At 40.1% G+C, this 233012-nt stretch overlaps 3 protein-coding genes and 1 long non-coding RNA gene across 6 annotated transcripts; 3 read left to right on the forward strand and 1 right to left on the reverse strand.

Moving 5' to 3' along the window:
• Positions 1–6823: 6823 nt before the first annotated feature.
• PTPRR (protein tyrosine phosphatase receptor type R) lies at positions 6824–132923 on the forward strand. The gene is made up of 13 exons (XM_041411249.1): positions 6824–6982; positions 63509–63622; positions 66770–66925; positions 74378–74488; positions 78527–78789; positions 101823–102009; positions 107405–107489; positions 113287–113366; positions 115412–115549; positions 121789–121899; positions 123071–123228; positions 125265–125378; positions 131710–132923. The coding sequence occupies exons 1-13, from the start codon at positions 6839–6841 to the stop codon at positions 131801–131803; spliced, it is 1755 nt and encodes a 584-aa protein (XP_041267183.1). The 5' UTR covers positions 6824–6838; the 3' UTR covers positions 131804–132923.
• A 705-nt stretch (positions 132924–133628) lies between these two features.
• Positions 133629–196622, forward strand: PTPRB (protein tyrosine phosphatase receptor type B). 3 transcript variants are annotated; one of them, XM_041411315.1, is made up of 34 exons: positions 133629–133725; positions 135004–135393; positions 143747–143985; positions 149165–149441; positions 156387–156665; positions 157035–157292; positions 158082–158345; positions 160772–161041; positions 162821–163081; positions 165211–165477; positions 166783–167046; positions 168033–168296; positions 169238–169501; positions 170152–170415; positions 171291–171560; positions 172183–172446; positions 173277–173540; positions 173918–174199; positions 175359–175637; positions 177511–177660; positions 178867–179110; positions 180289–180395; positions 180945–181044; positions 182526–182609; positions 182713–182730; positions 182836–182917; positions 183376–183466; positions 184611–184687; positions 185494–185628; positions 186711–186833; positions 187036–187199; positions 188287–188422; positions 190827–190947; positions 191871–196622. In XM_041411315.1, the coding sequence occupies exons 1-34, from the start codon at positions 133671–133673 to the stop codon at positions 191891–191893; spliced, it is 6630 nt and encodes a 2209-aa protein (XP_041267249.1). In that variant the 5' UTR covers positions 133629–133670; the 3' UTR covers positions 191894–196622. The 3 variants fall into 3 exon arrangements, with proteins under 3 accessions (XP_041267249.1, XP_041267248.1, XP_041267247.1); XM_041411314.1 differs by lacking the exons at positions 133629–133725; positions 135004–135393; positions 143747–143985 and adding an exon at positions 148478–148991; XM_041411313.1 differs by lacking the exons at positions 133629–133725; positions 135004–135393; positions 143747–143985 and adding an exon at positions 148478–148991 and having other exon boundaries at positions 194169–196622.
• A 14192-nt stretch (positions 196623–210814) lies between these two features.
• LOC121339488 lies at positions 210815–214650 on the forward strand. The gene is made up of 4 exons (XR_005953187.1): positions 210815–210953; positions 211061–211268; positions 211361–211508; positions 214208–214650. It is a non-coding gene; the product is annotated as an uncharacterized LOC121339488 (long non-coding RNA).
• On the reverse strand, positions 211020–228521 carry KCNMB4 (potassium calcium-activated channel subfamily M regulatory beta subunit 4). The gene is made up of 3 exons (XM_041411296.1): positions 228171–228521; positions 218853–218980; positions 211020–211188 (listed from the first exon to the last, which is right to left on the reverse strand). The coding sequence occupies exons 1-3, from the start codon at positions 228507–228509 to the stop codon at positions 211020–211022; spliced, it is 636 nt and encodes a 211-aa protein (XP_041267230.1). The 5' UTR covers positions 228510–228521.
• Positions 228522–233012: the final 4491 nt, after the last annotated feature.

Genomic DNA, 233012 nt, shown 5'->3' on the forward strand with positions numbered 1-233012 from the left:
GGGTTTTTTTCTTAGCTTTTTTCCCTTTCCTTTGGTAATGTAGATGAAATAGGGATAAAACAATAGATTTTGTGTCTTTTGAAGGCAAAGCCAAAGGAAGGTCCTGTTGCATGCACCAGAAGGGACAACTTTCACAGTCCAAAATAGACAGAAGCCTTCTAAACCTGCAGCAGTGTTTGTGCTATGTCTAGAATTATCAGCAGTTAGCATTTCCCTCAGTATCATTGCTGTTGTAACTGCATCTTGGCATTTAAGCTTTTTTTTTTTTTCCTCCTTTCTGTGGGCCAAAACCTCCTTGCCCCTTATACAGACAAGAGAGAACTGCAAACTCTGCTCTGAATGGGAATCTGTTTCTATCTCGATGTTGTAAAGAAGAGGCAGGGAATGAATCTCCCAGCTGTGAGAACTTTGGTGTTATTGGAGAGGATTTATCATTAGTCTGCATAAATACATTGACCTGCATGTCACAGTGACTAGGATACTTGCTCAAGAGGAAATAAACCATGGTGCAAGAGATGATAAAGCCAAGCCTGTCCATTTTGGGGCTGATTTATAGTTTTGAAGGAAGTTTGTATGGGACAAAGAGCTTCTTCCAGAGTGGTGGGCCAAACAGAAAGGAAAAAGCATGAGGAGCTCAGGGTACAAAATTTAATTACCAGAATTTGGTAAGTATTTTTGTTACTGAAAATGAGAAATTACTTGGCAACAGCATTAAGTACTGTAACTCAAATTGCATTTAAATTAAATTTATCTTTGAAAACAATCCGTCATGTTTCAGCATGTAGTTCCCTTATGAAATGAGTCTGTATTTTGTGCTTTTTTCCTGTCAATTTCCAGCTTTTAACATCAAAACCTCAAGCTGTGTAATATACTAATTTTTTTAAACTATAAAAAGACTTCAGTGTTATTATAGTGCTAGTGTATTAAGTGTGAATATTAAGTATATATTAAGTATATTGTGCATTTAAAGTATATGCACTAGGTATCTATATTCATTTATACATTTTACTTATTAGTCAGATACAACACAGCACTTTTGTCAGTGGATTTGAGGTAGCTGCACTGCTTACAAGTAGCAAATATACAGTATGTATCTCATTAAAGAAAAATGTGACTGTTCAGGAGCATAACTTAACAAAATTTGTTCAGATTAAGATAAATAACAAGACTTAAGAAATTAGCTCAAGTTGTTTTTCCAGACACACATCATTACTTTAGACACCATTATCGTGGCCCTATCAGGTGTATGTTATGTCCCACTGGGACTTTGCCTTTTCCAGTCAAATAAATTTCTAGTTTCTGGCTGTAGAGGATGTTAAGGGGGAGGCACCCAGCTTGTGTTGTTGTATCATAGTAAAATTACTTAAAGGAACCAGAGGTCTGAGACTCTGCCATGGGAAACCTGGGGCCAAGCTGGAAAGGAAAACTTGTCTGACTGAGAGTGGGGTGAGTAGGGAGTCAAGTCATCATTTCCTTAACAAGGATGCGAGATAAAGTATCTCTAAAGCTCTGATATTTTTATGTTTTAAGAAGATAAAAACCATGCTGCTGTGTTACTGGCTGATTAATGGATCTTGACTGTCTTGAAGTTTTTTATCTGTCTGTTCTAGCAAAAGTGAAGATATTTGGGAATTGGGAGTCTAATAATTTTCTGGCAGGTTGCTTTGAGATAAAATGTCAATTGTCTGAAACTATTTAGAGAGTCAAGACAGTCTAAAGAATCTTAGGTTTTCCTCTGTCAAGCAAAGGACAACTGGAAGAGTCAAAAAGTGCCCACAACATTCAGCACATCAGATTTACTATTTATTATAGGCTTTCCTTTCTGCATATATAATGCAACTTTGTAGTGTGAGACAGGCTCAGAGAGCATGTGCTATCTGGCATTCTTGTGATTTACCCATCTGCTTTCATGAGGAAATTTTGTGCTTCCCATATACTGGAATGATGTGTATATTTAATATGGAATTCTACTGTCCCATTCTCCATCAGTCTTCTGTAGATTAGTTTTTTTTTAATTCTCTTTTTAGTTTATGACAGAAATAGTTTTATCTTGTATGTTTATGCAGACAACTAAGAAGATCAAGTGAACACATATTTTGAACTATTAAGCAGAACAGTTGGATTCTGCAGAGCAGGGAATTTCATAGGGATCTGTCCAATTTTCCTTTCAGGAGAATGGCAAATGGTGGCAATGACAGAAATACTGAAACTAGTACAAGTAGTGAAGATGTTCAGATTTAGAAAGTATGCGTTCTACATCACCCTGGAGCTTCTTGTTGCATTTAATAGATGTACTGTTATACTTGGTAGAGGTTCTAGAAGCACAGCTCCAGGGACTGGAAATGCAACTAAATCTGAGAATTCCTGGAAAGAGAATACTGTTGTACAGGAGCAGCTAAATTAAAGAAGGGACTTGCAGTGGATAAACATGGAAGCAAGATCAACACAGGCTTTCTTGTTAGAAAATCTAAGGAAAAGCAGTGGCATTGAGGAGCTGCAAGGAAATAAAAGTTAACCTATAGGTAAGGAGCACAGGACGAAATAGCAATATTCATCAGGAGCTGAAATCTACTAAAGAGTGGTGACCAGTCACTACACTGTACAGACAGAAGAAGTGGAGGGTGGAATGAACAGTTCATATCAGTAGAGAATCACAGTGCATCTTCTGTTACAAAGGAAGCTGGAGTGGTTATTACTTGAGGTGATCTGCGTGAGGAAAGGACTGGTAGTTTTCTAGGAGCAAAACAAACCTGCTGCTCAGAGAAGTTCTGATGTGGGTTTGAAATTAACCATTGATTATTGTTCACTTTGTAACAAATAAAATTTCCCTTGACATGAAGAGAGCTACATTTAGCTGAGAAATGGGTGAAGACTCAGCATTTTTTTGGATAGAAGAAATAGCATGGAATCACAGTCTAACATCTAGTCTGTTCTCAGTGCTGAGGCAGAATGAACCATAATTCTTTGTAAATACAAAAGGGGAGACAATTTTAGGAGAAGGAATAAAATTATTATAGTTAATGGATAATAGCAGCACTATATTTCAAGTGAGTGAGTATTTCAAGTGAGTCATAAATAACTCTACATCCTGAAGTAGAGTTCAAACAGGGTAGTAGGAAGAGAATATCAGGACATAATTGTGGATAAATTTTGCTAAGCTTATTTAAGAGAAACCTCTAGAAATTATATTTTTAAGCCTTTTCCTAAACCATATTTACTGAATTGTTGTGTACATTGGTATATCTGAAGCTTAAAAGGCACCAAAATCAGTTCTTCATAGCTTCTGACAGTTTCCCTGGTGGCTGCAGAGAAGTATATTCTTTTTTTGTAAAGTACAGAGTTTTATATAGGAATCCCAGTCTTCTCTCCCTTGAGAGTTGGAGAGGGGAAATATTTGAAGGTGTTATGTAGCAGAAGTACTGGTATTTCTAACTCCTAAATTCTCCAAGTGTCTGGCTGGTGCCTAATTGTGTTTGGAGCTGAAGTCTGGAGGATCGAGAAGGAATATATTATCACTTCATCAAATGGAGAGGAAGCTTAGGTGTTTATCTTCCCCTGTAGTATCAAGGGTGGCCCATTTCTGAGGGTCATCTGAGTCATCCATGGCAGTCTGGGAGCCAAAGTCTGGTAGTAGTTAGGGCCTTATACACAGTCATCTAAGTTTAGTGAAGTTTTTCACATGGGGCACTGTGGATGCTTGTAACCTACTTAAGATACTGGGCTATGTGGACTTCTCATATAAAAAAAATTCAGTGTAGTAATTTTCATGGAACATATTTGAACATCTGAATGCTTAGCTGATAAAAAAAATTGTGTGAGTATAAAGTATAATGTTATGTAATTAGACTTTTAATTTCTTATTGCTACAGGTTAAACAATATATTTTGTTGTCCATCTTGAAAATCTACTACAATGGACCTGTTTGGCTGCAGGGACGGGTGCTACTGATGTGATATTTAGGATTCTAATGGAAGCAAGTCTGGGATTCAGAAGCAAACGGTGATTCTGCTCTTAAAAAGTATTGAGATTCAAGGACAAATTAGCTTTTTCAGTAGTTCCTTTATTTTTTCAATAAAAAATATTCAGGGAAGAATTTAAGCTGGTAGTTAATTGCAGTTTTTTCTGCTTCATTCAGTGAAAATAATGAAATAAGATGGAAAGTTGGAATATTGAAGTGGGTAGAAAATGCAATACGAAGAATTCAAGGAGAATCACAGTTGGTTTGATACCCTCAGAAACAAAGGAGCAGGAATGAAGCAAAGAAAACTCACCAGATGTGTTGGTGGTTACATTCCTTTGTCCTGTTTATGATCCGTTTTGAAATACTGGTTTTCTGTGAAGGAGACATAAAAATAAATACCGCAAAGAGATGACTGTGAGAAGTAGGTGACGATGAGAAGTGCTGATGCTTCCTTTTTAAAATTTTGTCACTGACACAACTCTCTAAATTGCTAGTTAAGACCAGCCCTCAGGATTTTATCAATGAAGCCAACACCCACAAAGCTTAATGAGAACCCAGCAAGTTTAACAAGTTTTGAAGTTCGGCTGTCTTTAAGACTATAGTCTGCAGTTTCTCTTTTTTTTTCTCCTGCTTTCAGATGTCTTCCAGATCAAAACCTGACAAGAGCTGAAACATGTGACCTCAGTGGTTATCTAGGAGATTGTGTTTGTTTCAGCCATTTGAAAGAGTAGTCTTAGATTTAGCATTTTACTTCATAATAGAGGATCTGTGTTCTCTCTTTTTACTATTGATTTTCTGTTCATGTATGTTATAAATTGCTTCACTGCCTACTGACATTATTCCAGAGAAAGCATTTCTCAATGATGCAAAACAATACTATAGCACAGATAAGGTATTGTCCTTGATTTCCCTGCCTGAAATTTCATGAGGAAATTAGGTCAACAGAATGTAATTACCTACACTGAAACCTCCTAAGGGCACTGGGTAGAGCTGTGCAAATGACTGATTATTTTGTTTTGCTTACAGGAGCAAAAAAAATCAGAGGAAAAATTTGGTTTGAATAGAACAAATTGATTTCTTGTTCACCCTGAATTGAAATGTTGTTGGTGCTAAGCTGGTCTTCATAGCTCATTATGAGAATTAAAATAAGATTGATTTTGTATTTTTTTAACTAAAATCAGCTCTCAAATTTAACACTGCCATTAACTCCAGCAGCATCTGAAGAGGGAATTCCAGGCTGATCAGAGTGAGCTCTCTGCATTCACTTCTCTCAGAACACAAAGTCCATTTTCTACCACACTGGGTTTCTTGGGGTTTTTTTCTGGAGGTGACTAATGCAGCTTCAGTTACTTTTTATCTGTGAGGCAGCTGATCCTTGCCTATTTTTCTGGTCAGATAGACTGCCTTCCAGACGGGGAGCTGAACTGTAGCTATTCTGTTCAGCATAAAGGCACTGAAGATTCGCTATTTTTCATCCATGAAAAAAAAAGGAAAACAGAAAACCAAATAAAAATTTAGTCTTAGTTCCTCTTATAAAGGCAGCATCAGAAAGTATTTTGTCTTTCAAAAGTTGCTAACACATAATTAGTTAAACCCATGAAATTACAGAATCACAGAATGGGTATGGTTGGAAGGGACCAGTGGGTCCCTTCCCATATGGTCCAACCTCCCTGCTTAAGCAGGGTCATCTGAGAACACTTTGCACAGGATTTCATCCAGACCATTCTTGAGTGTCTCCAGTGAGGGAGACTCCACAACCGCCCTGGGCAATCTGTTCCAGTGCTGAGCCACTCACACAGTAAAGAAGTTCTTCCTCATATTCAGGTGGAACTTCCTGTGCTTCAGTTTCTGCCCATTGCTTCCTGTCCTATTGCTGGGCACTGCTGAAAGAGCCTGGATTCACACTCTTTACATCCTGCCTTCAGATACTGATAGACATTGATGAGGTCTCATCTCAGCCATCTCTTCTTGAGGCTGAGAGCCCAATTCTCTAACTCTTCGTAAGCAATGCTCAAGACCCCTGTCTCTAGTTCCCTAATCTAACAGAGTTCTTTGTGCCCAGCACCAAGGTATGCAAGGTATGGCCACACACCAGTATCTCCTCTGCAGAGAGCCAGATGCTCCATTAGCTGGCCAGGCAATCCTTGGTTGAAGTTTGGGTCAACAAGAGTTGGCATAAGGGGCTGAAAAGTCTCCTGATATAAGCAGCTGAAGAATGAATGCAGAATTGGGATTATGGACTCATCTGAATTTTCTCACATGTTTAAATCTGATTCTTTAAATCAGGTTCTTTACCTTTTCTCCTTAAGTGCCCATTTATGACAGATGATCACTGCTATTCTCATCTTTGATATTATGGGGTAATAAAATACATCAGTAAGCTGACTGCATAAGATTTGCAATTGAAGTTGATGTCAATACGGAAGTTGAACTTGGCTCAGCATGTGTTCTGCTTTAAATATAGCCATGGCTGAAAATATAAATAACATTTTTAAAGCCCTGTGAAAATTAGTTTAAAAATGTGGTACACTAAATAGACTCTGTAGTTCTGTTAATCTATTGATGTAGAAAACACATTGTAAGATTTTAAGTGACTTCTTGTATTCCAAAAATATTTTTCCAAATTTCTCAGAACACAAAGATCTCATTGAATTTCCAGTACCATCTACAGAATAGCCAAGAGAGACATTCTAAACTTACTCTTCTCTTTCTACAGGATGCTTTTCTGGAGACAGTGATCACTTTTTGGCAATTCATCAGCAAAAGAGTGGAAAACCTGTGTTTATTTATCACCATGTGGAGAGTGTGGAGAAAAGTTTGGATACAGACAGCTATAAGGATTCCAAACAAAATTTCCGTTCTTCTTCTCACACCAAAATGAGCAAGTTGAACCCTGCAATAATTGTTAAATCAGCCTTCCCCAGGTCTGTTTATGACCCATCCCTCAATCTCTTAGCAATGTCTGGTCAAGATTTGGAAGTGGAGAATCTTCCCATTCCTACAACAAATGTGATTATTGTGGTAAGTGACTTTTTCTGGGTTTTGGAGGGGTTTTTTTTTGTGAACAAATATGCCTGTAGAGAAAAAAAGACAGATTGCAATTTTGGGTAGCCTGACTGATCATCTAAATCTAAACAATGGCCACTTGAATTTCTTCACTATGGTGGAGTTTGCATTCATATAATCACACTCTGATTAACAATCTGGTGAACGAGTGCAGAATGTAGCCTTTCTGTAGGTAAAGACCTTACCTTTGCCTCAAATGCTGTTGATCCTCTTGTCTTGACTGATGTTTGCACAGTTTTTACTGGGTAGGCCTTAAACTTACTCTGCACAGGTCACAAGAAAATGTACTTCAGGAAACTATCCTACAGAGGCAGTGAGATCTTAAAAGGGTGACATAAAGGTTTCATTCACTTCTGTTCCTCTGGTAAATCCATTATTATGCTTACTTAGCTGTCTGAAAAAAATCCTGTTTCTTGCAAAGAATAAGAACTTTGTTGGTGAATACACTTCTTCTGGGACATATGGACTGGGGTCTCTCCACTGTTGGTTGACTCTGTGTGTGACCTTTCCCATTCTGAAGATGGTGATGGCAGTGCTCCCTCCTGCAGTGAAGGGCATGTCAGTTTAACCATATACTGGTGCTGCCCTGCTGCATCCTCACCCTGCAGGCCAGTGGAGCAGCCTGCTGTCAGGAGAGCTGTCCTTGGTGGGGTGCATGGTACAGTCTGTATGTGTTCTGCACAGACACTGCTTTCCTCACCCCCATGCATGGGCAGCTCTCCTTGATTCCTGGAGGGAAGAAAAATCATTTATAATGGCTTGTGCATTCATTAGAGTGAACTAAAAAAGATTAAAGAGAAATCTGTAAATTGCTCCTTTCAGAGGAAGATGAGAGATTGAAAGAGAATGGACTTTACAAACAAGAAAAAAAGAGCAGAGAACATAAGAGCGTGTTAGTATTTCAGAATCCCATACAAGTTCCCTGTACTATACTCTAGAGGTCTGCCCTCATGAATGCACCAAATGCAATAGAGTATTGACAATGAAAAGAATAATCAGGATCAAAAAAGATGGTAGTAGTTTTATTTGTCCGTTATTAGTTTTAGCAGATAAAAAGTAGTCTCAGGGAACTAGCCTCAAAAAGCTGTGCTCCGGACTTGTTGCATCCCATAGAAACAAGACTTCCTCATGTGAGTTTAGATGGCTGGCATTGTTAGTGGACTAGCTGTGTGGAAGTGTCCATATCAGAGCAAAATAAGGGACTGGCAATCTTGTTTTTCTGGGGACAGACCAACTGCAAGCAGAGTCCCAATACTGAGTATTGATCTGAATACTGACTAGTATTGATAACTGAATACTAAATGGTATTGATCAAGGGAAGGAGATGCCAAGCAAACTGGATATATCTGTCCTCAAAGCTAGCCTAAGCCAGCAGGGACAACTCTGTAGTGAAGGTACCTGCTCTCTTCTTTCCGGTGCAAGCGTTATTTCACTTCTGCTGAAGGTGAAATCTTTCTTTTAGTACAAGGAACTCAGAATAGGCATGGCCCTACTTTTTTCCATTATATTACACTGTTCCCTATGAATTGTTATTTTAGCAGGGTTTTGCACAGTTTTGGAGACCTGTGGTACTCAACTAGTAATGGAAGAATCCTGCAAAATATTCTAGGGCTACCATGATTTTAGCTGACTGGCTCTGTGCCTGCATTAAAAACTAAATGAGGCAGATTTTCAATTGGCAGATAAATTCACATTAAAAAGGTCCATTAAAGCTATATTAAGTTCTCATTAAGTGACTTTGGTCTGAGGCTTTGCTACTGCATTTCTAGGATGCTGCTCTGAAGCCTTCTGTTCTGGCTGAGAACCATATGTGCTTTAAGGGGAAGTATAACAGCATGGGCTAATCATGACATGAAAGCTGTTTGTTGCTTAGGTTTTTCAGCTGTCTCTGCATGTGCTGAAGGACAGTGGTTTTGGTTTGTTTCTAATGTCATCCTTTCAGAAAAACACTTTGGGGAAGCGTATGTTTGAAGCCAAAGTGCTGTGAGTCAGTGCATTGGACTAATCCCACCATCAGGATTTTGAAGATGCCTTCTATAAAAAGACAGCTATCCCACAACAGCCATCATCCAAGCACAGCCCTGCTCTTTGTGGCTTCTGTATTTCAACATTCTGTTTCTCCCTCTTGAATGTCACCTGAAGTAGATGGTAGTGTTAATGTAATTACCAAGGGAAGCTGGTTTGTTTTGAATTGCATGTGTATCGCTCCCTCTTTGTTCTGAATTAGCACTTACTGCCTGTTGCTACTTTCTGGTTTTTAATATATAGGGCAAGTGTCAGTGTTTGTTGTTTTGCCCTGGTTGACCCTTTTTGTTCCAGCCTTTAGCAATGTTGGTTGTTGGTTGCTCAACTTGAAAGGGCAGTTGCTACTGTTAGCATTTCCTGTAATCTAGTTACATGACTGGTGCACATTGTGATTTAGTATGAAAGCCAGCAACTTTTTTTTTAAATAAATTTATGCTCTGTTGGCTCTGCAGAGGAGAGGAAACTGAATTCAAGCTAATTTCAGTGACTTAAGGTCCATTTTCTTCATGATTAAGGTGGAAAGATAGGGTGAATGGATGCCTAATGCAGAACTATTACAAGGTTGCATTTTGTGCTAAGAACTAAACCATCTGACAAGGAAAATGTTCCCAATGCACAGCAGAGTGCTATGGAGCCAAGAATTCTGCAGGTATTGTGTCAAAAAGTGATGTTTTGTGATTCTAACAATAAAGAACACGTTAAGAAGTAATTTTACTGAAACAGGGGATAATGTAGTGCTTGTTTGCCTAAGTGAGGAAGAGGAGGTAGTTATTTTTTGGGAGGGAGTTTTATATAATTAAAGGCAGTCATATTACCTGATATTAAGTTCCTGTTGTCTGTGTGTGTGTGTGTGTTGGTGTTCAGTTCGCCTTGTTTATTGAAGGAAGTGAGGACAATTCAGAGCTCTTAGAGGCATTTTGAGTGTTCTATAAATGCCTTAGGGCTTACCCATATGTTCTGTTTAGCTGTCTCTCTAGATGATGTGAGACTAAGTCATCTGAAAATTGCTTGGATAACATACAGAGTTACATAATTTTTTGTAATACTTGAGTTTTCTATCTGTAAGCTTTTATTTTGCATTTCATAAACCATATACTCATTTAAAGTAATAGAGAATTAGTAGTGCAGTGAACAAGTTCTCAAAATGTTTATTTGTGTTTATTCCAAGTCTTTCCAGTTCTGAATGTGAGAACCACAAAGGTCAAGTCAGTACATGGAAAGTGGGAACAGAATGTGGATAATCACTTATGATAGAAAATATCGTCTAAAATACTTATTAAAAAAAACCCAAAACACATACAAACATATATAGAGTTTGGGCTGAACTTGAGAGAAAAGCAGAAGAACTTGTAGTAAAGGTTACAGCTCAGACTAGGTTTAAATTATCACCTCATGAATATGCTAAAGCATCATCCCTTGTAACCTGATGTAGTTTGGTCTGTCCAAAGCCTCTCTCAGGCACACAAGTGTATTGTGCCAAGATTGGATCAAGCTACTCAGATGCTTTTTTGACTTGCATCCTGTGAAGTGTTTCAGAAATGTAAAGGTAATATGCTTGCTCAATATATCAAAATTTTCCATTTCACACCTCACTCTTACTATTCATCTTCTTATATAAACATGAAATCTGTTTCTTTTTCTGTTGCTTAGAAATTCCACAGCACTGTACAGTAGCTAAAATTCAGCTCATCTCTTAATTATTTTTTTTATTTACATGAGTGTTACTGAACTAAATTGATTTAATTGGTTTCTTTCAGTTAATGTCAATGGGACATATGATTCACAGACAGCCACATAGATCTTTTCTTTGCCTTTTCCATTCCTACAGCATTTTGTGTAGGGCTGTATGCCTCAGAGCTATAGCTTTCCCATACCATCACATCTATTTTGCCTCCAATATTTGAACTATTTACTTTCAAGCATGCTGAAGAGCACAAGTAAGAACTTCAGGTGTTACTACTTTGAGAGAGGATTCAGTGGAAGAATAAAGCACAACAACGTATGTATCTAAATAGATATTCATGTGGGAACCACGTATTCAGGCTGGTATCTATGAAGATATCTAGCATGTTTCTAAACACTTTCTGGATTACTAGGGAGTTAATATAGATCAGAGACCATGTCCAATAGGCAGACTAGATGTGATCATCCTGATTGGAGATTAGTACTGACATGGACCATTTTCACATCAGTTTTCTCACAGCCAGAGAACAGAACCAGATGCATTTAATCTCCTAGTATAATACAGCCTTGATATCTGCTTCAGGGTGAGTTCCCTAATTCCAAATGGCTGTAGTGGCAAGATTCATATTGATGATAATGGGTGCTTAGGCACCAACTGCACACTGACTACCTATTTATATATACTCATACACACACACAGACATATACGTTTAGTGACATCTTAATCTGGAGATGATCCCAACTTAAACAACACATTTTATGTTGAAATAATGTGGAAATCCTTTCCAAATCTAGGCACAGTTCAAGTAAGTGGGCTTCTTCTGGGTGGGTTTCTTCTAGAAACCACATGGCTGTGAAACCACAGCAGAACTTCTTTTACACTTATGTCAGATTCATCCCACAAGTACTGCTGTATTCTCTTATATAACTTTCTTCATACTACATACTCAGAAAAGATGCATCTTTTGCTCACTTGATGGCATGGCCTTAGATGTATAAGTTTATTTCTCCTTTAGTTCCCCATATCCTGATGTGTCAGGTTAATTTCCAGCAGCAGAGCCCAGAATTTATCTGAATTATTTGGTACTAAATTTTATTTCATCTTCTCACACCTCTTTTCTGCTGGAGATATCTGTTTTCTAATTCTTTGTACTCTTTATGAAGACATAGTTCCATGTGAATCGTCATCTCTAAGTTCCTCTAGGAGCACACAAGACATTGACTTGCTTCTTCCTTGAAAAGACCAGAGAAACAATGGGAGCCAGACTACTGTATATGCTTTCTGCTGAGCATTGCAATTCTCTCCACTGACTGGTTTTGTTGGGGGGCCATAAGAACTCTATGAAAAGATTCTGATAAAAAGGTGGGGGCATCCATTGCTTACAATTATTTTCAGTCCAAAAAAATGTTTCCCAATAGCTGCCTTTTTTGTGAAGACATTTAATGTAGATTTCTTTTCATGAACAAAGAGCACTATGGAATTTCCACAATTTTGTGGAATTTATTTTTTACTTTTCTTTAAATTAAAAATGGATGTTTCTTCTCACTGGCAGTTTGGTAATACAAGATGCCTTCTTTTTCAAGGCTAAGTCACTGAGTCTTACTGAATGAGAGGAGGAGGATAGAGAGAGCGCTCTGAGTCACAGCACTAAGTTGCGTGTGGTCTTTCTGTGTGCCAGAAGGTAAAGACCTTTCAAGACAAGAAGATGCTCTGATAATGTTTTTTCACTTATAGCCTTTTTCAACTTTTCCCCAGCTGTCCACTTGACTGTTTTTCCAGAATCTCTTATTATTCTTTTTCCTGATGCTGAATACTGTGCCTTGACATAAGATGATGTCTCTTTCTTTCTTCAGTTCTCTTTGTTAGGAACTCTTCCATCTCTAAAATCCTTGTGTCAGCCTCTGCTGGCTCAGCTTCCACCCTGTTAACTGGCCCAGTAAGGGTATGCTGAACAATCAGTAAAGGTATCTTGAAATGTTACAGTCTCAGACTGATAAATATGCATAGAAGTCTGTGAGAAGTGTCGATAGCTAAGCATGATCCATTAGACAAGAAATTTAGGATTACTTTTAGGAGACCACAGAGTAAAAGTCATTTTCTTTGGGACCTATAGAAGGAAAGAGGATTGGGGATGTTCTTAAAACAGAATAGGCACAATTTCTGAAGCAATTGTGCTTCACAATTTGATTTGATGCTTTGCATCATGTGTTGCATGATATGTTATACTACGGTCAATTTGAAAGTTATTCAAAATGGTAGGTTTATCGTCCTATCACACCCTGTACAGTAATGCCCTAATTTTTGCTGGGATAGATGTAGATGAATGGATATGTAGTTCTATGTATTTCTAGGTGTAATTATGCTATATTGCAGTAATAGAAGTGACTAAAGAGCTGCTCTTTTGAACTGTGCCTGACCCTGGGGTTTCAGCCTCGAGTCTGTCAAATTCTGTCTCAAAAAACCCACACACCTGTGTGTGGAAAGATCATACACAATTGGGTGCTGCAACTCAGAGGGCTCTCTGCATCCTACTCCTCCTGACTGGTAAGAGTACCCTAAGCTCACTCCCTCTGTAGACCTTGTGAAGAGATGGTCAAAATACTTCTGAAAGTGTATTAAGCTAATGGATTGAAAATAAGGCAAAAAATATGAGTGAGGAGAACAAGTAGTCCATAAATGACAGGTCAATCAAACAGTGCTGGGGCAAACAGCCAAGCTAACTATCTATGAAATATAACAAAAAGTCAAATGTCACATTTTGTCACTGAACATCTTTTATTGTCAGCCTAAGAAAGGGGTTGGCACTAGCCCAGGCTAAGGAGGCATAAATAGAAAATCATGTCTCTGCAGTGACTTCTCAAAGGAGCTTTCTGAGGTGTAAGGTCTTAGAATCTAGTGATTTATCAGCTGTATCCATATCCATTTCCAGGTCATGTATCTCTACAACGCTTGGAATAGCAGAGGACGAGTGCCATACTGTTAGTGAAATTTTAAGATCTTATTATAATTACAGTGCTGAATTGTTAACAAGCTCTAAATGTTAGTCACACATTTCAAGAGTGGGCAGTATCAGTCAATACACTTAGTGTGATAGCTCTGATCACTGTTGTATCTTTTTACATTTTACATTGCGACCCCAAATATCAGGTCTTCACAGTATTTGGCTTCTAGACTCAAGTCCACCTTCTAGTAAGAGATTGATGCTGGCCATTACTCCTTAAGTTATTATACTCGACATAACATATCTGCAGCAAGCCCTGCAAATAGACCTAGTAGCCTGCAGCTCTGTCATTCTGGATTTTGTTTGCACAAAGAAATCTAGAGAGCCTGCATTAGTTGGCCTCATTTGCTTTCTGCTTCCCTCTGTGCACTTCAGCAGGGGTAATTGCATAGTGAACCATTAGCATGGTATTGTGTTTGCTGTCAGTCTTTGTGGAAAGCAGGAATGATTGCATTAGGTTGGTTGTAACATGCACTAAAACTTCCTTAAGGCACTTTTTTTCATCTGATTTGCAAAATGTTAAAAGAATGTTAGTAGGATATTCAGCAACCTAGTGCTTTGATTGATTATCTTACTGATGGCAACTTTGGGGGTGCTTTTGTAACATTCAGTGGGATGTTACACGTGCACAAAAGCTGGTCATATCTTTCACAAATTGCCCATATCCTCTTCAGTCACAGCATTCCTTTTCCTGCATTTTTAGTGAAGATGTTTCTTGAAGTCATTTAATTTTTTTCATAAGCTTCACTGTTTAAATGAAAACAGTATTTCAGGAACAGGCATGTTATATGTTTTTTAGCTAAAGCCTAAAGTTTCATTGACAGTTAGCCTTGGGCAGTTTCTCTAGAGGATGTGTCATCTGTTCCATATTTCTTTCAACTGTGTATTCATGTTACTGGCCAATCCCAGCTATTAATTAAATACCTGTGTGTAGCAGAACAGAATCTGCTTATGTTATCCCATTCTTCAAATATATGAATTTCGTCCTCTGGGAAAAATCTTTATTAATTGATAATTTTAATTTTTTTAAACATTTCCATGAAATTAAATTCAGATACAGTTGCAGCCAAAGCAAAGATCTTCAGTGTTACTTAAGCTGTATATCCAGGTCTAGGAGACCTGGCTCAAAGCCTTGCTTTAAAGGAGATAGGGGAGGAAACTGAATTTGAGCTTTTTCTCATTTCACATGATCTAGTTGCTGAGCTAAGAGGTAGGGAGCATCACTTTTCTCATACTCTCAGATGAAATTATTTGTTTGACCCAAATCACATTGTTTCAAGTAACTGAAAATTCAGAGAAGTGTTGTTCTTGGGCTGATCCAGTACAATTGTCTTGTATGTGTTTTGATTTGGTCTCCAAAAGAGGGAACCCCCCCCTCAAACAAACAACAAAGCCCCCCAAGACCCACCCCCCACCTTGTTTCTTACATTTATTCCTCTGATTGAAAAAGGCTTCTATACTGTTTCTGTGCCATGCTCTACTGAATTCCAGAAGAGGACACAGAGATTTAGACAATAGTGGAAAGTGGCTTTTTTACAAGTGTCCAAACTGCACTTTGGTTGTTTTGGCGTTTGCGTTCAGAGGACTCCTCACTGGTTGGAATTGCACTGACTTCATTACCTAGAACAGTACAGACAAGCTTGTACTTCAGAAGTTCAGGAGGTTGCTCTACCCCTATCAATGTTCTCTTTTCCTCTTACAAGTGAGTGGAAACCTATTGCTGCCTAAATTGGACTAAGGAAAGGGAAAGTTTCCTGGCATGCAGAGTTACAGGTGCCATCACTAGAATCACACATGTTTTATTTTCAAACTCATAAATAAGCTAGATGGCCCTATTGGGATCATGAGACCCACCAACAGTCTACTACTACTTCTCACAATAAATCTATGCATTGTGTTGATAATGTTCAGGAATAAAGAATCCAGAAACACTTCTTAAAAATTCTTTTAGCACCCTCAGAGAGCTATTTTTGGGAAAAGCCAAGTCCCCTACAGAAACATTTAAAAGGTAGATAAAGGGCACTCAAATAAAAGACAGCAAGATAGCATGTATTTCCTTTTCAGTCAGTGTTTTGTTGGATCTGGCAGTTCAGCCTCTGGAATAATCTTTCTGGGTTTTCACTTCTGACTTTGTTGTTAGGAAAAGTGACAGCTTCTGTAAAGTTCCTTAAGAGATGGTTCATAATGTGTTCCTGTGTGTAACCCATTGAATATTAAGCCTTCTAAAAACTGCTTTTGAAAAATAATAAAAAACACCACATTATTTTTCTATCACCATGACATTAATATGTGATGTTTTAAAACACAGTTTTAAATTTTTGAATAAGCCAAACAATATTTGAATCAGCCAAACAATATTTTGGAGCAGAAGGTGATCATCTGAGTTTACTTTTTAAAATGCTTCCTAGGTCTAGCATTTCTTCACTTTGGCATCTCTTTTGTAAAGAATAAATACTGGATTCTGAAATTAAAGGCACAGGTTCAGATGATACCGGGGTTTAAATGTGATAGCATAGCTCTCAGGTGAATGATGTTTTTTTCAGTCACCTCAATATCAAACTGGTTCATGGAAAGAGGAATAGTCCAGGCAAGTAAGCAGAGAGGTACAAATTCTTCTGTCTTTTGTCTTGTTGCTGAAAGCATTAAAGTGGTGTTCACTGTCCTTCCTTTGAAGGTCAGCCATGACTGATGATTTGTAATGGAGCTAATTCTCACTTGTCTCTGCACCACAATAAACTGGTGGAAAATACTTTTAGTGGATACAGTGCTTTAAATTGAGTATAGGATAGATGCATCATGAAGAGTGTTGGGGGTATATATCAAGACTGCTATATATCAAGACTGCTAAAATAATAGTGTTTAATAGTGTAGAAAGTGGTTGACTGCATATATTATGTCAATGTTTATTTAAACATGAATTGTAACAGATTTACATTTGAACCTTTTTTAGCTGTTGGAGAATAATAGTGGAACACCTGCTTTGTACAAATTTGGCTGAGATCACATGTTCTCCTTGGGAATAGTCATTGTTACTAAACTATAGCATAGAAATCAGTGACTATGTAAATGAAATTTTTTTCATTTAAAATATGCTAAACTAAATTTATAGAATGTCACATATTGAATTGAATTTCATTTTTTTGCCCATTTTTCTGTTGGTCTTTTCAAAAGTACCTTGAGTGCGTCCAGGGGAGGACAACAAGGCTGGTGAGGGGCTTGGAACCCTGTGAGGAACGACTGAGGGAGCTGGGGTTGTTTAGCCTGGAGAAAAGAAGACTCAGAGATGACCTTATCTCTCTCTACAACTCCCTGAAAGGTGTCTGTGCTCAGGTGGGGGTTGGTCTCTTTCACCGGGCAGCAACTGACAGAGCCAGCGGACACAGGCTTAAGCTGTGACAAGGAATATATAGGTTGAATATTAGGAAAAGGTTTTTTACAGAAAGAGTGATAAAGTACTGGAACTGTCTGCCTGGGGAGGTAGTGGAGTCACCATCCCTGGATGTGTTTAAAAAAGATTGGATGTGGCACTCAGTGCCATGATTTAGTTTAGGTGTTAGGGCTGGGTTGGACTCGATGATCTTGAAGTTCTCTTCCAGCCTAGTCATTCTGTGTGTGATTCTGTGTGGGAATAAAGGTTATCTTTTTGCTGGTACTAATTGTACCAGCAACGTTGTTTTCTTTTTGAAAACACACTCAGGGCAGTAAGGATCGCTTCTTTTATGGTCCTGTGGTGTTCTGGCAACACTTACAGCTTTCTGCTTTGTTTAGCCAAATTGTTGCTGATATGCTTTCTTCGTGCAACACATGGTATGTTGTCTAATTAAGAACACAGCTCTGGAGGCTACTCTTTACAAATGTATATGATATTTCAATTTCACGTAGAAAAGTAATTTCATGTAGTAACAGTTTATTTTCAGGTATTGTAACACATAGTCTTATAGTGGTGCAATCTTCTGAGCTGTCAGTCCTTTAAAACGTAAATGTTGTGGGTGAGTGGAAGAATGACCTTAAATATTGCACTCTTAGAGTCTTTCTATTCTTTAGGCAAAGTAAAGCTGCAACAGTGTAGAAATTATATTCCTTGTTTTAGGCTGAGGATGAAAAGTAAGCAGACATTGTCTCCAAAACCTTTCTCACAGGCTTTCTCTGAAATGGGGTTGCAGGATCCCATGGCTCTGCCTAATTACCTACAATAAAAAGTGTGTACATGCAATAGAAATTAACTTGAAAATTAAAAATACTTCTAAAGACCTCTCCCCTTTCTCCCTTGGTTACTCTGACATATGCTTAATTTTAAGGGTGACTAGACTGACCCTGGTAGAAATCCTGTTAAAGAAGGGCTGTGGTGGGAGAAGGGATGGTGGTAGCTGTAGGCATGCCGGCATGTCGGCACCCTTCTGGCATGCTGTATATATTTGTGGTTGGGCACAAATGATTGGAGTTGGGCAAAGAGGGAAAGATAAAACTGCATCTGTAAAAGACCACACAAATAATGAAATAGCAAGAAATCTCTAGAATACTGATAAATATATCAATTTAAAAAAAAATAAAAACAAACCAAAACAACAGCAACTGACTCCTCTAGAAACAGGTAACAGGGCAATAATTGAATAGATAGATATATGATTTGAAATCCATAGACTAAATAAAAAATCCGATTGTGATTTTAATTTTTAAATATACTTTGTAAGAATCTGCCTGAAAATGGATATAAACTTTAATGTAATAACTGTAATGTGAGGCTTTTGGTAATGAATGAATGAATTAAAAAACCATATGGATGCATTAAGTAGAATAATTAGTGTACTATACACAAAAGTAGGACATCCATAAATCATTTATGATGTCCTCTTCAGTAGTTCTTGGCTCTTTGAGTCTTAATTGAAATCCAGGGTAGTTGGATATTAGAAAAACTAGATTTGCTAGTCAGATAACAGACAACTTTCATTAAAGCATTAATTAATTTTAGAAGGCTGAGGACCTGATCCATTAAAAATACTTGCAGAACAGTGCTACTTTAGTAATGTTTGGGGTTTTTTTCTATTTTAATTACTCTCTTCCTCTGGTCAATGCAAGTTGTGTTCTACTTTAACTTGCTCAACAAGCATGATGGAATACTACTGTGTTTATAGAATTAACTATTGAATTTCCCAGACAATTCCAAATGCTTCAAATGGCTGTATGGTACAGTTACAAAAGTAAGGTAGTCTATTGTTTACAGTGACTGTCAGTGAGCCTGTTTCCTCTTTCAAAGGCAGAGATTCTCAGGACCTTTTTTAGGCAGTTCCTTCTATGCCCAGTCCTTCATGTCAGCAGGAACAAGGAAACACTGAAGAAAATACCTTTTTGCGGGTTTTTTTCCACTTTTCTTGTATTTAAACATAATAATTTAAACTCTCATTTTATAATCTTTGATAGCGATCTAATTTCATTACTAAAATGGCCAAAATAAATGTTTTGCATTACAAAATGAGAGCATTTTATAAATGCTCAAATTAATGTGAGACTTGAGCTATAAGCTTATTCTGCCAAAGAGGTACACCTATGGCAAAATGATTAGGGTTGTTTAATAAAATACTTAAGAAAAATCTGAACCAGGAAATGGATTTACCCTATTGGTTATAAAAATATACAATATTCAGTCTGACAATAATATTATATAGTTAGAACAGTACATCTTTGTTGCGGTGATAAATATGCTAAGGAAAAGTAGAGATAGGCAGTTTATTTTCAAGTGCCATATTTATTTCTGTTCAGGTGTTACGAGTAGGATGTTTTTGTATTCAATTTTTTTTATTCAAAGTAATAGACTAAAGAATATTGTAGATAATGAAAAAACTCTTGTAATGTAAAACTATGATAGAACATATTATCACAGAATCACAGAATTAACTAGGTTGGAAAAGAGCTCTTGGATTGTCAAGTCCAACCTATGACATAACACCACCTTGTTAACCAAACCGTGACGCTGAGTGCCACATCCAGTCTTTTCTTAAACACTTCTAGGGACAGTGAGTCCACCACCTCCCTGGACAGCACATTCCAGTGCCCAGTTACTCTTTCTGTGAAGAACTTTTTCCTAATGTCCAGCCTAACCTTGTCCTGCTGCAGCTTAAGCCCATGTCCTCTTGTCCTGTTGCTGGCTGCCTGGGAGAAGAGACTGATCCCCACGTGGCTACAGCCTCCTTTCAGGTGGGTGTAGAGAGTGAGGCACATGAAGCAGATGTCCTGAGCTTGCTATCTAAGGTATAGCACAAATGCACAGAGCTGGCCATCTCTAACAAAAAAATCCCTTAGAGTTCCAGTGCTGGGGAATGTATTGCAGAGCGTGAGGAGCATCAGTATCAACAGTGAGTTATGGTATCCCTCTGACTCTGAGCCACCAATGCCTAAGGGCAACTTTGGTGTCTAGATATTCATGTGCCTTTGAACTGATCACCAAGGACAGCTTGAACACTGACTGTATTTGCAGGCCAGACTTCAATGTTCCCAACTGCAATGCCACAGTTGAGCCCTTTCTCTTGTTCTCATGTAATTGATCTTTCTTCTAGTGCAATGCCACCAGTTTATTTGGCTGACCAGCCAAGTCTGTTCAATGTTTCTCAGTGCTTTCTCTTGGCCCACATCAAATTCACTTTTGCCTTCTACCATTATCTTCTAGTGAGTTGTAAAACAGGTTTAGCATAAAGCTGCAGGATGTTCCAGGGGCTAGTCAGAATTTGCTTGTATGCCCTATTTGACTCATGGGCTGCCACTTATCCAGTCCTCTGTAATGAGCACAACCCTATAAATTCATTTCATTAAAGGTCAGAGAAAAAAATCCAGTGCTTTTGGTGTGCTGCATATTCATATTTTCTGATCAATCACTGAAGAAATTAAATGCTTCAGAAAGACATATCTGATGGTTAAAAGGACTCTTCCATCAATGTGGCCTCATTAATGTCTTATGTGTTGCCCGTCCCAGTGATCCTAGCTTTTGTCAAGCGAAGTTTGGCAAATGCTGCTAGCTTTTCTTTCTCATAATGTTGTTATAACCCTCGCCATCCAATGGTCTTCTGCTATTGATCTTTGCTCTTCTAGCCATGTTACTACTATTGTAGTTTCTTCAGTTGTAATAGAAAGGAATTTGCTATAATCTTTGGCTCCAATACATAGCAATTTATTTTCTTGGCTTGTCTACTTTAACATAGACACTACATCTTTGCTTTCATAGATCTTATTCTGCCTGGATGCTGGCTGTCTCTTTCTTTTTCTTGCCCTTTTCTTTAATTGTGGATTTCTTTCAAAATTACTTTGATGGTGATGCAATGCAAAAATGCCTTCATTTTCATATCACATCGACTGTGAAACCGCTCTCAAACAGTTCATTAGTAATAGAGTGGATCACACATTCCTTGTAGCAATTGAACTGTATGAGATGCTGATCAAGAGCCACTGAAATGAATGAAGTCAAAAAACTCAAGGCAGAGGTTGAAAATTAATTCCCTTTATAGAGAATTTTCAGGTAAAAAAACCTCACTGGGATAAACTGAAGCTATTTAAACCCTTTAACTGGGAGACATGGAGGAAATGAAAGTCATGTATCACAAAAATCCCAAAGCTCAAGGCTACAGTGGGTGCTGAAGTTCCAGCACCTCTTTTGTCACATCCTGGTAGGAGCTGAGAGTCACGGGGGAAATTGGTTAAATCATCCAAGTCAGGTTATTTGGTGTATTTTATTTTCATTGTAAGATGGAGGTGAGATAGGCTGATGGAGGGGGTATTTTCAGTGCATTTGAGATTGGTCTTGCTTTCAATATATGGGAGTTACAAGGCCAAGTCTCTTTTAGACACTAAAATGTTTTGCTCTTCTTTCCAGATTAGATTTTATTTAATTAGTTCAGCTGAGTGGAATCTGTAGTGTTGTTGGAAAAAGGTTTGTCTGGAAGTCTAGTCATTCAATTTATCATGTGGCATATGAGGACAAAGCAATAACTCTTCATCCTGAAGCATATACAGATCAGGGACCTGAGCTGGGGTCTCCCATATGCAATATAAAGCTCTACCACATATGTGTTGCTTATTCTGAAATAAATCAATCTTCTTAAGGTCTTCAGTATGTTATCCCTTAGTGAGATTATCAGCAATGTATTTCTCAGCAGTATAAAACTAAAAACCTGACAAGAAAGTCTGGGGACAGGAACACGAGAAAGAATCTATTCTTAGCTGTTCTTTTGCTAACAGTCTGTACAAAATCAGGAGGCAGTGTGTCAGCACGACTCTCAACACAGATTATCCTGATAAGTTTATACTAAGTTGCTCATGCAAGATATCATAGAGAGTTGCAAGATATCGATATGCAAGATATTGATAGTAAGGAGTTTCTGCACCCTTGCTGGAGAAAAAACAAAATTAAGGATACGCTATAAAGTAAAAATTCAGACATGTTTTTGTACAGGGAGGTAAGACCTCACGCAGTCCATGTGCTTTCTCTGGTGAAGTGGAAAGGCAGAAGTTGTTTTTCAGAGGCAATACCAGACAAACTACATAAACAGAAAAGAATGAATAAAACTTTACCGTTTTGAATTTTGTACACTGTGTTATTCTCTGTCTTTTAAAAATGGAATGTATATTCAAGAGTCATTTAGTTAAAATCATTGTCAACTAGACAATCATTTCAGCCAAACTTGCATTACTTCTGCATTGTTCATTCTTTCCTGAATGATATTTTCTACTGCGACTTACAGCTTAATACTGCTGATGTGAATTGATGTGAAACTTATGAGAATAAGAGTCCTAAGTGCATGAAACTGCTTTGTGTTGCCCAGCATAAAACTTGTAATTTTCTCCAGTTAATCAGGCATGTAATGTATTCAAAAGCAATGGTTCAGAACATTGCTGCATTTTTCATACATCCTTTTTTATCTCATTCTTTTCTGTTTTAGCCAACCATTTGGTGCTTCCCATGCAATATTCTCTACCACTTTTTACCCTTCTCTTTCATTCCTGTAATAAGTTTGCTGGAGTTCTTGTCCCCAAACTATCTAGTCTGTAGTGCCTACTTAAAACATATATCTCACTATCCGTTCAACTAGTCCCCAGTGATTCTGTTCCTTCATCTACTCTCTCTCACTGCTCTGTGCAAGTCATATCCTTTCCTCAGCCAACACTTCTATTGTCTTTTTTTTTTTTTTTAACATGTGTATGGGTTTCAGGCTATGATAGGGCAAATATCTAATCTTATCTAAAATCTTTCATAATAGATTCAAACTTGGAAAAATGCTTTAAATAGCACATTTCCTTGGTCATGCCCCCATAAATCCATTGGAAGTTTAGCTCTTCTTTCTTCCTTGGAATGCCTTATTGGTCTTCTGCATAGTTCTGCCTGTGAACTCATCCTTTTTTCTCACACATTCTCATTCTTCTCATGTTCTACTGTTTTAACTTCCATAAGTGTGGCCCCTTTCCTCAGGCTATTACCAGGGTCTTAGCTTGCCTTTGCTTCTTAATCACCCTCTACTTCTGTCTTTCTTTTTGCCTTTGTCCTTCCTTTAGTCTTGTAGTCTCAAACCACTTTACTGTTTGCCTCTCAATTTTTTGCATATTTTGTAGCCCACACTTCTCTCTCTTCTCCCAGTAATACATGTCAAAAATTATTTAAAAAAAACCTATTTAAATTAATTCTATTAAAACCTACTCTTTGTTTAAAAAAAACAATACCCTTTCAACACATTTCCTCCTAAATTTTTCCTAAACCAATACAGTTCCCTTGATAGTCTTCCCCTTTACCATGAATGCTCCTTTTTGCCCAGAGCTCTTCTGTTACTGGATCTCTGACAATGCTGTGGGTATTGGAAATTTTCCTGAACTGTAATGTCCATTTTCTCATCCTATACTAAGACAATATGGGCAGGTGTTCTTGACTCTGGTTTTAATTAGATTTTTTTGGTCTGGTGTTGTTTTGGTTTTCTTATTGGTTGGTTTGTTTGTTTGTAGTTTTGTAGTTGAGATTTTTTTGGGTTTTTTTTTATTTATCTTGCTTATGACAAATAACTGCTTTGGTTCACTGTGAGTGCACCTATTTTCTTATTTGCTTTTGTTAAGCTGGAATAAAACAACTATAGAGTATTCCTGATTTTGGTATAGGGTTGCTTTGCTTTTGCAGTGTTGCATGGACTTCTGGATTTCAGTTGCCGTAGGGATTACTGCAAAGCACTTACACCCAAGTACTTACAGACCTGGAATTAAATTATGGTATAACTGATTTCTGAGAAATCCTATTTAAACTCATGACCAAAATATACTTTGAAGTCCAAGATAAAATTTTGCTGGTCTTGACAAAATGTTACAGAAAAAAATATATTTTCACTTTGAAAAGGATGTTTGCCACATGAACTGTGACTAACCAAAGCTAACTTGATGTTTGGTCAAAAACAATAAAAAAGCTATCTCAGCTAAACTAAATATTAGTTTAAGATTTCATTTGTTGTAAGATGTACTGTCAAAGGTCACTTAGCAACATAAAAGTATGCAGTATTTCTTAAGTGTAGGCATTGAGTAGGTTGAATTTGTACTCTAGAGTTGTGGAGAAAAAATGTCTGGTGAAAATACATCAAGTAACAATATTGTCCACCAGATGTCCCTGTACTCATAGGTGGTAATGGACAATATTCATTCAGCTGTCTAATTGCTTTTATTAAAGGCAATTTATGCATAGTATATGCATTTCCCAAGTCTTTGTTAACCTTGTATAATAAGACCATGAATAACTAGCAATTTTATTAGCAGCATTTGAGAGCTGTAGTTATGAAAATAAATTACAGGAATTCACTGTGAAGTTTCTACTTGCCACTCTGTTTCGTGTGCCTTTTCTTCTCTAGAGGAAAACAGTCTACCTTTACCATTCATTGCATGGTAAAAATAATAACTATTGATCTCTTATATTTGTCATTTATATAAATTTATACATTTAAATACATTCGTTGTATAAATATTACCAAGCAATATATTTTCATCTATCTGCCTATCAATAAAAAGCTTTAAATAACTGGAACTGAAGAACTAGTGAGTTGGAGGATTGTCGTTTTTTGTGGAGATTTCTTTTAACTTTGGTGGCTATTGGAGCAGGCTTTGGTCATGGCACCTGTATACATGCAGTGTGTTTCATTTCTGTCAGCTGCTCCCTTGGCTTGCTGTGCAGTGTGTTCCAGCCAAATGCTTGGCTACCACCTGTCCTTGCATGTTTAGTGGCTACAGCAGGACTGTGAGGTATCTCTTCACTGGTGGGGACTTGGGCTGCTGCCCTCAAATTTGTAAATAACCATATACCTGACCATACCCACGGTGGGAGCTGGGCAGGACTGCCAATGCCCGTGCATTTAAACATCGTGGCCAGTTTGAAGACACATTTTGAACACACAATTTGACCTTGAATTTTTAGTGAAACCACAGCTCAGAAAGGACACCTTGTCCTCTTTCTCCCTGGCATAACTAAGCTGCCAGAAGGGCATCTGAATCCATGCTGGGAGCAAGGCCCTGGCATGACTGAGAGATCCCACCCCAGACATTCCCTCTGTCAGGTCTACAAGGGGAGAAATCCTTGGACAGAGTCGCATCAAACACTGGTGGCAGAACATATGTCCAAGTCTTCCTTTCGTTTTCTCTGTTTTAAGTTAACTCAAATTATAGAGATTAAATTTTACAAAACTGTTATTTTATAGTTGTAATTGTGACCCACCAGATGTTTCTGTGTTTGGCAATGTGTTACTTGATTAGAATGTTTAATTTTAATCATGGTCCTATAATCAATCTTCTGCTTTTCAATTGTACTTAGAAAGTTTTGCAAGATGCATAGCCTTGAAGATTTCTGTTGAATATGTGATGGAGAAGGAAGACTTGCACACCAGATGATGAACAACAAGTCTCAAAAGTTTATTGGATAGGCACACACATTTATAGCAGTGTTAATAAGGCTAATGCATATTGCAAAAATTGAGCTCATCATTGGTTAGTCATTTATCAGTCAACTACGTCTACGTTTACATTCTTGTGTTCACCTTGTTATGGTTTCTACTATCGTTCCTTCATTCTTGCTAGCTAACGAGCTTCTCCCACAACCTCAGGTTTCGGCAAGGGCACAGTGACCTTGCCGCTTTTATCCTTGTCTCCTTCTTGCTTCCAGCATGATCTTTGTTAGCTAGCTAACTATCTACAAAATCCTCTACATTTCTCCTGTTTGTATCTCAGGCAGATTAATCTGGCCGTGGCCCTTATCCAGGAGCCAGCTTGTTACAAAGCTCTCAACACTTCCCCCGTTTTCTTTTTGGGCCAGAAGTGTTGTTTTCTAAGCCCTTTCTATCATCTGACTCATCATTCTTTGTACGCAATTGAGCAAGCATGGTAATACAAGCATCAGCAATACTATCACACTTAAGATACCTATAGCATACATGATCATTGTTTTCAGCCAAGGGCCCAGTCCTAGGCTCTTTAACTATTCTTCCAGTCCTAATCTATTATCCTCTTTCAGGGTGTGTAGCCTTTTCTGGAGCTCTTTAATTTTTATATGTATTGATACAGAATGATCTGATAAATTCATACAACACATACTCTCAAATTCTTTACAGCCATGGCCTTGTGCTAATAAAAGAAAGTCAATTGCAGTTCTATTCTGAAGTGTTGCATGGCGAATAGAATCAACATCAAGCAAAAGGCTAGAAAGTGTTAAAGAAGTGGCATTAGTTTGTTTAGCGAGCTAGCATCTGGTAAATTTTTATTGCCTCTTAATAGTGCCTTATGATAATGATTATAGAACAAATGATACAGTTTCTTTGTTTTTCAATGTGTTTGTGATTCCTTCTTTTATTATATGCATGTGACTTTCCTGATCAGTGAGCAGTTATGTGAGCTGTTATACAAGATACATAGATTGATGTTATGGTCTAGCTCATAAAATTATGAGAAATTACTCTGCTGAAATTCAGGTGTAAATGAGACCATATGCCAAGTAAGGGTTTTATTTAACAGTAAATGTTGAGAGAGACAGAGAGAGACAGAGAGAATTAAAGAGAAAAGAGGTGGAGGGGACAGAAAGAGAAGTGAGAGAAACAGGTGAAAGAAAATATCACCACTCCATGGATCCCACCATCATCCTGATGATCCTCTCCATCTGGTCTTCTTGGGGATGAGGGTCCCCTTGAAAAACACAGAATCCAATGGGTTAATGTATGTCCAGGCCAGGTGGGAATGCCCAGGTGCCTCCCTCAGGTGGATCTTTGATGGATTCTGACACCCCTCAGCTGCCTGTCATGTGAATGTCCCATATATGTGGCCTTCCCAGGGTTGGGGGTTTCACAGCTGGGTGGGTCTGTGTAAGGGAGGATGGCTGTTCACTGCCTCTGAGCAGAGGTTACACTACACACCCAAAACTCTCCTCCTCCCTGCTTTGTTGGGAAGTGGTGAGAAGTCTGTGCAAACCTGGCCTCTGTGGGCTTTGGCTTCCCCACCCCAAACGCAGCCAGGGACGATTTTCTGCTGGGTTTGGCTTTCTTGTGGATGCATTCTTCTCCCTCAGCCTTGTTTAGTTCTCCCTAGACCTGAGATGATTGAGCAATAGTGTTTCCTTTATCTTATCTAGGCAGCTCAACTCACAGTCCAAAGGCATCTTCGGGGAGGGGTGGGCTTTGGTAGTCACAGACTCTTTATACAGTTTTTGCTATAATGGGCAAAACTTCTTCATAACAATCTTTAAAGCAACCATGTCAGTCTCTGACAATTGATTAATCAGTAGGAATTCTGTCTTAAGAAGAGGTCTGCTGTCTGGTGCCTAAGCACTGTAAGCTTTACAAAGTAAAGCAAAACCAGTAGGAGCCAAGGAGGCAGGAAGGGAGTGGCACAGAACAAAATTCTAACTAATTTGGAGAAAACGAGGCCGTTCTGAAAGAAGTATGCATCCTTACCTTGGTGGATGTGCCAAGAGTTTGCCTTTCCTATATTAAGACATCAATTTCATATTTATTACTTGAAAATATGTCTTATATTTATGTATATTTGTGTATATATATGTCAAGATAGTGTATTGCATGGAAATGAAAGTATTTTCTTTTGACTTCCTGGTTGTAAAATTTTCTGTTTCTGTGAGGCATTACTGTCCCTGATGAACTGCTATCAAACAAAAGAACAATAAAAAGTGTTTACTGCAATAGCCCGGTAAACAAGGCATGAAAGATTATTCCAAGTCTGAGTATTAGAAAGTGCTACTCTGATTCCCAAATCCATAGACCAATTGAAATGTAATTAACTTTTAAAATCCATTTTTTTCCATCCTAGATATATTCATTTTTATTAATGTATTTTCAGTTTGTGATATACTATGATATTAATGTAAAGAAGCTTTCAGGAATAAGGTTTAGTGAAAGTAAAAGCTTTTACATGTATTTCAGCCCAACAGAGTGAGCTCTCTTCTACTGGGCTAACTATAACTTAATCTTGCGGGGGTTTTTTTGCAGTTTTCTGGATTACCTCTAGCTCTTTAATCTCATGAAATATTGTATTTACTAAACTGCTTGCATGTGTCCAAGAAAGCATTGTCCGAAAAAGAAATAGAGATGATTTCATGCACAACTTTATTAATTTGAATGTAGGAATGTATACGCCCTACTGTAAAGACAGTAATGAAGTCTGATTATGTAAGTACTTGTAATTGTTAAATAGATTGTGTGCTTGAAACCAGAATGAATGGTATAAAATAGGCAAAGGTATAATAACCAAGTTGTGACTTAGCTCTATTTTAGAAATATGTTATTAATGCTGCAATAGAATGACTCTTGACTGCTCTTTACATCTTGTTCTTTTAATGACCTAAATTGCAGTTTACAGACAATGTAGCACTGATTATTTCTATAGTGATAGTCAAGAAATATTACAATACTTGTGCTGAACTTCTATAAAATATATTTCATACAAATGTGGATAAGCTTTGTTCAGCGATGGCCTTTTTTTTTAAGTAAAATTTCTTCCTTAACACTCTTTTTAGAGAAGTCAAAATCCTCCTACTGTGACTTCTATGAATTGTGTTTACTGATAGTACCACCTGTCTATAGATATTATATATATATATATATATATATATATATATATATGTGTGTGTGTGTGTGTGTGTGTGTATGCATTTGCTCAACAGTATTTTATGTACTCTTTTAAAGTCAAAACATGGCTAGAAGAAATGTGAAACAATTCAGCAACTCTGAAGTATTATCTGTAAGATACTTGTAAAATGGAAAAAAAGATCTTAGATAATATTTAGACTATTATTTCTTTTTTTTTTTTTTTTTTTTTTTCATGCTTGGTGTACTTCCATGACCATATGTTTTTCTATTTCCTTAGTGTGGGGTGATGTTTCCTTGGTAGGTATGTGAAAAATACCTGTGTGCTCCTTGGGTTCATAGTGTCTCTGTTCTAGGTTGTACCCAGACCTGCTCTGTGTCTGTGGGGACCTATTGAAATGTTTGGCATCTATTTGTCTGTCTCACTGAAAGAGGAGAGCCAAAGGTCTCTATGGACAAAGGAACCTATGGTCGCTTGCTCAAACTGAACATGCCTTGGACAAATTGTTTCGCAGGCTATGGCACTGTGTTCATTTCTACTTTGATGAGAAATGGGTCAAGTTTAGTGTAAATTTCTGCCTGGAGAGGACTGAGATCTCAGGATGTAGGAAAGTGACAGCTCCCATCCAGCACTGTACTATTGCATCATAGCAAATGCATGAGGAGTGTAGAAGGGACTGAACAAGTCCTGCCTGCTTATACCTTGTCATCTTGAGTATTATTAATATGACCATGAGCGTGTCATCTTGAAGCTTTCAGATTTCAGCGAGCATGGACAGCTACATTTTTGTTTTGTATAGCTGTCAGGTTTGCATCTGTGGTAAAGAATACTTTTCTAATAGTTACAGTACTTGCTGTTAGTCAGTGTGACACTGAGCTCTGCCTGAGACCTCTCTGACTGAGATTTCAGACCACTAGAGCTGCCCAGAATGCAACTATACTTTGTTTCACGTCTTGTCCTTTGTTTCTTCCCATGAGGGCTTATAGCACTCATGATATCCTTTTTTTTTTTTGAGGACAAACCTAACTCCTGAGAGATTTTCAGAGAACTAATCTGTTTACATTTGGCTTGGCTCCATCAATGACAAATAATAATAAGTCTATTAAATTGTACTCTGGTATTTTAGAGCATTTGTGCATAAGTTCTACAAAACAGTGCTTGAAGGTTGTTTACACAATGAAAAAGGCAATTCTCCTAACTTAGCATATTAGTTATTTCTCTAAGCATTTGGATTGCAGTCCAGGATAGATGTAATATATTCACAAAGGCAAAGTTCCAGGAAAAAACTTTCCTTCAGCAGAGTAGCATAAATGAACAAAATGTTCCTGATTATTTAATTGCTTTTCTTTCTATGACTTGCCATATCTCATAATAACGTTAAATACAACAAAAGTGCATCTGTCTGATCTTGTAACACTCATTCAAGATTAACTCCCACGTACTTCAATTTTAACCTTTTCTTTTTGATTGTGCTTCTCTTGCTAGAATAGTAGAGGTGGAATACCTGTGACAGAGGTAGTACCAGAGAGGGTGGCATGTAAGAGAGGAAGAGCAGTAGTTTACCTGGGTAAACACAGCCATGTCAGACTGCTTGTTTGATTCAGCCTGTGGAGTAGGCTGGGAGAAGAATGATCTTTGGAGAGGGTCAAAAGCTCTGTGCTGGAATCTTCTGCCTTTGGAGCAAGGCAGCTTCCCAACACACATTTTTTTTCTGACCACAACCAGAAATACACCAAGGTGCACTCATCTTTAAGAAACTACCACTCTCTTAGACATTTCCATCTTTTCAGCCTCTATAAAGAGCATTCTCATGAGGATCTGATTCCTGTCTTGATCACATAGCTTTCTTGGAAACCAGAGATGCAAATAAGGACAGATCTATGGTACATATCATGAAGAACTGGCTGTAAAATGAGCCAGATCAGGTATTGGGAGCAGTGTGCCATCATCACATAGTAGCCATAACCATGGTCAACTTGTAAGCTTCAGGAAGCTATTTGGGTTTCTCTACACTGCACCTCAAAATGCCATGGCTTAGGAGGTGGCATCTGTAGACATTTGATAATCAGGAAAGGACCATGTGGCCATAAAATTCTTTTCTTCTGGTTCCTTAGCCCAACTGTGAATGGTGCCCCCCAAATGACCTCTGAAATGCAAGATCATAAAATAGTTTTCAAAATAAGGCCTCTGTCATAAACAGTATGTCAAATTGTGTGCCTTATATATATGCTAAGTGGTATATGTTTATAATGAGCATGAACAAGAGTAAAATGAATTCTTAATTCTCTGAAATTAAAAGATGGAATGAAATTCTTTTTAGGAACTTCAGCATAAAATGCAATTAGGTACTCAGTGGGAGATTATTTTTTTTGCTTTTAAATGAAAATGCGCAGTTTTTTAATGTGTTTGGTTAGAATTTTCTAAAATAATTACTAATTGTTGGTAGCTAAGTAAAAAATAACAAATAATGGTATGATTAAATATTTGCTAGATTAAAATGAGGGAACAGAAGACAGGACTTGCCTCCTTCTGTGCCTAAAGCAGTCACTAAATTGCAGAGTCACAGTCAAATTTGTTCTTTATCTCTTCCCTCAAAAGTCTGAACTTCTCTACACTTAACTGGCTTCAGTAGGGCAGATGGAGAATGCTGGAAGTCCTAGAATGACCTCAGGCTTGTTAGACAACACTCATTCCTGGGAAAGCTGGTTTGAAGTCTCCTTTTAAAATGGAGAATATTTGACCCATATCTTTTTTACTTTGAATTACCTCCCTAATCTCCAAATTACTAGAGGAGAGGAGCAAGAGTATGATAAGTCTTGTACTGTCTTGGGTATGAAAGTGGGCTAGGTGTAAGTAAACAGAGTTCTGCCCCAGACCTCTGGACTAGGAGTTAGACCAGCCACTGCCCACAGTGATCTTGGTTTAGTCATCAGCTCCAGCACAGGTTTTGTGCATGTCTATGCCTTGGTTTTCCCCTCCTGTTAGGTAGAGTATTATTTGATTTTGACACATACTGAGATATCTGCAAATATACATTCATTATACACCTTATCTCCTTAAAGCTGTAACACTGAAAACACAAAAAATTAAAATACAGACCTCTTGATATTTTGTCACAGGTAACTTACTAATTTCTTACTAATCCATCTCTTACAAAAACTCCCATTGAATTTATATAATTATAAAGAATCTGACACAATGTGAGAGGGGGATATGTATTAGTAGAAACATTTACTTCTATGGCAATGCAAAGAAATCATTTTAGTGAAACTATCAGTAAAACTGTAAATCGGTCTATAAATATGTATTTTTGAGTGAAAGGCTTAATTTGCAGATGAGGTGCTGCATGCAGATGTGGCAGGTAAGGCAAAAGCAGTGCAAGAAATTACAGGTTTCCATCTATTTTAACAAATTTTTTAGTTCTGAAAATTAAAACTTTAAAGTCAGGATTAATGTGTGGTGCTCAGTGTGAACTGTCGAATGACAAAACTGTTCAGCACTGAATTCTACTTCAGCAAACAAGGCAGATCAGGTAGGCCAAAGTTTATTTCTTGTAGCCCTACAAAGGTAGGGAAATACTTCTCCTCATTCTTAGTACCTTGTTTTTGGAAAGCTTGCATCATCTCCAATATGTTTTCTTTGGAAAGAGGAGGCTGTGAGGAAGGGATGATTGGTAAGGCTCTATTTGTGTTATTACATGTCTTTCAGTATTTTGCAGAGGTTGGTGTTTAACACTGCAGGTAATCATCCTAAACTGTAGAAACTCTGTAAGCCATAGTGGTAGTAAATTGTGACAATTTTCTTGCAAAGAATATTAGTTCTAAAGGTAATTGGGAATGCTTTTAAACTCCTGTAAGTATTTCCATTATTATTTTTAAATTCTTTTCCTATTTCAAGGAAAAAAAATGGAAATTTCTTCCTTGTATTTTTTTCCAACACTGCATATTCTTTAGAAAATTATACAAATTCATTAGATCAAAATTTATTTTTCTTAGTTTTCAACACCCCTTCCAGTTTTACATATCTTCTTATTTTTCTCTTTTGCTATTTGGTTTTTCATTAAGTTAATTGTACCTTTGTTTTTTTCATGGTTGCTCTTTATTCATCTTTTTTTCATTTTACATTCTGTAATTCTTAAAAACTTGATGTGATTTGGATAAATTAAATAAGCAGTGACAAAAAAATAGCACACACACAAAAAATGGGAAAACTGGAAAGGAAATTAAAATAAACAGCAAAGCTGGAAATCATTTATTCTATTCCAGTAGATGGCAAAAAACTTGGATCAGGGATGTAGACTTAGAGGGAAAAAAAGATGTATCATACTTTTTGTTTTCCAAAATGGAACTGGTATAGGGATTCCAACGGGAATAATGTCAAATTTGCCGATGTGTTTGTTGGGTGGGTGTTACTTATAAATTTCATATTAAGAACATTCCAATGTTGCTTTCTTTGATAAAATTTAAGACTGTTATTTTTCAGTGGGTAAACTTTCAGACAGAATATGTAATTCAGTCCTTCTGGGGCTGATAGCTCTTTTGCTCCTGTGGATTACAGTCATGATTTGGAAAAGTTTAGGAGCTGTTCTCTTTGCAGTGATCTCAGAAGCATCCCCAAACTGCCAAGGATCAAGTTGCAGTTCTGAGAGGTTACAAATGCCAATGCCAACAGTCTATTGATCATCAGCTGAATCAGCTGGGCAAAAGGAATTTCCAGGTTTCATTTCACAAGAGGACACAGTTTGAAGATGCACCAAAGGAAATTTAGGTTGAATATTAGGAAAAAAGTTTTTTTATGGAAAGAGTGATAAAGTACTGGAATGGTCTGCCCGGGGAGGTGGTGGAGTCACCATCCCTGGGTGTGTTTAAAAAAAGACTGGATGTGGTACTCAGTGCCATGGTTTATTTTGGGTGTTAGGGCTGGGTTGGACTTGATGATCTTGAAGGTCTCTTCCAACCTTGTGATTCTGTGTGTGATTTCTGTGTGTGATTTACACTGTTGTGCATTGCCCCCTATTTGACATAATGCTATTGTATGTAGATGATGCATTGTTCAGGACTAAAAATTAAATCTCTGTTAGTAAGAAAATATTCTCATCTATATCAAACTTTGAAATATTAGACTTTGTATGCTGTCATATATGAAAGAAAGAAGCATCCTACAAGAAAACACACTTTAAAGTGTAGCTTATCTTGCTGAGTCTGTTGTGGAGAAACCAGTGAAGTTTTAAATCTCCCAGCAGCTCTGGAGGTTTCTACCTTTCCCAAGAACTATTAATTGTATCTGCCATGTTGTCAACTCTATATTCTTGCAGTAACAATATGATGGTGAAGAAGGGCAGTGCAAGGGTGAGGTTCTACAAGTGAAAGAGCAGCACTGTGAAGTTACAGACTGGTGTGTTGCCACTGAAGAATGTGCACTGTCAGATTGTGCACTTAGGGTATTGCTCTGCAGGTTGTCTTCACATGAGTGATTCAGGTCAATATCTCTTGAGCAAAAAGTTTGTAGTGAAAAGGCAGTTTTGATTTTTTTTTTTTAAATGCACATATTCATGTTTTAGATTAGTAGACTTTTTATTAATACTTTTGATTTTGTTGTTGTTGTTAATAGCCTTGTGATCCTATTTCTAATTCCCTAACAGAATGGTAAGAACTTAAAAGTGGATTAAATTAAAAGTACTTGTATCTTTCAGAGCAAAGAGTTCTCTCAGAAACAGAGGAAGTCACATTATCTTGTTTAACCCATGACCTTGCCTTGGTAACTGGATGAAAGAATTTGAATCAAAGCCAGTCTCCCCACAGTGTATTCTCTACTTTAGAGTTTCTTTATCTTATAAATGTATTTAATACTTTCAAAGCATGCAGTTGCTTTCTAGTTTTACCTGTGCATTTGTGTGTATCTGATTTACAGCATAGTCACTTCAAGTTGGAAGAGCATAATTAGAAAAGTTCAGTGTGCCTGAAAAACAGGTATGCTGGAATAATAAAAGTACAGTTTCCAGCATTCTAGGGGAAAGAGTTCATCATTCAAAGCAATTCAGGCAATATTTAATATGTTCTGTCTCTAGTATGCATACATACATGCACATGGTACAATTCAGGAGTATCTCCAAAGTAGTTTCCCATATGTATAGTTTGACAGCTTGTTTTCTTCAAAGTAGCACAAAGTCTCCATGCAGAAAATAGCACCTAATCGTCCTGCCCCATGTAGCTCCCCAGATACATATGCATGTATATATAGCTATGCACATTATATATATATATATGTGTGTGTGTGTAAAGTCTATCTCATATGCATATGTTTTTATACAGTCAATTATATGTATCATAGCTAGGTATGGTTGCTGTGGTACAAATCTCTAAAATAATAAATAATAAATGATTAATAAACTTAATTTTCATAAAACATGTCTGTCAAATCAGATTTCGAACTGCCTAATTCTTTAGGCAGTTTGGAATTCTCAATGAGTAGTAATCATTTTAAAAACCTATTGCCGTGTATGTGCTTCAAATATACACTGCAGAATTGCACTGAAGTAAAAACTGAGTTATTTCTAGGTTACTCCTTGTTTATCATGTTAAAAACCGTGGTGTATTCTTCCCTGGGTGCACACATGTAGCTCCCATTACCATTACAGCAAGTATCACACAAGCACCAAGGAGATAGGAGAGTTCCCCAAGGCCTTTATGTTATCCTCCATGCATTAAATCACGTGGAGCGAAGCAGAATGATCTGAAAATATGAATGCTTTTGATCTCGGGCTATTGAACTGTGTTATCCATGCTGCAGTAATTTCAGAGGATGGCGGCAGCAGCAGCAGGGCTGATCTAGACAAAGCCCCCCTCTCAAAAGTATACCGATATTTTTCTAGGCTTCTTGAGGGCAGTGAGGGACAATAGAATGCTCTGCTCTTGTAGATATAATGGTAAGTTGCAGAAAAACTGGAAACAAGGCCTTTTATCTTTGCATAGATAAAAGGTATTGATAACTGAGATCTGCAAATATGTCATTAAAAATAAAATTATTAGTCTTCTTCAACCTTAAAGCTGATGGAAGCATGAAATTGTCAGTCTGAATAAAGAATGATGTCTCTATAATATTAAGAGTTGTAATTGTGGGGGGGAAAGGAGGGAATCTACTAAAGCAATGTATTTTACAGAAACAGCCTTTATAATAGTGACTTATTATGTCAGAGAGTGCTGACAAAAATTTTGGTTTGCTTTTGACTAAAACTAGGACAAAAATGTAGCAAAATCTTTTGGCCAGTAGCTAAACTGGCTCTAAATCTACTACTGTTGGCATGCAGTTTCTACCCTCCAAGATGAGTCAAACTATTCTTCCACAAGTTCTTTGCAAAAAATTTAAAGAAAACTAAAAATTCTAGTGAAAATCATTCTTAGGAGACAAATAATTTCTTTGAATTTTTAAAAAACATTTGTATATGTATTGCAAATACATTTATGGGAGACATGCTTAGAACTTTCCTAGCATATTCGGAATGAAACTAACAGCCTCATGGGTAATTTAGTTCTGTTAATATATAATCTCCATGCCTTTATGTGTTTAAAGTTCATATGTCTTCATGGTTGTGATCTCTTATGCAGTAACCATAAGAGTCTCAGCAAATATTTGTTCACTCATTGCTGGTTGTTGTCCTTTTTACCTGTAATAAAGCTAAATAAACAGCTACAGGCAGTATATGCTTATCTCATTGGTAGGCTGATGAATCAGAGTGAATAGTTATTTGGAAAATAGACTGCTTCGGAACAAAGAAAACCACCCAGCTTGTGTCATCATAGAAACTTTAAATACATTACCAGAATATTGGCTAGGAAGGCCAGACTGATCCAAATTAGTAGGACATTAACATTTATTTGTAATGTAAAGAGACAGAGTAAAAGGTCATGGAAAGATTTCATTACTGTAAGTCTGCCAAAGATGTAGCTTCTCCCTGATATGGGACAAACTGTTCTGTAAAAATTGCATTTACGAATCTCATTTTTATAGGATTTGTTTCATTACTCTCTGAATTCAGTGGGAAATGTCCTGATGGCAATAGTGGCATACAATTACTGTCCTGCAAGGTGTGCTGATCTCTTGCACCTTTGGGATTTGATTTAGCAATTCGTCACTCCACTGATGTTTGAGGAGGTCATATCCTCACTGCGTTGTCTCAGAGCTGGGTTCCAAGGCTGGCAGGAGAAGTTATGTTAAGTGTGAACTGGTGCTGAGGCAGGTACTGCAGGAAAGAAGCTGTGTGGCAGTGCTGGGTAGGAAGTAACAGAAGGTAAAACAACAACAAACAGCATCCAAAAACTGTCACTTCAGGAGTGTGAGGCTTATTGTTTGCCTTCTTCACTGAAGATCAGGTGGTAGGAGTTTAGTTGATTTTATGTTATTCATTGTTGTTTAAAGATCACTTCTTTCTAGTCCTTTTCTATCATCTCCCTCCCATGTTACATTTCATCTTACAGTTTTTTTTGCTGCCTCATTTTATTCCTCTTTTCTACTCATTTCATATGGCATGGGTGAGGGGAAAGGGAATAGTGGCTATTTCTATTAGTATTTCTCCTTGACTTTAGATTTATTCATGTGACTCATTTATTCTGGTTCCCTTATGAATAATACTAAATTTCTAGATCTTCCACTTTACCACAGAGATTAACAGCTGAAAGTAAATGAGTGGAGGTAGTCAGTCATCCTCCTTTTCTGGAAATCATTAATTGTATCCCTTCTTTCTTCTCCCCAGAAGACCTTTTCTGAGGAAACTTAATTCTTCCTTTGACATCACAGGAGGACATATTTGAGAAATCCAGTCTTCAGTCTTCCCCATTTACCCCTGTGAAAACAGCTTCCAAATTGTGTCATGATTGGACTGTGTGTTGTTTCCATCAAATATTGTGTCATACTATTGAAAAGTGTAGTCCTGTACTCACCACTGTGTTCTGTTTATACTATTTTTCAAAAAAATTGCATAAGAACCTCTGAGATTAATTACTTTGGTGCTTCCATGTATGTATATATCCTAAAGCTATGTGAAGGCAGACAGCCAAGGAGATTGCATGACAAATCATCTTCAAACAGGGTTTTTCTCTACTCTTCTTCCCACTCAGGTCTCCAGTGAGCTGGGGAAAATATTTCTCCAAAATGGTTTAATTTATTATGAAGCTTTAGAGAGGTGCAATAGTTATATCAACTGCTAGGAGAAGAAAGCCCAACTGGGTATGTAACACTATTATTTGAACCTGTCTATTTTAGCAGGAAAAAATTGTCTTTAAAATTTGTCTTAAAAATTGTCTTTGAAATTTGTCTTAAAAATTGTCTTTAAAAGTTGTCTTAGTTCCCCAGCACAAGCTGAACTGTTCTTACCTGTTTACTGAATTTAGCATGACTGCGCAGAAGCAGAAAGGAAAAGAGTTAATAAAGCTTGAATCTTCTCTTCCATTACTAGTTAATTGTTAACTGAATAATGTCTTACTTGTAAGACATTACATATAGAGGACAGATATTCTTCTTTATTGCATGTGCTGGATATTATTGGAGAAAAAGGAAAAAAATCCTGGGAAAAAATGTGCCGATAAATGTGGTCCTCTGAGAAATAAAATCTTCTGAATTTTTTCTTCTTACTGTAAACCGCTAAAGATAGCCCCAAGAGTCTGATAAAGGGTACATCTAGAAAATTGAATAAATTATAATGTTTCATTAAAAAAAAAAAAAATTGCATGTTTTTAAAGGGTTTTTGGTCGTGTATTGGTTGCGTTAATGAAGTTCATTCTGTATAGATGATATAATGCCACATGCAAATGCTTGCTGCATTAGTGAATGAATTTTCTTTTCTCTTGTGGAAGAGCAAGTCTCTGGTGAGAAACCAAATTCATGATGAGATATAGGTCAATACCTGCCATCTGACTGTGCAATCCTTCCACCAGCCTTCAGACAATGTGGGTGCTAATGAGAAGGACACAGGTATTATCAATGAATAAAGTAAATTAAATGAGCTCTACTTGTTAGCAAATTATCAGTTATTCTAGTCTTGCAGATCTGACACTTCAATAAATAATAGGAACATCTCTGATGGTATTGTATAAAATGGAAAGTGAAGAAGTCGTCAGCTTTTTTGCTTTGGCACATAGTTCATGCTGTGCCTGAGAGTGTTGTTTGACAGAAAGAATGAAAAAAATCCTTTAAGGGCAGATGCCCATTTCCTGACTTGCTTGTGGCCTTCCAGCTCTTCCTGAACTGACAGCTTCAAAAATCAGAGGATTATACAAATGAACTAGTCTGAACTTGTCTGGAAGTTGCTGTCAGTAATGGGAAAGGTGATCCCATGCAGAAGAAAACATCAGGCACTCAGCTGTAATTATATCATGTTTGAGATGATGATGATGAGCAAAAAAAGACATGTTGATTAGAAACAGAGATTCTGATTACTCTTCACAACATCTTCCAGCTCTGAGGCAGTAGCCTTGAACTGCCTCTCCTTCAACAGCTTATTTGATTTATATTATAATCATTTCTAAACCTGGTTTCTTCTGAGATTATAAGGGATTTAAGCCTTTCCAAGAATTTTCCAAATTTGCAGAAGGCAAGAGTTGTAAGGAAGCATTTTTAGACAAGGAACTTTTATCAGTGATCCTTTCCTAGCAATGGAAGGATTATTTCTATGCAAATACTTTATTTTCTAGGGTTCTTTATTAAAATAAATAATATGGATAAACATTCTAACACACGTTTACACGTTTCTAGCAAAGAATAGTTACTTCACCAAACTATCAAGAACTGTGATGAGATGCTGCATAGGGATACCATTAGATTATTAGAGTGATTATTAGAATGCCTCTCTGCCTATTCAGTAAGGACTGATCTGTTACCTCACACCCTTCTTAGTGTTGACATTACTGGCTGCAACCCAACTGTCAGAGTGTGTTTCAATTAGCCTTGATTCCCTTACCAAAAGAGGCCTGCAAAGTAATTGGCACAGAGATGTTTTTGTCTCACTGTTTCAAGGAAAAAATACAATTAAGCAGCAGATGGGAGGGGGAATGCACAGAGCAAAGATGTCGTTAAAATATTAGATAAATCTGGAAGAGTAGGGATCATCATAGCTGGAGATAAGGAAAGGGAATAGTTAAATTTCTCTCTGACAGGGATGGGGTTTTAAGGTTCATAAGACAACCTCAAAAATTTAAACCACCCTGACTTAAGCAGAAGATCAGTGCTATGATACACTCCAGTTTACCAGAAACTGTTTTTGCCAGTGAGTAGCTGGCAATGGTGTGCTTATTTAATTGTCATGTTGGAAGAATTTTTATATTATCCTTCTTAAATACAAAAATTTTAAAAGATACATGAAGGATTCATGGAAAGCTTTTTTTTCTGACACATTTCAGTAATTAATTAGTTGGGATAGTTCACTGCTTTATGCTAGAAAGGGGTTTAAAAAATCTACAGTTCTATTATTTGTCCAGTGATAAGAGCTAGATGACTGTCCCTGCTCATTTGCCAGTCTTGTGTTTTCCTATTGAGAACAATAGATAGAACCATGTTTTATGAACTGCCACTACCATCTAGTGTCATGACAAATGCTAAACTGGATTTTTAGTATGTGTACTGAATTAATGTTCCTGGCTACTTCAGTATAATAACTACAGCAGTAGACATAGCCTTTCAGTGAAGTATTTGTTGTTACAGATTTCTGATTTTGTGACAGGAAATAGGGAAATAACCAAAAATAGTTTCAGGGCAGATCTTCTGGTTTGCAACCACACCATATGCCCACCACTCCCAATATGTCTGATCATTCCAAAAAATGAAGTGTAGATGGTAATATATGATGAATGAATTAGATGTCTGTATAGCACCATTGACTTCAGAGAAATTGCACTAGCAACAAAACAAGCCCAGTGGCCTAACAGGTACATCTATTTTCAGACACCTATTTCTACTTGTTTATCATTTTAGTATGGTTCACTGTTACATCAGTGCAGTTGAGGGGTTCTTTTCTGCTCCTAGAGAGCTTCCAAAATGATTCTGAAAGTAATTGAAAAATCACTCCTCTGTTTTTTCTTCTCAGTTTATGAAGAAATTGAGCTCATCTGGTATATAACTCTTTCATAGTAGCATCCTCTGTGGGGTTTTAATTGAATCTAGCGAGATATTCTGAGTTTTTTGCTTGCTCTCTTATAAAACTGTCCTTTTATTCTCAGGGACAGTGCCTTCATTAAGCAGTTATTAAGCTGTTATTAAAGCTGTTATTAAAGAGTATTCAAGAAAAGCCTTTCCCCATTTCTCTAAAATTTATACTTAGATACTATTTTTAGGTTATATATGTCACCCCTGCACAGATTCCGCCCCATTAGGCTACATGAGGACATGGAGCATAACATCATCCACCAACAGCCTATTACTTATTCCTTAGCTCATGAACCAATAGACTTCAGGAGGCCTACGCAAAAGTGATTTAAATTCTAAATTAGAGCTGTCACTAAACAACCCCACACATTGCCCAGAAAGTAGCCCACAGAAGTGGCAGCTTGAGACAAGCACTTGCAGCTGAAAAAGAAGGGATATTTAAAGTTATGGGGTAAGAGAGGAAATGCACAGTGAAGAAATTTGACTGAATAAACCAGTTACTTAAGAACCCATGTTTGAGCTTACCATACTTGACAAATCTTTCACCTTTTCCTTTAGAGCACTGTTTGATCTTCCTTTTAATGCTTTTATTAAATCAATACTGATAGATTTAATTATGAAGCTGTCTAGAACGAAGGAAGAAAGTGCTTTGCACACTGACCTAGAACTAGCTTTGGAGTCTAGATGAGGCAGAGAAGCCGTGTGGGGCATTGAGATGGTCTGTGCTTTAGCATGACTGAAGAAAAAGAATCTCCCAGTGTAAATCAGCAAGCTCTGATCAATGGTTCCATGTCCATTTTCATTATCCGAAGGTCAGGCCAAATGGTCTGAACAGATTTAATAAGTCATGGAGGAAAGGATTTATTTTTTTTTTTCAATCTCATCTTTCAAGCTCAGTGTAGCCAAAGTGTCAGATAATGTGTGCAAAGCCAGTGGCAAGGCCAAATGCTGCATCACATTATGAAAGAAAGCAGACAGCTCTGGAACTGTACCCTCAGATTTTTTAAGATTCATTTTTTTTCAGTAGGGGTAAAATGATCATCACAACATCATCTCTGTTGTTTTCATTTGACATTTCTTTCTGTTTAAGTCATTCTCATTTTTTATATGGAGAAGTTTAAGAATGTTGTGTAGACTTGTCTCAGAGTTTATGGAACAGCTAGAGAGAAGAATGGGTTTTGGCATCTAAAATACATGCAGGAACATGGGCAAGTTGATTTTAATGCATTAGCAAGAAAGAAAAATTTTAGCAGTACTTAATGATATTGATAGTGACTATTCAGTTCTAGAAAAGTTCTAGAAAAGATAAATGTAGCAGTTAATGTTTCCCAAAGAAATAGTAGTGTTTGCAAGACTCGGGAAGACAACTCTGAAAGATTTTCAGTTCATTCATGTTTGAGGGGGGTTGTTCTTGATCTTGTAAGTCCAAAAAGTATACTTTTAAAAACAAAGTCAAAAGGGATGAAATAATTGCAGGAAGTGGTTTTAATGAACTGACAGCTAAGGAAACCTTGCTTTTTTTTAGCACAGGTACTGTTTTAAGAGACTCTTCTTCAATATCCCCAGAATTTCCCAGGCTAATAATTTAAATAAGCCAGGCAATTAAAGATAATATATAAAAGTATTCAGAGACCTTTTATAATTCAGCTGAAGGGAGTATTCAAGTTAGCAGCACTACCTTGAAATGAGTAGAAATTTTGTAGCAAAAGCTAGTTTTTTTAATGCAGATCTTTCCTTTTTCTAATATGAAACTGATTCGTGTTCTAGAATCAAATATTTAAGTTAGTGCGTATTTTTCTGCGTTTCTGTATTGGATGTTTTCATTGCCTTACCTTGACAATTTTTTACCCAATCTGAGCTAATTGGCATTTGCTAGACTAGCATCTGTAGCATTCAAGCATGAGTAGTGTCCTAACCACTAGGCTAGACTGTGTTTCTCTACCATCTACTGACTGAATGTGCTTTATGTAAAATGGAAGTGGTTCTGAAAGAGAAATCAGGATTTCCTTTGCTAAGGGTGCCAGTTGACCCTGTGGGGGTCCCTTCTTCCTGCAGGCCGGGAGATGGCAATTAATTCCCCCAGCCACGAGGGTGGCAGAGTGGCAGACCTTACATCCTGTAATTCCCATGGAGACTTCTGACTGCCTCGCTCTTTCTGCAGAGGTGGAAACATTGACCAAATCTACTTTCTCATTGTCTTTATTTTTTTCTCTATGTGCCCAAATGTGAAATGCCAAGTGGAAAATGTTGGTTAGTAGCAATTGTTTTTTGTTGGGTTTTTTTTGGATCTTCATTTCAATGGGAAGTCAAAGTTTTTAGCTTTGCTTGATGTAGTTTGTCAGAGAGATGAAAGCACTGAGTATTTCTGCAGCCCTACAGTCAGTAAGGGCTGGAAAAGAAATACTGTCCTCCAAAATGTATGTCTCTTCCACCTGAGCAGGAAGGATAGCTGCTGTCATGGTGTCAATAACAGCAGGCATCCTAATTTAGTGGCAGAAAGCAAACTGGGGAGATGTGGCAGTTTGTCATTTGTTACTTGCAATGTGTCAGAAAAGAGGGCAGCTTGTATGCCTGCTGAGCTCTGTTTTGCAGAACTTAAGCATCCTGCCTTCATTGCAGGTCATTATTCACCATGAGCATTAGAAAAGATAAAGATTCACTGGAAAACCTAGAGGGTGGGTTTGTGACAATGGAGGTGAGAGAACATATGCTTTGAATTTCCTGAATTTCCTTCATAACTTGTTCTGTTTCTACCCCTGATAACTGAATTTCTGTGTAAAATGGCAGAATTTTGTATAATTAATGCTGTGCATAGTTTGTGAATCAGTTTGTAATGTACTTTAAACATCCTTTTAGATGAAAGGTACTCACCATTATCTCTGTGAATCAAAGGCTTCTGTCACAGTGAGGCAGAAACTTTTTGCCATATATCATTTTCCTCCCACACCTTGCAGTGTTAGACAAACAAGGCATCTCAGGAGTTCTGTTTAATTTTTATATCATTAAATCAAAACTTGATATCATAAAACCTCTCACTATTTTAATAATTTTCCTTGTCTTTCTTTTCCTCACCCTGCATCTGTCATGTTAATTTAAATCTGCACCACTGCTAAAAAAAGAATGTCTCAACTCCCTGTTCAATTCATATTTTATGATTCGATCAACTAATTTCTGAAGATTGTCTCTCTCAAACCTTGTGGTTTTCCCACCAGGATACTGACAGAAGGAAAAAACCCCATTTGTTATGGAGATTAATTTTTTAGTATATGTTCCATGTACCTCATACAGAGATACAGCTGAGCAGTAGGGATTAAGTGATAATAAGTCCATAACAAAGATACATGCTAATGATGGAGTGCTGTTATCAAACACCATAAAAACAAAAAAAATTTTGTCATTACTTCAGCTTATGTAGAGTAGGATAACACACATCTTATCCAGTCCATGTTATGATTTTTGCTATGGTTGTGAATAATTTTCTATGCATTTAAAGCAGGAGTGATTTCGCACAGTTATCAGCATTACCCTAATAAATTCCTGTTGTAAAGTCTTTATGTACCATACCAAGCAAAGTACTCTGCAGCCCTGAGCCTGAGTGAATGAAGTAATTTAATGGTCTTATATTTTATTTAAAGTTTATTTATTCAGTATTGAATGGCTGACGAAAGTTTTATCAGGCCCTGATGCTGCGAAGACACTGTGGTGTAGTGGACATAATGTAGTTGTCACCATTATCTCTCTGAAATAGGTTGCAGTTATGTGAAAATGTGGATAGCTGAATTTTGCATAAAATTATTGTATCCTTTTGTAAGGACTCTGAACATGCAGAGTTAGTGCCTGGGAAATTTTAAAATTATTCTAAAGATACAGAAATATTATTTTGAAAGATGCCTCATGTCATTAGAGGCTGTGAATGGTGTGGAGGGAGAGGATAGACAACATCAGATACTACAGCTCTGTTATCATCTCCCAGCCAAGATTTCCCACTCTATTGTGCCATTTGTCAATCTCTGCAATGGCTGCTAATTAAATTCTAACAATGTGGTATTTGACGTATCAGTTGAATGACTAAAGTGACTGGTCTTTTGGATATCATGTTGTCATATGTTTGAATTACTCTATTCTTAACATGATTTGGGGTTGGAGGTATTTTTGGTTTTCGATGTGTGAAATGGTTTGGATGCATTTCACATACAGAAAAATAACAGCTGGTGAGGGGGCAAGGAAGAGTAAAATGAAGCTACCAAAATAAAGGGATAGCTTTTATCATATGTGGAGAATTCTTGTCTTCAGATCACATCCTGTATGACTCTTCATCCTTTGTCTAAAAGTTCTGTGTGCCTGAATGTGTCCTTTCCAAAAGGAAAAACTATGTTTGTATTCTGCTTGCAATGACAGTAACTGTGCTGCAACAAAGCAGACTTAGTGTAATGATTGAATTAGAACAAGCATCAGCATAGGCAATTGTCTTTAGCATCCTGGGTCTAGGTTCAATTTAATATTTAATAAACTATAAAGGGAAAAGACTTGGTCAGAAAGGATCAAGGAAAACTCTGAAACCATGTACTTGCATGGCACCTTTATGGTCCTGCCATAAAGAAACACTGGGCAGGTGAGAAGGCACCCAGAAACACTGGGTAAAATTTAAATCATATTTAGACTCAGAAACTTATCCAAATCTGACAGCTTCTTCAAGAGTGCTTTGATCTGTAGCAAATTCTATGGAGGTAAAAAGGGGTTTTTTTAATAACTATACCTAAAGAGGTAGCCTTCCTGCATCTTCCATCTGCTCTCCTGTTATTCCTAATGAATAAAGTGAGGTTTAGGGTTGAAGCCTGTACTACAGAAGCTGCTGGGGGTGCTGCTACTGAGGTCAGTATGTGCAGAGACATAATTTGCATACTGCCTCCCTGTCCTGTCACTGGGCAGCGCTGAGAGGAGCCTGGAGCTGTCTTTCTTCTCTGCTCCCTCCCATCAGATGTTTATGCACCTGTACCTTCTCTTCTCCAGTCTAAGCAATCCCACATCAAGTTCCAGCAACTGCTTCGGAGCCATTCCCTTCACGGTGGTGATGTTTACTTTGGTGCTTGTGTGAGCAGCAGTGGGTCCCTGTCACAGGTCTCTGTCTGTTTGAAGTGCACTGGGAATACCAATCCCTTTCACTCACCATCATAGCCTTCTCAGTTCAGCAGAAACCTTGATCTTTTGCCCGAATCAAACCTCTGCCAATGCCAAAGACATCTGCGCTTCTTCCCGGGCTTATTCAGGTCTGGCTTATTTCAGGCTCAACAGAAACCCAGAGCAATTGCTGATTTACAGTATCTAGCCTTTACAGGGTGTAAGGGCAAGAGCTAATCTGAGAAACCTAATTTTCTTCATCTTGATGACACAGAAGGCAGTATAGTCCAGTAGGCACAGACCTGGTTCCCAGGCATCCCATGTTATATAACCATAGGATTGAAAGTAGAGGTTTTCCTGGCATAGATACTCACTTCAATACTCAGGGTTATGTGTGTGTGGACTATGCCTAACAGCTCTGGATCAAGAATTGTGATGTGCTCATTAGCTGCAGGTGGGTGAAACAGAATCCAAGGTAAAACAGAGACATTGAAACACTGAGCAGCCACTGAACGCTTCACCCTCCAGTGTACATCTATCTGGAGTAGCAAAAGGTACATGGTACTCCCAGGGCTGAACTCATTCTGAGCACACTCTGCATCTTTACATTGTTCTTTAGGAAAACACGTTCTTAGACTTCTGCAGAGCAGAACAATTTTTATGATATCCTTGTATCCTGGGTCCACTGATACTAGACAGAAGTAGGAATAATCATGTAATGTGAGGAACCATTAAGCTTATCTAGCAGAGACACAGCATAAAAAATGTTTTGGTTACATTATTTTTATATTTTGAAATAATTTATCCTTGGCATGTAATTTAGAAAATAGGGTTTAATGGCTGTTGGTAATTGCCTGTATGTTCTGGGATCAGTATGTGTAGTGTTCAAAATTGATGTTACTAATTAAATAACAGAAACAGGAACCAAGAGTTAATTGCAGTCTGTGCAGGTTGCCCCTCAGGTGTTTTGTGTCACTGAGTAAGTCTCAGCTCATTAGTAGAAACAAAGTCAATAAGTGTTTACAGAACTGGAAGCAGCTGGAGAATTACAAAATCATTGCATCCCATAGAAGCTGTGTGCTGTGAGTGTGTGCAGTCATGGTCATGGTCCTGCTCCTGATCACCACCATGAGCAAGACATTAATGAATTGAAAAGTGGTAGAAAATGACAGCATGCATGTAATTCTTTCTGTTGATTACCAAGATAAAAGATACAATAACTGAATTTTGCCACCTCCTGATGTGGCTGTACATCATTCAGTCAGTTCAGAGGTTAAATAGGGACTGTATTCACATAACCTCTCCATGTTTTCCTGGAAGTATCTGTTCATTTGTTTATTGGATATGAACCCTGACTCACTTTATGAATCACTCTTTTTAAGGTCAACTACATATGTTGTCCCAAAATTTTTATTATCATGAGTTTAGTCATATTAAGTACATGATGTTCAGGTGAACTTCACCTGAATTACCCCATGTGTCTCACCTACCTAATTACCCCCTGATCCCTGATTCTGAGTTATCTCCAAGCTTCTGCATTATCATCACATTTCTGTATGACTGTGTGACTCAATAGACCTCTGATAAGCATGTTGACTGGCACAAAATTGCTACAAACAGTTTTCTCAAAGAGATATCTGTTCCGGCATATTTGCAGGTTTACCCTTCTATTTGCTCTTCCAACATCCAGTATGATTACTTCTGGAATAGAATATACATCAAATTACTATCACCCATAATTTCTTAGCCCTCAAATGATACCTAGAATCTCCTTCTTTCTTTTCTCTATAAGTATGAAAATTTTGCCATCTCAGTGTGTGTCCCTGTTGATATTTAAACAAAAACACTTTACATATACTTAAGTCTGCTGACCCTAGGTACCCATTGATAGTTTTTCTCCCTTTAGGCATTGCCAACCATTCATGTAGCCTTCTTTTTTTTATGTAGACTTTACAGGATATCATGTAGACTTTACAGTATTTATATGGCTATCTAAAGCAATAAGAATTGTCCTTCTTAGCAGCATAATTTCTATTATTGTTTCTAGTCTTTTCACAAACTTCATGTTTTCTGCTTGAGGAAGCACTTTGGGTTTTCATGAATGAGGAATGTCCAGATATCAGCACTCTCTGGATTTGAAAGGAGGGCAACAGGCTTCCTGGAGGGCCAGACTGTATTTGTAGCTCACAAAGTATTTCTCTGCTTCTCCTAAAGGTTTTTTTTTTCCCTTTCATTTGTGGCCATACTCAGCAGAACCTCTTACAAGGTGGAGGTGTCATGGGCAGACTGCCTTTTCCAGATCTGCAGAATATGTAAGACAAGAGCCTTAGGCTGGGGTAGCACTGCCACTGCCATGGTCACTGTCGTCAGAATTCCAAGTAGCCTTCAAATGGGTTTGCACTGCAGAGAGATGTGCAGCCCCAGCTTAAGGTCATATTCATCATAAGGCTCTTTAGGAAACACTGATTTACAACCTTTTTAAGTAAGCAAATTCATGTCCAAAAAAACCCGAATGAAAGGCACTACAGAACTACAATATCACTATGAAATTATGCCTTTTATCAAGTTTACCTAATGGAATTTGAATGTTTGAGTGTAAAATTCCCGTGGGGAATGGAAACTGATTGATAACATTAAATCTGTATTCCCAATTCTCTTTCTGCTTTTCCAAGTTTCTAAGGCAGTCTTGTTATTGCTTATTAACAGCTCTCATCACGTACATTTATTCCATCTTTGGACCAAGAATGGCACTGCAGCTTCTCTTTACTACCAGATGTAATACTTCTTCAGTCTAAAGTAAACAACTACATCCCCTACTAACAATTAAAGCTCTACATGTGTTCAGTGGTACTTGAAGTTTGAATACACAGGTGTGCATAAATATCTGAAGGATATGACCTTAAAAGTCTCATATATCCAAAGATTCATATTCCTTAAGGACATAAACTGTCAACTAGCAGCTTCTTTCTTGCATGAAAGATTTGTGAAAAATGTCTTTAAATAACAAAAATTGTCGGTTTTTCCATGTAGCTGTCAATTGTACTTTCTTTTACTAAACCATCTTCAAAATATTAAAATTAAAAGGTTTGAGTCACTGAATGAAGATTTGGAATTTTTACTTACATAAATGACAGAATAGCTGTTCAAGTTAAAGGTTAAATGTATTTGGGCTCTGACAAAATGGGAAGATATTATTATTTATTCATTGAGTTTTGAAAAATAGTTTTGAAAATGTAATTTTTCTCATTTGTGAGCTACTCTATGATCTATATAATCTCTATATGAATTGCTAGTGCAGAAGATAGAGAAAAAACAGAATACAGAATTTAAATGAAATTTAAAACCTCACACATGCAAAGTTAGAGCTTAGAATCTCTAATTACAGTCTAATTTTAAAGACTCATGAATCATAAATATGTTTTTATGTTATATTTGGTAAAAAATGACAACATTCAACTGACATGATGAAGTTCCCATCTCATTCAGGTTATGCAAATAATTAAAATGCTTGTCTTGGTGTTTTTTATATTAGCTATGTAATATATTATTATGTCAATTAACTGTAAAAGTAGTTTTTAATAAAACAGAAGAATCTTTATTCAATACATGCTGCAGACAGAAAAGAACACACATGGCTAAGTACAAAATAACAGCTTTGGAGTCCCCCTGGTGTCAGGAAGGACACCAATCTGTTGGAATGAGTCTAGCATGGAGAGCCACCAAGTTGAACAGAGGGATGGAGCACCTGTCCTATGAGGGAAGACTGAGACAATTGGGATTGTTCAGCCTGAAAAAGACAAGGTTTTGGGGTGATCTTCCAATACCTGAAGGGAGCCCACAAAAAGGATGGAAAGAAACTTTTTTTACAAGGCCATGCAGTGACAGAATAAGGAGGAATGGCTTCAAGCTCAGAGTAGCTTTAAAATAGATATCAAAATAAAAACTCTTCTTTGTGAGGCACAGGAACAGGTTGCGCAGAGAAATTGTGGATACCGCCTCCTTGGAAATGTTGAAGGAGAGGTTGGATGAGACTCTGAGCAACCTAGGGGGGAGTGTCCCTGCCTATGGCAGGGGGTTGATTCTGTATTAATTGGTTCCATGATCTCTTCCAACTCAAGCTATTCTATGATTCTATGACTTGATGAACTCAGGAGGTACTATATAAACTTAGATAACCTAAACTTTGCTAGGGTTAGAACACTAAGATTTTCTGACATAAAACATGAAGAATATCTCCAAAAACCCAGAAAAGGAGATAGTGAGGCGTGTTGGCCAGAATTATGTGTTGGGTGACCAGATCTTTTTACTTACAACAATGACATTATCTACTTTTTCATGTTTCTAAGATAAGCAGCACTTGGCCTTGGTATACTTTTGGTTATTCAGACCTAATGAATATTTGTAGTCCCCTGTTAGTAGAACCATGAAAATAACTACATGTCCACATGAAAAAACTACAAATGTAAACCGAGCGTTTTGCTAAAGTTTTCCTTGTCCATGCATTCTTGCTCTCTCTGTCACCAAGCATGACATAAACCTTCATGGTACTGTTGAAAATGTTTGGAAAAAATAGAAGCACCTCTGCCTTTAACAGATGAGATAGTAGCATCCTGGACCATGTTGTACCTGCCTGACAAAAAAGACCCAACCCAAGAAATACAATGTATGCAGTAATAATGGAAGAAATAAAATCACCATATGGATGACCAAGAGATGGTTCTACAAATAATAACAATTCTGTCTATTAGAAACCCATGTTGTTGGTTATGTCAGTGTAGCAGCTGTCCAAAATACCTCTGAAGAAATACATTCCAAGGAATTCAGCAGGAGTTTCATCAGTCCTCGTGGGGCTTAGTGATCTCTTGCTGAACACAGGTGCTACTCTTTCCCCTTCACAGATTTAATCAGGCAATTTTTGGAAGTTTTTCTGGGAATTTTATATTTAATGGGGAAAAGATTGTAGAAATGAGAAGCTGGAACAGCCATTTAGTTAATCTTTTGTTTCTTTGTTCATCCCAATGAATGAACAAAGTGAAGTTATGGAGTTGATTCCTTTGTTCAGCATTGTTTTGGGTAGTGAAATGAACATTCCTCCACTACTACAGACACAATATAATGATGAGGCTGGTAAGGCAGATTTGTTGGTTTTAGTTCTGACTCAAAGAAAAGACAAAAGAGGGATTAGTTGGCAGGCTGAGCATGAGCCCTGCCAACCCTAATGACATTGGCAATCAGGTACCCCATGTGCAGTAACCTAGCACATTTTTTCATTGAGGTGACATGATATAACATGATACCATGCTGCTTTGTAGTGTAATGATGGTTTCTGAATAAAGGGCAATTTGCTGCATGCAAAGCCATGATAGTAAAATTATGGTAGAGATGGGGCTGAGCCCATTGCTGTATGCAGACCTCTGGTACTCTGTGTTGCCATCCTGTTGGGTGGTGAAGCAGGACTGCACCCTCATACTGAGTTGTATGATAAGGGCTCTGCTGTGCAGGGCTGACAAGAGAAGGGATGAATGGGTATAATATATACATTTAGACTGCTGCACAACACTGTGGTATCTCTGTTTTTTGGAGGAGTAAAAGATGGGACATGTAAACTGTCCAAAATAAATGATTTGCCAGCATGGTGTGAGGAGAAGATAAAACACAGCAGGGAAGTGGGAAGTGAGGATAGTGCAGGAAATAAAGCTCTTTAAAGCTCTCCAGTAAATTCACATCTACATCTTTGAAAATACAGAGCATGTTTAATCCAACATGGATTAGATCCATTGAGTTTGCTCCTGTGCACTGACCAGAGGTTGTGCAGACCTGGCACATCTGTGTTCTGCTGTGTGCAGCCAGTGTCCCTCTGGAAGTCATGAGTTTCAGTGGGATAATGTCAGTGCATTTTCTTCCCAGAAACCTTTGCTGATTAGGACCATTTGCAAAACAGATTCCTGTCTTATCGTAGCAAGCAGGAACAAGTCTTTAAAGGATAGATCATTGAGATATTTTTTCAAAACAAGCTAAAGATCAGTTAGACATTATGTATAAAACATAGACAACAATAACCATAGTCTCCAATGAAATTCCTGTCTTTGTCTGCATGATACTGTGAAAAAAAAAAAAATAACATGAATATACAAATTTAAGTAATGCTGTTCAACTTTTTCTGAGGCTTTGTAGCTTTTTGTTTCATTTTGTTTTTCCAGTTAACTTCTGGACTTGTTGAAGTAACACAACTCCACTGGTGGTTAGGCCATAAATTTATCTGTATACCCACCAAGATAGAAGGCATACAGCCTTTTATTAACAAGTATAGATGCTATTGTTGTCTCTTTCCTTGGGTATAAGGTAGATGTCCCATTTGCTCGGTTTTTTAATGAAGTATAGAAGTCCTCTTGCCATCATTTGCAGGACTTTTGATTTGAGACAGGTATAAAACAGATATTGCTCTGGATCAGAGCCATACACTCAGTATCTGAAAAGTTGAGTGTTTCTTCATGGGCATCTCTTCCTGCCCACATGGAACAGCAGCCACAGAACCACTGGGAACCTCCTGGGTTTCCAGAGTGCAGGAAAGAGGTAGGAAGTGTACATAAAGTTACACTTGTCGCATTCATACAGAGGAGCAGAACCTCTCAACACAAAAGGCACTGGTTGTGGTCACTTGGGGGAATCATGGAGATTGCTAGTATGTTTAAAGAATATTAGAAAGAAGGAATATAGAAAAGAAAAAGAAAAAGAAAAAGAAAAAGAAAAAGAAAAAGAAAAAGAAAAAGGGAAAAGAAAAACCTTCAAATCTGTAACTGCTATTTCTCTCTGAAAGAATTCTGAATTAGTTTGCTTTTGTGTATGTGTGAGAATGAGTGGACTATATGCAAATACTTTTCAATATTCTCTTTTAAGGGTGATCAGTTCTAGAAATGAAAGGGAAAAAATGCATTTTTCTCATTCTAAACATCTGAGTTTGGCTTTGACAGATGTGTTGCCTGTTTAAGAAAAAAAATGAACACAGAATGGTCTTCTGATCTGAATATAAAGAAGAGAGATTAAAAAAAAAAAGATCCATGAATTAAGCCCTGTCTCACTGTCATTTTAGAGATGTAAACATCTAATAGTACAGGGCAGCACAGCTTCTTCATATTTGACCTCATTTCTTCATTTTGACCTCACAAGTGGAGTCCCTTCTAAAGAAAAGTCCTCCAAATTAGCCTGAAAGCCATTTTAGAAAACGTTTTCTCTAATAGTTGAGTCTGAAATCTTGTCCTGTATTAGGACATTTGGTTCACAGTGTATGCATAGTATTAACAAAGCCAGAAACCTACTAGTCAAAAATACAATATTGTTATTAACATTAATAGGAATTGTTGAGGTAAAAGTCTCCTTAAATCTTTGAAGATTTGGTGTTGATGTTTTCCCATCACCTGTTCCTCCTCTCTTTAGTACTAGACAGAAGAAGAAATCCAGTCTGCTCAGCTGATCATGGGAAAGGGAATTTTTACCTAAAAGCTCGTGAAATACATTCAGTATTAGCATCTTCAGAAAGTCAACATTCCTGAGACAATTGCCAAAATCATGAGATTGTCTTTTCATCTGCTTTCTTTTTTCTGAACTTACAGTGATAGTTTTGCTAAAACTTGGGACAAAGTGACGCGTTCAGTCTTATGATTCCATCAGTCACGTGATTCCATGACAGAATAAAACCCAAAGTAATTCAGGTTTTATCTATGAAAAAATTGCAGGCCCCCAAGGGTTTTGCTTCATTTTGCTTAACTTTCTTTGAAGTGCAAAATGGTAAAAGGAACATAAGTCCGGAATTACATGGTTGTCTTGTATTGCCTGTCCTTGGTTCATGTTGGTTTGGAGTGCTAAAGTAGGAAGGGTAAAATCAGCAATACTAGCTTTATTTCAATAATTTGTGATTATGGTGATGATAATGTCTATAAACAGACTTCTTTGGGCTAAAAGGCTGAAAGCTGATAAGGATCCAAAATGTACTGATGAATTGCATCATGCTAAACAGCCCTTGTTATTGGAAATTTGTTTCCTGAACATGGGATTCTGATCTCTCAAGAGTTGAAGGCTAAGGAATCACTTCTTACTTTCAAAGTCTTGGCTGTGCTGGACCATTAATCCAGACTGCCCTGGGACATGAGCCTTATTCCGGAATCTCATAAGAACAGCCATTTATGTCAATATCTCAGTTCCAGTTGAGTCAAATGTATTTCAAGACTCTTTTTTTCCCCTCCAGGTGTATTTCAAATTTTCTTCTTCCTGTGCCCAGGAGCTGCAGAGAACTATGACTATGAGAAAAAAGGGAAAGCATTTGCCTCTTTTTGTAACCTTCTCATTGTGTTTGAGTTCAGGTAGATTTTGTTAATCTGAAACTAGCAATAAAAATTGTCTCTGAAAATAAATGTATGAGAAAGCTATGATGTCAGCAGTACTGAAATCTTTGATGTTCAAAGCAGAGAGAAAGATTATGAACAAGAGTAAGTCAGTGGGAGTCTTTTGGCCACATCAGTTCCAGAAAGATGTGAAAGTAGCTGTTTATGTTTCTATTTTTGTTCTTCAATAGTTTGTAAGCTTATATGTATGTTTATTTCCATGCCTGCTACAAATGAAATTTTAAATCTGAAGATAAAAAGAAAAGGATGGTTTTGGGGTGGGGGTTTGTGTCTGCCATTTTTTTAGAAGGCATTTTGATTGTCTTTTGTATTGAGGACCATTATACAAAGTTGTAATGGGAATTCAAATTTCAGTAACTAAAAATCATTTAGGAAAAAAAATAGCTGAAATTATGGTTTTACAAAAAGAGCAAGAAACAATACTGGCTTTCTGGCATTTAGAACTTTACACTGGTTCTACCTAGAGATTTAATAATTGGACAGAATTAATAGCTGAAATAAGGGTTTTACAAAAAGAGCAAGAAGAAACAATACTGGGTTTCTGGCATTTAGAACTTTACACTGGCTTTATCTAGAAGTTTAATAATTGGCAGAAAAAAACCAAACATATTCTAAAGTGCTGTGCTGAACAGGCTCAAAAGGATCTGTTTGCTCTGAGGATTACAGCTGGCTTTGGGATGATGAAATAGGATGTGACTGGTACAATCATGCTGTGCATAAAAGTTGTACTGAACATAATAGCACCATGAATTTCTTTTGCAATGCAGGGAAAAAATTTTTTGCCAATATTGAATAAGGACAGATAGGACAATTTTATGGAGCTTATTATACATGCCTCTCAAAGAACAAAAAGGTTGAAATAGTGTTCAGCTGAGCTCTTCCAACTCTCTTTGTATTTCTAAATCTCTGCATTGTCTTGTGCTTTTCCATCATCTTGTCCTTTGCAACTGTCTGCCATAAGGGAGGAAGGATGAGAGAGGTGGATGGATGCAGGAAAAAGCCTAGAAAAGTATCAGAGCTTTGAAATTAACTTCAAAGTTAATTTCTGTTATTTTAAGAAAACTGAAATACTTTGTGATTAAGAAATTCCCAGTCCTTGAAGGTACACAGATCCTAATTTAAAAAAAAAGACAGGAAGTAACTTTAGGGGGCAACATTAAAATTGTCTGTGAAAGAAGCAGAAAAGCTGTATTCTACATATCTGACCTCCATCTTACTAAAATATAAAAAATCCTGAGAAGAGTCAAATTCTCTTATTTCCATTTATAGGCATAGAACTGAAGCAGTACAACTGAGGCAGACTTGCTAAGACCAGAGGCATAGCAACATTTCAGCCTCTCATCCATGCTAGTAATCAATTGGCAGTAATTACAAGCACTCCCAGTTTAATGTTTTTAAAAATAGTTGTCAAATTTTTAAAATTAGTCATGAAGAACAAGACAGCTACTGCAGCCTCCTGCTCTTCTCCCTTCCCTTTCCAAAGGGCTCCCACAGTACAGAGACCTGCTGGTCTTGGTGTTATTTAATGCTGAAGCTGCATCAAACTGGTGTCCCATGGACAGTAGATAACTTTTCCTTCTCCTCTCCTACAGCCCCTCAACAATGACAAGCATGCATCCCCTGGGCATTTAGGATATGGGATTCTGCAACACTCTTTCTCAGGACAGGTCCTATTAACTTCACTGGGCTTTGAATGAGGTTATTCCCATACTGAGTTGTAGGGGCTATGGAACAGTAGTTTACCAAAATCTGCAGTGCATTTGGTGTTTGGAACCTGTACATACCTTCTGACTTCCAAATATGTGCTTAATGATTGAGGCATTAATGACACCATAGGCAAGAGGTAAAGGGAACTGAGTACAATGAGCATTGTGAGGACAGTGTAACACATGGTTTCAGACTCACCCCACCAACTACCTCACATTGTGGTACAGGAATGATCCACACAACTCAGAAGCAAGGAGAATGAAATAATAGACCTTTTGAGATTTCATTTGGAATAAAGAAAACTATTCTGTGTCTTCTCATTAGATGGGATCAGTCAATCCACATTATCTTGTGGCACCACACTGGAAGAGCTGGCTCTTATCTTTTCTTAGAGACTGCCAGCCCAGAGGTTAATGCAAAACACAGGACTGGTGGAAATCAAAGTGCACCTCTTGAAGACAGGTATTAACAAACATTATCCTTAGTGGGCTGAATTTCATTCTTGTACACTTCAATCATCAATCAAGGTCATAAAGTCTTCCTGTAGCTGACTGACTCACTGCCCAAGTGCAAGTAAGCTCAGTGGGGGAATCGAGGGAATTGTGGCCAAGAGCCAGACCTCACAGATGGAACATTTCTCACTCTTATGTTGATGCTTCCTACAGAATTGATGAAATCAGTCCCAAATCAGCTGATCTCATTTGAGACATTAGTTCTTCTCCCTGGAAAAAGAAATGCAAATCTGTCACGCAGCTGAGGCAAACCAGTTTAGTCATATCATGCACCCACCTCCAGGAAAGTTTTGCCAGTCTGAGCAGTGGATGCTAGTGGAGTGCCCTGGCATCACCTCAACAGCTGGTATGGTGTCTTCAGCCTCTGTGATACAGCAGTCTCTAGGATCATCTTCAGCTGGTACCTACCTGTGCAAACAGGACTAGAATGAAACTCAGTTTCTAGCCCAGGATGGTGGGCAGCACTCAAACCTTGCAACAGCAGACTGAGAACATTCTTCTCTTGTAGCACTAGGGTTCATCTTAGTTTCTGCAGAGTATGATAACCAGCTGCATGACAAGGCTTGTACTATGTCTTCTGTAGAGTTTCCAGGGACATTTGTGACTTTCAATGTCCATATAAGCATTCAGCCCTATTCTTACCTCATATTCAGTCTTTGGCTTCTGCAACTTAATCACAGTGTGGAAGAGATTGCTTTGATCCATACATTTTCACTTTCTCATATTTTAATTAACATTCACTTGAAAATCATTTTGAGGGGAGACCATACAGCTATCTGGACTAATTGAATTAACCTATATTTCTCATCAGTGTTACTTCTGTCTTTGATTTATTCCACGGAACTCATAATGTGCATAAATATTTAAATGTATATGCTTTCGTGAAAAATTGATCAAGAGCCAAAAATGCTATTTAATACTATATGAGAAATGCATAATTCCAGGAAATAGTGTGCTTACTTTAAACAAAGATTTTTCATAACATATGTGGGTTGGGTTTTTTTCCTTGCAAAAAATATGAGTGAAGTTTTACATTGTCACATCTTGAAAAGCAACATACAAATATACTAAACTTCCCTGGACTAATCAGGACTTGAAGCAAAGTAACCTATTCCTATCACTTTTTTCCTAATACTTATACAGAACCAACTTAGAGCTCTATTTTCTTATCACCCAAATACTATTTGGACAAGCGCTTATATTTTTGCAGTCTACATATGATATTTGGGATTGTTTGGCAGATTTTCATATTCTGCAGTCTTAGTGTCTCCTCAACAGAAGCATGTTCCAGGTCGAGAGTGTTTCTCATTGCTTTTCACTGATTCTTATAAACTCAAGTGTATGCTTGTAATTTTCCTACTGTTCCTGGTGATTTTCACTATACTTTATTCAATAATTGCTCCCCTGACATTGGAAGTATTTAAATGTACCAAGACTGATATTTCTAGTCATATTGAGTTTTAGCACAAATATGTTACATATGAAAGTTTGAGTAGGTCACTGCAGACAACTGCTGATACACAGAAATATGAAGCTACTTTAATTAATCACTAAGAATAATTTATTTTATACTCATGAGAATTTTATTTTAGTTTACAGGCATAATTCAAAGTTTAATGTGGACCTCATAAAAGGGCAGGTCTTTCCTCTTGGAGAAAATCATATGGTAGTGGGAGAGGTGAATGGGAGAGGAGTGAAAGCACCTCAGATGCCAGTATGGCTCAGGGCAAAGTTCCCTTGGAGTGGCACTTGGCAAAATGCATTGCTGTAGTTGCATAATTCTGGCTAGGGATGTACTGCCTCCCATGTGATTCATGGACTACCTGAGACACTAAACTTGTTGTGACACATGACTCATAATTTTCGAAAGCCAAAATCTTCTGTGGGTGTGTGTTAGGCACCTGAGCCAGCCAAAGGGGCTCACCTGATGCCCAGTGCAGCTGCAATCTCAAATATTGAACAGTGACAGGAAGGAAAATTTAATGTATTTAGGGGGAGAAAAAGAAAGAAAATGCAGGTATTTTCACTTTTTTTTAAAATATATTTGTGGTAGTCTTGCACCAAACCTGTACAAATAAATCTGCAGCATTTTCAGCTTCCCTCCCGATAAATACATCTTTGTTTTTTTGTTCAGCTGAGGCTGTCTGATGAGGTTGACAGGATGAAACACTGTGGCACTGATGAACCGTGCAGGCAGCAGATCAGGATGCTCAGATAGAGCAACCCACAGCTTGGCCACAGTGCAATATTTGCTTTAGTGCAGAACACCTTTCCATTTTATAGCATTTTTGTTCAATTTTTAAAACCATATATAAATAACTGGAGTACAGACAGGTATGAAAACTCTTTTCTGAACTCTCTCACTTGTTTGGCTTAACTAAATAAGTGTGTTTATTTTTATTTTTGTTTTAGCACAAAATAGAACTCACTACCCAGTGGCCCTGAATTGTAAAATATGTAAAATTCCTAGCATATGTAATTTGTTGATTTAGTTTTCATCTTTCTTCATAAAAGTGTTTTTAAGATGTATACTTTCACCTTTAATCTACTTTATCTTTGGTTATTTTTGTTCTTTATCATCAGTTTAGCTGGAGGTTTGAGAAAACATCTGTGGTGGTAGGATCAGAAGGAGTCTTGAGGGGAGCAACAGTGCATAGCAATGGAAGCTCAGTATATTGAAGTATATTGAAGCTCATTGCAGAAAGGATAAAATTGATGATAAGGAAAATGTAAGAAGGAGGTGCTTCTCTGAATTTTTCTTAAGAAGCAGAACCTGACCTGGAAAATTAAGGTTCTTGTAATATCCTAAAAATATTATTTCAGACTCTGTGTCACACATTCCATTCATGTTAGAGATTTTTTTTTTGTCCCTTTAACATGAAGATCTTTATTAAAAAGCCCCTGTAGGGTGTCAGTTGTGAATGATCTTTGGTGGACTTCTATGCTGAGTGTCCCTTTCTGGAACTGTCTTCCCAAGTTTTCCACTACAAGCAGAAAACTCCTTCAGTTCAAACTACCTTTTCTACTTGGATCAGAGGAACCTAGAAACCGTCGCCACAGTTGCAATATCCAGGTGGTAATTGCTCAGGAAAATGAGCCGTCCGGGGTGTTCGCCTCTGGGCTCAACAAGTCGCTATTGCCAACAGAGGCAGCTGATTCAAAATTATAACCTCCTTGGGGAGGTGGTTGCAATCCATGATAAACACTGCAGACGAGCAAAGGTAAAGGATTGGTGCTGTCTTACTGGGGTGTTTCAGCCCTTTCTTTTCCAAAGCAAAAGGAGCAGCTAGAGGAGCACAGTAAGACATAACTTGTGTATCTATGTTAACGCTTTGTTTTATTTATTTTGATGGATTATTTTACAGAGGTTAATTTCACTTTTTTTTGCAGGTGGTATTAGTACTCTTGGATTTAATTTTTGTAATTGTAACCCGTAAATGGCTTGTCAGCTTTCCATTGTACGAGTGATTATCTTAATAATGACACATCATATTGTTTGTCTAAGTACAGGTATTATTGCATTTGTACTTCATCCATTAGCAGTTTCCTGACCTAATCTCTTACCTTTGTGGACTATAGTCAAAACGGTATCTAGGCATGCCATCAGAATGACACAATAATATTAAAATATTTAAATATTAATAACATTTTGAAAATTTTTTATAGAACATTTAGGACCTTTTTTTCCTTTCTCTTTTCTATATTCTTTCTTTTCTTTTTCTTTTTCTTTTTTTCTCAGACTAACTTTTCTCAACAAAAAATTGTTATACTTAAGGATTTGCAGAAAGGCAATTTCACACCAGACCCTCAGGTCAGACTTAAATTTCAGTCACCTTCAGGAGGCACATGCCAGAGCCAAGAATATAATGCCCCCAAGTGTTGCCTTCATTCCAGACCAGTCTGGTAACCTTGTTGTTATTGAGGAGACCTGATGCCTATGCTGAATAGACATAAATTAGCTGTCATCTTGGGAAAAAACTGTAATCTTGCCCTGTTCCTGTCATTTACTGTAAGCGCCCAGAGTTGGCCACAGTGTGATGAATTGATACATCTCCAATCTAGTCCACTGCTGCTTTAAGCTTTTATGAATACAATACCAAAAAAGGGATAATAGAGAGCACAGAGCATATCTGTGATGTTCTTCTCGCTCTAAAGTAAGTGCTCTTGGGATTCCATCAAGCATTTATGTACATTACCTTTCACTGATTGAGTTAGAAATTCCTAAAGTGACAGATTCTGGATTGCTTGCTTTTCCTTTTGACAGGAAGAGTCAAATGCATTCCCTTGTGCTGTCTGAAGTAGAAAAAGGTGACCTGTAATTCTCTTACTTAATTTTTTGCTATAATTGCCAAGGAGCTAAGATTCACACTGACAGCAGAAAAGGAGAAACAGATCCTTTCAGTGAACAGCAAAGCAAGGTTCTTGTAATCAGTGTGAGATGCTTCTTCCTTAGATATTTCTTGGGCTTTTTTTGGGATGAAAAGTCAAAAAAAAAAAAAAAAATCTTTATAGCAAATCTTTATAGCTGCAGAAGATACATCCTGAGATAAGGCTTAAGGGCCAATTTCTTAGGAATTTTCTAAAAGGGTCCTGTAATCTCTATGTGCAAGGCCAGGTGATATTTTTAAGCAGGCTGATGCCAGACTGACAGAGAGCTGGGTCTTCAGGCTTCCCCCAGGACCACAAAGGACAATGTAGCTGTTGCAGAGACACTCACACGCTGCAGCCATGGGTCAATATTTGTTAAAGAGCACAGTGAACCAAATTCAGCCCTGCTAGGCGGAATGTGACTCTCCTGAAGATAATGGAGTTTCACCGCATTTTACTGTCCCTAGATATGATGAACCACAATCTCAGCATGCTAAATCTATGAGAATTTATTACCTTTTTATAGGCTTTTTAAGGTCTTCTATTTCCTCTGAAGCTAGATATTTTTTCTGGCTGTTTCATTTCCGTGTCTTTATCAGTGAGGTTTTAACACACTATTTAAGAATATCTCTATTAATGTGTTATGATACCTGGCTCAAGTATGTTTAAATGAATGTATTTTGATTTTATGCCTGCTAATTTTGCTCAGTAACAACAGTTATTATTAACCCCATAACTCAGGGTCACGAGCTTGGACACTTTATGCCATCCTAACATATCTCCAGGGACCCTCATGACAGTCTTTCTATTTCAGGAGCAACTCCCTTTTTTATTTACTCAAGACCTTCAGACCAGGCTGTCTCAGTGTAGTCACAGCTTCAAAGCTCCAAACCAATTCTTGTCAGGTGTTCCATGAGTCAGTCTGAGGTACAGAAGAAAAAGTGCTCACATCTGTTAGACCTCCACATGTCCCCTCTCAAGACATCTCTCTATTTCAGTGATAAAGGTGGAGCAGTTTTGTAACCACTGTGGATGTCAAATCCAAGAAGAAGCTAAGAGAAGATTTTGCATTTTGAAAATGCCAGGGTAGAAAGTGTATTTTAAGTGGAAGAATCTTGTAATACTTCCAACTGAATTAAAGCTCAGTTGTGTGGTAAGAGCCGATCTCATGCCTTAAGACCCAACAATCCCAGCAGTGTAAAATAAATGAGAAAAAGGGAAGAAAAGAAAGAAAACCACTCAGTACTGACAGAAAAATAGAATCGATAGTGAAAAAGGAAAGCAAATATTTTATGTTTTTACATTATAGCTTATAAATACTGATAAAGAACAGCACTCCAAATGTGTGATGTTGCTTTTCTTTGAGATAAATATTTCCTTTATTTCTGAACCATAAGCATATTCCCAGTGTGATATCTTACCCATGGATACTTAATTCTCTTTATGCAGCTCAGGTTAGGAAGGAAGAATACCTGCTTAGTTCTTCAAAGCAGGAAGCTGGCTCATGGCTCTAAATAGGAAATTTAAAATAAAAATCTTTCTTATCTTGAGTCAACTGGCTCGGGCAGAATTTAGTAAGTCAGAAGTTGCCAGAAGCATTGTAATCCTGTGGCCATCTGACATAGTCATCTTTCCTCTCTTCTCCACTACATTGTCTGCAAAAGGGATGTAAAAACAAAGACGCAGACCCTAAAGTACCACAGGAAAGTACTGTCTATCAGTTATCATGTGAAGACACAATATCTGGGTCTTCTTGGACACAGAATATTTGAGCTTAAATTATTTCTTGGGTAAAATTCCAGTGACTTCACAAAAAGGATTGGAACTTGAGGAAGCTTCTAAATTTCACTATAATTCTAACACAGGGAAAGAAAATGCTTCAGTGCTATAGTTTGTCTCATCCTGTGACTTGGATGAGGAAGCTTTAGGAAATTCAAACATGGGGAATGTATCCAGAATGTTTCATTTCTGATCTCAGAAACTGCTAATCAAAATTAAAGTTGTATGACTTCTCTATGTGTGACTCATTCTTCACCTTCAGGCAGATATGCTAAGACAATATTCCAAAGGAATCTTCATTGTGGAAACTCAACCTCTCATTCTTTAAGGATGCATTGATGTTTAATGCTTAACTTTCGTTTCTAAGGTAGTAATTGTGTTATCTTTAACACTGTGACTTTTCCAAGGAATTAAGCCAAAAACATCTGGAACCCATTCTGAGTGTACTTGGGCAAAGGTGGTACTTTTCTAAAGAATAGTATTTAAGGTACTGAAATGTACCTGTGGACCTATTATATATTGTGATGCACATAGATTACACAGATTATTGTCCCAGGAAAAAAAACCCAACAACAATTTTTAGTGAAATAAGTGAAAAGCCCCAGAGATCAGTCATCTTGAGAATTAAATGTCTTGGACAAGGAGTTCATTTGAACTGATTTTGTTTTTCAGACACTGCAAATGGATGTAAACAAGCTGAATATCACATTGCTTCGGATATTTCGCCAAGGAGTGGCAGCAGCACTGGGACTGTTACCTCAGCAAGTTCATATCAACAGACTCATTGTAAGTACCAAAAGACTGTGTGTATTAAAGTGCACTTGTTTATTTTAATTCTCTTATATTAATTTTCCTGTCACTATGGAAGCGTGCAATTAAATGGGACAGAAAAATACTTATTATGCCATTTCTTCAACTGCACTACAGAAAAATAGATCCCCATTACAAAATTATTTAAATTTCCCTTTGAAAATACACAATTCTCAGCTAAGCCAGATAAATCTCTTTGTCCTATTCATAAGCAGATTGCTTATCCCTTAATTTTCATTCCAGTGCAGTTCTTTTTCATGTTCACACTTTATCCGTGTTTTGTTTCTCAAAGGTTGAACATTGCTCAAAAAATACACGTGATTCATCCTTTCAAAGGAGTCTTCACAATTTATCCTCAGACTTTCCATTAGTAAATTAAGTGCCATCTACAATATTAATATTCATGTTTTGTTATTCTGCTATAATAATCTGTCCTCAGAAATGATCTTGTAGACTACGGTAGACTACGGTATCCTACTGGAAAAAGATGGTGATAAATTTGCTTCTAGCAAAAAAGACTTTTTTAATCAACTGTCATTGTATGTTTTTTTGTGTATGCATACTTAATACCACTTTTTGACTTTTTATGATAATTTTACCAACACCATGTGTGTATTGCTAGCCTTCAATTCACTTTGCAGAGGGAAGAAGAGGTTTTTTTATTCCACATGCAGGTCGAATATTAGGGAAAAAAACTGACAGGTTCAGTACAAAAGTATTTTCTGCCTTGAATGCTTGATAGGATTGTATACATCAAAAAGGATTATAAAACTCCTTCAAGAAATGTCTCTGTGAAAAAAGATCTCACAAAAAATACAGCGAGAAAGATCAATAAGAATGCACTGCAGCCTGTTCCATATTCTTCTGGAATCTCACTCACTCGTGACAAGTGATGATAAATTTCATTTGTCCCCTGCATTGACCAGAATGAAAGGTCTAAACACATATTCATAGAAAGCACAATTAAATTAGAAATGTTTTGGAGTCTGAGATGTGTATTTCAATACACTGAATCACCTAGTAGCTTTCTTACTATGCTCCTTAGAAATTATGTAAATAAACAGAAGAAATATGCTGTTTATTTTCCTACTGACTCCCCTGCTTTTTGCTTTCTCCTCTCATTTATGATTTAAGGGAAGAGATAATGTCATTTTGCACCTGCATATAGCCCAGAATACAGTAAGCACTATTTAATTAGTCTTTTCAACACCTGTAGAAGTTCTTCTATGAGTCAATATTTCAGCTTTATAAAAAAGCAAGCAAACTTCTCCCCTGTTTACTCTAAAATCACACAGAGTCAAAATTACAAGGAAGATAAATACATTTCAGGAGACATTATTCCCACTTTTCATCTTTCTAAAATGAGACAGTTCCTCTCACACAGAGTGCTGGCAAGCAAGCAGAGAACATTAAAATTCATCTTGCCTTGTTTCAGTGTGTTGTTTCTAAACTACTCATCTAGGCCCCCTGTAAAAGCAGTAGAGAGGATGGTAACTGCAGGACAAGAGGCATTGAGATCCATCCCAATTATATTAGGATGGATTAAGAGATGCCAGTCCCTCTCTGCTGACTGAAGTGAGGTGAGGTGACTCAGTCCCAAGTGAGCGGCTCTCAGAAGTGTTGAGGAATCTGGAAGCCAGGATTTGGGTGGGCACAGAGGGAGCAGACAGCCTGCTAACCTCTTACATATTACACAGATGCCAGGAAATATTAACTTGCTATTTCCGGTGTCTCCTTAACCTTTCCAGTACATCCTCCTCCCATAAAGGTCCTTTAATGGGATAGAGAAACTCATAAACAGAGGAGGCACAAAACACTGGGAATGCTGCGTACCCACCAGGCCTTGCCTGGTGCCTGTGACCTGCACGCAGCAGCAGTCCCCTTCCCATGTCAGAGGCTGAGTACAAACTCAGCCTAAAATCAATTTCTTCAGCTCCCATGGGTAGCCAGTGTCCTTACCTTTCTTACTGAGCAGATGGACCAGCAGCACATGGACCAACAGCATGGAGGATAGATTTCGGGCAAGCATGTGTGAGAGTCCCTGTCTGTGCAACTCTGTTTTGAACGCAAGGAGTATTTTATGCAAAGAGTATTTATTGCAAAGGTATTTTAAGAATAGCAAAATATGTCTTTTTCTTCACTTCAGTACAGATAACAATGCACATTCTAGGTGATGGGAAGGAGGCAGGGGAAAGGAGGATTATCCCTGTTTGGACTGATCTCTCCCATCCCATAATGATGTAGAGCAAATAACCAGATTGGTGAGGTTCTTGCCAGCCCAGGCAGCAATACAGGGAACAGCTCCATGCCTACCTCATATGTGTGGAATCCCCCAGATCTGGAATCTGCTCCACAGTGTCAGCTACTGGCCATAGTCCTGGGGAGACGGTTCCCACATCCTGTTTGGACATCAGAGCTGTCTCACGTGCTGTTCAAGTCTATCACAACAGAGAAACTCTCTTTCCTTTTGCTACCTTGAAACAGAGCGGGTACCACTTACATTTCTAATGCAGAGCCTCTTAGGCTGCCAGGACTGCATCAAAGACACCAGGCCAAGAATTAATAGATAAGGGAGTGGACATTCTCAGGTCAGCCATTAAGTGCTAACAAAACTTCCCTGGTCCTTTCATTTTGGTGGACCATATTAAATTGCACTGGAGTCAACTAAGAGGACTTTATTGTGGTATGTGTCTGCCATGTGTTGAGAAGGGACTAGAAAGTAATGTCCAAATATCACAGCATTATGCTAAGCATTCCTGTTTCAACTCAGCTGAGATAAACTCTCTGCTAAAGTCCCTGCTGGCACATTGCCATTGACCCCATGCCATGGCTCCTCCTATCACTATGTTACATTGATTGTTTAATGATACTAGACTCACGAAAAGTCTACCTTGTCAATATTGATTGAGACAAAGCACTCATGCCCACTCATGCACGATTTGCATTTTCTTCCACAGTCTGCTGGGATTTACAGACAGGCAAAAGGTATGCTGCGCTCACAGAGCTGGTTGCAACCTTTATACTCCATGCTTTTGCCTTTGGAATTGTAGTTGCAATCTACAGAGAGCAGAGATTAATGCCAGACCCCTCCTATGATTTTTCTTCTTCATTTTTTCCCCCCAGGGGAAGAAGAACTGTGTGGAACTGTTTGTGTCGCCACTGAACACAAAGCCAGGAATTTCTGAGGCGCTCCCATCTGAAGAAGTGCTGCGTTCCCTTAATATCAACATTTTGCATCAGAGTTTATCCCAGTTCGGAATAACAGAGGTCTCCCCTGAGGTTGGTTACCAATCTTCTAACCTGTATTATTTTGATACAGATTAGGCACTTACATCCTTGGCTGAGGTTCTCAAGCATGAGGCAGAAAATGTATGGGCTTAGAGAGCATCATTAGTGTGAGACAATTATCACAGAATCCTCAAATATTCTGGCTTGGAAAGGATTTTAAAGATCACCTAGTTCCAACCCCTCTGCCATGGACTGCTGCACCTTTCACTAGACCAGACTGCTCAGAGCCCCATCCAACTAGCTCTGTTAAATTACTTTATTAGTGCTTTATTAGGCTATTTACTCTTTAACATCCGCGTCCTCCGCACACAGATGCGCTACCATTGAAATCAGAGTCTAGATCCCAAGCATGCACTGATTGCCTTAAAGGAAATGGACATAAGGAATTCCAGTCTATTAATGGCTGCAGGAAGATATAATAATTTCAACAGAGAGATAAATGGAATGCAGATATTGGGTGTCACCATTACTACCCATGTAACTTTTGTCTGACATGATTTTGAAAAACCGAATCTGTACATTACACCTATGATTCTTTCTATTTTTTAGCATTGGCAAGAGATTTATTTTCTTTATATGCTCCAAAAAGAGGTTAAAAATAAAACTTGTAGCTATTGTTTGTATGACTTCATCTATTTTTTGGAAGAAAAAAAATCCATTTCAAAGCAGAGATAACATTGTCATCTCCACAGCTTATCTGAGACATAATCAGTGAGATGGACATCTAATTCTGGGTCAACCATTTAAACTGTGCCCAGAAAATGAAAGAAAGTAAAAGCCTTAAGGGTAAAAAGCCAGTGAGCTCATGGACATGGCCATATCACACTACATTTTATTTAGTGTCTTACCTGAAGCCCTTACGTACATTTAAAAGACCCTCAGAATACAGTTTGGGGCCAAACCCCTTCAATCAGGTTGTCAAGAATCAAGATTTTCAGTAGACACTCCCAATTTGGCAAAGGAAGTGTCCGTATCCAAAAAAATGGGAAAAAAATTTAAATACTCTGATGAGCTGTTTCCCTGTATGGGTAAAAAGTTCCTGGGGTTTTTTATATCCAAAACTGAGTTTTAGACACTGCTGTTTGAGCCCTTGGGCTGTTATGCCTACCTGTATTTCTACTGATTGGAAATTGTTTTGCTCCCTTTATGTATTCTAATAATCTAGATGTCTTTGTTACAAAAAAATGAAATATAAAACAAGGCCATTTCATGTTCTACTACAACAACCTGCCACTATGAAAATTAAGATTCTCAAGGTTTAGCTGTTCTAATACAAAACATAGCAAAGCAGTGGTTTCCAAATGTCAAATCAAGTCTTTATATCATCAAACTGATGATATAAAGACTTCATCAGCAAACTGAGTGAAGCTTCCTTTAGGTCAGAATTTCCTTTGTATCTGAAGCACACAAGTCTGACCGTTGGGATAGAGGCAATTATCTATTCCTAGTACTTCAGTTACAAATAACACTTCAGGTAGACATGGGGCAAGAACTTATATGAATAATATATGAATAGAGAAATGTCATCAAGCTGTGAAGAGATGCTGGAAAAAAAAACAAGCCTTGAACTCAAGAGCTCATCTTGAGCTAGATACATTTCAATAATCTGGAGTGTTCAGATATTTGTATTTTCTTTATGGAAAAAATGTAGGTAATCATTTAGAACAGGTTTATGAGAATGAAATCTGTGCAGTCTCTGACTCCTAATACTGTTGGAGACACAAGAGATTATTTTAATATTTCAATTGATAGCAGATTATACTGCTAAGGCATTTACCCTGAAAAATAATTCAGCTTTACACTAATGGATCTCAATAAACAGTTTACCTGTGTAAGACTACAGAGAAAATAACATCTGAAAAACAGCAACATACAGTCTTTACTTGGTCAGCTGCCAATCACTTATTCTCCCTCAATTTACTCTAAGAACAAGTTGCTCCAAACAAAGTAACAACGAACTGAAACAAAACAGGAAGGTATGGTTTGAAGGAAGGTATGGTTATACAAAGCCTTACATAGCTGTGATGCATGATTTCACCCACCGTGAAATGCTCTGTGTGTGTGTACTGCTGAGCTATCAATCCTGATTAAAACATGAGCTAAAATTTTACACTCTTCTACCAAAAGTAGGAATGCTTCACGACCGGTATTGTATGTGCATTATCAGTGTATCTGTGCACAAACAAAGCATTGCTCTCATCTTTCAAGGTGGGTGGCAGACACAGAGGTGTTAGGGCTGGAATTTATCTCCTTTTTGAGCTGTATTTCAGTAAGAGCTGCCTAAGGCTTGAAAGCCTTCTGGCTCTCTCTATGGTAAACAAAAAGAGATACGTTTGACAGGCAGTTCATCCCATCTGCAAGACACCTCTCCTGAGATTGCTTGGTTGACCCTTTTTAACACGGTTTAGTGCAAACTAGACCCCCCAGAGGGTTAATGCTGTGGGAGATTAGCCTGTCCAAAGAAATTTTACCAAGATTATGTAGGAAAACCCACATGGAAAACTGCTCTGCTCAAAGTTTCAGCCCATACTATACCATAAACAGCAAAAGTCCCGGTGGATGTCAGTACCTGGAACTACATTTCCATTCATTACAGAAATAATTGTTCCCATCTGCTGATGCATTGATCACTGCTTGATCTATTTTCAAGTAAATTGCCTGTCTCAAAATTACATCCCAGTTTCTTATTCTGTAGTTACTTAAAGAGCAGTTTCCCTATATGTCTTTGCTGTAGGAACCATGAGAGTACTTTACTGCTTGGTGTAAAATGAGATGTGTACCAGTGGAAATGTGTAAATTTAAAGGTGTCTTTGCCATTTCAGGGGTTCAGGACAATGTCTATGCCTTTCATATCTCCTTGATTTTCCAATGGCTTATCATAGTTGTAGCATTTGTTCTTTTATTGTGGTCTAAAGTTTGTGTCTGAAGTGGGATTTCAGACTGAGTTCTGCTCCATGGGATGTACCACAGTTAGAAGCAGACTTCTCCAGAACAAAGTCCCAAACTGTGCTTGGTGGTAGGACTATATTCAATTACTTAGGCAGTCTCTGTTATTATGGTGTGGGAATCCTGGCTTCCTAATGTCTTTAAATAGCTTGGATTAAAATAAAATACTGCTGGATTTCAGAATTTACTAGAAGAGAATTTGAAGTGGTTGAATGACAAAAATAATTGAAGTTACTGTACATAAGATAAGGGTTACCATGTTTTGTGAGCAAAGCCAGCTACCAGCTGGAAAAGTGCACTGAAGGAGAAATTTCCAGAGTTCATACCAATATTATGCAATCCCAAAATGTAGCATTACAGCCTCCTTGCACAAAGAGCTTGCCTTTGAAGTATGTGATATTAACATATTAGAGAAGAAATCAAAGGAAGCAGTCATGCACTTAAAGTATACAGAAACTGTAAGTCGCTGTAAGAACAAGTGATCAAAACCAGTATCTTAGAAATTACAACAGCCTGGTCTGATAGAGGCACCTGGGAACAAAGCAGAGCACAAGGACATGCTCCTGTGATCAGGCAAGGCAGCTGTAGTGTAAAACCTGCACGGTGTACCTAGAGCACCCAACAGAAACAGGAGCTCTGCAGGCTGCCAGTGTGGATGTGGAATCACAGCACTTCATCACACATGTACCTAAGGTAGAGCTTTTGGGGTGACTTTGTCATGGGAGACATGGTTAAGTGGCTATTATCCAGTGTCCTGTGAGCCTGAGAGGTCACACGCATTCCTACATGTTTTCAGTGGGGGTGAAAGTGATTTCTTGGCAGCCTTTCCAAATGTGCCTTGGCTAACATAGTTAAAATAGCAGAAAAACCAAAGCTATTCAGTGTGAACTTCCATGAGCCCTTTTTGATCATGAGTTTTACCCCCAGCTTCCTGTAAGTTTTCCTCTGAGCTCAGAACTACAGCTTGCTGTTTTCCACTGAAAATTTACCTTTTCTGGCAGGTCTTGATACTGCAGCAGAATCTTTCAGTCACAGATTTTACAGTGATTACTTCAGGTCAATGTCTTTCTTGTTATTATCAAAAGGTGGCTACTCATTTTACTTGCTTGTAGAAATACCCCACTATTTTTCCCATAATGAGACCATAAAAGTCAGAGTGGATTTTTGGTGTCTTTAAAAAAAAAAAAAAAAAGTTTATAAAAATGGTTTAGAAAAACATTTGTTCTAGTTCAGCAGATACCCTTGTGTGCAGGCACTCTTCAGTAAGGTTAGTGATTGAATGGCATTGTAAGAATACATTTGATTCTTCCACACATCGAATTATGCTGAATCCAAGCAGTTGAAATTAACCTGGCTCATTCTGCCTGAAAAACTCGCCTTATTGGAGACTCATTAGGGAAGGGAAATACTAGGAAGTTATGCCTTCCTCCCTCTTTGCTCTAGGGTCTGGTGCTCCCTGAGCTACTGAAATTCCCTTGCCACTCCATCTGCTCTGATATTCCCCCACTTTTATTAGCTGCAGATCTTTGCAAATTAGTCTGAGTATATTCTCAAGCCTATTCCTCAAAAACTATCTGAAGGACAAGAATCCTCTCATTTCTTCCTTGCATTTGGCCATCCTATTAGCTTTTCTCCTTTGTGTCAGCAATTTGTAGTGAGCGTGGCAGTTGCTATGCCTCTTATCAGTTTTCCCAGACAAAGGAACAAAGTTCTGAATGATCTGCACTGACGTTACAAAAACCAGTTCCTTATCGTGGCTGTGAGATGACTCAGTTACTGGAGGTCACAGCTTCTTCTGTCATTAGGAAGCAGCTTAAGCAATGATTTTGCTCTCCCCCAGTTAGATCTGAGAGAGAGATTTCCTTGAGTAGGTGAAGGTACTACTGAAATGTTTCAAAATGGTGTGTCAAGTTTAAGGTGTGGTATACTTTTTTTACCCTTTTTACAGCGTTTGTTAATATCTTTGAACATTGTTGTTAGAAAGACAAGTCAGGCAAAGACATGTCCTGAACACACAAAGCACTAGACAGGCATCATAGAGATTAACTCTCTTAAAGTCTTCTCTTCTTTTATTCTCTTCAGTCTGTTATATGTATGAAGTCTATTATAAAATATTCTAAAGTTTTGTGACATCACTGAATTAAAATTTGTATAAGTCTCTCATCCACTGTGACTAAAAATCCCATTAGCTCTTAATTTACTTTTTAGTGTATTTGTCCTTTCAGTAAAGAGGTATTAAACCATCCCATTTATTCACTTACAAAAGGTCAGCATGGCCAATTCTCCTTTAGCTCCTGCTTTTTGTCTAAATTTCCTCCTGAGAGATATGAAACACCGGAAAGCCATCAGGTAACCCACTCAGGGTCAAACATTGAATTTATAGCTAATAGGCCACAGCTGCAGCTGCTGCTGTCACCATGGGATTCCCATGGAGCTCAACAGGAGCAGTCTTGGATGTGGAGCAGCTGCAGGTTTGGGCTCTGATCCAGTATTGGGACCCAAATCCTGTGCCATGAGCACAGCAGAATGACCTTGCTGTGCTGAGGTAGCAGATTGCACAGAGGGCTGTACCCCACTACAGTAGCAGCAGTGTTTAAATATGTCTAGGAACAATTTTTGCAGATATATTTGGCAAGATTTCCAGCTTCTCTTTGAAAGCCCTGGGTTTTAAGTTGCTCATTGAACACCAAACTGACACTTTATAAGCCTTTTTAAACTGTCAATACCTGCAACATTTTAAAGCCGAGGCCATGATGCATGATCACACACATACACACAAATATACTAATTTTACAAGATTGATTTCTGTAGTTGTGCTGAAGAATTTTCATTCTGGTTCCCAGGACTATTACTTCCAAAAAAACCTCTTTATTACACTTTCAGTTCTAAACCTGTCAACTGCCAGTTAAGCATGTCTTCAAGCAAGCAAGTCTCTGTAAATTAGGCATGCTACCAAATTCCTCTTGAAATGTTTGCATTTTGTGGCACTTGTATCTGTGAATTATCTTGCATTGTCCTCTTTTCAAAACAAGCAGTGCCTAATCCTGTGCTGAGAGGAGGACCATGAAAGCTATATCAGGATCCAGCACCCAGCATTTTTTGTCAGCTTGTTCTCTTCCTCAGGCCATGGTGTCCCACTCCTCAGGAAGATTTCCCACATAAATTCATCATCATCCAGACTTCCTGTGTTTGGGAGGCTGAAGAGGCTTAGTTTTGGGAGGCTGTGCCTTTTTGGAAGACAAAGTTGTCTTGATACATTAGCTGTGCAAAAGAGCAGGGTAATGGATGGCTAAGCAAAAGTGTTAGGGTGTCCCTGCAGTTATACAGGCCCATTGAGCAGCCACTCATCTTTGTATGGAGGAGCTCTTTCCTCTGTGATAAACTCTGTGACAAACACAACATCCCCAGAGAGGAAAAAAAGCCACACTGGGATGGGAAGACAGCTCAGTATTTAAACTAGAGGTTTATTTAAAGCCATTAGAGAATTTCAGCAAGAAACACAAAGACCTTGACCATTTACAATGGAAACCACAATTTTAGAAAGTTGGTTTTACTCAGTATGAGAACTCTACTGAAAAGACACAGTTAAGAAAATAAAAGCAAGGAGCTGAAAATTGGAAGGGCAGTGTCTACTGAACTGTGGTCCCAGAAACATCAGACAACATACTTTATTCTAAATAATATATTGCAGTTAGACTAAGGATACATGTACTTTTTTTCTGCTACCAAATCTGTATTTGAAAACAGTGAAATTCTGGTAATTCAATAGTCCAACCAAGTCTCAGTGCTGCAATAAAGACAAAAATAAATGCTTTTACAATCATTATTATTTCATAATCCCCAGGAGTTCTGGAAATTTTGGTATGCACAGCTGTTTCAGAAATGTTCTATCAGCAGGAAGCCAAAGATAATGAGATTAAGCGTAATGAGAATTATAGATAGACAGATAATGACATTATTTTCAGCAAAATCAATATTTTTTACGTATTTATGTGTGTAATCTAGAAGTAACAGCGTGAAGGCTTCCTGACTTACGAAGGCAAACAGGCAAAGTCACCTGCTCTTTGCTCCGTGTCAGGTGTCAACCCTGGGAAGGCTGGCCTGTGGGTGCTGGGGCTGAGATAAGCCCTGGGAAGAAAGAGGCAGGGCGAGCATTTCCCAAAGGCTGTGGGAGCACAGCCCTTTGACCTGAGCAGCCAGGTTGTTTCCAAGAGCAGCACCGAGTCTTGTTTGCTTTACCTGGTGAGAATTCTCCGGGCAGCCCCGCGGGGCTGTAGATCCGCGCGCGGCCCTGGGAGCACGGGGTGGCCCTGCTCCATGGACTGGGCATGGGCAGGGAGTGCCATGGCAGCGTTCAAAGCCATGCCATGTGCTGTGGAATTCCAACGCTGACAAAGTTGAGGAGAGTGATTAATGCCCAATGAGAGCTATTTAATCTGCACCTGCCACTCTATAACTTTTTTTCTCTTTCTCTTTCTGTTTCATTGCTTAAAAAAGAAAAATGTTTTGCAAGGCCAGCACGAAGCAGACAAAATCTGGAGCAAAGAAGGATTTTATGCTGTTGTCATATTTCTCAGCATCTTCGTCATTCTAGTGACTTGTTTAATGGTAAGTTTCCCTTTTACCTTTATTTTGTTTTTTATTTCATGCTTTTCTTAGTCTGAAGGATAGGATCATGCATTTTTTACATGATGGGTGTTTTCTCAAGGCTAATAGAAACTCAACTCCAAGGTAAGAATTGGTCGCTCTCATAATGCTGGGAAACCAAAGTTTGAAGAATCACATTTCTTGATGTATTTTGAGTTGAATGAAGAATGTAACTAGAAGGAAGCTGAAGAAATAAACAACAGGTTCTTCAGTCTACAGGGTAACTGTGTAGGGACATGAGTGATGACTTCTCAACCTTTTTAGGTCCCAGGATCCCTGAAGTCCTCTTACCTACCTTTATTTCAGTTTTATTCCATAGTAAAAACAACACCACATTGATAGAATGCTGTCAGTGCAGGGTTGTTAGAGTATGTGTTGGTATTTGTGTACCAAATGCACAAATATTAAACTGAAATAACTAGTAAGTACATGAAGGAATAATAATTTTTGAACAACTTTGCCATTCACATTGTATGAGCTCAGTGGCCAGGTTTCTGAGCATTAGGCACAATTCTAATATGTTGAATATGAGATGTGCATTCGTCACATAGAAGATGAAGAACACTATACCACTACTGACTTTTGTAGGGTAATTTTTGCATTTTTGTCCACTGTTGTATCTTCTATGTTTTCCTTCTTTAAATTGTGTGATACTTCTGCACTGCACACATACAAGTGTTAACTGAATTCTCTGACAATGATCAGCATTGATGAACATACAGTATCTTGGAGTCTTTGAGATATTTTGCTCACATTTAATTTTCTTTAACCACTTACAACCTTAAGATGGAAACCATGTTCAATCTGAAGTTATTAAAAAATGTTCGCAGTTATACGAATGTTCACAAAAATTTATGACAAAATGTTATTTAATCTTTTAAGGTCTCCTTAAGATTTGAAAAGCACTTGTTTTATCACAGGAAATTGTTGCTTTATTTAATTTCTACTTTCTTGTTGTCTCCATCTCTCCATGACATTTCCCTCAAAAAGAGGAAGATAACTCTAGAAATCTCTTCTCTCTGCTCTCTGTTTAGGAGAAGAGCCATTTTGGTCATTACTGACTATTTAACTGGAAGAATATAGCAAATGCTGACTGTCTTTGTTCTGGTACCACACAGTATTTTCATTAATGATCTGGAATACATCAACAATATTGGAAATTGTAAGCATTCTGTATGACAGTATCAGAACTTCAAATATTCTTAGGGTGCCAGAGAAAAGATGGTTGCTTGGCAGGGACAAGAGTTCTAATCATTTGCATCAATACAATGGAGGAAATATGTGGCAAAACAACAGTTCCGTAGGAAAGGTTCCAGCAGTATCACAGAACAGTATTACAGAAGTAGATAAGGAGATAAGCAACATCAATGTTGCAAAAATACACTTCTTACCCTGGGATATAGAACTGAGGATATGATCTCTAAGATCTGAATTCAGCTCTGCTATGGTAATTTGGTTGTCATGTCTTACACATTTTCTGTTGTCCCTCTGTACCGCATTTGTGAAAAATTTCAGGCAATTATAGGAGGAAGGACATGCAAGAGTGATCAGAGACACAGAGGACATGAAATAATTTGGTTTATATACGACAGGGAAAAGGAACAAGCAGAAACATTGTAGTTCTCAAACATGGAAAGATTTCAAAGGCTGTTGTAAGGAAGAAGATAATACTTTCTCCACTGGGGACTGGAAAAGAAGAAAAGTTTTTACAGGGTGATTTGGTTGATTCATTAGAAAGTTCTTTGCTCTCATATGTGCCACTGGAAACTGGATTTCATTGCTTGGGGAAGCCTGGGAGTATTCACCTGTTAAGATTTTGGGCAAACATCTGTCAGAAATAGTTTGAGTGTATCTGATCTGAAGTTAGGGCAGAGGTCAATACTAGTGGACTCCTTGAATTTCTTCCAGATGGAAGGCTATTATGTTGTGGTCTTTTCTGCAGGCATTCCCCTTTCTGTTCCTCCCAGGTCCAACCTGCATCTTTACATGGGCTGCTGTTTAGACTGTGCAAATGAACATGGTCTCAGATTTTGCCAGGATCTGATAATATATGAGTATGTTCAATCTGTAAATCTAACAGCTCATGGGTTTTTTTTTTTTCCCATGTAATTGTGTCAGAGTTGCAGATTGGGTTGGGCACTACATTTTTGACCATTTCTGGTTTTTTTACTTTACCTTCATTAAAACTGTTATAGCCCTGTAACACTTTCTGAGGAAAAGTATTAGTGCTTAGATCAAAAGTTGTTGGTAGATTTTTTTTCAAGCTATCTTTTTTCCCTAGGGTGTTAATAATAGATTATTAAAGGGTACATTAAATAATATTTGTCCACATTTTAGAAGTCAAAACCATAATTTCTTGGGTGCCCAAAGAGTGAAACTATGTCAAAACATATTAGTGACAAGAAAGTATGGTGAGGATTGTCATGGCCATTAATCTCTGAGCTGTTTATCTGCTGGTTATCAGAAACAAATTGGCTGAAAACACTCACTGGAGAAAAAAACAGTTAAAATATTTCAAGTCCCTCTTTCATCTTTTCTGGTACCAGTGCCCTTGCTTCACAGGTACCCCCAAGAGGGCTTCTTTTTCTGCAAAATTATGGAAAAGCAATTTTATCCTAGTAATTCTAAACCCTTCAGAATGAACAGATGGTTTACCTAGCTAAGTCTTGTTTAACATGTGTATTGCTAATGACATTAGGTCAGTTCCCAGCTAAACCTCTAATGCTAATCCTTGAACAACAAACCCATCAGATATATCTAGTCACCACTGGAAAGCTAGGGAGTGATAGATCTTTTTGTGGTGCTAGGAGGGGCAACAGCTGTCAAAGAACTTCTGACTTGCAAGAAAAAATGTTCCGGTCTAGGTTTTCTCTTACTCAAGGATCCAAATCAAATGCTTTTCAGGAGCAGATAAAGCAAAATGGAAAGTACAAGGGCATCTGCAGACACCTTCAAAAAACTGTGTAAGTGCCTTCCATCTCCACACACAATGTTTACAATTCTCATAAATTTCATAGCTGATAAGGCATGTTTTGAAAATGGAACAGCTATGGCTCAGAAATTGTTTTTTGCATTGCCCTCCAAAGAAATAAGATGTATTAAACAAGTGTAACATGGGTACCTCTGGAGTGACATTACTGAGCACAAGCTACCTGCCTGTCCTCACCAAGGCAGGGTTCAGCAACATCAGTGTAGAGTTTGACAGAAGAAGATCAGTACAACTTCTGCTTTTGTTGCACGTACTGGATGTTCACATTCATAAGCAACATGTGGACAGATAATCCTGGTATTTCAGTGTGTTCAGAAGTCAATTTCTTGGTGATTGTAAAGCATACTTTTCTGAACAGATAGTTAAATAACTTCATAGGCCACTCATAACTTATTTATTTCAGAATAGTTAATGTTTCTCTTAGTATATTGGAGCCTATCCCTACCTGGAGGAGTATTTCAGAGTAATAGCAGCCTACTATTACCAAAGGGACCTGGTAAAGTTACTCTGTTCAACCATCAGCTCCATGCCAGATGAGTAAGGGCTTTTAAGAACATCTGCTCTAAAACAAATTGAGGCTGTTGTAATTTGAGACTTGTATCTGGCTAAGTCATAAACATCTATTTTATTTTGTGTCATTGTCTCTCTTGTGTTAAAATGCTTAAAATACCTTCTACAATTATTCTATTTATCAATATTTCCTTCTTTACAATGTCTTCTGTAACTAATTTCCATTCTGTGTTTGCTTTTTTAATAATACTACTGCAGGTATTACAAATAAGAACCAACTCATGGTGAGAACTGTTCAAATCCCTACTGCCCACGTGTACACTCTGCAGTTTATGTAATGGAAATATTTATCTTGTTGTGGGAAATGCTGTGTAACACAACTTGTGACTTACCTTCTAGGAATAAAAGCCACGTATGGCAATCTTCTCCAGCATTTGTGATACCTTCCTTACCTTCTTTACCAGGCAATTGAGATTGAGCTGTCCTCTTTATTTCTGTAGGTTCTATACAGATTAAAGGAGAAGATCCAGTTGTCACTGAGGCAAGAGAAGGAAAAGAAGCAGGAGATCCACCTCTCACCCCTTCCCCTGCAGACATCTCAGACTGAGTATAAGACCACCAACAGCATGGTCCAGCCTCAACAGGCTCCAAAGGTTATCAATGTTGTAGTGGACCTTCAAGGCCAATGTGTTCCTGAGCTCAAACCTCCCCTGTGTGCCAGTCCATCTCCTTTCAGAATGAAACCTGTGGGACTCCAGGAAAGGTAGGATGGTGTCTGGTGTGCTCAGGATTTATTCTGCTTTTTTTTGTACTTATGCTTCATGATTTCATGTGTTTCTCTTCTGTCAAAGAATGGAAGACTTTGCCATACAGACATCTGAGAAATGGGATTTTGGTGTGTTAACATCTATCTCCCAGGTATTCTCTCCTTTCCTTTTCTTTACATATGACCAAAGATTCAGGTCATATGCAAATGTTCAGGTTTAGGCTGAGATTAACTGCATTAGTGGCATTCTTTTTGCTGATTATATTTTTCCCTTACTCCAAATAATTTTTTTTTTCATTTTTCATTGATTTTTTTGCCTGTTTTGATCCTGGAGAACCTGGAAGAGAGTTCAACAAAGGACATTCCCATTCTCAGGGAGTCTGTAGCACCTGGAAAACAGAAGAAATATTTACACCAACTGAGTGCATTTAACAATCTCATACAGTGTTTCCATTATCACTTTTAGATACATTTTTTTCTTAAATGTAGCTTTCCATGATGGTCAGGATACAGCGCAAAGTCAACAGGCTTTACAAAAAGGAAGAAATGATGAGTAATGAAACCAACTCTTATGTGCAGTTCCTCAGAAATACTTGGGCACCAAACCCTGCCCTGCCACTCATCATACCTTTCAAAAACTGGGCCAGTGCTCTTTTTATAAAACTAGTTATTCTTCCCACAGGAGAATGCACACTGACATCTGTCTCTCCTCTGTTAGAAACCTGTATAATTTCTTGTCTGATGGCTGCAGGCTGCTTTCATAAAGCATCAGTGCTCTGAATAGCTCACAGAGCATGCAGCTGTGCAACTGAACTCTCCTGCCCCAGCACAGACGATAAATGAAAGAACAGACGCCTTGTGGAGACCAAGCACAGCCTCATCTGTGAGGACTCTCAGCTGAGCAGTAACCCTGATTCAGCTTCAGCCATGGGGATTTCAATGGCAGAGATTTTATCAATGGATCTATGACAGGCAGAGCTCAGGGAGGGGGATTGATTCTTCTGTGAGTAAAAGAGGCTTAAAGGCAGAGCTGTCATAAAATATGTAGTGATATCACTACAGGAAAAAAAAAAAGGAATAGAGGAAGCAAGTAAATACATTTTGATCGTTTCTCTCATTCCACAAGACCCTAAAAATAAACCCACAGGCATGCGAATCACTAGCTAATTTATAATACTTAGTATCTAGCATAGCATATGCAATGAGAGGGATGGAGGGAAAGGAATTTGTAGAGGGATTTTGTACCTAAGGACAAGAAACTTCTTGTACATAAGGAGAAGAAACTTTTCCATTTCTCAGACAAAGAAAGTAAAAACAATTGATTTAGCATATTAATTTCCACTACAGATAGGAAATTTGCATTTAATTCTCCTAAACCTAATTGCATTCTTTGGAAAGATAAAGTTCTGAGACAGATATGACAAAATGGACAGCTGAGATACAAAGAGAAAACTAAACCTGATGTTTGACCAAATAAACCAGACATTTAGGTAATTACTAAGGAAAAAGAAGTTGAAGAAATGGAGCACTTCAATTTCTACTGTAAAAGAACACCAGGAGACTGTTGTGAAAAAGTGAAATCTATTGTGATAACATCCCATTGTGCCATTCTTTTTTGTATGTTTAACACAGACTCTATCAGCCAAAGTCCACTCCTAAGAAATGGTGGTTTATTTCAAGCTCAGTGTACAAAGGTCTGGGGATATGACAGAGAGAACTTTAGGGAATAGTTTATCTTCTGTTCCTCTGATATAAGCAGCTATTATTATGTCTATTTCTTATTTATGTACTATAACCTTTACTATTAACAAATTTTTATGCATTCTAATACTCAGCAGTGTTGGAAGCAAAAAGTAATAATGCACTGACACATTCTGCCTCAGATTTTATCTAGTGACTAGGTAAGTGGTCAGTTTAAAACTGTCAACCTTTCTGTCCCAAAAAACCCTTGCGCTAGGCAGCCTCAGGCCATCCTCATTACGTGTGGGAGAAGTGGACCTTACAGCATGGATCTGCCCACTGCAAGGAGCAGCAAACCATGGTCAAAACAGTCTACTGGCAGTCTACTTCTGTTATATATGTATGGAGTGAATCAAGCCTGGAGGCCCCATCCTGCTCATGGCACAGCTTTAGGGCACCCTTTCAATAATTTTTTTGCTATGCTGATTTTGGTTTCTGCCAGGGGAAGAAGATCTTGGCAGGCCAGAGTGGATATGGGGGCTCCCTGATGAACTTAGCATGGAGATTCCTTTGGTGGCATGGCTTGACAGTGGTTCCTGAGCAGTATTTTCTAACCATCCAGACTACTCCCCGGTTTGATTCCTTAAGAGTGATCCATAGTCATGAAATGCCTAGCACGATCCAGACCAAACTGTCGCTGGTTTGGGCCATGGTTCATTGATTTCTCTTTGAGCATATAGTGAGCTGCACTTAGCCATCTAGGTGAGATGTTTGTGACATTCTCCCTGAAGGATGGGACAGAAAAGTTGGATAATGCAACTGATCTAGTTGAAGATGTCCCTGCTCATTGCAGGGGGGTTTGATTAGATGACCTTAAAAGATCCCTTCTAGACCAAACTATTACATGATTCTGTGCCTGCCTCTCAAGCTCTCTTTGCTTTGCACACTAGGTGCTGCTTTGAGGAGCATACCCTTGACAGGACAAGGGGTGATGATTTTAAACTAAAGGAGGGTAGATTTAGATTAGATGTAAGGAAGACTGATTTTTTTTTTTTTTTTTGGCAATGAGAATGAAAACACTGGCACAGTATGCCCAGGAAGGTGGTTGATGCTCCATCCCTGGAAACATTCATGGTCAGGTTTGAGAGGGCTCTGAGAAACCTGATCTAATTGTAGCTGTCTCTGCCCATGGCAGGAGAATGGGACTATGTGACCTTTAAAGGTCCCTTCCATCCCAAACTATTCTATGATTCTATGATCTAAATGCAAAAAAATAGTGGAACTGAGTTTTCACAAAGCACCACATGGCTCTCTGAACTTTTCCATTTTTATTTGAAATAGCATTGGCCAGTATAGAGGCAAATTGTTAATGGACTACTGTGCACGGATAAAAATATTTCTGGGAGTTTGTCCAGCTTCTTAAAACGTATTGTGCTTCTGAATACTAGAGCCAAGTCCATGAACATATTTTTCTGTGTATCTGGAAATGCTCTTACTCAGCTATTTGTATAAGACACAGCTTCCCGGCAGATAATTTGCAGTATGAAATGTGTGGGATGCCGCAGTTTTTATGCCGCCTGCGCGCACGCGGCGGTGCCCGGTGCCTTGCTGGATGCGGCTGTGCGAGAGCGCGGGGACAGTGACACCTAGAGCCGGCAGCAGCGCGGGTGTCCCTCAGCTGCTGCTCCTGCAGCAGGGATGGGGATCACACAGCCAGGATTAACTGGCCCAGTGCCCGCCCGCAGGAGGCCATTCTGCTCCCATGCTCCGCTCTCATGAGGCCCCACCTGGAGTGCTGCATCCAGCTGCAGTGCCCCCGGCATCAGAAAGATGTTAGCCTGTTAGAGCAGGGAAGGCCATGGAAGGATCAGATGGCTGCAGCTTCTCTCCTATGAGGACAGGCTGAGAGAGTTGGGGTTCTGGCCAGAGAAGAGAAGGTGCTGGGGAGACCTTACTACAGCCTTTTGATACTTGAAGGGGGCGTATAAAAAAGATGGGGGCAAACTTTCTCTTAGGACATATTGCAATAGGATAAGGGGTAATGCCTTCAAACTGAAGGAGGCTAGGTTTACATTGCATACAAGGAAGTAGTTTTTGAACGTTTGAGGTTAGATTGAATGGGGCTCTAAACAACCTATTCTAATAGAAGTTTTCCTTATCCATGGAAAGTGAGTGGGACTGGATGACTTTTAAAGGTCTTTTCCAACTCAAAATATTCTATGATTTTCCTAGGTGTGGTTTGGAAAGGGGTGGAACAGTGGTGGCCAAGTGCAGAGGGTGGGCTGAAGGTGTGGAAGTGGCAGGGCTGTCAGAACAGAGGCAATCCTGACCCCTTTCTATCACAAATTACTGAGGCAGGCAAGTGAAGGGCTATTTCTTCACAGCCTCTGTGCATTCTCTGGATCATTCAGTGCAGAATGCTTTGAAATTGCTCTCTTTTCGTGTGTTCACAACTGCTGCTCCTTTGCAGCCAAGACCTTCTCCACTGGCAACCCACATTATTCTATTGCTGACCAAAGGAGCAGGACAGCTGCTGTTCTCCTGTGGGTGTCATCTGTCTGATGAGCTGTCACAATATCACAGTGCCAAGGCCTGACTTTTGCATGCAAATAATTGTTTTCTCTTCTGTGAGCACATCTATGAATATTGCATCAGTGTTTACTTTTCTACTTAGGCTTTTATAGGTTTATATGAATAATATATACTCTTCATTCAGCAGAGTAAGGTTTCCTTTTATTCTGTTTCTTAGCCCAAAATTCATGTTGATATGAATGGTGCCAGTCAAAAGCAGAATCTGGTGAAGTGGAATATGGTATTTTAGATTTTTTTCTGAAAATTTTTAGTACAAGCAGTGAGTTGTTAAATCACAATCATGGTAGATATAAATATAAATACAAATGTTACCACACCAGCACAGTATTACAACAGGGTTTACATTTTCTGTGGCCACTGCAGCTGTGAGTTTTAGTTCCAGTGTTATTTGTGACTAAGACAACTGCATTTCAACTAACTAGTGGACAATATGATGTTTTGTTCAAATTAGTTACTGTGCAAAGATACATGGAAGAAAAGAGAATGTGGAAAATATCTCCTCTACTGTGTGTTGAAAACAAACAGTGCTTTGGAAAAATTTCTCAAGCATTTGTATTCCATTCTAGCCACAAAATCCTAAAACTGGCGATTATATTTTAATGATCACAGGGGAAAATTCACAGCTCTGTGTTTTCTTAGTCTGTTACATATTCATCAGAAACTTATTCTGTCTAAAAAGAAGGCCTCCTCATGATCACTATCAGGATGCCAGGACTTTTATTCAAAACAGATAGTATTTTACATGTGCCTTGTGCTGATTTTTTTTTTCTCTGCATATATACACAAGAGGGTGAAGATGGTAATAGAAAACAGTTTGGCAAATAAAGCAAAAAGCTGGCAGATAAGTGAAATAATAAACCATTTTTAAATGTGAAATAATTATGCAATGGTATGGAGGAACAGCTGTGACAACACAGGAAAATAGAAGATACTCTGTGAAAGGGAAGAGCCAGCAAGAGCAAAACTTGGATGGGAGTGGGCTGCTCGCAGGCATCATTCAGCAGAATGTGCAACCAATTCTGCAACCTCTACAGAAAATCAGTAGGCATCAGCATGGAGAACAGTACAGAGACAATCAATCACCTGAATCAATCAATTATTGCTCTCTACAAACATAACAGATGAGTGAAATTTGGCTTGAACTCTGACTGTGAGAACTCTGTGTGATGTTTCCCCACAAAGTAGAGCAATACTGTAGAAATCCTGTGCCACAGTTAGACTGTCCCCAGTGAGATTTCTCTTACCATCCTGAAGATCCCTGTAAACTGGCAGCAGAATTCTTTCACCAGTTCTAAGAATTGTTCAGTAGACATGCAGTGAGTACAGCTCACTGTAAGTATAATGAAACAAAAGTTAATATAGTGTGCATTATAATGCTAAGTGCACATCTCTGTCCACTTCCTTGTAACATGAGAAAGAGTGATATTCTAGTGGGAAAGAAGGCAATATATTTCTTTATAGTCTGAAAAAAAAAAATTCAGATAACCCATAGGAGTCTGTGGAACTCAGTGCCAAAAGGTAAATTTTTGAACAGGAATGTATTAGCAAAAGGTGCACGCACAAATACTGAGGGCAATTATTATTCTCTTTCTGTCTTCAGCATCCTTCCTCAGAAATGTCTTGTATTTTACACCTTTACAAAGAAAATCTTGTATAATTTGGGCTTCAGGTTTGTAGGTGGGAAAAAATTGCTCTTAATATTGAAAAGTATTCTCTTTTATTAGTCATTCTGCATAGACACACAAATTATTAAACTATAACTTCAGCCTCTTAGGCAATTTCTGTACACTGTAAATTGTCATCTGGATGACAAATACCACGGATGACAAATACCACAAAAACTAACTCTAATACCTGTTTTCCTTATTTTAGAAAGGCAGCATTCATTAAAATGAATCATTATCTTAACAATACAGTATACTGAATAAAATCTCATAAGAAACATTGGAGCCAGGGTAAAGAATCTGATGTGCTCTTTTCTTCATTAATATAACCTCAGCTGCACCTCAGGGTATCACTGTTCAACCACATCTCTGCTCTAATAGATGAGAAAAATTTCCAACAATTCTCTCTGTCTCTGTTCTGAATTTTAAATCACAGAGCACAGTTTCTGCAAATGGTGTTGCCGATCCATTATTATTTTACAAAACCATTCATTGTAATAATTTCAAGTAAAGCTCAGAGGGTAGCACCTTGCACTTGGGCTACTGTAGACATGCCAGATTTTGTAGTTCATTGCACAAACATGGTAACTTAATATATTTACAGGAAGGGGCCCTGGATTTCCTGGCTAAAATAAAGTAGCTTTGCATAGATTTGGAGGATAAATTTTCCCTATTATGTGGTGCTGAGTACGCTTTCTGCATTCTTAATTTAAATTGTAGGGATTGTTTCAGGAAAATGTCAGTGCAATTGTTCGAAGCAAAGCTATCTGCCAACATGAAAGTACGAGCTGTGGAATAGTTTTATGGTGACATCCTGTCAGAAGGAATTTGCAAAGCACCATGCACCAGTAAACTGAGTTTGAGGTGGGAGGCAGGAATTTCTGTGCTTTGATCTGTCTCTTCTACCAACTCCTTAGAGCACTTTGGGCATGGCACATAAATCTCCAGACATCTTCCTAACCCACTGGATTGCGGATGGCTGGATGTTGTGTCCATCTGAAGAGATGTAGCAAAGACAAGAACCTTAACCTGAGGTACAGTGAAAGTCCTACTTGCTAGTATTTGTTCACATCATTTAAGAATAGCGAGAGAATACAATTACAACCCACCTCACACACACTTTCTGAAAGACCTAAAAATACATTTCTCTCATTTGGCACCTCTCTCATTCCATTCTGGTCTGTAAGATCATAGAATCGTAAAATGGCTTGGGTTGGAGGGGACTTTGAAAGAGATCTAGTTGCAGCCCCACTGCCAAGAGGAGGGTCACCTTCCACTTGGTCAGGTTGCTCAAAACCCCATCCAACCTGACTATGAACACCTCCAGAGGTGGGGCATCCACTTAAAAATTTTATATACCCAGATGCACTTAAAGCACTAAAGCTGTGTAGCAGAGATTGGTTTGTGTCCATACTGCTAAGCTCTCCTTGCCTCCAGAGAATCAGGGCCTGGATGCAGAGTTCCTCCTGGGAATGGTTTGTGCCTGTGCTCATTCCCAAACTGAAAATTGCTTTGGAGTTCTCTTGTTGTCAAAGGCTAAAAACAGACCAGGGCTGCAATGATTGATATGTAGCACTGTCCTTCAGTGTCTGGGATTATTTTCCTGGCACTGTGATTTATTTTTCAAGATGTAGCTTGCACATGAAGTGTAGCAGCAGCTGATACAAAGGGAGCAAACCTGATTGAAGCAGTTGCTTCTTGCCTTTTAGGTAATTGTCTTTTCAGTGCAGGGTCTCCCTGAAGCCCTGCATTGTGGTTTCCCTCCTTCTCAGGCCATCTCAACTAGCTGGGAAGACACACTGATTTCTGGCATCTGCAGTCTGGATGAAGAGTAAAGGCAAGGACCTTGGGCTACCTGGGCTACTGAGGTGGGAGAAACTACTCTAAATAATGGGGAGCATGAGATGGGATCCAGCTTTGAGGGTCTCCTGCTCAATGCCCGAAAGGTCTGTGTTGGCACGTGGATTCATCACTAGAGAGAGAATAATGCTGTGCCTCCAGCCTGCATTTGTGGAACATTTCTGTGAGTGCACAGTAACACAAAAAACTTTCTGCAAGTGCCAGATCTTTGAGTTGCATGAACGTCTGTTCTGTCCAACCCATTACAGACGTCTTTGCTTATCTGCAGTGTAGGAAGAGGGCAGGAATGTGAATTGTCCCCTTTCTCTGGAGAGGAAGTGAACTCAGTCACTAGCCTAACAAAGACCCTCTAAAACCCATATTTTAACTATTTGACTCCTGGCTGGTTAAGAAGCTATTTTGGTTGTGTTTAGAGCTCTTTGAAGCAAAACTCTATGGGAGTTGTAATCTAAATAAATAAATGCAAATAACTGTGTACCATTGCCCAAACTTACACCCACAGTCCATTTCCCCATGTCTGTGGCACATCTTAAAATTACTTCAGGTTAGTGTAGGTGGATGGTAGGTTTCCATTCCTATTTCCATCTCTGTTTTCCCTTGTCCCACATCCCTCTTTTCTTCCCTTGCGAAGTAATAAGCTTTCCAAGGCACATGACTCTCACTTTTGGGAGTGGTTAATTTAGGCAAATTAGCCTACCCTTATTTAGAGAAATTCTTCTGATGCAGCTGCATGGCCCTCTGCTCTCATGTACAGGGGAAAGCTCAATTTAGCATATGCAGTCTATGCTAACCCTTTACTTTTGCCTCTGGGGTTCAGTCAGGAATTTTATAATAATTTTATTGTATTCCCAGGTCTCTCATCTGGCGTTTATTCTTGTTTCTCCAGTTGCTACTGGTTTTAGCTTGTACACAGGAAACCACAGTGCCAATCAGTGTCGTTCCCAAGGTGACAGGAAACCCTATTTGGTCGGATGTTGATTGTGCTTGTCTTTACAGCTCCACCCATCACATTTTCTTCCTTTTTGGCTTAAGTTAAGACAAATTAATCAGTGGCTGCCATCTGGTAGACAGTTTTGGTGGGTTTGCAGGGATTTGTCCAGCTGATCTTTTGAAAAGTCACACAAGGGAAAATATCCATGTTAATATTTGAGTGCTTCTTGAGCCTGGAATTTACAGGGACTGCTGTTATCCTGAGCACATGAGTAATTTGAGTTGTGTGAGTGATCCCCTTGTCTTTTTCAGCAGCAGTTTTGGGTCTTTAAGTGCTGTTTGGAAATCAGAGAGTTAAACTCTGATGCAGCTTTCCAGTGACTGATTTCCTCAACTCCTCTCTGCCTCTAATTTGTTTCTGTGCTTGACCATCCACGCATGGTTTCTGTGACTGCTTCACCAGCTGTCCTAATGTGCAAGCAGAGGGGGACATCTGGGAAAGTGAGGAGATGCACATTAGCTGGACTTGAATGCTCTGAGCATCTCGTCTCAGCCCTTAGCAGGATGTGTCCATCTGTGACATTTGCAACCTAATATATCACCTTTTCACAATGGTAGGTTGGAAGTGCTGTGCTAAGGGACAAAGGAACCACCTTCTTTATGAGATTGGTTTGTAAGTAGGAAGTATCTCCTGAGCCCTTGACTAGTACCCACAAGTACTGGTTTCAGCCAAACAACATAAAAGGAAGCATCCATATGAGATTTCCAGAGTTCTGATATTTAGCAGGAAGGTTGATTTTTCATATTTGGGGTTTGTATAGAAAAGTTTCCTTGAGTGTCCCCATTAATGTCTGAAAAAGTCTAATGCTTTAAGTTAAAACAAAAATATTCACCTTTCTTTTTGTTTTGGAATGCATTTATCTCTATTCATGATATTTCTTTTACAGGGCAGCCTAAAGCTGAACAAAGTTCAATTCCCTTTAATTTAAAATGTTAGAAACAGACAGAGAAAATAGTTAAAGAAAGAAAAGAAAAAAAACGAAAGTGCCTCCAAAGCTGCAATAGATAAGATATCTATTTAATAAATCTATTTATTTGAATTACAAGAAGCCATGTGCTGGGCAGTGCTTACATTCAGCTTGTCTTGTCACCATCAGTTAACAGTCCAGGCCATGAATCTCTTCTTTGAGTGCAATCATAATTAATTTTGTTTCTACGCAAAAATTATTCAAAATTATGAAAGTCAACATTATGCTACTTCTTTTTTGAAAAATCCAGTTCTGGATATTCAGCAGAGATCTCTTACATAGTCAGAGCTAGTATGTACAGAAAGCTTAACATTGTTAGCTAGCAGAAATGTCTCCTCTGTGCACATACACCTTTGCTCAAAGAATACTGCATGTAAATCTGTGGGGCAGGATATTTCTCAGCTCTTGCTGGAAATTCTCTTTAGCATTCTCACAGTACCTGAGAGCCTTGGTCACAGATCAGGATCCCTCTGTGCAAGACTCCATATGTACACAAAAATGCAATGTTCCTCTATCCAAGAGACTTACATTCTAGACATCAGACAAAGTAGTAAATGCATACAGGCAACCAGACTCTCCTCAACAAACAGAAGCAATAGCATCATGGCAGAGATGAGGATGCCCAAAGTATATCATGAGAATGGCTCAGCCAAAGAACTACTGCCTGGAGGCAGAGTTGATTCCATGCAAGGGTGACATTTCAGCCAGGCTCTTGCTAGAGTTGACTGCTTTGATACCATCACATCCAAGCTGATGCACCCATTTGGTTAGGCTCTGAACCTTAGCTGAGTTTCCAAAACATTTCAAGAACTCTTTTTGTAATTTTCCTACTACGACAAGTGAGACATAATTGGTTAAGTGATGCAATATGGTATTGCAAATCAGTGCCTGTCTTCATTAAATACCTTGCCTTTGAACCCTCCATTCATTTCTCTAACCAGGGGAGGCTAGAAGAATTTACAAAAGTGATATTTCTTTCTGGGACAGGGATTTTTCCTTATGTTCTCTATCAAAGAATATACATTGATGCTTAACAAACAGAGAGTATTGTTATTAATTTATAGTATCTATAATTATCCATGTTATGTTAATATTGTGATTTGATAACAGGAGCAAAACAACACAGCAACTTCAAATGACCGCTCAAATATGCGATAGGCATCAGAAAGGGAAGTCGTGTATATAATTCCCACACAGAAAAATGTCATTAAGTACAATGTTTCTCCAGGGAATTCAATCCCAGTGCTTCAGGATGACCAATGGCAGCTCCCTGGAAAACTGCTGCCAGCAAGAGATGTGGCTGGTGCTGGGCAGGAGGCAGCTGAGTTCTCCCCTCTGCCAGGGCTGGCTCTTCTGCTTCCCACCATCCCCTGACAGCAGCATCTCCTGTTTTTGAGATGTCTCAAATCCTTCCTGAGTCATAAAAAATTCCCCTGGGAGACTGCTGCATAGTCCAGAGGCTTTCAGTTCCTTTCCCTGGATTTGATAGTGGATCTAAAAGCACAGTCTCAAGGAAAACGATCAGAATGGCAGAAAAGTACACAATGGGTAAAAAATGCAATTTGCATGGGCTTCTTTCACTCCAGACTCTGTTTACCTTGTTTGGTCTCAGTGGATTTATAAACGTTTCTGGGAAGAGAGTTTGGCCCACAGAGCACAATACTGAATAGGTTTGCAAAAGAAGGCAGCATTGTGAAAAGCAGAAAGCTGTTATTGTAATTAATCCTCAAGTTAATCCTGTAGCTTCAGAGAGTGCATTTGCAATTTACTAATGAGATTATAATAAAATAAATGTTTTCTCCTTCATCACAGGATTTTCACAAATGTAGATGGTTTAAATAACCCTCTACTCCCCATGTATAGTGCTCACTATTGCCTGGCTCCCAGCTACGGAGCTCATCATCCGGGGTCAGTGCAGAGGTCATAAGGTGGGCTAAGAACTCTGTCTGAGGGAAAAACTGCAGAAGGGAAACACTGGGCACAAAGATGAGAAAGAACTCTTTGGTTCAGAACATTCCTAAAGTACAGATTGCCAGAAGATGGAGAACATACTGAAAATAAGTAACAGTATTAATTAAGTAATCCATAATTCCTGCTTGCTTTGTTCTTGTGTTCTTTCCCTAAACCTCCTCTTTCTATTGAAAAGAGGATACTGGTCAACCTTTGGCTTTATAGAGTACACCAAATCTATGTTCATATTTCTATATTACTTGGATGTATGTTAGCCTAACCTGTATTACAGCATTAGCTATATGATGTTCCTTCCCTGTGTGCTGGAAGAGTTTGTGCTGAGATAGATGGAGTGGAGGTCAGGTTGGGAGTGATTTCAGTTTGTCTTTCAGATATGACTTCTCTCCTTTCTCTTTATTTTATAATGCAATATGCATTTAGAGTAATACTACTTCTGTCAGGGTCTGTCAGGATGCTCACTTTTTCCCTCCTTTATTCAAATTCATAGAAGTAAATTTAAATCAAGCTGTTTAAGTTTCTAAATGCCATTAAACCTTTGCTAAGTCTTTCACACAGGACTGTGAATCTGAAGCAATTGTTATTATTTCACTCTGAAACTTTTAGTCTGTTCAAACTCATTGATGGTGTGTATGAGAAAGAGTAGACCAGAAAGCCTTCGCTCTGGCCTTCGTCTCTGGGCACAGGTACAGGTGCATTTCCCTGCCCTAGAGTCCAGCCTGTGCAGCCCCCTATAGGAATGTCTCTGATGAAGGCAGGTGGTCCAAGGCCATGGACTTCAAGGGATCTGCTGAGCTTTGTAGAAAAGAGCTCGAGATCACTTACCTGTCAGTCCCTCATCAGCTTTTCAGCCCTAAATAGGACTGCACAGCTTGGTGATATCTCTTTTAGAGGTCTACCTAACCTCTGAAGTGCCAGATAAATACACCATGGCATGCAGACATTTGCAGCTGTCTTAAAAGCATTTAAACCTTTCTCTGTTTCAAATTGCAAGCCTAAGTGGATTTCCTAACTTTATTTTCAAAGCGAATGCAGGCGCTTTTCACATTAATATACTTGTTTGAGCAAGCCTTCCCATAGAAAGCAAGGCTGGAAAGCCAGACTATAACAGTGGATCAAGGGAAAAAAAAAGCTGGAAAGAGAAAGGTCTATATATAAAGCTTAAGTGTCAGGTCTGGAGCAGCTAAAGAAAGGGCAGATCTAAGAGCACATACATGGGTCCTGTCCCTAGGAGATTAAATCCCATCAATTCATTGTACAGCTTGGGCTCATTAGTCACCCTGGAAATGGAGCTGTGTTCCAAAGTGGGTGTGTTACAAGGATTTGGGCTCTGTACAGGCAGCCTCAGGTGCTTTGTCCGCTGTGTGACTGAGCACCTAAGGCTGCCAGCTCCCTTTGGAAATGTCCATAGGTGGCGCAGCTCTGTTGAGCAACATTGTGGGTCTGGAGGTTTTGCATTCCTCAGAAACCGCTGCTGTTCAGTAATTTCTTCAAAGTGCACTAACGATTCATTTGTCTGCTTAGAAATCTTCCGTGTGACACTTGCAGTAGTTTAAAGATAATGAGGACCAAGTCAAATAAACAAGGAATGTGCTTTTTTATTATCTTAAGGTTGACAGGGTGTAGTAAACGCCTCTTTTCCCAGATGTTCCTTCCTGTCTTTCCCAAATGGCAAACTCACCAGGAAAGAACTCATTGTACTGATTAGCCTTCAAGTCACAATAAAAAAATCATTTTCTCTTACTGATACTGTCTGAAGATACTGTCCATTTACATTATGAATATTCCCGCCCATGTCTTTTTCCAGGTCAGCTGGTTTTGGTTAAAGTATCAAAAGAGTATTAAAGGACATCAGTGTGCAAATAGATTATGTATTTGCTTGTTGAATGTAAGGGTTGTAAATTATATTCCTTAAATGAGCAGCAGTTGTAGGATGGAAGTAGAATTTGTGCTCAAGAGATTAAGTATTATGGAATACATTAAGCTAAATTGACTTACCTGAGGCTCCGCCTATGGAAAAAAACAAATTAACTTTTTTTTTTCATCGAAAAGATTAAAAATCCACTTTTGGATTTTCAAATGGATCTATAAGATCCATTTTTCATTTATTTAATTATAGACTAACTGAATAGCAAAAAATGTCAGTTGAGTAGTCTTAAAAAAACACTTCCTTGAAGCTATAGCTCTAGTGTTGTACCTCTCCATCCTCACTTATTAGATCAGTTTTCTTAGATAGGCTGTTCTCTTTGTAATGCAGACAAGCACCCTCTAGGCATAATGTAGTGCTCAGGAAGAAGGGAGCCTTGCATGTTCTGGGAAAAGTAATCTGGCTTTGCACCTGGATAAGAGATCTAAATTGGCAATGGTGGTACATAGCTACAGCTTCTCCAAGGTCTCACAGAGGTACTTATGAATTGGAAGCATAGAGGGGAAACTTATACAAGTATGACAAAAATATTTTGCAAATTGCTTGTTTTCTTAATTTTTAAGCAAAATATACAGCAGACAAAATATGTGGGTTTTTTTTTTTTTTTAACAGTCCTTGCTGGCTTACCCTAAATAAATGCATTATCTGAGCTCTTTAAGTTGTGCATTTATTTAATATGTGCAGCCCTAGCAGTCAATTATTATTACTCCCCATCCTCTTTTCCTTTTTCCTATTCTTTTAACTCCTTTTGCTTATATTCATTTTAGCTTGGTTTAAATGAGCACGTGCATTAATCAGAGAGAGAACAGATCATCCAGTAAGTTTGTGCAATGAGGCCTCCCATATGACATAGAGCAATGCTGCAATGAAAGCAGATAAGAATAGTAATAAACAAGACTGCATTCAATTAAAGCTCTACCATGTAAAGAAAATTAACCATTAACTGGTAAACATTTGTTCAGTTCCTGGAATAAACAGCTCAAATAAGCACAACAAATTTGCATCTTCATTTATTTTTTGCTTCTGAACATTTAACTCAATTTTCACTCATGCTGCATACACACATATGTGACTATGAAGCAGAAACAGAGCTTTATGTTGCCATTCAAATTTTATTGAAGATGTAAATTTGCGTGACAAAATGCAATTTGACTGTAGAAATAATCTACAGGAAAAGATGGGAGGCTGTTTAAGCTTTGCATTTTTGAACAGTCAGTTCCCGTGGCTGAGAAGCATTGCCTTATCGAGGGCAGAACAGGAGTGAATTGGCAGAGCATTAGAAAGCCTGATTAAAAGAGGGAAAGTTGAAACTACACTCATGTCAGCTGTTTTCCTCTACAGGATATTGAGCCATTCCTGTCCTAACCAGATACTGATTGCTTAAAACTTAATCCAGAAGTACTTGTCAAAACCGTTTCCTCAGTTCATTTTGACCTGCTGAGCTGTGAGTAGATCCTGAGAATTGTTTGCAATTTAGTGCTAGGTATATTGGTCTCCTCTCGCTCATGGCTGTGGGAACAAGATCAGACCCTCTGTAGAGAATATTAAATGCCTCCAGGTCTTGAAAAAACTATTTAAATTCAGAGCTGAGGCTCCAAATCTGTTTCTGTGGACTCAGAGAGAGATGGAATATGCTGCCACGAGATTTCTTATAGCTGGGAGGCCACAGAGGATTGGAAGTCTTGCTTCACAGCAGCCATATATCCCTCTTCTTCTTCTAGCAGGAACACAACTTATTGTCATCATTTCCAGACCCCTACCTCAGAATCAGAAAACATCAGTGTTAAGTGTGACAAATAGAGAAAAATAAAAATACAACACTGGAATACTGTGAGGAGAACTGTGTGACAGAGCAAACATTAACAGAATAGCAGACAGTCTTCTCAAGAAGATGCATACTTCATATGCATCTTCTTATTGCCTGTCTTAGAGTCCTGAGCTTAAATATATTCCATATCTGGCTTCCAGGTGATGGGTATTAACTTCAGTGATATATCCAAGTAGCCTCTGTAAATTAGGTACTTGGTTTGGTGAGATGGGGCTCCTCACACCAATGGCTACAGAATTTATCTCAGGTACAGATATCTGCAAGCCAGAGTAGAAATAATATAAATATCAGTGATATTAACCATTTAATTGTTAAGCATGTTTGTGGAAAATTGGGCTAATACCTACCTGTCCATGTTCTCCTCTCTGGAGAGGAAAAATCAGAGCCAGAAGAATGTTTATCTGTGAGAGGAATAAGGTTTTGGAAATGAGGCCAGAAACCCATACAAAAAGAGAAATTTACTATTCCCATGCATGGTAAGAAGTCAATAGGTAATTTCTGGTGGTTTAAGTAGCACTGGTATGTCAGGAGATAGCAGGAGAGTGGGAAAGGTCAAGTTTTGACCTACTGCACACCCAAGTGCTGAAGGTGGACCTAAGGTCCTGAACTTTTTGTTTTTATGCATAATAAAGTAGCTGTAAAATAACCAGACATGAGCTGAGAAGAATAGATCCTTCAAGGTGTCAGTTTCTATCAATTTAGATTGGTCATAATGCAAAGTAAATTCATGTTTGGCCTTGTTAGTTGGTTGATCTCAACTTCTGATTTTTGAGTACTTCAGTCTGGAGTGTGATACAGGTTTGGTTTGTTGAAAATGTCGACAACCTCAGGTCAGAGTGGTTCCTAAAAGCCACAGCTCTTGTTCAAGTAAAACCCAGAATTGTTAGCAGGTAAAGGGAAGGTGAGTTTTCATTGTGGGTCTGCCAAGCATCTGCATATCAGTGCTTCATAGGGCACCTGGGAGTGTAAAAATTAAAAGTAAAGTATGGGCAATAAATACTATGTGCAAATATTTAGGTGCTAGGAAGACATTCAATACTTACCTAAGTATTTTTAATTCATTATTTTGTCAAACTAATAAAAAATGATATTAACTTTTGTGGAAAGGAAGAGTAAATAGGAGGATAATTACATTAATGGGTATTGTATATTATCAGAACTCATGAGGTTTTGTATTAGAATATTCTTTAATATGTGTTGCAGCACAGCAGAAAATTGAAACTTATGAACTCTACATTTCAAGGAAAGAATGTAGATGTAAGAAAAATGAATCTTCATATTTCAAATTGGGATGGTCAGTAACAGAGTTTTATTGTATTCTTAGAAGATTTGTTTGAGGTAGTATGCTGATGCTCAGAAGAAAATCAAGAGATTATCACACCCATTAATGTAACCACACTCTCATTCAGCCCAGATATCCAGTAATATCAGCAGCACTTGGTGGATATATATTTCAGGCTAGCAAGTGCAGAGCAAGAATCATATATATGGAATTTGGAAAAATATAAAAATTGTCCTTATGTATTAGAAGCAACTATTTAACAGTACTGTGAATGTTACTTTAAAACTTACCAAATTATTGCTTCAAATGAGAGTCATCTCTTAACCTTCTCAGGACTGCCTATAATAGATATTATAAATCTTCATTTGTGAATAAATTTCTCAGTTGTTTATTAGATGATCCATATTACTATTTGCCCAAGGCAGGAAATATCAGCAATATCTTCAGTCATTTGAAAAAATTATTTTAACCTCTTTGTACTTCTGGTTTTCTACTTTCCCTTTTTTTAACGCTAATTTTTCTTGATGAAGTCAGAGTTCCCTATTTTTATTTATTTATTTGCTATTGGTATAGAGGATTAATAACAATCCTTTTTTAATTTACTGTATTTTTCACACTTCACTGGCATTTTACATATCACATTAGTTCATCTACATGACCATGTTTTCTCTTAGCTCTTTTGCTAAAAGCAGAAAGAAAGCCAAGAACTGTATTTTTTCCATTGTTCTTTTTTTCCAAATATGCTTTTTTTTCCTTTGAATTGCTCTACTGAAACATAAAACTAGATATGCAGGTGGAGTCTGGCAGCATAAGTGCTGAAAAGGCTGTACCTAGTTGTGCTTTCCCAGCGCAATTCCAGCAGAGCAAACCCCACCTGCACGCAGTGCATTTGCTGATGATCACCCGCAAGGTGAGAGACTCAGCACCCGTGTCTAAGCCTAATCTGTGAGCACCAGAGAAACAAAAGGCACGGGGGAACTGTGGTGTTTTTCCCTTCAGTAAAACCCAGGGAGAATAGCCCTGTGGAATGTTCCCTGGTACAGGCAGGATCTGAGGACCCAAAGCAAACTCCCTCCCCAGCAGCTGCATCCAGCTGTGCTTCTCATGCTAATTGATGGCTTTCTTCACCCACACGCCTGATCCAGCTCCTCCTGGGCTGCACAGCAGCTCGGCTGGGTGGTGGCACAGCAGGAAGCACCTCCCTGTCCGCACTGCTGGGGTCAGAGGGCCATGACTCCTACAGGGCAGCAGCCATCGCCGCTGCTTCCAAAACTCTAGAGACACAATGAGAGGCCGAGGCTCAGGAATCTGGGTGTTGCATTTTTCACGCGTGCTGAATAAACATGTGTATTTGAAGAAATTATTCAGCTCAAAGACACAACTGGGAAAACATGTAGGGCAATTGGATTTTCGTAATCAAATCTATGGCTTAATTTTAGGGTCAGGAAAGACCTTGCAATGACCTCACTAATGTTTAATAGGGCTTCAGTAACCTGGTGGCCCTCCAAAGTGGACAGGTGGAGCTTCCTTTCAAGAATTTTCAAACAAACATTGCTTTTTAAAATTTTTGTTTAATCATGCCTTGTAATAAAATCTGCTTCTATAAATGCATTATTTAAAATACTCTGGTGAATTCTCATCAGTGAACTTGTTCCTATTACCCAACTGAAAAGAGATCTGTGAGTATGTAGTAAGACTCCCCTCTGGGATTCCAGACAATACACAGACACAAGTGGTTTCCTGATTGCATTTATTCACGTATCCAGTGATGAGGTGGCTGTCCCAGCTGGTGGAACTTCAGAAGAATTAGTCTCCTGACAATTTTAATATAATGTTGTCACAAATGTTTACAATTCCTCAGATTCCTCACATGGTACTCTTCCCCATCAAGACACAACCTTGAGAGGATGCTGGGGTAGGTGTCTCATAACAAAATCTCTTCTTTGGCCCAGACTATTCACATGGGGAACATAAAGAATATAAAGTTATTTAAAAGGGAAAAAAAAGCTTGGCCCAGAGAAATAAGGGAAAACCCATGTGTATGGGTCCCTTACTCTAATTTGAAGTGGAAAATACCAGTCAGGAGATACATACATTTTATATATATATATACGTATATACGTATGTATGTATGTCTAAGTAAAATGAGCTGTCTGACTTGAAGTGTCACTGGTCTGATTGTGATTTCCTTATTCAAAACTTAATGTAGGCAAGTGCTAATTACCAAAAATGGGCTTTGTTTTAGGTGGTACCTCCTTGTTGCTGGCCTTGTGCAGTCCCTCCTAGTAAGGTGGAAAAAGGTGAGCTCAATAGGTATTCTCTTTCCATCCAGGTAGTAAAACAGAAGAGAAGTCTTGCTTTCTACTCTTTAACAGAGAGTGAGGAATTTAACTATTAGAGGAACATTGAGAATCCAAAGAGTCTAGAGGAGGAGCTGAGACTATAAGCATCTTCTATAGAACATACGAACACATGATGGTTCAGGCCCTCCCTCATCTTTCAAGACAATGCAAAATGTTCTGTTCTCAGTCCTGTTCCTCAGCACAAAGAATGCAATAAAGAAGTCTGTGTGATCAATGCTAATATTGGTTATAGCATTTCTAATGAATGTAAACATTATTTAAAGAATTTTATTACTTGAAGAATAATTTTTCAAAAAGGTTCTTTGAGATACCCATATTTGTGGAAGCATTACCTCTGCGATCTATTGTTTGTCCTCTTATGAACTTCTAAGAAGATTACTTTATATTCAGTTTTTAGTCAATGTGTACCTTTTAATGCATTAAATATGCACCTAAGAACTGGTTCTTCTTTCCAGAGTAAGTAAGATCCTCAAGACCTCAAGTGTTCATCAATAATCCCCATAAATGGTAAAAGCTGTAAACTCACAGTTATAATTAGATCAGGTATATTTTTTGTTGTTGTTAAGAAGGAAATCACCCTGTTGCCAAGACTGTCAGTTATAACAATGTAAAAGCCAAAGAAAATATTAACATTTTCACTGTACTTTGTTACTGGACAATGGGAATACTTTTCCTCTATATTAGGAAATCCCAGTAGGCTCTCCCAAAAGTATGTCTGAATCTAAATTGCTACCCATTTCTCAAGCAAAGGTAGCCTAAAGAGATTTGGAGGAATTCATTGCACAGCTCTTCTGTGGATTTCTGGATGGTTTTCAAAAGACTGGATTTGCAATATATGCACTCAGAGCCACCTGTTTTAGGGATTGCCTTTTTCCATGGAATAAATTGCTAGTCATGGTCAGAAGAGGTTCTTGTGCAGAGGGGTTTTGTGACAGAGAGATCTAACAGGATGTTGTCCTTGAGAAGTGGTGTGGAGCTGGGAACTGATTTTCTCCCACAGTCTGGCACAGTCCCCAGGGAAATGGGATAGGCATATGAGCCAGCACCCTCCTGCAGGTCCAGCTGAGAGCAGCCACCATGGTGTGCCCAGTTCCCAGACCATCACAGCTCTGGATTTGGGTGTGGGTGCTGGTACTGCTGACTGGGACCCCAGTACCATGCAGGCTGTGCCACGAGGCACAGAGCACTACTGGTAGTCTGTGCATGTACCACTTACCCATCATTTTTTGCTCAGGATGCTACTTCACTTCTGCTTACCTTCCAGCACAATTAGCAGAATCATACCCCACCCACTTCCCTGTGCCAACAGAAATTGTCCCTATCTACCCCTAGAGGCAGCCAGACACCCGCTGCTGACTCACTGTTACCATCTGCAGGCCTGGGCAGCAAAGCTCTTGCTGCCACCCACCCATCACCTAAGCTGAAATAGACTGTGAACAGAATGTCACAATGTGAGATTCACCTATTCCACCAGGTGGTCTTGTCTCTTGGACATTATTGCTTTGTGCTTTGCTAAGTGAAAGGGGAGTGACTGGAGTAATTTCTCTTCATGTAGACTGACATGATACAAATCACTTGATTAAAAAAAAATTACTGAAGCTGACATGTATGAAGTTCAATGAGGTAAAATGCCAGGTCCTGCCCTTGGGTCACAAAAACCCCATGCAGCTCCACAGGCTGGGGCAAAGTGGCTAGGAATCTGCCCAGTGGAAAATGTGGATGTGGAGGTGCTGGCTAACATGAGCTGAACATGATCCAGCATGTGCCCAGCTGGCCAAGAAGCTGGGCATATGCTGGATCATGGCATGCTGGTCTATGTCAGGAACAATATGGCAGCAGGATCAGGGCAGTGACAGTCTCCCTTCACTCAGCACTGGTGATGCCACACCTTGGGTCCTGTGTCCTGTTCTGGGCCCCTCACTACAAGAAGGACATTGAGGTACTGGAGCGTGTCCAGAGAAGGGCAATGGAGATGAGGAAGAAGCACAAGTCCTTGGAAAGGCTGATGAGGGGGCTGGGGATCTACAGCCTGGAGAAAAGGAGACTCAGAGGAGACCTTATTGCTCTCTACAATGACCTGAGAGGGGGTTAACCTCTTCTCCCAAGCCATCAGGAACACAGAAGGGGAAATGGCTTCAAGCTGCACCAAGGGAGAGTCAGGGTGGAAGTTAGGGAGAATTGTTTCACCGGAAGGGTTGTAAAGAATTGGAATGGGCTTTCCAGGGACATGGTGGAGTCACCATCCCTGTAAGTGTTCAAAAAACAATTGGCACTTAATGCTGTAGTTTAGTTGGCATGGTGGTGCTCAATCAAAGGTTGGACTCACCAGTCTTGGAGGTCTTTTGCAACCTTGATGGTTCTGTGATTCTACAGAGGAAAGCATTCCCCCAACATTAGTAGCATTTGCCTCACAGATACTATCAGATGATGTCTGTATTATAATAATATGTGGTATTGCTGTAAAAGGGACTGTTGTATCTTAACATCCAGTGTTCAGAGAGGTGTGTAGTCACACTCTCCTAGCAGTTCTCCTGCAGATGAGAAATGCACACAACCAAGCAGAGTTTCAGAAGAAAAATTGGAATTATTGGATAATAGGTTATCCAGTAAATAGTTAATCATTGGAGTATGGGATTTTAGAAATGGGCAAGGCATAGAGTTATATACTGATATGGCAGGATGACTATTAGGAGAAACTTGAGACAATCTTATGCTAGTTTGTGCATACCCAAGCATGATAAAGTAACAAAGAGTTCAAAGAACTTCCTTGTAAGCACACCTTAATGGAAAACCAATACTGTGCAAAGTTAGGAATCAGACTGGTGTTCTCATATCTCTATACGTGCATAGCTGCTTGGTAAATGCTAACTGAGCTGGGCATCTGTAGTCCAGCTCAGCCAGCTGAATCTGTCAGTCTGATATGGATTGATTGCTACTTAGTAAGCACAAAAGCTTTGATAAATGCCTATAAATTTGTGTTTAGTCATCACAGTTTGCAGACCATGGATTTTTTGAAGTCAATATGCCTAAAGTTAAGGGTTGAGTAGATAGTATTTGATTGATGGATTGAAAATACAAAAAAAAAGCCAGTTGTCTTAAGCATTGTTTTAAGAAAGCCCCAAAAAGAATAGGGCTCATACCAAGCCCCATACAAGTGTGGTCTATGTGAATTTTCGTGGCTCAAAGTTGTTACTGAATCCAACTTTATTTTCCTGTAGAAATGGAAATGTTATGAAATTTCTAGTCCTGGAAGAGATGTTTGGCATTTCCAAGTAGCCCCTTTTAAGTCTATGACCATTCCTGTGTATGACTCCTCAGACAAAGATAATTTATTGTGGTTTATTGCCTCTCCCTTCCCTTCTACCTAGCATGAGACATTGTCTACTGTCTTGGTAGTCCCAATGTTTATACTTTCACTTATTTCTTCTGTTTTTATAAAATTTTCCTGCTCCATTATGTATATTTAATTTCAGTAAATTCTTAAATATGCATCCGACATAACTGTAAATTTATTTCACACTGTTATGTGTATCAGTTAGAAATATATCCCCTGTACTTTTTTCTGTGAAATACTTCTTCCTTACCAAGATACCACTTTTGCATTTGACATTCATAACAATAAAGTAGCATATAGGGAGCTGTTTCTGCTTCTAAGAATAATTCAGATAGTTGCCTCCCAGCACACATTTTTGCAGCATTGGTTGTTAGATTGAAGAAGTAGGATGTCCTTGGTTTTCTGTTGGCTCAGTGGTACCAGTGAAACTAGTCTTGCAGTCTTTGCATGCCCAAATCCATCAGTGACTATAGAGAAAGTCAGGGTGCATAAATAACTCAGGATCAGCTTCATGACTATGGGATTTTCAGTAACACAGATCTTGCATAACCAACTGAATTTTTTTCTAATGCAGGCGAGGATCCAACGTCTCACTGACTTTGGATATGAGCAGCTTGGGAAGTGTTGAACCTTTCGTCACCGTGCCAACCCCACGAGAAAAAGTAGCCATGGAATACCTGCAGTCAGCTGGCCGCGTCCTGACACGGCAGCAGCTTCGAGACACAGTGGCATGTTCTCATTTACTTCAGACAGAATTCATGGTGAGTTTAACAACACGCTTGAAATGAGGATTTTTGACATAAGTGGCACAACAGAAACTGTGGAGAAAAAATCATCAGGCAACACTTTAATGTCAAGGTTCAAATCATTTCCAAAGGGCAGATTAGATAATTTCAAGGTGGTGTTTTATGTTTGTGCACTAAAGACAGAGAAGTCAGTCAGTTATATCCATGGGTGATACAGATTTCTCTTGACCTGAAGTCCCATCATAGACAGCCTAAGCATTATAATACAGCTACAGTGCAAACAGTCAGAACTGTAACAGTGTGACAGTTTCAAAGAGATCATAAAGACTGTGATGAAAACACAGTCATAGTTGGAGATTTTGTTTATTCCCATGTAAACACCATCTATGTTTGCAATTTGATCACTAAATTTTTAGTCACCGTAAATTATTTTTTTGGAGCAGATAGGGACACACATCCACAGTCCCTGTCCAAAAGGGACTTTTTTCCCAAGGTCCAACATACCTTTAACAAGCATGCTATACAGCAGCCTAATATACTCAAGAAAAAAAACCCCTGAAGTGTTTTACAAGTGTATTTATTAGTAAAAAGGGTAAGAATCTAAAATGAGCAAAGTAGCCAGATGGAAAAAAGTCAGAGCAGAAAAACCTCAGTCAGGAGAAACACATTACAACACATTACTTTAAGAAGACCTGAAAAAGTCTGGTATTGCAAAACACTCAGATGAAAGATGCTGTCAGAAAAAAAGGAGACACTTTTTACAAGGGAAGTAGAAAAGAGCATAAACTGAAACCACCTGAATGTGAAAGCTGAGTAAGCCAGGGCAAAAAAGGTTTTGCATTTAAAAAAAAAATCATAACTTCATATTTAAATAGATCAAAAGCATGAAATTAATAAAGAATACAAAGACCAATTGATGATCAAAATGGTATAAAAGTGATTTGCTAAAGTTGAACCAGTAGGTGAGGAGTGACTCCATTATTTGCATCTGCATTGACCCTAGAAGAACTTAGGACATTTCCTACATCTGTGGCAGGGATAGGTTCAAGCAGATCACTAGAAGTTCTGTCTGATATTGAAGCATTAGTGGAAGTGATTCCATAAAAAGTCAATAAAATTAATAAAAGTAAGCTCATAGTCACCCAGGAATCCTAAAGGAGTCCATATATGCACTTACTGATGTATTAACTGGAGAGGTGTATTGTAGCAGTTGTGCTTCAGCAGCTGAGGAATCAGAGGGCCAAAGGGAGCAGTTTTTCAGAAAGGTTCCAGAATTGATCCAGAGAACTGTATGTCTAGAAATCTGATGTCTAAATCAGAGAAACTGGGAAGAATTAAAATTAAACATGCCAGAGCACGTGACTCCTTAGGTTTCACTTTGTTTTCAATTTGTGCATGCAAATCAATAGATGATGAGTGCCATCTTACTCTAAAAATAGCTTTTCATTATGGATAATTGCAACCTATGGAGCAGCCCTTTCAATTACCTTTAAAAACCAAGGTTTTTATTAAAAGTCATTTGCTTAATAAAAGTAAATCCCTCAGTTCTTCTTCCAAAACATGGACAGACAGTGTAGACAGAAAAATTACAATCATCCAACATACTTTTATCACCAGTTATGCCATAGGTTCTCTGCCATTCTGCTACTTAGGCAGGAAAGTCAGAAGAAATAACTTCATCATGCCTAAGCCCCCCATGTTAGGAGACAGTTTGTACAGACAAATTGGCACCTCACAGAATCCTGTTTACCCAAATCGTATCACACAGAAGTTGTGCACAGCTTTGGGGAGACAGAGTCACATTTTATTTGTCCCTCAAGGGGGCACAACATGGCTTTGGCCATTCAGTGTTTCCACAGAATTTTATTGAAAAGGTCATGATTCATCTATGCTGTTTTTAAAGCATTTTAAAAAATGTGTTTTAAGATTAAGCTGTTGAACAGTATCTGTTTGCTGTGTTCCTAGCTCCAGATAATAGCTCAAGTAGGAACGTGAGGCATGCAAAGAACGCAGTATATAACCCTCAGCCATTCTGCTCACACAGCGCATTTTAACTAGCTAAAGAAATACAGTAAGGCAGTCTTCTGGAAACTACAACTATTAGATCTCATGAAAAACTTCCAAATGGAAAAAAAGTGGAGAAATGTTTAAAGTTTACAGTGGAAAATTAAAACATGAGCAGTTTCAGGTTATTTTTAGTTCTTCAATTATTTTTCATTAACAATTATAGGGGCATTACTTGATTAAAGGGTATATTTGGTTGGGAGAATGTACCTGTTTTGCAAGGAGGAAGAAACATAATTTACCCAGCACATATGTTTTCTTTAGTAGCCTGAGTTGCTACTCTTCAAAGGATAGAAGATGGTAACAGAAGATAAATTTAATTCCCAAAACACCCAAATTTCAAAAAATACAGTCCTGCATGGGAAAGTCTCTGACCATTAAATCTAAAGCATTAGGTCCTCAAAAATAGGAGGGATGAGTGTAATGACTGCCTGCCGGAATTTTCCTAAATTTTGCCACATTTTCTTGAATGCTTTCGGAGACCCAAATCATACCTCTTCAAATGTATGAGAGCATTTAAAACTTAATGTGAGCCAGAATAGCTGCTATTAGAAGGTATCACTCAGAGAGGGAAACCAGCCCACGACCAATATGCATATGCATCTATAATTGCATGCAAGTGACTGAGCACGGGAATGTGTGCAGTTTATGCATTATTTGCAATTATTTCATTACATATATATGTTTAATAAAATAATTTTATATATATATATATATATATATATATCTGCTATACAGCTACAGAGTTTATATACTGGTTTGCACATGTTCCTGCTCTTTGCAGTCTGCTGGGCTTATTTGCTCCCCTGTTAGCAGGAATGTTATCGCCATATTATCCTATCTTTTTTTTTTTCTGGAATAATCTCTTTTTTCTCACAGCCAGTTTCAGAATAAGTGACTTGTCTGTGGCTGTGATCCACGGTGTATTGTCAGATTTCTGTCTGTGCCCTTGGACTCACAAGTACTTACTACTGGGAGGAGACCACTGATTAGAAAGTGTTTACAGGATGTAAGTGATTAATGTTATTAATGGTCCCGGTTGGCCCAAAGAAATGTGTTTCTGTTTTCAACTTGGTGGCATTTTTGCATCTGTCAGTACTCACCAAATAATAAACTATTAAAAAATTTCAGCAGCTGTAATAAGGGAGACAGCCACACATCTGGAAGACCCTCACCGACCACCATCTCTTGGGCAGGCAGAGGACTTCCTCACGCATTTTTTCCAGTCTCTGTCGATGACAGAGAGAGATCCCATTAAGCACAAGCTTAGTGTCTTGCTCTCTCTCATTTGGTCCATAGTTTAGCACAGAAACCTTTCAGAGGCCATGTGCTGGTGGTGTTTGTACTAAGCCGGAACTGAGCTAGGGAAGCTCTAGGTCAGCCAGTTGGAACAATTTGGAGCCCAAGGGGCCAAGGGTAAGTCTCAGACAGAGGTCACCACTGGGAAGCAGTAGAAGTCAGAGGGGAATATGAGGAGGGTATGGGAGCTCATTTTGTAGTTTTGTGGATGAGGAAGCAGCATTAGACACAGGACAGAGGTGAGACCTGAGGCAGTGGGCATGAGGTTTATGCAAGAATGAAGTCTTAGAAGTGAGAAGATCCTGAACTTAGGACAGCCATCATATGGATGGCAGTACACAATCTGAAAAAGGATTGGGTGAAGTACCTGCAAGGAAGGTGCATCTTAGCAGCAACACTTTGGCTGGCCTGACACAGCAAGTCATTCTTTTGAGGAGGCAGCCGAGAAAAGATCAAGGAAGAAACTGAGTGAGGGAGAAGGGAAGAATAAAGAAGGTCCATGAAATGCAGGGCATAATGCAGAGAAGGTAGAATAATAAAAATCAACACAGGTGCAACCTCACATAGTAAGATGTTCGGAAGCCAAGTTGGGAAGTGAAGGTGAATCACAGCATTTCAATATGAACCATCTAAATTTTACTTAAATTTGCCATCTCTTCAAGCAATAAAGTGAGAGAGTATCTTCCCCTGCTTGGTGAACCCATGTAAAAGTCTGCTGTTGGGTGCCTGCTTGACAAGCTCTTAGAGGCCTCATCCCTGCTTCTTTAAAAAATATCCCTGCAGAGGCCAGCCATGCTGGGCAGGACCAGAGCTTGTGTCTGAAGGACAGGGACCATGCATCTCTGCTGTACCAAAGTACTGGCTAAGCCTGCACTTCTAGAGTAGAAACCAACTCATTTTGGAGGAAAATCCTTAAGTAAATTTTCCAGTGATGCAAGCCAACAGATCCTCCTCAGGTTCCTAGTGTCTCTAAGAGGCAATTACATAATATGCCACTGTCTCTTAGGCTAAATGTCCCAGACTAGCATGATGTTTCCAAGTCTCTAGTTATGACTGTTCTTCTAAGTAGAAGTATTAATTTACTGAAGATAGACTTCCAGCTTACTCTAAGACAATTTAAATAATGGTGGCCAGAAAAAAATATCAGCATAAAAATGCAGATTTGAGTGAACTGAAGCAGTTTTGATGTGATTTTGCCAGATTATTTTAGTTGTTAGAGCATCCCCCACAATCATGGAAAAAAACCATCCTGCCATTTTTAAAGGGTTGGTTTTATTCAACTCTAGAAACATTGTTTTAGGACCTCAAAATCAAAATTGTTCTTATTCTCCCTTAAACCAAGTTAAACATTTTGTTTAATGTAAATTTTGTGGATTTTTAATTTTTGTGCTGACAAACAGTTTGAAAAACAGTAATTTTAAGTTTATGAGTTTATAATTTGTGTATTTTTGAAATTTAAAGGAAACTGTCACATTAGTTACCTGCACATCTGCAATGTAAATCAGTCACTAAAAGCTGAAAATTAAAAGCAAAAGAAATAGCTTCAGATTTTTTTACATTTGAGTCTGAATGCAAAAGACTAAGGCGCTTCATTCTAGTAGTTTAAATAAAAGGCAAGTGAGGTCTTTGAATTTCATTGATCAGGGCTTACCACAACATTTTTTTAAGACTTGCCATATATTAATATTTAATTATTTTTAATGTTCCTGCCCCAATTATGTAAAATATTGCTCCTTTTTGCCACAGTACTGTACTTTTGAATTCCACTTCTCTGGAACTATAGTGCATTTTATCCTTAGTCCTAATCCCATAAAAACTTTTTTTTTTAAATAATTCATCATAAGTGTTCCTCGGAAGTCACCCTTCAATATGCAACTCCCTGTGTTTATTAAAGGAAGGGTGTTGACAGGCTTGAGGTGGGAACCATTTTTTTTCTTAATGACTTTGATGTTAAGAGACAGTTGTGTAACAGCAGATGGCCTTCTGGTGATAATTTCCTGCATGGCTCCTTTGGAAACATCAGTCTGATTTAATTTATTTTTTATAGGAAATACCAATGAATTTTGTGGATCCCAAAGAAATTGACATCCCGAGTCATGGAACTAAAAACCGCTATAAAACAATTTTGCCAAGTAAGTGAGCTAGCCCATGGTTTCCTACACTATGATATTTAGTCCTGCTTTGAGAATGTATTGCTGTGAAAATGTAATTGTCTTTATATTTGCTTGATGTGTATCCATTCATACTTGTATTTATAATCCATGTAGAAAGATAACAGAAGCCCAGTGCTGTAGGACTGGCAAATGCAGAACTCTCACTGGATGCCTTAGTAGCTACACAGGTTGGCAGCATCCCAGGCACATGCTGAAGGGCAAGCCTGGCATATGTGATTTTTTCTGAAAGGCAGCTCTGGCAGATGGGACAGTAAGGTCTGCCATGCTTTGCAGCAGCTCCTCATCATCGCCCATCTTGCAGTCACTGTATTCTCTCTGTTTGGGTCAAGATACTTGGGACTGAAAAAGCCCAAACTACAAAAAGCAAGTGCAACCTATCTTGTCTTGTAGTGGGCTTCCATCTTTAAAGGTCCTCTGGTGATTGCTTTTTTTCTTCTCCATGCACTAAACTCTCTTTGTGGAAATCTGTTTACATTCCTGATGCAGTTCTGCCTCTTCATTGCTCTTAACTTGTTACTGCCTTGCTACACTGGTTCTGTATTTTCATTGTATATATTTTCTTACACAACTGCTTTGTTATAATTGGAGATGATTGAAAACTTTTCAGTGGAATAGTTTTCCTTCAAAATACATGTGTCTCTGAAATGCAGCTATTTTCATAATATTTGTTGTTGGATAATGAGATATTCCGTTTCTCTTTCATTAATCATTTTGGTTTGTGTTCTGCTTCAAAATAGGTTGCAGAAGTTTTAACATTACATTAAATATAGACGTGAATAGTTGAGTTTTTATAATTTTTGGCATCACCACAGTGAAAAACTTCAGTGATTCAAAATGTTACAGAACATTCCCACAGAAAAATGTAAATCCCTTGCTTAGGTTTGGAATGAAGAATACTTTTTAAATGTCAACATATCCTATCAATTAGAAATTGACTTTCTAAACATCTCTAGAATATCCTTGCAGGCCTATGTTAGTCATTCAAATTCACACATCTTCAGTTATGACGTTTCTCTCATCAAACCTGAAAACATTATAATTTGTTCATATCACACCAAGGCCTTGCAGTCAAACTAATGAAAACTGATGGCCTTCAGCCTCTAGATTAATCTCAGGAATGTGATGTGCAGCTGGGAAAGAAGCTTGTGTGGAGTCCTTGCTTCTCTTCAGCCTCCAGTAAAATTTTCACTGTATTCAAGGTTAGTTTATCTACTGCATCCAATAGCTGTGTGCATCCGAGTTCAGTCAAGAAATATTGAAGACAATTAAAGACAGAAGGTAACTGTATGCAAGTTAGATACCAACAATCAGACACTTCAGCATCCCTTAGAGTCTGGCCCAATGTCAACAGGATGTACGCAGAGGGTGAAATCCTGACCTCTTTGATGGCAGCAGGACTTTTGCCATCAGCTGCAGCAGAGACAAGATATCACCAGCCCCTCTCTGCCTGACTGGCACATTTTTGGAAGGACTTCTCCCTTCCCATAGCATCTCATGTCCAGGCTGCCCCAGCCACCATCAGGTTCACCTCCAGCAACGCCTTGCAAATGTGATGAGTCCAATTTCACTGTAGCATGTGTTTTGAATTGGGACACAACAGCTGGGCTGTGCTCGATGCTGATGAGCTTTGAGAACCTGCTTGCCTGTGTGTCCTCACCTCCAGTTAGCCAGGATGTGCCACTATCTCCACGGCACATTTTCAATCCAAGCACACTGCTGGTGTGCACCACAGCTACTACTGACAGGCACTTTGTAACCATCTTGGACAGAAATCAGAAGGTTTGTTGTGTGTTAGCACCAGGTTTTTTCAAAGAAGATATTTTGAGGATTGAGGCACATGCTCATAATAAATATTCGTGCACCCCACACCCAGTCTGAGAGGGTTTGGAAATTATTTGAGTGATTAAATAGAACAGCTTTCCTGGTTTCCTGCTCAAATGATATCAACCTGCTGCTCTGTACACCCGCGTCAGCTTTTCCATTCCCAGCACTGGGTGCGTCTCCTGAATCGGGGCACCTGTGATGACAAGTGACATCCTAAAAATGCCCAGTCCTGCCAGCTCCACCCTCTATGCTGTAGTGGGTATTCTCATTTTCTAAGAGATAATTCCATGACAGGATGCATGAGGGCAGGTTTATGTTAGCAGATACACGCAGCCAGACACACTCATGAGAAATACAGCTAATGCCTATTGAAAATTATTCTATATGGAAAACTACAAAGTACAGGAGATGTTACATTTATATGACAGATGTTTCAGTTGCAGTATAGCCAACACTCTTATGCAAACACCAGGCTGCCACTTTAAGTTCTCTAACATTAATTGTGTTACAATAGTATTCTAATTCAACTACTGACAGGGCAATGTGGGATCAGAGTCAAGTGGCTAAGCAGTTCCCTAAGATCAGTGTTTCTCCATCCTTCCTCCTGACTGTGGCCCCACCCATAGCTCCTGTTAAACCCTGCTCTGTATCTTTAGCTGCATCCCCTCTGCCACCCGTCTACAGTATTTCTCACACCTTTGAGCAGGTTTCCAATCCTGCACACAGATTTCCCAGTCTCTCACCACAGCCACATTCCTGTGGCAGAATAGCAGCCCTGCTGCTCATTCCTCATCCTCTTACTCCACATCTTCACCTTTGCCTGCATATCTCCTGCAGCCCCTACTACTTGTCCCTGCAGCAGGACCTCAGCTTCCTACTATCCTCTCCTATATCTTCCACTACTTCTTCAGCCCTATATCTTTCCTACTTCCTGTCTCACTTCTTCATCTCAAATCAGAAGCAGAATTCCTGTGGTATTTCAGAGTATGCATGGACTTTTGCTTACAAAGGAGCAAGTGGTTTAACACTATTCTGTGCTATCTTTGTATGTGCAACACATCCATTAGTTTACCATACCCTATCCCTCTCTGAAGATTAACCTTAAGTCAAAAGTTTGCATGAAAACAACCTGGGCAGAACACCAGATTCACACTAACATGAAGATAGAAACTACTTAGGGGGTCAGACCTAGAAGTCCACAATCTGTTGCTTGAGGTACTAGTGCTAACACTGGCTCTGACATTCCACTAAAGATAATGGGAATGTTAAATCATATGATCAAAGTGCTTTATTATGAAAGCATATAAACAGATGCTGGAAAATTATTCTCTTGATGCTGAAATTTTTGAGCTCCTTTTCACTCCCCAGTCCTGACTACAAACAGTCATATTTGCTCCAGTTCTGCTCCCTATTGAAAGCACCAACGGAGTTCACGGAGTGAATGATCCTCCAGGATCCCTGGCATGGTGGGAGGTTGTCCAGCACTGCTGCCATGTAACCCTGCTTGTTCCCTGCACCAGGCACTCTCATGGAGGCAATTTACAGTCCCTTTAACACCCTCCTATTCCTCCAACGTTATAAATTCAGGACATTAACTTGTTAAAGGTGGAGTTAGAAGAAGCACCTTCTATTCTACTGAGAGAACTATTCCAGACTTCCTAAATACATGGGAAAAAACAGCAGTAATTTTGCCCCAGTTAAAACTATGCAAGACATACTTTATTAATAATTTTAAGTGTTTAGCAGCACCAGTGCATTTTCAGATGCTTTATAGACATTGATGAATTCAGTCTTGCAGTCAACATTTGTCTTTCTGCAGTAGCTTCAGACTCCAAGATTTTGCCATCCTTAAGGATACGATTATTATGTCCAAGTTATTTGTCATTCAGGAGGAAGTTAATGACTTCCATTTGTGTCTGATGATTGCCTAGTGGGTCTGGATCTTCAGCATTGCTCAGGGTTTCCTCTTCTCAGAGCTCAATTTACAGCACTTGCCTATTTCATAACTGATCATTTATAACTGTTAATTTATAAAAGATTCCTGTTCGGAAGCAGTGTTTGTTTCATTGATTGGAGTTGGAAGGAGGTCTCAGAAATTGTGAAGCTGATTTAGCTGCTCCCTAGTAACAGAAGGATTTATCTCAAGACATGGTAATTAAACTGGATGTTGGGTCTGCTTGGAAGAGGTTTTTTAAGGTAGGGGTCAAGCAACACCAGAATCAGAGGCATTGTGTGAGCTAGAGGAAGCGGGTGTTTTTTCAAGGCCACGTAGCCTGAGGCATTTGTGGAAATGGCTAATAACCACTCTGTGCTGAAAAGAAATGAGAGGTTTCCTGTCCTCATATTGTTAAGGGAAAAAAAAAAGCTCTAAGTGAAAAAAGTTAGGAAAGTAGTACAAAGATATTTTAACACAAGCTAATTAGGATTCATGTAGTGCTATTAACCACAGAAGATAAGACTTCCATGTGCAGACTTTAAAGGCATGCAGTCATTTGCATATTTTAAGAAACATACTTTCAAAACATCATCCTGGGTTCTACAAAGGCTCCGCTCCTGTCCAAGGCGCTCCTGTGACTTCCAGTGGGACAAGGACATAAAGTATGTTTGGGATCATCCCTCCTCTTCCTTTGGTTTGCAAAGGCTTTATCATGTTCTTAGGAACAGGCTGAAAAGTCACAAAAGAAATCCAGAAGCAATTCTGAAAATACTAGGTTTTGCTGCAGCATATGTATATATATCAGTTCTATATTTTTTGTGTAAACAGCAGGGCCACACACTAAACAGTGTTTTTTATCTCTTTACAGCTCAGTGCCAACATATATATCTTTAAATGCATTGCCTAGATTGCACACAGCAAAGGAGTTATCCAGAGACTATTTCCAAACCAATGTGTCTATACAGTGTCAAAAAACCCTGCTGATTATAACTAAGTATTTAAGCAAATTGCCAGAAGAAAAAAAAAATTTCAGCATAGAAATATTTCTATATCATTTTGTGGTAGCAGAATATTTTTGTCAGAAAAAATGTGAAGAAAGTAGAAGTGTGTCCCTAGAAAGCCACAACATGGGCATCCTGCTCCCCACCTGCTTCCCCCTTTCTGTTATGTTGCATACTTGAGAATGTGCTGCTTTAATTCCAAAATGGTATTGCATGGGGCAGGGTGGGGGGCTGGTCACATCGTCACCAATGAAGAAGCAAAACCTTCCTTTCCAGGAGGGATTTAATAACCTCCAGCTCTTTACTCAATAGAACTGGCCCCCACTCCATTCTAGAGCATCCAAGACTGAGGGAAAGAAGAGTGTGATGGAAATTATTCCTGTATTTTGGCATTGTGTCTCCAGTCCAGTACACATGAATGGTCACAAAATGTGTCAGATGAGGACATGGGACTGAAGGGAAGAATATGGATTACCTAGTCTAGCCCCTTACAGTCAACTTAAATTGGTATAAACCACATACCTTTTATTTCATCCCAGGCAAAGGAATATTTTCTTAATTTAAGTCCGACTGTCCAGTGCTGTCCAGCTATTCCACTGAACACTACAGCTTCAGGCCAAAGTACCACAGTGAAGTTCAAAGGGCTTGGTGTAATTATGAGCCACTATGCAATGACAGGACACAGGTTCAGACAGTCCAGGCAGGTCAGCTCGCGAGCAGCACGGGCAGACCCGACCTCGCTGAGCATTGCCTGGGTCTGACAGTGTTGCTTCAGTGCCCACAGCTCACTGAGATGGTTCTGCACAGCCCAGCACTGTGCAGTACAGAGGTGCCTTAGTTACACCTGGTGATCCTCTGCAGAGGGAAGAATTCTTTACTGCTTGACAACTCCAAATAACAGAAGTTTTTTTCCCTTCAGAAAGTCTTTGATTCTCTTTAGAAATGTTCTAACTATGGGTTTTCTTATTAATTTCCATCTTCCTTGTGCTCTTAGATCCTCTAAGCAGAGTGTATTTGAAACCAAAAAATCCATCTGACTCCTTGAGTACCTACATAAATGCTAACTACATTAGGGTAAGTAAATGTACACTCTTCATGTACTTTCGAGAAAATATTTTATTTGTCATGTGAATAGCTGGCTTTGCCAAGATGCCACTCATTTTATTGTTACCCATCTTCATTGATAATTCCAAATCTTTTTGTCTACATATGTGTGATAGAAATAGTTTCATAAGCCATTTCTAACAAAGACCATATGGTCAAAAAGGTACAGAAATGGTTGTAATAAAAAAAATTGTCAAATAGTTTACAAGAAACATTAAGAAACACATGCATTACTATCTGTTTACTTTGGTATTTACTGTTTCATATTGACCTACTGCCTTATAGGAAAGAAAAAAGAGGGTTAGGCCTTTTAAGAGTGACAGACACCAGTACTTTAAAGATATCAATTGATAGTCCTGAAATCAACAGTTAAGTAATTAAATAAATACTGTGATGAGTTTGTGAAAAGCAACATAAACAGACATGTTAAATATTCACATGTGCCCACAACACAGCCATTCACATTTTACTCCCTATACTGGTCACATGACACAATGACATAACCAAGCATGGACCCTGTTGGAAAGCAGTATTTCCAAGTGTCAGGTATGCTACAGTCCTTGATCACACACACAGACACACACACCTGCACACAGAGCTTTCTTGAACTCATGATAGAGTATATGCTAAATAGACTACAAAGAAACTAATTCAATCATATTTTAGGAATGTAGTCCTCTACCTGCAAAATCAAATGTTTTCTTTAGAGTTATTATCCAGACCCTCAGCTGGAAGAAAGGTAATAGTGCAATGAAAGTTTGCCCACAGAGTTCTACAGTGATGTTGCTTCTTTGATTAACAGTACATAACATGTGGGTACACAGCACCATGCCTCTTACCCTGCCTCACTTTGCATCCTGGACTTTCAGCATTTCTTATGAAGACATCATCACATAACTAAGCAGAGTGGTTCTATTTGGACAGCAATGACATCATATCCAAAAACCAGGCCGTATATTGAGTCCTCTGAGGTCCCCCTTTTCCCTGTGCCACCACCCTTCACTCTCACATATGGTGATTCCTCTTGCTACTAACACCAGTTCTTGCTGAACTGTCAGCAGCTGTGGAAAAAAATGCAACCCAGCAATGAAATGAAATTTCACATCCAAAATCATTGGGCTTGCTGGGATCCTCACAGACCTGGTTTGGAAAAAGTATGTTCAGGCAGATTGGTGAGTGGCTGGAGGACAGTTTGTGCCAGCTCAGGATTATCCAACTGTTTCATGCAATGAGTAACGGCTGTCATGGAGAAAGGCTCCCAAAAGGAAGACCCAAGGCTAGAGGCTCTCACACCACCTCATGCTGTTTTCCATTCACTCATTCCCTTCAGACATTGGCAGGCTCTCTCCTGCATTGCTGTTGGGCACCCTGTCACTGAACAAAATCATAGTTTCTCCTTTTCACACAAAAAATAAGAAGGTCTGTCTTGTTTTTCCCATATTGTCTTGTCTTTCTCTCTTCTGCTTCCCCACTGTTTGCCTGACCTTTCTCTGACCTCCTGAATGTTCATGTGTGTCTTGGAACTCCCTATACTCCCTATATATGTTGTCCTTCCTATGAAGTCTCATAAAGGCACTTCTTCCTTAGAAAATATGTATAGCAGTCTTTGTAGTTATGAGTTTTATGGTTCTTCTTTTCTCTCCTGTGGCTTATTGACTATAAAGTAGCATGCAAACACTGCTGCAATTTAAATTATAGATTAAAGTGCCAGTGGATGGGGAAAGTCCCAATAACTTGAAGAATGGAGTTAGCTAAAAGAAGCCAAGTAAGCAGGGAAATTTGAGAGGAAGTGTTGTATACTCAGGACCATTTAAGTTCATCAAATTGGTTTCCAGAGAAAAAACTGTTCTACTGAAAAATTTCTGATCTGCTCTACTTTTAGTTGTATCTTCTTTCAGTTAATTTTTTTTAATTTCTGATTTATTTTTCTGCCCTTTCTGCTCTTTTATTCACATGCAATATTGATTGACCACATGAATTTAAAGTAAATGCTTTTGTGTCTGTTTCTAAACTAGGGATATGGAGGTAAAGAGAAGGCTTTCATTGCAACTCAGGGACCCATGATTAATACCGTGAATGATTTCTGGCAGATGGTTTGGCAAGAAGACAGCCCTGTCATTGTTATGATCACAAAGCTGAAAGAAAAAAATGAGGTATGACAACTAACAAAAATGAGAAATTATTCCTATGGCTGCATATTATAGAAGGGACTTTAGAAGATACAGAAGGAAGATAGCAGATAACTGTCTTAAACAGTCTGTTTATAAGATATGTGAAAAATAATGAGGGGTAGCCAAATACATCAAGTGTAATAAGTCAATACATCGCATAGCCATTGTAAGTCATTATGTATTTCAAAAAAGAATTCCATTTTCTAGATCTCTGCTGTGGGGTTCCTGACTTTTTAAGAAACACCTCATTTATCTGTTGGTCACCTCTGTACTTCTTTTTACTTTCTGATATATAAAGACTAGATGGTTAATGTTATGATTAGCAGTTTCCTGACATGGCTGAAGTTTGCACTTTGCTATAATGTCAGGGATTTAATCCATTCCCATTGTTAGAAATCTGGGCCATCCCAGAAATACAGTTTGGGCTCCCAGATGCCAACACCACAGAGGAACTTAGACAGAATGGAAATAATACTCTTTACCTTGGTATCAATTAGACTTGACAATTATATTTTAGTGGCTAATGGCCAGCAAACTGCCTGTTATGCATTCCACGACCTTTGCATCAAAACTATATTTTCAATATCTTTATTTAGTAATCATGTAAATTTTTGTCAGGCTTTCCTTGAAAGTGCTAGTGCCCATATTTCTGACTACCAAAAATTAGGAACAAAAACCACTCGCCCATGCAGAAGGCCAATACAAAACCTGTTCTGGAAGACTGAATGTTAAAGAAGTGGTTTACAGGGCTTGTGGACAAGAGAGAGTCAGAAATAAATGAGATGGACTTTTTTCTTGAGTCCAGACTTAGTAACGATTCTCAGCTCCAGGTAGGTGCCTCAGTCATGTCTCAGCAAACAGCCACCTAAGCACCAGGGCTGTATTTCCCCTGCTACACTCACACCCCTGCTATTCAAACTCATGGTGGTAGAGCAACAGAGTTTATTCGGGCAAAGTTTCTAGTCTGAATGATCAAGGACTGAGAGGCTGAGTGCATTCCCGGGGCTCAAACTCACTGCTCCATTTAAATGTGCAGATATACTCTTCGTTCTTCTGCCCTTGATTGTTGGTTCCCTCTTTCTGAGCATGAGTTTGGACTTCTAACATGAACTTAAAATCCAGGGGATTTTAAGAAACTGTATATGAAAAGTAGGTTGCTCCTGTAAAATGTCCCAAGACCTATTCCCAAACCAGGTGCCATTTTGCACTAGACTGTTCAAAGACATGTTCAGAGTCCCACATTTAGGATTAATCATGAAAGCATAGCAATCAACCAGGCTAATAGACCAAAAGAGTAAGTATTTCACTGAGGAAATGCTGACTGTTTAAACACTCACATCTGACACTGTGTAAGAAGAATGACTTGAAAGAAATGCCCAGAGGTTTTCATCATGTCAGGAAGCTCTGTGTTTACCTGAGCTACGCAGGCTCTAGGCACTGGTGTTTATAGGCATTGTTGTGCCTGGCAAAGGTAATTTCCTCCACATAGAAAGGGTGAGGAATCTCAAGTCGTTCCCAGGCTATATAGAGAAGCTCTGTTTGTGCAACCTGTCCTGTCTAGAAACCTTAGAAACCTTCCCACTGTCAGCAGGTTCCTCCTGATACCTTGCTTGCCATTGAAAAGAAAGCAAACTCTTATTGGCCATGCTCAGCATATTATCTTCACTGCTAAAAATATTTGTCCTCTGTAGAGAAGGCAAAAGCACCTCTTATTTGGCATAGTAACACTTGGTATTTTTTTCCTTTCTGGGGTCTGCTTTATTTCCATCATTTTCAGGGAGGTACATCTGCAGTATACAGAGATACAAGTACCTTCATATCTGCAAGCATATTTATCCACTCATCCACATTCACCCCTAAACAAATAAGCCTCCATACCTGACTATTGTGTATAGGCCATATTCCTCAGTTCGTGTAACACCAGTCAGCCTTCATTTGAGCTATGATGTACTCTAATGTATGAAGTAATATATAATGAAGGAGCTCTCAAATGAGAGACACATGAAAAACCTTAATCTCAACAATAAATTAATTTATTTTGCATGAAAAATTATTTGGGACATTAGTGTTCTAGTTCAAGATATTGATGTAACAAATTTGCATTAGCAATGGGAATTGTGTGAAATTATGATGTATAAATGTTACTATAGGATTACTTCCATGTATCAGATGAAAAAATGGTTTAGACTTGCTGTGGTAAGTATGGGTTTCTGCAAGATGGGTAAAGAGATGAGTGCAGAGTGCTGAGAAAAATATTTATTTCAGCTGTACAAAGGAAACATGCAGAATTTGTAAAACCTGTTCTCAAAACTGCAGAATGTTTGAACAAATTGAAAATCTACCTGTGCAAGGAGAGTCCACAGCAAAGGGGCTTCTGCCTGAATAACTGGTGAGAAACTTGGAAACTAGGCCATGATTTTGGGGTTAGTGTAAGGAAAACCACATCTCATCTAGTGGTGTAGGCACCCTTTGTGGTCAAAAAGCAGTAGTCACCTCCAGAGGGTGATCCATCCCACTTTGAGAGAGTGAGATAAATCACTAACTGAAGGTGACCATCTCTAATTCTGTGCTAATATTCTAGGACACAATCCTCCAAACACACAAGGCACATACAATTTTCATATATTACTGAGTTTACTCAGAACAAATGAGCAGTGGAATTTAAATAAATACATGGGATGTAAGAATGTCACAGACATATATATTATTTCATAGAGAAATTTATGGACTTCTGTTGTATCAGCTGATTTTTGTCATTGAGCTATGTACTACATCAATAATAAGCATTTATTCTGCCTTCAAAACTCACTAGCAACATTACCTGTTAAACAGGAAACATATTTTGGGAAGTGTAAGTAAAGAATCTTGTACAGCATTCTGCAAGAAGAGAGAACTAATACTGCCTGATGCATCAGATTACTCAGATAAGGCAAATCTTGTTAGTAATTAGATAATCTAGTAATTATCTAGGACAATCTTGTTAACTCACTGTCTAAAGCTCATGCCATATTTCATGTAACATTCTTTTCCTAATTGGTCTGTATATGGTCTACCCTTATATATGTACAGCCAAGTAGATTTTGGAATTCAGAAATCCTACCTTTTACAGACTTAACATAAGCCTCTTTGAAGATTACTTATTAGTTAAGTTGAGTATTGGTACCATATATAGGTTTTGGAAGAACTTAGGAAGATTTGGTGCTAACTGTGAGGATTTCAGTATATGAAGGCAAATCCTGCAAGCCCTCTTAAAGTGTACCTCTCCTCCTTGAGTTAAATAGTGGGCAGTGACGTTAAATAGAGGGCAGGAGTAAAAAGGGATTCTGGAATTGAAGCTTTGCTATTATTCTTTACTGTTGTGTTATTGGGACCTTTAATGTGTAAATGTATAGACATAGCTAAAAGGAGAAATACCCCTGAAGCAGAGTTGTAGTTAAGCAACTGCCCAAATATTTGAGAATTTTTAAACTTATTTTGTTCAGGGTCCAAATCCAGAGAATGCAAAGGCAGTAAACACCATGTCACCTGGGATAGCCTTCCTCCATTTGGCAGAGCTGGGGACCAGTAGATGCAGCTCTGGCAAGTTGAAAGCACTAACTGTGATAAATCACAGATGCCAGCCCCAGATCATGGCAGGGCCAGATCCCACTCATTTATGGAGATCCACCTCAGGAGCAGTCCCATGAAGCTGGGCACCCAGTGGGCATGGGATAGGGCATGCCAGGAGACAGGAGAGGGAATGGAAGGAAGCTCAAGCCTGCAGCCCTGTCACGGGGCGGGGGGGGGTAGTGGGGGGGGGAGGAAGGACAAAGGCTGAAATCAATTAAAAGTCATGTGAGAGAGTGTTTCTTGTAAAAACTTCCTGTTTGTCAGGGAATGTTTAGTTGGGGGTGGGGAGGGGCCATGTTTGGTTGTTTCTGATAAATACTGTGTGCAGTGAGATTTTTACTGCTTGCACACATGAGGCTGGACACCAGACTCTTCATCCACTGTATCAGATGTTTTAACAGGTTTAAAAAGTACCTACCAGAGAAGAATTTTCTTTTGCGTACAAGTAACAGCTTGAGGCAATTTACTTTTTTTTTTTATTATGGTCCTGAGATTTTGTATATTCTTTTCTGTATATCTGATAACTTTATCACTCCTACCACCATCTTTTTTCCCTTTTTTCAGTTAACTTTCAAAAACATGTTAATTCCATACTCCTTAGAAGTGCTTGCATCAGCTTATCCCACCTGTATTTTCAAGGCTATTTTTAAAGCAGCAACAAACAGTATTTTTAAAGGATGCACAGCAACAGTGTTAAAAATAATCCATTGTATCTCACTAAATGTAGATAGACTGTTGAATGAAAGTTATTTTAATGAACAGCCACATTTCATTGTCCACCCAGCACAAGTTGCCAATTCCAGTTCTGGGAAAGAGTCAAGAAAAACACTCCTCTGGAGTGCTTGAAGGTTTTGTAGCGAGCATTGCATGCTTACATTTATCAAGAACTCTCAGGAGTTTACTCAACTATTGTTGATTGTCAGGGCACAATTGTGTATTTAGACTTTTCTTTTTCCCATATTAGCACTGAAAACTACACTCCCAGGGAGGGGCATGAACTGCAGATCTGGCAGATGATAGTAACTATATGTGTCACATGGGTAGACTGTGGAACTTGTGAACACTCTTTTTCATTCAAATTTCTGAGTATTTTATTGCCATTCTCGATCTCTTCGGGGAGACAGCAAATTTAGGATGTTCGAGTAGTTCTGCAAAAGACAGGATTTGCACAAAGCCAGTCAGAATGGCCAGCATTATTTCAGGAAATGTGGCTTTCACACACCTTACACTATTAAGGTAATGAGCATCTATTTTTAGAAAAGCGTTTATACAACTGAGGTGATTCAGTTCAATCCACTATTGGGTTATCAAGTAGCAACTTAAAAATATCACCTGGTGGTAAAGCCTTGCATTCCACTGATTGTTTTTCTGCATAGTTTTTATCAGTATTTACTGGAAGTTATGCTTTATGGCAATTAATTATATTAAAGGCATTTTTTCATTTTGCTGCATAATGTAGTCTACTGTCTATCTACATGTATACCAGTTGCTTCAGCAAGAGTTTGTGAGGAAATACAAACAAGGTCTTTCTGGGATTCCTACTATTGTAGAACTGTTCTCTTTGGGGTTTGGGGTTTTTTCTTTGTTTGTTTATTTGGTGGATTGGTTGGGTTTTTATACCTGTGTATTCAATATTAAAATAGAAGGTTTCCTTTAAAAGTTGGGGAGTCTTTTTATTTAATGAATGAGTTGGACTGGACACCATTCTTTCAGAAAATGTGGCTATCAAGCACCTTACATTCTTAAGGGAATACGCATCCATTTCTAGAGAGGTATTTATACAACAGAGATATTTGTTTTCATATAGCCTGTGAGATACTCTAATTGAAATGAATACTGAAGCATATAAACAAACTATTGCAAGGAGAAAATAAAATCATTTGCCTTGTAAATACTATTTCTTCATCTCCTTTTTATAGAAGTTTGTCAGATAAATTGCTGAAATAGTGTAAAACTATTGATTCATTGAGAATTCTGCATAAAATTTTGTGTAGCTCTAGCAAGACTGAAGAATTTTTTAAACACTAATTTACAGAAAGTTATATAGTAAAACAGCTCAGGTTCTTCAAAATACTTTAACATGCACATTAAGTCAAATTGAGTTTAGTAAGATCTAAGACACATTTACATGCTTTCTTGTATCAGGCCCAGGAGAATAAATGGGATAGAAAGCCTTGTGAGCAGAAGACAAATTCTGAATCTCCTGCTCAGAAGGAAATCCCATTTGGAAAGACTTTGAAAACTTTTGAAAACCATTTTGAAAACTTCAAAAATTGAATTTTAGAGTTTTCTAGGGAAAAAAAAAAAACTCTTTAATTTTCAATGTGGAAAATAATTCCTGTAACTGAATTTCACTGAGCTTTTAAGAATAAAAACACCTGTGCAAATTGTTCTGTGAAAGAGATCTATACTGTAAAACTCAGATCCTGAAAACCAGGCCTAAGTCATTCAGTAAAAACTCTGGAAAATCTTATCTAGGAGTACTTCTGACATGAATAGCACTTCAGTTAAATTCATCTGAATTTTGCAGACAAATACATTCTGTATAAAAATTAGATACAAATATGGCTCCAGGATTCAGTTTGTTGATGACACTGATGCTTGCTTTCCAGAAATGTGTGCTTTATTGGCCAGAAAAAAGAGGAATCTATGGGAAGGTTGAAGTCCTTGTTAACAGTGTGCAAGAATGCAAAAACTACACTGTCCGTCAGCTTACAATAAAGGTAATAATTTGCATCTGAGAAGCATCATTCACAATGCTCTCTTTTCTTTATTGTTAAATGAAGGTAAAGTGTTAGCTTTTTTAAAGGATATAAATTTTTGCAGGAGGGACTATGAAGCTGCAATGTAGGGTTGAGACCAAAGTACTGGAATACTTATTGTATTGCCAGTTTGTATGACTGGCAATAGAAAAGGCTTCGAAAAAGAGTGCAAGTTTCATTTTCTTGAATTGCATTTGTTTTGGGCCCCTTTTAGCATTGTCAAGGCAAAGTAAAGGGATTTTAGTTAATGACAGAACTAGCATAGCATTGTTCTAAAAAAAGATATGCTGCTCATGTTGTGTGCTGAGTGCAACTATAACCTATCTGAGAAGCTAAAAAGAAGTATATAAAGAAACCTTCATGCTTTCCTGGTTCTCACTAAACATTAATTGTGTGAACTAAGACAGATGCCCCTCTTCTGAGTAAACTCCCCTATTACACTCTCATGCTCTCAGATTGACCTGCTACTCCTGACAGAGCATTACAATAAATAATATATTAGGAAAATGTGTTTAATGTTTCAGCCCCAGCACTGAGAAGTGAGCAGAAATCATATCATCCAGTACAAATTACCCTAGTCCATATTTAGTCCCTTGTTGAAGTAAGTGGTAGCAGACTCTTTTGGAGAGAATAACTGAACAAATTGGGATATCCTGTTAATCTAGAAGCGCAGTTCCGCATCTTTAACTTCAATACCCTTGTAATTTTAGTATCAGCAGCTTATAATGACCTTAAAAGGTAGAAATACATGATAATTTAGAAATTCAGAAGCCCACATCAAGCTATTCTCTCTAGATGTTGTTGCTGATATAACACAGACGTCTGACAATTCCCAACTGGCAATACAGTCATGAAGTCAGTAGTCAGATGAACAGAATTTTCACAGCTGGAAAAGTGAGTAGTCAGAAAGCAGACCTTACACAGCTGGAAAAACAGCCAAGTTTTCAGGTACACAAACACTTCTTGTAACTGGGTGTCTGGAAGCACATCAGTTCCATCCACAGTTACATCCTCCAAGTCTAATATAAAAAATTGTTTAATCTCTCTCAACATTTTTACTGTCTTTTTACCATACACTGTAAGAAATAAAAAGAAGACAACTGTTCATACAGAATCTCGGTGTTATTTCCAGCAAGGGAGTCAGTCCCGCAGTGTGAAGCACTACTGGTACACGTCCTGGCCAGACCACAAAACTCCCGACAGTGCTCAGCCCCTGCTGCAGCTCATGCTGGACGTGGAAGAGGACAGGCTGGAATCCCTGGGCAGAGGGCCTGTCGTTGTGCACTGCAGGTAATTAGCCAGTCCTTCTCTTAAGTGACTGCCTAAGGCAAGGCGACAGCAAATTACATCAAATAGCCCTCCTAAAGAATGTGTTTGGGGAAAAGCAAAATTCCCCAGTTCCTCTTCATGTTAGGTGACTTTTTTAGCTCATATTTGAGGATATGAGTTTTGGAGAGAATTCCCTTGTTGTTAGCAGATTGCTTCTGAACTGTTCTCTATTTTTGCTAATGAACTCTGCTTTTGATAGACCAGCTGGAAAAATTATTTTCCTTTTGTTTCTTATTTATGATTTGCTTACTTTTTTTGTCTTGCTGCGTGATTACATACCTAATTCAGACGCAGTGCCTGGTGACCAGTAGGCAAAGCATATTGCAAAGCAAGTCAGTTTCGAGGAGCAAGAATCAGGTACAAATTTGGAGACCAAAACAGTACTGCAATTGAGAACATCTTCACAAAGGCAGTTGGTTGGCTATTCAAGAGCAAAGTGTTATTCAGTACTCAAGAATAGAGCTTTACTCACACAAATTATAATGCACCAGAGAATGACCTTCTAATAAGTCTAGTTTAATTATATTTTATTGCTTTATATTGATTCATAACCCCATGCTGCAAATTAAATAATAGGAAGTAGCACTGGATTTGTTATATTGGTGGAAAGAAGTAGATGAAACAAAACAGAAAGTTAAAAAAAAATCAGTGTTTTCTTACTTGGTTTGTCTCATAACCGTGATGGTATATCTCTTACAGCTGGGGTAATACTTCTTTCTTTTTCCTAGAAGTACATTAAATCAGAACATTTTGTCTTGAACAACTTCTTTCCAGTTCCATATTTAGGAGATTTAGGGAAATGGAGGACAGATTAGAACCACCCATAATTTTTGAAAACTAGAATGTGATGAATAAGCAACTTTCCCAAATTTTGTGCAGCTGTATTTATCAGGGATGGTAGTTTCCCTAACATTGCAGAAATCTGTGGATAGCTATTGAGATTGCCCTTTTTCTTGTACAGTAATGAAAGTCTTCAGAAGAATGGGATGTCTTTCTGAGATGAGTGATATGACAGTAAGGTCTGTAAACATGGGCAGGAATTTATTAATGATTAAAGAGAGATATCATCTCAATTGTGATTAAGATATTATACCAGTTGTGATTAAAATTCATAGTTCTTCAGTCACAACTCAGCTATCTATACATTCACTACATTGTGGTCTACAAATCTCACTCCATTTTCAGTCAGACAGTTTCTTCCCTTTTTGTCTGAGTGAGAGGGCTGTGAAGACCTGGACCCCTAATTAATTTTTTAACATTTTCCACCAATTTTTCTGCCATTCAGCATGAAAGCCGTGAAGTGCACTGCATTCTACATTACTTAAGCAAGAAACAGAGTGGGGCAGAGGTTCCTCAAAACTGTTGAGGCCTCAGATAAAAAAAATGCCAAAATGGCTGTTTTCCAGCAGGCATGAAGGAAACCTGGGGAGCTATGGCACCAAGTCCTTCACCGTCCTGCAGAATCACAGGAGAGAGTTAACTTCATCAGCATGGGTCTAGGTCTTTTTTGCCTTCATGGTTAGAGGTATGGTTAACAGAATCCCTGTATACTTTGAGGACTTTAAACATAAAGCCCTATTGAATTTTGGTTTTAGGTTGGTTTCTTCTCCTTTTCAGTACATATCTCCATCATTGCTTGGACTGGGTCAGAGAATACTCAGATTTCGTAGTGCTAATGAAATTTGATTTTCTTACCATACACTTGTGTGCAATGTGGAAAAATGTAAGCCTCACAATTTCCCACAACTGGACTCCTGGAACAGTGCACACTTTCATTTCTCTCTGTGAAAGTGAGCTGAGAAGTCAGCCTTGCTGGACATGCACCCAGGAACTGTGTGTTCTAGCAATTCCAAGTTTCTTTTTTTTTTTTTTTTTTTTTTTTTTTTTTTTTTTTTTTTTTTTTTTTTTTTTTTTATTTTCATAGCTATTTAGTGTTTTCCATGTAACTCCTGGATCTGTGAACATCATTCCCCTATTAAATTTTGCCTTCTTTTCAGTGCTGGTATAGGAAGAACTGGATGTTTTATTGCCACAGCCATTGGTTGTCAGCAGTTAAAGGAAGAGGGAGTTGTAGATGCATTGAGCATTGTCTGCCAGCTACGAGTGGATCGGTGAGTTCCAGAAGCACCACAAATCAATCAATGATTCTGAAATCATTACCAAAATGATTGATAATGATCAGTAATGATTCAGTAATGATTCTGAAAACATTTTCACAGTTGAATGTTACTTTACATGAAATGGCTGTCATTGCTTTTGCTGACTTTTATGTCTGCATTGACTGAATAATCAAGGTAACATATGTATTTAGGTCCTGAATAAGGAATCATATTGTTTTCTGGGTGAAACTTCCATTGAATGAAATTTCCCTGAAATGACAACCCTGTAATTGCTAGGCACTTTCCACTTCTCTTTTCCTCCACTAAAATTTTCTGCTTGCTGTCTGCATCATGCCATTGGGACACAAGAGAGGTGAGGCAATCTGGAGACAAGGGATTTTCTTTGAGCCTGGGTTGACGAAGAAATCTAGGCTCACTGAGTATGTAGCTTCTTTGAGCACTGGAGAAAGACAAATCTGGTGCTGTTGCTATTTCCTCAGCTGTGCTGGGGGGTCCTTCTGAATTGAGCTGGCAAATTTACCCAGCCTAAGAAAATACCAAGGCATTTGTTCCAGATTTTTCTGAAGTCAGATCAATTCTCTGACTGAATTCACAGCTTGGGAGCAGGAGCAGTGTAAGCCAGCATTGTTGCAGAGTGCTTTGTTTTGTGAAACCATGGCTGAAGAGGGATTTGTGTTTTAAAGGAGGATGTGGGTATTGTGCACAATGGAAACTGTTGCTTGAGTTGTACTTTTCTTTCTTATTCTGCTTGGAGAAACAGGATTTTGTATAAAGTAAATAAACAGGAACCAAGAATAGAGGAGTCTCCTCTTCTGCTGTAGGTACAGGTCATGTAACCTCCATATAATCTTAACTGCTTCTGACATGCGTGTCTTCTTTAAATGGAAAAAATACATATGGTGCAAATGCTGAAAAAGAGCTTAGGTCAAAGGGTTAATATAGAATTTTTCATGTTGTGAAGATCTCTGAAAGGTACTGGAACCACAAAGTGCAGAAAGACCAGAATCCATGTAGTTGACTGTGCTTATGGATCATCTCCTCTGCCTTCCCTCCCATATGGCTTCATCATACTAGCCATTGTAATATGAGCTTTACAGGGCGACATGAGCTACTTGGAGTGTAAAATTCTCCAAGGGGAGTTATTGATCTAAAAATCTCAGCAACAAAATAAGAAGGAATAGCTGAGGGAAAAATGCTTACTCTGTTTTAAATTACCAACTGCAAATTTCCAAACCTCTTTTCTGAATATCTATCTGTCTTATTGAGAAAGCTTTGAAGAGTTCTTCCCCATTTTAGTATTTTTATTATGAAAAAATCTTTTTCTCATTCCTTTTACAATCCATTATATGGAAGTGAAAGCAAACTCTGGTCTCAGCTGCCTCTTTTAATATCCCTATTTCAGACATAAAAAAAACAACTCAGATTTTCAGCAATTTTATTGAGTGGATCTGCCTAATGAACTTTCTTTTACATATTAGTATTCTAGATAAACTTGGAAAGAGAATGGAAATCTGACCCAAATAAAACATTCATAACAGCAATTTCCATGACACAAGGCTTGTTAGAAGAATTGTTAAATATTGTGATTTGTACATTTCTGTATTTTTTCAAGTTTCAGGTTGTATAGACTACAGAGATCTTGCTTCATATACTCAGGCATTGCCTGAGACAAAGATTATGTCTCTGCTTTAATTTTTGAAGATATTTTTCTGGATAAACCTCAGTAACCAAAACCTGTCTTTTCTTTTCTTGGCTTTTTTTTTTTTTTCCAATTGGCCATATTGCAGAATGAATCTCACTGACCAGGCAGTCAGTTTATACTCATGATTATTAAGGCAAAGCTTAGCAGCCCCTAAGACTACAGTAGCCACTGCCAGCCCTGTCAGATCATGGGTCCATAAAGTGGACAAGAGTCACTGTTACATGGACAGAGCTCAATGAGACTGGCCTCCCCTGCTGTCACAGTCCTGACACCGTGGTTGTTGGCAGGTGGTGTGTGAGACAGGGTCATTACACATGCCATGAAGCTGGCAAAATGAACTTAAATCCCACTAGACCTGGCTGCAAGAGCTGGCTGTGGCTGTCGTGGTGTTGCACTGCAGTTACTAGCATGGCCAACGTTAGCAGTGGGGTACAGCCGTGAGCAGGGCAGGATCAGTGATGAGGCTGGCCAGCAGTTTTTTCTTTGTGCATCAAATTGCACTCAAAAAAAAAAAAAAAAGAGAAAAGAAAAAAGAGAGTTTAGCAGAATAGGATGGTTTTATCTGACCACCTGGATCCAGCAACCTGGCTAGGATGTACACTGAGTATTTTGTTTCTGGTATCCTATCTCCACTAGGTTCCTGGCCACTCAGAGCTGCATCTTCCAAACACAAGTTACTACTGGAATGAACACACTCAGGGATATCCACTCTCATGTGGATTTTTTATCACATGGGTCCATGACCACATTTCTACCAAAGTGAATCGAGCAATAGGAAAAAAGAAAAGAGCTGACTTGAGGACCTCACAAGTAGTGTTGTAGTGACTTACCAAAACATTCCTATTGCCCAGCATGTTCAATGCAAACCAAACAAGCATCCAGAAAAATTGCATATGGTGGTAAAAAGTTATGCTGGAAAATAGTTTAATTAATGGCCCATGTAACTCTCCCTGGAAACAGTTTTAAATAAGCACTGCAACAGGGTTTGAGACAGGACAGAGCTGTTCCTAGGTAGGGTATGTCCAGATACCACTTCCTTCTTAGCTGTTTAATGTAAGTTAAGGGGTGAATGGATCTGACAGTAATCATCAGTGCTGAGCTGATATGAGGAAATGGACAATCCGTTCAAAATAGTGGCCCAGTATGTAAATACAGCCATGGTCTGTGTGAATTTGTAAAAAGACAGACCCACAGGTCTGCTCAGCTTGCTTTTTTTCCCAGTTCATTTTTTATATTTTGCAACAGAAACAGGAAATGTTTGATGTGAGGCATCTTCAAGGCTTACTGTGACATCGAGAAACTTTGCACATTCTTAACCTTAAAGGCACATTCTTGGAATGACATCCGATAACTTTGCTCTTGGCTCCTCAGACAGGATGAAAAGAGTTTCCAGTGTGCGTCAATTCATTGTTTAAGTGTTTTGACTAATGGCCTCAGGTTAAAAAAAAATAATCCCAAACCCTGCATCACATTCATTCTGGAGCAGACCGCATGCAGCTGCACTAGCAGCAAGCCAGAAGGCAGGGTAAAGTACCTTTTATGCACTCACTGCTACCCGAGCAAAGATAGTGACAGTCCCTGAGCCCTCAGGATACCAGGGTCAGTTTCTTCCAAGCACCAGCCCAAAGAGTCTCAAAGAAGCAGAGAGCCCAGCAGCTCACAGAGTAGCTGGCAGTGCAGGCTAGCAAATAGACAAAGGCTGCACACCCACAGGTGCTGTAGCTGTGGCTACATCCCTTCTAGGCACTAGGAACACAGGGGAGGAAACCTCCCTCCTTGAGCAAATTTCCTCCTGAAACGCTCTTCCACACAGACATTTCCACAAACCAATGTCTTGGGATCACAGATAATTCCCTGCTATTAAATGTGAGCCTTGCATAAGAACGACAGTAAGAAGGACTTGGGATATTGACAGATGAAAAACTGGACATGAGCGGGCAGTGTGCACTTACAGCCCAGAAAGGCAAGTGTATCTTGGGCTGTATCTAAAGCAGCGTGGCCAGCAGGGCCAGGGAGGGGATTCTGCCCCTCTGCTCTGCTCTGGTGAGACCTCACCTGGAGTGCTGCATCCACCTCTGCGCTCCCCAGGACAAAAAAGACATGGGCCTGCAACAGTGGATCCAGAGAAGGGACATGAAAATAATCAGAGGGACAGAACACCTCTCCTTTGAAGAAAGTCTGAGACAGGTGGGGCTGTTCATCCTGGAGAGGGATCTGGGCACATATTTTTGCTGCATTTCAATATGAAAGGGGGCTTATAAGAAAGACGGAAAAAGCCTTTCTACTGGTCTGTAATGACAGGACAAGAACTATTGACTTTAAATTTAGAGAGAGTAAGTTCAGATTAGATATTAGGAAGAAATTCTTTACTTTCCCATCCCTAGAAGTGTTTAGAGCCAGGTTGGATGGGGCTCTGAGCAACCTCATATTAGGGGAAGGTATCCCTGCCTATGATAGGGGGTTTGGAACTAGGTAGTCTTTAAGGTCCCTACCAATCCAAACCATTTTGTGGTACTATAGCTCAATAAATCCCATGTATAATGGCACTGACAAGGCTAAGTTGTCTAAACCTCTGAATAAGACTCACATGCCTTTAAGCTGACAGAGATGTGGATTGTTTGCCCATACAGGGTTCAGAAACATCATAACCTCTGAATTGTGCTTGCTAACACAAGGCAGATGCCGTGGTGTTGGGCTCAGCCCCCACAGTCTTACACACGCTTTCCTGGGAGTTTTTTTTATTGCTTCAGCATTGAAGAGGAAGGAGCGAGGATCACCGCCACAAACAGCTTAGTGCAGCCAAAATTGTTTTAACCTGCCCTTTCTGTTAAGTCCTTCTTCCTGGATATGTTCCCTTCCCCCACCCCTTTACACAGCAGATCTAACCTGGGAAGTGCACTCCCTTAGAGAACATCTTGGGGGAACTTTGATGAGGAAGGCTGGGAGGGAAGCTGTTTGGGAAGGGGTTGCGTGGGCAGAGCAGGATGCCGCAGCAAGGAGGAAGGAAGGAGACTAGGCAGCACAGAGGACCAGAGCAAAGCCCTCCCCATCACCTTTCATATCTCACTGCATCTCCAGGCAGGGGACAAGCACAGAGGAAAGCAGCTCAAGGCAAAAGGCAGCCAAGAGTTATGAATTTGTGGATGTCTTTGTTGGCAAAACTATGAGTGCTCCATTTTGGGCTGGATGGGACCATTTAAGGGCCTATGATTTTTTTTCCTAGGAATAGCATATCATAATAGCTGTGTGGCTCACTAAAAGGTTTTCTGTATTTTCCTGAGCTCACAGACCGCTGGTCACTTGCTTAAAGAAGTACATCCTATTTTAATTATGATTTTCCTGCCATAGCCATTTAGCCATCCAGAAGCACTGAAGAAAATAAAAGGACCTTGTGGTTGTAGATAACCTTCTCTAATACTGAAGGACAATACTTGTTGAGGAAGTATTACCATTTTTCAAATAACTTGGTACATCAGTACTATAATCTGTTGTTAGGGATCTCATGAGATTTTCAGACCCGCTCCTGCAAGATATTTGGTTCCAACAGTGCTCTGGATCCAAATACCTCGTAAATTTAAATGTTTCAATGAAGATCTAACTGAAGGCAGATGTGACACATATCTCAATGTCTTCATTCTCACTAAGGCGTTTGGTCTTTCATCATCCCAAAGGTAACTAGTTGCTCCAGGGTACACTGAGGATGACCAAGGACTTTTAAAGACTAGATAGCTTTGAATACCCTGGCAGATGAGATAATAGAAGTGGTATAAAGTAAACTTGAGGACTTGCTCCATGAGAAGGGAAACCTCATGGAGTCTCGAGTACCTCAGTATTGACAGAAGGAGGCTCAGTTTAATTTCAGAGCTAAATGGTAACACTCCTATGACACCTACCTCCTGTAGGACATCCCCTTCCTATCACACTGTAACCAGTACTGGAGATGTGGGACTTGATCCTCATACTTAGACCTGAAAAACTGATTTTCAATCAGGTGAATGTATAAAAAGTAGGCGTTTAATCCAAGCTGGCTGCAACTAGTTCTTTTTATGGTTAGGTTAAACTCTTTTGCATTGTTGGTGATGAAATGATTCACTGCTGTAAAATTTTGTAGGTGGTGACTGTTCGGACAGGATGCATTGTAGGCAGTAGAAAGAGGACAGGAAGAGCTGTTCTCTGCACAGGCCATCTGCAGGTCACAGAAGGTTACATTTTTAGTAAAAGACAAAAATGAAAGGCCAGATTCTGTATACTTCCTTGCTCAATCAATGGTAGTGCTGCATCCATATATCTGGCCTTCCTTGCCCAAGTGATTGAGCAAAATTCTCTTTGAATATACTGAATTTGAAATGTAGGTTTTAACACTGTAGATGCCAGATGTTTCCTTCTCTAATTCTTACTCTGATGGAACTGGGAATTCTTCATGTTGGACATATGCTGGATGGCATAAGCTGTGAAGAAAGTAATTCCGCTCTGACAAATATCTCCCACTTACTCAAGCAAACTGTAAATCAAAAACTGAGAAAAGGGCTTGTGTCATCTGGTGGTCATGGGGCTGGCAGGAGCTGGAAGGTGTTTCAGTCTTAAGAAATAAGATTTCAGTGCAGTTTGTTTCCTTTCCAGGGGTGGAATGGTTCAGACCAGCGAGCAGTATGAATTTGTGCACCACGCACTGAGTCTGTATGAAAGCAGACTTTCTGCAGAAGCTGTCCAGTGAAGCCGAGGAGGGTAAAACCAAATGTCAGTCTCTTGAGGTAATTTGTTTCATTACCTACCAGCAGCTTCTTCAAGGAGTTTACTGCAGTGGGAAAGACGGCTTTGAGGCCAACTTCTAAAAGGATTATGGACGGTTTGGCAAAAGTACAGAGATTGCTGGACCCTTACTATGTATGAATGTATTGCAAGCTTCCCAAAAATGATTTATAAAGAAGGTACTGTACTGAAACTACACATGGATTTTGTGTATGTATCTAAAGGTGGGTTTAATTCTGTAATGCTGATATCTGCCATATGGAATATATGTATGTGCTACTGCTGCAGTCAGATGGACATTGGGACTTCTACAGAAGAAATGTTTAACAAGTGTATAAAAGCTTTGACGTTTGCAAACTGTCTTGTGAATGGACTGTCAAATGTACTGTAAAGTGCTATTACTGATTATGTGGTGAGCTTGTTTCTTGGCCACATAATATTCTTGCTGCTAAAATTGCAAGTGTTCAACTATGGATTAAAAAAAGGAGATAATAAAAAAAATTTAAAATCTTGTTTTTGAAAATATTCAAAAGCAGTTAATATTTTATATGGAAATATATGTTCTTCATCCTATTAACTATTAAATGTGTACTTACTGTAGGTCTTACAGAGCAGTTGCAGAGCACAATGTCTGTTATTCAGTGTGTATGTATTTACCCTAAACTGTTGATTGTCTTAGAACATGCTTCTGCTACAGACCTGAATCCAGTGTATTTGTAAATTGTGTAAGTCATTCTACTTTTAAAAGAAACTTTGTAGCATATATTAAATGGTAAGGATTTTAAATATTTGTCTGTCTTTTATTAATACAGAAATTTTTGCATATGTGGTTTATCTGCTCTATTTCTTTCACTAGGAGATAGATGCCTCTAGTGATACGGACTCTTCCATGACAGGTTATACAAGAAAGAAAATGCTGCTATGACTGTTTCCTTTATTGCTCAGTAAAAGTTTGTTTTTAAGAAATGCGAAGTTGGCATTATGGCTTACAGTACTGGGAGGTCTGTTTACAGGGTGTAATGAGTTTTTAATGCAGTGATGTTGACTTCGCTTCATACTGCTAATAAATTACCCTTAATATAAAATATTAACTGAAGTCTCTGTTCTTACTTAGAGTAGTTAATGCACACACACTATTGTACCCCTACAAACAGGCTTGGCCCAGCACAATTTGGTCAGCTTCCACCACGGCTTCAGACCACTTGGGAACCAGTCCAGAGGGCACAGGCAATCCCCAGCTGACGTGCAGCAAGGTGCACCACCTCATGGGAAGGCAAACCCAGCATCTCTTGATTCGTCAGGGGGAGTTTCTGTAAGACCTGGTACAGATGCCAGAGCTTTGCCTCCTCCTCTTCCCCTTCCTCCCCACCCTCCACTTGGCTTTTAGAACTTGTGAAGTTAGAAATATATTGAGCTTTTGCTTGATTGTGTATAGTTACAAAAAATACATGTTTTTCCCTGGATAATATAGAATATACTTAGTCAGCACCATCCACATGACCTGTAGATTTGTAATGGTTCACATGCAACAAATTACACAAAAGTATGATCCCTTTCTTTTAGTCTAAAGAGATTCAATAAAATCTCTTTTAATTTCCCAGGTGTTTGAAAACTTCTCTTTTGCTTGTATTTTTCCAAAATAAACCAACTAGTAAACTGAAGAATCATATTAAAAGGACAAAGTAATGTAAAACCCCCCAAAACAATTGAATAGAAGGAAGTGCTCGTCACTGACTTTTTCCCCCGTGAAGGCACATTTCCTTCCTAGCCTTCGCTTCACTTATCTGAGGTGGGTTTTTTTAAGAGAAGCATGGGGAGTTGCTAGAGGGAAAATGGATTCTTTATTTCACGTCCTGGTTTCTACCTGTCTTGCCTTGACATTCTCAGGTAAGTGTCTCTCTCCACTTCCCCTCTGCCGAATTGCTCTTTCTGCCACTGAGCAGAGCCCTCCAGCACAGCTGGTGACTTACAAAATCTGAGTCACCTCTTCTCTGGGCTTCATACCAGAGGAATGAGGGGCAGGGCCAACACAGCCCATTCTGTTTAGATTCCTTTCCAAAGGAAAATAAACTGCCTTCTTCTATGCTGGAGATACATCTTCTTTTTTTAAGAAGATCTCCTGGTAGACAATCCAGGAGCTGAGGTTTTGGGACAAATGCTTCAGACAGGAGATTCCTGTCTTTTATTCATACTTTATTAAACTTCAGAGACAAGAACTTTCTGTAATGCTTAGTTAGAAAATTCCCAGGTCTGTAAAAATCGGGGAATGACAACATAAATTGAGGGAAATAAATACACATTTGGTTTAGCACTTTGTAACTAATGGGGCTGGAAATGTTTGAGTAACTGAGATTAAAAACAAAGAACAACCTAAACACAATATGGCAGGGAGGCCGCATTTGAAATATCCAGTTCTGTGTTCTGTAACAAGTATGCATTTTGCATTGGTAGTTTTGTGGGGTTTTGATTAATGCACTGTAATTTTCTTCATTTGAGTAGCTGGTGTTGATCTTTAAGTGTGGTGACACAGAGGGCTAATCTTACATGAATTGGAATGGTCACAAAGCTAACAGCTAGAGACTTTGGAATAAATCCAGTAAAACAGACGTGCTTCCTATCAGTAAAGAACCTCCATTCCTGTAACACAGGCATTGAAAGACACATCAATTTGTGAATATCCTCCTATATGTTTCCCTCAGAAACATGAATTTTATTAAAACAGCTTTTAGGTAGTAAATTATATTTTTTAAAGTCTGTGTTGTAAAAGTGAAACAGAGACTGAGAACTCATGTAGATCTCTGTTTGCTTTCCAGCAGGGGAAATGAGGAACTGGTGTTTGAATTTAATAGTTCTTGGATTTCTTTTATATCCAAGTTTAATTTTTTCTTATTTTTATATATAAAGAAGGTCAAGATAACCTTGCCACAATAGCTTGGGGTTTTGCATTTTCATTATTTACATTACCAGCACATGCATCACGTGGGTGTGGTATTTGGAGGGTTTTTTTAAAATAGGTTCAACTTATGGGAAATTTCATGAAAAGTTCAACACACAGAAAGTGGGAATAGAGATTTGTTTGCTGATGTATTTTAAATCATAGAGGATTTGCTTTTCATCAAGTAAATGTGTAACAAATCATATTTTTCTGGGATTTTCCTTTTCCAGAAGGGTTTCTGATTATTCATGTCCAGAAACAGCAGTGTCTTTCAGAAAAGAGAGGAGTCATTATGGAAAAGTGCAATATGACCGACCTGAACCAGAAGTGGCAGTGGATGGCAGATGACAGGCTTCTGCATGTGAAGTCTGCCCAGTGTCTGAGCATCTCTACACGCTCTGCTCTGTCATCTCGCAGCGTCACCGTCAACTGTCCCCAGGCAGTCAGGTGGAATTGCCACGAGGATGGGCTCCTGAAGGTGGCCAACAGCTCCCTTTTCCTCACAAAACAAGGTCAGAAGGTAATGGCCAAGCGGAGTAAAAAGTACCTGCATACATGGATGCAGCTAAAAGCCAGCGAGACGGGAAAACCTGTTTATGTAAATCTGTGCTCAAAGCAAGGTGAGTTATTCCTTCAAGAAAATATCCTGGGAGTTTTGGTAACAAAAATGTCTCTGTTATGCTAATTCAAATATGAAAAATCATGATATTTTGTTCATACAGAAGAATGTTTTTCACCGTTGAAAAGCATTTTGAGAACTATCAAAGAACAGCTGAGACGAGTCCTGTCTTTCTCACAGTTGGTGGAGTTTTTAATCCACTTTATATTTTCAGGAGGTCTCTGCTTTTGTCTACTCCCAATCTTTGGATCAATGTGCTTATATGTAACCTCAGCTCACTATTATTGTGTCATTTCCTTTTTCCATTTCTAAACTATGGGTACTGACTCCTAGTACTTTTCAAAAATGTGGATGAAAAGAAGTTCTCCTCCCCATTCATTTTATCATACATATCCCCATTCATTTTATCATACAAATACAGATTCAATCTGTCAAGAGCAAGAAAACATCTGAAAATCAAACACATGCACAATTATTTCTCTGATTAACCTAAATGCATGATTGGAACAGTCATGGCTTACATATTTGTGTGTTTACTCAGTGTAATTTTGCTCTTAGATGCCATATGCATGAGAACACACAAAATCCTGAGAATAATGAACTGAATAAAAAGTCTCAGAAATTCTTGGAACAGTACCTTAAAGGCAAAGGTCTGTGCACATACCTAGATACATGTAGCAGTATATCTGTGTAGTTGTGGGTTTCCATATCCATGACAAAATGAAAGATACAGTGGTTTGAATACTGCTTGATAATGCTTTCTTCAGTGTCCCATTGTCAATCCTTCCTGGCAAACCTGTTAATATTGTTCTTGTGCACTACTAAGCAATTCTTCATAGTAAATAAGAACAACCTACAGACATCTTTTTACTGTTAATTCTTGTCATTACATGGTTAAAAAAAAAGTTTTATGACTCAAAACTGTAGCATATGTCCAAGTTTTCAGAATGTTTAAACCAAATCCTCATTCTTTCTAAACTCCCAGTTATTGTAAGGCAGGGTACCATTTTTACAGCAAATTTGCACTTGCAGAACTCTCCTCATAGGACCAGGACTACTCACCTGAGTGGAGGTATGAAAGGATAGCTTGCAGTATCAGGGAATGGAAGCCGTGATGCCATCCCAGCCCTCCCATATATGTTAGAGGTTAAAAAGGCAAAATCATTTGAAGTCCTGTGGGGTGCATATGGCTTGCATATTCAAAGACACTGTGAACAGTTTAGATAAGGTGCACAGGTAGTGCTATTTCCTTTCAATAGCTGGATGCAGGGTGGCCTACAAAGTTAAAGTAACCATACACACTTTTCTTAATCATCCTCAGAGGAGAAGCAATTCAAGACCAATAAGCACTAAGACAATTGTAATGGGATATTAAAGCACCTTCTCATTTGTTTACTGTGTTCAGTTCTTAAACGAATTTACTTCAATTTTCCTAAAATTCTTTCTACAGACAGGCCTGTAAATCCTTTCTAAGAGTGTTACTTACCTTATTTTTGACAGCTCTGGAAAGCTCTGCTGAAAAACCAACAAGATATTATAATCCTCAATACCTAACTAAGAATTTTAGGAATATAAGGAGCTCATAAAGTGGAAGTAGTGTTAAGAGATTAATTTTTCAAATAGTATTAAGTACTATGACAACAATATCTAATGCCTCCAATTCTGATCATGGCATCCATATGCATGTCAAAATTTTCAATGCTAAATGTGTAAAATTAGTCTTCCAAGAACATCTATCTGCTTTCAGTACAAGCAGAAGTGGATCTGCCTAAAATAACATATTTGGTCTATATTTAGCTAAGGTAGTAAAAACTGAGCAAAATCTTTGGAGCTGAAATGGCTGTAAGTTTTTCTACTCCTGACTAAGACGCTAACATATTTCGCTATAATTTACCCTCTATTTTCACAGTACTCATAAAAAGAGTTCTATTTTGGCATAGGTCTAGCTCACTGAATTGCATCCCAAACATCACTCCAGGTAGAGTACGAGCTCCAAACCCAATAACTGCAACTACCTTTTATTCTGGATCTTACTCAAATATCAAACATTATTTTTTGAGTCTGGGGAAAGTCTGAGCTTGGATTTGGTTTTCAAATCAGCCGTCTGAGATGTGTTTGGATTTACATGTTTTGTAACAGTCCTGACCTAAATCACTGTTTGTGGAAAACAGGATCAGTTTGGGAATGTAACCCATCTCTGCTCATATTTTACCTTCTGAATATTTACTAAAATATACTTTCTGCAACTTTTTTTTTCCCAACCTTTCTTTTTCCCAACTTTCCTAAAATCCTCTAATTCTATAGATTCCCACAATAGCAGCAAGCAGTCCTTCTCACACAAACTCATTTGAATCTGGCCTTCAGCTGAAACAGCTAACATGAAGAATGGTCATAAGGTATCAGTATCCCTTGAGAAAGTGAGACTTAATTTCCCACCACATTCATGAGGACATTCTGGGCAGATAGAAAAAAATTTCCATAATGCTAAGCATTATTAATGGTAAACAAATTAGTGCTGACGGATTAACACTGATGTCACTCCTGAGCTGCATAAGCAATTCTTACAAGCTTCTTTTGTTCTGGTAGGTTAATTTCAATAAAATATCCAATTAAGAACCAATTCAATGCTATGTGGCACGTTGAATATTACCAGCAAACCTCAAAACAACTGCTAACCAAAAATTATTTACTAAGTAGGGAATTACTTCAAATGAGGAGACACAAGGCCAAGCTGTATGCTGCAGTTATGCATGGAGCTCTAGAGACAGTCACACGGGCTGTACAGCAGTCTGGATATAGAAGGTGACACTAACTGTTCTGTAATATGATGCTCTTCATTGCATTTCTCTTCTGTCATATCATACATGGTAGGGACAACCCTAGAGCTGTGGATATCGAGACATTCAAAAAGAGTAGCTGATTTTGTGGAGGGTTTAGTTACAGTTGTGTGCCAAGCACTGAAGAACCATAGTGGGATCTACAAAGATATAAAAGGTGTTGGACAAGGAATTCAAAAACAACTAGAACATCTTTCTGTCTCTTGTTTGTTTCCAGCCTGAAATAGACAAAATACCAGACACCAGGTTTGAGCTGAAGTCTGATGTGCCATCTGACATTCATGCTGTTCCTTTTCCTTTTCTAGCCTTGGTTCTTGTCTGGGGTCATTTCCTTCACATAAGCTTCTCTCTTCCCCTTATCCCCCTTTCAGTTTAACTGCTTCATAATCAGAACTTCAGCTAATTAAGTTCACATCCCACTGCTGATGCTTCAGTGGTTGAGATGGATTGCAGAAGAGACCAGAGCAGTGCACACTCCAAGCCTGCTCTGAACCACTGGAGCAGCACTAGGAACTGCAGAACATGGGAAGGGAAGAGACATGTATCTTCTTGGGACTCTCGGGAAGATGGAAAAGCACCAAAGAAAGGTGGCAGAAGCACAGAAAAAGCAGAAACTCTTACCTCTTTTTGAAATAATGTAAATTCAATATCTTTAGGCTTCAAGCTTTCCACACCTTTAGTGTTTGTAGATACTGCAATAATCCACATTTAAGTTCACTACCGGTAGTAATTTTTTGTGTGCATAACTTTTACAAATTTCTTCAGGATAAATTAGAATAGTGATAACCAATATTTTCATTCCACCTTTAAGCTGACCTAAAACATTTTTCCTAAAATACATTCACTGAAATTCATTTTAATCTCTCCAAGTTATTTTATAGGTTGTTGTAAGTATAAGAGTTTGCTAACATCTATGTGAACCCATGAAATATCAAAAATTACTTGAATCTTCTTTCTTGGGTCAAACAAGTACATGGCTGACCACTTCACCTGAGTTCCACCTGGATAAGGAGAGGCATCAATGTCAGATCCTTGGACATAATTACAAGACTTTGTACAAAATCCAGTAGCATACTGATAGAAGCTCAAAGATAAATGTAGGTTTAGATTTTCTAAAAAGAAAGGGAGAAATCTGCAGTGTAGCCTAGGTCCTTGGGTTTTGTAAATTTTCAAGCCTCAATGAGTCACAGCACAAAGAATATAGAACAAAATCAGCTCAACTACTTTCATAGAGGAAAAAAAATGGAACAATAGGCACAGCTTCCCAGAGCAATCAGGCATGTCCTGCTTTATGTTTCATCTCCTGCTAGTGCTAACAACTTTACTGGTATTTTTCATTATTACATTCTCTCCCTTTATTTTGTGTGGACCTTCATGTAGAAGATGTAGTGGGTTTGATCTTTCAGGTGTCTAAATGTAGGTGTCTGAAGGAAGGGATTATTTCACTTATCTCAACGAGGTGCTTTTTGTCATTTGAGATGCTCCACAATATTCCACCTGATCTCTGGCTGCCAGCCCAGAAAGACATAGGTCTTCCATAAGTGTTATGAGAGCCTGGGCAAATGCCTCACATGCCCTAGGGCAGTTCAGATTCCACTAGGTTTAGGCAACTGAGCCAAGACCTAGGTGTCTGTAATTCCTGAGTACCTGAGCTCTCTTCAGTAGAGGTGTAATCAATGGAGTTAGTGGAATCTAGATGCCCCTTCCAGTGACCAAAAATCCACTTCAGGGTGAGCTGGAACTACCCATAGTGTCAGAAATAGGGCTGGTACAGCAATGGTGTTATCATCATAGTTATATGGATGTTCTGCTACCACTGATGCTGAAAGAACCTTTCAGTGGCTACTTCAGCATTCCAAAAACAAGCAGATAAAAGAGCAGCTCAGAATTAGACTGGAGTTTGGAGACATTCAACCTCTCTGACATAAGATACAAATGATACTAACTTCTACAACATTCAAATAAAGGAAGAAAAAATTTTCAAGCAGCACAGACTTTGCAGGTTTTAAAAGTCACATTGAATGGGAAAGAAAGGACATTCAGAGGATTTTGGTTTTCTTTCATACTCCAACATACAACAGAAATCTGAATTATGCTTCTTTTATTTACAAGTAGTTAGACAGGTAAAAAGATAACTCATTTTGTCCTGCACATAAAGAGAACTTAAAGGAGCCCGTTCTTGTTTCAAGTCTTGCAGAGAGTTAGATGCAGTTTTATGGAGTATTTTGTATCTTATACACTACATATCTGATTCAATTATGTTTCACTAGCAGTTCTGCCTTAGTTTTCTGAAACTGTGTTCTAATAGAGTAGGCAGATCAGTACAATGTGAACTATTTCAGAAAGCTGCACTCTGCCAGCTCAGCTAAAGCTGAAAGCACCACTGTAGAGTTCTCAGCTCTTGACAACTAACAAAAGTGCAATAGCACTTTTGCTATTCATACATGCAAACGTATGGAAGTCCCTTCCTTGTCAGCAGCCTGCTGCTGTGCGGATGGATGTGGTTTGCAGTACACTCTGTGGATGAAATGTGCACTTAGAACATCATCATTTCTCCTGGGTGTGCTACTGATTATTACAATATTATGTTCACACACTGTATATCATGCAGCCACTAGTGATCAACATCAGTGTCTGTGCTGCTGTCCTATTCCCAAGAACAGTTTTATGACTGGTTTCCAAACAGGCTGCTGGAACAATGCTAAACACATCTGAAAAATACCACTGTTGAGATTTCTATGTACTTCACAAATGTTCAGAGAGGAGGTGAGTTTTTTCTGGTTTAAAAATTCGGAACTCAACTTGTGTAGAAATATGCTACATGGGCCTTATAATATGCAGTTTTCTTTTTTTGAGTGCCTGCTACTGAAGAAGGGCTATGAGGGTCCTTATCCTAGGATCACAGTAGTGGCTTTACTTAGAATATAAACGTGGATTCTGACTTTCTTAACAGATATGAACCCCATTAGTCAGTCCACTGTAGGATATATGGAAAATACTGGTACATATATCTGTAGTTCCAGTATAGCATAGTTCTGTACACAAGTCACTTCTATCCACAGGTTACAGGTAACAAACTGTAACCCGTATTTTCTGGGAAAGATCCTTTAGCTGGAAACCCAGAGCAGCCCAAAGCTTAACATGAAAGGTTGGGTCATGCAGTGACCAAATACTTGTTCATCCTCTGTGGGATGGTGGAACTTCTCTGAGGACCAAGTGTTTTGCTTCCAGGACTGTTGATCTCTCCCCTCAGCTCCTGCACCAAGAATGCCAGTTACCCCCTGGCTGCTGAGTCCCATAAATGTCACTGGCAGCACCAGCTTCCTTTTTATGGACGAGCAGCTTTCCTAAAACACAATTGCACTGGAATGCAAATGCCTTCCTGCTGGAATCACTGCTATTTTTCTGTAAATTAAGCAAAGATTTTTTTTTTTAGTGTGTTTTCACATTGGGTGTGTAAATACATATTTAGAAACCCAGTTGTGTGGCCTTTTTTCCTAAGAGATTGCTGACTGCAGATATACCCTTTTTTTGCTGTCTTTCTATCAGTAAGTTCTACTTCCTGCTGAAGTAGGAGAGAGATATCTCAGAGATATCTGAAAGGCAAAGAGCTCTTTCCAAGTCCTCAGGGCTAGGATTTCTAGTTGCCTACTGTAGAATTTCAGAGACCCACAACAAATAGAATATCTCCAGGAACAATGACTGTCACAGAATCTAGACTAAGTCTGGACTTTTGTCAGCTAATGGGTTTGTTGCAGCACCTGATGACAACTTGAGCACAAGGTTCCTGTCCTTGTGGTGGGAACCATGAAGGTATGTGACATGGGACCACAGCAGACTCTGCACCTCAGGCTCTCTACGGGGGTTATGCAAAAGCAGCAGCATGAAGATGATCGTACAGAGTTGGACGAGACCTGAAATTTTGATGAAACCCTTTGCACAAGCGTGAGAGAAGAATTAGATCTGTAGTATTTTTTTCATTGCCTTGATTTGGGAAAATATTTAATCAATTTTTTTTTTTAATTTAATGGAGACTTGGAATTTTTTATTTCCAAAGAAGCACATTTAGATAAAAGGAAGGAAAATCTCTTCTGTGGATACCAACCCATTTCAGTAAACCACTACTTTTCAAAAAATTCCAGAACCATGTACCAGATGAACCCATTGTGCTGTCAAGCACAGCAAACATTTGCATGGAAATGTCCCCTACTAGGGTTTACAATCTCACTTTTCTGTGCAAATCAGAGTGCTGCAAATTTCTTTACATAAACATGTTAACATATATATTTACACATATACAAAAGAACTGATAATGTTGATTTTGTGGATGCTTACCCACTGCACCTTTGGGTAAGAGATAATCACACATTGCCCAGCTAAGACATCATAATTGCACACCAAGTAATTGCATTTGAAAGCTTCTGCTGTAATTTAACCCAGTCATTACTTTGTTTTTAAAGGATTTGTGAGCTAAAATTGTTATAAATGGCAACCAGCCCAGTGGTTCAGCAGCAAAACAAGGTTCTGTCATGCTGGAGACCCCAGTTCAAGGACAGACCAAGGACAGACATGCCAAGTGTCTTGGGCATTGGGCCAATACACACTAGCTGTGTTACAGCAATGGCTGGGCAGCTTTTTGTGAGAAGGGGCCAGTGAGTAATTCCAACAGTTTAGCTGAAATGTGATGCTACCAGATGTAGAGGCCACCACAGCTTGAACCCTGCCCTCGCTGCCACAAAGAAAGGATATTAAATTACATACCAATGGGGAGGAAGAGCCATGAAAATGTGGAGGAAAAATGTGTAGTAAAATCTTTCCTGAGCTCTAATTGCAGCTTTGGCTTTCTCTGAAGGATACGTGACTAAAAAAGCGAACCCACTGCCATATTTACAGGTACTTCAGTTAAGTGACAGATCATTAGCTGAGCCTTGGGAAGGCAGCAGTCAGGGACTAGCATGGGGTCAGCACAGGACTGATTTTAGAAAGCAAGAGAAATGTTCATGTGGGCACAAGGAACTTGAACACATACATTGAGGAAAAAAAAATCTTGAAAAAATCATCTTGAAAAATTATACTGAACAAAGCCATCTTTTAAACTTATACCAACAAAAGGCAGATGTGAATCCAGCCCATGGACTTAGAAAGGAGGGGAGAGGGCTGACAATATAAAGCTGGTACTGTGTGCCATTTGAGAGATACAAGCAAGTGGAAAAGTTGCAAATGAAAAAAATTGCATAAAGTACAACCTTTCTCTTCCCTTCAGAATCACTGACAGTGATTTAAAATATATTTAAAATGAATGGCATGAATATTCAGGGACATTATTTTTTTTCTGGTTGTGTTTTGCAGGCTTTGGTATTGATGCAGAAACATGTTTGCACTGAAAGCAAAGAACCTATAGAACTGACAGGTGCACTTAAACTACTTGGAAGTTGTATCAGCCACATTTATTGAATCTAATGAATTGTTTATAAAAATGTTGAGGCGATTTTAATAATTTTCCTTTGTTTGTTTTAGATCTCCAAGATGCAGACACTTCTGTGTGGAGTACTAGAACTACACCCTCCTCTTCAAATGCTGTTACTTCTAGGCCTGAAAATGTGTTGAAGAGTAGCACAGAGATGTTCATCAGAAATGTGACTGAACACTTCAGTAAAAATCCCACTGAAAACCTCTACTTTGACTTGAAATCTGCAGTAACAGAGGAAGCCTGGATTCCAACAACCACTCTTCAATACTCTAGCACTACAGAAGAGGTAAGAGAGAAGAATTACTGATTTTTATAAAGCCTGCTCCACTCTGTGGAGCCTGATAGCTATTACAAGTGGGCTTAAAAAAAACAACAAACCAAAACCTGAAAAAAACTAGCTAAAGGACTAAGCTTTGTTCTTTTTTTGGTGGGATGCTTTGTTTTGATGTTCATGCTGACAGTGTCCTTTGCTAGAAGCATAGCTGCAGAAAAAATCTGGCTCTTCTATACAGACTAATCTTGGTATACATGTCGCATTGGGAGAAGTACAAGGGAAATTATCAGGATGTGTGAGAAGCAATGGAAAGCTCCTGGATGTGGCAGGACCCACAGAAGCCTGGGTATCTGCACTGTGACTCAGGCTCTGGTATAGTTTGTTGCATGATGTGAGGGTCTAGCTCTAATTACATGCTAAGAGTTACAGTATGCAATACCCTTATTTACAGATAATTACATGCATTGTTTACAGATCAAAGCAAGAGAAATCCAAATGCTTTAACTGGCCTCAAAAGGAACCCTGGCCTTGGTCATGGTCAGCTTATCTACTGGCTGATAGGCAGAGTGAAACAGACACTTCTTGGTCTCTGCTCTGTCCGGCCACCAACCGCCCTGCCAGAGGTGAATGGGGCTGCCAGCCCCAGCTGTACAAGGGGCACATGGCAGGCCATTTGCTCCAAATCAATTTCCAGTCTTCCTTTTCTGCAAGACTCAGTTCAGTAATGTGAGAGCAAATCTGGAGTTACCACTGGCAAAATGCGTACAGGCAATTAGAACTAAAGCATGCAGGACATTATTGGTCCCTGTATCACTATTATCACATAGTGGTTTAGAACTGAAAATCCCTAAATTCCCTGTGGCTTATCTTCCAGGGGACCACACTACACACAATGTATTTGGGCAGGCAAACACTTCAGTTACTACTGTGTGTTGAAGTGGATAAGACTAAGAAATGTGTTTTATGTTTGTGAAGGCTGGGGCCAGAGTGTCAGGGTCCACAAACTTGATGGTTTATGGACCCCAACACTGCTGTTCTGATGCTGATGAGGGGAAGGAATGAGCAAAGGATGGGCACACTGCACTGTGTGCATTCCACAACTGATGCAGTTCTTTCTAAATATCATCTTTCTGGCTCAGTGCATGCAGGCTGAGCTTGTTTCCTCATGCCCTCTATTTATTTGCATACCTCCTGCACAGAATACTTGTTCCTTCCAAATGGAAATGTCCTATAAAAACAGGTATTACCCAAATGGCCTCCAACACTACTACTACATAATCCTGCCACCAAAGCAAGAGAAACGGCACCATTTTAACAGAAACTACTGCCTCTTGTGTTTCTTCTCCACTTCACCTCCTGAATCACATCATTTGCACTGAACAAGCTGCTTAGGTCAGAACTTTCAAACCAGAATTCTGATGATAAGTTGTCTAAGCATATCGATGAAAAAAAATCAGTAGTATGTTTCTCTTGAAAGCTGGCTCTGGACATTTGAATCTAGATATACCAATTTAGACATACAAACTTATAATCTTTGGCCTCCCTCTCCGTTTCTCAGTCTTTAGAGTGGAGTTAAAAACATTTTTTGTCAAACTTCAGGGATGTTTAAAGGATTAACTGAATTTAATACAATACTTTGAAAACACAGACTAAGTGCTGAGTATTGTTGTGAGGAAGACAATACCTTCTATGAACTGCATTTGCTCAGGCTGGGACCTCTTGTTTGCAGAAGTAAAGCCGTGTTGTTATTTGGCTGTGCACATACCCATTTTGGGGGGGACAATAGTGACATTTCAATTGAACAAAATGTTTGGTTTAGAGCTGCCTTGGATTTCAAGTAAAACTGCAGCTTGCACTTTGAATCCATGACAAAAGCTATGCAAAGCCCATTTCCTCTTGATTAGAGAGACAGAGCGGTTGGTGTTAAAAAAAAAAAAAAAAAAAAAGAAAAAAAAAGTCAGGAAACCTTGGGAAAGTGTCTGAAAGGGACTTTGGAGCCTGCTATTAGAGACACGTCCGGCAACTCCCAAAACTCACTTCCAGTTCTTTTTTCAGTTTAATTAGTTTCTTGGCTTGCCACACAGGTCAGAATTGTTAAAGGCTGTGCGACTGCTGATTTACTAAAAGCCCATATATTCACTACTAGTCTAGAAATAATTACTTGCATTATGTTGGCTATTCTATATAAATATATTGCCACCAGTGAACGATGGACCCCTCATGTTTTATTTCAGTACTGGCATAGACATCTGTGTCAGACCTTACCCATGTAGCAACTTTTGCTGGATAACAGAAGGAGTAAAAACCTGTAATAAACCAGTACTTTCCGACTAATACAGAGCAGTAAACATTTTATGATAGCAAGAATAAGAGTAATAAAGTAGGATCTTCTGAATTATGAGCACTCCTGAGAAGCCGTAATAAAATTTTCCCTCACAAATGATGTTATGCTAGCTAGAAGAGACAAACAGGTATTTATTTCCAAAGTCTTTAAGTTTTACTTGTGGTAGGTTCCATTTTTTTCCTGAATTTTATGTTTGCAGTGTTGATTATGCTTCTTTTTCCTTTTACCTATTACTTCTACTTAAACAACTTACATCTAAATATCCAAATTATATCTTCCCTGGAAGTTCAGGTCATGGATGTTTTCAAAAATCCCTAGAATAATGTGAGCTCCTTTTCAAGAAAAGGCAGGTTATCCTGAATGTTTTAATTTTTAGAGAGGGATTTGAAGTAATTCAAACATCACAACAAGCCTTCAGATTTGCACTTCTCCAGTGCTGGAAAATTATTGGTGTGGTTTATGCTGTTAAGCCCAAAAATCACAATCACCTAAAGACGAAATCACACTGCAAAACTCTCACCTTAAATGACTACAAGACATCTCTGTCATTTTAGTCCCAGTTTATGTCTAAGAAACATACCTTGTGTTTCCTATCAATGGTATGATTATCCCTGTACTAGATCTTTGGGGTTTGGTTCCTCCTTCTGTCTGAAGTATGTAAAACATCTCTTCCAAAGGAGATCTTCTGTGGTATAATAACCAAAACAGATTTATGTTGTCACTTAAGGCAGTGATCATAAAGTTATTAACTACCCTCAGCTTTGCAAAGTACAGCACAACACTTTCACTACCATGTCCCCAGGACCAGGCACGGAGCTCCACTGGGACAGATGAAGTTTTCTGTAGGTGCAGGTAACACCCTTGAGCGCTCAGACATTTTATTTCAGAACAAAAGGAGAGCTAAGGTTTTTCAGATATTTGTTCTTGCTTGACAGGCTAGTGCCCAGAAAAATCCTAGAGCAGCAGCTCCCCTAAAAGGCAGACTAATGTTTGTAGAACCTAGAACCTTTTTGTCCCTCAAAGAGGGCAAAAGTGATACAGAGATGGCGTTGAATTTACTTGAGGTACAGCTTTTAAAAGTTAAAATCCCACACACATAATGCAGTACAGAAAGATGCAGAAAAATACCATTCCCGTTGAAGAAAATAAATGTCCATTCCCTTCTCTTTTGTGCACCCCCAAATTCACTCCATGGCTGCTATTGTGTATTTGAATATCTGAAGGTGCAAAAATGCTTCTGTCTACACTTCTTCTCTGTCTCCCCATGTACACACTTACATGCAAATTCTCAGAGGCTGAAATGTAAGCAAGTAGGAAATGGGTATGCATGACAGAAATGGAAAGTTTTCATTTTGGCAGTAGCCAACTCAGAGTTGCACACAGCTTTATTGGTGCAGTCTGAAAACAGGGAGGCTTTCTGGCTTTCCATGGCGTGTGTAATTTTAGCTTGGGAGTTATTCGGGGGATGTGGGAAGGAATTGTTTGGAGGACACAAGTTGAAACAGAAAAGAGATTTACTCGGCCGCTCACAGACAGACTCTGCTGCTGCAGGCAGGAGCTCAGCTGGGCTCTGCTGGACCCTCCTGGACACAAGGCCTCTGGTCGCAGTGCCACATGGCCAGCGAGAGAATGGAGGCCTTGGTGGTCTACAGTTAACCCTTAAAAACAGCAGAGTTTGGGGCGTGGGAGCTGGAGTGGTGTGGTGGGTTACTGATTGCTGAGGCCAACACGAGGGTGGGCCAGGAGGAGGGACAGCTGTGAAGGGTGGCAGGTGTGAGGAGGGCAGGCATGTGAGGTGAGGTGGCCATGGAATGAAGCAAGCGTGAGGCAAGGTGGCCAAGAGGAGTGGCAGGCAGAAGGAGAAAGAGCCACAGGAGGCAAGGTGGAATGAGGCAAGACGAGCATGAGACAAGGCAGAGGTGGGGTAGAGGCAAGAAGACATTGTGAGGCGATGCAGCCATGAGACAAGGCAAGGCAGCGCCAGGTGAGGTGCAGCCAGCTTGAGACAAGAGTGCCCGCTCCACGACAGCGGCACCGCCGAAGGGCCCTGTGCGCCGAGGGGAACGCTTGGGAAGACAAGACACAGAGGAAAACCGACATGAGGAGGAAGCAGCGAGGAAGGAAGAGAGGTGGGGTGGGAGAGGAGCCGGGAGGAAGGTGGGATCCTTAAGGAGAGAGGGGCGGCACCCCGGGCCCGGTCGCCTGCCCGGTGGGCGGCAGGTCCCGAGTCGCCGAGCTTCGCCCCCCGCAGCGAGACGCGAGGAAATCGCCTCTTGATTGCGGAAGTCGGCGGGAAGGGCTCCGGGAAAGTCAGCCCGGGTCAGAATGGCAGCGTGGGAAGCGGCGGCCGCCTCCCCCGCCTCCTCCGCTCCTCCTCAGCCGCGGGCGGGCAGCCCCCCCACCCCACGCCGGTGTCAGGGAGGCGGCTGGGCGGCCGGGGCAGCCCCGAGCGCATGCAGCAGGCGGGCGGCCCGGCACAGGGCTCGGAGCCCGGCGGGGAGCGGGGGCCCCCGGGGCCCGCCGCCGCCACTTCGCTTCTTCGGACCCCCCCACCCCAACTCCGCCGTCCTTCCCCTTTTCCCCTCCCCGCGAGGGTTTTTGGCGTTAAAAACTATCGGCGATGCTGAGCTATGGAGCAGGATTCGCCCTCTGGACGGCGCTGGCCCTGACCAAGGTGAGCGGCCGGGAGGAGGGGCGCGGTGTAGGGTCGTCCCTCGCAGGTCGCAGGCGAGCCTGGGGAACACGGACGGGCAGGTTCGCCCCGCACCGGCACAGCGCGGGGACGGGGCTGCGGGCTGAGCCCGGGGATACTGGCGGGTCTCTCAGAGCTCTCCCCGTTCTCCGCAGGCCGCGCCGGAGCAGGCGGCGGGATGCAGCGCCAACCTGACGGAGCGTCGCGTCGCCGGGCAGAGCGTTCGGCTGCTCTGGGGCGCCGCGGGCCGCGCCTGCAACTTCAGCCTGAGCGGGCGCTCCGAGGACGGGGAGGCGGCCGGCTGCCAGCCCGCCCCCGCGGGCAACGGCACCTACGGCTGCACCCTGCGGGGCCTGCAGGCCGGGACATGGTACCACCTGCGCATCGAGCCGCTCGCCGGCGGCGAGGCTCTCAACATCTCCCTGCAGACAGGTACGGGCGCGGCAGGTGCGCGGGGAGGGACGCCGGGCTTTTCCTTTTCCTCCCCTTCCTTCGGCCGGCTCCGAGAGGAGGAGGAGAGCGATGCATTTACACCTACTCCAAGTGGACAGTGTTTGCTGAACATAGCAGCCCTGCGCTTGAGTTCTCTGTAGCCCATGCCAGAAGTAACTCCTGCTGACAGTTAACCCAGCAGACTTGAAAGAAGAAGGTGCTATGAGGATATTAAGTTTAAAAAAAGGTTTTTGTAGCAGTAGCCGATAACATCCTTTGTGTTCATGTAAATGCATTGTTGTCACAGTTCCTCAGTTTATTTGCTGTATTTAAAATACAATCTATTTCATAGCAGGTAAATATTCTTTAATGATAACTTACTGTTTCAGCCCATTTCCATACTTTTATTGTGTCTAATCAGGGTCTAAAAGTGAGAAAGTAAGGCTGAAACTTCCTTCTTACATGTTTTCCTTGGATATCACCAGTGAGGTGTTATGATATGCAGTTGTGCACAGAGCACTTCCAGTGACACATCCATGACTGGCTGTAAAAATGGTCCAGCAGCCTGGCAGAGGGCTGCCAAGGAAAGCCCCCTTTCTACGTTCCTGTTTGTCTGGGCATGTGAACAGTTTAGCTGTGAAGCAATGGACACCATTGAATGACAACAGCTGCAGTGGCACAACTGGCCTCTTTCTACCTGTATTTGTGCTTTTTTGAAGATAATAAAATAGAGTACTGTTCGACCTCTTAAACGTAGTAGTTCAAGACGCAAAACAAAGATGTCTTAAATAAAGTCCATCATTAAATGCCTCTCTGATTTGCTCCTAAGCTGTTAGTTTTAGAGGGGTACTTAATATTAGTATTGAAGAATACAGCAGCCAAGTACTTCACAATTACCTGTTCAGAGGTGTTGCTTTCTGTCAGAACCTTTTTCCTGCATTAACCATGCAAATGCACTAAACACTCTCCATTAATTTGCTGTGGTAACTCAAGTTTAAAAAAATCCGTTGACAAGTCAGCTGGTGTGATAGCTATACACTAAGCACAAGTCATGTCAGTTGGTAAAAATGAGTAATAGTTTCTATGCAGACAGTGATTTAAATTTGTTGTGCATCGTGCTGATTGCTTTTAGTATTGATATTGATGACTTGTAATTTAAAAATTGAAATAATAGATCAACCATTATCAGAGAGACAGGTATAAATCACCGTAATTTCTGTGTATCAAAGTTCTATTATTGAACACTTGCATAGAAGGTGAGAAGATGCCACTTCAGAGCACATTATGATTAATGCATAACCATTAACACAGAAGCCTGTACGTGCTATTTATAACTTTTTTATCACTAAATAGATTTTTCAAGGCTGTACGATGAAAGTGATTGGCAACAGCTGATCGTTAGAGTCATGTTATGTAGCTGACATCAAAGTGAAAAGTCTGATTAAAGTTCAAGTTGAAATACTGATAATTGGTATACCATAGTTTAAAGTGAGGTTTACATTTGGATTTTGGATAACAAAGATCAGTCAAAAGCATGAAATAAGAAGAGGAGCCATGAATGTTTCCTGCAGAAAGCTACTCAGATTGCTCTGTGGTTCCTTGCTTTCCTTGAGTTAAATTGCTTGATGGTGTTCAAAATACACAGTTAGCACCAATTTTTTTTTTTTTTTTGTAAATTATGCCTGCAAACAACTCATGTTGTATTGTCCATACTAAGCTTTTCAATGCAGAATGAGGGAGGATTGATTATTCCTCTTATGTTTCTACTAGGGGCAGCATTTTAAACCAATTTCATGGCAGCTCTTTTTCACCTGTTCTTTGTAATTTGATTACAGTAGTTTTAGTTTACTATCTACTGAGCCTGAATGTCTATAGGCATGTGTTCCTGGAAATTGTCCTGTGAATATGGAAGTATAAGCAGTATTTCCAGCCATATTGTAAACGAAATTTCCACCAATTTCAATGGTAGTAGTACTGAGTTATCAATAAGGCATCTAAAGGCTATCTAAAACCACAATGTCTGACCTTGGTACTCAGTGAGGTTCCCTTCCTGAGCTCGTTTTCTAAGGAAAATGGGCTAAAGCTGTCCATTGAAGGTGCTTTCTCCACTGGCTATCAAAGGAAGCTAGGTTAGACCAGGAAGCTGAAGTGTAGGTGGTTGAAGTGAAAGGAATCCCATCTCATGTGTTTTATTTTGGCAAAATGATGTTTGAACATTTGTATCATCTTGATACAATAAATACACATGAGAAAGTGTGGGAAAGTCACAGGTTTGTTTATATACCTAGTTCAGAAACTAGCTTTTTGCTCATATTCAATCCTGTAAAAAATTTTGTGTGCCAGTTCTGAGTATAGTTTTCATCAAATTTCTTATACAAAGTACTTGAGTAACTAAGCACATAAAATCCAAAATATTTGGCTAAATTTTGAGTGTGATCTTTTCTGACTAGGAACTCATGGTGAAAGCAATGAATAATACATCCCACAGTTGCAGTGATAATGTAAAAGCTTGGAGAGGACCATATTGGCCTTTTCAGTATCTAATGTCACATTAAAATCATGGTCTATGTTGTTTGCAAGTTTGATATTCCAATAGAATAATTGTGCAGCTTGAGAAGATTCCATAAACTCTCAAGTAACACCAGATTCACCCTTGTGAATCTTTTCATGAAGAAGCAGCTTCTATTTCACTTGTGGATACATAGATCTAAAGTTTAATGATGTATGAAATAGTGGTACAAGAATCCACACTAGTCCTTTAAAGTGACTCTCTTTACTCAAGAAATTTTGATCTGTGGATTGTAAATTTAAAACAGCAAGTATTTAATCCTGTAGAGCAGAATTAAAACAGGTCATCCAAAATGATGGAAAATACAGTCACATATGCACTTCATGAGCCATGTATACATAGGCATGGAAACACACACAGTGGGGACATTTGTGCTATTTTGGTAGAATAGGAAAGAAAGAAGAAGCTGATAACACAATTATCAGCTCTGAACTACAGATAAATTTTCCACTGCAAAACTGAAATTACAAACGTTAGTAGGCACAAGTATGCATATTTGCTTCATACTAGTATTTTCAATTTATTGTGGTTCTTCTAAGATATATATATATATATATACATTAAACAGCACATAAAACCATACAACTAGTCAGCATGCTGCTGACATTGTAAAGCTGGGATATGCACTTGTCAGTCCTTTCATGTTATATTCTTTGTTTTCTCAGTAAAACTGTTTCTCTGATTAAGAATTGATGTATGGCAAAAGATGGTAGGATTTTGTCTTTCCCGATTACAAGTAAGATACATTTTAAGTTCTCAAATCTCCAAATGTCTGTGCACCAGTATAACTATATTTCAATTAATTATTAGGTCTCGTTAAAAACAGTAGTATATGAATAGATCCTAAATTACAGTTAAATTTATAAATTTCAATTCAGAATTGAAATACAGATTTGAGATACTGGTCTAGAGAGACATGGAAAACAATTTGACAGTTACCCCACTTTCAAACTGTCTCCAAAAATAGACTTATAAATGCCATTTTCAGAATCTTTGTCTACAGAAATATTGCAGTGCTGTATTATGGTACTATCTAATCCAGCCTTCTGTTCTGAGAGAACTACAGGTAAATAATTTTTGTTAGAAAATCCATTAAATATTTGAATGAAAATAAGATAGAATTTTATCTTCCAAAACACAGACTGTTAGAGTGGTTTTTCATTGTAATATGTAACTCTCTAAATGCCAGAAGCATACCCAGGCCATGTGTTCACTCCTGTACATTTCAAGTTATTTGGGACAAATTTGATTTATTAGCCATCTGTAGGAACAACACGTGACACGGCTCTAACTATGGGCTGTATAATCCTATAATCCATAATCATGTAATAGATCATGATCATCATTTCAAAGACAGAGTGCAAGAAGAAAATAAATAACCGTATTTTAAAGATCCTCTAACTTGCGTATCATCCCAAAGAAATGGATATTTGTGCTTAGTAAAGACAATGAAATCAACCATCTTTACTTAATACTCAGAAAAGTCTTTATGAAGTAGGTTACTCTTTTATGAAGAGGGATAGCTAGGAAAAAATATGGTAGGAAGATAACTGAGACTGGCAGGAATTCCCCGTTACTAAGTCCTGGGCTCGTACCTCCCAGCTGTTTTTGTTTTCTCCTGCATAAGGCAGGTGTGTTTCTGTGCTTACAGGCTGTATCTGGGAGTCATGTCACTGGAGTTTGACATAGCCATATCTATAAACTGGATCTGCAGTAGCTGTGCAGAGAAAGCATATCCTCTTCCCCAAAAGTGAAAATGGAGTTGCAATATAATTCAAAGACCATTAAGTCTCTGGAAGATACCTTTGTAGACCCGGGGACATTAATTTGTATAGTGTCAAATAATATAAAAATATCTCGATGAAAATATTTTATTTCTGTGATATATCGGTGTTGAATCATTGCCAACAGAGACTTGTATAACAATGTAAATGGTTTTTTAAGTGTTTGTTTCCATCCAGGGCTCTTTCAGCCCAGGCACTTCCCAGTCTCATTGTTCCTTTGTTCTAGCGGATGTACAAAGCACTGAGTGTTTTGTTTTCTGGACCAGATAGATTAGATAAAGTCTGAGTTTCTGAACTTCACCTTCTAGGCACGCAACTTTCTTCTTTGCTTATGCACCTTAGAAGACAGATTACCCAGGACAGTAAAAGTGTTTCTAAAATTGCAGCTATCTTTTTTGTCAAATTCTGCAAATAATACAGATGACAATGGTGATTGCTTTTGCAAGACTAAAGAACAGTCGACCTTGTCCTAACTCAGTCAGAAAGAGGGTTAAACTTCTTGATAGTTATCATGACTGTTCTCTCAATGTCAGTCAAATTAAAACTTTTTCAGCTGGCTGTGCATCTGACCATATATAGTGCTGGAATTTATTTCTGACTTCCAAAGTCTGACCTTTTAGATTAGAACAATTGCCTTCAAGGAACAAGATTATACCCCCACTATTCACTTTTGCCAACATAATAGTCTTTAGTGGCTTAGTATATATTATAGGTGGAGCTGGTAGTGAAGCCTATTGTTAAGATTTCCTGACACTTTTCATTAGAACCTCATGTTTCAATTGCTGTAACTGGGTGAAGTTTTAACTATTTAGCCTGAAGTTTGATGTGCTTGGTCTTTGAATTGATTTTTAATTTTACTTTCTTCTTTTTCAGATTTAATCAGACTTAGTTTGGCCTTTAAGAAAGCAGTCAAGAAACTATAGTTTTATTGATTGATTTTGTAAATAGATTTGTTTTGTAGTTCTCTTTTTCTGAAGAGCACTAACATCTCTGTGGTCCAAAGGAAGAATTTGAACTTAAGCAGAGACATTGGTTCAAAGGGACACAGTATTTTTCAGAGCTACAGAGAGGTAGAAAGGTTGAGGTTGGAGGGGATCTCTGTAGGTCATTTGGTTCAAGTGTCCAGCTCAAGAAGGGCTCCCTGGATCTGGTTGCCCAGGACCACGTTCAGTCAGTTTTTTTATGTTTCCAAGGAAGGAGATGCTTCCTTGACATTCCTAATGTATTTGATTGATAAAGTATACCACCAAAACTTGGCACTACTCTGTTCTCAGCAGAGCTTTGTAGGAAGTAATTAAGCCTTCCACACCATCCAGAATTGGAAGAAAAAGCATCTTAAAGTCTCCTAAGGCCCCTGTACTTAAGTATTTGTAGGCAGGGGTAGATTCAGCTTCATCCTTTCAGCCTTTACATAGTATTTTTTAATTATGTGTTTGACACTTTTTTGTATTCTATGTTCAGGGAACCAAGCAGCAATGACTGTATTGGAAAAATAGTCTTGTTCTTCTGTGTGCTGAGGTGCTGTTCATACAGAGACCACAGTTCTCAGCCTGGATGCACCTTACATTCCTGGTCTGAGGCTAGGAAAGAGTAGCACAGAGTGTACTCTTGTGGTAGGCAAATTTATTCCTAAATTTTTGGGAAACTTTAACGTCCCAACTTATGAAGGCTTAATTTCACTGCTTTGGGTTGTTTCATGATACCTTCTTAATAAGCATTTGCTTAACCTTATTGGAAGACATAAACATCAATACCTTAGTACATCAACATATCGTAAGTTTTGTGTGGTTTGCATGATGAGTGATGAAATGCACCTGGAGAATAAAATCAACCAGATTGTGTAGGTTTGGTCAGTTTATCTTTCCTTTAGAGTATATTTTATTTCACAGGTGATTTTACTGGAGAGCTTCTTAATAAACAACATAATGAATGTTGAGAGTTTCATAGAAGTATTCCCAATATTAGTTCCTTAAGGGATATCCAATGTACTGTTTGGGGTTTTTTTTTTTTTTTTTAATTTTTGTGAAGAGAACTACAACAGAGCAGAAGCATATTCTATCAGAATCTGTTTGAAGTTGTTGGAGCTACTACTAAAAACAAAAGATCATATCCCTTAAAATTGTATAAATGCTCATACCCTTAACTGATAAAGTGTTTAGGGTGAGTGCTAGGAAATGAAAGCTGTTGCTGCCATCTATAAAGCTACATTACACTGAGGCACTGAGTATAATTTGCTGGGTTTACATGTTTGCTGTTTCTTACTAAAGTTGTTACAGTTTCACTGTCAGCAAATTTCCAAGCTTTCCAGTATACATCCACAGTGGAAGTGTTTTGCTATGTGCATGTCTGTGTGAGTGAGTGTGTACAAAAACATAAAAGTAATATTTCTGAATTCTTCAAGACTCTCTTGTAGATTGGCTTCGATGCACAGTGTTTATAAATAGAAAGAAAAAACTTTTTGAAAAGTATTGGCAGCATGATGATGATAAAGGGAGAGTTTTGGAAGATTTCTTGTGCTGCTGTATAAAATTTCAGACAATCCCAAAGCCAGAAATGGTTTATGTTTTCTGGGGTTTTTTTTCCTAACTGCAGATCCCTTGCCACCATCTCGTTTGGAAATTAATAAGGAAAAAACTACGTTCACAAGCTTGCAGGTTCAATGGGATCCTTCCTCAGGAAAGGTGGACATGTATAACCTAGTATTACTTGATCGTGATAATAAAAAGATACAAGAAGTCTCTGTACCAGGAAGAATTTCAAAAACAGAAAATACATTTTCCAGTCTCATTCCTGGGAATAAATACTACATTGTCCTCAGTGCCGTTGCTGGAAATAAGACTTCTCCAGAACTTCACATAAGTGGATCCACTGGTAGGACTTCTTTTCCTGTAGTTCATTTAATAAAATCACTTACAGTATTCTGTACTTCTGCATTTTAAAATTAGCAAGTTGATATAATTCTTCTACATGGCTATATATATATATATATATATATATATATATATATATATATATATGTGAAGTATCTATTGATTATAAGTAGAAATAAAATATGACTATCTGACTGACATAAAGACTTGTTTGCTAAGAATAGAGTTTCATTTTTATTATGTATTTGTCGTTGGGTTTTCAGTAACCCTAAAGAAACCTAATATATTCCAAGAGTAAATCTATTCAAAATTGCTGAAATGGTGGAGATAACCGTTAGGCCTTAAACATGTGTCTTTTTTATACCAACAGTGCCATCTCCTGTGAAAAATATTCAGGTCAGTGTCAAGACAGACACTATCCACGTCTCATGGTCTTCTGGCTCTGGACATGTGGGTCATTACAGGCTGCTGTTGCTGGATAATCATGTACCAGTTCATGAGATTCACCAGGAGGGTTCCCTGACCTCCTACACCTTTTTAGGACTTACAGCAGGCCACCTGTACAACCTCTCTATCATAACCCAGGCTGCAGGATTGGAGAGCAGCAGTTTTCAAACAATCAGGACAGGTATGATTTCAGAATTCATCACAACAAAACAGGAGGCTAAGGCCATAACCTAATAGCGTTATAGTACATATTTCAGAATAATATGTGATTCATATTCCAAATTAGAGACATCATAAGCTTATTTAATATCCTAAGTTACCACTGCAACAAACTTAGAGGCTAAAATGAAAGTAGAAAAAGTGTGAAAAGGAGTGGAAAAAATATAAAGTAGGTTAAGAATTGTAAAATTAAATGGTGGTTTGGGTTGTTTGGAGTTTTTGTTTGCCTAGTTGGTTGGTTTGATGTGGGTTTTTGGGATTGTCAGGATTTTTTTCTTTTCACAAAGAAATAACTGATTCAAAGAACTAGAGTTATAGAAATTAATTTTTTTTCAGGAACACTTTTTGGGCTGGAGTTCTGTGGTCATAGAGATAATGATTAGATGACATCCTCCTAGAGTCCAATGGTTAAAACACTTATGTAGGGAAAAAAAGGGTCATGCCTTCGCTCTCCTTAATTTCTGGGAAGAGTAAGGTGCAGTTTCTTCTACAGAAATCTTATCAAATGTGGTGGTTTTGCATGAGAGGCATTTAGGGAAGTGATTTAGGGAAGGGAAGTGATTTAGGGAAGTGATTTTGGAAAGTGATGTGCACTGTGACCAGACTTCACTGTTCAGGCAAAATCATTCATACTCCATCTCATATAACTATTCAAAATCAAAACATAACTATGAGAGTCTGGGAGGCAGCAGGTGTTATATGTTTTGTGGTGGATGTATTTTATTCTCTTTCTTATTTTCTTTTTTTTTAGCCCCAGCTGAAGTCTCAGATTTGATGGTGACTAACGATGGCAGCTTAGATGCTTTAAAAGTTAAATGGAGAAGACCTTCAGGAAACCTCAATTTCTATAATATCACTCTGTCTCATCTTGGATCAGTTAAAGAAGTCAAAACTGTGCAGCCACCAGTCACAGAGACACAGTTTGATAAGCTAACTCCAGGACGGCTTTATCAGGTCACTGCCCGCACAATCAGCGGTGACCTGTTCACCGATCGGATGGCAACTGGCAGGACATGTAAGTCTTCTTCTTCAGTAAGAATATAGTAACAAATTTTTGCCTACACTGGCCTTGTAGCAAATCATTGTAAGAGAAAAAATGATTTAGATTCCAGGCAAAATGAGATTAAGAGCACAATACTGTTTCAGGAATATCCCCTGCTGACTCTCTGGCAACAGTTAATCTGACAGCCAAAAGCAGCTCCAGCGTATCATGTGAGCAGGCAACAGTTGTGAATTTTTGTTGGACCTTATAGTTGAGTGAGTCTGTTACAAAACTGTTGCATACTACTGCACTTCTGACCAACTTTGTTATCTTGAATTCAGCTCAGCATACTACATGAACTGATTTATATTATGGGGAAGTGTGCATGTAGTCAAACTATTAACAGTCTTTAAAGTAATTTTGCAAGGTCTAGTCTTATTCCTTCTTCCAGACACAAATCTACAAACTGGAAAAGATTGCCTCAGATTTCTTTACTATAAACGGCGTGGATTAACAAAGGCATGTGGCAGCTTGGATAGAGCTGAGTTATGAGTTTTTTATCTTCTTTGAGAAGTAATAATTTTCTTTCAGGTATCTTTTGTATGAGTTCTAACCCTGAAAAATCCTTCGTAATTCTCTCACAGCTTTACTGGCCCTAGAGGTGTATAATCTCTTCCACACCAGCCTAGCTTGAGCGAAAGTTAGATGGTAAAAATATGTCAAACTCAGTGAAGAATGCATACATAAATTTCTAGTAGGCTCAGAGCCAAAAGGGAGAAAATGTGTGTAAGAGAACAGAATATTTGTTTTAGTAAATATCTATTGTCTACAGTTAAACATCTCATGTGAAAGTCACATCCTTGACATACGTGGCTGATACCCCATTCTCAGTGCAGGCTGGAAGAGCCCTGGAAGTGTTTAAGGTCCAGAAAGTACAAAGCTGGACTGGTTTATATGTATGTCTATTTTGTTTGTTTAGCCTACAGTGAAAGTCCTTTAAGATTATCATTTCAATCTAAAGGGAGAACTTCAGGCCCTCACTCAACAGCACTGATCTCCAGCTTTGTGACCTAGACCCAGTGCTTTCAAAGTTGAGGATTACAAGTCCTGTTTCCAAGGATTCTGATCATAAGCAGTTCCTTCCTTTGCCACAGACCTCAAGAGCTTTGAAAACAGTCACTTCAGCAGAAGCTCTGTGGAGTAAAGACAAATTCATAAATCCAGACTGTCAGGTCTACATATGCTGAAGGGATTAGACTCTTAGGGTCCCTCTGTAACTCACAGAGAGAGCCAGGTGCCCAAGAACATAATACACATTGCTGTGTATTGAGAGGATGCAGCAGAACCAGCCAAGAAATGTTGTAGTAAGAAATATGGACATCTCAGAGACTGAAACATTATGCCATTAGGGTGCAATGATGTCCAGTCAGCCTGACAAGGCTGAACTTTATCTGTTATGGTGTAAGTTCATCTGTGCTTCCTAACAATACACTGTGTGTTTTTATCCACTCACTCAGAAATTGAAACATATTTCCCATATTCACTGGCATATGGGAGTTCTAGGTCTGATAGCCAGCTATGCCCATGGGAAGTGAAACCAGTGAGTATTTTGTGATGCTGGTAAAGAGCTTTCAATCCTCTGCTACTGATTGATCCTACTGATCAGTTAAATATTAACTAAGCTAGATAAAGCATAAGAACATGATGCCTTGTAGTTATCAGCTAATACTTGTGGATGGTCTCAGGGCTCCAGTGCTGATCTCTTGAGTATCTTAATGTGAAGTTTACAGGTATCCTGTCCTAAGGATCTGCATCTGTCTTCTAGTCTCTGCTTGGTCTGGCTAATATTTAATTGTTCCATGAAAATCAGAAAAGTTTCAGTGGTCCAATGTGACCTGCAGGAGTATATGGTTAGGCAGGAGAAGGTTAAGGTTGTAAATTCAGGATCCTTGAAGTACAGGACAGGATGGAGTGGATGCTTTAACCTCAGTGCCTTTTACAGCTGGGAGGAATTAGGGCATACAAGGTGGAAGAAGCTATTTCTGTGAAAGAAGCCATTAGGCTTTTTATTTCTGCTGCTAGTACCAGAATTGGACCGATAGAAATTGAAGTTTGAACATTAGCGGTGAAAAATTGATAGACAGTTTCTAAGTGAGCTTAAGTGCAGGAAACAACAGGGAACCTGACTGAAAACTGCAAGTGGCATCCAAGAAGTGTACAGGGATGCCCTAAGAGGGGTTGCCCATTTCAGAAACCAGCAGGAAAATAAGTGAATGGTTTTGTGGGGAAGAGTAAAAATTGTCTTTAAAATGAAAGCCAACCTTTGCACAAGATAACTGACATTGCTCTGGCTGGTCCAAGCACTCGTACAACAGCTGTGCTGCAAGGCAGGTTTTGCCAGTGCATTTGCATCTCACCAGAAATATCCCACTTCAAAATTGCTTTTTCACTTTCTCCAGTTCCCCAGAAAGTTTTGGAGCTGCAGGCGGGTGCTAGTGGCTGGCCACGGTCTCTGCGAGTGACCTGGCTGCCCCCTGCGGGAGACTGGGAGAGGTACCACCTGCTCCTGTGGAACCGCTCAGCCTTGGTGCTCAACACCACCCTCGAGAAGGACACCACCGAGTACCTCATCCGTGATGCGGGCCTCATCCCAGGGAGGGAGTACGGTGTGGAAGTCATTGTGGAGAGCGGCGATTTGCAGAGCAGGACGAGTTGCACGGGGAGAACAGGTCAGCATGCTTGTCCAGGCACTGTGAGAGTGCAAAGTGTTCAGCTCTGTGAGCAATGGAAGAGTACTTGGGAATCCACAAATTAATTTCGCTATTAATACAGTAAAAAGGAGCTCCCTTTGTAAACTACAGAAATAATTTTAGCAGTTCTGTGAAAACTTTCAGGATTACTTTTGTAGTAAATGTTTTTTTAGTGAAAGCTATGGGATCTATATCACAATTCTGTCATGACTCACGTGTTACATTACATGTCTATTTCACTGCTATATTTTGTAGCTGATTGTAGGGCACCCTATAAAGATCTTAAAGAAAGTACTATAGGCCTTTCTGTATTGTTCATCAGTATGTTTCCTTGCCAGTCTGTGTAAAGAATATTAACATAAGGTGAAGATGTGTCTTAGTATGGCTGTCCTTTGACATCCCAGTTCTTGCTTTTGTGCTCCATAAAGAAAACGGGTTAATCTGTTCAAGTCTTTGTTTCCAAAGGAAATCCATATACACTGCAGGGACATGAGAGGAATTCTCTTGCAGTGTGTTAGTCAAAGCCACATCTGATTTGCTTCAAAGTTAAAAAAGAATTATTATATAATTGGTAGAATTTCTGCTCAGTGAATGCAGAATAAGTGCAATTCAGAGGAAAGGAAAACTTGAAGTAGGAATAACAGGTAAGGCTCAAGGCTAACTTAACTGAAAAATGTGAGATAGGACAGTGGCCATTCTACTTTATCCTCACCCTTCCTAGGGCCTGCCTTTTCTACTGTACTATTACCTGTCATTCCCTGAGGACTTAATTTTGTTAATTTTGTGCAACAGCAAGACCAGTAGAAGCTACAGAACTGAAGCTTTCTCTGACTTGTAGCAAACTTGATCAGAGCAAGATACATTCTCATCTTCCTTACTTGGACATATGTTGCAAGTAATTTAACTTTATGGTGTTACTTTTAATTGACTCAGCTAAGCAATTAATAGTTGGGCCCAATGATTTTAGAGGTCTTTTCCAACCTAAGTGATTCTATGATTCTGTGGTTAGAACATGGTCCATTTGATAATATCCAGCATGACTGTGTTTGACGCACAGTGAGGTGCATATTGTGTCTGCTATAAGTATTAGGCCCTGTTGTGACTCAGTTTTCTCTTACATTAACCCACAGACTTGGAAAGTGAGTTGTATTTGAATGTGACAGGGACAAAATCAGATCAGGGACTATATTAGGCAATACATGCTTGCTGAGTATGCAGGCACACAGACACATGAACACACAGAGAAATTCACTGATCAGATTCTTTCTTTTATGCCCCTGTAAGTTTGAAGTGTCTCTCAGCTTGTCTTAGGTATAAATCAATGCAAAATCAATGTCACTCTGACCCTATAACTTGCATCCTTGTTTATTAGAAGTACATTGTTGTAGATCTGATTTATGGTACAAATGTCTTATATTCCTGTTCAGCACGCAGAGTTCAAGAGGAAGTTCGCTGATTCCCTGCATTTCCATTTGCTCTAAAATATATATCCTGGTGTAAGTTTAAACCTAAGCATTAGAGCCATAGTGCATTGCTGAAGTCTGCTGCTAACAGTCCTTCACTGGAAGAGGGGCACAAATACTAGATTTGTAAAAATGGCTTCCTAGAAAAAGGTAGAGACTCTCCTCTTGATTGCAGATGCTCTGTTACTGTCACATTTCTGTATTAAAGAGCACATTTCTTACAACAGCTGGAGATAAGGCATGTGTGCACACTATACAGTTCTGTTCTTGTTGTGATATCTGTGTACTTTTCCAGCTCCAGAGCCTGTTCTCCAGCTCCGTGTGAAGCATGCTAATGAATCTTCGCTTAGTGTCATGTGGATGACCCCTGTTGCAGAATGGGACAGCTATGTGGTTTCCCTGGAAGTCAGTGAGCTCCCTATTGTAAAGAAAGGACTTGCAAAAGAAGCTAAGGAATTCACTTTCACTGACTTGATACCTGGAAGGAAATATACAGCTACTATCACTACCATTAGTGGGACTTTAAGCAACTGGACTTCAGTAGAAGGAAGAACAGGTATCATCTTGTCAAACTGTTTTAATCTTTACTTCTGGCAACCATTTACAATTTTTTTTTTGCTTTGTAGTGAACTTAATTAACTCTAAATCTCAAAAGTCTTAATCTTATGTTTGTTTCCTCAGTAAAAATGTTACACGTCTGAGTCTCTCATTTCTGACTGTCAGTTATCTTGCTGTATTTATTTAAGATTTTTGGGAAATAGATGTGTAATTCCTGGCAAAACAGTTTCCTGAAATATTTTGTCATATCTAGTCAATCTACATTAGCTCAAGATTCCCTGTAAGAAGAACCATTTTCATTGTTTATTTTCAGGAGGGTCACTTCCTTGATGCAAAACATTCATCATCTGGGAAAAAGAGAAACATCACTACACAGGAAAATGTTACTTTAGGGGGAACATTCCAAGGTTGACAGACACAAGGTCACATAAGTGACCTTGAAGATGTGTTTTGAATCTTTTTGCTCTTCTGATTCCAGAATATGTGTTTGTTACTGAGGATGATGACTGTGTCACAGGGAAGGTCCCATTCTCACCCCCTGCAGGGTACTGATTTTGTGCACATGTTCAAGTTTTAAACCATACAAGTTGCTTTACCCTGCTTAAGCGCTGACTTAAACATTCTGCAGTGCAAGCAAAGTTTGAAAGTGTAGCTCTGGCCTTGCACAGCACAGGGAAAAACAAGCTGCTTGTGTTTGAATTGAAGCATGCCTAGGGTTGATGGTGGTCCTTACTTAAATTTCATAGCTCCTTCCAAGGTCTGAGAAGTTTAGCTTATACTTTGATTTCTTTGTTTTGTTGTGTTGTTAGATAGCTGGAATTTCACTTCCATCTGACTTATATCCGTTTAGGGGACACATTCAGCCATAAAGGTCCCACTTCACTGGTATGAGTCAATGCTTGAAAACACATCAGGCACTGATTGTGTGTCAATATTACATTCAAAGTGAGTTTTAAAGAACAAGCATTATTTAGCTAGAATATAGGTTTTAATAAGCGTTCCAAACCTCTGAATCTTCCTTGCAGCAGGACAGCTTACTAGGCTTGAAAAATATTGCTGTAAATATGACAGAAGTAGGTCTTACTTGCAAAGAGCACTGAAATGAGCATTTAGCACAAAAATGTGGCACTTTAGTGTCTTGTTGGAGCTAACTGTGTTATGAGAACATTATCAAACAGGGAGGATTTTTGATCGAGTTTTTTGTCAACTTTGCATTTTCTTCAGCACTGTGCCTGATTTTCTAGCTTTTGTTAATGATTACTAAACCAGTACTATGTGTGCAAAAAGACTGATAAAAACAAGTGTGGAAGAGTGCATTCACATTCTTTAAAGTTAGAGTCTTCTTTATTTCAGTTGTGCATGGTCATGTAAAAACAAATCTTTAGAAGTAATTGTATTTCCTTGCTTTGACCAAATATTGTCAAACCAAATTAAAAAAGAGGATTTGTGGTAAAATTTGTGCTACATATTACATTCCTTTGTTATTTCTTTATCCTTTTTGGTCTTGCTAAGTTCATGAGTATATGCTTAGATAAATGTTATGTTTGTTTAACAATTCATCTTTTGATTCTATAAAAGTTGGTATCCTGCAGATCTTCTTACATAAAAAGTTAAACCATAACCATGCATCTCAGTTATCCCCAAAATTAAAGGGTCTGGCACAGTATAGATGACTGTGCCTGAGGTATTCTTCAAACAAGTTTGCCATTTATTAGAAATGAAAGATTGGGAATGGGAGACGAAAGGGAAAATTAAAGGCACAAGGCTGTATTTGAAGTAGTCATCAAAAACCCTGAATGATTTCCTAAATTGATGGTTTTTATTTAATGGTATTTATAAAATGCCATCCCTTTCAGTTCTCTGATCTTGAATCATTTTCATCTGACTGAGAAAAGTTGTGCTAAAAGCTGAAAGACCTTTCTGTGCCTTGGTTAGTTTCCCATAGACCACATCCCAGACAGGAAGCAGTCCCCAGTTAAAGTATTTTTAGTGCTGTTGAGTCTGGCTGCAAATTGGAATGTTCTTTTGATGTACTTCCTCAGTGTGACTAAACTTGTGTTCTTTGGGGGATTCTGTTTTGTTTTATTTTGTTTCTCCTCAGTAACAGTATGACAATTTCCTTTTCAGTGCCAGCCCAAGTGACAGGTCTGACTGTGTCAAGTCAGGGATCAACCAACAGCTTGTTCACCAACTGGACAAGAGCACTGGGAGATGTAGACTCATACCAAGTGCTACTGATTCATGAGAATGTTGTCATTAAAAATGAAACTGTTCCCAGTGAAACTAACAGATATCACTTCTATCCCCTGAAACCTGGAGGACTCTATTCAGTTGTTGTCACCACTGTCAGTGGAGGGATATCTTCAAGGCAAACAATTGCAGAGGAAAGAACAGGTAAAAAGGAAAACACTCCAGCATGCTTTTTGATAGTTGAATTTGTCTAAGAGAATGGTCTTGTGTTTAAGCCACTGCACTGAGAATTCAGAAAAACAGGAGTTTCATCCGTATAGCTTCATATGTGCACACTATCTGTCCAGATTTGTGTAAATATAGCTTTAGAGAGCTAGCTGCTCTAACTACAGTGGGAACTCTACAGCAGGATCACTCTGTAACAAAGACAAAAATATTCCCTGAGAGTAATGAACAACTGTCTAGGCAAATCACTCCTTGGAAGGGACTTTCTTGTTCCATTGGCTATGTGGTGGTGGTGTAGTATGACTGACTCCTTACTTATGTGTGCCAAGAAACTGCCTAAAGGTGGTGGGATGAATTTGTGTCTCAGTTTCTCATAACCCATTCTTTTTCTTTAATCCAGCATCAAAGGATGTCCACCAGGGCTAATTAGTTACTATGAGGTCCTTCTGTACTTCACAGAACAAGATTTACTGTTGCATCAAATTCTTTAGGTTTAAAGCGTCATGAAATGTAATACTAGTTCTGTGGATATTTAGAGGAAAAATCTGGTGACACAGTGCAATTTTACCTGTTATGTGAATTTGGCAAAGGCCAGGCATTCTGCAGTTTTCTGCAATGTTCTCCTTGAAAATCACTATTTTCAGGTGAAAAGGCAAAACAAACCTGAAAAAAATGGAGAAGAATAATACTTAAAGTAGATAAGTGTATTTTGTAAAATCATGGTGTGGGGGGGTTCACTGACAGCTGTTGGCCAGCCCCTCTGCTGAGATAAGTAAGTTCTGTGCAGCAGAGTCCAGTTAAAATTTGGAAGTTCATTATGTCTGAGTTCTGCCCCTGTAATAACTGAGTTTTGTACCTGAGTGATGATAGTTCTGGCAATGCAGAGCCTTTGAACTCACCTTGCTGGCTTGAAAAACAAGTGGCATTCATGTTTTGTCCACTAGGCGTCAGAAAACCCATTGGAAATGAAACATTCAGCTGTGGGCCTCAGCCTCTTACCAACCTCACCAGTTATTGTCGTTACTGAGGAATGGCAGTTTGAGAGGATAACTCAGCTTCTAGGATTTTGGAAGTGCTGGGATCAGGCCACCAAGAACAATTTCTTTCACTGTATTTAAAAAAGGAGATGAATGTTGCTGAAAGGCAGTCAGTGCAGAACTTCTCAGGAGTCCCAGTCTGCTTATTTTGCAGGGGATGGCATTACAGGGATACTCACAACAATAAGAATTCGCTAGTTAATGCTTTTTTTGTTTTGTTTTGTTTTTTTTCCTCTTTATTGCCCAGTTCCTTCCAGTGTGACTGGAGTAACAGTAAATAACTCAGGTCGGAGTGACTACCTCAGTGTTTCTTGGCTGCCAGCTTCTGGAGATGTAGACAGTTATTTGGTAACACTCTCTCATGATGACAAGATTGTTCAGACTCTCACCATTTCCAAATCATTCAGTGAATGCTCCTTCAGCAGCCTTACTCCTGGGACGCTTTATGATGTGATGATAACCACAAAGAGTGGAAAGTATGAAAACTATTCCCTCAGCCAGGAGCGAACAGGTAAAGAGAGGCTCTGGGCAAGTACAGTGACTGTAATCATTGTTATGTTGGTAATGGCTAATGTATAGCCATTACCTATGATTTATCAATATCTCACCAACTGGGATAGATGACTAGGGGTTGGAGGGTCAAGCCATAAAATTGCAGCTTTATAAACTTAGTTTTATTTTTATGCCCCTGTTGCTGCTTTATTTCATGCAAAAATGCCTTAGCATGAATGAAAGTAATGTCAGTCCTTATGAGTGAACAGAAATTATGTGTTAGTTTTGGCTCAAATGTGTTGTCCTGCCCTTAATGCCTCTATGTGGCACTTCAAGTGTATCCTACAGAGCATCTCCTCAGAAAGTTACTGAGGCACTGAAAGAACAGAAAAGGACAGGCTAATTAGTAAAATATTTGTGAGGTGTCACAATAATGAATAACACCCCCATCAGTTGGTTTTGGTAACGTAGCACACTTGTCTGTGGTTTTGGTCATGCAATTTTCAAGGATATTATAACAGGAGTAGAAAAATCTCAAAAAAGGATAGCAATAATGATGGAGAACCTTTCAAAACTTTCTCAAAAATGGGAAAAATTGGAGACTTTACGCTTGGTAAACCAGTAGAACAAAAGAAAGATTGTAAGGGGTGTTAAAATAACAAAGAGTATCAAGTTAGTGCAATTTTATTCTTCTCATGATCTGGGTGAAAATCCAAGCCACAAAAGGACAAGAGCCAAATTTTGGATCAGTGTTTGTCTGTAGAACTCACTACTCTTACAAAAATAGAGCAAGTTCCACAAGAGCAAAAATTAAAAAGGCAGACCATTGTATTGTCATAAGATGTAAAGCAGCCTGGAAAGTGCAGATGATAATTTATTGTTTAAATCCACATTGTTGTCTTTTTGCAACTTCCTCACAAAACTCTGGTAACTACCATAAATATAGTTCTCTACCACAACCCTGGTTACTTCAGGAAGTTCCTGCTTTTTTTTTTTTTCTTTCAGTCCCTTCAAGTGTCCAGGGACTTACTGTCAGCAATTCAGCCAGAAGTGACTACTTGAAGGTGTCCTGGTTACCTGCATCTGGATATTTTGATAATTATGAAGTGATCATCAGTAACAACAATGATTTCATCCAAACAAAAAGTGTCCCAAAGGATGAAAATGAATGTGTGTTCACCAGTCTGGTCCCAGGGAGGCAGTACAGTGTCACAGTCAGCACAAGGAGTGGGAAATACGAAACTAGTGAAAGAGTCTATGGCAGAACAAGTAAGTAAGCACCCTGGAAACATTCTGAGACAACCCAGGGTATTTTTTTTATTTACTGTACCCAGGAACAAAAATCTCATATGATTTTTAACATAGAATGTTGACCCTGACTCTTTGAATGTGTATTATTTCAAATACAGAAAGCAGTATTTAGTTTATGACCGTGCTTAAGTTACAAACAAGCAAAAAGTGAAAGAAGAGACCTATGCTGTTAAGTTGGAAAACAAATCTTGAAACACTGAAAGCCAAAAAAACAGTTGTACGGTTTTCCACATGAGCTTAGTATTTATCATTAAATTATGCCAGAATGTACTAAACAGTTTTTTCTGGTTATGGAAATATTTAGGAAAGAAGATAGACTAGACTTCACTCTATTCAAGCTACCCCAACCACTGGAATTGGAGAGCATGGGGCAAGAGTGGTAAGGTGGCTAGTTGGGAGCCAGCAGGGATCTGGGTGCAATCTTCACTTAGCACCATATGTGAGTTAAGGAGCCATGCAGAGAAACTCAGTTTATTAGCAGAGATGTAGCATGGGGCAAAAATAACTCACCTGTGTCTGGCACAAATTGGAAACTGCATTGTGGTGCTGCATCCCACAGATGGATTGCCTTGACTTGGCACTAGTTCAGGGCTCTTTTCTCTGTGTTTGTTCTACATGCAGATCTTATTCAGTTTTTGTTGGGTAGGTAAACTCCCTGCAGGCTCCATTATTATTTATTTATTTTTTTATGCTGATAGATTGTGGATTTTAGTTCTGAAATGGGACCTTCCAGTGTTAGATGGGGTGCAAACTACCCAAATAAGTGCAATCTACTGCTTTCTCAAGGGAACTGAATGAAAAATTGTAGCTCAGAAGCATGACTTCAGAGATGCTAGCTTTTAGCTGTGATCTGTTAGTAAGTACTGAGAAGTTTCCCATCTTTCTTCTCACTTCTTCAGTGCCAGAGTCAGTGAAGGAACTGACTCTTAGTAACAGGAGCACAGAAGATCTGCAGGTAACTTGGTCAAAGGCCGAGGGGGATGTTGATAAGTATGAGATTCAGCTGCTCTTCAATGATATGAAGATCTTCCCGCCCATTTTCCTTGGGAACACCATTGAGGAGTATTGGTTCACAGCTCTGACTCCAGGACGTCTATACAAAATTCTTGTTTTGACCATCAGTGGAGATGCACAGCGGGCTACTTTCATAGAAGGCCTGACAAGTAAGAAATAATGTGGTATTTAAAATGTGTTTAGGCTTTTCTAGAATGAAGCACTCAAAAGCAAGGGTGAGCCATGACTATATTCAAGCTTATGTAACACTCAGAGACAGCAGATCTCATTGAAAATCACACTAGTACTTAGCCAACACTCGTGCTTAATAAAAAAGTGTCGCATTTACTAATACTTGATTGTTGACAGAGAATCTGATTTGTTGCATGGGAATTGTATTGAGATGTCAGCATTTAGGTTTGTTATTCCCATGCATGCCAGTTGTTTGCTTAGTGTCTCTAGTGTAATCACTTAATTATTTTACACCTCTGTTTACCTACCTGAAGTGAATGATTGAGATGATAACAGAAAAATGGCTAACTAACTGAGGGTACCTAAAGAACTTTCATTTTTTGAGGTGTTTTGAAGGCATCATATGGATAAGAGGGAGGTTACACATAGAATTGTGTTTCTAATAATCCCACACAAATGTTTACAACTTTGCTTGTGTTTACACATGAATGACATTACTTGTACCTGTAAATGATCTTTCTCTTTTGAATAATTTTTCTGTGGCCATAAAATAGGTAGAAATTAGGAAGCCTGAGTCAAACAGGAAATTTGTGAGCAAGTGCCTTTTTGTTCCCTGTTTTTTTTTCAGTTCCAAGCAAGGTCCGAAACATTCATGTGTCGCCTAATGGCATGACAAACAGTCTGAAAGTGAGCTGGACCCCTGGAGGTGGAGATGTTGATTCCTACACAGTGACTATATTTCAACAAAACCATCAGCTTGATTCTCAGAGTGTCTCCAAACACATCTCTGAACACATGTTCCACAAGTTGGAAGCTGGGGAGCAGTACCGGGTGGTGGTGCAGTCTAACAGTGGCACCTTGCACAACAGCTTAGCAGCTTTTGGGAGAACAAGTATGTTTTTTTTGACACAACAAGAAAGTTGATTTATATCTTCCCATTATGTCTGACCGTTGTTTAATAATGTTTATGAATGTACTGTAGGGAATGGGGACATTCACACTCATGGGAAGTTTTTATCTCAAAGCATGAGTCATGATGTAGGCATGGGTCTGTTAATACCAGTGAGACGTGTCATTTCAGTAGCTTTACCGGGGTGAATGTGCATGGAATTCTAGTCCAGCCCAGTGTCTTCCTTCATAGGATGAATGCAATTCCATCCCTCTCATTTCTTATGCCTGTACCCATCTGACACATACGTCCACTCCATGTAGACAAGTATTGTGTTCTAGCAGAGCCTATTGCATGGTCAAGGTTTCTTAGACAACATATTGCCCCAGTGTCCAGGGTGTCAGAACATACAGAACAATGCAATACCTTGTTTTTAATGCATCCTTTCTCTTTAGCACCTGCATTTGTTATCTATGGCCTTGACTTTGTGCAGCAGCTGCTGGCTAACATTTTCTATTCTGGGCTACTATGTTGCACCCATTTACCACTCCTTTATTTTTCATATTCCTCTTTTAACTGTTTCAGTCAGTTCATTTCACTCTCCTTCTCCATCTTTTCATGATAGTCTATATATATCTGTTGCTTCTCCATTCCCGGTTCAGATATCCCTGATGCTCTGTAACTTCATCTGTTTGTATTTATGTCTAGGAATTAGTTGTTTGCATAAACATATGCACAGACATTTCTTTTCCCACAAGTGAACCTGAAAATATTTCAGGTTATTTGAGTTATGTTCTGTTAATTACTTTACTCAGATTTGTGTATTGAACGGTCTGTATTTCACCTGGTAATGTCCTGCCTTTAATTGTTGCTTCCAGTTCCAGCTTCTGTCCAGGAATTATTAGCCCATCATGCTTACAGCAGTCATTCCTTGTTAGTAACCTGGCAGAAAGCTCCTGGTGTAGCCGAAAGATATGACATTCTGCTCTTGAACGAGCAAGGAATCCTCCTGAGTAACAAATCAGAGCCAGCTACTGCCAAACAACACAAATTTGAAGATTTACGAGCTGGCAAGAAGTATAAAATACAAGTTTTGACCATCAGTGGTGGACTCTTCAGTAAGCGTGCAGAAACTGTTGGCCGAACAGGTAATTAGAACATCTTGGTTTACTTATACTTCCCTCAGTCAGATATCATTAAATATATGAACCATCTGTATATTTTGATTCTACAAAGATTCTAGTAAGGTACAGACTCTGGATGTTTATGCATCATTTTTCCTCATACATGCTTTGTATGTGAATCTGAACTTTACTATCATAATAATGTGACCATGGTTCATAATAAGGATATTAAACCAAAATGCTGAATGCGTCCCTCTGTCTTTTGTGGATATACCTGAATGCTTTATTGTCATCAAATTTTTAATTCATAGTTTCAAGGTTCATAGTGTAGGATTTGATGTGAGTACACACTTCTAAACTCAAGGCCAAGTCTTGCTTGCAGTCTTTACTGATTAATAGCTTCTTGTAGAAGCTAATGGACAATTCTCTGTGAGCACAGTCTAGAGAGTCAGACCTTCTGGGAAATAAAAATACTGTATTGGAGAGGCTCAGTGGCATTTCATAAATGCTTTCCTCTTGTTTCTGACAGTTGCTGTTGATATTACTTAGCTACTTGTGGCTTAATTTAAATGTGTTACGGCCATGAGTTTATTAAAGGTGCAGCTTAGTGCCTAGACTCTGATATTTACTCTTACCTTCTTTTCAGTTCCAGCAGCTGTTACAAATCTGAAAGTCACAGAGAACACCACTGACCGACTGTCCTTCAGCTGGACCACCTCTCAAGGGGAACTTGATTCATATGACATCTTCCTATACAATCCAGACAAGTCCCTTCATGACAGGATTTCAGGAGAGCAGCATCTCCAGCAGTGTTCATTCCAGAACCTGCGTCAAGGCAGGATGTATCGAATGGTGATTGTTACACACAGTGGAGACCTCACTAACGAGTCATCTGTCTATGGAAGAACAGGCAAGAACATCTAAGAAAACTATCTGTCTCCAGTGTGGTGCTCATGGGGGACACCAGTGAGCTGGACTGAGTCTGATGCTCATACTAGATTAGAGCAACTATTAAAAGTATTAAAATCAGCTCTAATATGTAAAAAGCATTAGATATATAAAAAAATAAATTTTGAATTATATAGTTACAGCAGGAAAAATGAAGTGAGGAACCTTATAACAATTCCCAGGAGCTCATGTCAGAAGAAAGACATTCCAGCTTATGCTCCCTAAGCAGGAAAATGGCTGTCTCTCCTCCTAAAAGCAATATTGGCCTGAGTGGAAAAGGCAAAAAGGCAAAGCAAGTAGGGTTAATGGGATAGGCAGTCTACCAGTGAAATAAAACTTGTTTCCCATGGGAAGCTCTGGCTGCAGCTCTGTGTTTGTTCAGCCACATGTGGAAAGCAGGGTTTTCTAAGCAGCTCTAGCAGCTCTGACATTCTGTGAAACCTTTTATTCCCCCGCAGCACCGCATAGGAACCCATCTGTGGGACTACATCTGCACAGTGATGCAATTTTTCAGCTACCTCAGAATGGGTGTTTCCAAATACTGACTAGGAAAAAGCTGCTTAACATTTGCAAAACTATCCATTATAAACATTGCAAACTCTTTTGGTAACAGTGGCAGTTCAAAATAATAAAGAAAGCTACTGAGATTTGCTTTTCAGCCAGCTGTGGTGGCTGTCTAGTTTGTAGAATGACTGTCATTACAGGACAAGTACAAGGTCTGCTTGACCTGTTTGCTTCTTCCCACCCAAAGGATGTTCTACATAAAGTAATATTAATTCCTCCTTTTTTCAGTACCAGCCCCAGTTGTTGGTCTCAAGGCATCCAACCGAAACATGACGGACAGTCTGTGGTTCACTTGGGGTCCAGCAGCAGGAGATGTTGACTTCTATGAGCTGAATCTTTACAACCCAAATGGGACACAGAAAGAATCTGAGCAAAGGAAAGACCTGGAAGAGTGGCATTTCCAGGGGCTAATTCCTGGCAGAAAGTATACTTTGGTTGTGGTGACTCACAGTGGTGACCTGACCAACACAGCAAATGCTGAAGGAAGAACAGGTATGGGATTTTTTTTTAGTCCCATCTGTTTGAATTCATTAGTTCACAGCTATGCAACAGACTTGTTCTGAGGGAGGATTTATTATAAGAGTCATTGAAGGTATAAAGATGAAGGATAACCTTAAGTGCATTAAAACAATGGATTGTGAAAGAAAAGCAGTCAGCACTGTTTTTCTTTCAAAGGCTCAGGAATATGTTACAACTGTGAAAGTCACCATCATCAGCACAGGTGCAGTAACTGGCTGAGTATACGAGATAATACAAACTACTTTGTGATGCATGAAGAAAATAATCCATGTTTCATTTTATTTGTCTTGTGTAAAAATTTGTTAAGAATCTCTCTTTCTTCTCTCCTTTTTTCCCCACTTTCTGCATAGCACCCAGCCCTCCTAACACTGTGTCATTTACTGATGTTGCAAACACTTCTTTATCAATCACTTGGCTGGGTCCTCCAGACTGGACAGACTATGATGATTTTGAGGTGCAGTGGCTTCCAAAGGATCCCCTCACAGTATTCAATCCCTACAGCAGCAGCAGATCTAAAGTACGCATCATCTATGGCCTGCGACCAGGGAGACTCTACGAGTTCAGTGTGAGAACTGTCAGTGGCGACAGCTGGAAGACATACAGTCAGTCACAGTCTGCAAGTGTGAGAACAAGTAAGTAAAAATTTCCATTGCACCCTAACACTCAGCTGAAGAAGATGCAAAACTGGAAAATATTACCAATTCCTTATGCAATCAGTAATTTTCATTAATAAATTCATGAATGACAGTGATGAATTCAGCTAGATTCTAAGCTCTTGCTGTGTGCAAGGTCAGCTATTTAAAGACTGATAATGGACATACATTTATAATCTTCACATCGAGAGTCAAGCTGTTTGGTTGCAGAGCCTAAATCAATCTGTTTCAGGGGTAAAATAAGGCTGAATATCCAAGCTTCTCTGTTGGTACTATATTGAAATAATCATGTTTCTCAATAATAAGACAGGAAGGATGAAAGAAACTGTTCTGTACTAGATTTGAAACTGGCATCGCTTCACTGCTCTGCATTTCTGCCTATGTTTGTGAATCTGTTTCATCTCTAGCAACTTCAGTAAAAGACTGATGTGAAAAAGTGAAATTGTAAAAATAACTGAGTTGTGGCAAATCCTCATGTTATTTGTGGTGGGATTCAGCTCTAAATTGACATCTATGTTTAGTAAGCTATATACTCTTTAATACAGCATAATAATTAAAATTTCACCTGTACTTAATTACGTAAATGTAGATGCCTGCCATCTGAGAGTGAAATCCTGTCTTTGTTACATGTTACATGATATAAATGGTGCTCCCATATTACATGGATGAAGCATATTTCTATGTTATGTTTAAGTAATATGGACACACCACATGCTGCCCAGGAAACCAAATCTGTCATGAGATGACAATATCAGTATTGACTGATATAAGTGACGACATGGAGCCTCCAAATAAGTTGTAACAACTTTCTAGAAATCCATTTCTTTGTGGTGTTGCTGTTCAGTTAAGACTTCAAGTAGGATTGAAGTTTCTTCCTTGTTTTCACAGTTAATTACTGGAGCTTCACAATGTTAATGGGGCAGATGTCACTAGATCTGATTTCAGATGGCTAAAATGAGTTAGACAGCCTTACATAATAACCAGGCAGCACACATTTGCAGGATAACTGGGAATACTGACTCCCAGCCTCCTGTTCTGATCTGATGGTTGATGCAGAATATAGGAGCTGTAGTGCGAGCAGAGTGTTTGACACCTGTCCCTTTTCCCACTGAGTTTCAACTTCTCAACATTTCTCTAGAGCCAGACAAGATACAAAGCCTTCACTGTCGGCCCCAAACCTCTACTGCTATCGCATGTTCCTGGACTCCTCCCGATTCTGACTTCGATGGGTATAGCGTTGAGTGCAAGAAAATGGACACCCGTGAAGTGGAATTTTCTAAAAGGATAGATAAAGACAAATCTCTACTTAATATTATGACCCTTGTTCCCCACAAGCGATACCTGGTGTCCATCAAGGTGCATTCTGCAGACATGACAAGTGAAGTGGTTGAAGACAGCACCATCACAATGATTGATCGTAAGTACAATTCAGAGTTACCCTGAAGACAGGCATTGAGCAGCAATAAGCAATTGCTGGTGTTGCTTAGACAGTAAAAGGAGTTCTGAACTCCACAATTGCCAATGTGTGGAGTGGTGGCCAGAGTAGACTGAACCCATTCTTTGGTCTCTGTTGTGACAAACAGTGTAAGATTTTGACTATATTGCCTCTCATTACATTGCCAGATCCAATTATTTGGCTCATTCATGAAATATAGCCTCAGAAACATAAATACCTTGTCCTCATCATCACATGCCTTGTCTTTATCAGTTTGTCTTCATGCTTGCTGCTTGGCTTTCTGTATCTGGCTATCTGTACCCTCACTGATGGTAGCCATCCTCAGCACAAATATCCATCAATAAGGACATTGAATTGTAGTACTACATTCTCTTTTGGTGTCTATAGACTCTTCTGAGGTGCTACTTGACCAAATCACCTGTAGGACCTGAGGGAGGATCCAGATTTCTATAGCATGTGCTTTGAAACAGATTCTTCAGTTTCTCTACCCATAGGCTGCTGAATGGAGTATCAGTAGTATCTGCTGGTGCCTCTGCACTGCCAGGCATCGCTGCAGTCAACAGCCTGCCATTGCTGACCCTAGAGCTGCCCCAGATTTTTCACTACTTCAAGATTCAGTGGCACAGCACAATGCAGAGGCTTGCACTGTTCCAAGGCTAAACTCAAAAATGAGAGGATGGCCCAGAGTCCTGTATTCAGGGATGCCTCTGTAGCTGCTTTTTAAAAGCCACGTTTGTGTGAAGTGCTAGATCATAAAAATTATGTTTGCTTTGGGAGCTATTGAGCTAAGCTAGAGTTCAGTCACCAAATTGCCTTCTCCTTTGCCCCTCAGTTGCCTTTAAATCTCCTTCCTCTATCACAAAGGATATTACAAATCCAGATGTAAGACCTAGTTATTCATGTCACAAGAGGTGAGACTGAGTCCTGTTTGAAGGTTTGCTGATCATGTTTATTCTTATTTGGTTTATGTTCATGTTTGTTTATTCTCACTTGTTTTGAACACTGCTGTTCTCCCAGACCCTGGTTAACACTGGAGGCCCTACCTCAAGGGAGCACAAAAAATTGCAGCTGGACTTTGTAGATGTAAGAGGTATAGCTAAAAGCATATGAATGTATGAATGTATTTTTTGTTCTTTTGGCATTCTAAAAGCTTCTGAAATTTAGCCTCCTGCTTTGTATTTTTCTATATGTGCAATATAGTTTCAGTACTACAGATTTTTAAAAGAATCAGCAATGTAGACCCTTAAAATCCCCACTTACGCTGCACTTTCTTCCCTGTGTACTTCACTTTCCAGTTACTTCTACTGTGTCACTGTTCAAGGTGTAGTTTTGTGTCATACAAAGAACATTTCCTATGGAGATTCTGCAGTCAGTCTAGAAAATGGTATTCTGTAGTTGAGTGCGCTGTGTGGCTAACCCTGGCTGTTCCTCTGGAAAAGAAAGCAGAAATATAGATGCTTAAAACAGGTAACTTCTGTAGTGAGTGTGTTAAGTGGCCTCCAAACACTTGGCTTAAACCTGTGTTGTTTTCAGCAGCTACAATTTCTGTTTTCATAGGCTTGACATGACTTTAATGCATTTCCATGTGGGCTTCTGCAGGAATTCATACTGAGGAGGTGTCACTCTTATTATGGTGAACACATTGCTGGCTTGTTTCATCTTCTGGCACTTTCACTGTGGGAGGTGAAGACTCTTGATTGCAAAGGGAGTAGAATCAGAGACTTGGTTCCAGGCAACTGAGATTTATTACAAATTGCATTTTCCTTATTAGCAAGTACATAGGTAATGCTTTTTCTCTATTTTGTATTTATTTTCTATTTATTTGATTACTCAGGTCCTCCTCAGCCACCTCCAGATGTACGAGTGAACAAAAAAGAGGTGCTGATTACCAAATCCTCCATCAACTTTACTTTTAACTGCAGCTGGTTTAGTGATACTAATGGAGCTGTGAAGTACTTTACTGTGGTTGTGAGGGAGGCTGATGGTAAGTGTCATGATTTAATGCTATTCTCTCCATAGCCAATAAAATTTACATGGGGAAGTACATCCCTATCACTGCACAGCAACAGGGTTTCTCCTCATCTAATGGCTGAGTGTCATACAGGTATTTGATCTATACTTCCTCGCTAGCCTGAGGATGTAGGGAGTCCTATTCTCAGGGAGTCTGTAGCAACTACAGAGCTCAGACAGAAGCAGTTCTCTAGATTATACTGACATGTATGTTCAGACAGTTTTTATAGTCTAAGGCTTGTGTTGGTTGCCACTGCCAGTGAACACAGGTGCCTTGCTGTGCACAGATTTCGAAAGGTAGTTTAAATGTTAGGTGTGTACACTAAAAGGCAATCACTTTGGAGAGTCTCAGTAAGCCATGCTGGGAAGCCACAGGTCTGCCAGGTGATGTTTGCTATCTGAAGAAAATGACTTTGCATACAGCACTATAAAACAACAGAAATGGTCCTTGTGACATGCACGTAAACCTCTCTTTCTACAGCTGACCTATTGTTGAGTCGTGTGTCTGGCAAATCAGATACATGTCTCAACAATTTATACCTTGTTTTTAGAAGTGGCTTCATTTACTGTCATACCAGGACATATTTTGTGACCTTTATGAAAGTTTCTTAATATCTCTCTCCATCAGCCCCTAGGAAAAAAAAAAAAACAGATAATATTTCCACTGTCTGCTTTGTCATGTTTGGGCAAACTATAAAGGTTTTTGAGAAGGACTACTCATTGCCATAGCTTTGCCCATCTGAGTCTCTTCCAGTATTGTGAATTTACATTCAGGGGACTCCTGTAATTTCCTACTGTAGTTTTTCTCTATATACGGTAGAGTTGTCAGTTTATGGGGTTTTTAACTTCTTTTTGAAATAGCTAGCAGTAGAATCCAGGAATCTGGATCACAAAAACTCCCAACAACAAAGGAATAAATGTCATAGCATTCAACCTGTACATGCCTATTGCGGCAAAAGTTGCACTGAGGACTTGTGAGGAAATCTGCCTAAAAAAATAATAGAAAGGCTGGTAATGGAAGCAAGGTACCCTAACCATTGTAGCTTTGTATTCATGAGGTAGCCTCCAAGAAATAGAAAATTGGATAAAAACATGTCTCTCAAGAGCTTGAGCCTATAAACCTCATCACATTAATGGCTGTGGCATCTGAACCTTCTGTCTTTCTCTGCACATGATGTAGGTAGTGAAGGACCAAAGCCCGATGAGCAGCACCCGTTACCTTCCTACTTGGAGTACAAACACAATGACTCTATACGCATCTACCAGACAAATTATTTTGCCAGTAGCTGTGCTGAAAACCCTGACAGTGACTATAAAAGCTTTGACATTAAGCTTGGAGGAGAAATGGAAAATCTGGGAGGAAAGTGTGATCCAGATCGCCAGAATTTCTGCGATGGACCTCTAAAGCCTCGAACTGCATATAGGTTAGACTTATATTGGTATCTGTGCTCTGTCACATTATTAGGCTTGGTGTCATCTGGGTGCCTGATCCACCTGAGTTTCAGAAGATTAGTAACTGCATTGTACAATGTTCTTTGTGTTTCACTGCAAATTTATGAAAGCTTTATCCATGCCCCTGTTCCATAGTTAAGAACCAGTCATTCACGAGCAAGGGAATGATATTATTAATTATGCACAAAACTCTGTGCAATTAATAGGTTTATTTATTTACCTCAACTTGATGGGAGGCTCTCCTATTGCTGCTCAGCATTTCTTTGGAAAGACTGAAGACAATTGGCTAAGTCAGAAGAGTATTTAACAGAAGAAGGCAAGCATGCTTCACTCAGTCTGGCAGAACTACCCCACTTGTTCTTTTGGAACAAGCTAGAAAGACCTGGAGGCCGTTCTATCCTGTGGCCCCATTCTCAGGCTCCAGAGCTAGGTCCAGGTTAGCTGTAGGATGTAGAAGAGGATGACTTCCAAGACCAGCCTCAGCAGTTACATTGGCTGTGAGACCAAACATGAGCTCCAGTGTGGCTCAGTGACACCCCTCCCACAGGCAAATACTGTCCCAAGAGTTCTGCAAGCTGCTCACTGAAAAGCCACATGGACAGAAGGCACATGCCAAGGAGTGCCCATTGTGCCTCTCAGCTTCTTCATCATCATTAAAACAGTGCTAACCTACTATAGGCTGCTCCCATTAGGGCACATTTCCCAAAACTTCAGTCTGAGAAATACCCACATTACCAGGAGAACAAAGAGGACTCTAACATTTATCCATTAGCACAGTCGTGCCCAGCCAAGTGAAGGGAAAGTGTGTCCCCCTGAGGAGCATTTCTGAGTCCTCTCTCCTCTGCAGCTTCTGCTAGTCCTGCCTTCAGACATGGTCAGGCTGTGTGTGCCTGCAGCCAGAGCCCCCATCTGTTACTTCTGCCAGGGTACCTCAGAGCTCTCCACCTGTGCTAGCTGGACTCCCCTATATTTAACTCAGGGATCAGTATTATTAATTAAGTACAAGACTGATTAACTCAGGTGTCTATATTAAGAATTATCTATGATCAGTGGAAATGTTTTAGTTGTCTCAAAGGGACAAATGCGTTTTTACTTTTCTGCTGTTGGTTCTGAACATCTGATGAGCCATTTTTTTAACTGTATTTTTTAGAATCAGCATACGAGCTTTTACTCAGCTTTTCAGTGAAGACCCAAAGGAACTTCCTAAACCACTCTTTGCAGACACCTTCTTCTCTTTGCCCATCACTACAGAGGCAGGTTAGTTTCAAGCTGTTATCAGTGACTGTGCCATGTGATTATATGTTGTGCCTAAGAATACTCTGGCATTTAGAGCTATTTGTAAGGAGTGGAACAAAGCTTGTTGTGCATGTCCTGCTGAGAGGACATGAGACGACATGAAAGGCTGCTCTGAGAGGAAGCTGACTTGGCTTATCTACCTTTACTAGAAAATTCAGAGGACAGCTTGACAGAGCTGCTGAAAGTAGAGAAAAAGAAAAATGCTCAGTGGGGCTATCACCAAGAAAGCTTCCAACTGAAAGAGAACCACTCCCATATAATGGAGTTTTGCTTTCTTTTACTGTGGTTGGGAGTGAAAAATTTTGTTTAATGGTTTGAAAAAAATGAGGACAGAAAATCAAGGCCAGGTTTTAGCTAGTTTTAATGTTTTTAAAGTGTTTTAATGCCTTATATTTCCTTGTATGTAGCCATTTTCTTCAGCTGATAATAACAGATCCCCTGAAAGTTATTGATTCTCTGATTCTTTTGATCCTTTCCTCAAGACATATAAATATACTATTTTGTTTCTAGAGCCTCTCTTTGGAGTTATTGAAGGTGTGAGTGCTGGCTTGTTTCTGATTGTGATGTTGGTGGCTGTTACTGCTTTATTTATCTGCAGACAAAAAGTTGGGTAAGCTGAGTCCCTTTGTCAGTCTCTGTTATTAAAGTCATGTCAAATTATATTAATTTAAGTAATACAATTGATTAGCTAAAAATTGGATGGATGCACTGAACTGTTCAACAGATAAAAGTCTATGTCCTCCCAAATTCTGTACACACTAAGTATACAACTAATGACTTGCACATTAAGAAATCTATATATACTTAATTCAAATGGTGTCAGAATTATGTCATAGAGGATCCTTGTAACTTTTATTTTGCAGTAGCAGTCTGAATAGTTCTGAATAAAAAATGGTTTATCATTCAAACTTTTATCTTCTGGGCAAACATGTCTTTTGCCAAAAAATGAAGTGTTTCAGATTAATTGCATCTGCATTGTAGATGGGAAGATTTTGAAACTGTTCATTTAGACTGTATAATTTCAATGCAAAAATACTGAGATGTGGCATTACCTCAGTGTCCAAAAGATTAGCTCAAACTTTGCTTCTCATTTTTTGTCAGTTATAGTTGTATATTTCACATTACAGATGAATCTTAAATAGTGAACTTACATCTTTTTTTAAAATGAAATACTGTGTGTCGACTGAAAAAATCTTTATCCATTTAAACTATTTTGCATGACTGAGAGATGTGAAATTCTTTGTAGTTTCTGAAATGAGAAAAAAACCTCAGCATTTCTAGTGCACGGGAAACACTGCAAATCTGAAATTCAGCTCTTTTACTGGTACAAAATTAAGCTGATATGTTTTTGAATTTGATTTTCATATGCCAGAATTTCAGATTTAAAAAAACCCTATTTTCTGACTAGTCATAGCTTTTAGCCAAAATGGATAAACTTCATTACAGAATGTGGTTTCTTGTTGTAAGTTATATACCCAGCAAGATGGCAGTAGTACTGGCATGGTTTTCCCACATCAGACATAGAGAAAGTGTTCTCTAAGGGAGATGTCTTGAAGGAGGAGATGGCAGCAAAAAGATGAAAGGCAACACTAGCTGTGTGGAGTAAGTACCACTTCTGTGGCTTTCCCAAAGCCTGCTGTGGTTATGCTACTTACTCCTGCCATGAATGTGGGCATCTGCTACAGGCCTGGTCTGCAGAGTGGATGTGCTGGAAGCTGTAGACCTTTTACAGCTCTGAAAACTACCTCTGTGTTCCTCTGCATGTAGAGAATCAACTGATTTAGGGGTCCATCTTAGCACAGGGCACCCTCTTTTATGATGGGCTGGACTGCGAGTGTTTCAGAACAAGAAAAATGTTTTACTCCCTGTGCCAGGCATACCCTCTACATCACTATTGCCAAGCTAAAATATAGGAAAACTCTGAGCCTGAGCTAAGAGCAATGTCACAGGATCAGAGCCAAAAATCAAAACACAGTGGAAAATGGTAAACTGGAAAAAAAGACATTTAAGAAAGTATAACTTATGTCAGTGCCAGCTCTTACCAGTCTCAAAACTTAATGATGTAACAGAATACCTTCCTTTTTGTTCCAGCAATGGCCATGAGAGACCTACAGCGAGGCTGAACATTCGTAGAGACAGGCCACTGTCAGTCCATTTGAACTTGGGGCCAAAAGGGTAATGTAAAAAGTTTGGTTTTTTAACATAGCATTGTGGTTGAACAGACCCATCTGATCACTTACTGATGAAGTGTTTCTTTTTCTTTTGAAATAATTTCCAGGTACAGGAAAACTTCCAGGTAAAAAGAAAAAAATTAATACCTAAAAAACTTCTTGGTAGCGAACTGGATAAATTATGACTGTGATTCATCCTGTGATTTTCTTCCTCCTGTTGAATATTTCAGTCCGATCAAAGTCAGTCACTTTGAAGCACACTTCACCAAACTTCAAGCAGACTCCAACTACCTTCTGTCCAAGGAATATGAGGTGGGATCCTAACCTAGGCAAAGGACTTCCTTTGTGAAGGGGTGGGCTGACTGAATCAACTGGTTAACGTATTAGAAAGGTCTGCATTTGTTTGCCTTATTCATGCAAATCCAAAAAAGGTGGAGCATTTCATTTGAACTCTACTTGTCCATGTGCAGAAACTAGCTCTTCATTTGGCATCTTCTGGTTGGAAGCTTCTGCCTGATACTTGTCTGGCTGAGATTAGGAGCATTTGTTTGAATGGCACATCTGTGTGATAAAGTATGGAAGGTACCTGCCAGCCATGCAGTTGCTTTAAAACAGTATGATTACGTATGTAATTTCAGTTTGTTTTTTTATAAAAAAGCACCTGCTTTCTGTCCATGGCCTTTGAGAGCTGATGAGCACTATTTCCCTTTGTGTTGTCTTGTCCTTTAATTATTTTGACCTCACATTTTATTCCTATTCCTTTTTTACAGGACTTGAAAGATGTGGGTCGAAACCAGACATGTGACATAGCCCTTCTGCCAGAGAACAGAGGGAAAAATCGATACAATAATATATTACCCTGTGAGTTTTAGCTTTGGTTGTGTAATATTGCATCACACAAGCTATTTTTCACCTTTTTTTCACCAAGCCTAGTGGAAAAGAGTGCAGCCAATCCCTTCCCTCCTTTCTGTCTGAGATGAAATATCTCTGCCAGCTCAGGTTCTTGTGCTAGGAGGCAGATGATGCATGGCCCTGAATGGCTTCACATAGAACAGTAATTTAATTTCACACTAGAGGTGTAATGACTAGCATTCAGTCCAGGGAGAAAAAGCTCAAGCTATTGGGAGCATTCAGTCACTGCTGATAACAAGGATAGTAGAAATAACAGTAGGGTTTTTTACATACAGGGTAGCATCCATTCAGTGCTCTTTGACAACGTTGCCAAATCTTTGTTCTTCAGAGTACACAGCAAACCTACTATACAATGTAGAGCTGGTGTGATTCTGCATGGTAAGACATGTCAAGTTAACCCTGTTCTTCTCATGCAAGACCTGTCTGTCATTGAGAGGTTCCCCCTTTAATCTCCCCCCTGTCATTTGGAGGTAGAACATTGAGGAGGAGCACCACATAACTCAGTGCACCACATCCCTACTAATGGATGTGGCATGTGCTGGCAGCACATCCTCTCTTATATCCTGCCTGCTCATGCCAGCAATGACACCTGACTGAGATCCAACATGGCATTATCTCATGAATCAGTGTCCTGGCAGCTCAGGCACTATATGTTTCTGTAGAGAGGGCCCTTCACCTACAAAAGATGTTAGGCCTGCTCAGCGTTAGCTCAGAATATCACTGAAGTGTAACTGTTCTTTCAAGGGCAGAGCTGGGCACTGCTTTTCAATACAGCATTCTGCTGTTAGGATCAAAGGAGGATGCTATTTTGGCCCTTTTGTTGTCACAATAAATCCTATGTAGCTCAGCAGAGGAAATTCAGTATATTTACTGCATCCTTCTTACCCATCTATCTCCTAGTCTCTGGAACAGTCCACAGCACTCACAGATTAAAGAGGCAGTAAAACCAGCAGTTATTCCTTATAAATTAGCTCTTCCTATAAAATCTTGTAATAGTGCTGGCAGTCCTTTTACAAACACATTTCTGTAAGTGCTGAGAGGGACTGAAAATCAAGACCTAGCCCTAAGCCTCTTGTAATCAATTTCTTGCTAGATGATACATCAAGAGTGAAGCTTTCCAATGTGGATGATGACCCTTGCTCAGACTACATTAATGCAAGCTACATACCAGTAAGTGACTCAAGGGTGGTGTTTTACAGTCCTCCTTCCAGTGGTAATTTTTCCATCATCTAAAACTGAATATAAAGCTGGATGGTTAAGGCTCCCCTCCCCCTTCCTTGATTCACTTGAGCTAAAAAACTAAGAACTCATTTTGTGGCTGTGCTGAAAGACTGTGTCTGACTACCATTAAGTTAACTGTGAGTGATTTACCCAGCACTTAAGGACACTTTCTTACATTGCTATAGTTATGTAAGACAGCAAGTCTAATTGGCCAAGGACATATTTTTAAAGGTCGCTGATTTTATACAGTGTCCACAACAACTGTAGCTGTCACTGCAGGTGGCATCCTCAGTGTGGAGCTGTAGCTCATCCTGACAGCATTTGCACCTTGCAGGGTGATAAAACTGGCTGAAATTAAAATAATGCCCTTTGCCAAAGAGTTATGATTGATAATAGCAGTGGCTTTAGAAATCCAGATTTCAAGCCAGAGCTCAGCTAGTTTATTAAAAATGATAAATAAAACAAAAACCCCTAGCAGCTTTAAAATTGCTTGAGAGCGTGCTGAACACCAAAGAACAATTGAAAGCTTTGAGTGTCACAAAAAGAACGGTATTTAGATAAACTGCCACAGTCTCTTCCTTCTCTCTGTTCCAATCAGTCATTTGCTCTCAGGTCCAAGGCAACAATTTAGCTTTCAAAACTATTGTCCCAGCAAGGGTTGCTGCAGAGCCCTATCTGCAACCCCAAGGCTTGTTCAGTTGTTAAAAGATTTTTTCTGACTTTTCGGAAGCTGATGGAGTTCTCTTTATTTGCAGGGCAATAATTTCCGCAGGGAATACATAGCAACTCAGGGCCCTTTGCCTGGAACCAAAGATGAGTTCTGGAAGATGGCATGGGAGCAAAATGTTCACAATATTGTCATGGTAACCCAGTGTGTTGAGAAAGGCCGGGTAAGTAGTGACTCTTCTTTGTCTGTTTTAATGTCTGTCAAATGTCAGTTTTAACATCTGTTAAAAGGTTTTGCTTCTTACTTGCATCACGCTAAAGCCAAAAAGAGCCCAGTCAAAAGAGATACACAGCATGAAATAAAAGATATAATATAAAGACTGGAGGCAGATCAGGGCTGTGAAGTGAGCATACACAGACTGTCTCAAGATCATGCAGCATGTCAAGGCTGGAATTAGAAACAGAGCTCAGTGCTTCCAGTCTCTAATCCAGGACTTTGTTCACTAGACAATTCTCTTCAGCATGCAAAAGGACAACCACCAACAAAAAGTGCCCGTTTATCACATCAACTCTGATCAACTTCTACTTTAAATATAAGCTCTGGGGAGTAAATGTTGATCAGTAAATACATCAAATTATTTCTGATATATAAGCCCTGATGTAGTTAGCAAAGAGACCACTCATGCATTTAACATTCTTCCTGAGTGCAAGTGTAGCATGGTATGCTACATGTCCCAGGTATGACCATGTCCTGTCCCTTTGTAAGACAGCAACTAGATCTGTAAGAAGATTAAACAAACTTGAACTAGTGATCCTCTAATAGCACATATAGGGTCAGTTCCTCTCAGCTTACCATTTTTTCCTGAGGAGAGGGTGAAAGCCAACACAGAATAGGATCTGTATCTTTCTGCATCTCACTGGCTCCAAGTGGCACTCTACTGCCATGTCTCAGCAAGAGATGAACAAGGGGCACTGGAAGCATAGCTCTCATCCAAGCAGAGATGTGAGAAGAGTTGGCACAGAAAATATGCTCTGTAAGAAAGCATCAGTGAAGTTCTTCCCATTCCCCCCATCACAAATTAATTATGAGGACTTCTACTTCCCACCCCAATGCTAACCCATTCCCATGGCAGACCCTGTTTGTTGAGATGGCAGAAAGTGGCATCTCTCTCTGAATTCAGCTGCTGCCTTTCTTCCTTCATCCTCAGGCACAAGAGGTCTGAAGTCTGCTTTGGCCATTGCAGGATGGTGGCATTGTTTGTAGCTATTTTGACCACTAAATCTGTCTTTCCTTGTATCCCTGCAGGTAAAGTGTGATCAATATTGGCCTCTTGACCAGGATTCCTTGTACTATGGAGACCTGATTGTTGAGATGCTGTCTGAATCAGTGCTCCCAGAGTGGACAATACGAGAGTTTAAAATCTGCAGTGTATGTTTGCATTTTTTTCTTTCCTGATTAATTGACTTAAAACACTTGCAAGGCTAAATTAGGAAGGTTTATTCCACTGTACCACAGTTGTATCATGCCTGACTCCCCTCTGGTGGAAGCTATAGCATTTTCTCTGAAGGTACCTGTTCTGTGTGTCCCTTTCTCTCTTGTCCTGATGACTCACACTTTTGAATCCCAACAGGAAGAGCAGCTTGACTCAACGAGGCTCATTCGTCACTTCCACTACACTGTATGGCCAGATCATGGTGTGCCAGAGACCACCCAGTCCCTGATTCAGTTTGTCAGAACTGTAAGAGATTATATCAACAGGACCCCAGACACAGGACCAAGTATTGTACACTGCAGGTATGTGCAGCAGCACAAGGGCTCAGTGGCACAGAGCCCTTGTCCCTACCCTTGGGAAGATCCCTAATATTCATCCCTGTTAGACTATGGGCAGCTGCAGAATCTGAGAGATAGCTGATGGTCATAAGTTTCCAGATACGTCAGAGCAGTATTTCCAAGGCACATTCATTCACCCACAACCTTACCCTGGAGATGACTCGAGAATTATTCTTAGGGAACCACTGTATTTCTGTGGTACCGCTGCAGAGCATGAACGTGTCAGCAGCTGCCACTGCTCATCGGCTTTTGCATTCTTAAATTGCCCACATGCTGCTGTTGTGGCCCAACGTTTGAATCACAAAGGGGTGTTTAAAAGGTAAGATATACCCAGGGTGAATCTGACTGTGTGTGGATATTGAGACTAGCTGATCCGTCCTTCCCCCATTCTGACTGAGACTCCCTTTTCTTGCTGCCTTTTCATGCTCTTCTGCTTTTTCCATCACTGGCAGTCACAGGGTTGCAGTTTTCCCTCAGTTCTGTGCACTTGCATAAAAAATGACAAAATTGAGCTGCCTGATCTGTTATCCACTGGCCAGTTGCAGCAGAGTATAGGGCTACAGAGGGAGAAAGAGTGCAGTTGGTGCTGTATCTTCTGATAAAGCCATATGTTCACTGGTAGTACCTGATTGTAGTATCTGACCCCTCCACCATTATATGTGCTGAGGCTTGTGTCTTACATGACCCTGTCTGTGTCTGCCTGGACAGCATGTGCTGCAGCGTGTCAGACGTCTACTGCATCCCACAGCTGCATCTCTGAAGAGAAGAGGTTTCAAAGTTAGAGTCAGGTGCAGTCTTTCAGTGTATCTCAATGACTGGGTTAATCCAAAGCAGAAAGCAGTGCAGGCAGTAGCAGAGATACCTCTACCATTACTATCCTTTCCTCCTTCCTAAAAAAATTCCATTATAAAGTGTTATAAAGGCCCAAAGGTGCCATTTGAACAATCTGTTTCTCACCCTGGAGATCTGAACTTTACAAAAGTATCACATGAAGATGGTGAATGCTTTGATCCATCTGCTTTTAAGTCTCTTGGGTTGTTTTCTTTTCCAGTGCTGGTGTTGGCAGGACTGGCACATTCATTGCACTGGACCGAATTCTGCAACAGCTGGACTCGAAGGACACTGTTGACATTTATGCAGCAGTCCATGATCTAAGGCTTCACCGCGTTCACATGGTTCAGACAGAGGTAAGGTTTGGATAGCCTGCTATGCACCAACAACAGCTACAGTATGTAATAATCAGTCTCATCTTAAAGGCTCTCAAAGCACTTTGCATTTACTCCACTTTCAAATATGAGCTAGATGTATTTTAGCTCTGTGAGAGTTTCCAGTTCAGGTTTTTTTCCACTGGCTGTCTTAGAGAGGGTCCAAACCATAACAAGTTGCAGTTATGCTTCCTGTAAATTTCTCCTTTTTTTTGCCCTGGCCCATAATCACCCCAGCAGCATTATGCATCAGGCACTTAACAGCTCACAGTTGCTTCACTGCAGAGTCCAGTAAATGAGCTTTAAGTGGAGATAGGTCCTTCAGGGATAGGTTTGGAAGACAAGCCTAAACCAGACAGATAGGTTGACATAATGGAAAGGGGAATGCAGGACAGAGAAAATTAGATGTATGCAATTTTAAAGCTCTGGCCACTGTGACCCGTGCCTTTGCAGTTTATGTTTTATTGAGCTGCTCTGTCATTTTCATTATAATGATTTTGGAAAGTTGATTGGCATTCTCCAAACATACCATGGAAAAGCAAGTACATTTGTTCCCAAAGTTCAGAAAAAATAAATGCTTTGTATTTCTTTCTGTGCTTTTAAAATGGCAAGAAAATCATGTTTTACTGATAGGAGCTAAACATTTAGGAACTGGTTTAATAAAGGTTTTTTTGTGGAGTTACTCTGTACATTTTCCTTGTGAACCGTTAATAGAAGAATGAGAAGTTTGATGCCTCTGCCTGTAACTTGATACTAATGGAGCTCTTTGTTGCAATTTGGAAACCAGTATATCAGTGACAGTGTTTTCTGATAGATGTAAAAGTCTCATATGGGTATAAAGAGAGGCCCAGCTGGGAACACAAAACAAAGGGGCTCCTGGAAATATCTTAATCACAGAAGACCTTCTGTTGGAGGGGAGACAGGTTCCCAGCCTAGTTTCTGCATCTTCAGAGACAGATCCTCTTACATTCCCATCATCTGTAGTGTGCAAAGGCAGACAGACATCTCAGAAGGATGGCTCTTTTTCCCTAGCTGGAAAAAAGAGGCAACTACCTCAAGAGCCTAAATTTGACTTATAAACAAGTAAAATTGTGTAATACAAAACCAACCTTTGGCATGAGCTTGGCATGACATCTAAGCCAAAAGGCAGACAGATCCACACAAAATTCGAAGGCCACAGTACCATCATACTTGACAATACTCAGTCACAGAAAAACAGCAGCAACAAAACAATGCCTCTGCTTCAGACTTGGCTCAACATTGTTTAAGGCAAGAGACTGGAGGTGGAGACAGGCAAGGGAAAACTTTGTGCATCAGCTCAAAAGGCAGCATGCTACAGCAGCTGTAACCATTCCATTTGAAAATGGATTTTGCCAAAGAAAGTCTCCATGCTTGGCCAGCTTTCCATCATGTTGGTGGGTGGGGTGCAGGGTTCTGCTCTGCACAGAGAGCAGCTGCATGTGCATAAAGGCAGATATCCTGGCTTTCCCAGAGCCAGAGCACTGAGGGAAAGACAATGAGCAATGTGAGGGGAGAAAATACATATACTTATTGGAGAAATTATGTTTTTGAGATAATGCTAAAAAAGGTACACCTTGGTATATATGAATATGCTTGGCCTGACTTTTGGGTACCATGTTACACTAATCTAAAGACTGTTATGACCTATGTCATAAACCACAAAGAATAGCAAAGCATGAAAGTTTAATAATCTATTCTGTGAAGATAGTTTGGTGAGTAATCAACAGTCAATAACGTGCTGACCTTCCTTACATTGGTTGTGAATGTCATCTTAGCTCCATTCTATGAAAGGCACTCTTCAGAAGAGACTGTCAATTGCTGTATAGTCAGAAACAATCTTAGAACTTATGCTGGATCTGAAAAAAAAATAGTTTTTTCAGAGATTTTTCTGATTTTTTCAGAGATTTAGGTTTCTCATGGTTGTCTGAAATATTTATTTGTTATTGTAAAATTCTGTGGAAAATGTTTCTTTTCAGAACAAAAAGAAAAATCAGGAAATTTTTTGTCTTTCCTGTGCATATTAATTCTTCTACATATACTTTGTACCAAAGCACTCAGAAGTAGTAGCTGTCCAACAAAGCACCATGTGAAATTGCACTTCACAGTTGATAAAGCTTTCACTAATGGCATGATCTGTCAAAACATACTGTGTTCATTTATGTTTTACTGGTATTATTTCTAAAGAGAGGTGATCACAAAAGTTTACTATATTACCAGTGTGAAAAGGAGATTAATTTTAGAATGATATTTTAATTTTTAACACCACTCTTGATTTTTTTGAGGGAGTTAGTTTTTAATGATTTTTCACAGTACAGAAAATTAAATCACAAAAATCCTCAGTGTCTTAAAAACAAATCTTTTGCAGTGTCAATACGTGTATCTACATCAATGTGTGAGAGATGTGTTAAGAGCCAGAAAACTTTGCAGTGAGCAAGAAAATCCCTTATTTCCAATATATGAAAATGTGAATCCAGAGTATCACAGAGGTAAATACAAGTTTATCAAATTCTAAAATGTTTCAAATGCGGTAGCTCACTGACAGTCTAATTGAGGGGGAATTGTGCTATCCTTAACGATTGATATTTCTTTATTTCCTGGACCTTCATTTGTTCCCTCTGCTATTTTCATTCTTGCAGTTGTATCTTTATTTTCTCCATTAGTAGTCATTATAACATCACTTCCTGCTCCCGCCTTACCTTTATGTTGTCACTATCCTTAAGCACTCACTGACAGCACTCACTGGGCTCTTCTGCCATTCATGGAGTTCAATTTCTGTCTGCATCACCCTCATCTGCTGTTGACAATATAGGCAGCCTTGGGAGACTTCCCACCTGCTTTGACTGTAAAATATAGGTGCCCTAGGCTGTGCTCTTTCTTTCTCCCCAGAATCCCCATCCTTGTAGGCTCCTTTTCCTAGCCTGTATCCAGCCCCTTGCTGATAAGAGTAGCAGGAGTAGCAAACCTGGCACCAGCACTGCCCTTCACCTCGTGGGCCCAGGTGAAGGGAGAGAGGACCAGTGTGGAGAAGCTGTAAGCAATGGTGACCTTGTGCCTTGGTAGGGCTGATTCTTAAAGGATGTAGAAGTTTTTAGGGTCAAGACAGAAGGATCTCAGTAGTTCCGCACATTTGGACATGAGGAATGAGGATTATAGCATAAGAAATCCAAATAATTTTCTTGATCTAGCCTGTAGAAATCGGAGTTGTCATAGACAGGTAGAACAGGCTTGGAGGTGACCGAGAACTGAAATACCCAGGTTTCACACATTGAGAGTCCAAGCAGGGGTGAGATCTGAACTTTAGCTGTCACATCCATCACCAGCCAATGCTGCTGCCGCACAGCCACCTCTCAGAGAACTGCTGAATCTGTGTTGGTTTACTTTTTCTAATCTCATTTTTCCTTGCTTTCAGATGCTGTTTATTCGAGGCACTAAGAATGTTAGAGATATCTGCTTTTGTGAACACATTTGTTAACTAGGAGTTTTGTTTTGGTTTTTTTTTATGTATGTATTTCATGCACCAGAAAGGTGCCAGACCTTTTGGATGAGACTGTGTATAATTTATTGGTCTGGTGATTTTTTTTAAAGATATATAATTTAAATGTAATAGATATTAATGTATATAATTGTATTTTGGCATTATGTAAATATGTATTTTTTCTATATTGTTTATATTAATATTATGCTTCAGATAATACTATTTTTTCTTATCACAGTTTTTATAAACTGTTCTACATAAACTATTTTAAATTGTATGGATAACAGGACTGCTGCGTTTGGGACGCTATTGGCATGACATGGAAAAAGTCCTATACAGAAAACCTCATTTTTAAAAAATATTTCAGTGATTGTGAGATGAAATAAGCTACTATTAAGCAAGGGAACAGTAGTCCTGTATAGGAATTACAATGCTAGTCTACACTTTAAACTTACTGCTTTTCATCTGACAGAAATGGGAGTAACCCATATCACAGTGGCATACCTTTTACAGAACTCATTAACAACCGAGCAAAACAGGGTTCACCTCACTAGAAGCAACTGTTTCAGTCTAGTGTGACATAGTAGAAAAATATCAAACAACATACGCTGCAGTGAAGTCTAGCAGACCTTTCTCTGACCATGTACTTTGAGGGGACACAGGTTACCTACTGGTTTCTTTACACTGGTTTAAGACAGCAGAATCAGACCACAACTTGTGTCTGTGCACTTTCACGTGTGTAAAATTTTTATTAAGATAGGTGTTCAAAGGCACTCCTCAGACATTTGTGTTAATAAATGTGTTAATAAATTGTGTTAATAAATCTGTGAGGATGTGAAGTCTGGCAACTTCCTTAGCTCATCAGAAACAATGCTGTACCAAGACAACCAAAAAAGTAGGGAGATTGCAAACACATTGAAACAAAGACATATAAAGGTATATATCCAACAGTTTACTCAACTGGAGTAAAGCTGCACTTTGCCCCAAATGTTGGTATCCTTCAAATGCCACTTGCTTTCACAATGGGACAGTTTGGCCCCAGCATGTCTACATAGAAAGAATTCTTCACTGGAATGTTACCTGATGTCAGCACCACAGGGGCAGTTGGAATGGAAAAAGGCTCATCAGGGAATGTAGGCTTGCAGGGCTGTCCTGATCATGGAATCATCTAATGTTTTGGGTTGGAAGAGACATTAAAGACCATCTAGTTCCAACCCCCATGCCCCCCAAGTAGGGGCTTATTACTGAAAACATGTTTAAAATTTAAAACTTATCAACTTAATTTTGTGTCAGTAAAAGAACTGAATGATATAGTAAGAAGTACAGTCAAAGAGCACGTATCAGGTATCCTGCCCAGCCAAGTGGATTATGCGCAGCCTCTCTCTCCTCTGCAAAGAGGCATCTCATTAAGGGGTCTGAACTCTCTGTTCTGCTATTACTTATCTTTATAAAATGCTCCTCAAACAAATAGTGAAGAAACAGTACACAGTTCATCTCCACCATGAAAAGAAGGAAGAGCTTCACAGTTCTTCTTTCATATATCTACCCATACTTTTCATAGAGAAAACTTAGCTTGTTGCTGAAGACAAGTGCCTAAATTCCACTTCTGTTTTGGAGAAAAATAAATATTTCTGAAGGCCTTCCGAGAGTCAGTAAGTAGCTGAGTGCCTAACTGAGGAACTCCTGTGCCACAGCAGGACTGTGCATATCCATGTTACTCTAGTTTTCCTAGAAAAGGTAACAGCCTGATAGTCACTCTTCCTACTCCATCTGGAATCTCATCCTTTCTTGACCAAATACCCTCACAGGCCTCAGAAACCCCCCTTCAAATCAGCTGTCACAGCTGCTCAGAACATGTAAACTTGGTTATTCTTTTTAGGTGTTTCTGAATGAAAATACTGCTCATCCCTCCTGCACATCCTCTTTGGCACCACACAAACCTCAAAATTCACCACACTTAATGGAAACCAAAGAAGAAGGGAACTAGCATTAGAGTGGAAGACATTTTCATAGAGGAAAGTCTAAGCAAAACCACAAAGAAATGATCACGTTTTCTGCAGATACCTTCTTTTCTCTATTTCCTTTGCTAGATGTCTAGGTTAGCAAGCAAGGACAAACAAGCATGGTAGCTTTAGATCAACTGTTGATCAGGCTAATGACTTCTGCACTTAAGGCATTGTGAAAACTGCTCTTATGTTACATGCACTGCATTTGGTCCTTTCTTTCTTGCAGGGGTAGCCAAGGAACGAAGATCACCATGTTAGTTACCAGCAGTACAATTACACTGTTAACACAGTACCCTATAAATTACCTCACACTCCATATCACCAGGTCATTTTTTAATGCTGAGGGAAATGAAACTCACTCAATATTATATGATCTGAGGGCAAAAATCTGATTGTATGCTCTGTATGTGTGTTGTTCATCATTTTCAGAAAGACACACATTATTCTGCAGTTTATTTTATCATTCTGAGCTCCCTTTTCTGCAGCTGCAGAGTTCGTACATGTGTACCCAAAATGATTTCATAGCAGACAGCTAGTTTCACCTTTTCTCTCGGCTAATAATGGACACAGCTCATAAGCCTCTTCCTCCTCATCACTTCATAGTATGACAGATAACCTTAAACACTCTGGCACAATGCTCTTGAGCAGCTTTACATTTCTGCCCAAGTAGGTCACACATGAGACTGTATACACACATTATTGCTCTGGTTCTGCTCTCTAGCCAATCCTACTCATATGAAACCAGTGTAAATCCACTGAGAAAAAGTAAAAAAGTATCTATGTAGCATTTTGTTAATATACAACACCTACTTATCAGTATAAGTAGTTATATTTATTGTGCCTCTAAGCTGAATAACAGGACTGATTGAAAACTGTTAATGTAACAAGAATAGATTTGAGGGAGCTTGTGTGCTGAACAAAGACAGCTCTTAAGGAGAAAGATATCTTTTGAATGTCCTTGATGATGTTCAGAATTCCCGTCTTGATGTTTCCCAATAATAATGTTAGAAAGCAAGGCTAGTGTTGTTGCTGATCCATAAGCTAAGATTTGCACACTTGGAGCCCATCCTTTGAATCTCTGCATGGTCCACAAAGCTACCTGAATACTTTCATGAAAGTCAACTGGAATGCTTGCCTGAAGAAAATACCATTCCACTTCTGAAGCACTTGCAGGGTTGGGCTTTTAGGTTAATTCAAATTTTTGTGTTGAAAGTTATTTAATAATGAAAAAATTGTAATAAATATTTTTTTTAATCTGTGCAATAAAATTACAAGATCCACTAGCAGTTGTAGGGGAAAAAAATAGATTTTACATAGCTGGAGTTGATAAATGATATTTTTTGTTACTAATGGAACACAAAAGTGGGTGAGAGAAATAGGCATACTGTGAAGATGTCAAAAAGTGCAACTTTATACATTTTTCTCTGCTGCTATAGTTATTTAGCAATAAATAATGCCTAAAATGCCAGAAATATTATTTTGTGCCATAATATGCTATGAATTTCCTTCCAATTGTAGAACAGAGAAAAGAAAATGTGTGAGCTTTAAGTTTATATTATGTATTGTATATGGTTATTTACACTTTGACTTTGAAAGCACTAAGTTAAACACTAGACAGGAGTACTTGAGCACTTAGCTGTGCTCCTCAGCCTGGGATTTAATATATGGACTAGAGTGATGAGAACTACAGCCATCAAATCACTCTATCAGCATCTCTCTCCAAGGCCACAGAACAGAGAAATGCATCTGCACTCAGAGATACAGCCTACCACAGCCACAGCTTCATGTCCAAGGAGTGCCTTGGCAGGTGCTTAACATTTATTCAGATTTCTTTCAATGCTTCAGACGTACATTTTGTGTAAATAAAATGCAATAGAGAATGACCACCACTCCCTCATGGCCCTCTCACCGATGTGCCATGAGGGAGTGGTGGTCTGGGCTCTGGAGCTATGAGCTCTGGGACGTGTAATCCCATGATGCTGTAACTTTGAATTGAAATGAGTGCTCACCCCAGTATTTGGGCAACTTGCTGTGGACCCCGTGCCCTCAACTGGCTCCCTCACACTGACAAAATCAAACTCCTGACCTGTTGGTAGCACCTCTATGGCCAAAGCAAACTGGTTTGTTATCAGTGACCTCACAGATCAACAGCTGGTTCAAACTGGGATTTTTTTTCTTTTTTTTTTAAGGCTGGCAGGAAATACTGGAGACTAGGGACTAACTAATTGAGAAGAAACTGTGGAACTGGGACACATACAGTGTCAGCAATGCTGGTAGTCTGATGTCCATGACAGTTTAGTTGTTTCTTGGTTTATTTGAAAGCTAGAGAAATACTGTAAGTAACATTAGGAAGCTAAATATATATTGCTCTAGAGCAGGGCAGTACACTATAGTGAAAACCCCACAGTTTTGAAATGTGGCTAGCCATAAATTCTTTGCCAGTGCCTGGAGTAAAGTGTCTGAAAAACATCTTCAGTACTCCATTTTCATATGCAACATAATTACTTATAATTGTGTTCCTAACAAACACTGGGTGAACTGTGCTACTATTGTCAATTTAATTTATGCATTTAAGTATATTTTTATATTTTTAGCTACAGTCAACAAATCAAATATATTTGAGTGTATTTTACACATTTTTATAAATACTTCATGAATAAAACACTCATTTAAAAAATCACTTTCTTGTCTTCTGTTTGACTGCCTTTTCATTATGGATTTTATTGTCCTGCTTCTCAGAGAAAAGGTCATAAGTGAGTTTGATTTCAATTGAGACCATCTTCAGAGAACATTAAATTCATCAGAAGCCTCAGCCTGTTGGGAGAAAAGAGGCTCTGCTGTTGCCCGCTGGCCAGATTAGTGCCCATGTGGAAAGATGCCATTGTTCTCTTCTCCTCCCTGGTTTTGTGCCCTCCTTTAATAAACCAGATACTGTCTGTGGATATTTGAAACCACAGTGGGTCTTGAACTTGAGTGCCTGTTATTTTAGAGACATTTTGCCAGGCAGTCGTACCAATTAGCACCCCACTGCAGCTCCATGGCTGCCTGCCCCTCGAGGATCCGAGCCATGCTTTTTAACAAATGTATTTCATCTCCTCCTGCTCTCCACAGGTCTTAAAAACCATTAGCATAACCATCTTGTGGGGTCAGGGTGCTTGGCAGTAGCGTGTTTACTGCTAATGCTCTTCTCAGTTACTCCTTTTTGGTCATCAAAAGTGTTTAAAACAAGTTTAATTAAAAGAAAGGATGGCTTATTGACTTGTACTGTGAACTATTTGCTGAGGTGATTTTTGTAGCTAAGGCAGTGGGAGTTGTGAGATTTTTTCTTCATGATATAAAAGTTTATCTCTGAGTTCTGCTCTGTCCTGAAACCAATGCAGACACAAAAGAGAAGTGATAAAATAATCACTTAATACAGTTAATATCTGCACACAAGAAAACCAAGGCAAACATTACAAACAAGGATAGATAATAATGTTTTGACAAGATACAGCAAGGAAACTAAAGAGTCTCTTCTAGTTCAACAAGAACACAGTGGTTGATTCCTGTTAAAATATTCCCAGAATCTAGTTTTTGATATTTTTACATGCACTTGATTTGTACCTGGGCTTCATACCTACAAGCTGGTGGTTTTATCTGATAGTCATCTCCTGTACCCTAATCTCAGTTTTCTCTCTGTGCCTGCCTTCACTATCAGCTGCTTTATTATGCCCTAGAAATAACTGCTTAGACATCTTGTGGCAGGCAGGACGTAGCAATGCTGATATGTCAGCACATACCACAAGTGAAAATTTCAGATGTTACTAGCCAAGGCTTTGCACATCACTCTGGTACAACACCACTCCCAACTTGTGAAAAAAAACAAAAAACAACAACATTTCAACAGCATTTCAGTTCATTTGTAATGTTCCAAAAGCAAGAAGCCCTTCTCCTGTTCCCAGGGTCAGTGCTCTGTGGGGCTGGGGGATGCTCTGCAGTGGCTGCACAGGCCATGGGCAGGTCAGGGGGGATTCGTGGCATGGCTGGGCTGAATTGGTCACTGAGCCACCCTTGGGCTCCCCCTGGAACTGACCTGCTGTTGGTTCTCCTCAGGCCAAAGCTGCAGCTTCTTGGGGTCTGGCTCCTGCAGGTGCCTGGCATCCTCTTTATACCCCAGGTGGGTGCTTATTGCATCGTGCAGAGCCTCGCCACAATGAGCAGCTTTCCTTGGGTGAGAGGTGGTCCCAGCTCCCAGAGATCCGCAGTAGTATCAGCAGCACGGAGCAGGCACAAAGGCACCTTGGTCCAAGAGGGCAAAGCATTTTTTGGACCTCAAAGCCTTTAAGTCTCCAGGGAAAACATGACCTCAGCACCCACAGCTTTGCTGTTGACAGGTCCTGCGGCCCCCAAAAGAGGCTAAAATTCCCCTGAGGGCTCTCACTGACCAGACCGGGTCCCATTGTCAGCACAGGGAGCGTATGCTCCAAGCCAAATTGCAGGCTGCCTCCCCACCCCTCCAGACTCAAATTCCCAGTCAGAAAGGGTGGCAGAAGCATGTCCCAGCCAACAGAGTGCTCCAGGGGGGTGCACACAGCTTCAGGGTTCAAGGAGAGAGGAAAGTGTGCAGTAGCCCAGCTGGGATTCAGCGCTGGTGTGCTGCTCCCGCCGTGCTGAACCTGCAGTCGCTGAGCTGTGGGGCCGCAGCGTGAGTCATGGGGGCTGCAGAGGCACGGGATGGGGACACACCAGCTCTACCAGTGCCCCTGTCCCAAGGCTCACAGGGATCTGTACACTCCAGAGGCCCAGAGCATGAGCCAAGATCAGTGCCAAGAGCCAGGCCAAGAGGGCAACAGCCATGCCCTTGTGCAGCAGCCGAATGCCGGGATCCAAACACCGCTGGCAAGTTCTGTGGCTGCTTGGCCAGACATCATTGTACACAGCTTTTTGCACACTCATGCCAGAATCCCTGCCAAATCACACAGTGTCCTTTCTTGCCTTTGGTGGTTGCTTGCTGATGTGCCAAACCAAACCAGTAGCAGATGGAGCAGCTACTTCTTACCAAGGATAAAGGCAGAGATTTCCCACCCTCCTGACATCGGTGAGGCCACACAGCCTTGTTCGCAGAGGACACCTGAGACCTGCAATTTTAGTCCTCTCAGGACAAGAAGGGGCCCAAACCTGGGTATTTCTGCCCCTGCAAATCTTAACTCATTTTTCAGTAAGAGGAACTGTTCTTTCTAAAGGATAGGGCAGGTATAAAGGGGTGAGCTGAGTGAACCCCTCCTGGGGATCCATGTCTCCCAGCAGCCGTTTTTCAAAAGTTGGATCTCATGGATGTTTTCTATGTATCTGTCTAGGCTGGGCTTGGATAAAGCATTAAAATCATCCAGGTTTTACTAAGCAATGCCCAAGTGCATCCTCATTCATAGGTCCAAAATTGGGGCAGAAGAGCTGAATATGAGGCTACTATAACACCATCATAAAAACCCTTTGGTGGGTTGTCAGGAGCATAAATTTGGCTTTAATCTGGTACTTCCTTTTTTCTTTCTAAATCTTGGTTTCCAATTCTAGCTCAGAAAATTTTACTTTGGAAACTTAGTAATAGTTTTAAAAATTAACTCTTTCCACTATAATCACAAAATCTCTCCCAGTCCTGTTGGATACATGGGATAAATGTATCTGGTTTTTGCCCAGATGTGAGTTTGAGGCTGTAGTGTGGCCAGCACAGGAAGAAGGCCCTCCAATTCTGTTTTCCATACCCCAGAGAGTAAAGAATCTTGAAATTAAAGAAGAGACTAGGGGCATTCTGGGTAAGAACAACCAAACGTCCTGGAAAATCAAATAGAGACCATATGGCCTGTAGTAAAGCTACCCAAATAGGTTTGGTATGAATGGAGCTACACTGTAAAAACACAGAGTAAAAATAATTGGATGCAGAAAGCAAAGTGAAGATGCTCAGAATGCTCCATGCATCTTAGCTAGGGAAAAAATGTTGTACAATTAAAAGACAGCTACAGAAAGGTCCATGTGTTAACTGGGGGCAATGACTAAAGTTTTAGTAATGAAACCACTAGTACAAAAAGATGGATAGTTGCAAAGGCAACAAAGACATATACAATGTCCAAAGTATCAAACATAAGAAAATACATGCTCAAGATACCAGACATGATAAATGCCAGCATCCTGTTGTCTTATCATTGGATCTAAAAGACACCTGGAGCCAAATTGTTTGTGAGAATCCAACTTCGAAAGAATGAACTGTCAGACAACTGGAATTAATTAGCGCCCAACAGTTCTGTGCTAGAAAGGTTGGAGAGTACTAAAAATATCCAAGGAGCCTGTTTCTTTACACATCAAGCCAATTAGATCTGGTCAGGCTATGACAAATTTTCTGTAAACATTCTGGTGAGCAAGAAACTCCTCCAGCATCCTCCAGCAGTTCCCAAGGTGAAATCTTGCCTCTAAAATGCCAGAGCTTTCAATTACAAAAGTGGAGAAGGGAAAAACCAAAAAGAAGTGCTAGTGTCAAGTATGTATTTCAGATCCTTGACCTGGCAATATTCTTCACCACGGATTTGTGTTTGTTTTGCTGGGATTAGATCTAAACATCTTATTGCACTGAGTCTATGAGAGAAAAAGAAGAAAAGACAGAAAAGATGGTGAGTGAATTTTTTCTGTTCTTGTCTAGGGAAGATCCATCAATTTCAGTGGGGAAAACACACATATATCCATGCTGGGATAGGAAGGCAGCTAAGAAGAAGGATAAAGCCACCAAAGACCTCCAACAGTATTGTGGCAACATCTTTTATTTATTTCCCCTTCTCTGAAAAAAAAAAAAAAAAAGCCTGTGAAGGACCATATGGTGTGCTCGCAGGGGCAGTCTCTGTTGTGCTCTGAGCAGGGGCTGAGCTGACGAGCTCGCACAGTGCAGGAGCACACTCACCTCTCCCATGAGCTCCTTGCACCAAGGGGGGCCCACTTCTCCTTCCTCACTCAGCCTCGCCAGGGAATGCCGCACTGGAATTCTTTGTGTGGGATGCTGCTGTCCCCAAGGAAGTGGCTCTCTCCCACCTCCTCCTTTCCACCCCTGTGCTGCCCACTTGTTCCTACATCTCTCTGTGTGTTGCCACTCAGTGCAGCAGGCTGGGGAAGTGACCTGTGTTAAAATTGCCTTGTCATCAACAAAAACAAATAGCTATTTTTAATCTCCCCAGTTTGTTCCAGGGGAGATAGTCAGAGGGTTTTGTGCAGCCATGGACTCACAGGATGTAGGTTGTCAGACATTACTCTGTTTCTCAGACTTTCCCCACTCCCTTAGTCCAGCTGCACTGGCCAAACATGACCTGCCACTCCCAAGTCCCTCCTGGCTGTCCCCAGAAAATGAGATTCCAAACCACCTCAGCCCCCAGACTACCCCCATGAGGAACAGGAATGATGGGTTTGAAAAAAGGCTAGTCCAACACTGACTTTCCCATAAGTGCAAGTATGACCAATGGCTGGGTACCAGCCTCAAAGAGGAAGGGACCAGAGGAAGTGAAGGTGAAGATCTGGAGAGCAGGAGGAGGATGGATACTGGTTCATGCCCTGTGTTATGCCAAGCACATGAAAGCCCAGCATGCTGAGACTTTTTTTTCCTGCATCAGCCTTCTCCAGGGAGATGGGGAATCTGAGAGCCTTGTTAGTGTGACTCAGTCCCCTTTGCTCCTGAAGTGCCACTTTACATCTTCTAGTACCCACACACTGAAATGCAGAATTGAATGCAGAGGCTTCACAAACAAATTTTTCTCCATACCCTCCCCCCTGTAGTTCTTATCTTCAGTAACTAAATTATGCAGCTGAGGAAAGTGATTTGGAAAACAGATGGCATGCAAGATGCTAGAGAAAACAGTGGTTCATTTTAAACCTTACAGCAGAGGCACAGACAGATTTGGGTGGTGTATGGGCCTTGAAGTAATTGAACGTCAAAGGCTGCTTGTGCAATGCCCTTTCAACAGAAGGAATGAATGGCCCTCAGCCTTCAACTTGATACTCACAATTAAGTATCCAAATCAAGTTTTCCACGACCATTGTGGCTGGTCTAATCTGCCACAGAATATGGTATGACCTAAGCAGGTCCTTGGTAACTGACAATGGTAGGAAATATGGGATCTGGGCAAGATGGAGCCCTGAAGCATGCACCTCAGCCTGGCACAAGTCTGAAATGTAAGGGGAAAAGACACCAAAAAGAAGGTATCATTAATCTGTGTGAGGCTCTAAGCCCCTTCTCCCCCTGTCTTCCTTACATGTAAGACCACAGTGGGCAAGGCTGGGTGAGGAGCAGCTGCCAGAGCTGCTGGCAGCACAAATGCCATGTCCCCAGACATGCAGTGGAGCCCTGTGTGATTGGAGCCCACTGCCCACGTGCAGCAGGACACAACGGGAGCTCTTCTGCCAGCATAACTGAGGAAAGGTGTTCTCCAATGACACTTGCCTCTGCATCTGCATTAAAGCATCTTCACTCAACACGTAGGTGGTAGAAGGGATTGCTCTAGCTTGTGTTGGATGGGGCTATGGCCTCTGTCCAGGAAAATGGCACAGTCATCAAATCCCACCCTCTGAATGGAGGAGGTCGCCTTGTAATGGAATCCATCACAAGAGGAGCTGGGGAGTGCTGCAGCTGTTTCCACTGCTGAACATATTTCCACACAAAGCTGGAGGTAATTCTGAGAGAGATTAATAAATTGAACATAAAGAGTTTAAACTATCCAGATAAATAATGGCAGATGTTCAGGGATGGAATAACAGGCAGAAGTATGAGTTATGAAGTGCCTGCAGTTCAAAGAAAATTAGTTCAAAATGCGAGGGCATTGTTCAGAGGAACAGTAAGGGATAAAGCAATGGGGGGAGGGAGGAAAAGGGAGGAAAATCTGTCTCCCTTCCCTCAAATGTGTGAGTACCAACCCCTGCCAACATGGAGAGCCACATCTTCATTGTCAAGCTAGCATCCAGTGGAAGTAGCAGCAAGCACTGCCACTCACACCTTCATACCCTGGCCTGCACAGCCGGTTTCCCCAGAGCACTTTAGGCACTTAACTTAAACACTGCATTGCTCCACAAAACCTGCATCTCCCCACAGATGTTTCCAGCAAGGGATGGGAACTGGGCTAGTCTCTGAGGCAGGGGCTGAGGAACCAGGATCCCTGCAGTTCATATCTGTGTCCATTTCACTGTCCAGCCCTTCATATAAAATCTAACCTCTGCACATAGCAAATGTAAGAAATTCTGGTTTCCTGGGGTTGTGAGGAGACCCAACTCCAATTAATAACTCTACTGCCGGGCCTCTTCCTCATCCAAGGACAGAATAAATTTTAACATCATACATTTGCCAGAAATTTACTCTTGTGAAAGAGGAAGCAAATGCTTCACTGTCAACAAGACTGCAGCTCTTATGTGTTTGTTGGGGTTTTTTTCTCAAAAGGTAGCATTTAAACGTAGAGGGACAAATTATCAGAACACTTTTGAACTACATAATGAGTATTGCTAATAGCCGTTCTTGACTTGGCAGCACAGTCTTCAAGGTTGTTTAGCAAAACCCAGAATGTACATCAAACAAAATAAAAATTTCATTTTAATATGTATTGGCAAAATAAATATAAAAGTAATCAATTTAGCTTTTCATTTTTATTTTTGCCTTTTTGTTTTGGCTATCAATAAAAACAACCTTGAAAATATAACATAAGAAGAGTTAGAGAGGAGTGATGGAGGAACAATAAAACAAGGAGGAATGCTAGTCGGTACAGAATGTCTTTGATCATTTCAAAGCTAATTATTGACAAAGGCACTCAGTGTGCATGAATGCAGAATAATGATGAGTTTGGTAAACAGTTACTGCACAATACATATGTATTCGTGTGCCTGGAGAGAGGGTGCTCAACAAGGAAGCAACAGAGGGAAATCAAAGCATGTGTGCATCACTCCAATAGCAAGATGCAGGGAAGGAAGAACTTCCAATCCATCTTTGAGGCACAGTTAGTGCTGCAATGAGCTTCCACTATGCATTAGTTATTCTATTCCTATAAAATGGGCTGTAAATCTGCATAGGTACTGTAAACAAAAACAAGTAATTCCCACAAGGTTCCAATAGAGGTCAAGGCATAATTTAAAAACTGACTTAAAACATGGAGTATTGCCTAAGCCATTTTCAATTTTGCTTTGCTTGACATAGCAAGAATTCTGTGGGCACATATGCATGTCCCGTCAGTGAGGAAGACAGGTTCCTGTCAAGTGGATTGTGAGCATCAGTACATGGTTCATGCCCAAAATAAGTCTGGAACAAAACCTCACGTAGCCCCAAACCTGTTGACATTGACAACATTGAACAAACTTCCTTCCCCTGGCAAGAGTTTAGGCAGGGGTTCTCTGCTCATGCATGGGTTTGCAGCAGAACTGTGTTGCTCTTTGGAAACAAAGATCAGCATGATGATTCTGATGCTGTACTGGCAGAGCTTGAAGCTGGCAGCAGAAGTTGCTGCTCTGCTTTACCTAGACCCAGACAGGATGGGGCTATTTCCATTGGGTTCTGCCTGCTTCAGATCCTTCCTGGGGCACCAAAAACCATCCACATTGCTGTAAACAATGCAACACTGCTCTCAACTACACAGAAATTTCAACACAAAAAAGAATGGGAAATACATTTCTCTGAGCAAAACAGGTGAAAAAAAAATAGGTTGAAACAGGTTAAAAAAACATGGTACCCCCACATGTCCCCAAAATGTCACCTAGTGACAGCTACTGGAGAAAAGGCTAGAGTTTCAGCCCCAAAACATCAGCTATATGCCATCAAAACCCAGGGTTAGCTAGCACCAGTGTGTTTTTAGCAGCCTATCTGAAGGTTTTACAATCACAGTTTTGCTTGCTGAGATTTTTCCTCCCACCAAAACATTTGGTCTGTACGTTTTATCTTTATTTATTACCTTATATTTTCCAAGAATAGACAAGGCATTTTATTATTCTGCTAGTATTCTTAGTTCCTAATATTTGTTATTGAATCACCTGCCCATCAAACTGAAGCTCATAAATCTCCTGATCTGGCATATTTTTAAAAATGCAATTAATTTGCCCTTTATCTTGCCATTTAATATCATGAAAAAAAAGGTTAGTGAGACACCTCATCCCACACCTGTGCTTGGAAGCTCACTCTTCATTATTGCTTTGTGTTGACAATTCTGCAGCCCATTTTCAGTTGTCTCCTCTCTGTGGTTGCCAGCCTGAACTTAAATTAACTTTATCAATAAGATCTTGAGATAGTATTTTAAATGCTTCTCATGATGTATTGCTTCTTGTACATGTCTCCGTTAGCAAAAAAGCAGGGAAGTTCACAGGACATTATTTATGTTTAATGCAGCAGAATCATTTACTGCCTGTGATTCAGATACTTGCAGATTCATAACATATGCTGTGTATTTTTAATAAGGACTTAAAACTATTCCATCGAAAGCAAGAGGCACTAGCTAACTCTGTAATTTCCATATACTTTTTCTTTTTGTATCAGACCCATTTTTCATGATTTTTCAGAAAAGAAGTAGTAAGGATCTAGGCTACCTGCTGTTTAGGTGTGCTGACTATTGTCAGCACTATTTGGTCCTTCCAAACTACTCTCCCCCTGCCTGAGAACAGACTTCCTGAAAATTTCACAGTAATTTTTCAATTGCCTCAAACATTGTTCTTCAGAGGAATAGTGCAGAAAAATACAATTCAGCCCTTTGGTTTCCATGAGAGAGTTCATTCTTTGCCAAACCCGTGCCCCTCCCAACGTTCAACATTTGCCTTAGGTGGGAGCTCTCTCCCTGATGCCCCTGGGTGGTGCTGCCTCCCCACAGCCCCACACCCTGGCAGTGCTCCTGATATCCAGAGCCCTGGCAAATGCCAGGTGTTACATCCTAGAGGTGCTGTTGGATGGACACAGCAGGGCAGAGAGGGTGGCTGCCCTGCTCCCTCTCCTGTGGGTATCACAAGACAAACCAGCCTACTGCAAGAGGGGAAGGGAATTGATTCTGCTGTATGGGGTCCAAATAGCTGAAGTATTTTGTCCAAAAACCCTTAGTTGCTGAACAAGCAATTATGTGAAAGAGCTTACAGGTTGATTTCTTTTCCAACTGCTTTTAGTGGATGGCAATTGGCATGCAAATAAAAACAAGGGTAGAATTTATGCTAGCTGAAACATTATGAACAAGTTATATTATTAAAAGTAAAATTTGAGCTCCATTAGCTCATTAAATTAAATTACAGTGTTTGCTTTTCTGTAGTGCAGTGTCAGAAGTGGTTCTGAATTTCTGGGAGAGTTATTTTCCATTGATTGCTGTATGTCCTGTTTGGAGACTGTGTCCTGTAGGTGTGTATGCAATTTTGCAGCTATGCCAACACTTCATAATATAATTTTACATGCAAATTACAGCTATGTAGTGTATTAAGCTATTCTTTTTTCTTTTTACAACGTCTCCAGCCATGCACCCAATGCACACAGAGTGATTTTTTGGCTTACCAGGCTTCAAACCATCAGACCACCAAAGAGGTGAACTGAGCACAGTGCAAGCAATGGCAGCATTCGGGCTGGCCTGTCAAACCAGGAGGGGAATTGTACAGCCTCTCAAATACCAAACTTTGGGGCTGATTCATTCAGTGGGTCTGTGACCTGACAAGGCAGTATGATTAATTGCACACATATTCCCTCTGAGGTTTTCCTGCTCATGCTTTCTGCAGCAAATTGTTAGCTTGACAGATCAGCATAGCAGCCTCTTAAGATGCCAGAAGGGGAAGCGGTTGGTTTCTGATTGAAACTTAATGGAGCAACAGCAGCTGCTCCACACTGAGGAGGAAAAAAACCCCAAACCAAACAGGCTTTGATTCTCAGAGAAAACCACACATGGGAATAAGCTGATTTTTCGATAACTCTGGCTGTGGGATACTGTCAGGAGTTGAAAGACCATATTTGCATGATAGAATAGGTGTCATAATTAGAAATTCAGCTGTGCTTTCTCTCATCTGATTATTGAAATATAAGCCATGGCATGAGTGTTTTTCTTTTCTGATTAAATGCTGTTTTAGGTGTCTCTTGTTCCACGTGTTTGTTCTTGATACTTTGGCCATTTAAGCTAAAGTTTGCAGAAACCCTGATTTGGCAGGCAGCTCCTGTAGTTGCAGTGCTGAGCAAAGATACTTGCACAGCACCTCCCTTTGCTCACAGGCAATCCACACTGTCCCTCTGTCAGACCAGCCCCACCGCCAGTTTAAAATCGTTTTCACTTTCAAGTAAGCCTTAGCAAATTGCATTAGACACTTCCTCAAGAATTCTGAAGCCCTACCACTTTATCTATTAAAAGGTTTTAAACATTGACCAGTGTTTCCCCTTCCACATTTCCCAGCTGGACTCTGGCAGGATAACACAGGCTTGATGGATGCTTTCATGCTGTGTGTGAAATGAGCATGGGCATCACACCACAGCCTGCCCCAGCGAGGAGGCTCCCAAGAAGCAAACTGCACCAGGGAAAACCCAGATGGCAGCACCAGGGCTGGGGTGGGCACAGCAGGCTGTGCCATGCAGCAGATGCATGGAGAGAGCTGCACTCTCGCCTCGCAGATGCCTTTGTTCTGTTCCAGGACAAATCCCCCAAAAGACACTTGGAAGGGCAAGTCTGGAAACTGAGACCTGTGCTACCTCCCCACTGCACTTCCCAACCTGCATCCTGCAGCACCTGCTGAAGAGCTGAGTTGAAAACAGTCCTTCAAATCCAGCAGTCTGTGCTGGGCCCCTGTCAAAGGGCTATGTTTATAGCAGAGATTATGGGTGAAGATCTTCTAAAATGCCCCTGGATTCTCCCATGACATCCCTCAGCTTCTCCGAGTTTGAATTGAGCTGTTCATTCAACAGCTACATTTTCTAACTTTGTGAAATCTTGGCTGTTACTGGCAACACAGAAACACATAAGCAGCAGGAAAAAGGCAACAAGAAGTGCTTCTATTACTACAACTTTTAAAGTGAGGGTAAGAAACTAACAGAGATACTGTATAAACAAATTGATTTAATTGCACTACATGAAAGAGAAGGCAGGTCTTACTGAAGTGGAGCAGTAGACAGCATGCCAGAACAAAATTCCTCAAAGCAATGGCATATAAATATTGAATAAAATGCAAAAGCCAACTCTGCAGATGGCTTTGGGAAAAGCAGCCGCTCTGGCTGCAAGTATGTTTCAGAGAATACACCACAAAACCTGGAAACCTGCAAAGCCAAGGAGGAAATCAGTGAATAATCTGCTAGAGGGAAATCCCCAGCTTCCACAATCAAGTACAGGGGTTACAAAGACATTTCTAAATCAGTGAGGGATGGGATGAGACAGAAGACTGAATGTTAGGATTTTGAGTTTTCCCCTTAGCAGCCCATACTGCCATGCCAGGCACATACCTGCTGCTGGTCTTTGGATACCAATTTTGATATTTAATTTGGGGTGTTAATCTCTCAGCAAAACAATTTAATATCATCTCTGTAGCCATTACTTTCTTCCAGAGGCCTTTGCAAAAGGCATTTCCAACAGATTTAAATATATGATTGCCAATCAAGTGCGCTGCATCCGCTCAATTTGCTTCTTTCCTTTTGTTCAGAGAACCAGCTGTAGGATTCACTCACAAAAGCTTCTGGAGCAAAGAAAGAGAGGATTTTGTTAATCTGGATTTGTGAGCCCCAAACTACTGGTTTAAAATTTCATGATGAATCTGTGTCACCGTGTAGTTCCTTCTCCCTTGGGAAAACAAAGGACGAACATATGTAGAAAATCAGGCTTATTCTTCTTAACTGTAAGAAGAAACCAAAGAGAAATAAATGAAGAGAGTTTGGCATCACCTTACCAAACCACCCCACCTGCAGCTTTATGTGATTTGCAGAGTGGGAGCAAGTAATATATATATTAAAAAACAGCAACCAAACCCCCAAATCAGACACACAATGCAGTGTTTCTGTGGGTTGCTGAAGCAAGAGAATCACAGTGGGTGCAAACAAGGCCACAGGAATGAGACATGAGTGAAACAAAACACAGTGTCCTTTGCAGGACAGCTCTTTCAGAAGTTTGTAGTCTTTCCTCTGAGAGCTGAGAGCTCACAACCTCTCTGCACCCAGTATATCCAGCACTACTCTTTTCAGTAGGCTGAGGCAGAAGGTACCAGTGTGAGGTGGACAGCAGGCACCTTCAAAGTGGTGATGTTTAACACAAAGGATTGGAAATTTTTCTTACAAGAGGTATTTTTCATCTACAGGTCTGGAGGTGCTTGTACATATGCAGCCAATGCCAACTGGATCTTTCACACATGTGCCAAGGAGCATCAAGTTCCTACCCCTACAAACACATCTCCTTGACTTCCTTTGAGGGAACAGCTATCCCAGTGTGGACTGGCACCAGAGGACACTCCAAAAGTGACACAGCAAGTAAGAAGGGAAGCAGTGAATGACCTCCAGTCCCTCTGCTGCCCTTGCCATGCGTCAGCCTCGTCACTGGGCACCACAGTGTGTACAGGAGGTCTTATGGAAACCAATTCTAAAACACACAGTACAATTAATCTGAAAAGGACACTGGGCAATGCAAGCAGGTTTGTCATCGTGCCTTGTGCCAGCTAAGCTTTCAGGCTTTCAAATCTAGCACTTTTCTCATCCTCAGGAAATATTTCTGCTATGTGTTAAAATCACAACCAACCCCAAGGTATTTACACATAATACTAAGAATATCAGAGATTAGTATAATGCACAGTATGTTTAGAATTGCAGAATAGTTAATGTAGATTAAAGTGCTTTGCCAGTAATCACTCACTTTCCTGACCTAGCCACATGGCTTTTCCATTTTGCTGCACTCCAGCACTGCCCAGCTGCACAGCTGGTCCCAGGGGGGCAGCCCTGTGGGGCAGTGACAAGTGCCATGAAACTGCTCTGGCCCCAGCCCCTGACTACAGCAGGCTAAAATGTGCTCTGGGAGACTGCCAGAAATATGGAACTCTCTGTGCTGAGCACTTGGACCAGAGCTGGTTCTCCCATCACACACAGCAAGGGGCTGGCGCAAGCAGACCCAGCAAGACTGCAGGGCCACAGTGCCCTGTGTTTGCTGGAGCATCCCCCCGGAGGCAGCCTTCATGGAGCTGGTGTCCTGGGATAGCAGCTCAGCAGCAAACACCCACAGCCCTGCAAGGAGCTGACGTCCCTCTCTGGTGGTGTGAGTCACACCAGTGACACACAGGTTCTCCTCAGCAAGAGCTCAGGCACTCCGCTGTTTGGGCAAGATGCTGCTAAAACATACTCCTGTAAAATCCCTGCCCCTTAGAGCCTTCATTCATGAAGAGGGTATCTGAGAGGGGACAAGAAAAACTGCAGGGACTGAATAGCACTGAGGCAATAAACTTAGATCCAGTATTTAATCATATTTTCCAATAACTTTTTTTTTTTGAAGTGTTTCTGAGAGATGTCTACATTTCATCACAGTGAATGGGTGACGATAAAAGGTTTTGTCTAGACAGAAGGTAAAGTTTGAACTTTAAAATTAAGTTCTACACAGTGGGGAAAAAAAAACCTAACAAGCACAATGTTCTGTTTGCCTTAAAGCTTAAAAAAAAAAAAAAAGGGGAAAAAAAAAAAAACCTCCAAAAGTTAAAACCCCCAAAACAATAACATTTTATTATTTTGGAAATATATTCTATCTAAAGTAAATATTTTAAATATTTACTATTAAACATTAGCAAAGATCACTTTGTGGAGATGAAAGCAACATCATCAGGGAGTTTCATAAACTGTCTCAGTTTCTGGGTAGCTGCTCTTCAGCACTAACAGCACACAGCATATTTGGTGCAGTGTAAATTTTCTCTTTTTTTTTTTGGTAGAATACTTATTTAGTGCCATAGCAGAAGAAGCAATTAGCAGGCATTTAATGGGGCAATCTCCCAAGAACAGTCCTGAGACAAGAGCTACTCCACCACAGATCAGGCCCTGGAAGGAGATGCAGCTGGGTGCCCCGCAGACCTGCAGGTGTGTCAAGCTGCCCCACCTGAGACCTGCTTGCAGGCTTTTCTTTTCCACAAGCAGCCTCACCACTCACAAATGCTTCTTCTTTTTTATTGCCTCTGCCCTGATAGCCAAGCTCTTGGCGCAGATGGTCAGGACCACGATGAGGACTCCAACCAGGAAAGTCACCATGGGCCAGAGGAAGCAGTGCAAGAGAACAGTCTCATCGTGGGTGCGCTTCAGCATCACATCGTCCGGCCTGTGCAAGGGGGACAGAAGATGGAGAGAATATAAATCAACAAAACACCATCAATTCGTAAGTGGGAGTCATCTAACATGGTAAGAGTAAAGGGGATTTTCTTGTGAAAGTGTTAGAAAATAATTAAGTGGACTATTTAATTCACTGCTTGCATTTGCCTTTTTGTCACCAGCACTCATGGCAGACTATGAGAGCTTTCCACTTGCAGTGTTTACAGGCTAACAAGTTCACTTGGATTAAAAAAGAAAAAAAAAAGAAGGAAAAGGTGTTGGGACTCTAGATCTTCCTCTGAATATGGTCATCACAAACAGCCATGACAGGTACAGTACCACACTGACTGTGGATTGCAAAACCACTCTGGCAAAAACATAATACCAGGCAGCATTTGTACATATCTACCTCAAATGTTATCAGGCCCTGTGAAATGGATGTAAACAGTAATTAAAGCTTCACTTTTAGCTTTGAGCACTCATGTGTCCATGGGGCTACCTGGAGGCTCCCGATGAAGCAAGCCCTGGCTGTGGTTTGGGTCTGGGCAGGGAACTGTTCCCTGTCCTCAGCACTGGACTGCTGGTGGCCCAGGTTAGCCCAGCTGCACTGGCAGGCAGCAGCCTGCAAGAAATCCATCCCCACGAGGACTACAGCCTGCCCCGGGGTGGCCAAGGCTCACAAGTCAGCTCCTTCCCAGAAGTGGCTCTTTCAGCAATAGGCTGCGATTTGGGGCTGCAGACAGCAGTGCCTCAGTAGACTCAGTAGGCTCCTACAGGGACACTTTGGTGAGACTCCCACGAAGGTCTGAACCTCCTTGCCTCCACCAGCAGCATCTAATACACAGTCATGGTGGGGCTGAGACAGGTTTGTGCGCTTCCAAAGCAAAACGGAGGGAGGAGGAAAATTGCGGTGGAAGCATCTTGAGACATTTGGAAATTTAGCTGTGCCACATGTCTGAAAGATCTGCTGTCTATCTGCCTCTTCCAAGTCTGGGAGGTTGTTGGCAAAATGTGATGGCAGATTTTCCTCAGCTCTGGCTCTTTCTGCTCTCCCTTGCAGTTTATTAGTTATTAAATCAGTCTCGTGGCATTTGCACTTTGCTCTTGCTTTCCCATCTACAGCCAGAGACACGCAGTCTGCTGGAAAACTATCTGCAAAGGAGAGAAAGAGAACTTTCTCCAACCAGAAAAACATCTAAAGTCTTGACTCATGTTGGTCCTCACTCACATCGAACATCCCATGGCATGTTGCTTCACCAATGCCACCTGACACTTCTTGGAGCAGCAAACCTCACAGCCTAAAGTCCTGGCAAATCAGGCTTATCCAGCAACGTCCCGGGAATCAAGGTCACCTGACATGGTGACACTTGGGAGCAGACACCTGTTCAATGTCTGTGCTGTCTCTCCCACGATACTTTTGTCCTGATCAGAAAGGAGCCCCCAGAAAAAAATTCTCTGTTGAGGAAAAAGAAGGAACCTTTTTTCCTTCACTGGGAAATTGAATGGAGATGCTTGCAAGTCAACAGAATTTTATCCATCCTTAAGGAACTACTGGAGACAGACTGCCAAGCTACACCTGATGCTAGATTTAATTACACCTGCATTTGCATTTGGGGGTCTCTCACCCAAAATTGCTGTGTGGAGAATCCTCTGCACTGTGCCAGCCTGAAAGTCCCCAAGGCCAGCACCATATGTCTCTCTTTGTTTCTGTAGTAAGGAGCAGAATAAAACTCTGATTGTGAGCAGCTCAGCTATATAAAATTTGAAATTCAGCAGCATAAAAAGATATCAAAAGAATCCCAGGTGCATTCAGTAGTGGAATGTATTAATTCTGTGCAACCAAAATCCTCCAGCTATATAAGCAGGCACAGGTGGAGACTACAAATTGAATAAAGCAGGATTAAATTCATGGGTGCAAACTCACCAACCTGTGCACCTGAACAGAGAAATCCTCTCACAAGAGCCATAAGCCTGCTCCCTCACAGTTACTGTATCATCACCTGTGAACAACAGAGTGATAATTGGCAAGGAAGCCAGAAGTAGGCAACACTCAAACTTCACAGCTCTGAACTTATTAGTGACATTGAATTTTAAGGGGTTTTTTAAAGGAGATGTTAGTTCAAAAATAAGGGACAAGCAAAAACCTAGAAAATTGGATTCAATTAAAGGAAAGAAAGTGTGGTTGGGGAAAGTAAGATATCCTTTAGACTCAATCTTAAATGTTTTGAAAAACATAAGTACCAAAAGTAACAGTGATGGATGTCAAATACTCATTATAGATGTGATTATGGCTTAGTAATTTGAAAGAATTTCCCTTTTAGAAAGGAGTCAAAGACAAAGCTTTTAAGTAAATTTTGAGCTGAGGTTTGGGTTTAGATGGGTATTATGGCTACTTTTAAGTACAGCAAGAGTCCCTGTGCACTGGGGCGGCCTCACCTTGATTCCTGTGTGCAGTTTTGGGTGCCACAATATAAGAAAGATGTTAAGCTGTTGGAGAGCATCCAAAGGAGGGACATGAGGATGGTGAAGGGCCTTGAGGGGAAGCTGTATGAGGAGTGGCTGGAGTCACTTTGTTCAGTGTGGAGAAGAGAAGATTGAGGGGAGACCTCATTGCAGCTCCTTCCTCACAAGGGGAAGAGCAGGGGCAGACACTGATCTCTTCTCTGTGGTGCCTAGTGACAGAACCAAGGGAATGGCATGAAGCATGAAGGGGAGGCTCAGGTTGGATATTAGAAAAAGGTTCTTCATCCACAGGGTGGTTGGGCACTGGAACAGGCTCCCCAGGGCAGTGGTCACAGGACCAAACATGTCTGAGTTCAAGAAGCATGTGGACAATGCTCTCAGGCATGTGGAGTGACTCTTGGGAACAGTGCTGTGCAGGGTCATTGGCTGGATTCCATGATCCTTGTGAGTGCCTTCCAATTCAGAGTATTCTGTGATTCTGTGGCACTTGAAACACAGTAATGTAACTGCTTTGGGTTTGCTTGGCAAAGCTAACAGTTTTGACTTTTCATGCTACTTTTTTAAAGGTGACCTGCTTGCTCCCGCAGTCTGAAGCCTTGTGGTTTTACTTGGAAACAGAAAAGGAAAGGTGCTCTGTCCCCGGGGGAAAACTTCTCATGGTAAAGACCTGTCTTGGCTGGAAAGCCTAAGAGCATCACTCCCCTGGTGCTGAGGCAGTGATATTGAACCCAAAGGAGGTACATCATGGCTAGAAACATGTTTCTTTTCCCTATGAAAATCAGCTGATATAATTAAATTTGTTGCCTTGCTCCTGTAAGTACAGTGTCTTCAATAAACCCATCTTTGCTCTGTGACTTTATATATAAATATATATACATAACACTTCAGTTCAAAGATGTTGGCAGAGGGGTTGTGCATATTCACCCTAAGCTTGATTACTGGCAGTCTCCTCTTTCTAGCCATGCTGCCATTCAGGTTTCCAGTAAATGTAAAGCCTCTTGAGGGGATGCACCCAAAATCCTAACACCAGTTATCCGTGCATAAAACAGCAGCAGAGGCAAGAAAGAGACCTAGTGGGACAAAAGGGGGAAGCCCTGCAGTGATTGCAAGCCATGCTCAGGCATTCAGAGCTGGTTCTTGCTGTGAACAGTGTGCAGCACTGTGCAGCACCACCACTGCCCAGCAGCAGCCCCAGGGTGAAACAACAAACAAACTGGAAAAAAAAATCCCTGAAGAAGCCTTTGCCTTAACCCTGAAAACACTGCTTTCTCTTTCACTGAACAGACAAGGAGGAAGGAATTTCGTTTTCATTGCTAAAAGGTGAGACCAGGACTTATTTTTAGCAGGACTTTGAGCTCAGGGCTAGACCCTTGTGGAGCTTTGGGCAGGGCTAACTGGATTAATTGCATTACACAACACATCCCTGTTAGGTTCTGCCAGGTAGTTCAGACACCAGATAAAACAAGCCTCCATCAGAGCCTTCAGAGCAATTACTGAACATCATGGGGAGAATTGCAGTGCAGGGATTACCAAAATGTCATGTAGGACCAAAAGGTTACAGGCACATAAACATTTCAGTCATCACTTGTGAACCAAACTGAACCTAATGTTGCACAACAACAGCTAACGGAGGTGGAGGGGCAGGATAGGGAAACCTTACAAATGGTTTTGTATTCAAACAACATGGATTTAAAGATGTTTGCAATACACTGATTGTTTTCCCCACAGATATTCACATCCCTTCCCTCTGACAAGCAGTAATTTTTCCCTCATTGTTGCAAGATGCAGAGATCCTCAGCTGGATGGCTGCTTGCAGAGGCAGCACAGTGTCCTACTGTCCTTTCCCCCTCGGGCCCAAGCCCTGCTCCTCAGCTGGAGGGAATTAATTTAGAAAACTGTGAAGTAACAGAGCACACCAAGATTTTTGTTCCAACATTTTATGGATCAGCAGCCTTACTACCTGAGAACCCTTGGCTTACACACAAAATCATTCTGAGATAAGTGGGAACCCTGCAGGGCACCCCAACAACATACAGGTTGCCACTAAGCACTTGACAGGGTTTGCTCTTCAAATCTCTGATGAATTTGTGGACAGCACCCTGCAGCAAACACAGAGGAGGTTAAAGCATGGCTGGATCATCTGCTGTGCCACAGCAAAGGAAACACAGAGCGTTCTTGTGTATGGCACAAGCCCAGAGTTAGCAAGCAATAATGCCATATAAATCAGCCACTAATAAGAAATGACTTGACACAGGTTGCTCTGCCTGTCTCTGCATGGCATGAGACAGTGAGGTCTCAGCTCATGGCAATCTTAGTTTCTCTCTTTTTTGTTTTTGTCATGGATGTCAATGACACCTGGAACATGAAGAAATAAAGTGACAGGATCTTCCCCATCCTGTCTGTTCCTGCAGGCCTCCCACTTTAGGGCATGCAGCTGTGGCCCTTGTTTGCATGAGGTCATGACTGCAGAGCCCTGGGACTCTGGGTGTGAGATCCAGAACACCAAAGCCTTAGAGCTCAGTGCCCTCTCAAACCTGTGGTAACAGCCTGAGAACTTCACCTGAATTTGTCCTTATTTTAGAGTCTGAAACACCGAAGGTTGGTTTCTGCTGTGCTGGGCTTACTTCAGACTGGGGTATCATCATGCCAACAGACAGGCACCTTCACCAGAGATCCAGAAAAGCAACTTCCCATGCAGCTTGAACCCCTTGTCCCAAAGCTTGTCAGAGAAGAGTGGAGCACTAAAGTTAAGTGCCTACGGTGGCAAAGCAATGCTGGCTCCTCAGTAAAGCACTGAGCTCCAAGATAAGCTGTACTTTGGTTCCCTAAGACTAATGTCAGGCAGCTAATTTTGCTGGGCAGTTTGATTTACAGTAACTAAAATGGTTGAAATTGCCAAGTCTGCTTCTCATCCCTTTTGCATAACTTTGAACTGTAAGGATGGCACCCCTTTTCTTTATCTTTTCAAAGTAACCTGTTGAACCCCCCAAACTGAAAGGGAGAAGTTACCCAACAGCACACTCTGCATGCAGCAACAGTTCTGACAATGAAAATTGAGTAAACTCAATGAAGAGGAGAAGGTGTTCATTCATTGCCTGTATATGTACCTAGAATTTTATTCTCCTGTTTCAAAGGAGTATTAATATTACAAATACTACATTTTCTAAGGAACTATTTACTATACATTTTATACAGACTGAGAACAGTTAGCTTATCCACACAGTGAAAAAAAACACTGTCAGAAAACATGCATGCTTCTATTTTGAAGGGAACAGATTTCTCCCTCAGTTTGTTATGATTTCTTTTCACTGCTTTGCAGGCTGCTTAGTCATCATTGCTCTAAAAGTATACCCAAGCAAGCACATTCCCAGTCAGCAGAACTTATCTCCCAAAGCTCATTGCTATCTCCAGAAGAAAATAGATGGTGTACACATTTCGGCTTAGACAGTCTTCTAGTACCTCTGGCAGGGAGCCTCTCTTATCCTGTGTATGAATTGTTGCATGATCAGCAAAAGGCAGTGTTTCAAGGCAGCCATTGTTCTGGCAAGAACTTTTAGCAGTGTAGGATTCAGCATCTTTAGGGGAAAAAACCCTTTCTGAGTGCTGCACAATTTTTCAGTGCCAGCTTACATAAATGTCAGATGCTAGGCAGCATGCAGCCTTTGCAGAAAAGCTTTGTCTTTGCTTCACCAAAAGGTAATGTGAGAATCAGCTCCCATAGCTCTGGACACCTACCACCCTAAATTCCTTTACAGGAGAGAAATAAATATCTCTGGGCATCTGACCTGTATCAGGCATTTACTCTGGGGTAAGAGAAAAGGCTCCTGTTTCTCTCCACTGCCAAAAAAGTCACACAGTTACCTTTTACATCATCCTTTGCACACCAGTTCAGATGTACCCTTGTACCCTAGCCATGGCTTCTCCTACAGACAATCCCATGTTTCTGACTCTCCTGCTCACTTGGGCAGTGGGTGCTGCAAATCCCAGTTCTCAGGAGTACAAGGAACACCTGCCTGCCCAGAAAAACCAGAATCATAACTTGGCCTCTGGTTACCAGATCCAAGCTTTGGCACCTTGTGGACCAGAGGACTCCCAGGAAGGTCCCTGACGGGTCTGATGTCATCACTCAGAGTGCCCTGAGTTTTAACCTCTGCCTGCTGGAAGCAATGTTTCTTTCCACTCTAAAGGAAGAAGTTTTGCTACAAAGTTTTGGTCGTGTCCCTCTGCAAAGAGTTAACCAGGGGCAACAAACTCATCCTGGGCATGCTGGCTGGGTCTACAGTCTCTTCAGGGATTATACAGCTATTATAGCCAGCTTAGGACAAACCTGAAGTCCCCAAGGCACTCATGGGGACTCAGGCATTTCTCCACCTGCCATCCATTTTCCTCCTGATTGTCTTTCTGACTTAAATATCTGCTGCCAACACTCCCACACTGAGCCCTGAATTGTGCCTGCAAGTTGTGAGCTATTCCCTCATCTATTTAACTTCCAAGTGTTTGTGGACAGGATTAACCTCCTCCTGCAGGCACGTTACCTTTCATTTCCTGGCATACCACCATCAGAAAGAGAGAGGAAAAGGACTCCCTCCCTTTCTCCTTACTGAAGGAAGGAAACCACACATCACTCTTATACACATGGAAGTCACATCAACACTGGCAGTAAAGTAAGAACTGAAACAGAAAGGGGGAGATGCTTTAGGTTACAAATTTCTACTCTGCAAGCACGTATGAAACCTGACAGTTCTGTTGCTGTTTATTACACATATCTGATCCATTAATCCTCTATGAACACAATTGCCGAGTTAGTTTGTCGTATTTACTGATCTCCCCTTTCTTGCATGAACACAGTAGGGTTTCTTTCCTGTGGAGGAAAGGAATGTTAATATCCTCACCAGAAATCTGCCATCTGAGTGTTAAAAGCCAAGATGCTTTTTGCTATAAAAATTGCATGTTTTAAGGAAAACTTTTCTCACAGTTTTATATTCTTACTTCCAGTGGCAAAAATACTCCTTCCCTTTCCATACAGCTTTTCACCAGTAGAGCTGTCTTGCAAAGCTCTGCAAGCTCTGTGTGATAAAGCACATTGCCCTGGAGGGAGTCTCTGTGTGTATGTACATGTGCATGCATTTATATGTATTTTCAAACAGAACCAATGGACAGCTGTTAAGCAGATGCATAAGCACTCCTGCCTAGCCAAATGGAGATACTCACCTCAAGTGCTGGTTAAAATAGCACGTAAATGGTTGAGAACCCACTTTCTCTTTCCAGTATTTCTGCTTGTACGTGACGTTCTCAGAGTTCTCCTGATCGTCTCTTGCACAGGGAGGGATGTATGAGCACTGCCAAGACACATTGCAAAACAGAGTTACTGCTGTGCTCAAGAACGCAGGGCATCACTTCTCTGCCTTTTCCTCATGATACCAGCATGACTGAAATGGACTGAGAATAATAAACAAAAGCTCCAAAGAAACAGAAAAGAAATATTAGCTGAACTTCACTGAAATTGCTAATTATTCTGTGTGGGTACTGGAAAAGAATACTGTAGCATTCAGAAAGAAAATAAAGGCTTTGCCATGTTTGTTCCACTCTTAAACCAAACCACTTCATAACATCTTGGGGTTTGGCCTGGTGAATATGAAAATGATAATTTCATTTTGAGGTATTCCTAGCCAGCTGCATGGATTGGATTTTAATAACTTCCTATTTTCAGTGAGGCACGTAATCACAAGTTTGGTTAAGTATCATGCTAATAAATAACCCGGAGTCCAGCAAGCTTTCCCAGCTGATGGGATATCTGGCTAATATCCACTGATAAAAGAAGATATTCTTCCACTGTTACAACACACGGAAACAAGAAAAAAGGTTCATAGCCCTGCTTCAGCAAAAAGGTTCAGCATCTGTTTCTGCTGTGCAGAAGTCAAGGAGAGTTGAGCATCCAGCTGAGCTACCTGCAGATCTCACCTTCAGACATCTGCTTCAAAGCCCAGAGATCAAGGGACACTCCTCCTCTAGCTTGGCGCCCTTGGGACCGGGCTTGCAGAGGCTTCCCTTTGGGTCACACACACACACTCACTCTCTCACACACCTTGTTTCCAAGTCTTTGACACACCACCCTTAAGTCCTGGCCACAGGCAGTTAAATAACAGAAAACAAGCAGTGCACAGAATCAAGTGTCAGCACCGTCAGAGGTCGGTGTCCAAGCACAATCCTTCTCATTTTTAGCAGGCATCCATACAGGAGATCATGACAGGAGCTGTTGAACCACACTGAGTAACACAGCTTAGCTGATCCTCCCATAGCACAGAGGCTTTTCACCCTGCAGGGCGTACGGACGACAAGTGAACTGAACACACTGAATTTTAATTCCTTTAAAATTGGGAGCTGCAAACAGAAAAAATGTGGCTGGGAAGGTAGCTAAAAAGCCTCCTACTTAGGAAGGATGAGGAAGCAGGAGGTGAAGGGTGTGGGAAGCCCCTAAAGGGGGGCCCACATATGATCACATTAATTTCTCCACAGTGTCCTGGAGGCAGTAACAGCAAGGAGAGCGACACCCTCTCTGACCATGGCTCACTGTGCCTAAGCCAGTGCTTCCTCTCCTTCTGCTGAGGTTTCACAGGGGCTTACCTTGTCCCCAGCTGCACACTGTGCCTAAGAGGTACAGACCACAGGACCATATTCACCATACAACAGCTTGAAGATTTGCCATTCCAAGGGCAAGGGAGAAATCTCAGGATTTTATTGCCCTGATCATGTAAAATCTGACCACTTCTGTCAGCTCCTGCAATTGCTGCCAGTGTTTTGCCTGCTCCAGAATGAAAGAATCTGCAAGGCCTTCCTTGCTCCTTCCAAACTGAAACCTACCTTTTCCACATGCAAGGATCTCCATTTTTACATGGACTCCTGGCTGGTGTTACCATGGCACAGAGCTCCCTTTAGTTCCCTGTTCACAGGACCCTACACAAGGGTTGTCCCACTGCTGCTGATGAAAGACAGAAGTGAGCAGCAGCACCACTCTACTTCAGAAACCAGAATGCAGGATTTATCACATACTGTTATTGCCATCTTAGATAATATTCCTTGGTCAGCAGAATCTTTGGTTTGGTTGTCCACTTTGGAAGCATCGAACACTCCCCTTTTTCCTCCACACTCCCAGAGCACAAACACATCTGTGCAGCAGCTGGGCAGGGCTGGCAGATTTGGCACAAAGACACCTGAGAGCACTGCTGGCTCTGCTCTGACCCCCTGACTGCACCAACATACTGCAGCTTCCCAGCTGGTCCCCTCCTCCTTGCTTGGCCCGGGGTCCAGCATTTCCAACATGCTCCACTCTGATGTTTTCCTGTATGGAGCATTTTCTGCTTTGGAAATGGCACCATATCCCAGGAGCTGTGCACTCACTGCCTACATCTGACTGTAATCACCATGCTGCTCTCCCCAGCCCCCAGCTTGTAGGGGTAGGTAGGTAGCCCCCAGCTTTTAGGGACTCTAGAAAGAGCTCCCAAAACAGACATTATTTAGCCGGTACACAAAATGCAAAACTGGACAAACCAGCTAAGTACCAATAGATATTATTTTGCCTAAACACATCCAGCTATCTCAAAACTCCTATTCCTGTGTTACTGGCTCCAGTACACATATTTCCTGTATCCTGTGAAATGTTTCCTTTTCCTGGCTGAGCCTGCTGCTGTCCTCTGCTATAAAAGTGCAACCGCCCCACCAGCCCTGGTTAAACTTTCTCTGCATCCTTCAGAGACCTTCCATCCCACCAAATATTACTTGAATCCTTCACAAAGTTCATAACCTGGTGAACTGGTTCGCCCAGTTCACCAGGTTATGAACTTTGTGAAGTTTGTTGGTTCACCCCATCCTGAGTTTCAGGCTTAGGAGCAGCCAGAGAGGTCTCTTTTCCCAAGAGATGTCCATCTGAACAGACAAGTATCAAGCTTTAGCAGTCTCCCAGGACATTTCATCACAGAGCGCTTCACATTTGTTTTTCCATCAGTCCCCATGCTGTTAGCTCAATATGAAGATATTAAAAATTGAGTTTTTCAGGGCAGGGATTTGTCGTGGTTTGGAAGATGTAAAGGGGCCCACAGACAGTTTCTCTGGGCAGCACTGCTGTATTTTCCTGTGCCAAAGCAAGAGTGTACAGGAGTATTGCCAGTACCTACAGGAGGGACACATGGAAGTTGGGCACAACAGCAAATGCTTTCCATAACTCAAACTTCACACCATTCTCTGCACACATATTCTCAGCTGACAGCATGCTGGATACATTTCTACCTCTTCTTCTTTATCTTCATGTGGAAAACATAAAGGAGACACCTGGGGTCTTGCCGTAAATCGGTGTGGCCTCACTGCTTCTGCCTGCTGAGGATTAACAGTCTGGAAGAGAGGAATGGTCCCTGTCCAAATATGAATCCCAGGGGCCACCCAGAAACATAACTCAGTGTGACAAAGGTCTTGAGCCCCAGAAAACACCCAAGACGCAATCCCAGTGTGAACATTGTCAGCTGCTGCACAAGCACTGGAGCTTGTTTGCCTCTCCAGGATGCCAGCACAGTCCCCACCCAGCCAAGGTGCTTTTTGTCCCTTTCTGACCCGCACAGGGCGTGGATCTCTCCTTACTCAGCCCCATGAGCACACTTCTAGGGCACTCTGCTTGGCCAGCTCCCTTACCCTCCAAAGCAGATTCAGCAGGCAGATAAAAGGGAATCATATCCTCACAAATTTTGCTGCTGTGACTTGATGGATGGATGCGAAATAATTTCCACTTTGGCAATAGGCAGTTTCTGAAACATTAAATCTGTAGTCCTCCCTTACAAGACATGGCATGAAATACTGGCATCAAAACATAAACAAATGCCAACTGAAAGCTAGTACACCAGTGAAAATGTCAGTGAATAGCCAATACATCTTTACACCAAGGTTTTGTAGGAGTTGCATGTGTGTTTGCTGCTGGATGTTCCCACTTCAGTGTCCCTGCAGATGCCTGGGAAGATTCCTGGTGCTTCTGAGCACTTCATGAGGGCAGATATTCTTCATATCATGAGGAAAGAACAGATGCACAAACTCTTGACTGTGGTTTAAGTTCCAGGTTGAATTTCATGCTTTTCAAAGATCAGTTCTTGTCTAATTTTTAATAAAATGAAAAAATCAGTCACATTTTTAATAAAAAACACCAGACTTGATAGACTACAAGTCCAAGAAAGTTTCAAATGTGAAGAGACATCCTGGCCCAAAATAGAAGCAATTCAGCCCAACAGAAGACAAAACAAAGTAATTCAGGAGCAAGATTTCAAACTCAGTTTCCAAGTGACACGTGGAGGACCATCCTCCTGGCTCCTGGTGAGCTGTGGGACAGAGCATGTTCCATTTGCTTGGTGGGGCAAAGCCCTACAACACCTGCTGGAGTAGAGATCCAGCCTGAGGTGTAACCCCCACCACAGCAAAGGGATGCCTGAGGGAGGCTGTGACTTTGAGGGAAGCCCAGCAGGGTCCTGGCAGGACCTGGGATCCTGCGGAGAGAGGAGCCCAGGCTGGAGCAGGTTTTCTGGCAGGACTTGTGCCCCTGTGGGGGACCCATGCTGGAGCACTTCATAAAGAACTAGAGCCTGTGGGAAGGACCCACATTGGAGAAGGTAATGCAGGACTGCCTGTGGGAGAGACCCCACAGTGGAGCAGGGAGAGTGTGAAGAGGAAGGAGTGCAAATGTGTGATTAACTGACCACAGCCCACATTCCCTGTCCCTCTGTGCTGGAGGAGGTAAAGAAAATCAGTAGTGAAGCTAAGCTCAGGAAAAAAAAGATGAGTAGGGGAAAGGCATTTTTAGATTTGATTTTATTTATGCAGTACCCTTCTCTGATTTCATTGGCAATACAGCAGATTAATTTCCCTGAGTCAAGTTCATTTTTCCCATGATGATAAAGGGTGAGTGATCTCTCCCTGTCCTTACCTCAACCCACAAGCCTTTCATTATATTTTCTCTCCCCTGTCCACCTGAGGGGCGATACAGCAGCTTGGGTGGGGACCTGAAGTCCAGGCAGGGTCACCCCAACCCACCAAGCAATAGATGAGCTTCCCCTAACTCCGTGTGCGTCTGCATGCGCCACTGGGTTACCTTCCTGGCATGAAGGGAGGAAGCGCTGCCACAATCATCCCACCGGGGCAGGGCATGGGCAGCTGGACTCACTCCATTAGAACAAAGAATTTCCCCCTCCCAGCTGGGTGTCCTGAGGGAACTGGAGCTGAGCACCACGTGTGGTTTTCACCTGCATCTGTCAGTGCAAATGATCATCACCAGACAACCCACTGGGAGTGATCAAACCCATGACCCCTCACAGCGGCTCCAGGCAGGGAGTGGTGCCCCAGGTGAGCCAAGTGGGTGGTGGGGTTTATCCATGGCCCCTGGGCCCACTTCCAGAGGAGTTGCTAGGCAGCATCTGCATCATTTGCCTGTCACAGGAACCAGCCCAAACACAGATCTGAATGCTCCACCAGACGGAGGCACCAGACTCTCACAAAATTATTGTGAAGTTATATTTTGTTTTGAAACCTCCTCTGCCATGGGTCGTATTTAAGAGGGTCAAAAAATTAAGCCCAACTCTATTTGCAAGTGTACAGAAGAGATGACTGCACACCATTTGTCAGGGGGGGCCATTAGACAGAGAAGTGTGACAGAGCACAGGCAGTGTGGAGAGCAGACAAGGGGCAGCAGCTGCTTTGCTCCCTTGCCTGGGGACAAAGATGGGAAAACCAGGTCCTGCTGCACAGCTGCTAACATCTGTCCTACCAGTCACTCCCCAAAAGTTTCTTTGGCAGAACAGGGGGCAACTCCTTCCAACCCCACTCTTAACTGCAGATGTAGAGAGGGAAATGCCTAAAAAGCCAGGAAGCAGACGTTTCAGCAGCTGACATCCTCCCTGCCCTTTGCCCAGGCAGGGCTGTGGCCTGGTCCCTGTGTGCACCACCAAGGTACCCCATGGCCAGAGAGAACAGCGACAAATTGACTTTGGAATTAATCCCGCTTAAGCCTTATCTCAGAGATTATTATTGCTATCAAGGCAGCTGAAGAAAGGCTACAGTCACTCCAATAAATTTCTTCCTCTGAGACAGCAATCAAAAAAAGAAAAAAAAAAAAAAAAGAAATCCACTCAGACTGAACACAAATGTAATCGTGTTCGGTGCTTTTTATATACATTCCTGGATTATCTCTGACCCAGCTATATAATCTTTTAAGAGCTAAAATGAATCCTGGGCTGTACAATGATGTGATTATCTTAGAAAGCAAGAGAAGAAAAAAGAAATGTCTTTTTGCTGCATCTAGAAAAATATTTTTCCTCACTGGAACAGACATTCACATCAGTGATATGTTTATATGTCAGCCTGCTCTACTACAGAAAGTTGAAGATTTTTAATCAAATACACTGGGGATTTTTGGGTGGTGAAGCTGCCAACTGATTTTTTGTTTTTGTTTTGTTGTTGTAAGGAGCCTGAACTATGCCTTTTCTACACTACTGATTTATAGGGGGAAATTGCTACCCTACAAAGAGGAGCACCTAAGCAGAAAGTAAAATTTAAAAAATGTTCAAAACAAAATTGGTCTTCTTCTTCCCTTCTAGCTAGTTGGAACTGATTAATATGTTGCATATATGTCTAAGTGCATGAACACAAGGAAGCATAGTGCAAAAATGTGATGGGAACAGGAAGGGTTAAACAGGTCTCTAAGTTTGTTCATAAGTACGTACGGGATCCTGAGCATTAAAGCCAGCAGATTCCTACTCTGTGGCTCTAGCTAATGTATTTCAGCATAAAATCCTGAAAGCTTCCAAAGACAGCGAGACTTTAAATCAAAAATTAAAGGTGAGTATAACTGTTTGGCTCCACAGACATTGAAGTAGGGGAAAAAAAGGGAAAACCAAAGAAACAGATGCAGACATCAGTATGTTTTCCTGAAGAGACCTAAGCAACTTTTCTTCTTATTTTGTATTTGTTTTACATAAGCTTCTTAAAGTAGGGAAAATAATTACAGCACTTTTTTGTCTGCACAATTTTCCACTGAGATAAATTCAATTACTACCAAAGAATACAGCTACATCAAAAAAAATGCATCCTTTCTGCTTGGTCACATCTGGTAAATCAGATTTAATCCTCAGCAATCAATATCCCAGGGTAAACAGCCCACATCTAGAGATGCAAGGTGGAAGGTAAAGAAGAGAGATTATATTTGTAAAAGCAGGAAAGTATCACACAATGCCAACAGCTCTGTTTTCTTTAGGTAGAGTCAACATGAAATTAATTGTTAAATAGAAATAGTTTTCTGAGTGACATTTACAGGCATTACTTTTGAAGCTCTGAGTGCCTCCCTGCAATTGCAATTCAGTCCCTGGGCAGGTGTAATCCTTCTCTTCTCACCACACTTCCAGAAAGGCAGAAGAAAATAAGCTCAAGAAGTAAAAACAGAACAAAACACTTGGACTACTCAGAAAGGCATTGTGGTCACGGTCCAATTTGAAAGCTGCTGCTGAACCTGCAGGTGCTGCCAGAGCTGCTGAGCCCAGGCACTCTGGTAGCAATCAGCACTCACCTCCCATCTCCCACTTCCATCTGCCAGCTCCCATCCTTGCTGGAGATGGCCACAGCAGAGCCATGGGGCCATGCTCGGGGACAGCCATGCTGCACCCTCTGCAGAGCCACATCACATTCAGCCCCTAGCAAAAGGGTGACTTTTCTCCTGCATTTTACCAAACCCCCTGCCCACCACTCCACTGAAAATGGAGAGAAGCTTAGAGAAGTCCTGCAGCTCGGACAGCCAGGGCACTCCTGGCACACCGCTGCCAACACAGACCTCTGCACAGAGAGCCTGGCAGCAGCACTCCCAGGAAAAGATTTGCAAAGCTCCCTCAAAGGCCAGCATTTCATCTGCTTTGTGATCAGGCTCCATCCAGCACTGCAGCTTCAATCACTCATCACTTCTGAGCAGTGCCAAGAATTTAATCCAAATCCTGTCAGATTTACCATCCTGCTACTTACTCTGCTGATTTTTACCCTTACCACCCTTCCCAGCTGCCAAGGGGGAAAAAAGCAACCCTCAAACCCTGAGTGTGAAACTTAACACAGGCTTCCAAGGGATGGGAAACTTAACCTGCCTTCCAAGGGATGGAGCACACCAGCACAAATATGACTGAGGAGATGTGAGGCTGCTCATCCCAGCTGGACACCCAAGCATGCTTCCCAGCCCCTGCAAACAGACCCCTGCATCGTGCTGAGCATGGCCCTTGGCACGGTGTTGCATCCACATCTCAGTCAAAGAGCTGAAATTTCCTTCTCCAGTACACTCCTAATTTCAAGTTCTTTCAGGAGTAGGAGTTCCAACATATTTTTTTTCTTCTTCAAACTACTTAATAAGATCTCCTTCACTCAGGTGTGTGCTGTCATCTTCACCCAGCATAAAAAGAAAAAGGAGAAGGCAGAATAACTGCCTTTAAAGAAAGAGAAAGTACAAGTCATACCTTGCCTTCAGACTTCCCCAGTGTGCTGGAAGATGCAACTTTCACAAACTCTTCATTTGGTCCTTTTTCGTGTGGGGGATGGAGGAGTTGAAGAATCAAAACAGCACGGGGAAAACTTTTGTTTTGCTGCAGCCCCTTCCCCAGCGGCACCATTAACATGTCTCCGTGCTCTTTGGGGAGCGGCGCTGCCATGCCCCCGCCCTCCGGGACGCGCAAGGCAGCGGCCCCGGGGGCTGCCCGAGCGCACCGAGCTCCCGCCGGCTGCCGGAGCGTCTCCTGCTCTCCCCACCGGCGTCCCGGGCTCCGGGGCGGGGAAGGCGGAGGAGCCTCCGCTGCTGTCCCTGCGCTGCCGCCCAAGGGCTGCGGGACGGACGGACGGACGGACGGAATGGGGCTGGCCGCCAAGTGTGAGAGTGTGTCTGTATCTGTGCATGTATCATACTAGTATAGTATATAGTACAGCGTAATACATTATATGGTATATTATAGATTATACACAGTATGTTATATTATGATATATAGAATCACAAAACATCCCGAATTGGAAGGCACCCACTGGGATGGTCAAGAACATCTCCTGGCCCTGCACAGGACAGCCCCAAGAGTCACACCATGTGCTTGAGAGCGAACGCTTCTTGAACTCTGTCAGCTTTGGTGCTGGGACCACTTCCCTGGGGAGCCTGTTCCAGTGCCCAGAAACCCTCTGGGTGAAGAACCTTTTCCTAGTATCGAGCCTAACTAAACCTTCCCTGAGATGATATCGATATAAACACAACATATAAATATAGATGTACAGTGTTTATAGATACACACTGTAGAGATACACTACTTTTTGCTCAGCAACAAGCAGAGCGGCATTTTTCGGACGGATGCTCCGGCACTTCACTTACCACCCCTGACCTCCCAAAAGAGAAATCCCCTCACGGAACACAGGGCGGGCGCCGGGAGCGGTGGAAGGGCACCGCCGCGGCGGGACCACCGCCCGCATTTTGGGAGAGGGGGCGTCCGCGGGTCTCACCTTGGGGTTGGTGCGCAGCTGCCGCTCGTCCTCATGGAGCAGGGCGGGTGCGGAGGAGCGGGAGGTGCGGACCAGCACCTGGAGGCAGGGGTAGCGGGCGGTGCCGCGGCAGGCGGCCCCGCAGGAGAAGGTGCAGGCGAAGCGCTCCCCCAGCTGCCGCACGGCCAGCACCGTGCAGTTGGCGGAGCCGCCGCCGCCCCGCTCCTGCAGCGCCGGGCGAAGCCAGCAACAACCCAAACCCAAGAGGGAGAGCAAGCCGGCGGCGATGAGGAGGAAACCCAGCCGCATGCTCTTGTCCTCCGCCTCCGTGTACTCGTACGCCGCCCGGCTCCTCGCCATCGCCCGGCTGCCGCTGGCATCCGCCGCCGGGCATCAGCCACTGCCATCGGCTAAAGCTGCCGCCGCTCCCCGCCTCCCTCCCCGCCTCCTCCGAGGCTGACTGTGCGTGTAACCGCACGGGGAAAAAAAAAAAAAAAGAAAAAAAAAAAAGATAAATAAAATGCAAATTTAATCCCGTCTGACCTATTTCAGGGCCCTCCGGGGGTGGAAAGGGACAGATTGCAACGGGATTATCTGACCCCGGAGATTTGCTGTGCGGAGGGCTAGTCCGGATTAAAACTGGGTACCATCATGCAATGTACAATATCTAGAAGAGGGTGGGTGGGGTCCTTCGGGTGCATTGTGGCCCCCCTGTAAGGCAACATCTCACCACTGGCTTGGTTAAGTCCTGGAGATCATGTGTAAAATCCCATTTAGTACCCCCAAGGCATCAAAGTCTGCAAGGTCTCTATGAGTAGAGGAGGAAACTAATGTGAACTTAAAGAAATTAAATATCTACAAGTGAGAAGGCAGCTTCTATTTTTTACCTTATTAATTAAGAAGGGACATAATGGTAACTGGCCAAATTTTAACATTTTTGGGGTGCAGGGTAAAGTGTTCTGGCCAGCCCCAAAACCAGCATCTGCACAGCAGGGACAGAGATAACAGACAAGCAAGACGACAGCTATCACACACAGGAATTGCTTTGAACAGGAAGGTATTGACCTTTGAAGGTTCACACTAAGAAGTGTTCTCTTCCAAGCAGTTTTGCAAGAAAAGCCAATGATTCAAGAAAATATATTTATTAGGCAAATAAAGTTTGGTTATTACCCAGCATTACCCACTGTGGCAACACAAATGCTTATGGTGCCAAAGTACCATAAGCAATACTTATAGTGCTATTCTATCATCTTTATCACAGGCAATTATGTAGAACAAAATGTGAGCCTGAGAGCTGATAGCTGAACTTGATGACACAGCAGACAAGAAGGCAGAGAAACACAAAGTTCGGGAAATAGCACTTTCCTTTTTCAATCTCTTTCCCACTGCAGACTGCAACGTCAAACTTTTATAAATGAAGCTGATCCACAGGTTCTCCAAATGGACTATTAAGCAAGGTTTGGCAGGAAGGCTATTAAGAGTCCATGCTGTGCCATGAATATAGATGGATGTAAATATTGTCCTTGCTTGCACAAGTGCACTACCACACTCCTCTCCAGCCAGCTGCTTTGCAGCAGCCTGCCCTGGTTATCAAAGGGTTTCTGAAAAAGTACACCAGCTCTGAGCTGGCATTATGGGTTTTTTACTTAAACCTCCTATAGGTGTTTATACTAGAAACTCGACTCCTCTTGCTTAGTCCTTGACTCTGTTAATTTGTTCCCATCATCAGGTTTTGCTGCCATCACTTGTAGTGACAGCAGTCTCTAACAGTAGAGGCTTGTTGCATAGAGTTTTCATAATAAAAAAAATTAAATTATAATCAGGTTGATTGGTCACTTACCACTTGAAAGGGAAGCTCCAGCTCTGCTTTCTCAGTGTAAATGAGCTGCAGCTTCTTTCTGTCTCACCTCCTGAACAGCTGGCCTTCCATACCTGGTTCAACTCCCTGCAGTCCCCTGTACATAAAGCGCTGTCAGACGGAAATTAAGGCAACAGCTCACTGGGTAACAGAGTAACCGTGACTTAATCCTCCTGTGTGCATCCAGTCCCTACATCCTCCACAGCTGGGGAGATGCTAAGCTGTATTTTAACTGGGAATGGCCGTAGGATTCACCAGGTGATCTCATAGATTTTGAACTTCTGCACAAATGACTCAGTCAAGACTCAAAGATTATTTGGATCAACTTGAAGTGAGAAATGATCATCAATGCCTAATCATTGTAGCAGAGTGAAGGGGGCCTGCTGTGAAGATTTTAGCTCTGCTGTCACCCGAGGGCAGGAGTGGGGACACTGGCTTGAGGACCACGGGCTGCAGCAGAGCCACCAGGGCTGAGAAAGCCAGCATATGAAATTCAATGTCTGTATGAAAATCTCAACAGCAGAACAGATTGCTGCCTGCTCTTTTGGGCCCTTCCCTGCCCAACAACCAAGGGACAGCCTTACCTGTGGCCAACTGCAGCTGCCCCACCTGGTATGGCCAGTGCTGGGAACACCTCTGCCTTGAGGCACCTGGAGGCTGGGCAGCCAGTGCAGCTCTGCCACCACACCCACCCAGGCTGCTCACAGGGACTGGGCTCACACCCCCTGTTTCCCTGCACAAGCCCAGTGCTGCTCCATGGGATGCTGGCTCTTCCAGGAAGTGAAGTGCCTTTTCTGAAAGCAAATGTCTATATAAAACAACAGAGTGACACCCAACCAATACTGTGACACCCACCAGAAAGTAAACTGGCCTTCCAAGGGAAGAGAGATGTCCAGAACAACCAAAGCCACCCTTCGGTTGAGAATGAGTTCAGAGAACACTGAAGGGTTTCCACAGAGCACCAGAGCAGCTTTGGGACCCCTGCCTTCCTCTGGCTCCTCATCAGGACTGTTTACAGCCGATGCAGGATGGCGAAAGCAAATGTCTATATAAAAAAACAGAGTGCCTTTATAAAACCAATACTGTGACACCCACCAGAAAGTAAACTGGCCTTCCAAGGGAAGAGAGATGTCCAGAACAACCAAAGCCACCCTTCGGTTGAGAATGAGTTCAGAGAACACTGAAGGGTTTCCACAGAGCACCAGAGCAGCTTTGGGACCCCTGCCTTCCTCTGGCTCCTCATCAGGACTGTTTACAGCCGATGCAGGATGGCCCAGTCATGACAACTGGCTACTCCAATGGATTGTTTGCTAAACCAATGAGGGAGCTCAAAAGGTGATTTTACAGAAAATTATTTTGGTAGTTTCAGCAGGAAAAACCTGACATATATTAGCTAACTAATACCCAGAAGACAATATGAAATGCAAATAAGGAACTGAAGCCTAGAAAAATAATACAAAAACTTGGTTCAATACTGCTAATCCAGAAGTGAGCTAAGTCAGTAACAGTCAAAACTATTGTTCAATGTGCTTGAACATTACTTTCAAAAATATAAAGTTTACCTCTAACAGTAAAGTGGTTTTAAGTGGTAAAGCTACTGCAACTATTTAAACCAAAATTTCCAAGTAGGTTATCCAGCTGCATTTCCTCAGGTCTTTTTCACGTAGTGGAAGCTTTCAGATTTATGGAAACGAGAGCATGCATTCTTATCACAGAGAAACAAAAACTCAATTCACACACTATATATGAATATAAAAGCATCAGCTGTCAATCCAGACTAACTTTTTAGTCCAATCTGCATTACCAGAATTCAACTTCTACTACCATTAATTTTGGGCAGTGGCAAATTTTGAGGGACACAATGAAAAGTGAAAAGGTACTTGAAAACTAAGCACACTCTGAAATATGGCTTGAATAGCAATTGTTGTATTTAGGATCTTAAACCAAAAGCACTGTCTAGCTCTCCCATCCTTAGGATGCCAGCTGTGCATTTAGAGGCTTTTCTGAGCGTGACAGATAGCAACCAATTTTTTCCTTTTTGTTTCATACAGCCATGGAATTATTTTTAAATGGAAGTTACCAGGAATTGGGGGGGGGGGCAGGGGGAGGGGTAAGTTTCTTTTAGGTGACTAGTAACTTTAAACAGTATTACTTAGAAAATGGACAGCCTTCTTCCATAGCCATGGCCACCTAGGAGCCAGTCAGGACCAAGATGATGGCCCCACAGACCTGTCTCCAAGCACTGCCTAGGTCATGCCAAAGACTGTTTCTGGTCTCTTCATGGTCAACAGAAACAGTCCCTCAAGACTGCAAAAATCTTGCATCTGACTACAACACACAAATTCTTATTAGGGTACATTCTCCCTTCTTTCATGGAAACTAAAACAGAAACAGACCAGTACAAGAAGTCCTGGCTTGGGGTCAGAGAGGATTTCAGACATGCCATGCAGCCAAGTGATACAATCATACATCTTTGCACTGCAGAAATGCTGCACAGCCACGAGGGAGTGGTGTGGTCAGCTGAGAATCCCAACCCAGGCGCAGCTGACACTTCACGGAAGGTCACGGTCACGTGAGAAATAGTTTTACCCATGTGAGTACCTGCAGTCTTCCCTGGATTACATGGGTCTTCAATTAGATTAATCAAGCCCATGAAGGTTTTCATGTGCTTACGTATTTGTGGCACCAGACCACTAAGGTGGAGGAGGATTGAGTGCAGGGTGGTTTTTCATTTGCTCATTTTTAAACACCCCAATGGAGCATCCTTAACCCTTTCCTTCATGACGTTCTGGTACCCTTCATTTTTCCACAAGCAGGGTGGTTGGAGTGACAATTTTTGAAATATGAAGTATCTTCTGCAATAGCAGATGTAATCAAATCAGTGAAACTTATGTTAAACCCTGGAAGCTGAAGATAGTGGATTTGCAGAGAAAGTGGAGCTAACTATTTAATAAAGATTTGTAAACAATATCCAACAAGGACTATGAGAGTATGTTGGACAGGCT

This window comes from Onychostruthus taczanowskii, unplaced genomic scaffold (genome assembly GCF_017590055.1).
Source record: "Onychostruthus taczanowskii isolate IOZ18803 unplaced genomic scaffold, ASM1759005v1 scaffold35, whole genome shotgun sequence".
NCBI classification, from domain to species: Eukaryota; Metazoa; Chordata; class Aves; order Passeriformes; family Passeridae; genus Onychostruthus; species Onychostruthus taczanowskii.

Bases quoted from the DNA above. Each gene is read 5' to 3' on its own strand.
- PTPRR (XM_041411249.1), top strand. From the start codon at position 6,839: ATGAGCAAGTTGAACCCTGCAATAATTGTTAAATCAGCCTTCCCCAGG. The intron at 6,983-63,508 runs GTAAGTGACTTT...TTTGTTTTTCAG, and splicing joins CAACAAATGTGATTATTGTG to ACACTGCAAATGGATGTAAA. The intron at 107,490-113,286 runs GTAAGTGAGCTA...TTGTGCTCTTAG, and splicing joins CTATAAAACAATTTTGCCAA to ATCCTCTAAGCAGAGTGTAT.
- PTPRB (XM_041411315.1), top strand. From the start codon at position 133,671: ATGGATTCTTTATTTCACGTCCTGGTTTCTACCTGTCTTGCCTTGACA. The intron at 181,045-182,525 runs GTAAGCTGAGTC...TTTTTGTTCCAG, and splicing joins ATCTGCAGACAAAAAGTTGG to CAATGGCCATGAGAGACCTA. The intron at 186,834-187,035 runs GTATGTTTGCAT...GAATCCCAACAG, and splicing joins GAGAGTTTAAAATCTGCAGT to GAAGAGCAGCTTGACTCAAC.
- KCNMB4 (XM_041411296.1), bottom strand. From the start codon at position 228,509: ATGGCGAGGAGCCGGGCGGCGTACGAGTACACGGAGGCGGAGGACAAG. The intron at 218,981-228,170 runs GTGAGACCCGCG...GTGTCTTGGCAG, and splicing joins AGCTGCGCACCAACCCCAAG to TGCTCATACATCCCTCCCTG. The intron at 211,189-218,852 runs GTGAGTATCTCC...CCCCTTGCACAG, and splicing joins TATTTTAACCAGCACTTGAG to GCCGGACGATGTGATGCTGA.